Source organism: Pelodiscus sinensis, chromosome 7 (assembly GCF_052426305.1).
Source record: "Pelodiscus sinensis isolate ZL-2025 chromosome 7, ASM5242630v1, whole genome shotgun sequence".
In the NCBI taxonomy this organism is placed as follows: Eukaryota; Metazoa; Chordata; order Testudines; family Trionychidae; genus Pelodiscus; species Pelodiscus sinensis.
In genome coordinates, this window is record NC_143058.1 from 76,682,660 (window position 1) to 76,923,338 (window position 240,679).

Below are 240,679 nucleotides of genomic sequence, written 5' to 3' on the forward strand. Positions count from 1 at the left end.
CCTCCACCAGGAATTGCTGTTGGAGGGGGCTGAGCAGTGCACCTGCGGCTTCCTGGGTTGAGACACTGCCTCCCCTGCCTCCCACCCCGCCCTGAGCGCCCCTCACCTCCCACCCCCTGCCCTGAGCCCCCCTCACCCTGATTCCTGCACACCCCTGCCCTGAGCCCCCCTCACCTCCCACCCCCGCCCTGAGCGCCCCTCACCTCCCACCCCCTGCCCTGAGCCCCCCTCACCTCCCACCCCCTGACCTAATCCTCCCTCACCCTGATTCCTGCACCCCTTGCCAGCAGCCCCCTCACCTCCCACCCCCTGCCCTGAGCGCCCCTCACCTCCCACCCCTGCCCTGAGTCCCCCTCACCCCTCATTCCTGCACACCCATGCCCTGAGCGCCCCTCACCTCCCACCCCCTGCCCTGAGCCCCCCTCACCCTAATTCCTGCACACCCCTGCCATGAGCGCCCCTCACCTCCCACCCCTGCCCTGAGCCCCCCTCACCCTAATTCCTGCACACCCCTGCCATGAGCGCCTACCTCCCACCCCTGCCCTGAGCCCCCTCACCCTAATTCCTGCACACCCCTGCCATGAGCGCCCCTCACCTCCCACCCCTGCCCTGAGCCCCCCTCACCCTAATTCCTGCACACCCCTGCCATGAGCGCCCCTCACCTCCCACCCCTGCCCTGAGCCCCCCTCACCCTAATTCCTGCACACCCCTGCCATGAGCGCCCCTCACCTCCCACCCCTGCCCTGAGCCCCCCTCACCCTAATTCCTGCACACCCCTGCCCTGAGCCCCCCTCACCTCCCACCCCCTGCCCTGAGCCCCCCTCACCCTAATTCCTGCACACCCCTGCCATGAGCGCCCCTCACCTCCCACCCCCTGCCCTGAGCCCCCCTCACCCTAATTCCTGCACACCCCTGCCCTGAGCCCCCCTCACCTCCCACCCCTGCCCTGAGCCCCCCTCACCTCACACCCCTGCCCTGAGCCCTCTCCCCCACATCTTGTATTTATACACTTTCATGGAAAACGGCACCACAACAATTCAAAGACACTCAGCTGCTGTTTGCAGCAGTTTTATGAACGACGTGAGCACCACAACCAAAACCAAAGAGCGCGTCCCCTAGTTTGACTTGCAGTTTTTGCCATACGTTGTTTTTCCCAACTCGTTTAGCACCCCCAGAATTTCTATTGGTCCTGTCTGCAGGCAGCTCAACAAGCTCTTCACAAAGAGAAGGCTTCTCCATCAGTTGCTACAGAAATCCACACTGCGTAGGGGAAGTATTGCACGGTGCAGAAGTGACTCAATAATGTTTGTGTTTACCCCCATCAGAGGGAGCAGCTACGAACTGTGTGTGGCCAGGGAGAGCTAGGGGCTGTGTGTGGCCAGGGGGAGCTGGGGGCTGTGTGTGACCAAGGAGTAGCTCAGGGGGCAGGGAGGGGTGGCTAGGGGCTGTGTGTGGCCAGGGAGAGCTAGGGGCTGTGTGTGACCAAGGAGTAACTCAGGGGGCAGGGAGGGGGTGGCTAGGGGCTGTGTGTGGCCAGGTGGAGCTAGGGGCTGTGTGTGACCAGGGAGTAGCTCAGGGGGCAGGGAGGGGGTGAGAGGCTGTGTGTGGCCAGGGAGAGCTAGGGGCTGTGTGTGACCAAGGAGTAGCTCAGGGGGCAGGGAGGGGGTGGCTAGGGGCTGTGTGTGGCCAGGTGGAGCTAGGGGCTGTGTGTGACCAAGGAGTAGCTCAGGGGGCAGGGAGGGGGTGGCTAGGGGCTGTGTGTGGCCAGGGGGAGCTAGGGGCTGTGTGCGACCAAGGAGTAGCTCAGGGGGCAGGGGGTGGCTAGGGGCTGTGTGCGACCAAGGAGTAGCTCAGGGGGCAGGGAGGGGGTGGCTAGGGGCTGTGTGCGACCAAGGAGTAGCTCAGGGGGCAGGGAGGGGGTGGCTAGGGGCTGTGTGGGCCAGGGAGAGCTAGGGGCTGTGTGTGACCAGGAGTAGCTCAGGGGGCAGGGAAGGGGTGGCTAGGGGCTGTGTGTGGCCAGGGGGAGCTAGGGGCTGTGTGCGACCAAGGAGTAGCTCAGGGGGCAGGGAGGGGGTGGCTAGGGGCTGTGTGTGGCCAGGGGGAGCTGGGGGCTGTGTGCGACCAAGGAGTAGCTCAGGGGGCAGGGAGGGGGTGGCTAGGGGCTGTGTGTGGCCAGGGGGAGCTAGGGGCTGTGTGCGACCAAGGAGTAGCTCAGGGGGCAGGGAGGGGGTGGCTAGGGGCTGTGTGTGGCCAGGGGGAGCTAGGGGCTGTGTGCGACCAAGGAGTAGCTCAGGGGGCAGGGAGGGGGTGGCTAGGGGCTGTGTGCGACCAAGGAGTAGCTCAGGGGGCAGGGAGGGGGGGGCTAGGGGCTGTGTGCGACCAAGGAGTAGCTCAGGGGGCAGGGAGGGGGTGGCTAGGGGCTGTGTGCGACCAAGGGTAGCTCAGGGGGCAGGGAGGGGGTGGCTAGGGGCTGTGTGCGACCAAGGAGTAGCTCAGGGGGCAGGGAGGAGGTGGCTAGGGGCTGTGTGTGACCAAGGCGTAGCTCAGGGGGCAGGGAGGGGGTGGCTAGGGGCTGTGTGCGACCAAGGCGTAGCTCAGGGGGCAGGGAGGGGGTGGCTAGGGGCTGTGTGTGACCAGGGAGTAGCTCAGGGGGCAGGGAGGGGGTGGCTAGGGGCTGTGTGCGACCAAGGAGTAGCTCAGGGGGCAGGGAGGGGGTGGCTGAGGGGCTGTGTGCGACCAAGGAGTAGCTCAGGGGGCAGGGAGGGGGTGGCTAGGGGCTGTGTGCGACCAAGGAGTAGCTCAGGGGGCAGGGAGGAGGTGGCTAGGGGCTGTGTGTGACCAAGGCGTAGCTCAGGGGGCAGGGAGGGGGTGGCTAGGGGCTGTGTGCGACCAAGGAGTAGCTCAGGGGGCAGGGAGGGGGTGGCTAGGGGCTGTGTGCGACCAAGGAGTAGCTCAGGGGGCAGGGAGGAGGTGGCTAGGGGCTGTGTGTGACCAAGGCGTAGCTCAGGGGGCAGGGAGGGGGTGGCTAGGGGCTGTGTGTGGCCAAGGAGTAGCTCAGGGGGCAGGGAGGGGGTGGCTAGGGGCTGTGTGTGGCCAGGGGGAGCTAGGGGCTGTGTGCGACCAAGGAGTAGCTCAGGGGGCAGGGAGGGGGTGGCTAGGGGCTGTGTGCGACCAAGGAGTAGCTCAGGGGGCAGGGAGAGTGGCTGGGGCTGTGTGCGACCAAGGAGTAGCTCAGGGGGCAGGGAGGGGGTGGCTAGGGGCTGTGTGCGACCAAGGAGTAGCTCAGGGGGCAGGGAGGGGGTGGCTAGGGGCTGTGTGCGACCAAGGAGTAGCTCAGGGGGCAGGGAGGAGGTGGCTAGGGGCTGTGTGTGACCAAGGCGTAGCTCAGGGGGCAGGGAGGGGGTGGCTAGGGGCTGTGTGCGACCAAGGCGTAGCTCAGGGGGCAGGGAGGGGGTGGCTAGGGGCTGTGTGTGACCAAGGAGTAGCTCAGGGGGCAGGGAGGGGGTGGCTAGGGGCTGTGTGGGCCAAGGAGTAGCTCAGGGGGCAGGGAGGGGGTGGCTAGGGGCTGTGTGCGACCAAGGAGTAGCTCAGGGGGCAGGGAGGGGGTGGCTAGGGGCTGTGTGCGACCAAGGAGTAGCTCAGGGGGCAGGGAGGAGGTGGCTAGGGGCTGTGTGTGACCAAGGCGTAGCTCAGGGGGCAGGGAGGGGGTGGCTAGGGGCTGTGTGCGACCAAGGAGTAGCTCAGGGGGCAGGGAGGGGGTGGCTAGGGGCTGTGTGCGACCAAGGAGTAGCTCAGGGGGCAGGGAGGAGGTGGCTAGGGGCTGTGTGTGACCAAGGCGTAGCTCAGGGGGCAGGGAGGGGGTGGCTAGGGGCTGTGTGCGACCAAGGAGTAGCTCAGGGGGCAGGGAGGGGGTGGATAGGGGCTGTGTGCGACCAAGGAGTAGCTCAGGGGGCAGGGAGGGGGTGGCTAGGGGCTGTGTGCGACCAAGGAGTAGCTCAGGGGGCAGGGAGGGGGTGGCTAGGGGCTGTGTGCGACCAAGGAGTAGCTCAGGGGGCAGGGAGGGGGTGGATAGGGGCTGTGTGTGACCAAGGCGTAGCTCAGGGGGCAGGGAGGGGGTGGCTAGGGGCTGTGTGCGACCAAGGAGTAGCTCAGGGGGCAGGGAGGGGGTGGCTAGGGGCTGTGTGTGACCAAGGAGTAGCTCAGGGGGCAGGGAGGGGGTGGCTAGGGGCTGTGTGCGACCAAGGAGTAGCTCAGGGGGCAGGGAGGGGGTGGCTAGGGGCTGTGTGTGGCCAGGGGGAGCTAGGGGCTGTGTGTGACCAAGGAGTAGCTCAGGGGGCAGGGAGGGGGTGGCTAGGGGCTGTGTGCGACCAAGGAGTAGCTCAGGGGGCAGGGAGGGGGTGGATAGGGGCTGTGTGTGACCAAGGTGTAGCTCAGGGGGCAGGGAGGGGGTGGCTAGGGGCTGTGTGTGACCAAGGAGTAGCTCAGGGGAAGGGAGGGGGTGGATAGGGGCTGTGTGTGACCAAGGAGTAGCTCAGGGGGCAGGGAGGGGGTGGCTAGGGGCTGTGTGTGGCCAGGGGGAGCTAGGGGCTGTGTGCGACCAAGGAGTAGCTCAGGGGGCAGGGAGGGGGTGGCTAGGGGCTGTGTGTGGCCAGGGGGAGCTAGGGGCTGTGTGCGACCAAGGAGTAGCTCAGGGGGCAGGGAGGGGGTGGCTAGGGGCTGTGTGCGACCAAGGAGTAGCTCAGGGGGCAGGGAGGGGGTGGCTAGGGGCTGTGTGTGGCCAGGGGGAGCTAGGGGCTGTGTGCGACCAAGGCGTAGCTCAGGGGGCAGGGAGGGGGTGGCTAGGGGCTGTGTGCGACCAAGGAGTAGCTCAGGGGGCAGGGAGGGGGTGGCTAGGGGCTGTGTGCGACCAAGGAGTAGCTCAGGGGGCAGGGAGGGGGTGGCTAGGGGCTGTGTGTGGCCAGGGGGAGCTAGGGGCTGTGTGTGACCAAGGAGTAGCTCAGGGGGCAGGGAGGGGGTGGCTAGGGGCTGTGTGTGGCCAGGGGGAGCTAGGGGCTGTGTGCGACCAAGGAGTAGCTCAGGGGGCAGGGAGGGGGTGGCTAGGGGCTGTGTGCGACCAAGGAGTAGCTCAGGGGGCAGGGAGGGGGTGGCTAGGGGCTGTGTGCGACCAAGGAGTAGCTCAGGGGGCAGGGAGAGGGGTGGCTAGGGGCTGTGTGCGACCAAGGAGTAGCTCAGGGGGCAGGGAGGAGGTGGCTAGGGGCTGTGTGTGACCAAGGCGTAGCTCAGGGGGCAGGGAGGGGGTGGCTAGGGGCTGTGTGCGACCAAGGAGTAGCTCAGGGGGCAGGGAGGGGGTGGCTAGGGGCTGTGTGCGACCAAGGAGTAGCTCAGGGGGCAGGGAGGAGGTGGCTAGGGGCTGTGTGTGACCAAGGCGTAGCTCAGGGGGCAGGGAGGGGGTGGCTAGGGGCTGTGTGCGACCAAGGAGTAGCTCAGGGGGCAGGGAGGGGGTGGCTAGGGGCTGTGTGCGACCAAGGAGTAGCTCAGGGGGCAGGGAGGGGGTGGCTAGGGGCTGTGTGTGGCCAGGGGGAGCTAGGGGCTGTGTGTGACCAAGGAGTAGCTCAGGGGGCAGGGAGGGGGTGGCTAGGGGCTGTGTGTGGCCAGGGGGAGCTAGGGGCTGTGTGCGACCAAGGAGTAGCTCAGGGGGCAGGGAGGGGGTGGCTAGGGGCTGTGTGTGGCCAGGGGGAGCTAGGGGCTGTGTGTGACCAAGGAGTAGCTCAGGGGGCAGGGAGGGGGTGGCTAGGGGCTGTGTGTGGCCAGGGGGAGCTAGGGGCTGTGTGCGACCAAGGAGTAGCTCAGGGGGCAGGGAGGGGGTGGCTAGGGGCTGTGTGCGACCAAGGAGTAGCTCAGGGGGCAGGGAGGGGGTGGCTAGGGGCTGTGTGCGACCAAGGAGTAGCTCAGGGGGCAGGGAGGGGGTGGCTAGGGGCTGTGTGCGACCAAGGAGTAGCTCAGGGGGCAGGGAGGGGGTGGCTAGGGGCTGTGTGCGACCAAGGAGTAGCTCAGGGGGCAGGGAGGAGGTGGCTAGGGGCTGTGTGCGACCAAGGCGTAGCTCAGGGGGCAGGGAGGGGGTGGCTAGGGGCTGTGTGCGACCAAGGCGTAGCTCAGGGGGCAGGGAGGGGGTGGCTAGGGGCTGTGTGTGACCAAGGAGTAGCTCAGGGGGCAGGGAGGGGGTGGCTAGGGGCTGTGTGCGACCAAGGAGTAGCTCAGGGGGCAGGGAGGGGGTGGCTAGGGGCTGTGTGCGACCAAGGAGTAGCTCAGGGGGCAGGGAGGGGGTGGCTAGGGGCTGTGTGCGACCAAGGAGTAGCTCAGGGGGCAGGGAGGAGGTGGCTAGGGGCTGTGTGTGACCAAGGCGTAGCTCAGGGGGCAGGGAGGGGTGGCTAGGGGCTGTGTGCGACCAAGGAGTAGCTCAGGGGGCAGGGAGGGGGTGGCTAGGGGCTGTGTGCGACCAAGGAGTAGCTCAGGGGGCAGGGAGGAGGTGGCTAGGGGCTGTGTGTGACCAAGGCGTAGCTCAGGGGGCAGGGAGGGGGTGGCTAGGGGCTGTGTGCGACCAAGGAGTAGCTCAGGGGGCAGGGGGGGGTGGATGAGGGGCTGTGTGCGACCAAGGAGTAGCTCAGGGGGCAGGGAGGGGGTGGCTAGGGGCTGTGTGCGACCAAGGAGTAGCTCAGGGGGCAGGGAGGGGGTGGCTAGGGGCTGTGTGCGACCAAGGAGTAGCTCAGGGGGCAGGGAGGGGGTGGATAGGGGCTGTGTGTGACCAAGGCGTAGCTCAGGGGGCAGGGAGGGGGTGGCTAGGGGCTGTGTGCGACCAAGGAGTAGCTCAGGGGGCAGGGAGGGGGTGGCTAGGGGCTGTGTGTGACCAAGGAGTAGCTCAGGGGGCAGGGAGGGGGTGGCTAGGGGCTGTGTGCGACCAAGGAGTAGCTCAGGGGGCAGGGAGGGGGTGGCTAGGGGCTGTGTGTGGCCAGGGGGAGCTAGGGGCTGTGTGTGACCAAGGAGTAGCTCAGGGGGCAGGGAGGGGGTGGCTAGGGGCTGTGTGCGACCAAGGAGTAGCTCAGGGGGCAGGGAGGGGGTGGATAGGGGCTGTGTGTGACCAAGGTGTGGCTCAGGGGGCAGGGAGGGGGTGGCTAGGGGCTGTGTGTGACCAAGGAGTAGCTCAGGGGGCAGGGAGGGGGTGGATAGGGGCTGTGTGTGACCAAGGAGTAGCTCAGGGGGCAGGGAGGGGGTGGCTAGGGGCTGTGTGTGGCCAGGGGGAGCTAGGGGCTGTGTGCGACCAAGGAGTAGCTCAGGGGGCAGGGAGGGGGTGGCTAGGGGCTGTGTGTGGCCAGGGGGAGCTAGGGGCTGTGTGCGACCAAGGAGTAGCTCAGGGGGCAGGGAGGGGGTGGCTAGGGGCTGTGTGTGGCCAGGGGGAGCTAGGGGCTGTGTGCGACCAAGGAGTAGCTCAGGGGGCAGGGAGGGGGTGGCTAGGGGCTGTGTGCGACCAAGGAGTAGCTCAGGGGGCAGGGAGGGGGTGGCTAGGGGCTGTGTGTGGCCAGGGGGAGCTAGGGGCTGTGTGCGACCAAGGCGTAGCTCAGGGGGCAGGGAGGGGTGGCTAGGGGCTGTGTGCGACCAAGGAGTAGCTCAGGGGGCAGGGAGGGGGTGGCTAGGGGCTGTGTGCGACCAAGGAGTAGCTCAGGGGGCAGGGAGGGGGTGGCTAGGGGCTGTGTGTGGCCAGGGGGAGCTAGGGGCTGTGTGTGACCAAGGAGTAGCTCAGGGGGCAGGGAGGGGGTGGCTAGGGGCTGTGTGTGGCCAGGGGGAGCTAGGGGCTGTGTGCGACCAAGGAGTAGCTCAGGGGGCAGGGAGGGGGTGGCTAGGGGCTGTGTGCGACCAAGGAGTAGCTCAGGGGGCAGGGAGGGGGTGGCTAGGGGCTGTGTGCGACCAAGGAGTAGCTCAGGGGGCAGGGAGGGGGTGGCTAGGGGCTGTGTGCGACCAAGGAGTAGCTCAGGGGGCAGGGAGGAGGTGGCTAGGGGCTGTGTGTGACCAAGGCGTAGCTCAGGGGGCAGGGAGGGGGTGGCTAGGGGCTGTGTGCGACCAAGGAGTAGCTCAGGGGGCAGGGAGGGGGTGGCTAGGGGCTGTGTGCGACCAAGGAGTAGCTCAGGGGGCAGGGAGGGGGTGGCTAGGGGCTGTGTGTGGCCAGGGGGAGCTAGGGGCTGTGTGTGACCAAGGAGTAGCTCAGGGGGCAGGGAGGGGTGGCTAGGGGCTGTGTGTGGCCAGGGGGAGCTAGGGGCTGTGTGCGACCAAGGAGTAGCTCAGGGGGCAGGGAGGGGGTGGCTAGGGGCTGTGTGCGACCAAGGAGTAGCTCAGGGGGCAGGGAGGGGGTGGCTAGGGGCTGTGTGCGACCAAGGAGTAGCTCAGGAGGCAGGAGGGGGTGGCTAGGGGCTGTGTGCGACCAAGGAGTAGCTCAGGGGGCAGGGAGGAGGTGGCTAGGGGCTGTGTGTGACCAAGGCGTAGCTCAGGGGGCAGGGAGGGGGTGGCTAGGGGCTGTGTGCGACCAAGGAGTAGCTCAGGGGGCAGGGAGGGGGTGGCTAGGGGCTGTGTGTGGCCAGGGGGAGCTAGGGGCTGTGTGTGACCAAGGAGTAGCTCAGGGGGCAGGGAGGGGGTGGCTAGGGGCTGTGTGTGGCCAGGGGGTGGCTAGGGGCTGTGTGTGACCAAGGAGTAGCTCAGGGGGCAGGGAGGGGGTGGCTAGGGGCTGTGTGTGGCCGGGAGAGCTAGGGGCTGTGTGTGGCCAGGGGTGGCTAGGGGCTGTGTGTGGCCAGGGGGAGCTAGGGGCTGTGTGTGACCAAGGAGTAGCTCAGGGGGCAGGGAGGGGTGGCTAGGGGCTGTGTGTGGCCAGGGGGAGCTAGGGGCTGTGTGTGGCCAGGGGGTGGCTAGGGGCTGTGTGTGGCCAGGGGGAGCTAGGGGCTGTGTACAGACAGGAGGATACCTCAGGGTTGGTAGAAGGGGGATCTAGAGACTGAGAGCCAGAAGGGCTTTGTGGTCCCCCTGTTCCCTGAGGGCTCTGCCATCTGTGCAGCTGGGCCCCCCACCCCGCAGTTCTCACTGGCTGTGTGAGCAAAGGGGGCTGGGAGCCGAGGGGCAGCGTCAAACCCTTGAGCAGGAGAGGAGGGCCCACAACCACTGCCTGTGCCTTGGCACCCGCCACAGGCGCAGCTGCCCCACCCTGCCCGCCTCTGGCGTCCCACCTCCAAATGGTGCCCTGCGCTTCCACTGAAGTTTGGGGGCAACATCCTCAGCCCCCCCCCAGCTCTGCCCATGGGCTTGGGGGCGTCTGTTGCAGGGGGAGCACCAGGGATCCAGGCTTCAGCCCTGCTGCTAGGGGTGGGGATTGGCACTTCAGCTCCTGCTTTCAGCCCTGCAGGGGTTACCAGGGCTTGTGTTCAGCCCTTGGGAGAGGGGAGCATGAGGGATCAGGGCTTCAGCTGGTGGGGAGGGACAGGCTGAGGACTGGGGCTCAGGTGCTTCATGGGTCAGGGCTTTAGCCTGTGGGTGCGGGGAGGTCAGTGTGGGAGGTGCCATTGGGAATCAAGATTTCAAGCCCCACAGCAGTTGCTGGAGATCATGGCTTCAGGCCTGCATCCTACCGGCCACCCCATGTGGAAACCCCCTCCCTCGCCCCCACCGCTCTATGCCACACAGGCTGCCTCCCCTCCTCCTGTCCAGCTCTGAAGCAATAGCCACCTTAGCGGCACAGCCAAATAGCCACGCTCAGCTGGCCAAATAGCCACATGTGGCTAGTGGCTAGTGTGATGGACACCACGGTCCTACAGGCTGCCTGTCCTCCTGCCTCCGCGCCCCGACAATTTTCTTCCACTGTTGATCTGAGGAAGTGGGTCTGGCCCACAAAGCTCATCATCTAATAAACCATCTTGTTAGTCTTTAAAGTGCTGCGCAGTCCTGTGCTTTGTTCCTAGTATGGTGTGATTTGTCGTAGGGGAACTCAGCTGGTGGGCTCAGATCACAGCTGGAGCTGTCACCAAGGAGCTGAACAGCTGGCACTACTCACACTAATTGTCACACCAGTCGTGAAGCCAACAACTGACTCAGGATGTGAAGGGGCAGGTTTTGGCTACTCGTGTCGTTGATACAATTTGCATCAACGACACAGTTAGGCAATAAGGGGAGGCGCTCTGCAGAGCCACAGCGGGGGCTGCTCCCAGGCGCCTGTCTGCTTCTTACTACATTTAACAGGCAGAGCCACAGCAGGCCCAGACTGGCACGAGCCAGGACTGCTGGGTCCCAGCTCATGCCAGGTCCAGCAGCCCCTGCTCACGGCGGCCCAGGCTGGCCGCAGACAGAGGCTGCTCCGACAGCAAACCCAGTCCACAGCTAGCCTGGGCCCCTGCAGACGGGCTGCTTCTTCCCCCCCCTCACTCTCCTCCCCCCGCTGCTGCCTCTGTAGGGCAGCCTCCCCCCCCGCTCTCCTCCCCCCGCTGCTCCTCCCCCCGCCCCGCCCCCCGCTGCTGCCTCTGTAGGGCAGCCTCCCCCCCCCGCCTCCCCCCCCGCTCCCTCCCCTCCCCCCCCCGCTGCTGCCTCTGTAGGGCAGCCTCCCCCCCCGCTCTCCTCCCCCCGCTGCTGCCTCTGTAGGGCAGCCTCCCCCCCCCGCTCTCCTCCCCCCGCTGCTGCCTCTGTAGGGCAGCCTCCCCCCCGCTCTCCTCCCCCCGCTGCTGCCTCTGTAGGGCAGCCTCCCCCCCCCCGCTCTCCTCCCCCCGCTGCTGCCTCTGTAGGGCAGCCTCCCCCCCACTCTCCTCCCCCTGCTGCTGCCTCTGTAGGGCAGCCTCCCCCCCCGCTCTCCCCCCCCCGCTGCTGCCTCTGTAGGGCAGCCTCCCCCCCACTCTCCTCCCCCCGCTGCTGCCTCTGTAGGGCAGCCTCCCCCCCACTCTCCTCCCCCTGCTGCTGCCTCTGTAGGGCAGCCTCCCCCCCCCGCTCTCCTCCCCCCGCTGCTGCCTCTGTAGGGCAGCCTCCCCCCCCGCTCTCCTCCCCCCGCTGCTGCCTCTGTAGGGCAGCCTCCCCCCCCGCTCTCCACCCCCCGCTGCTGCCTCTGTAGGGCAGCCTCCCCCCCACTCTCCTCCCCCTGCTGCTGCCTCTGTAGGGCAGCCTCCCCCCCCGCTCTCCTCCCCCCGCTGCTGCCTCTGTAGGGCAGCCTCCCCCCCCCCCCTCCTCCTCCCCCCGCTGCTGCCTCTGTAGGGCAGCCTCCCCCCCCGCTCTCCTCCCCCCGCTGCTGCCTCTGTAGGGCAGCCTCCCCCCCCGCTCTCCACCCCCCGCTGCTGCCTCTGTAGGGCAGCCTCCCCCCCCCACCCTCCTCCCCCTGCTGCTGCCTCTGTAGGGCAGCCTCCCCCCCCGCCCTCCTCCCCCCGCTGCTGCCTCTGTAGGGCAGCCTCCCCCCCCGCTCTCCTCCCCCCGCTGCTGCCTCTGTAGGGCAGCCTCCCCCCCCGCTCTCCTCCCCCTGCTGCTGCCTCTGTAGGGCAGCCTCCCCCCCACTCTCCTCCCCCTGCTGCTGCCTCTGTAGGGCAGCCTCCCCCCCACTCTCCTCCCCCCGCTGCTGCCTCTGTAGGGCAGCCTCCCCCCCACTCTCCTCCCCCTGCTGCTGCCTCTGTAGGGCAGCCTCCCCCCCACTCTCCTCCCCCTGCTGCTGCCTCTGTAGGGCAGCCTCCCCCCCCACTCTCCTCCCCCTGCTGCTGCCTCTGTAGGGCAGCCTCCCCCCCCGCTCTCCTCCCCCCGCTGCTGCCTCTGTAGGGCAGCCTCCCCCCCACTCTCCTCCCCCCGCTGCTGCCTCTGTAGGGCAGCCTCCCCCCCCCCACTCTCCTCCCCCTGCTGCTGCCTCTGTAGGGCAGCCTCCCCCCCCGCTCTCCTCCCCCCGCTGCTGCCTCTGTAGGGCAGCCTCCCCCCCACTCTCCTCCCCCTGCTGCTGCCTCTGTAGGGCAGCCTCCCCCCCACTCTCCTCCCCCTGCTGCTGCCTCTGTAGGGCAGCCTCCCCCCCCACTCTCCTCCCCCCGCTGCTGCCTCTGTAGGGCAGCCTCCCCCCCCGCTCTCCTCCCCCCGCTGCTGCCTCTGTAGGGCAGCCTCCCCCCCCACTCTCCACCCCCCGCTGCTGCCTCTGTAGGGCAGCCTCCCCCCCACTCTCCTCCCCCTGCTGCTGCCTCTGTAGGGCAGCCTCCCCCCCCGCTCTCCTCCCCCCGCTGCTGCCTCTGTAGGGCAGCCTCCCCCCCACTCTCCACCCCCCGCTGCTGCCTCTGTAGGGCAGCCTCCCCCCGCTCTCCTCCCCCCGCTGCTGCCTCTGTAGGGCAGCCTCCCCCCCCGCTCTCCTCCCCCCGCTGCTGCCTCTGTAGGGCAGCCTCCCCCCGCTCTCCTCCCCCCGCTGCTGCCTCTGTAGGGCAGCCTCCCCCCCCGCTCTCCTCCCCCCGCTGCTGCCTCTGTAGGGCAGCCTCCCCCCCCGCTCTCCTCCCCCCGCTGCTGCCTCTGTAGGGCAGCCTCCCCCCCCGCTCTCCTCCCCCTGCTGCTGCCTCTGTAGGGCAGCCTCCCCCCCACTCTCCTCCCCCTGCTGCTGCCTCTGTAGGGCAGCCTCCCCCCCACTCTCCTCCCCCTGCTGCTGCCTCTGTAGGGCAGCCTCCCCCCCCCTCTCCTCCTCCCCCGCTGCTGCCTCTGTAGGGCAGCCTCCCCCCCACTCTCCTCCCCCCGCTGCTGCCTCTGTAGGGCAGCCTCCCCCCCCCCACTCTCCTCCCCCCGCTGCTGCCTCTGTAGGGCAGCCTCCCCCCCACTCTCCTCCCCCTGCTGCTGCCTCTGTAGGGCAGCCTCCCCCCCCGCTCTCCTCCCCCCGCTGCTGCCTCTGTAGGGCAGCCTCCCCCCCCCCCTCCCCCCGCTCCCCCCCCGCTCTGCCTCCCCTCCCCTGCTGCTGCCTCTGTAGGGCAGCCTCCCCCCCACTCTCCTCCCCCCGCTGCTGCCTCTGTAGGGCAGCCTCCCCCCCACTCTCCTCCCCCTGCTGCTGCCTCTGTAGGGCAGCCTCGCCCCCTGCCCTCCTCCCCCTGCTGCTGCCTCTGTAGGGCTGTCTCCCCTACACACACATACCCTGCTGATAGAGGCAGCAGCAGGGGGTGGGGGACAGCTGACACCATGGAGACAGTGTTGGGGGGAACCGGCTTATAAGCTGGCTCCCCCACCAGCTCCTGTTTCTCTGCCCCCTCCTGCCTCTAATACAGAGGCAGCAAGTGGGGGGAAGCGAGTCGTTGAGTACTTGACTTGACTACCCGATGCGCTTAGACGTACAGTGTAGTCAAGTACCAGACTGCTCGACTGGAGAGGAGGGTCTAGCCGCCTGGGCTCTCACGGGGCGGGGAGGACGGACGGGGCGGGGAGGACATTGCAGGACCATGTGCCATGCTGTCGCACAGACCTGCAAAGCCTGGTTTTGCTGGTGACCCTGCTGCAGCCCCAGTCCCTGCGGCAGCGTGAGCCTTGTGCTCCCCTGCAGTCACCTTTTACACAATTCCACGGGCCTGGGGGCTGTGTGACTGTTGGCCTCATTGCTAATCTTGAGGATGCAAATAAAGATCAGAATAGAAACAAGTTCACATTCTTGCCTTTTTTCCAGCTTGGTGTCCTTGCGGCAGGATATCTGACATTTCTGCTGAATTAAAAAAATGCCTCCTGGCATGCTCCCCTCCATTGTTTACAGAGAACTTTTCTCTTATCTGTGACCGGCTGAGTGTTGACACAGGCAGAGTGGAAGCCTGAGCCAGCTTCAGGACTGGCTGAGCTCTGACAGTGGAACCAGCCCAGACGTGATTAGGCCGAAACATGGTCCAGCTGGGCTCTGGGGCCAGGCTGGCCATGGGGAGCAGGGATGGGGATGAAAGTGACACTTTGCCTTTCCAGTCCCATATATGTCATGTCGTCAGCTCAGCTGGTGCCAGAACAATGCTTATGTCTTGGGCGGTGGCATGCTCAGCTCTGCGGTTACCCCCTGTGTGTTTGACATAGGTTATCCCAACCAACCTCTGCCAGGGAGGCCTCTGCTAATCACCCCCCGCTACAGAGCCCGTCTCTTGTGTTAGCCCTCCACCACCTCCCCCTGCCGCATACACTGTGGCTCCTTGGTTTGGCTAGAAGCAGGATCAAACCAAATGCTGTGACCATGGCCTACCTGCTGCCCCCCAACAGACGCTGGCTGTAGACAAACTCTGCTTACAGGCACAACAGGACCAGCGCTCTTGAAAAAGGCTAAGTTCTGCATCTTCCTCCGGGCTCACCTCTGCTCAGAGTAATTATTCCCTGAGCCCTTTCACTTGTGGTCTGGAGGGGCGCTCCTGTAAATGGCTGCACTCCAGACTGTGTGGACAGTGCCAAATTATGAAATAATTTTATTTCCGAATACACTCAGAATGCACAGCTCAAATTGCGTCGCTTATTTCAAGCTAAGAATGCAGTGTAGACACCCCCTTAGAGACTGGCCTTTGGCTTCATTTGGAGCTAGTGAGGTGATCTTATTTGTACTGGGGCAATACCTGGCTGAACTGAGATCAGCGCCTCCTTGTGCACTCCACAAACATAACGCAGCCCTTATCCTGAGGAGCACATTAATTAGACAAAGGATCAGAGAAAAGCAGCATTAGCAGCCCCATTCAACAGCTGAGGAACTGAGGCATTGTAGTTGAGTTGTCCAGGGCAGGGCAGTCCTGGTGCACAGCAAGGCAATCCCATTCGCTGCCCCTTGGTATGTCTGGGACACTGCCACCTGCCCCCCGGGAAGTGGCTCAGAACCTCTAATGCACAGACTCTGCTGTCTCTCCCAGAAAGGAGTTCTCTTGTACCTGGAAAGCACAGCTCTATTTGGTAGCCTCTGAGAGCAGCCAGGGTATGGAATAGACCGTATGCTGGTGTCAGTCTAGTTACACTGCAGATTCCAAAATATCAAATTCTCTTGTTTTTACTGACCCAAGCTGACAAGACAGCCCCCTTATACAGTGGAGCAGGCATCAGGGCTCTGTCAGATCCGCTTCCCAGCAGAGGAGAACTTAGTGACTAAATTTGCATACATTCAACGTAACTTACATGCACTCCAGTTCTGAAGCAGAGGAAGTCGCAAACACAGGCAAGGATCCCAGCCCACACACCAAAACTTGCATCCAAGAAAGCTTCTGTCTCCAAAAGTGCTGCCAAATATAGAGAAGAACAAGATTAAACTATCTGCCACAGTGTTTCTCAAGGACTACTATGCAATCCCACAACAAGACAACACTGCTTGAAAGAGGAAGAATTTGCTGGCATGCTAAGACTATAACAGCCCCATCTGGTGATGCCTGGCAGAACATCTTGAGCTACATTCTGAGCTGGCGTAAGCAGGTACCATTGTACCCACACACACGTACAACCAATCAGAGCACATGCCTAGATGGGCAAGTTTGTGCCATACTGTTTAATGTCAAATCTCCTAGTATGTTGTTACTACATTAGATTCCGCTGATGAACATTGCCTTACCAGCCATTGCTTCCCAGATAAAAGGCTCATTTGCCTTACACTGACGGTGTGACTGGCTGAGGTCACAGAAGACCCCGTAGTGCTGACAAAACCACCGACACTCACCTGCTTGCTCTCTGGGGCTTCTCACCACCCTGTCCTGCTGGGCCAGACCTCCTGGTCTCCCCCAGAGAAGGCTCCTCCCCCTCCCCGAAGAGCAATGCTGGCACTGAACTTCAGCTCTGTGGTAAAAGCAGTTTTGGGCCCAGGTTCCAGGGAACCCACTTCCCAACTGAGACAAGATCCCCAAATCATTCAGGCAAGGCCCCTTTAACAATGAAAGGAGGATGTACACACGGATTGCTCCCCCGGTAACAACTATTTACACTGGATTTGATAGTAAATAAAAGTGATTTTATTAAGTACAAACAGCAGGATTTAAGTGGTTTCAAGTGAAAACAGGCAGAGCAAAGTGAATTACCAATTTGAAATAACAGAAAATGCATCGCTAGTGCTCACACACTAAAAGCTCAGAGCAAACTTGCCCTAAAACTGTTCTTATTTCAGCTAAACCTCCAAGCCAGGGGGGCTTATTCTCTTGGGAGTGACATGCCAGCCAAAGAGGAGAATCCTGAAAAACTTTGCATTTTAAATAGCCGTCCCTTTAGGCGGGAGTTCTGTTTCACATTCCCCCTTCCATGGAAAATTACCTGGTCAGACCCTACCACTTGTGGGGTCATATGTCTTCCTAAGCCCAACCACTGCTTAGCCTTAAAGGACAAAGGAGGCTGTTTACAGGTGTTCACCCAGACATGGAGGGAAATACCCGTGATGGCTTTCATTTGCACATTTAACACCATAAACCATTTCCCATTCCCTATTTTTAACTTTACATGCAAGAATGATCCATACCCCAAAATCAGACATATAGGTGCAGCACATTGTGACATTAACATTGATGGGTTGCATGAGGGATTTTGTCCAAAGCATCTTTGAGTTATGGAGATTTGTATCCTCCAGTCAATTTCATACAGCACGCCCGGGGGAGGAGAGCATCACAGAAGGTTACTAAGGAGTCAGTCGACACTCTGCAGCTGACTAGAGCAAGCGTCATTCCTTCAAAGGGATGTCGCCCTTTCTCTGCTCCCCTAAAAATGTCCTTTGTGTGTGTCGGGCTGTTAGCTGAGCCTGGTGTCAAAGGCGAACGCCAGTGCAACTGGTTTTTGAGGGAGCATGATGATAGAGGCTCTTTGATTGGTGCCTCCCCCAGGCTACCTGGTACATGTGGCTGATTTTGCCAGTTGCCCCCGGAGTGCTCTGGTTGCAAAGCGCAGCCTGTGGGCGGCTGAACAGAAGACCAGCCTGCACCATACAACGGTCAGTCTTGGGGCTGGTGTGACAACGCTCCGCTACACTGTCAATGCCAAGGCGCTTCGTTACAGCAGGGCAAGGCGAGGGGCAATTCTGTGAACAAGGAAATTCCACTGTCTTACATGGAGTTACTCTGGATTGCCAGAAGCAGGCCTGAGTTTTTAAAAGGATCAGGCAATTCTACTAGAACTACTTACCTTACCAAGGGGCAACTGGTAGTGAGACCCGTTTACGCCCGATGCTGGACAAACAGCCCCATGCCACAGAGAGCTTCCAGTCTAAAGAGGCAGGAATGACAAGGGAACTATTCCCGTCCCACTTTAGAGTGGAAAATAAGATCCAGGCTTCCGCAGCCTCACACAGGAAGCCTGTGGCAGCTCCAAAAATTGAATCTGAAAGTGAACGTGTCACAGTCTTGGGCTTTAATCCCAGGAGGGCCCAGGTGCGAGTTGGGGCTAGTCTAGGTGGCAAGGGCATTCTGCTCTTCGCTGATGCTGAACACTGCAGCCAGGACTAGTCTAACCCGCAGTCCAGTGACATGCCTGAGCAAAGTGCCCTCGCTGGACCTGGCCCGTCCTTCAAGTCACTTTTCTTGGTCCTAAGGCTACTATAGCTCCTGAAGGGTAACGCCCCAGAGCCTTCAACTGCCCCTTCTGTGCCAAGGAAGCCTCCTGTCTAAAGCCTTAGTGGCTTCTTTTTTCTCTTCTCATTTTCCAGCACAGTGAAAAGAAAACACCGCTGCACCCAGACTGGGCTGAACGCCTGGCTCGCGCCCAGAGTGGAGTCTGTCTCCCCTCCCTTTCCAGTGGGAAGACATCCTGGCCTCTGACTACTAGCATTTTAAATCATCTTGCTGGCTCTGTTTGTTCCAAGGCGGCTGCATTTATAGCCTGTCTTCGGCATCTCACCACAGTAATGACATCACAAGTATTTCAGCTGCATCAGCCCGGGAATTACCGAGTTAGGGCAACAAAGGCAGTCATTACCGTGACAGGGAGCAGCAAGGTGAGCAGGTGAGCACCTGTATGCTTTGGGAGGGCCAGACAATTAAAGCCAATCAGGGCCTGGCCACCTCCAAAGCAAATGCAATTTTGCTGCAGTTTTGACTTGCACTATGTTCAAAGCTTAGGCCGGGGGTGCCTAACAAACGCTCTTTAAGCAAGGAAGGGCCACTGGCCGTGTAGATGAAGATGACAGTCAGAATGCAACTCTGATCGTTCTTCCTTCACCTCGGAATAAAGAACTGATGCGCTGATTGATACCTGAGGGAGAGGCTGTCATCTCACAGGACACAGAAAGGAGATAAGCAACTCCATCAGTGTCAGACCTGTCCTGCCATAACGCAGCCTGTAAATCACTGCTGTTCAAGCTTCTCCACTGCTGAAGTGGAGAGCAAAAAGCCAGTAATAGAAAAATGGGAGGAAAAGCAGCTGCATTTAAAATCTAATAGATGGGTTATAGCTCAGCTAAAGCTCCAGGGAGAGTTAAACATTCACTCCATAAAACCAAATTCCTCTTTTTCACCAGCAGATGGGCTGGGCCTGTTGTTCTTCTTACAGGCTGTTGTTTTCTTCTTTACAATGGAGGCTTAAAACCCGGTGGTACCTGTCTGCTGTGGCATTTGCACTCTGGAAAACAATGCCACTGTGCTGCTGCCTAATCCCGACTCTAGCCACAAGCGACACTATTGTGCTACAAGTGTAATCAAAGGCCTAGCAAGCTAATGAAGGAGATTTCCCCACGTTCAGACTGCAGAGAGACTGGGCTCCTGAACATGAGCACAAGCTCATTACAACCTAACGTACTTTTTTGTTTTAAAAAATGCTTTGCATTGTGTTTCAATGAGGTGATTTTAAATAAAACACGTTCTCTAAGGAATGAGGGGGACACTGAAGAGAAGAGGCTCCCTACCCCAAGTCTGAACGAATAAATGGATTAGTAATTAATTAATGACGTGCAGGAGCAGGTAATGCAGCCTGTAGCTCTTCCCTGCTTATTTACTTTCTCTCCTCTAAGATCTAGTCTGATTTTTTAATTAGTTTCTTGTCACCAGGGCACATCGTTTCTCAAATATTCAAATGAATTAAACAAATACATGCATTATGGCAATAACGACATTTATACCCACCACTAACACCAATAGGGAAGTCCCAGTCCTGACTATCAGCGGGGGTGACCCGTGAGCCTAGGCAAACTAGGCAGTTGCCTAGGACGCCGCCGGCCCAGGCGCCCGATGATGACGTCACGGCCATTGATGGCCATGAACCGCGGGGGCACCGATCGTGCCGTCTGCCTGGGGCGCCAGCTGCCGCAGCCGGCCTTGGGCCACTCCTGCCTTCAGAGCTGCAACAGGAACACCAGAGGAGATGAGGCAAAGGCTGGTGGAGTTTTCTACCCTTATATAAGGCTAAAGCTTTGTCTGCAATCAAGTCCTGTAACACAAGTTCAGCATTTGCTACTGGCCTGAGTTAGCGAAGCTGTTTGTGTGTTCTAGGCTAGACAACTCACTAGTGTTTATTCTTGGGCAAAGTCTCTCCCCCTCCCCTGCTCCAAGTAATAGCTGCTGGTTGTCTGTGCTCTAGGGTCAACCACAAACGTGACGCTTGCGTTAACGGGGGCACCATTAATTGGAGATAAACTCAAGTGTAGCGAGACTTGCAAGAAGGGCTCAGAATGTCACACAAGGCTAGAAAGATGGCTAAGGCTCTCCACGGGTTAGCGCTGGCCGACCTTTGAGAGGTGTCTTATTGCCTCCGCAAGGCCCACTTCCACTCTGCTGGCCAGGATTCCTGGCTACCCCACACGTGTGTTTGGGAAGGACCCTTACGCAGCCCACCGTGCCGGCTAATTGCCTTCACCTGGCTCTGCTGTTACAGTGCCTGTAAAACGCAGCACTGCAGTAGCTTAACGGGCTCACTGCATACTCTGTATGCATGGAGCGAGCTCATTCACCAGCTGGTTTGCACCCAGAAAGTGGGGATGGGCCCCATGGACATTCACATCCCCTGGCAAACTTTTCAAACGACAAGACACAAAGCGGAGCCCCTCAGATGGGGTCACCAGGGATGGGCGAGAACTGGCTGGTTTTAAAAAGGAGTCCCTGGAGATCAGGCTGGTGGAAGCACAGGCCATGCGGAAGCAGATCAGCACCCGCCCCCAAGGCTGGGCAGTAGGCTAGCCACAGAAACTAGTGGTTTAAACAAATCCCGCTACTTTGCCTTGTTCTTAGCATTAAGAATAAACAATACCTGTGCTCAGAAGGCTGTTTTGCGGTCTCTGAATTCATTCCTAGTGACCGCTCGCAAGGGGGAGAACTGTCGGTACAGGGTGAGGGTATACGGGGTGCATACTTGAGGTGCTGTGGCCTCGTCTAAGACTGGATGAATTCTGCCTCTCAGAGGCACAGGTTTGAGGCCTAAACCTTGGTGGGGCTGTACTCAGCCCACAGAACGGGGTCAGAGATGCAGCTAGCCCTGAACTGGGGTACCCACAGAGGTTTGACTGTTCTCCTGGGGCTGAGTCCTGCAAACTGTTGACCACTCTAGCACTGATGCTGCTAAGAGCACTTAAGTGTGGTACATGCTTCATTTTAACCATGCAAGCGGTCCCATGCCTAATAAAATGGCACCTGATCACCAAGTGAGAGCTCTAAGACATCTAGCGGCTCCCACAATAATAACTCATGTAGATGACAGTGACTCCTGTCCACACTAGTGCATCCACCATAGTTGCTCGCCTCCGTGGAAATGCAGCAATTGTAGCTACCAAAGAAGATTTACTATCCCCCCCAACACTCCCTCTCCCCCCATCCACTGTAGACCAGGCCATAGAGCATAACAAAACCCAGTGACTTGCTCTGCTATTTAACTGGAATTTCAATCATTTTTTTAAATCCCTGGGTTTACAGAAGCTTTTTCATGTCTATCCTTGGAGTTTTCTTTTACCACCTTGTTAATCACTTCCCCATGGGTCAAGGGGTGGATTGCTATTTTATGCTGCCTGATTGGGTTAAGTCGCTGATCTTGCTGATTGCTTAACAGGCTGTGTACGGAAACAAGCCTTGTACAACATCCTAGAACAAAGCAGAGTCCTTTACCCCCAGCAGCCTTTCTTCCTATCACTCCTCACTGTAATTGATATGTCCCCCTCCCCGATGTTCTGGCGGCTTTACAGGCTGCTCATGTGTGTGCAGCCATTCCTTGATCTGCCAGATTTTTTGTTTGTTTTTTCACTGATCTCTGTAATAACCATTTTAGCCCCTACATGAGTACAGCCAAACAGCAGCAGCTGCTGCAGCACAAAAGGAAGCAGCCATTCAAAGAGGAGACGATACACAGAAGATGTTTTCTTAGGCTAGATCTAAACATCACTGCAGAATGAATTTTAGCACAAAATCAGCCAGAGTTAGGCCCCCTAAATAATCTGATTGTCACAGATGCTGCAACAAATTCCTCCCATTGACTTCATTGCTGGTTCTGATCTGATTCAGCACCTTTAAAAAACAAACACGTCATTTACATAGGTGCTTAACACTTGGGCACCCACAACATTTCAGTCTTAGCGTGTGTATAGGTTCTACTATTGTCATCTGTTTTCTTTACACGCTAGTCAAATTGTTCTGACAGAGCTTGCGGCGGGTAAAAGGCACCTGGAACGTGTGAGCGCCCATCTCATTACTGACACACCATTCACATCAAGCTGTTGAAAGAGCTTGTCTATGTGAAGACCTACTGCATAGCAAGCCAGCCAGCTGTGCATTGAGTGGCCATAGGTACCCTGCTCCCATGCACGAGAGGTTCCATACTGTGCAGTGATGTCTGGCCATTTCAGACAGCAGGAGGTCAGCCACAAAAGGCTCAATTTCATCTTTAATAATAACCTAAAGATATCCAGGAACTGGACTCTAAAAATACCAAGCACCTGACCTTGCTACTGCTTTGTTGAAAACTGTGTACTATCACCTCTTCATCAACGTACCCAATTGTAGCTAGGCATCATGAGGCAGCCAATAAATCAACCAGGACAAAGTCACCACTAGCAGAAAGTGTTGGGTCTCAAGCATTTCCTCCAGAAGTGACTTGAGCCCATTAGGTAACACCACAGAGGCAGCCGTGAGGGTCAGCAGGAGAGCTGTGCTCTATCTTAAGCCCTATTCTGAGGTTTAAGTGGAACTCAAGTGGTGCGTAGGCCTAGTGTCCCTCTTCACAAGGGTAAATTTCCACAGCTGTCACTTAAGGCCACCACCCTTGGAAGACTTTGCTCATATAAAACTCTGCTGGGATACTACACCAGGAGCATGCGCTTGAGACAATGGTGATGTGGTCTGTGCAAGGCCAAAGTTATGCGTTGAAGCAGCCACTGTACAGCAGGCACACAGCAGAGTTCTCATGGGACCATTTGGACTCATGGGGGTTGGAGCAGGCATGGTAAGGGGCCTGCCAGTGCACAAACCTGTGGGTGGGAGGAAGGACGTGGTATGTTCATGGTGGCAGGGCAGGGTGTCAGCTCATGCAACTTCTCTCCTATGTGTCCGCCACACCCCGCGTTCACTGAGTGCTACTTTCCCATCCCCCAGGAGCCTGTGGGTGGGAGGGCAGAAGGGAGGGGTGCCACAGGCTGAAGCCATGCTAGCAGCAGCGGCATCAACCAATAGCTTCCCCTCCTCCTTTGTCTAGGTTGCTATGCGAGATAGCAGTCTTCTCCTTGTCACAGAGTGACAGGGGTGGAGGCTGACTTAATGTGGCCAGAAAGCTGGGCCTTGTGCTGCAATGCTTTGTGCTGCGATGATGCAGACCACTTATTGCTGGCTTGGCTTGGGAAGACGTCCTACTGTGGAGGATGGAATAAGGCAGCCTCCCAGAAACCTTGTGAAAAGGATCAAAGTGTTCCTATAGGAGAGCTTCGTATGCAGGGAGGATTCCTGTTCCAACTCCAGCCATGTTCACAAACGGCTGCAGGCCCCTCATGCTGTGTACACACCACACCCAATGCTGTAACCCTCTTGTAGTGGGGAAAAAATTGTGAACTCATGAGAACTGCCCTCCCCGGGACGAGACATCCTGGGAGTAGGGGATTGGCTCCAAGGTTGTAAAAAGTTCCCGCTGCTCAGTCTCCTCCTCCTCCTCCTCCCCCACCACACTGTCCTCCATAATGCTGCCCCGCGTGTCTTGGGCAGATGCTACAGTCTGGCTTGGGAGGCTAGTTGTCATGCAGTTGGTTAAAGAGGCAACACGTGTGTGACAATGCACCAAACCATCCTTTTGTTTTGTGCTGGGCCTGCCTTGGCTCATTTATTTTAACTCGGCACCCCAAAGTATCCTTTGTCTACCATGGACTTTGTGATTTTCACATCGATATTGGCACTTCTTTTGCTGTTTTGGAGCTCAGAGAGCATGAATTCTTCTCCCCATACCTTGATGAGGTCCAATATATCCTGCACATGCTATGCTGGCACTCTTTTGTGCCCCTGGGAACTGGAGCTCATGGGATTTGAACTCATGGCCCCATGTACGGCTCAGGTGTGCTGCTTGTTCTGAAGTGTGCTCACTACACTGGCCACATTGGAAGTCAAATTCAAGCTTTCCTGCAGCTTTTCTTGTTCACCTGAAGAGCAGTAGAGTCTCAAGTTCTGGCCAGAGTGGTCAGAGCGGGGCACTGTGGGATGCCTCCTGGAGGCCAAGCATGTCAATTTTCATAACACTGTGTCTACACTACCATAAATTCGACTAGGCAAGGTAGAAAATTGCGTTTCTTCTCATGAAAAGTAGACGTACCAAAATCGACTCCAGCGTCCCTTAAGATCAATAGAACGGGCTTGGTGGTGTGGATATAGTGTTTAGAAAATTGACCTTAAATTCAATCCAGGCCTAAGTGTGTCCAAGAGATGGAAAAAGCCCCCTGTGGCTGGCGTTACTCCTTTATCGCTAGTGGTAGCAGCCAGTGCTCACAGACCCAAGTTCAATTCCTGTTGGCAACCCATGCTGGGGCTCATTATGCTGCCTGAAGTCCCATCTCTTCCTTGTCCCCCCAGCCTCTGGCAGAACATTCAGGAGCGGTCCCACCGTTGAACAATACTGGTGAGAGGTGGCAAGCCCTTTCCCACCTTTCCAGCACAGCAATTGCCAAATGAATTTCCAAAACCATGTTTTAGGAAGCCAGCCAAAGTGCTTAATGGAGCTGGGGGAGCCCTTTGTAGCTCAGCAATAATCCAGCATTCTTGTGCGAAATCCCAAGCACAATGTTGCTTCTGTCCTTTTCAATAGGGAAGCTTTACTAATGCCTGGAGTGGCAAGTTTCTAAAGGCCAACGTCTCACTCCCTCTGAGAGAAATCAGGGTGATTTAAGTGGCATCTCTGCATATCTGAGGTGGAGAGAGCGCGTCTCCCCACTGCTACATCAGAGGAGAGAAAAAAATGTAAGCCTAAAATGCGTTTATTAAAGAAAGACGCGAGGGCTCTGCAAAGCCAACCATTTTAAGCACTCACTGCTAGTATGTTAATAAAAAACACAACAATTCCACAGCAAATCATGGCTTTGAAGAAAAAACGTCAATCCCTGTCAAGGTTTGAAGAACTGTCTGAGCCTATGGAAAACTAAATTAATCAGTAATGCTTTGCTTTTTTCCTCTGTCTTTCTCCCCCAGTCATATGTAATGAACAAATCCACAGAAAAACAATTCAAGAGAATGGCTGATCACTGTGTGTGTGTGTGTGTGTGTGTGTGTGTGTGTGTGTGTGTGTGTGTGTGTGTGTGTGTGTGTGTGTGTGTGTGTGTGTGTGTGTGTGTGAGAGGGGGGTTATTATCAAACACCTGAAAGTTCTACAGAAGGACCCCAGCTTAAAGAAAATAAAATCTATAGTCTCCCAGCCTTGAAATATTAAAGGACCTGAAGGAACAGCAATGAATCTGGTGGGGAAGATGGGGGAGGGCAAATCTGTCATCAGCCAGGGACACATGGCAGGAGTCCTTGACAATGCATATAAATCTGGCACAGAAGAAATACAGCCTAATCAGACCCAAAATAAGAAAGGGGTGATAAAAAGATTTTAAGGCATTAGGGGGGAAAAGAGTGAGGGGGAGGGGGAGAGGAAAAAAACAGCAAATGAAGAGTAGTGAAAGCCAAGAAGTGATAAAGATCAGAACAGCTGTGGAAGACATGTGGATAAAATTGTTAAGAGTGCCTAAATCCCATTAGAAATCGATCAGAATTAGGCGCCTATTGTTTAGGCTCTTTTCACAAGTTTTTCCAACATGACTTATCATGGTTTTTTTTATTACACTTGTGCCTAGAGGACCCAAATGAATTAGGTAGTGTATAGACACAGTCCCTGCCACAAAAAACAGGACTATATAGCACTTTAAAGACTAACAAGATGGTTTATTAGGTGATGAGCTTTCGTGGGCCAGACCCACTTCCTCAGATCAAATAGTGGAAGAAAATAGTCACAGCCATATATACCAAAGGATACAATTTAAAAAATGAACACATATGAAAAGGACAAATCAAATTTCAGAACAGAAGGGGGATGAGGGAGAGGGGAGGTAAATGTCTGTGAGCTAATGATATTAGAGGTGATAATTGGGGAAGCTATCTTTGTAATGGGTAAGATAATTAAAGTCTTTGTTCAAACTTAGGCGTAAAGTGTCGAATTTAAGGAAGAATGACAGTTCAGAGGAAACACTTGAAAGAGAATCCTCTGAACTGTCATTCATGCTTAAATTCGACACTTTACGCTCAAATTTGATTAAAGTCTCTAATTATCTTACCCATTACAAAGATAGCTTCCCCAATTATCACCTCTAATATCATTAGCTCACAGACATTTACCTCCCCTCTCCCTCATCCCCCTTCTGTTCTGAAATTTGATTTGTCCTTTTCATATATGTTCATTTTTTAAATTGTATCCTTTGGTATATATGGTTGTGACAATTTTCTTCCACTATTTGATCTGAGGAAGTGGGTCTGGCCCACGAAAGCTCATCACCTAATAAACCATCTTGTTAGTCTTTAAAGTGCTACACAGTCCTGTTTTTTGTTTCAGCTACCCCAGACTAACATGGCTACATTTCTATCACTAATCTCCCTGCCACAGAGAGTGTGCAATTTTAACTAGGCAAAGATAGTCAGGGAAGAACTATTAACCCCATTTTTAAGTGATTCGGGAAAAATCACAGGGAGTAACTGTGGCAGAGCTGGGAATTGAACCTCATTTTCCTGAGTAGTGCTACCTACTAGACCATCACATAGCAGGAAGAAGACAACTTGAATCGGCAATTGGGCTTGGCTACCCAGTATTCCTTGTTAACATGGAATATCATAGTGTACTGGGGTTTCCATCTTGAGAAGCAGCCTTCCAATACACAGAAATACATTGAAACATAACTCCTAAATGAGATCTCTCCGTGGACAGCACTGAGGGCTGGACTCTGACTTTGCACCCAAGTAAGAAGCAGTGAGAACTCCCAATATATCCTTCTACAGACTACTTGGCTCTGGGTCTGCACACATAGGGGTACTTGGGGCAGCCTACCCACTTCCTTCCTCCCCGAAGCCTGCTCCTTCCTTCTGCTCACTGGCCAGAGTGAACCGGAGCAAGGAAGAGCATAAGCTATTGCTGGGATGGCCAACAGTAAACACCACCTCCTGGGCACTAGGAAAAAGTAGGGGAGGGATTGTAACAAAGATGAGGATTGTCCGTGAGGCTCAGTGCCACCCAGGGCTATTCCTGGGGTAGCACTACTTACACACTAGCCCTTGCTCGGAGTTATTTGCCTAGAGAGTCAGAATCCAGCCCAAAGAGCTGCACAGAGGTGGGTAAATACTATACTCATTTGACTGATGCGAAATTGAGCTCAATCCTGCATGGGGCTGAGCTCCCTCTGCTCCCACAGAACCCAGGCAAACCCTGTGTCATGCAATCCTAGGACCTGCATGTGCAAATTGGGGCTCACAAGTGCAGTGCTTAACATGGGTACTCAGATGCTAGGGGCCTGCATTTTGCCTCATCTGTTGCATTAGGCTTTGAAAAGAAATTGGCCCTTCGCTCATTACAAGGCTTTCACAATGCCTATTCAGCTAATTGCACAGCTTATTAACTCTGCTGGATACAAAGATTTTGCAGCAGCCCAGGCTCGAGGCTCATTCCAACTCCCGCTATAATTTTATGGCTTCCTCCCCTCACTGTCAGAGTGAGAAACACAATTAATGACTTTCAGAGAAGTTTCCTCATTGGCCAACGGCCCTGAGAACAAAACTGTCAGTCAGCTCCGTCTCCCGGCCCTGGCCGGTTCCAATGGAATGGCAGATTCTGAATGAAAACGAGAGCTGGACACATGAGAGGAATTAAATGGGCCTGCTTTTGCAATGGGCTCATTTACATGAGGATGAGGAGAGATTTCAAATCAAGATGGGAACTGCAGCCAAAACTATTAGAGAGTTGGGAAACAGGGGGCAGGGCAGGCCAGATTTATGAAACATTGTCTTTTAGCCAAACCCTCCGAAACACTAAACAAAAACAACGTTCAGATACATTTCAGAGGAAAACAAGAAGCATCTGGTCCCCTTCGCTGGTGTACATAGCAAGGGAAAGAGTTGGCAGTACATCTGATTACCATAAAAGAGAGAGCTATGCAGAAAAAGCCACATTAGAGTAGCGTCGACCAAAACAGAGTCAAATGTCCAAATAGTTATGAATGCAGCTATGGTAGAAATTTGAATAACACTCAGCCCAAATTAACGAGCACAGCTAACGAATTGTCTTTAAGGAAGCTGGTTCCTTGCCATAACATTTCACCCTGTGGTTGTTGTTGGGTGATTAAATGACCTACAATGTGCAGAAATCCTTTATGGGGTTTCCCCTCAGCAATCTTAGCTGCTCCTGGAGAGGGGACTGGGAGCCGCTTGTTTGCAGATCTTCCCCTATAACCTGGGTCAGACAGGAGGTTAGAGCAGATGACCGGGATGGTCCCCTTCTGGCTGTGGAATCTCTGTCCCACTCTCCCGTTTTTCCCATTTCCAGGGCAACTGCTTCTGCCAAACTGGCCCATGGCTGATGCCTCTCGTCTGGCTGGGATTTCATTCAGCCAGGGAAGCCGCACATGTAGGCGACTAAGACAAGGAGAACGCGATTCTACCACTGACTCATTGCATGGGGGTTGAGCAAGTCCCCTGACTGCCCCGTGCCTCAATTCCATCCCCTGCTAAATGTGCCTCATGAAACTCATCCGCCCTCAGAACGGGCCGGAAGAAAAGCAGGGAGACTTTGGAGGGCTGGCATGATTCTGAAGGAGCAAGGCCCTGGAGTCGAGTCATTGCTCTTCCACTGAGCTGCAGTCTGACTTCGAGCCGGTCACTTCACCTCTGTTCCCATCCTACACCCTTTTTCTGTCTCCTCTATTGAGAACATTAGGGCAGGAACTGTCTCCTGATGCTGTACAGCACCTCGCAAAACATGGTACCCATGGGGATCCCTAGAGGTTTTTCAGTCCCAGCTTGACAAAGCCCTGGCTGGGATGATTTAGTTGGGATTGGTCCTGCTTTGGGCGGGATACGATGACTCCTGAGGTCTCTTCCAGCACCAGGATTCTATGTGCTACAATAATATGAGTAAAAATCATTATCCCAAAAATAAACCCCTGGATTTGACATCTCTTGTAAAGAAGTACAAGAAGTTTCTCAGTTTCAGACTAACACAGCCATTTTTAAGCCTCTTGTCCAAGTCACTCAATAGAGCAAATGGTTTTCCCACCTTAATTTCTGGTCCCCGAGCAGGGATTACAGTGAAAACATTCTTTTAGAAATTTAGAGAGAACCACCCTTGAGAGATGAGCCTCCTGCAAAGGAAATGCTGGCAAGTCAATCCTTGATTTTTCTGAACTTCAAATATACAAATGCCTCCTCTGTCCAAACAGCTCCTTCAAACTCTGCATAACAACACACACTAAAAAGCACAGAGTAAACAAGCCAAGAAGGAAATGATTAAAAGTCCAAAGAGAAAGGGGAAAGAGCAGGGAAGGCCTACTAGTCTAGTCACCCTTGTCAGATTGCAGTAGCGCTAGTCTGTATGTTAATGTACCTTGGGACTGTCAGAAGGGCAGGAGGAAATCAATGCACAGTGTACGTTTATATCGTTATTAGTAGGCAGTAAAGGGATCATTCTGCTACTGAAGATCTCCATCAGAAGCAGAATGTTTATCCAAAAGGAGAGAAGGTCTTGGAGACTTTTACCTCCATCAGAAGCAGAATGTTTATCCAAAAGGAGAGAAGGTCTTGGAGCTAAGACATAAAGACCCAGGAAGTCTGGCTCTGCCACAGGCCATCTCTGTGATTTGGGCAAGTCACTTATCAGTGGCAGAACCTTTATTTACAAGTGCCTAACTAGATGGGCTGTATTCAGCCACTCAGCCTGGGTCCAAGAACAGACACTGCAAACAGACAGCTTCACCGGCTGCCAAAGAGAACCAGAATGATCAAAACAGCAAGAGCAGAATGACAGGGCGACAGACTTGCCGAAGAGCTAAAAACACAATGGCCGTGTCTAGACTGGCAAGTTTTTCCGGAAAATCAGCCACTTTTCCGGAAAAACTTGCCAGCTGTCTACACTGTCCACTTGAATTTCCGGAAAAGCACTGACGATCTCATGTAAGATTGTCAGTGCTTTTCCAGAAATACTATGCTGCTCCTGTTCGGGCAAAAGTCTTTTTCTGAAAGACTTTTGCGCAAAAGGGCCAGTGTAGACAGCACAGTACTGTTTTCCGCAAAATAGCCCCGATGGCGAAAATGGCCATTGGGGCTTTTTTGCGGAAAAGCGCATCTAGATTGGCAGGACACTTTGACACAGAAGCACTTTTTGCGGAAAAGCGTCCGTGCCAATCTAGACGCGCTTTTGAGCAAAAAAGCCCCAATGGCCATTTTCGCAATCGGGGCTTTTTTGTGCAAAACAAATCTGAGCCGTCTACACTGGCCCTTTTGTGCCAAAGCTTTTGCGCAAAAGGACTTTTGCCCAAATGGGAGCAGCATAGTATTTCCGCAAGAAGCACTGATTTCTTACATGAGATCGTCACTATTCTTGCAGAAATTCAAGCAGCCAGTGTAGACAGCTGGCAAGTTTTTCTGCAAAAGCAGAAAAACTTGTCAGTCTAGACACAGCCGGGGATTTGAAATTGTGTAAGCACATAGCTAAGGAACCATGTTTAAACAGGTCCTGACACTCTGGCCCATCACTAGGAATCCAAGAGCTCCCTGTGTTATTAAATGGATTGCAGACTCCCGTGATGGGCTCACCCGCTAACACTGTTTCATAAATAATCTTTTAAAAGTTAGACCCTGTGCACTTTGAGATCTGAAACTGCACCAGCATCACTGTAGGACTGGAGCCATATTTCAGAGGAAGAGCCACACTTCTCTAACACAATTTCAAATCTTGGCTGTAGCCAAAAAGTGCTATCAGTGTTATTCCAGCAGGGGCACCAAACAGTCAATATACTCTGTACACACAACAGATTAATTAGCCTTGCTGACCGCTTTAAAAAACTCAATTCCACATCATTGATCTAATCTGCAAAGCTCATTAAAACATGCCAATGTCATAGCTAGCAACGAACAGCCTTCAAGCTTTTGGGTGCTGGGTTAAAAATATTAAAACAGTGAGACATGATCCGTGCAGTGATAGAGATGCAGCCGTGTTAGTCTGGTCTTGCTGAAACAAAAGACAGGACTAGGCAGCACTTTAAAGACTAACAAGATGGTTTATTAGGTGATGAGCTTTCGTGGGCCAGACCCACTTCCTCAGATCAATTTGTGGAAGAAAATTGGCATGACCATATACACCAAAGTGGTACAATAAAAAAAAAAGTGAACGCATATAAAACTGACGAATCAGATTTAAGAACAGAGAATGTCATTCCCTCATAGACGCTAACCCTCACCCCTCACTCCTTCTCTGTTCTTAAATATGATTTGTCAATTTTATATGTGGTCACTTTTTTTTGATTGTATCACTTTGGTATATATGGTCGTGCCAATTTTCTTCCACAAATTGATCTGAGGAAGTGGGTCTGGCGCATGAAAGCTCATCACCTAATAAACCCTCTTGTTAGTCTTTAAAGTGCTGTATAGTCCTGTCTTCTGTTTCATGATCCATGCAGGATACTGCTGTCTATATATGCCAGAGCATGATCTGTGATGGAAAGGGTCTAGCAGCCTGCAACAGAGCTGGTATAAATTGTGTTGTTTCAAGGGGCAGAGATGATAATACGGCAGAGAATTCTGGAGCTGGTTCTAGCGGAGAAAAAAGGATGTGTGGATGTGTGTGAGAGATTTGGCTGTGCAACAGTATGATAAACAGGACATTGCTCAATGAGTTAAGAAATGAACATCTCTGCCTTAGGGTATCATCTCCTGAATAATGACAACATTTTGAATGCAGCCATGTTGCCGAAATGGAAGAGATTCAGTATTCTGACTCTGGAATAAGGCCTGATCATTCCCCCAGATACGCAAGGTGAAGTCCAGATAATGCTGATAAAATGGATGGTGTGGAGAGAGCAGTGTGAAAACAGTGACTCAACTACCACTTGGCAGCGTATCTAATATTTTAACTCGCTTAAATGAGCCATCGTCCATGTTTTCCTGATGCCTGCAGGATACCCATGTGAGGGACACTCTGATCTGAACAGGAGCACGAGGAAACTGGGGCTTCCTGGTTCAAAACTTTGATAGTTTTTGCAGCTGTCAACCCTTTGTAGGGAGAGATCTGGAGCTAAGGCGCTGGACTGGAGCCCAGGAGAAGTGGGCTCAGTTCCAGCTCTGGAACTTTCTCCCTGTGAGACTTTCACCAAGTCATTTAATCTCTGTGCCTCAGTATTGCCCCATAGAAGGGACTAATCACCTGTCTCGCACCCTTCATCTGCCTTGTCTATTTAGAGGCTGTCTCTGTCCCGAAGAGCTTACCCTTATGTGTCTGTACAGCGCCTGGCACACCGAGGCCCAAGCTCTCTAGGCCTGGCTGCAAGACAAGTAATAAATTCAATTTCTAAGTCGTTCCAAAGATAGCTCACACGATTCATGCAGTAAACCAGTGTTTCTCAACCCTTTTTTTATAAAGTACCTCTTTAAAAAAAATTATAAGTACCCGCAGAGCCAGGCACCCCCAACCTCCCACTCTAACCTAATGCACTCCCCCTCCTCCAGAGTCAGGCATCCCCAACCCCCCACTCTAACCTAATGCACTCCCGCTCCCCCAGAGCCAGGCACCCCCAGCCGCCCACTCTAACCTAATGCACTCCCCCTCCCCCAGAGCCAGGCACCCCCAGCCCCCCACTCTAACCTAATGCACTCCCCCTCCCCCAGAGCCAGGCACCCCCAGCCCCCCACTCTAACCTAATGCACTCCCGCTCCCCCAGAGTCAGGCATCCCCAACCCCCCACTCTAACCTAATGCACTCCCCCTCCTCCAGAGCCAGGCACCCCCAACCCCCCACTCTAACCTAATGCACTCCCGCTCCCCCAGAGCCAGGCACCCACGGCCCCCCACTCTAACCCAATGCACTCCCCCTCCCCCAGAGTCAGGCATCCCCAACCCCCCACTCTAACCTAATGCACTCCCGCTCCCCCAGAGCCAGGCACCCACGGCCCCCCACTCTAACCCAATGCACTCCCCCTCCCCCAGAGTCAGGCATCCCCAACCCCCCACTCTAACCTAATGCACTCCCCCTCCCCCAGAGCCAGGCACCCCCAGCCCTAACCCAATGCCCCTCCCCTCCCCCAGAGCCAGGCACCGGACATATGGTAACCCTACCTGTGAAGTCCCTGCTCCCACCACCCAGCCCTGACGTGCTGGCTTGTCTGCAGGGAGCAAGTGGCCCACCAGTGCCAGACTCACCGTGTGGGACTGTGCGCTCCCACCCCAGCCCAGCACCCTCCTAGCATGGCACCCGGGGGCAATTCTCCCTCCCCCCCACTATGCCACTGACTCAGGGGGTCTCTTGGAGCAAAGCTTATTGTGCCACTTCACCACCTTTTAGCCCCTCTCTGCAGCGCCATGGGGAAGGGGCGATGGGGATGTGTTGTACTGAGCTGCTGGCGGGGGTGGGGATAGTGCGTCTCCAGGTTCAGCCGCCCTCACCCCTGGAGGCTGCCAGAGAGGAAATGAACTAGGAGAGGCGGTCATAGAAGTGATTTTTTTTCTCCCTACCCAAACCCGCCCCCCAACTTGGAACTGTCCTGGGTCTCACCGGAGCCGCTGCTGCAGCCACGTGCTTTTCCCGCCAGACGCTGGGGCGCATATGCAGAGTGGCTGTAACTGCTCCAAACGTTCAATTTGACAAGCACATGCTGCCACCCTCTCCCCAATCCCCTTTGCAGGGCAAAAATCCTGGACATTTCCTGCCAAATTTCACTCGAAATGAGGTATCCCCCAGACTTCTCTCACGTACCCCACTGGTTGAGAAACATTGCTGTAAACCACAACATTCCTGCCCTGTCAACCCAGGTCTGCACAAAACTACCTCTGGGGAGAAAGCAGCACAGCTGTGAATTAATTCTCCCTCCCTGGTCATTTCAAGTAAACACTAGCATTTCTATTTAGCCTTTGCAATTAACATTACTGAGCAAAGCAGACTAATCACTAATGCCCTGCATGGGCTGCAAGCAAATTGCTTGCATGGCCGTGGTCTCTTCCATGATGGCTGTGCTTTCTGGGAACAAGGCTTGTGAGAGCTGCAAACTGAGTTGTTTCTCAGAAATAACTGTGTTACCAGACCTCTCTAGTCTGGCACCCTTGGGACCTGACCCATACTGAACCAGAGAACTTGCCGAACCACGGGAGGTCAATATTGTCTAGCAGCATGACTGACACTTGCACTGCTTACTTGGCTCTTAGAAGACATTTAGGATATATTAGAGCTAGAGAACAGCACAGAACACTGAGAGCCGGGACTGGTGGCTGTAAACAAACATTATGGGACTGTAGGAAACTGGGCCACACCCATGCTAAGCAGACATCCAGCTAACTCAAATCACGCCAGACCAGAGAGCGCCAGACTAGAGAGGTTCAGCTTGTAGTGCAAGCCAGTCTTGAGAGCCAGATACAACCATTAACTACCAGATCCCAATTCAGATTTACCTCTCCATTCCTACTTTCCCTGCTAATAATCCAGGTTCTCAGCTGATAGAAGTCAACATAAATGACTGCAAAGGAGTGACAATGATTTATGACAACTGAGAATCCCGCCCATTATATTTAACTCTCTCCTCCCCAGTCAAATCCCAGACCTCAGATATGAAATATACTCCTTACTTCTGGAAGCAACTTGCTTTCAAATTAACTCAAAGGATTGGGTTAGATCCTCAGCGGGTGTGACTGGGAGGATGCCATTGTCAAGTGCTATCACTCCATTGACCGCCCCAGTCTCCTAAAAGCAACATTCCACCATTGCTTTAAAAACACGGGCCAACCTGATAAAGCAACATCCTGCTTCCATGGTGCACGTGTGATCTTTTAATTAATGAACATAATCACTGAGCCCGTTTTACCCCTAGTATACGGGTAGGCAATAATTTTTGACCATGGGTCACTTCAGAAATTTTTGAAGTGGATCTGGGCAACCCCAGAAGGGGTGGGGCCTCGGGCGGAAGGGGTGGGGCCAGGACACTTCTGTGCTTCCCCATCCACAGACCCTGATTGGTCCACGGGTGGAGGAGCACATGAAGTCTTTGCCCCTGCCCTCCTCCCGCCCCTCCCCAAGAGAGAACCACAACCAGTTCTGAATGGCTGGTGGTTCCCTCTAGGTGCCCGTGCCCTTGGCGGTGGAAGGAGACTTCACACATTCCCCCCCCCCCCCGCCCTCTGGCAAATCAGGGTCTGGAAGTGTGGAGGAGCATGCGGAGTCTCCTCCCGCCCAGCCCCAATCCTGCAAGGAGCGTGCAGCACTTAGAAGCGCCATGCCCCTTGGAGGGCGGAAGGAGACTTTGTGTGTTTCCCCTGCCCCCAGGCTCTGATTGGCTTGTGGGCAGGGGGAGCGTGAAGTCTCTCACTCCTTGCCCTCAGGCGTGTGGCACTTAAGGGTCAGCCTGGTTGACTCTAAGCACCGCGCACTCCCCTGTCCCTAGGCCTGGGGGTGGAGAAGCAGCAGAGCCTTTGCAGGCTTCGTGGGCCAGATCCAACCTGCGGAGGCCCTTTTGCCCACCTGCTCTAAGTCCAGGGGTAGTAATAATCCTTGGATCAAGCAACCAGAAAAAACTCACATTAGTAAGTGACCAATGGCCAAGTCAATGGAGGGGGTTTCACCCTTCTGAACTGAGAACCACTATAGCCACGCATCATGACTACTGGCCACGCTTCAAATCCAACCTTACATGAGTCAACAGGACACGCTTTCTTCTGTTCAAATGAGTCCTTATGAAAATCAGAATGACTCACACCTAAAACAGCCTGACGGTATCGCTACCCTGACCAAAAAGGAGAAAGAGCAGAGGCTCCTAAATATAAAATACCACATGGTGACTGCCACGCTTGTAAAACTTACCAGCCTGCAAACGAAAACAACATTCCAGTCCCTCAGCTCATTGCATTATTGAATGGCTCCCCTCCTCCCCGGGCCCTGACAGAATATGTTCCGACCTTTTTCAATCCACTACAGAAACAAACAAGCTTCCATGTATGTGCAATTAAGGGACTGCATAACCAAGGCTGGATCCAGCTCCACAGAGCCAGCTTTCTCCCATGCCTTACTGTGCATGTGAATGTGAAAGTTGTCCCTGGTTGGGACAAGCCCTCCAGAGCTAGACTATTTCCCAATGTGAGTTCGGCACCTGAATATCATAAAATGTGCCCCCCCCCCCCGGATCCAATATCAGATCAAATGTTGGTAACAGCAGGGAAGCCGGCATGTAAAGGGTTAATTATTTCACAAATACTTACCCAGCTTTCCTGAGTCTTAAAAGGTCTGTATTCCCTTCAAGGACAGTACAATCTAATTCATGTGAGTGGAAATTAAGGACCCCGGCCCCGATTCAGCAGAGAATCTAGGTAAGCGCTTTGCTGAATCAGTGTCACATTCACATTTTATCTTTGTTTAATTTACTTCTCCTTTGTTTTTGTCTTTGTTATTTTGTACAATAATTAGCATTCACACCCAGGAGGGCTGGTGCACTCAGTTAATCAGGAAACCGTAACAGACCTGGCCAATCACAACTCGCCACTAGCTCAAAATAAATTCAAGGTCAATCTAGAGAGTTTTTTAAAATATGCCAATTGGGTCCTTTCCAAATCAGAAACCTTGGAACCAGTTCACTGACTTCACCAGTGCAAAGTGCATGCCCCTTACGCTCATGTGCCTGACCCATGCTAAATAGGGTTTAGACTGGTGAGCTTAATCCAGTAAAGTCCTGAAGTAAACCACATGGAATAAACCCAGGTGAGCAGCTATGTCAGGGGGTTTCGCTAGTGTGACCGCACCGAGCGTAGTCCCATCAGAGTCACAACTTTGTCTAATGTGGACTGAGCCTTAATTTCCATGCAGGATGCATCTAAGGGAACAGCAATCTGGCCCTGGATATTCTGTGAGCAGGAAAAGATGCTAAATTCATTTGATAAATTATTCACTGTGAATTGTTCGCTCGGCTCTAAACATGAGCCCCGCACAAGTCTGTCTGACTGATCTGCTGGGAGAGGTGGCCTGCAACAGAGTCTGATCCTTGAAAAGATCTACAGTCTGCTCAGAAGAAAGAGACTAACGCAACATCTGTGAGAGGCAAGCTCAGTGCAAAAGGGCAGCAGGGTTTTATAGCTTCCATTTTAAGCTTCTTTAAAGAGTAGGCGAGAATAGCCCTCGGCTGTTTAGCTTGAACTCTTCAGAGCCTTTTCAACTGAATTTAGTACCAGTCAGAAGGGCTAATTTGACTGCTGTGGAATCAGAAGTTCTCTGCACATGGTAGTGATGTGCTAGCCAGCACCAAACTACACCAGCCAGGAATACAAGGAATCATCTGGACCCCTAACTGGAATAAGAACACATTGGAGCAGATCTTCAGCTGGTGTAAATTGAATGATTTCAGTGGTGCTAAGCAGCAGAGGAAGGAATAGGCCCACCATTATACTGCGCATTCACAGACAGGTTTCCGTCCAAGCAGGCAGTGGAAGCGGGTGCGGATGCACCACAAGCCGGCACTAGAGAGTGTGCAGACAGACACTCACTGCCGCACAGTGGGCAGGCTGGGTGCTGCAAGTGACCTTCTCAAGAATCCCTCCGTTTTCACGACAGCTCCACCCTCTGGTGATCGGTCCCGTGTTTGTGTCTCAGCCCTCTGACCAGGTCAGATGTTCTAGTCCACCCCTTTCAGGGTACACACACACTCATACTCACACACACAAGTCCAAGAACAGGAAAGTCTTCCACTATCTACAAGGGCTTGGGACTTGGGATCCAGATCCTAGTGAGTGTTCAGGGCCTTCCCCAGCTCGGCTCCCTGCTGCGGGAACTGGCTCCTCTCATTGTCCCTTCTTTAAGGACTGGTAGGGGGGTCCTGGGCCCACCCTCTCAACTGGGCACCAAGCTAGGGCCCACTGGTGGGCAACTAGGCCTTGTGTCTTGGGGCACTAAGCAGCTGCCCCCCCGGATCACTTCCCAGCAGCCCCCCTGCCCCCCAGAGAGCGCATTAGCTCTCAGAACATGAAAAGAAGTGTCTGTCCTGCAGAAGCTGTCACAGGCTTGCTTGAGTCAGTATTGCCAGCAACTCCGCCTCCTCCCCAAGAGCACAGGGCTGCTCTCCTCCCCTTCCCGCCTGCCTTCAGAGCTGCTACTGCTGCCCTTTGTCAGCTCCCCCTCCGGCACGGGGGGGGGGGGTCACTGATGGCCAGAGCTGCTCCTTAATCCCACCGCCTCCTGTGTGGGGTCTGTCAGCCCATCCCAGAGCCCCAAGAGGAGTTCTGCCTCAGGGAGCCCTGGGAAAGGCACAGCGTCCTAGGGATGTCAACAGTTAACTGGTGGGCCAGCTGGGATGAAGCAGTCCCACTGGGCCGTGGGTGGGGGGCTGCTCCAGCCTGGCCAGGTCCCCCACCTGTGGGATCCCAGTTAAATGGGATTTACCATCCCCACAGTGTTCACAGGAGCCCCCGGAGCGCGGTTCTGTTGGATCCCCCTTGAGGAGACTGCGCTGTGTGGGCTTCTGTGCATGGCGGGTCAGTGCGACAGGAAGAGGGGCCCTGGCCTAGAGAAACCAGTGCTGCCAGAGGTGCAGTTGTGAGCTGAGGTTATGCTCCTAGGCGAGGTGAGGCACACGCCAGAACTGGGCTGCTGGGGAGCAAGGGCATGAGGGTGAGGGCAGAGAGGTCGGCCCCATTGCTGCAAGTGGGCAGGGCAATACATCACAATCTGGTAGGGAGGGCTGTGACTCTGAAAAATGTGCATGACAGGGCAGCTGGCTTTGCAGACATGGGGTTTCCCAGCTGGGGGGAGAAGGGGGGAATAGATGATCCATATTCTGATCTTAGCACCAGTCTGCCTTGCCTGTGAGTACATCTACAGGACGGGCTACCTCTCGGTGGAACCGGCAGCACTTGGGGAGGGCACTTCACAGACATCAGTGTCTGAAAAGGCTCATGACGGATACATCTCCAGGAATACAGACCTATACAGAGAGCTGCAGGTGGGGGCTTTCTTCCCAGACTACAGGATTTCCATGGGGGGATGTGGAAAAGCCATCATGACCCTGGGAGACATAGCTTATCCCTTGCAGCCCTGGGCACAAGTAAGGAGTATGTGAGCAGGTGCCATATGCAGGTCAAATGCGCCGTTGGGAGACAGAAGGTGAGATGGAGGTGTCTCTATCACAGACCAGAGCTCACTGTCACTGTCCCATGGTTACTGCAGCATGTTGCAATTTGCATGATTTGTGTGACTGGAAGGGGAATTGTTTTCTCAGGGTGGAGCAGCGAGGCTCTAAGGGCTGCTATCAACATCAGGGAGGCCTTGATGTGTACTTTGAAAATGAGGGGCACTGACATAAACCCAAGCTACAACTCCTGCTCCAAAGCAACACATAACCAGAGTGGCCCCCAGGGGAAACCGGGAAGGGCTGGAGGCCAGCTAATTCAAATTAAGTGTCTACACAGCACTTATTTCCAATTAGTTATTTCGAATTTGGGGTTACTCCTCGTAGAATGAGGTTTACCAAATTCGAATTAAGCACTCCGCTATTTTGAATTAAATTTGAAATAGCGGTTTGCATGTATAGATGCTATTGAAGTTAATTCACAATAACGGCTGCTATTTCGAATTAACTTTGCAGTGTAGACATACCCACAAGGAGTAAGGGAAGTGGAAGGAAGAGTGTTCTTTCTTGGATTTCCTGCTGTGTAGACAGTGCCAAAATCTGAATTAAGCTCTTTCGACTTCAACTATGCAATTGATGTAACTGAAGGTGCGTATCTTAATATGACTTTTGCCCTGCAGTGTAGATGTGCCCTTAAAAAAATGTCAACACTGACTGTCTGAACAAATTTCAAAACACATTATTTCCTCCAAATGTTCAGAGATTCATCGAAACCAAGGCTGCTTTGCGAACAGTTTTGATTTCCGCAAGTTGGCATTTTTCAGCAAAACAAACAAACAGACAAACAAATTGCCTATTGCTTTCCTCAATAGAAGGATCTAGTGTCCACTGGACAGTGTGGAAGCTGAACAGAATAATGAGACTAAAAAGTTATTAAAAGTTTGTAAAAGCTAAATCTCAGTTTATGTTTTCTTACAGAAGAAAGCACACAAATAAAACAATACACGGAACTAAATATAACAATTAATGAAATTCCATAAAAGAGTGGATAGAAACTGGATGAGTCACGATGCATATGCTCTTCTGAATCATGTTGCCTTTACTATCATTGGGACTCATCTTGATGGCAGTATAATGGAGATCAAGTGATTTACTGTCCTTTGCAAAACGCTTTGAGATCTGCAGATGAAAAGCATTATATAAGAGCTAAGCATTATTCTTATTACCCCAGCAACACAGGCCAACTACCCAACAAAGTCTTGTCTGCACTGCAAATGCTTTGCTTCTATAGTGGTACTGTGGGAGCCCTCTAGTAGAGATGCAGCATGAGCTGACAGGAGGAGGAGCCCCATTGGCATAATTAAACTACCTCCTGGAATGACACTAACTAAGCTGGCAGAAGCATTTTCCTGTTGGCCCAGTTGCAGCTACATAGGGGGTGTTGCCAGCATTACTGTTAGTGAGGGGGTGTGGTTTCTTCACACTCCTAGGTGACTCTGCCAGCAGAACTTTACAGTGGAGACCGAGCTAGAGTTATGCCTAAGGAAGGGCTGTAAGGATTTGCTAGCATAATCAAGAGAAGACATTTCTGGGGACATTGACAGGAAAAGCATTCCTACAAGAAGAGTTGTGAGCCACGGAACCATGCCAAAGTCTCTCCCTTTGTACAGTATGCAAAGAAACATTTGGTGTTCTGCCAGCTGTGCTTTCTTTCTAACCGGGGAGCTTTTGCATAATTAATCATGAAAATACATTCTGTGACCTGAACAGAAAATCTGGCCTCTCCCCAGGTGCCATATGTCAAGCAGTTATGTACAGTCTGTGACACTGTACAAAATCCAGGTCTCTGCCAGCACACTGTGCAAAGCAGTCAGAGTGGGTGTGAGCCATCACGGCCACATTATGAAAAATCCAGGGCTCTGCCAGTCTGCTGCACAGACCAACTGGAATGTGTTTTAGGGAAGCCTGGAAACACACCCGCGAGTGTTTGAAAGGATTTTGGACCCTGCTGGTTGCACAGCACCAGCCAATCAGAGCACGCGTAACCAATCAGGAAAACATCCCGCATGAGCGGAGTAAACCTCTGGACCGCTTCACTGTGCTAACATGTCGACCAGTGACAAGAGTGCATGACAAATCCTGAAACACATTCAGTGACAGGGTATGAAATGCTGGACCTTGCCAGTGCCCCACGCACGCCGTGCAAAGCGAGCATGGCTAATCGTGCAGCAGATGTTCTGACATTTCTGGGCTCTGCCAGAGTCCTGTGCAAACCAACTGGGATGTGCCAGTGAATAATGCATCAAGGGGCTGCATTCGGTAAGTACCTTGCTCTCTGCCAGCGGGCTGTGCCAGTCAATCAAAGGGGCATGACAAATTGTGATGCACGGTCCATGACACGTTTTAAAAATTTCCCGGATTCATAATCCAGAATTCAGGGGATTTGCTTGTTCTTGTTCTTTTTTCCTGGTTTTTTTTTTTTAATTGCCATGGAATGTGCTTTTTTGATTTGTCATGCTCACTTTGCTATCACATCTGCTACCGAACAGAAAACCCACTCTGCTGGACGGCCATATCTTCTTGTCCCATTCTCATCAGTTACCTTTGCCAAGTAATCTCACATCATAGACTCATAGATTTTAAGGCCAGAAGGAACCATCATGATCACCTAGTCTGACCTCCTGCACATCACAGATCATAGAACCTCTCCCACCCCCGCATGTAACAGCCTCCCAGACCTCTGGGAGTGCGTCTACACTGCACCCAGAGCTTGAAATAAGCTACACAATTTTAGCTATGCTGAAAGTCCTCGTGTTATGATTTAAATACTTCAAATTACAAGGAATCCACCATTTACACTCATTTAAACCTGCAAGGGGCCCATGCTTCAGAGGAAAGTGAAAAACCCCAGGGTCTCCACCAATCTGACCTGAGGGAAAATTCTCTTTTTGATCCCAAATATGGTGATCAATTAGATCCTGGGCATATGGGGTGTCCCACCAGCCAGACGCCGGGAAAAGAATTCTTTATAATAACTCAGAGACTTCTTCATCTTGTGCCCATTGCCAGCTGTGGGAGATATTTGCTACTAGCCGTTGCAGATCAGTTACAAGCCATAGCAGGCTGTCTCATCATACCAGCCCCTCCATACACTTACCAAGCTCAGTATTAAAGCCAGTTCAGATTTTTTTTTTTGCCCCCACTGTAGCCCGGGAAGACTATTTCAAAGCTTCACATCATTCTGCGATAAGGGGCCAAATCTGGAGGGCCACTCTCCAGCTTCCTGTAATCGGTCTCTAACTAAATTTTTGAAGTCAAGGTCTTTTGGGTTTGGGCTGGTAGATTCAAAGCTGGGTGCCCAAAGCTAGGAACCTAATTTAGGCACCTAAATTAAAGAAGCCCAATTTTCAGAGGCACCAGGGGGAAGAGTTTAAGGCATGAAGCAAATTTGCAATAGAACTGAGGATCAGATTTTCAAAAGTATTTAGGTTGCTAACTCCCATTGACGTCAGAGGGAGTTAGGCACCTATATAACTTGACAAAATTGGCCCTGGGTGCCTTTAAAAAAATCATCCCAAGTTCATTTTTCTGCTGGAGATAAAGGCCCAGCCATCTTCCCTCTCTGTTTTACAGAGCCAGCCTTTATAGCACAGCTGGGGTCCTTCCTAATTCCTACCTAATGCCTGCATTAATTCCTTCCTTACTTCAGGTGCATCTCAGAATGTCACAAAAGCAATGGATGGGTGTCATTGCCTATGAGAAAAGAGAATATGTCCCTTCTGCGGTGCCCGCCTGCCTGAGGCAATGGTGAAGAGAAGTTGGGAGGATGGTCTGAGGCAGGCAGGAGACAGAGAGAGGGAGCTCATGGGTTATATAGATGGAATAGGCCATCTTGGATGAGACAGGCAGGGCCAGATTCTCTATGTGTCTAGTTAATGCTGGGCGGAGAGGGGCCCTGCCAGGCTGCAGTTACAGCTTGAACGGTGGCCTGGCCCCTGGTCCTGAGTGCCGCTTAGAGCAGCCTTGGGCGCTGCGCCAGTTGGCAGTGACTTGTAAAAGGCGAGTCACTAGCTGGAGATTGCCAGAGCACACTGCACTCCAGCCACTCGCCTGCGCTTCCCAAGCCCTGACACATGCGTGCCCTGCGCCAGGGGCTGGGAAGACAAGGCTGTGGGAATAAGCCCAGGTGCTTGGGGAATCCTCCCCAAGAGACTTGCAGACACCCCGCCCCCCACCTCCTTTTGTGCTGCCTGAGCAGTGCCGGGCAGAGAATGTGCCCTAACGGGGTTGGAAACAGTAACCCTTGACAAGCACTAAGCTACGAAGAAAAAGAAAGAGCATCCAGAGCAGCACAGGGTGGCTACAGCTGCTGACTGCTGTGAAAACGATCCCGTGATCAGCCACGTGTGCATAACAGGAAAGCAGCAGGGGCGTGCGGACACCAGCGAGGTGCGGACACCAGCAAGGTGCACTGGGATTTGCCTGCAAGGGAGCAGATTTCAATTTCATATTCTTCCCCTGCTGGCACACAGCGTATCGGCGGCTTGCCACACCCGGCAGGGCGGGAACAGGAAGCACGTGCTCCATGCAGGGCCAGAGGCAGCACACTGGGAGCCAACAGGCAGCAGGACTACTGGACTGGGAGGGCCCATGCACCACACTGTTTTACGGCAAAACCTTCCAGACCTAGCCATTCGCGAAGCAGGAGGCAAGTGCAGTCCCTCAGCCCTCGCTGAGGGAGAAGTAGCCTCCCCTGCATCTCCCTGAGAGAGACAAGTCATTCTCACTCCACCAGCATGTGCTTGTTTTGGAGGAGCCGGTGGATTTCATGCTGCTTCCTTGGAGGGTCCTTCCATGTTTGCACTGCACCCCCACACATTTGCCATTGTCCCGGCCTGTTGTTTTCCCTTTTAGCGCCAAATTGGGCCTTCCTCTCTGCTCCCATACACATGTAGAGGTGCCAGTAATTGTGGGCACAGCCTTGCACTTGCCTTACAATTAAGTACAGGCCTGTTACCATCCCTTGGACTTCTGTGGACTTGGCTGCACTTGCAAACCAAGTCTTCAGACAACTCACCGTGCCCTGTTTGCTGGCACAAATGGAGGCGGGTTTCAACACTTGGCAATTGAGCCTCTCACTCCCACGTTTGCTGATGTCAAAAGGTGGCTTTAATAGGCTAGAACCTGAGCTGGGCCAAACAGTCACTCAGTGCTGCTGAGGTGACAGAAGGGGGAAGATGACTCTACACCCCCTCGGCTCCCTAGACCCTACACAGACAGGTGACCAAAATGGCCCCAGGGAGATTTAAAGCATGTGAGGGGCTGCTTTAAACTGCACCTACTTCAGCCGTCCACGGGGAACGAGTCAGATGCCACGTGCTCTTCCCCCACCTCTCCCGTCCCTGGCATACACTTTACCCCTCAGCTGACAATCTCCGCACAGACGGGTCAGCGGTGTCAGAGCTGCGGCGTCAGAGCATTTCTGCTCCCAGAGGAACCTCTGGCTAACCTTATGGCAGCTTTATGCCAAATTCGTGGGGTCAAGGCTGAGAATGGGGCCTGTGTCCAGTTTTCATTGCTAGTTCCTGTGTCGGGCCACCTCATTCCAGATCTGACTCCTTTATCTGTGGGCAGGTGCTTGCTTTGCATGAGAATCACATTCTCCATCCTCGGATGGCACGAGGGGAGGTGGGACCTTGCCCTTATTTTGTTCTGCTTTGCCATGAAAATGACTTGAGTGCGACTGAAAAATCCCACTCACCTATTTCTTCCCCCTAGCAGCAGTGATTCAGGATAATGAACTGCCGCAACTGTCATTCAGCAAGTTCTTAATGACAGTGTTCACTGTCTGTGTGTGTGTGTGGCAACGGCTGCTCTCAAACCTCTCATTACGAGTCATTCTCAAGATGTTTTGACTTATCTGCTACAAAGAGAAACTCGCAGTTAATTGCTGATTGCCGGAGCTCGAACTGCCCGATACAGATGCTGACTAGATTATGGGAACCAAGGCCCAAGGGTAAGAAACTCACCACTAGCCCAGATGTTTAGGGTAGTGTCAGCCCATGCTCCAGCAGGGGGAGGATTCCTTGGCTCAGCCACTGCAGAGACAACCATACTGCATCTTCCACCCATCACAGGCATATGGGGCGGATTGGGGGTGGGAAGGGTGTGTCAGGGCAGGCCCATGGCACCTAGGAAGTGGAGATCGTGGGTGGTGGTGTAGTCCACAGGGTAGTGCCAGGGAGGTGGAAGTGATTAGGCTCTTGTGTCTGTGTTGTGCCTGGGGTCTTTCCAGCCTCTGACACTGTGCAGGGGTGGGAGGTTTCACATGTGACGTTCAAAGGCAGCTTGGCACCCTCTCCCCAGAGCTGCAGATCCCACGTCACAGAAGTTCTCCCTGCGTTTTCAACCCTATACACAGAGTTAGGCTCCTAGAGCCACATTTAGTCATCTCAATAGCAATGACAGTGTTTTTAGAAGTGCCGACCACAGGCAAATTCTGCTGACGCCAATGAGAACTAGAGGTGGTCAATAGCCTGGTTTTCAAAGCATCTTATTTAAACATATCATGAATAATGCATAATAATAATAATAAATAGTATTTTGTTCTTACATCCAAAGATCTCAAAGCAGTTAACAAAGAAAGGTCAGTATCCTTATCTGCCTTTTTAATAGATAGGGAAACTGAGTCAGTCAGGTGCTGTGACTTGGCTGAGGTCACATTAGGAGTCAGAATTAGAGCCAGGAGCAATGTATCTTGGTGTGGGACTTTCAAGAGGGCTCAGAAACCACCTTAATGATTATTAAGTGTTACAAATTGTTCCCTCTAAGTGTAATGATAAAAACTGCCTGGGGGAGCAGAATTAGATCATAGAGCCATAGAGCTGGCAGAGACCTCAGCAGGTCAAGTCCAGCCCCCTGCTCTAGGCAGGACCAATCCCAACTAAATCAACCCAGCCAGGGCTTTGTCAAGACGAGACTTAAACACCTCTAAGGATGGAGACTCCACTACTTCTCTAGGGAACCCATTCCAGTGCTTCACCACCCTCCTAGGGAAATAGTTTTTCCTAATATCCAACCTGGACCTCTCCCACCACAACTTGAGACCATTGCTCCTTGTTCTGCCACCTGTCACTACTGAGAACAGCCTCTCTCCATCCTCTTTGGAACCTCCCTTCAGGAAGTTGAAGGCTGCTATCAAATCCCCCCTCACTCTTCTCTTCTGCAGACTAAATAAACCCAACTCCCTCAGCCTCTCCTCATAGGTCATGTGCTCCAGCCCCCTGATCATTTTGGTCGCCCTCCACTGGACCCTCTCCAATGCATCCACATCCTTCCTGTAATTGGGAGCCCAGAACTGGACACAATACTCCAGATGTAGCCTCACCAGAGCCAAATAAAGACGAATAATCACATCTCTGGATCTGCTGGCAATGTTCCTCCTAATGCAGCCTAATATGCCATTAGCCTTCTTGGCTGCATAGGCACACTGTTGACTCATATCCAGCTTCTCATCCACTGTAAACCCCAGGTCCCCAGTTGATCCTTAGCCTGTAACTATGCTTGGAATTCTTCCATCCCAAGTGCAGGACTCTACACTTGTCTTCGTTGAACCTCATCAGATTTCTTGTGGTCCAAACCTCCAATTTGTCTAAGTCACTCTGGACCATATTCCTGCCCTCCAGCATATCTGCCTCTCTCCCTAGCTTAGCGTCATCTGCAAACTAGCTGAGGGTTTAATGGATTCCTTGAGGATCTCCTCCAAGATTTTTCCAGGGATTGAGGTAAGACTGACAGGCCTATAGTTCCCTGGATCGTCCTTCTTCCCTTTCTTAAAGCTGGGCACTCCATTTGCCTTTTTCCAATCATCCGGGATCTTTCCCAATTGCCACGACTTTTCAAAGATAATGGCCAAAGGCGTCTCAATGATATTTGCAAACTCCCTCAGTACCCTCGGGTGTATTAAATCCGGACCCATGGCTTTATGTACATTTAGCTTTTTAAAATAGTTTCTAACCTGTTCTTTCCCCACTAAGGGCTGTCCACCTTTGTCCCATCTTGCGTCACTTAGCGCATTAGTCTGGGAGCCGACCTTGTCCATGAATACAGAGGCAAAGAAAGCATTGAGTACTTCAGCTTTCCCCACATCATCTGTCACTAGGTTAACTCCCTCAACCAGTAGGGGCCCCGCACCCTCTCTGATCACCTTCTTCTTGTTAACATTCCCGTAGAAACCTTCACATCCCTTGTGAGTCGCAATTCCAATTGCACTTTCACATTCCTGATAACCCTCCCTGGTCATTTGTCCAAGTTTCCACTTTTTGTAAGCTCCCTTTTTGTGCTTAAGTTCACCAAGGATTTCCCCGGTAAGCCAATCCGATGTCCTACCATGTTTGCCTCTCTTGCTACATGTCGGGATGGTTTCTTTCTGTGCCTTCAATAAGGCTTCTTTAAAATACTGCCAGCTCTCCGGGATCCTTTCCCCTTCATGTTAGCATCCCAGTGGTTTCTGCCCATCAGGTCTCAGAGGGTCGAAGTCTGCTTTTCTGAAGTCCAAGGTGTGTATTTTACTGCTCTCTTTTCTTCCTTTGGTCAGGATCCTGAAATCTACCATCTCATGATCACTGCTTCCCAGGTTGTCACCCACCTCCACTTCCCCTATTAATTCCTCCCTGCTTGAGAGCAGCAGGTCAAGCTGCGCACGGCCCCTGGTCGGATCCTTCAGCACTTGTACCAAGAAGTTATCCCCAACATTCTCCAAGAATCCCAGCTTTGAGATATGCAACCTGCTCCACAATGTCTCACCTCATGGTAAGTGCGCCAGATAGCTGAGAGGAGCATGGCCTGCTGGATGGGAGGGAGAGAACTGGGGGGGTAAGTGACCAGGTGTGGACAGGGCAGGGTGCCTGAAATGCTATCCTTGACACAGGGGCCACAAGTGCAAATGGCAGGTGCAACCATTCCTACTGCCCCTTAGGAATGTGGCTTTAACTGAGACCCAGGAGGAGGTGCCCTTTGGCCACGAGTCCTTGTTCCTCACCACCCAAAGCTCAGTGCCCACTGCTTCCCAGTGCACGTTGGGTGCACAGAGTCCTTGCCCCAGGCCAGTTCGCCTTCACCCACTCGCCTCACCCGGGCTTTGCTTTATTGCCGAAGAAATTCTCAAGGAAGGGCTCGCCAACTGGTTTTGGGTGGGGCGGAGTGATAGCTCTGGATCCTTGCGAGGTGCGAAGCTGATCCTGAAGCTTTCTTCCTTTGTAGTATGGAAGTGTTGGTAGGAAAAAAGTTGAGACCCACTAGCTCTTCGGCTATTTGGATGGGAAATAACAAGCCATCATGCACAGCAGCCCCACTGATGGGATAGCCTTGTTTTAAAACACTTGTCCATGCCCCCAATTATATGAGCTGAGTGGAGGTTCACAGCACATCCCCGAGATAACAAATATGTACACCACATCTCCATCACTTTTGCTATGTGTGCCTGTGTCTCTTGGCCACTCTGCCCTCTCGGCTCCTAGTACCATGCTCTTAGCTGCTGAAAGTCTCACAGAGAACAAGGGTGCATTCATGATTTGCACTGGTTCTGGTCCAAATATCAGCTACAGGGTAAGTGACTCCATCTAGCCACTGTAGTTTTCTTCCCCAGCCCCTAAAGGCAGAGCCAGAAGCAAGCCACTATGTCATCCATTGATTTTGCTTAGAAGGTCACAAAGTGCGGCCTCTGACCCCAAAAGGTCCATACAGACTTGTTTGTTGTGTTTTGGCTTCTGGGGCCTGTGTCTAATGAACACTGTCAGGCATGTTAATGAGTCAGGAAGAGAGGCTGCCTAGAGGTTCGCTCATTTGGAAGTCACCGCAGATTGCTATTAAAAATTTGCAGCAGAAGCTACAAGGTATCTGACATGTTTCACCATCGATCAGGAAGCCAGAAGTTGATATATTATTTTTTCTGCTTATCTGCTAATTTTGGATTTGCATCCAAACAGCTGCTGTAACAGCCTCAGCTTACTCAGAAGAAAGCTCCCCTATGGAAGCCTGAATAACCATTCTCTAATATTTATTCCCAGCATCTTTAATGGCTGGGAGTATCAGGGGCCACATGATGGTATTTTAAACCTGTGGCTGTTGCAATCGTGGCACCACGCCACCTGTAGCAAGTGAACTTTCAATCTTCAGAGCTGTGTAATGATGCAAACACAGCAGAATTAATTAATGGGCAATTGTAGCAGCAGCAATTTTGGGGCTGTGTGCACAGACATGTTTCATATACCCACAAGACAGAAGGAGAAACAATACAGTCCCCGCACCTCCAATAGTAGCAATGACTGGAGGAGTGGTGGTTATGCCACTTCCAAGTATGGTAGGCTACCTCTAGACTACATGGCCGACGATCAGCTGATCCGGCACAGCGCAGCAGTCTAGACGTGGCACAGTCGACAAGGGAAGCCTTTGTCGACCGCTCCGTATGCTTTGTGAAATGAGGTTTACCGGAGCGGTTGACAAAGGCGTCCTTTGTCGACCGTGCCGCATCTAGACTGCCGCGCTGTGCCGGATCAGCTGATTGTCAGCATATTGCGGCAGCCATTTTTATTTTAATGAAGCGGGGATTATTTAGATCCCCACTTCTTTGACTATGCCAAATAAACTATTTTACATGGCTCCGTCAATGGAGCCATGTAGTCTAGATGTAGCCATAATGTATTAATTTCTCTCTTAGTACCAAGATGTATCTAGCCCTGGTAGCCTACCAGGCTAATATCTGTACGTTGCATTTCTTTGGTTATCATTAGAGCTATGGACACGTATTGATTTAGTCAACATTTGCAATGGAAAATGATCAAAAAGATTAGTTTAAATAAAGCTATTTCATTGCAACTATTGAAAAGTTGCCTTTTGACATTATCTTTTTTACTTATGTCACGTCATAAATGACCCTATAACTGTCTAAATATTTCAACTTGTGTCATATATTAGAATACAAAAGGAAAGTCAAAGTGATAAAACCAAAACCAAATGTCATTTTGATGTTTCTAAGAACATAAGAATGGCCGTACTGGGTCAGACCAAAGGTCCTTCTAGCCCAGTATCCTGTCTGCCGACAGTGGCCAGCACCAGGTGCCCCAGAGAGGGTGGACCGAAGACAATGATCAAGCCATTTGTCTCCTGCCATCTCTCTCCAGCCTCTGGAAACAGAGGCCAAGGACACCATTTTATCCCCTGGTCAATATCCTTTTATAGACCTAACCTCCATGAAATTATCTAGCTTCTCTTTAAACTCTATTATAGTCCTAGCCTTCACAGCCTCCTCTGGCAAGGAGTTCCACAGGTTGACTACACGCTGTGTGAAGAAGAACTTTCTTTTAGTTTTAAACCTGCTACCCATTAATTTCATTTGGTGTCCTCTAGTTCTTCTATTTAGGGAACTAATAAATAACTTTTATTTATCGCCCTCTCCACACCACTCATGATTTTATAGACCTCTATCATATCCCCCCCTCAGTCTCCTCGTTTCTAAACTGAAAAGTTCCAGTTGCTTTAACCCCTCTTCATATGGGACCCATTCCAAACCCCTAATCATTTTAGTTGCCCTTTTCTGAACCCTTTCCAAGGCTAAAATATCTTTTTTGAGGTGAGGAGACCACATCCGTACACAGTATTCAAGATGTGGGCGTACCATAGTTTTATACAGGGGCAGTAAGATATTCCGGGTCTTATTCTCTATCCCTTTCCTAATAATTCCTAGCATCCTATTTGCCTTTTTGACCACTGCTGCACACTGCGTGAAAGTTTTCAGAGAACTATCCATGATAACGCCAAGATCGCTTTCCTGATTTGTCATAGCCAAATTAGCCCCCATCATACTGTATATATAGTTAGGGTTATTTTTCCCCGCTGTGCATTACTTTACACTTATCCACATTAAATTTCATTTGCCATTTTGTTGCCCAATCACTCAGTTTGGTGAGATCTTCTTGGAGTCCCTCAGTCTGCTTCTGTCTTGACTATCCTAAACAGTTTGGTATCATCTGCAAACTTTACTACCTCACTGCTTACCCCTTTCTCCAGATCATTTATGAATAAGTTGAAAAGGATTGGTCCCAGGACTGACCCTTGGGGGACACCACTAGTTACCCCTCTCCAATCTGAAAATTTACCATTTATTCCTACCCTTTGTTTCCTGTCTTTTAACCAGTTCTCAATCCAAGAAAGGACCATCCCTCTTATCCCATGGCCATGTAATTTACACAAGAGCCTTTGGTGAGGGACCTTGTCAAAGGCTTTCTGAAAATCCAAGTATACTATATCTACTGGATCCCCCTTGTCCGCATGTTTGCTAACCCCATCAAAGAACTCTAATAGATTAGTAAGACAGAATTTCCCTTTACAGAAACCATTTTGACTTTTGTCCAACAAATTATGTTCTTCTACATGTGTCACAATTTTATTTTTTACTATTGTTTCGACTAATTTGCCCAGTACTGAAGTCAGACTTACCGGTCTGTAATTGCCAGGATCGCCTCTAGAGCCCTTTTTAAATATTGGTGTCACGTTGGCTACCTTCCAGTCATTAGGTACGGAAGCCAATTTAAAGGATAGGTTACAAACCACAGATAATAGCTCAGCCATTTCCCATTTGAGTTTTTAGAACCCTTGGGTGAATGCCATCCGGTCCCGGAGATTTGTTAACATTAAGTTTTTCTATTTGTTCCAGAACCTCCTCTAATGACACTTCAATCCAGGACAGTTCCTCAGATTCATCACCCACAAAGGACGGTGCAGATTCAGGAATCTCCCCAACGTTCTGAGCCGTGAAGACTGAAGCAAAGAAATCATTTAGTTTCTCCGCAATGGCTTGATCGTCCTTGATTGCTCCTTTTATAGCTCGATCATCTAGGGGACCCACAGGTTTTTTAGCAGGCTTCCTGCTTCTAATGTACTTAAAAAACATTTTGTTATTTCTTTGAGTTTTTGGCTAGCTGTTCCTCAAAATCTTTTTTTGCTTTTCTTATTACATTTTTACACTTGATTTGACAGTGTTTATGTTCCTTTCTATTTCTCTCACTAGGATTGGACTTCCACTTCTTAAAAGATACCTTTTTGTCCCTCACTGCTTCTTTTACATGGTGGTTAAGCCACGGTGACACTTTTTTAGGTCTCTTGCTATGTTTTTTAATTTGGGGTATACATTTAAGTTGGGCCTCTATTATGGTGTCTTTAAAAAGTTTCCATGCAGCTTTCAGGGATTTGGCTCTAGTCACTGTGCCTTTTAATTTCTGTTTAACAAACCTCCTCATTTTTGTGTAATTCCCCTTTTTGAAATTAAATGCCAGGGTCCTGGACTGCTGAGGTGTTCTTCCCACCACAGGAATGTTGAATGTTATTATATTATGGTCACTATTCCCAAGCGGTCTTGTAACGGTTATATCCTGGACCTGATCCTGTGCACAACTCCGGACTAAATCGAGAATTGCCTCTCCCCTTGTGGGTTCCTGCACCAGCTGCTCCAAGAAGTAGTCATTTAAGCCATTGAGAAATTTTATCTCCACTTCTCTACCTGAGGTGACATGTATCCAGTCAATATGGGGGTAATTAACATCTCCCATTATTATAGAGTTCTCTATTTTGGTAGCCTCTCTAATCTCCCTTAGCATTTCAATGTCAGTATTGCTGTCCTGGTCAGGTGGTCGGTAATATATCCCTACTGCTAATTTCTTATTATTGGAGCATAGAATTACTATCCATAGCTATTGAACATGTTGATTCACTTAATATTTTTATTTCGTTTGATTCTACGTTATCTTTCACATACAGTGCCACTCCGCCCGCCACCCACCCGGCCTGCTCTATCCTTTCTATATATTTTATATCCCGGTATGATTGTGTCCCACAGATTTTCCTCATTCCACCAGGTTTCAGTGATGCCTATTATGTCAATCTCCTCATTTAATACGAGGTACTCTAGTTCACCCATCTTATTAGTCAGACTCCTAGCATTTGTGTACAAGCACTTTAAAAATTTGCCACTGCTTATTTGTCTGCTCTTCCCTGATGCATTGGATTCCTTTGTATGCGGTTGTTTGTCTGCTCTGGCCCATGGTTTGTCCTCTCCCCTCCTCTCTTTCTGACTACAGCATAGAGAATCTCTATCAATGAATTCTTCTCTAAGAGAAGTCTCCCTCCGATTTACATGCATCTCCGCACCAATCGGCTTTCCCCCATCTCTTAGTTTAAAAACTGCTCTATAGTCTTTTTAATGTTTAGTGCCAGCAGTCTGGTTCCACCCTGGTTTAGGTGGAGCCCATCCTTCCTGTATAGGCTCCCCCTCTCCCAAAAGCGTCCCCAGTTCCTAATAAATCTAAACCCCTCTTCCCTACACCATCGTCCCATCCACGCATTGAGACTCTGAAGCTCCGCCTGCCTACCTGGCCCTGCGCGTGGAACTGGAAGCATTTCCGAGAATGCCACCATAGAGGTCCTGGATTTCAGTCTCTTTCCTAGCAGCCTAAATTTGGCCTCCAGGACATCTCTCCTACCCTTCCCTATGTCATTGGTACCTACATGTACCACGACCACCGGCTCCTTCCCAGCACTACACATAAGTCTATCTAGAAGCCTCGAGAGATCCGCAACCTTCGCACCAGGCAGGCAAGTGACCATACGGTTCTCCTGGTCATCACAAACCCAACTATCTACGTTTCTAACAATCGAATCACCCACTACTAACACCTGCCTCTTCCTAACTGGCATTCCCTCCCCCTCAGAGGTATCCTCAGTGCGAGAGGATACCGCAACATCCTCTGGGAGGAGGGTCCCAACTACGGGATGGTTTCCCTCTGCTCCCATTGAATGCTCTGTTCCCTTGAGACTTTCATCCTCCTTAAGAGCACTGGGGCTCTCAAACTGGAGGTGGGACAGTTCTACAGTGTCCCGGAAAGTCTCATCAACATAGCTCTCTACCTCCCTTAGCTCCTCCAGTTCAGCCACCCTGGTCTCCAAAGCCCAAACTTGGTCTCTGAGGGTCAGGAGCTCCTTGCAACAGGTGCACACATACACCACCTGCCCACAGGGCAGGTAATCATACATGTTACACTCGACGCAATGAACACGCAATAAACAGGATAGCCCCCACTCTGCTGCTGGGCTTCTGTCTCCATTTTTCTAATGAATAAGTTTAAGTATAAACTGGGATTCTTTTTAAACCTCTGGAGTACAGATTATTCTAAGAGTTTTGTTTTAAAGAAGGTCAGAAGTCACTAGTGCCCTCTAACCTCCCCCTCTAAACTCTCTCTCCAAACTCTCCTGTTAGCTGTTCCTGGTTGCTGAGTCACAGGCTTATATAGCTCTGGTAGCCCCTCCCCCTGACTGAGGCTCAGCCAATTAACAGAGGCTTCTAGATTTCAAACCTTTTAGAAGCTCCTTCAAACAAACAAACCAAACAGACAAACACAAGCTCAGCACACTGCAAGTAACTCCCCCACACACAAACACACTCCAGACAGCCACTTACCACAAGGGTCCCATTTTTACTCCTCTTTTACCTGGAGAACTCCCTCTCCAAACTCTCCTGTTAGCTGTTCCTGGTTGCTGAGTCACAGGCTTATATAGCTCTGGTAGCCCCTCCCCCTGACTGAGGCTCAGCCAATTAACAGAGGCTTCTAGATTTCAAACCTTTTAGAAGCTCCTTCAAACAAACAATCAAACCAAACAAACAAAGCAAACAGACAAACACAAGCTCAGCACACTGCAAATAACTCCCCCCCACACACAAACACACACTCCAGACAGCCACTTACCACAAGGGTCCTGTTTTTACTCCTCTTTTACCTGGAGAACTCCCTCTCCAAACTCTCCTGTTAGCTGTTCCTGGTCGCGCCAATTCTAAAACAATTGTGGAACTTTTGTTGGGCAATAAATGTTGAATTTTCATTTAGATTCAGAATGGGAAAAATTAAAATATTGGAATTTCTTATCAATCAGGAATTCTGGGCTCCAGCCAGCTCTAGCTATTATTTTACTTTACCTCTTGCTCTGTTGCTCCTTCTCAAACCCGCCCTGCAGTCCTGAAAAGACCAAACAGATGTCACCCCAGATTATTGTCTTTCTAGTTCGTATTCCCCCAGGCTATCACTTTTCTTTGTAGAGAGGACAGAACAGTGCAAGAGAACATCCATTCACGAATCCACCACAAGCCACTGAAACCTATAGCTCAGCCACAACTCCACTCAGCTTTCCAATGGACAACGCCCATCTCTTTCAGCACAGACGTGGGTTGGACATAGATTGCTTCACCTGAATGGAATGGGCCAGAGACTCCTTGGTATGGCCCAGCAGATAGAACAGTGCACTGGGACGTAGGGGACCTCTGCTCTAACGCGGTTACTGCTGTGGGCTGGATGTAGGGTAATCATCTGCCTCAATGTCCCCTTCTGTGGCATGGTGCTAGTGCTAGTGCTGTGAGACCTACTGACGAAAAGCTCAGCAGAAGATCTGGGTGTTATCATTGACGTATGCGACTGGCATACCTCTGTTGAAGCCTCAGGAGTGGCACTGATCCACACCAGTGGAGGATCTGACTTATTCCTGCCATTTCACAATCTCTATTTTTGAGTGCCACCTGCCAGTGTGCACTACCGCTGGGGTCCCTGCAGGCCTTGACCCTTTTTGTTTCCCGCCCAGGTTTCCAGCAAGAGGCCCCGTAGATTTGCTTCCAGACAGGCACAAAGTCTGTTGTCCAAATTCAAATATTCCCTACCCTCTGGTCCTAAGAAACTCTTCCTGGAAATGCCACTGCCTCTGGCACTGAAAGGGTTAATAGAGAAGCGAGAGGGGGGGAAAAAAAACAAAAGCTCCTTGTCAGCCTGTCAGAGCACTTCACAGGGATAATGTAAAGTCTGGCATTTCCTTTAGATAGCAGAGTCTAAGGTAACAATTATAGCGACAGTCTGGAGGGAAAAAATACAGCTGGTGTTATCGCCACATCGCCTACCACACAACTCGTCGCGCACCCGCCTCCGAATAGCCATGCCGGGGATTCTCAGTCACTGGCTCCCGTAGAGCACCATGGTGCAGGGCCAGGTTATGCAGGCCAGGACCCAAAGCACCCCAGCTGTGTGTCATGGCCCTGCCACTGCTGGGGAGGCAACAGGGGAGCCCCCCAAAAAAAGCACCATTTATCACCTCCCTCTTTGGGCAGGCTGGGGCCTTGACGCTCCTCTCACCCTCACTGCCCATCATCAGGGCTGTGTGGGGTGACATGCCAGCACCCCCCAGCAGGGCCAGGACTGAGAGATCTCCACACACAAAGCGTCCTCTGCTGGAGTGATGTCAACGGAGCCCTTCAGAGCAGCGGAGTACAGAGCTGGCAACTCCTGGAGATACCTGGGGCACCTCCTCCCGCCTCTGAGCTATTGGACAGTCTCTCTGCACACCCCAGCAACTACGTCACTGCAGCGGCTACTCTTGGGACACGTTTTTAAGCTTTTCCCTCTGTAATCATAAGGGCTAGAAAGATCCTTTTTTATATGAAAGCTTTTGTCCAGGGGCCAGGAACCCCCAGGCTCAGGTGCCGAGTGCCTGTGATTTAATCTAGCTCCGCTGACATGTCCAAAGCTTTTGATTTAGGGGTGGGAATAATGCAAGTGTCCAAGTTTTTGGAAGCGGATGATTCGGTTTTCCTGCTTAATTGAGGATCCTCACAAAGGCAAACAAAGGCCTTGTCTTCACTACCGGGGAAAATGGCACAAGCTGCAATAGACAGAGCACCCTCCTGTCAACTCCGGTATTCTACCTCTCCGAGAAGAGTAAGGGGAGTTGACCAGAGAGCGTCTCACATTGACACAGCACAAGGAAGTCCATGGCAAACTGACCTACGCTAGCTCGCCTCCAGCTATGTTATTCATGTAGCTAGAGTCCACGTGCCACGGCAGGGAAGACAAGACCAAAGTGACAAGCCTTTGCCCTGCTAGGCAGATTGACTTTTATTCACTCACAGGTGTGCACGGTACTTTACGGAAGAGGCACAAAGCATGGTAGGATAGATAGGGCACGGGACTGGGACATGGGCGCTATGCCTGGCTCTGCAACTGATTTTCTGAATGACCTTGGGTAAGTCACTTCAGCTTTCAATTATCTATTTCCCCTTCCCACCTGGTGCCGAGCTTTTCTCCTTAGCTTGTATGCTCTTTGGGGCATAGATTCCTTTTTGTTATGTGTCCTGCCACATTGGTCTTCAGTCCTGCATGGATTTCTAGACTCTTGTGTAATCCAGATAATAATAATGCTACTCAATTTTCACACCCTGTCCTAACCTACTTGCCACGAGAGATGATCATATGGGCAAGGGGGCCAGTTTAAATCACTTCTTGGAGATAGATCAGTTACAGGTTTAGTTGTGCTTCATGTCAGAGGCAGATTTGCAATTTATTGTCGGGCAGCAAATCTGTTTTGTGGCTTCCTTTTTAAAACACTGCTTTAAGAAAAGGAAAAGAAACATGTCTGTTTCCAACATCAATGAGGAGGAGGTTAAAACAACAGTGGTAAAGAGCACAATGCTATTTAAATACTATTAAACACACTTTGAACAGCATCTTTTGACTACCAGCCGTTTGAACACTTGTTGCTTAGCTGAACAAGACCATATCTGAGGCTGCTATTCACACAGCTCAGTAAAAACACCATGGGATCGTTTTCGGTTCATTTTGGCAACTTGCTCAATATTCATGCTGTTTTCTTCATGTTTTATAAAATACGTACAAAGGGATGTTGTTTAAATGAGAAAAATCTTCTACTTTCTCTCCTTGTTCTCCACTCCCTGGGTTCCCTTTCCAGCCAGGTGAGAAAACACTGCTATTTGAATGTGGAGGCCTCTTTGAACACCGCACAGGAGGTATAACGAACATGCCTAGCTCAGCCCTGGAACGGTTCCCATACCCAAAAACGAATGAACACCATGGTGTTGAAACAGAAATCTGGCTTTTTTCAGTCCAGGGACTTATTAGGTTTGATGCTTCCCTACGAGGCTTTGTTCTGCCTCTTTAAATCCTCCTTCTGAAGTATTATGTAGCAAATACTGAGGAGCATCGTCCTTCTGTCGCCATAGTAACCCAAGTGCACTCTACCAAGCTCCAGATGAAATGTGCAAACAACCCACAATTCCCCCCCTCCCTTTCTGGCCAATGCACAGAACCTCACCCAGAGAGTAACAGAACAGGTAATTCTATTCAGCAAGAGCTGGCAAGAGCTGAAAAGCCTGCACCCGATTTAGGAAAATACCTACATGAAGATAAACCTTATGCTCCTTCCCCTGTGTTGGATAGCCTGTTTCTCTGCACCTCACTTATCAAAGCACCCCGCCCCTCCACTACTCCAATCAGGGTCAAGTCCATTATCTTTAACTGAGGCCGCAACCCCGTGTCAGAGAACAGAGGGTTTTAGAAAACTGAATCCTGGTTAACCAGGAAACCCAAGAGTCTGGCTTGTGAGGGAAGCATTTAGTTAAATCAATCGTGCTCAAAATGCTGTGTGAAAGCCCCTCTGCTAAAGCGTTTCAGTGTTGGAGTCAACGTAAGCACTGCTGGTCGGTTTGCACATGCTCTTCTGCATCGCATTTGGCTCTTACACCACCCACTCTCTCCTCTGCTAGGTGTCTCCTGCCAGATAATCAGGCACACCTGGGTTTCCTTTCAAGGGATTTGCCCTTCACTTTGGGCCAGATCTTCAAAGGTTTTTAACCAGTCTAGGCCCACAGAAGTCAAAGGAGTTGTGGTGGTTGACACTAGCTTTGAGGGTTTGGTCCATATGCTTTAATCTTTAGGTTCCGATCGCCGCCATCAGGAAAATACTCGAGCCACTAAAAGTTACACTGAGCCTAGCTCTCCTCAAAGTTCTTGTGACTGGAGACATGAATAAGGACATAAATACTTTGTCTAAATAACTGTTTGTTTTGATTACATTAAATAACAAGAAAGCCAAGGCTCAGTGGCGTCTCCTCTCTCGCCTGCTGCCGTCACTGTGAGGACAAAATGGCTGCTGAACTCTGACCAGCAAGAAAATGTTTAGACATTTCACCACAGAGATAAATGCACACACAAAAAACCCTCTCAAGACATCATGGTTTCATAGCTACATATGTCTCTAGTATGTCCAGAGCAGGCCATAAAACAGGGATACCGAGTTCATGAACATTTCAGCAAGTTCGAGTTTACATTTTTGAAATGGACCCATTTGTCATGACATTTTTAAGACATCCTTTTTGAAATCATTATCAACATTTTTCCAAAACCACATATTCATAATATTAGGACTCCGTGGATCCAAATACCAATCTGCAGTTTCCAGAAGGCTTTTGAAGTGTTTCAGATGAAGTTTCACTATCTGGATGGGTTCTTCTGTGTCCCCCATCACCAGATAACATGATTGCTCAAAATCCTGAAGTGACTTTAACCTCCCAACACCACTGTGATTTAGGATCTCCATCAGGCCACGGGGTAGAGAAGCCCCAATTTTAAAGCCAAAATGAACCATTATGTTAATCTAACCCAAAATTGCATCCCTTGGGCCATGTAACCTGTCCCAGGTCACCCAGGATGTTTGTGGCTAGGTTAAGTATTGAACACAGGACTCATATGCCCCAAACCAACTTCCTTTCCCCCGCAAGGAGGCACAAAAGTTTCTAAAATTCTTGATACTACTTGACAGATTTTTTGTTGTTCTAAATGGTGTCAGCTCCTCCAAATACTCCACTTCTAGAAGGTGTCAATGAATGCTTGTCACAAAATAATAAGCAGACGCTGAATTCTGCTGGTGTTCACCTTGATTTATTGACTGAGGCAAACTTAATTGACCAAGGCTTCACCTCACTCAGTATGTATCTGGAGAGAGAATAAATCTTGGCTCTGACCAAAAATGAAGGTTAATATATGCGCATTGTAACATATTGCCCCTTGGCAAAAGTGATCTAGATTTCATATAGTTTCATTCTGAATTATCACATGGGCACAGCTGGCTAATGCATGTGGGCAATGTGTTTTGGGAACTTGATGGCTGGGTTTGTTCACTGTAATCCCATTGTCAGTGCTGGGCAGGAGTATTTTGAATAATGCGTTTTTTACAGACAGCCATTTATCAGGAACTGGGCTGCAGCAGGACCATTTTATCGACAATGATGTCATTCTTGCTGGGAGCATTCATTGAGTCCCTTGTGGATACCCACTGGGGATCTTTCCTGCATGAGAATCAATTACAGAAAAGACAAATGGTGCATTATAATTGTCTCTTGGCACACATTTCAGTGGGGATATATGCTGTTCTACTAAGCAGCAAGAGACATAAACCTCCAGGAGGTCACATTCCACTGGAGATTTTTTTTATTATGTGGGCAGTGACCATCTTGACAATGGTAACAACTACTTGACAGAAACATGTCAACACTTTCCCCAAAGGGGCCAGACCTACATGGATTTCTTGCTCTCAGTTTCAGACCTATAATATCTTCTTGTGTTCCCAAGAACAGTCATTATAGCCAGGTGATAAAAAGACGAGTATTTGTGAAGAATGATTGCCTTCATAAAAGCTCCCAACAGAAGTTTCATTCCGCACAGTGGATAATAGCTGTCTTGGGCTTGATTCCCAAAGCAGATACATTTTCCAAGGCTACAAAAGTGACTAATATCCCTGGCGCCACATTTTTCCAGCGTCACTTTCTGGCAATCACAAAGCTTCAGAGTGTTGAAGTTCAGACTCCTAGCTGATTGCAGGTTATGAATAGCATCAGGTTTTTCTACTTTTCACTGCCCAATTTTTCTAGACTTCCTTTACATATATATCCTTTTTCCAGTGGCAACTAAGGAGAAAGAACTTTTTAAGCCTTCTTCTCTGGGACAAAATCACCCTATCATGACTAGCTATTTGCATTAAGACTTCATGCACTATATCACCACAGCATGAGGCTACATGATGTCACAACATGAGACCATATCACAGGGCCCAACATTTTAGAGTTTATCCCAATCAACACAACAGCATTGTCAATGCTTGGACAGTTGATAGGCTGATAGCCACAACTGTGCTCCTTCCTGATCATTTCTGAGGTCAGGGATAGGTTATACAGAGATAATCTACTCTGACTTTCCTGTATTTACAGGCAGAAAATGCACTTTGAAGGGCCTGTTCCCAACCAAGGACTGATACAAGTCACACAGAAGTCAATGGGAATATTTTCATTAACTTCACTGGGCTTTGGATCAGGATCCTAAATTTATTGCAGAACACCCACTGACCTCAATAGAAGCAGGAGCCAGCCCACACTGGCAATGTGACTAATGAAAAATCTCTTCTACACCAGTCTCCTATAAATGAGACATAAGCCCAAATGTCTGGCTGTGTCACAATGTGCTGATGAGCATGTGTCGAGGTATCGCTGAATTGTGACTGTTTTCGTGTTTTAAAATGTAGTGTAAAGAGTTCTGGAACAATGAATCACATCTCTCCATCTTGAGTGTCTTCGGGCTTCAGAACACGGGGGGTCAACATTTTGGAAAAATGTCTCAGGATTGGGAGAACCATTGTACAGCGTTAGAGATGCCTAGCCCACTGCCGGACGGTCTGGCTGTTGAGTCATGTGAATCGCGTATGTAAAGAGTGATCCGGGGAGAGCTCATTGACAGAAAATGAGTCCCCTGCATTGTTTCTCTGTATTTCCCTCTCTTCTTTGTGTGCCTTAAACGAGATCCAAAGCCTACAGAAATTAATAAGAATCTGTCCCTAGACGTCAATGGGCTCTGGATCAGGCCCTAACAGCAGCATGTCAAAGGCAGAGCAGAACACTTGGAAAACTGGGATTATATTCAGTTTCGCTGACATCGCTGCTAAGCTGTAATGAAATTCTCCCTTCTGCAAGAACCTGCTCAAGAGGCCACCAATTAAATACCATATAAACCTTAAAATAGGATTTAAGTAGTGCTCTGGATGCAGAGGTGATTCTTATCCATGGAGAGAGACAGGATAGAAAAGAGGGGGTAGGAGGGAGCAGGGGGGGAAGTGTGTGAGTGTGTGTGTGTAAGAGAGAGAGAGAGAGGTGGAAACCAATGGAAGGGGAGAGACTCCAAGAGGGTGACTATCGGTTGGGAGGAGAGAGAGTAAATGTGGGAGTAAAGGAGACATAGTCAGTGCTGCTGCCTTTTGCAATTTGTGATATTTAAAGTTTTTTTCTTAAAGTGCCAGCTGGGGGACTCTCATGCTTATGTAAGAATCTCCACTTTCATATTTTTAAGGCAAGTCTCTAGCCCTCCAGGTGGTAGAGAACATTTGAAAGATGTGACCGTCTAGGGGCTTAGAAATCAAAGGACAAAGAAAAACACCTCACATTTATTATTTTAAAAAATCTAATGCTTTTTAAGCCAATTTTAGGGTGATTGGAGGACCTGACGAATGATTTTTGAACACTGATCAGCACCAATGGACAACACGTCCTTCTGTTTCCTATCCTGATTCCCCTCCCAGGACTTGCTATTGTAACCTGCTCCTGCCCAGACCTCCTGATCACTTATCCTAGATCCCCTCTCCCCAACCCATGTAGCCAGCCCAGGCCCTTTTCTTGCCTGCTGTGAACTGTCATAACCAGTTCTGGGGACAGTACCTATGCCAATAGCACCACACTCAATTCCATACACCAGTCAGAGTTGAGATTTCTGAAGTATTAGCCACTCACGACAACAACTTGTCGCACTTGTTGCTCTGCTCAGTGCGGACAGGAGCTGCTTGCATTTGTCATTAACACCCACTGCGTGTCCTGCAATTGATTTCAGGAAACACATTTGGCAATCAAACTCAGAATGATACAGTGCAGCATTGCAGGGTGCTGTAAATGTATTTTCCTACATGATGGATAAGGATCTTATGGATTTCAACTTTTTTATTATATAAAGCCCATATACAGGTGCCACTTCCACTCTGCCCTTACAGTCATCCAGTCCAAACACATTGCCAAGTTGTAAGTTTCTGCCTCTTTTTCCCTGGCACTAGGATTTTCTGAATTTAGCAGCCGCTGCTTGCTTCCCTTTTTAATCTTTTGAACTTCCTCACTGAACAAGGTTCTCTTCTCATCATCTCCTGTATATTCAGCTGTCCCAGCAGCTTTACGACGATGAAGAAGTTGGAGAGGGGCAGATTAGGGAGGTGAGCTGTTTAAAAGAGATGGGCTTGGATGCAACTGACATTTTTAAAACTTCATTGGATGTTAAATTCATCTCCATGTAAAAGTCACATTTGTAGGGATCATGCTTAACATCCTAGAAAACATGTTGCCTAGCAGTGCTGAATGCTAAGATCAGGGCTAACATTTTCAAAAGGGCCCACGGCAGATAGATGCCCACTTCCCCCTGAATTTCAATGTACTTTAAGCCTTGTTGAAAGTCCCAGGCAGGGCCAATGTCATCCCTTATTGAAGCTCATGGTGTCACATCAGTGGTGAATCTGAACCATTATCTACTGAATGAAGCCACGTCTGCCTCTACAATATCCCTGTGAGAGTCCTCGGAACAGAGCGGAGCACGTGACTGCTCCAGCCTGTCCTTCAGCAGTGGCTAGCGCATTCCACTTCAGATACAGGAAAAAATCTTTCTTTTCTTATAGCTGAATCGGTGCAACATTTCTCACCCGCTGCTTCCAGGACACTCCTGCACAGGAACTCACTTCCTGCAGGGCACAGAAATGTACACTCCCTCGCCCCATTCCCGTGCCTCTGGGTAGCGTTTTCGAAGCATCTGGAGGAATTACCATTTACTCCCTTGCTGCTAGGATTTGGGATTTCAGGACACCAAGCCCTGACGTTAAATGCCTGAGTGCATACTGCAGGAGCTTCTGGCTGCTGGTGTCAAAGGGGGTTAGATAAGCATACTAACTAGATCCAGTCTGACATATCATGTTTACAGATAGGATGTTTGCTATGTTCTTTCATGACTTCAATAACAGATTCTTTAAAAGTGAAGCCTCCACTTGGGAAATATATTTTCCAGCGGTTGTTCCAAACAGAAAAGTGCTTCATAGGCCTCTTGTCAATATGATTTTATGGTTTGTTTACAAATGGTTAAATGGCTATTGAATTTCTCTCACTGCCCTATCAAATCCTGCTTCAGCAGCCACCACTGCCACCAGCTAAAAGTAATGACAGAGCAGACGGATTTGTTTACTTATAAAGAAAAAAATTTAAAGTAAAATGTAACAGAGTCAAACCCATGCAGATAATCCCCGGGGGCTGCTTATCACGTTGCAGTCCAGCTCGAATGAGAGGCTACATGGCGCTGCCCTAAGATGCAGGACAAGGTCCAAATTGTTGCTGAGGGCATGACTACACTACCTGCCAATCTGATGAGCCGCGAGCAATCCAGCCAGAGTTGATTTATCACATCTAGTACAGACATGATGAATCAACTGCTGAGCACGCTCCTGTAGTTCTGACTTTCTATTAGCACAGAACTGAATACCCTAGCCCTGCCTCTGCCCTGAGGCCCCATCCCCCACTCACTACATTCCCCTTCCCTCAGGGTATGTCTACACTACCCCGCTAGTTCGAACTAGGAGGGTAATGTAGGCATACCGCACTTGCAAATGAAGCCTGGGATTTGAATTTCCCGGGCTTCATTTGCATAAGCGGGGCGCCGCCATTTTTAAATCCCCGCTCGTTCGAACCCTGTGCCGTGCGGCTACACGGGGCTCGAACTAGGTAGTTCGAACTAGGCTCACGAGGAGTAACGGTTGTTCGAACTAGGAAGCCTAGTTCGAACTACCTAGTTCATGCCCCGTGTAGCCGCGCAGCACGGGGTTCGAACTAGCGGGGTAGTGTAGACATACCCCCACTGTGTGAAAGGAACATGATGGCACTCCCATGCTGCTCCTTCCCTGGCTTTGGACGATGCCTGAGACACATCCATAGGGAGGGGTTCTAGTCCAGAATCAGGAAGCTGCTGGTGCTGGACTCGTCTGGCTCCTCCTCCACCACCACCTCCTGTTCCTCATCATCTCTTCCCCCCACAAGGATGATGACGGGCATCTCGAGCCTGGAGTACACAACTGTGGTGGGGGGGTGAACAGACTGTCCTGCCCCCCCCCCCCAGGATGCAGTCCAGCTCCTGAAAATAAGGACAGGTGTGTGAGTTCTGCCCTGGAGTGGGAGCTGTCCTTCCTGGGCCTGGCATATGCCTAGCAGAGCTCTTTGACTTTCATCTGCACCTGCTCTGGGTACAGATGTGCCCCTTGTTGGCCAGGCTCTCGGCCATCTGGACATCGACATCAGCATTCCTGCATCGGGTGCCGAGATCCTGGAGGTTGGTCTCATCATCCCAAACCTCAGTAAGGTCCAGGATCTCCGCACCAGACCAGGAAGGCGCATGCCTCTTTCTGCCCCTGGCAGGCTCTTGGGAGCTGTCTGACTGCTCCTGGGAGCAGTGGAGCACTGGGTGGGAGCTGCAGACAGGCTCATTTTTGGGGAAAAGCGAGGCAGGGGCTGCTGCAGGGTGGCACAGGGCTGTCAGAGCCTCTGCATTCCACAAGCCCTTCCTGCTGAGGCTGCAGCTTTAGGGCTCCAGGAGGGGGGAATAGAGTTTGGCTGAGTGTGGACAGAGCAGCCAGCAAGGGCCCCGTATGTCAAAATAACAGCTTTTGCCCTGTCTACACAGCCCCTATTCCGAAATAACTGTTTCAGAACAGGCATTATTCTTCTTAGAGTGAGGCAGGGATTTCCCTACACACACACCCCCCCCCATGGAAGTGTATACCCCCCCTGACTTGCCCCCCCCCCCCAGTATTGTGAACTATGGTGCCATACAGCCCACCTTCACCCTCATGGTCTCACCCCTCATCGGCCCTGACACTCCCCCCCTCATAAATTCAAATACCCTCCCTAATTTCAACTCCTGGGGAGGCTACTGGAATGAGGTTTACAGAAGCTGGAATAAACTGTCCGTTAATTCAAAATTAAACAAAATAACAGAGTTGCTGTGTAGACGCTCTCACAGTTATTTCGAAATAACGGCCGTTATTCCAAAAGAACTTTGCTATGTAGACGCACCCTTCCATTGCTGGCAAAGGTTACTTCCTCCTCTGCACTGAACCAGTGTGTTGGGAATGGGTGGAGGCAGTGGGAACAGAAGCCACCCTTTCTTTGTGCAAGGGCTGCAGGATGAAAGTAGGCATGCGGAGGAATAAGGGAATCCTCACTCCCGTATGAGCATGCAGGGTGCGCCCATAGCCGGCCCCCTCACCCACCTACTCTCAGCGCCTCCCAGTGTTTGTTACAGACACACACACACACACACACACATTGTCTCTGACACACACACACACACACACACACTGTCTCTGGTCTTGCAAGTTCTACAGGGCAGGGACTGTCTTTTGTGCAGCACACCACACAATGGGTCTCCAATCTCAACTAGGCCGTCTAAGCACTCCTGAAATACATACAATAAATCATGACTGCCTAGACACACACTGCACCCAGGTTGTTTTGCTGCAGAGAAAAACAACTATTGTTCAACGTCCACGTGGACACTGAATTTCCATCACCTGCAATGTCCAAGGAGTTTCACTTTGCCTTACAAGCATTTTCTCTGCACTGAATTACAGTACATAGAAACAGTGTGGAAATTCTCTCCTGCAAGGTGCTCACATACTGATTGCTTCTCTTGGTAATCCCAGCTACATTCCTACCTATTTTATGTTGTGTTAGCTATAAATCGGGTAGCTGAGTTGTTAACCAAGTTTATTAAGGCTCTGTTGAGACTTCCATTGTTTCCTCTTTTCACATGTTCGTTACTTGCTGAAAAATTGCTTCTGGCAGAAGTGTTTCCTGCTTGGCTCTCCAAGCATGGGGTTGTTTTTTAAAAATGCTTGAGCAAAATCCATTTCCGAGTTGTGGGGAAGTGAATGAAATGGACTCTTTTGGGCTGAGAAAGGGTTATGGCTTTTTGTGGTTTATGCATAATTCCAAACCAGCTGGAGTGACCCTGATGGATTCAGAGCATCTTTGTGGACTAGCCTTCAAGCCAAGCTAAGAAATCAGACTTTTCTCAATGGCTATTTTAAAGCAATTGGTGCACAAGAGCCATGAGGAAATCATAGTAACACTTTGAATGTCTATAAACATGCTGGTCTGGAGCCCAATCTGCCCCCACGGCACCTCCAGAGAAAAGCTCCTGTAAGCACTTTGGGGCAAAGACTGTCTTTTTGTTCTGTGATTGTCCAGTCCATGGCACAATGGGGTCCTGGTAGTTCCTAGATGCTGCCAGAATGCAAACAGTAAATAAATAAAAGAAGCACCATGATGCAGAAATTCAGGAGGAGTGATGCTCTCCTAAAACCAGGGTCTCTTGTGCACCAAATGAGTTCCTCAATGTCAGTTAAAGCAGTCTGAAGACCGCCCTGGATGATATTGGCTACCAAATGCCTCAAGGCACTTTCATAGCAGTCAAGAATTACTGGGGTACAGGTATCAGAGGGGTATCCATGTTAGTCTGAATCGGTGGCACCTTATAGACTAACAGATTTATTGGAGCATAAGCTTTCATAGGCAAAGACCCACTTCGTCAGATGCATGGGATACAGGAAAGACCTGGCCACCTCCCACCCCCTCCCCATGGTAGCTGCAGGGAGGCAGGATATCATAGGAGCCATATCAGCAGCTCCACACCATCAGACAGTGCCCCTTCCTTGGGATAAGTCTCCCAGGGTCAGCTACACCAGCGTTAGAGGCACTGTATCTCTGTACCCTGGTGGAAAACAGCCCTAGCCTGGGGAAGAATGTGGGCCATATTATGCATAATAATATCATCACTAATGTTAATAGTTAGAGAGTTGGTTGATTTTCTGCTTCTGTTTCATTCTCAAGTCCTTGGGTTGGCACATGTCCCAGAGCATGTGCCGTAACACAAATTGTAGCTTGGTTCTAGTGGAGGTGGGTATTTAACGTTAGAGGTCTGGGCCCTAATTCAGCAAAGCACGTAAGTGTGGTACTGGGGACTGTGCCTTCCCGACTCAGACACTGTGAAACGCTTGCTGCTCCGCACAGACAGCGAGAACCAGACACAGAATAAAGGAGGTCACTTTAAGCACTGCAGGATCACTCATCAATTCATTAAGCACCTGACTGCAATGGAATTTAAGCTGTGCCAACCTAACGCCACAAAGCATTTGGGCTTGGAAGAGAAGATGGATTATTGGTCAGGTCCACTATGGCAGTCCCTCAGGGTATGTCTACACTAGCCCCCTAGTTCGATCTATGGGGATTTTGCCTTTCACTTCAATGGGGCTAGGATTTCTCCTTGCAGGTTTGGGTGTCGGCAAGTATGGGCTCATTTACTGCTCTATTTAATTAATGCTTTGTTACATTTTCAGAGTACAAGGCATGTCATTTCTGACCTTTGCCATTTTCCCCATTTATAGATAACCATACAGGTCTACAGATCTGTTCATAAAACAGCACTGCTCAAAGCAAACAAAGCAGAAACCTGGTTTTGCTAATTTAAGTGATTTTCCTATGACTAAAGAACTAACTATGAAAAAAGTCCCTGATTTTCAAAAAAGCCTCCCTTTAAACAAGTAGATCTATTAAAGGCTCTCTCAGCAGTAATTCTTACACTTCGTTGGCAATTTAATTTAAAGGTGACTGCAATCTGAAGTTGACGTTTCACAGTTTATTTGCAGGATAATTTGCTTTTCTTTAAGAAAACACCATTCTTACAAATCACTCCTTTGTGCAAAGCATCAACTCCCCATCCAAAAACATTTGCTCATGATAGTAAATATTTTGTATCATGCTGATCTAATTTGCATGTCATGGGGAGACGCAGTCAGTGTGCGAGGAGGAGGAAATGGTCCTTAGTGTTTGGGGCCAGTGTGTTGGCTGGTGTAAAAGAGCCACTCCAGTTTACATCCGCTGAGGCTCTGGCCCTGCAAATTTAGTCTTTTCTTAGAGCCTGGCAATGGGATGGTAAAAAGATGTGATCTAAGATCTCCTGGGCAAACAGAGTAAATGGAAGACCTAGTGGCAGGGCTGACCCTAGATAGGTGCAGGGCCCTCTTCCCTGTATGCCCCACCCACATCCCCCTCTTTCCACCCCTGCCCCGCCCCTCCCCTCCTCTTCCTGTCCCTGCTCTGTCCCCTCCCGCCCCCATTGCACCCCAAAACTCCCCTCGAGCAATGCAACTTAGAGGATTACTGGGGAGCACACACAGTGGCAGGAGCCACAGGAGGTGAAACGACCCAGCGGCCTGCTCTGTTCCATCACCATCTCCCCGCCAGGTTGCTCTGCTTCACCCTGGCGCCAGGAAAAAAAGCGATCTGGCCTCTACCTGCTGCGTTCCTCTCCCCCGAGCCCTGCAGCACTCTGCTTTGTGGACAGGACAGCTCTAGTTTTACCCATTACTTGGGTCATTTGTCCTTCTTTATGTTTGTTGCAAGAGTTCTCTAAATTCCTCCTCATCCCACTTTCCCCCAGTACTACTGAGGCCCAGACAACACGGAGGCCTTCTTTATCCTAACAAAGTTCAAGTGGACAGTTCCCCTGGGAGCCCAACAATGCAGTGCTAGGCCATTTGGAAAGGTTGAGTTTCATTTGCCTGCAAGCCCAGAAAATACCTCCCCCCCCCCCACCGGCATAGAACAGAGCACTCATAAAATGAGAAGCGCTTCCCACCCACTGTGACGTTGTTCCCCCATACTTTTATGGAAACATATTTTTAATATGAATATGCCTAAGCTGAATGTGGTTTAAGCAAAATGTGGCAAGTGATCTGTCACTGGAGAGCTTGTAACCCCTGAATGTGTATATTCTCTTTGGGTATGTCTAGACTACATGCCTCTGGAGACAAAGGCATGTAGATTAGGCTACCCGGCATAGGAAAATGAAGCGGCAATTTAATTAATTGCCACTTCGTTTACATTTAAATGGCTGCCACGCTGAGCCGATCAGCTGTTTGTCGGCTCAGCGCGATAGTCTGGACGCTCCGCGGTCGACATCAAAGGCATTTGTCGACCTCCCAGGTATGCCTCCTGGGATGAGGTTTACCTGGGAGGTCGACAAATGCCTTTGATGTCGACCGTGGAGTGTCCAGACTTCCACGCTGAGCCAACAAACCGCTGATCGGCTCAGCGCGGCAGCCACTTACATTTAAATGAAGCGGCGATTATTTAAATTGCCGCTTCATTTTCCTATGCCGGGTAGTCTAATCTACATGCCTCTGTCGCCAGAGGCATGTAATCTAGACGTACCCCTAGTCTGTATTTATCATTCCTGTGTTGGACCTGTAGATTGCAGTCTGCCAGTTCCATGCTGCTAGTGTTCCTTTTCAAATCAACGGGGTTTCACCAGTGGAGAACTGGAGTAATGAACAGTAGAGAACTCACCCAGGTCTTCTGTGTGGCATTGATGAATGTTATCACTAATCCAATGACCAACCTCTTAACTTCATTTTAATGGAGTGCAAGTGTGAAATAGGCAGATTCCAGTATTTTAGCAAGGTTTGTAATCAAAAGCAAAGTAGGTAGATCTTCAAGCAAGACACAGACTTTGCCAAAAGGAAAAATTCAAAAGGGTGAGCAGATTCAAAGTCTGATTTAGAAAGAAAGCAGTCCCAAGGTAAAGACCCAAAGAATTATAGCTATATTCCATAGTCGTTGTTAGACAAATTGAGTTCTCGATCATTTAAATTCATTTGGCAGTACACTTAATAGCATGCATTTACCTTCATGGAAAGTGAATGAAACATCTTGTGTTTATTCATTAGACAGAAATAACTCTCTAAGCACAAGAGAAGATACTATGGACAAAACTCAATACGTAATGTCAGAGACAATGTGACTAAATTAAACCCCATCATAAGCAGCAAAGCAGTAATCAACCAGAGGTGTTGTTCTTTCCCTCCCAAACTACTTTATTTATAAGTGAATTCATTCACAGCTAGTTGTGCCCAGCTCCGCTGTACCATACAATAACAATACCAGTTTCTATCACCAGTTAAACAGAGGGCTCAGTCAGTACCAATGGAGCATCATCTACTCACCAATTTTGCATCCAGATCCAGGCCACCATTTGCAAAGTCAAAAAGCCGCCAAGGAAGCCTTGCTCAGCCAGAACAGTCAGGTAAGCTCTGCCTCTCACCCATCAGCTGAGGGTGCATCACAAACTCCTATGCTCAACTTTCCTTCACTGGTGATTTGGGGTTAAGAGGCTTTTTTACCGCACTGGACATTCCCACAGCCTGTCGGAGACTTCACCACACTGATTAAACTCTCTACAAGGGCTGATGAGGTGTTCAATAAAATCAGCCCCTTGAACCTCACCGATTTCAAAGGACTGCAGCACCCCTAGAAAATCTGGTTTTCTTCAATTACTGGAAATACAATACACCCTTTGTTGCTTCCCTTAAGCAAGGCTGCCACACCCTGGCAAACCCTTCAACCCAGAAACACTATAACATACTGGCCTGATAAAGACTGCATCACTCTCTTATACATTAGCCCTATTAACCACATTAACCACCAATAGTGCAGCACTCCGCACAGCCCATGCAGCAAATCGTTAGTCTGACGATTAACCAGTATAAATGACAATTTAGCAATTTCCAGCGTCAGACCATTAGTATTATTATGTTTATTACAGTCGCACAAACCAAGATCAGGCCCCATTATGCTAGGCACTGTGCAAAGACTAAAAGGTAATCCCTATCCCTGAGAGTCATAAACAAGAGAGTGATTTGCCCCAGCCCTGTAGCAAAAATGGGGCTGCACCAGCGTCCTACTGCATGCTAGTTCAGTTCACTAGCCTTGGACCATGCTGCCTCTTAAGGCAAACTGCAAATGAGGGGAGCGCTTTTGTCCATTTACTGTATCCTAATCTCTAGATGTCAAAGATATCATTTATCACATGACTAAAAAACAAACAGTCAAGCCAGCGTGCAGCCCTCCAGATTTCAACATGCTCAGAAAACTGATTGTGCCTTGTGATTTGCACAAGTTCAGTGAATTTTAGTTTTAGTGTTCTGGCCTGACACAAAAAAAATGACTGAGTGCAAATCCTTGTGTTTCTTTTCTGCCGGCATAACAACTTCCAAATGTAGAATTGCTGAGAGACTACACTCTCTGCCAGCAAGCCCCTGGAGAGATGAACTAACTGAAGAAAAGAACTTTGTATCTTTTCTTCATAAGAGAAAGTCAGCAATCCACTAACCAAGTTTTCCTAGACATAGGGGGTGCAAACCTCAGCTCGTGTACATTGATGTAACTTTACTAGAGTCAAGGGAGTTCTTTTGATTTACAGCTGAGTATCTAGTCCTTCCTCTCCTATGAGAAGCACAGAAGGTGGTGCCGGCTATGTTCTTCACCTTTGTTTTCTTTCTTTTAGTAGAAAGTTGTTACTTTTTCTACTGCAAACTGTGATGGGCACTAGTGATGGATTGATATTGCAGCCTAGGAAGCACTAATAGAAAAAGAGCGGTGTGTAAGTAAAAACACTTACCAGGACTATAGATCTACTTAACAGGTCAGCCTGCTAATGTATCAACACAGCTGGAAGATGTGTATAAAAGTTGATACGGTCGATTTAGGATAACGGTCTGGTGGCTTTTCGACTGCTCTTCTTGCTCAATAGCAGAGCACTAGTGCTAGTCATTTCAGCTCTAGCCCCATTAGTGACTGATCTGTGCTCCTGTGCCTCGCACAGCTCCTAAAGGCAGAGTTCCACTTAGAACGTGCATCGTGGCCTCTCGGGTCATTTCACTTACTTTTCGAGTCATGGATGTGGTTGCTACTTAGAATGTCATAAATCATTTGAGAATGTTTCTCATCAGAGAGAAACCCTTTGGAAATTGTCGTATATTCAATTTAGGTGGCAGGCAAAAAATCTCAGCATACTAAGAGTTAATAGTAGACAGCTATAGAATTTGGTAGAAAGCCAAGCCATTAGATAGAAAACTGATGTCACCCCTTGTAAAACAAATACTGGTGCCATCTGCAGGAATCCCCAAAATGCTGCAAAAGCTCTACGGTAAAAAGTTCATTGTAATTCACCCCAGGGCTGTGGACTGGACCTGGGTGCAAGTTTGCACTCCCTACACCCGCTGGAGACAGTGAACCCAAGCAAGGATTCTCCTGCGGGGGAGAAGGGGGAGGAGGGTAGTGGTACAGTGCTACACTCCACCAGGATGCATAACTTTAAATTGGGTTCTGTGGCTGCTGCCCTGCTAGGCAACCATGGGTAAGTCACTTCACCTCTGTTCCCCAGTGTTACTATCTATAAAACAGGGACACTCCATTGACATGCGTCCCCAAATTGCTCTTGGCCAAACAGATGCCTTTAGTGGTAGACAATGTTCATGGTTGGTGTCTGTCCAAAAGTGACTTTTGTGTATGTATGGAAGAGTTTCTGCTACTGAGGAATCTGTCCACGAGTCACTGAAAATGAGGGTTTGAATGGAAAAGACCCATATACAGCGTAACAAATGACTTGACGTACACGATAGGTTTCCAGAGATATAAAGAGTTGTGCAATGTGGGGAGAAAACAGGACCTGGGATTATGATCATTCAGAAACTGGCAGCCATGTGGAGCAGTTCTGCAGCAACAGGTCACTCCCAAAAATGAAGCGAGAATAGTTTGCACAGATTTCATGTCCAGAAGGAACTATTACAATCATCTAGTTTGACTTTCTGTGTATCAGGCCGCAGCATCTCAAGCCCAGCGCGTATCTTTCAGGAAGACATCCAATCTTGATGTCAAATCTTCAGGGAATGGAGAATCCACTATATTCTTAGACAAATTGTTCCAATATTCACTGTTAAACATTTGTTCCTTATTTCTAGTCTGAATGTGTCTAAGTTCAGCTTCCTCCCGGCTGTTGGATCTAGTTCTGTCTTTGTCTGCTAGATGAAAGAGCCCTTGGCTATCAGCAAGATCTTCCCTGGGTAGCATGGGCAGTGCATGATCCCCCCCCCCTTTCAAGGAGGCTAGCCACACAGCCCCACCCCTGGCACCCGAGGCCCCGCCCTACCCCCTGACCACTCTGAGTGCCTGCTCCCTGTACAAACCACCCTGGCCTCCCAGCCAGCACCAGTCCCTCGTGTCAAGCCTCCCGCCCCTAGCATCTGCCCCAGTGCCAAGCTCCCAATGTCAGACTGGCAGCTGGCCTCAGCACTGGGTCACCCCCGCACCAGACCACTGTCCTCCAGCCAGCAGCACAGCTGACTCCTGCTGGCATCAGTGTGGGGGAAAGAACAGAGCCAGGGCTTGACATTGAGGGCACCTTTGTCCCACCCCCATCCTGACCCTTTCCCGAATTTCCACCCCATTTACTCCAACCTCTCTCCCTCACTTTCACTGGCCTGAGGCAGGGGATTGGAGTGTGGGAGGGAGGGAGAGCTCCAGCTGGGGGCGCAGGCTCTGGGGTGGGGTCAGGGGAGAGGGCTTTGGGGTGCAGGAGGGGGCTCTGGCCTGTGGCTGAGAGGTTTGGGGTGCAAGAGGGGGTTGGGGCTGGGGACGAGGGGAATAGAGGGGTTGCGGGGTCTGGGCGGTGCTTACTTTAGGCTGATCCTTGGAAATGGCCAGCAGGTTCCTGCAGCTCTTATGGGGGAGCCAGGGAGGTTCCGCATGCAACTCCCATTGGTTGCAGTTCCCAGCCAATGGGATATGGAACTGGTGCTTGGGGCAGGGGCAGTGCATGGAACCTCCCCAGCCTCCTGCACGCCTAGGAGCCACAGGGACCTGCCAGCCACTTCCTGGGAGCCGCGTAGAGTCAGGGCAGACAGGGAGCCTGCCTTAAGCCTACTGCGCTGCCAACAGGAATTTTAATGGCCCAGTTGATGGCGCTGACCAGAGTCATTAGGTTCCCTTTTCAACTAGACATCGAAAATCAGTTGCCTGGCCACCCTAACTCAGCCTCCTTTGGCCTATTTAACCACGCACCCATGTGAGGTGGGCACTCTTAGGGTCTGGCTACAAGTAGCACAGCCTTGGTTCCTCTGACGGGCTCACAGGGGACGGGCTGCAGGGCTGTACAATGCAGTGTAGCAGCTCAGGTGCTGGCTGGAGCCCAGACATCATGAACTCATGAATAGAGAGGGCCTCAGAGCCTGGCCCTGAACATCTATACTACAATACCTAGCCCTGCAGTGCAGACTGAGTCTAGCTCTGCTGACCCTGGTCTCAGACTCCCTGCCACTGGCTTTTATTGTGGGGTAGAGGTACCTGCAGATGGTGATCAAGCAACTTTTTCAGCTTCTCTTTCTTCTGCTAAGATGAATTTTACATTTCCTCACTATAAGACAGGTCCAAGTATTCACCCAGTTCCTTTCTGAGCCCTTTCCCTTTGTCAGTGTCCTTTTCACGGTGTGACCTCTGGAACTGGACCAGCATGGCAGTAATGGTCTCACTAGTGCCATAAACTGGTAAGAATGGTACAAAAGATGCTGTGATTAAACAGGAAGTTGAGACTATAATTATCTGGTAGGCAAGTAAGGACATGTTCTTATCCTGTTCCCAAAGCTTTCCCCAAAGCTATTTACAAGAATATATTGGCTTCCAACCTGGACATACTAAACGATCCATCAGAGGGGGCAATGGAAAGGAAATGTCGTTCATTCTCTGCTTAACAAACATTGCATTTCTAACGCTGGAGGCAGCAACATAAGCAGCTGATCTTGTTCTGATTCTCTGCCTGAGCACCCTCATCGCCCTTAAGGATGCCTGGGAGCCCATTGACAGCTCAAGCAATATCGGTTAGTTAACAGTCGGGAGAGCTCACAGACTGGTTTTACCTGTGGTTCCCCAAAATTCAGAATGCTGGTTTCATTTGTTCACTGCTTCCTTGGCAACTGACCGATGGATTTCAATAAATAGCTCCTGTTGCTGACTAGATAATACTTTTGAGGCCAAACAAAGTAGCTAAGAGTCCCTTTATCCCTCCTTTGAAGAAAAGGTTGCAGCAAAAATCTTTATGCTTTTTCCTCTGCCTCCACTTATTCATGGAAGGAGCGTCTGGACATATCCAAAAATCCTCATTCACACTCTCCTCTCTGGTAACTACAAAGCATTCAGCATGAGTCAGGCAGCTGATGCAGTTTTTCATACTGACTAATACAATCTCATGGTTTCCAAGTGCTGCATCACCTGTTTCTTGCTGTTACCTGTTTCTCTAGCCTTACACTTGAATTGTAAGCTCTTCAGGGCAAGGACTGTCTCTTTTTTGTACAATGCCTAGAACAATGAGTGTTCTCTTGGCACCACTGGACTACACATACTAAATAATACTGTAAAGAGGGCAGAATAAGGAAAGCAGAAGTAGACAGAAAGTATCATTTACAATTAAGTTTCTCTCATTTAGCCAGTGGCTCCTTATAGTTGTATTACATCTCCTCCTCCTTAGAAAAATGTCTGCATGGCACTGGTTTGCACCAGATAATGCATTTTTATTGGCATTGCCATGCCCTGCTCCATAACTGCTTACACAAGCTGGTAGATATGCCCCACGGGCAAGTCAGCCTGCAGAAACTGGAGAAGGTGGAAAGGAAGATAATTTTATCCTTTAAATTCATGGCTCGTGTTGTCATAACACAAAGAACAAGTTAAAAATCACTTAGGAAAGTTAGATGTCAGCAAGTCACCAGGTCCTGATGAAATGCATCCCAGGATACTCAAGGATCTGATAGAGGAGGTATCTGAGCCTTTAGCTATGATTTTTGAAAAATCATGGAAGACAGGGGAGATTCCAGAAGACTGGAAAAGGGCAAATATTGTGCCCATCTATAAAAAGGGAAATAAGAACAACTCAGGAAACTACAGACCGGTCAGTTTAACGTCTGTCCCAGGGAAGATAATGGAGCAGGTAATTAAGGAAATCATATGCAAACACTTGGAAGGTAATAAAGTGATAGGGAATAGCCAGCATGGGTTTGTGAAGAACAAGTCATGCCAAACTAATCTGATAGCTTTCATTGACAGGATAACGAGCCTTGTGGATAAGGGAGAAGCGGTGGATGTCATATACCTAGACTTTAGTAAGGCATTTGATACGGTCTCGCATGATATTCTTATTGATAAACTAGGCAAATATAACTTAGATAGGGCCAGGATAAGGTGGGTGCATAATTGGCTGGATAACCGTAGTCAGAGAGTTGTTGTTAATGGTGCTAAATCCTGCTGGAAAGGGATAACAAGTGGAGTTCCGCAAGGGTCTGTTTTGGGACCCGTACTGTTCAATATCTTCATCAATGATGTAGATATTGGGATAGAGAGTACGCTTATTAAGTTTGCAGATGATACCAAACTGGGTGGGGTTGCAACTTCTTTGGAGGATAGGGACATAATTCAAAATGACCTTAGCAAGTTAGAGAAATGGTCAGAGGTAAACAGGATGAGGTTTAATAAAGAGAAATGCAAAGTGCTCCACTTAGGAAGGAACAATCAGTTCCATACATACAAGATGGGAAGTGACTGTCTAGGAAGGAGCATGGCGGAAAGGGATCTAGGGGTCATAGTGGACCACAAGTTGAATATGAGTCAACAGTGTGATGCTGTTGCAAAAAAAGCAAATATGATTCTAGGTTGTATCAACAGGTGTGTTGTAAGCAAAACTCGTGAAGTCATTCTGCCGCTCTACTCTGCACTAGTTAGGCCTCAGCTGGAGTACTGTGTCCAGTTCTGGGCGCCACATTTCAAGAAAGATGTGGAGAAATTGGAAAGGGTACAGAGAAGAGCGACAAGAATGATTAAAGGTCTAGAGAACATGACCTATGAAGCCAGGCTTCATGAACTGGGCTTGTTTAGTTTGGAAAAAAGACGATTAAGAGGGGACATGATAGCGGTTTTCAAATATCTAAAAGGGTGTCACAAGGAGGAAGGAGAAAATTTGTTCCTCTTGGTTTCTGAGGACAGGACAAGGAGTAATGGGCTTAAAGTGCAGCAGAGGAGGTTTAGATTGGACATTAGGAAAAAATTCCTAACTGTCAGGGTGGTCAAATATTGGAATAAATTGCCAACGGAGGTGGTGGAATCTCCCTCTCTGGAGATATTTAAGAACAGGTTAGATAGACATCTGTCAGGGATGGTATAGACGGAGCTTGGTCCTGCCTTGAGGGCGGGGGGCTGGACTCGATAACCTCTCGAGGTCCCTTCCAGTCCTATTATTCTATGATTCTATGATAACCAGGTAGATCCCAGGATATTAGAGAGCCGAGGTGGAGGAAGTAATCGTTTATATTAGACCAACTTCTGGTGGCTAACGACAAGCTCCAGAGATGTACAGAGCTCTTCTTGAGGTCTGAGAACAGAGCATCATAGGTACAGTGGCCATATTTTCCACACCAAAAATCGGGACACATGATCTCACAAAGGTGTTGGCAGGGTGGTGAGTGAGTGGGCTAGGGGTGCAGGGTGTCAGTAGGGTAGTGAGTGAGGGGGGTACGGGTGGGGGGGTGTTGGTAGGCAGTGACTGAGAGGGGTAGGGGTGATGGTGGCAGGGAGGTGAGTGCATAGACTGGCGGTAATGGGTCTCAGCGTGGTGTGGGGGGGGGCCACTTAACTTGCTTTCCCGCTGCTTTGAGGCATGGCCTCCTGCTGCTCCCATTGGCTAGATTCCGCACAAATGCTGCTTCCCAACAGCCTCGCAGGGATGCTCTTTCTGGAGGCTTTCCCCTCTGGAAAATGGGATCGAAGGGCAAAGCCTTCAGGAAGTGTGCCCCTGTGAAGCTGTTCCCCCAGCAGGGAGAAGGGGAATGTCAGTGCATGGAGCCATTTCTGGCTGTGCTTCTTCCCCACAAGTCAGATCCGGTGGGGAGCCTCGGGGCTTTCTCCCCCTCTCCTCCAAATATTGGAATTTCCAGGACATTTCATTGTTTTACGGGGACAATGGGACAGAGTATTTTAAATTGGGACTAGGTAGGACAAATTGTTTAGCATAAGTGAATAATACTTATTCTAAAGGACCATTCAAAGTGAAATTGCCCATTAACACCTCCGCAATCATGTGACAAAGGCAAAGCAGACCCATGATGATCATTTCAATGAGGCCAACCCACAACTCTTCTACACCACTGAATATAAAGAACTCAAAGGAAATCTCACACCGCTATTTACACAGGCATTCAAGGATATTGTCAAATTCTTTCCCAAACAATTCCAAGAGAAACTCTATGACCGCATCCCCCCACCTTCTACATGCTTCCCAAGTTACACAAACCCAGACCCCCAGAACCTCTTGTGACCGTCCCTTAATGTGCTGAAATATCACAGAGCCTGCAACCTGCCCTGCTGGGTGCCCCTCCACTCTGTGCTACTCTAGCACTGACAGAGGGAGGATAACACAGACACAGACACAGATCAGCTCAGCTCTGGGAAGGCTCACACAATAGCACTTGCCTCAGAACCCAAATGCACCCCATGGGCCTTGAACCCCAGATAAATACATCTTACTCTGTAGAGAGCACATGCTCACCCTCTTTCTCTGAGTCAAGAGATATATGCAGACTCCTTGTCCCCCCATGTAACAATTACCAACATTGGGTTTATTAATAAACAAAAGTGATTATACAAAAGTATAAAAGGTAGGAATTATGTATTCATAAGAGATAGAATAATGTAGGTTACTAAACAAAATAAAACAGAACACCCAAGCTACGATTAATACACTGAGAAACTAATTGCGCCCTGGGTTAGTCTGATTAACTTTTTTCATAGACTGGACAGTGTCTGAGTCTGGGCTCAATCCTGGCTTCTGATCAGCCTTAGATGTGTCCACCAGTCGTCTTGGGTGGTACGCAGGGGTGCCCAGATGACTGGCAGCCACCCCTATTGTTTGGCTTCCCACCTTTATATAGATTTTATAAAAGGCAGGAAACCTCTGTGTTCAGCTTTAACTTTTTCTCCCTTTCAGTCAAAAAGTACAACCTCCAAGATGGGTCCTGGCATCTGGTGACATGGCCACTTGTCTTGATAGGACCAACCATAGCCCTTCCTCCCAAGCCTCCAGGAAAAACAAGTCCATTCACAATTCATTGTTTTCATGCCAATGAGCCATCGAGATCTCGAAGCACCATTAAATGGCCCTCACTTGGCAGGATTACTTTAGTAACACAAGTTTATACTCCATATTTCTAACTTCAAATACAGGAATGATATATGCATACAAATGGGATAATCCTATTCAGTAGATTACATGCTTTCCAGTGATACTGTAACATGAGGCATTTCTCATTAAGCATACCCCAGTTATGTCATATTCATATTCCAAATCATATTTTCATAAAGCATATTGAATGCCCATGGTACCATGTGTCCGTAGCACTCTTACTGAAGGACTATCAGGATTTATAGAAACCATTCCCACCACTCACCACAAACTCCATCATATCAACAACCTCCCTCAGAATACCATCCCCGCCACCATGGACATCCCAACATCCCTCACAATCACAGCATAGCTGCCTGCCTCAAATATCTACAGAGACAATGAACAGTCCTCTGATATACACCACAGCATATCACCAGACTCACCCATTTCAGCCTCGCCCATAGCAATTATACATTCAACAACAAGCATTTTGTCCAAACCATGGGGATAGCCATGGGTACTAGGATGGTTCCAATATGACGATCTCTTCATGGGCCACTTTGAGGGAGAATTTCTGGACAAATGCACGACAAAATAAGTGATATTCCTGGCATACATCATTGCTAATTAGGGACATAAAATCCTGTTTAATCAGTTAACCAGTTAACTGTTACGTTTAACAAGTTAACTAATTAAGCGGGATCCTGGGTGGGGGACCACTTCAGCCCGGCTGGAGAAGCCCCCCGCCTGTGCAGCTGCTGGCTCTGCCAACCTGGTGGGGAGCCAGCAGGCCATGGGTGAGGGGCTGCACCCAGGCACTGGTGAACAGTTACCTCATAAGCATCGTCCAGTAATGGTAACCAGTGACCTGTTCACATCCCTACTGCCAAGTTCATCCTCTGGACAGACAACCTAAAGGCAATCATAGGCCCACACTTCAGATTCTCTCTAGAACATTCTCATACCAGCATCATCTTAGTGTATACCATCATCAGATTAAACAGTGCAACCTTAAAGCCCACTCCATACAAATACGCACAGATCACCACAGCTACCGTCACAAATTCTGTAACCACCCCAACCTCACCAAGGAATCTCAGATACCACAGAATATGCTCTGAGGAGAAAATCCAGGATACACACAGTAACTCTGTGTAAGCCACCTTCACCAAACAAGAACACTTCACCAGAGAAGTAGATTGCATCGTGGAACGGGCCATTCAAATATCTCAAGAGAAAAATACAGAAAAATAGCTCTCAGACCATCCACACTGTCACCTACCAGCCCACACTGGAACCCATTCCGGATATCACTAAAAAATTACAACCCAGTCTTTCTTGAACCCTTTCTTCTGGCCTTCAAACAACCCTCCAATCCCACCAAGCTCATCATCCAAAGCAAGCTCCAGCAAACCAGGACACTGGATACACCACCAGACCCTACCATAACAACAGATGCAAAGCCTATAGGCGCATCTCCACTGCTACAATAATCAATATCCCACAACACACCTTACCAGACTCATGGGTCCTATATATGCCCATCACAACATGTAACTCAGCCAATGCACTAAAATGTCCTAGTAAGAACTGTGTGGGAAGCCAGACAATTAATATGCTCTCAAATGAACTTACATAGAAAAATGATAAGAGACAAGCACCCTATAACTGGTGGGCGATATATCTGACACCTCAGTCCTCATCCCCAAACGAAAACCTTCACAACACCTTCAAAAGACAAGCCTGGGAGTTTAAATTCATAACTTCACTAGACACTGAACATCATGATCTTCATAAGGGCACTGGATGTATGGGCTTATGGGAACAAGCTGCAACCCATTAACCTGTTCCCTCTGATTGGGCCTTTCATTTCTGTCTAGAGAGGGGTAGATAAGCCAAAATGAAGTGGTGCTGCATCCATCGTTAGCCCATCTAATTGCCACTCCACCTTGAATGGCTCCTCTAGACTACATATTAACTACTACTGTTCCATTTTCTGTTCAGTTGTAATGTTCCAGGTATGGCTACCCAACAATTAAACACCCACAGCTGGCTGTGTCAGCCACCTGAGGCTCAGAAGGCCGTAAAATTGCTGTGTAGACTTACAGGCTTGGGCTGCTAGTCACAGTTTTGCTCCTGGGGCTTCTCTTCCCTGCAAGAGTTGGCTCAAATTAGCAGTGACTCTGCTAGCTAAAGCAAAAGTAATCACCCTGCAAGACAAGGCTCTGCACAGAGCGATTAGCAGCACAGTGGGGCTGGAGTCACACAGGCATGCGTTGCTGTAAACTTGAGCTGCTGCATCCCCACTCCATTGGTAGCCCATGTGCACCTGTAGTAGGCATCTAATGGTAGCTTAAAGTGCTATTTAATAGGGATGTAAGTCCCAGCTACTCCATTAACTGGTTAATCGATTAAATGGGATCCCATGCCTGGGGGCTGGCAGCAGGAGCCAGCAGGCCCCAGTGCAGAAGGACCAGCTTCTGCTCCCAGCCCCCTTCATGCTTGGGGCTGGCGTCCCCGTACTTAGGGTTGCCGGCTGCTGCCCCTCCCATGCCATGCAGGGCTGCCTGCTGCTGCTGCCAGATCCCCAATGCTTAGAGCAGCCGGCAGCAGGAGCAAGCAGCCCCAAACATAGGGCAGGGGTGTGGCCAGCATCTACTCCTGGCCCCCCACATGGGGGGGCCCAACTCCTGACCCCCACAAGGTTGGAGCAGCCCTCTGCCAGTGGCATCACCCATTAAGGTTACCCATTCACATCCCTACTATCTAAGTCAAGCTAGAGATTTGTGATGTGTGGAGGGGAGTCCGGTTAGTGGCAAAACTCCAGTGACGCACTGAGCGAACACCACAGGGGAGACAAGCCTTGTGGACTTCTGGAACGTGATCGTCTCTTGTGTACTGCCCAGCATTCCAAGTGGCTGAAGCAGGATGCAGCACCACACCAGTTTGGCTCGTCTACCCCTCGGTGGGTGGAGGCAGAAGTTAGGACAGGCCAAATTTGACAGGCATCATGACCTAACGCACACCCAACTGCCAATCAAATTGGGCCTGGTCACCCACCTGTAAAAGGAGATGGAAAGGAAAACAGGCCACAGCTGAGTGGCGCTCTTGTCCTCTGCACCATGTTGCAATGCCCCGGAGGTGCGGTTGCTGTCATATGGCAGGCCCTGGGGAATTGTACCTTTTCCTCTGGGCAGCTGTGAACATGTGAAATGTTTTGCTTCAAGTGGGCCAGGCGTCTTGGGGCTGGAAAGCAGGACAGACCTGGGACGGCTGGGAGGTCTGGCCACCGGATGAAAATTAGCTGCCCTCATCAACTGCTGGGCATTGTTCTTTGTGGGAGATCGCTGCTTCTCTGGGATGGGGAGTTAACACTGATACCTGCAAAAGAGGCAAGGTGGGAGAGGTAATAGCTTTTATTGGAGCCACTTCTGTGGGGGGGGGGGGCGGGGGAGGTAATAGCTTTTATTGGAGCCACGTGTGTGTGTGTGTGTGTGTGTGTGTGTGTGTGTGTGTGTGTGTGTGCGCGCGTGTGTGTGAGAGAGAGAGAGAGAGAGAGCAGTTTTCCAGCCACACAGAGCACTTCTCCAGGGCTGTGTCCAGACTCAGGGTTTTTTTCCGAAAAAGTAGCCTTTTTCCAAAAAAACTTCACCTGCGTCTAGACTGCAGCTGCGTTCTTTCTAAATTAAATCGAAAGAACGTGGCTTTTCTTTCGACGGTGGTAAACCTCATTTTACGAGGAAGAATGCCTTTTTTCGAAAGTGCTCTTTCGAAAAAAGGCGTTCTTGAATGCAAACAGGGCTTTTTCAAAAGAGAGCATCCAGACTGCCTTTCGAAAAAGCGGCTTGCTTTTTCGAAAGTTCCGCTTGCAGTCTAGACGCTCTTTTTTGAAAGAGGCTTTTTCAAAAGTATCTTTCGAAAAAGCCTCTTTCGAAAGAGGCTTGCAGTCTAGACATAGCCCAGGACACCAATACCTGTTGAAATGCTTCACTCTAGCTTCCACCAAAGCTCAGTCATTCCCAGCTGTCAGGACTAGCTGATAGTGACAAATAATGGTGAGCAGTTCCGCCTCACCTGGCGGGTATGAGTATGGCTGGGGGAGGAGTCAGTTGGGGGGGAGCACCACCCGCTCCCTTTGGAAGCTACTTCTCTCTTATGGCAAAGGAAACAAGAGAAGCAGCTGGCTTGTCCACCCAGCCTTCACCAGTCTGTGAACCCAGAGCACCATCTAGTGGAGTGTTTAAAGAAAACAATAATATTAATTCATTTATGATTAAGTTTTAAGCGCCAGATGTGTCTGATGCCCAGCAAAACTCTTCCTAAAATGGGCAAATGTGGAGACTTTCCCGGGGCATGGTTCCTACCCTGTCCAATGAGACTGGCATGTTTGGTAGATTGCTAGCAAGAAAACGGACATGACAAAGAATATGTTGCAGATTATCACAAATGCCAAACCCTAAACATTTCTGTTCAAAGCTAGAGATGCCATGACAAATGGCTCCTGACGTAGCATATATCGTCTGCCTGCAGAAAATACAATCAAAGCTAAAGAGGAGTTCGCTAACACAAATCCCATCTGCTCCAGACATGTGCATGAGCATCTTTTGTAGTGATGCCAGAAGGTTCTGGCAATAGAAGCAATCGGATCTGATCCAGATCTTCCTGACACAGGTGTAAATCATAGTAATGGCGTGGATTCAAGGGACTTGGAGTAATGTGAAGCCAATCAGAATGAAATCAGAATCAGGCCAAGAGTTTGCATATTCCTCTTTAAAAAAAAACACCATAAAAATAGATCTCACAGTATGGACTGGCACAAAGAGAAATGAAAAAAAGCTTGCTTGGGGAGATTCACTTCATCTGGCAATGATGGAATTTTACTACACATTAGATTTAAGAGTAAATCGCACCTGAAATGTACCCGCAATGACAACAAACAAAACAGCATCTTCCATGGCATCTTTCATCCCAAGTGTCCCAAAGAGGCCTGGCAGAACAGAACTGAAGCAAGTGCTGACATGAACATTCAGATTGCAAAAGAACATTCTGCAGGAAAGCACTCAAGCCAAGTGGTTCAGGCAATCGGAAGTATGTAAGGACTACTAGGTGAATGAGATAAGGACTTAGGGCAGAGGCAGCTACTGGGAAAGGATACGAGGGGGCAGGGATGATGAATGAATGGATTTCCCCTCTTTCCTAAACCCCAATGTGTTCAGCGCTGGAATTATACTATAACTCTCGTAAATTGCATCTTGCCTCTTTCCCTCATGCCACCTGCCTCAATGATTTCTCTTAATAAAACATGGATGGAACTATTTGGAAACTGCTTTTCGTGTGTTTGTAGGTTAGTTATGATTTGCTACAATACAATTAATAACGTCTCCTGGATGACTTTCAATTTTCTCTCTGTGTTAGGGGTATAGAAACACAGATTCCTGTTTTAGGCCCAGGGAACTTGTCAAACAGTTCTCAATCTGCAGAGTGTAGATTTACACAGACATGTCCCTTCTACCCGAATGGATAATTACATACAGAATATCCAGGACATGAGGAACAGTGTTGTGGCTTTGCCAACTGAATTGCATATTGGTATTTTTTTTTCTAGAGATAAACCCAATACAGAGGTAGGGTCTGGAGTCCAAGGTTTGCATTAAGAGCCCATGGTCCTTTTCCCTGATTTCTACAAAAAACTTGACTATGATGAGGCTATGCTGAGAGCATAGCCTGTCATGCTGATCAGTATTGTTGCATTGTTTCATTATACTTCTCCATCTGTTGTCTCTTTTCTTATATTTAGATGGGGCAGAGCCTGTCTTTTTGTTCTGTGTTTGTACAGCACCAAGCACAATGGGTCCCAGTCTATGACAAGCACTCCTACACATGGCAGTATTACAAATAATAAAATAACAACGATATCTTCCGTCCCTGCACTTGTCCAGTAAACCTGATTAAGAAAACATTAGTAAGGAACTAAACATTACTAGACTCTGAAGGGTGGGAGCATTGATTTCAAAACATTGTTTACTTGCAGTTCCCAGCAATTGCCAATGGCTGTACAGCTAACACACGACAATTAATCTAGACTGGGTTGGCTAACTCACCGCTTGCCCCTGAAACTCAAACAAAGGTAGTGGATGTTTCAACTAACTTAACTAGATGGAATTGCTATTTTGATTTCCTCACACCCGATATTCACGCACATATTTCTTGCCTACTCCCATTTGCTCCTCCTACTTGTGAAACCAGGTTAAATTGCTTCTTGCTTCTTCCGACAGATTTTATATATATATTTACCTAGCATACACAAATACGCCAGAAACAGTGCACCTATCCCAAAGGAGTATTGGTGAAATCTTTTGTGATCCTACACTCCTTCTATCCACAAATAATATTAATCAGATTTTAGTGAGTGCACTAAATTGTTTATTGCTATATATTATTTATCTTTTCACCTCTAATGCCCAGGCCGTTTGAACTTGATTTAGTCCTGTTGAAGTCAACAAGCATTTTTCCATTGGTTTTCATGTCTACTGGATCAGAAAATTAGTTACTATGGCTAGGATTTCCAAAGGGGCTAAAGGAAATCAGGTATCTAACTCCCAATGAATTTCAATGGGATTTGGATACATAACTTCTTTAACCTCCTTCAAAAATCCTAACTCCTGAGTCCAACTGGACAGGATTCCGAGGAAGCCAAATGGGTACAATGCCTATTCAAGACCTAAAAATGTCACAACTTTGAAGTCCTTTATCCAGGGCCAGATTTAGGGACAGTTGGCAGATGACCCATTTACACCTTGGTGCCAGATTCCAGATGCTGTTTTTTCTGTTAGGAACAAAAGGGAAAATAGGCTAAAGTAGCATATTTCAGGAATCACATATATGGATTCATTTTTCACTAAGCTCCTAGAATGTTCTGGACTCTTGGGGCTCATCTAGACTACGTGGAAAGAGGATAGGCAAATTCTTCAGGAATTTGACCCTCCCCACTTTGTTGAAAAGCCGCTTTTTCTCAAAAAATGAGGTTTATGTGGCTTTTTGACAAAGGAGGGGATTCGCCAAAAAGCCGCTTCTAAACTACTTTGACTTTCGAAAGCTCTGCTTTTGAAAGTGCGATCAGAAGATATGCAAATTCCCGCAGAATTTGCATATCCTTTTTCGACTGTTCTGCATAGTCTAGATGAGCCCTTGCTGAATCTAATGGAACCTTCCAGACTTTGTGAGAACTACATTTTCCTCAAAACTCTTAGAATGTCATCAGTTGGGCCCTCTTGGGACTATAAGGGGTGAGGCTTCTCAAGTCAGTGAGTTATAGATGTAAGCAGGGGCTGAACTGCTGCTTGCTGTCAGCCAGCTAAAAGGAGGGGGGGTGCCCACTACAGTTGTTAGCTCTGCAAGGTAATTAACTGTTAACTGTTGACATGTAAATACTGCTCAGGAGAGAATCCGAGGTGTGGCTATGGAAATCCCATTCAGCCAGGGCTGATGGAGGGTCAGTGTTGGAATGGAATGTGGAGAATTGTATATAATTTGGGACTGTTGTGGGGGTCACTAATCATGCTACCCCTAAATGTGAGAACTGTAAAACATGCCACCAGTGCTTGCAGGAGAGACACCACCATCATGGTAAGAGGTCTCGGAAGAACAAGCCTCCCCCCTTCCAGAGTTGAGTGAACAGAGCTGGGGGAAAGTCAGCCTGCTTCACACCTGCCAGGTGTAAGCTATGAGACTGGCCCAGCCTGCACCTTTCCCCCTGGCTGTGTCTACACTGGGCCACTTATTCTGGAAAATCAGCCACTTTTCCAGAATAAGCTGCGAGCTGTCTACACTGGCCCTTGAATTTCCGGAAAAGCAACGACGCTCTACTGTACAAAATCAGCCGCTATTCCGGAAAAGCTACGCTGCTCCCGCTCGGGCATAAGTCCTTATTCCGGAACACTGCTCCGGAAAAGGGCCAGTGTAGACAGCCCAGTAGTCTTTTCCGGAAAAAAGCCCCGATCGCGAAAATGGCGATCAGGACTCTTTTCCAGAAAAGCGTGTCTACATTGGCCACAGATGCTTTTCCGGAAAAAGGGCTTTTCCGGAGAAGCAGCCTGCCAATGTAGACGCTCTTTTTCCAGAAATACTTATAACGAAAACTATTGTTTTAAGCATTTCCGGAAATTCATGCCAGTGTAGACACAGCCCCTTTGTTTTAAGGACAGACCTCAAGCAGACTCCCTGAGGAGTCTTTTCTTTTGCTTTCAGTGAAAGCTGGATTCATTTGCCAGTCCAGCTGGTGGCTGAAGAGTTGAAATCACTGTTTGGCTGAGTGCCAGACCTGTTGCACCAGTGAAGTAGCGGTGACCAGTGGCGTGGAGCGGCAGCAGGCGAGGAGCGGTGATGGGTGGCGTGGCGTGGAGCGGCAGCAGGCAAGGAGCGGCCATCAGCGGCGTGGTGTGGAGCGGCGGCACACGAGGACCGGCGGCGTGGCATGGAGCGGCGGCAGGCGAGGAGCGGTGATGGGTGGTGTGGCGTGGAGCGACAGCAGGCAAGGAGCGGCCATCAGCGGCGTGGTGTGGAGCGGCGGCAGGTGCCCAGTGGAGCGTCCAGAGGCGTGGAACGAGACAGCTGGTGGAGCGTGGCGGAGTTTCATATAAGGTGCCCCCCATCTATCCCCCGAACCCCATTTCTACCCAGGTTAGGAGGTGAAACCCTGCGGGTGAACTTTGGGACTCTGGGTGGCACGGACCAGGGACAGAGACCTTTGGGGTGTCGGACTTTTTGGACTTTGGGTGATTCTTGGCTGGGGTGGGGGCTTGGCTCATGTTGGGGGTTATGAACTCTGTGGTGTTTTCTCCCAAGTTAATGCCGTCTGACTTCTCTTTCTGTTTCATTAAATGTTTCTTTCCTACACTCAGACTCAGTGCTTGCGAGTGGGGAAGCATTGCCTCTCAGAGGCGCCCAGGGGTGCGTGAATTTCCCAGATTACTGGGTGGCGGCTCGAGCCGGTTCTATGTGAGATGGACCCCAAGATATTGAACCCAGCCCTGGTTACTGCCAGGCCTACCCGGCAGAAGGGTTACATAAAAATGAAGAGAAATGAAAACCCAGTTGCAAAACTTGTTTTATTGTGGAATTGTGGAAGTATATTTGAGTTTTAAGTCTTTAAAAGTGTAAGTAGCAACTAATAAAGAACATATTTAATGAGACACCAGAGATACCTATCAAACCTCTACACAACAATGTAAAAGAAATACCATTACTTTTTTTGTCATGCTTAACACGTAATGTTTGATGACTTTTAAAAATATAGACTTTAGTTCTCCCTAATACTGTCTGTTTTCCCCTGTAGATAATAAAAGTTGCTCCTGAAGAAGCCTACACAAGCTTAGTATAGGAAGTGAAAAGCCCAATTGCAATCTAGTTTGCAGTAAGGAGCAAATTTGATGGGAAAATATCTGAAACAGAACAATATAGCCTGGACTTTAGGAAGTAGCATTTGTCCCAGTGCAGAAGAAATTGAGGAGCAAAGCATACATGCTGGAAGTCCTATTACTAAGGAATCAGCAGATTTACCAGAATTGCCTAGTTTTGCTGGTTGTGTAAAGCAGAGTGATGATAAAGAAGAAACAGTCTTACACGAGGATGGAAACAGCAGCGTGAAAAAATTGCACACCACAAATTGATACATCAGATCATTCATTCTAGCCAGTGAACCTATATTAGGCTGATATTGATCAGGCTGGGCAAACCTGAGGATCTGACATTTTCAGTAAATGAGCAGAAGTGACACGTCTCAAAGTCAAATGGAGGAAGAGTGCGTGAGAAGGGCTAGAAACTGAACTGGCATAGTACTAATGTAGAAACCCAGTACTGGTCTGAGAGAGCTGCTTGGGAAATATGATTATGTCATCCATGAGCATCTACTTGGACCATTACTCCAGCAAAACAATTCAAAACTAATTGACTGACCTTATGGCAAAGAGGGTGCTTCATAATATATTGACTCAGCTTGGCATATTGAAGTACTATGCAATAACAATGGATTCCACAGTAAGGTTGTCGATGAGGATGGCTATATCCAAGTAAAGAAACAATTTATCTGTTTCTGGTCTATGGATGACTCTACTGGAAAAGTCTTAACAGAACTATTCATGAACCTTTTGAATGAAAAAATAAGGTTTCAGGACTGGTGTCGCCCTGGCTATGACAACATCATGAACGTGAAGGGAAGAAACAGTGGAGTCTAGGGCAAGGATCCTTGTGCTGACTCCAAGAGCTTTTTCATGCCTTGTGGCTGCCATTCCCTCAATCTGGGTACGTAAAATGCAGCAGCATCTTTAGATTCAATCCCTCCTCGGTAGTGGAAAAGGATTTACGCGCTATTTTCAGCCTCAGCTTTCAGGTGGCAGATACTCATGGACAATGTTACAAAGTTGACCATGAAGCCACATGGAGAGCATAAGGTTAGTGAGGCGCTAAGTGAAATTAAGGTTTACGATGCCCGGATGGAAATGGTGGAGTCGAATGAAGCTAAGGCTGCACTCAGACACAAGGCACAAAGCCTGGCAAACCAGATCATTGACTTGAAATTTCTGGTCTCATTTGTGTTTTGGCATGATATCCTGTTCCAAATAAACTTTGTAAGAAAGGCATTACACGCTTGGTCAATGGACACCACAACCACTACAACTTTGAAGCTGACTTGATTTTGTTGTAGCCTACAAGAGGCAATGGATTTGAAGATGCCATCACAGCTGCCAAAGAAAGGGCAGGAAACTTAGGAGTTCAGCCAGTCTTCCGGGACAAAGACGAGGTGCTGGGAAGCTCACAAGAAGTGTACAAGGAGTGGTTTTGCTCATTCGTGGATATTGCTTGTATGTCCCTTGAAAAATGGTTTGGACAAATGAAGCTCCATGAAAAGTCGGGGATGGGGAGATTGTATGACCCTACTAAGCTACGGAAAAACAGTCTTGAACAGCTGTACTGATCTTCACTAGGCACGGACACACAGAGAATGTTCAGATGTCAATGATAATGACCTCGTTGACCTGGGCAACATCCATCACAATTTGCAACAAGGGAAGCACCCTCCACTCCGACTGCTCAAATTCATTCGTGATGCAGAGCTGAAGGACACTTTGCCTAATGTGTGCATAGGTATGAGGATTCTGCTCATGCCGCCAGTAACGCTCTTGAGTGGTAAGTGCAGCTTCTAAGCTCTGGCTGATTAAATAGTTTCAGTCAATGATGGACAAAAAAGAATGACATCGCTTGCTATTTTATTGCTTGATAAGGCCGTTGGCCAGTCTTTGGATCTCTCTGATGCTGTGCTTCAGTTCATGAAGGCATAAGCTTAGTGGAAACAGTTTTTTATTTGCTCATACATGGCATGAATAAATACAGATTTACAGTTTCTAGAATACAAATTTAGCATCTTATATGACAGGCATAAATCAGACATACAAATTGTGCAGTCACGAAATGGGCTACAAATGCAATAAAAAACAAGGCATTCACAGAGTTTACAAGCAGAGGGGGCAGTGCTAAAAATGTTTGTCGCCTGGGATGCCATTTGGTCTCGGGCTGTCCCTGCTTTTATATCAGACCTTTGAACATTAGAAGGGAGTAGTGGGTTCTGTAGGGACTCAAACTCCCCTTTCCTAGGGCATAAAACTGCCTTTTCTACCTCTGCTGGATCACAGCTTTTGAACTTTAAAGTCACGCCATTGTTATTTGAAGGGAAATATAGCACTGTCTTTGGCCTGAACTTCAGCTCTGGGTAGGTGAAATCTGGAAGGGAAAATCACTATTTGTGAGGAGGAAGCAGCAGCGGCAGAGGAAGAGTAAACATTTCTGTGGCAGGCTGATTTTTGAGACCTGGCAGCAGTTTATTACTGGTGTTGCCATACTACCTCCCCAGATGTGGTAGATTTACACTGACACACCTATGCACACTCCTAACCACATTCATGCATGGAGTAAATCCATAGGCTTTCACACCTGTGTCATAACATTTAAACATTACATATGCCCACTAGCCCACGGGTTGCTCAATTACAAGCAAGCCGTTCCCCTGAAGCCAACATGGTGCCACCATGTAATTGAGCATCTCAGCATGTGTAGGTCTTTTATTGGTGACTCGTGTCAACTTCCATGTGGTTCTTTGTGGCCCTCTGGTGGTAGGTGGGATAAAGGGTACGTCTAGTCTACCGCGTTTTGTCGACGGAAGTTTTGTCGACAGATACTGTCGACAAAACTTCCGTCGACAAAGAGCGTCCAGACACATTGAGTTCTGTCGACAAAGCAAGCTGCTTTGTCGACAGAACTCCGTAGTCTGGACGCAACGTTACAGGCAATAACACCTTCTGTCGACAGAGTTCTGTCGACAGAAGGCGTTATGCCTCGTAAAATGAGGTTTACCAGCATCGACAAAACTGCTGAGTTCTGTCGACGTTATGTCGACAGAACTCAGCGGTAGTGTAGACGCTGGTATAGTTTTGTCGACAAAAGTCCACTTTTGTTGACAAAACTAGGTAGTCTAGACACACCCAAAGAGTGTGATGAACTGGCTTCAGTACTGGCTACCAGAGCTGGGTCTTTTAGCTCAGGTAAGAGAGGCTCAGAAGACCCGTCCTGGGGCATGATGTTACATGTAGTTATTAGAAGCGATTGCTCTTTCAGATAGAACCACACACGCCATACCCTCTCTGAGCACAGCTCGTGCTGCCAACGCCATGCATGGACGGCAGGCACAGAAACTGTCACTTGTCTGAGATGCACTCTCAAGAGATTTTCTTGATTAGCCAGTTCCTGCTGTCACCACATGGAATCTTCACTTTCATTCTTTCTGCTCCATCCTTCAAAGCATCCACATGCCAAATGCTTAGGATCCAAAGGCTGAGAATCAATGTGCTTATTTGCTGGCTTGGTCACAGTGAAATCCCACTGAACTCTCCGGGGGAGGGAGCATCTTAACCACTGCTGAGTCTGAAGTGGCTCTTTCCTCTCAAATAAAAACCGTATGCAGCTAAAGCAACTAAAATGTGCCTGCGGACTATCCCCTGCCAATGCCAACAGACCCCCCCTGTTCTAGGGAGAGAGGCCGCACAATATCAAACAGTTGCTTATCTGGGGTGAGCTGATGAGCTTGGACTGGTTCCCTCATTCTCCCTCCCCCCACCAACAAAATATTCCTCCAGCAGTGAACAAATCATTCATTTCACAGACAGTCACAAAAAATCAAAAGCTTAAGCAAGTTATTAATATCCTAGAGCATCTTCCCTGGAGAAGGCTAATGGTGAGCCCTTTATCTCCTCTGCATTCCTGCTTTCCCCAAGACTCTTTGATCTTTTTCAGTTGCAGGTAATTTCACCCGGTTTGATCAGGGCTCACTCAGCCCTGATATCTAATGATTTCAAATGATCTATTTATTCAGCTAAGTAACCCGATTTCACTGCCCTTCATTGCGCCTGATCTACTAAGCACTCCCGGATGCCTGGACTAGTCTCTTGTTGGCAATTTAGCCAGAGATATTTTCTGCCACTGTGGAGAATGGGGAAAAATGAATTCAAAAGCTGGGGAAGTCAATTAATTGTGCATCCCAAGTATCATTCTGTCCTAGTATTTCTAAGAGTGTTTCCCTAACTGCTACTTTCACCAACCTGATCAGCCTTCGAAACAGTGCAGTGGGATGGATTCCTAACATGGGCTACGTCTAGCCTGCAAGCTCCTTCCCAAATAAGCTTTTCCAGAAGAGATCTTCCAGAAAAGCGTATTTCGAAATGGAGCGTCCACACAGCAAAAGCACAACAAAGAAGCGATGTGCTATTTTGAAAGATAGTGGCCAACCAGTGTGGACGCTCTCTCACAGTTAAGGCCACTAGAACCAGTTCAGGCAGAGCATTAGGTCAGCAGTTGCTTCCAGGTGCTGTTGCCTACGGCTAGCTGAGTCGCATGCTTAAAGGGATCCCCCCGGACAGCCGTTTTGCAGCTTCTGCTGCGTGCTTGCCTACCTCTCCAAGGGTCTGTCTACACTACCACCCTAGTTCAAACTAGGGTGGTTAATGTAGGCAACTGGAGTTGCAAACGAAGCCCGGGATTTAAATATCCTGGGCTTCATTTGCATCTTAGCAGGTGCCACCATTTTTAAAGCCCCGCTAGTTCGAACTCCGTGCCCGCGGCTACACGCGGCACGGAGTAGGTAGTTCGGATTAGGCTCTCTAATTTCCGAACAAAATCCCATCCAGCACCTTGCCCAGTTGATGGAATACAACTTTGCTTTTACAACCATTCATAACAAAGGGCCTGATACAGCAGGAAGCTTATTGAATGACGTCAGGCATATATTTAACTTCAGTGAGAGTTGTTGTGTTCGTATGGATCTGCAGGACCAGGTTTATGAAGTTACAATGAAGTTGGTGGGGGGAGGGGGAGCAGTCACTTTACTGGCTCTTCCACTCTCTAAATAGTACAGTAGCTAGAAATGACCAATGCTTCCATTTTTTTAAATCTATTTGTTTCAAAGATTCCTCGTACAATGTTCCTAAGGGAAGTGTTCTATACATCTCGGCTACGTCTACACTGGCATGATTTTCCGGAAATGCTTTTAACGGAAAAGTTTTCCGTTAAAAGCATTTTCAGAAAAGAGCATCTAGATTGGCACGGACGCTTTTCTGCAAAAGCATTTTTTGCGGAAAAGCTTCTGTGGCCAATCTAGACGCACTTTTGCGCAAAAAAGCCCCGATCGCCATTTTCACGATCGGGGCTTTTTTGCGCAAAACAAATCGCAGCTGTCTACACTGGCCCTTTTGCGCAAAAGGGACTTTTGCCCGAACAGGAGCAGCATAGTATTTCCGCAAGAAGCGCTGATTTCTTGCAGTAGGAAGTCAGTGCTTTTGTGGAAATTCAAGTGGCCAGTGTAGACAGCTGGCAAGTTTTTCCGGAAAAGCGGCTGATTTTCCAGAAAAACTGGCCAGTCTAGACACAGCCCTCTTGTATTTCCCAATTATGTGGGTAGCTGGGGCAGTGGCACTCTTTATTTATGAACTTCTCTGTATTTTGTCTCATGTGATTGCTTACTGGACAGGCTTAAAGGAGATTTAGCTCTCCTTACAGTTTTGCAGGATTTGACTCCCTTTAGATTCCAAACTACCTGTCTGAACTCACAAATGAACTATCTAGTTATTTAAATGTGCATAATTCACAAATACAATTAATTGTGCCCAGAATTTGGTGCCTGCGTTTAGCTGCAAGCAAAACATTTGCTGACATAAAAAAGCACCTGCAGTTCTGGAGGCTGTTTTGAGCCTCACCTAAAAAATTAAGATTGAAAAAAAATCAACTAATGAAAATATACAAAATAAGGTAACTAATGAAATATACAAAAGCTTAAGTGTCAAACACAGTGGGCTTGAGTCTGATCTCACAAATGCTTATTTAAATCAGGTTCAACTCCCCTGAAATCACAGAGTTGCCAGGGATAAAAATGATGCAAAAGGAGAATCAGACATTCTTATGCAAGAATCTTTTATGCTTAAAATCCAACCACTTTCCTCCACAAAATTCTTTTTTCCCCTCCTAAATGTAAGCCCTGGTGCTGAATACAGAATACTAGTTTCTGATGACAAAAGAAAAAAAAAATCTGAAAACAGTACACTCATCTAACAAAGCTCCCTTTTCCATCAGACTGTCATTTGAAATGCCAAAAAATGTTCAAAGCTGAAAATGAGATGAGAGGAAGCGTAGAGAGGTTCATTACATCTGAAAATGAGATCTATGATCAAAACGCAAGATAGCAAGTATCATCAACAGATATTTGGAGGACTCAACCATACAAATGGGCCTTGCCAAGTCCCCCCTGATGGGGGCCAGTATTTAATAAGGGTTTTTTTAACTTTGACACAGAACATGGAAAAACGTCTAGAGAGATGTGATGAAAGAAAAAATGAATGGGACTGAGGTTTTCTATTATTAAAGCGAGCACGGGGCTCAGTTTCATGCTGCCATTTAAAGTTGTTCAAAACTAAAAATGAGGAGAGCAGAGCTCAGAAAGGCTTATTATGCTTGAAAAATGAGATTTCTAGAATGATTAGATGATTTGAATGGCAAGACAGCCTTTTAGACCGGTGCGGCTGGGCACACATGTGCAGACGTCACCATAAGCTTCTGGGGGTGAATGGAATCTGTATCTGACGTACTTCTATCACCCATGTTGCCACAAAATCAGAGCACCTCACAATCTTCTTCACACCAATTCTGTGAGGTAGGGAAGTGCTACTGGGGAACCGAGACACAGACATTGGGTGAATTGTCCAAAAGGTGTCTGTCAGAGCTAGACCATCCTGCTTCAGAACTTAACCCTTCTAAAGACAACTCCAGAGTATCATACAAATTACAGAGGATGGGCCAATTCCTGCATGGCTGTAAATCAACACAGCATCATGGAAGTCAATATGATATGCCCCCATTTGAGGACCTGAAAATATACCCATTAGTCATACAACCCAACCCCTGCCAATGCAGGCTTGGTCCCTATTAGCAATATTTCTCAATGACTGATCCAGTCAGTGGACTGGCATCAGTCCTTGAGATCTCCTTGGCACAGTTTAGGAAGGCAGCAAGCTGGTCCTTGGTATCAGAAAGTTGGAGAAACACTGCCCTATAGTATGTCTTTCCAATTCTTTGCCCAGTCTTTTGTTTTAAACAACTCCAGTGACAGCTTCTGTAAAAGTTGCCCACAAAAATTATACTCAAAAGCAGACCTTAAGACAAAATAATCACAATGATCTTTATGAGCTTCAAAGATAATTGCAATGTTGTTCTGAGACAGGCCAGTCAAATGGAATTTTTGATCAACTCGAGTTCAGGTGTCAGACTGTGCCCCATTGATATCAAAACTCCATTGGTGGAAGTAAAAACAAAACCACAAGGCTTGGCAATGGATCAGAACGTATGGAAGATGGCTGGCAGAAATCTTGAGAAAAATATTTGCAAGGCTGCTAGAAGAAGCTTTATGCAGCGCATCTGGGGCTGTCAAAAATTTGAGTTGTCAGGATAATTGAAGAAAAGCAATTTCCTAAAGGGTAATGAGCTAAAGAGAAGGAAACACATTTCCTTAGCTCTGGAAACAGGATATATGGAATTATCACGTAGTGAAGGGGTCCTACTGAGACATTTTGACATACGTCACTCAGGCATTAAAGAATTGCATCCTCCTTAGGATATTAAGCAATGATGGTGAATAAGAATAAAGGGAAATGATGAAATGGGATGAATGAAAAGTATACAGATGTGAATGCTTAATGTTCTTTGAGACTTGCAGCCTAAAAAACATAGCAGACGACTCTGAGGAAATAGGGAAGCCTTCACTTGAACAGTACCGAGTGAACCTGAAATGCAATGTAAAAGCACAAATAAAGAAAATGAAACACAAAAGAAAATGAGAAGTGAACAAGAATCTTCCCTTTAAAAGTAATAAAGATATCCTATTTCCCTACTTCTCTTTCCTTGTCTTGTTCTGGCTGGATACCACCAGTTATGCAGGAATTATTATATGTGCATGCTGGAGCAAATATTACACAAAGTCTTTTATTTCTGAAAGGGCCAAAGGATCATGAGCACTCAATATATGGGCCAGCTCCCCTACTGGTGGAAAGAAGCATAGCTCTGCAGAAATCACCAGCTGAAGATCTTTGTACCCAGTTACTACAGGTGTAAATCAGGAGTAACTCTCCAGGAGCAGTGGAATTACACCAGGACAAAGTAAGAGGAGATTTCAGGCCCACAGGAAAGAGTATTGATGAAGCTTTATCATTGTGTGCTCTAAAACACACCTGGCAAGTCAAGGAGAAGTGTAAAATCAAAGCTAATAGAAGTACACAGCTCTGTCTAAATAACCTGCAGGTACACGTTGGTGCAGCTCCCAAAAAAGCTGCACCAGAACCTGGCCCTGTGCCCTTGGTTTTTTTCATCCAAACCTCAGCTCTTTATATAGACTAATGTCATGTTCCACACTTGACAAGGGCTTGCTGATGACTGTATTTCTGACGGTGGTTCTTTCCCATGCCCTGAACCACAGCATATGGACTTGGGAGAATTCACATGTGAGACTGAATTTCAGAGCTTGGGCTCATTTTTAGTTCAAACAAGAGGGAACAAACAAGCTTCTTACTCGTCCAGAAAGTTTCAATGGAGTCAAAAAAGTCTAATTAGGGTACATCTACACTGCAGGCTCATTTCGGAAAAAGCTATTCTAGAAGAGATCTTCCAGAGGGACTTATTTCAAAATAGAGCTTCTATGCACAAAAAGTTCAACAAAATAGTGATTTGCTATTTCACTCTGATTGGACACTATCTCACACTTAAGGCCACCCAGAACCAGCTCAGGCAGGGCATGAGGTCAACAGGGACTTCCTGGAGCTGCTGCCTGAGAGGCGTGCTTAAAGGGATCCGCCCCCCTACCAGCCATTTCTCAGGTTCTTCTGCTTGCCTACCTGTTAGGGGCTATGTCTACACTACGGGGGGTTTTCCGGGTGTACACATCTGGGTGTATACGTCCAGGGAACATGTCTGCTCTCCCCCCCCCCTTTTTTTTTTCAGAAGAGCAGACACGCTCTTTCGGAAGCCCCGTCTTCCTTCTCCCATGAGGAAAAAGGGTTCTTCCGAAAGAGGAGGCTTTTCCAAAATTTGGCCCAGTGCATACCTTTTTCTGATAGATCATTGTAGTGTAGACATAGCCTGAGGATATGCACTTGCAATTGCGCTCTTTCCGACAGCAGTAAACCTCTGTCTACGAGGAAGAAGCCTTTTTTCGAAAGAGCTCTTTCAGAAAAAGGCGTGTGGACGGGGAAGAGGGTTTTTTTTCAAAAAAAGAGGCCTCCAGGAAAAAGCACAGGTGCCCTGGTGGCCACTCCGTCCATAGTAATCACAGCTTAAATGAGAGATAGCGTCCAATCAAAAGCAGATCACTTTTTCGATGCGCTTTTGCTATGTGGATGCTCTCTTTCGGAAGAAGTTTTTCCACAAGTTCTCTACCAGAAAAGCTTCTTTCCGAAAGAAACCTGCAGTCTAGACATAGCCTGAGGGACAGCAAAGCATTTCCACTGCATGTTTTGGTTGCCCTGTGCTTGGACACCACAGCACTCCCTGGCATGGAGCCGGAGCTGCCTCTGGCCACGTGACAGTCCCTGACTGTTGTGCTGCAATTTCTGCAGCAGTTTCTGCATGCTGCTCTCCAAGCCCTGGAGGAACATGATCCCAAGCTGCTCAAGGAGAACCTCAGCATGCATGTGGGCATGCAGCTCTTGCAGCCGTACCCTGCTGTGGAGTACTGCTTCTGACGGCTGGACACCAGTTCTGACTGGAAGCGGCTCATCATGGAGGGGTGGGAAGACCAGCAGTGGCTCCAGAACTTCCACAGGAGGAAGACCTCTGTGCCTGGCTCACCCCTGCCCTCACACAACAGGACACCCAGATGTGACCCGCCAACTCCCCAGAGAAGCGGGTTGCCATCGCAATCTGGAAGTTCGCCACACCCAACAGTTCATAGGCGAGCGCATGGTCCTGGAACGCTGGGGAGACCAACAGTGGACCCAGAACTTCAGGATGAAGGAGGACACCTTCCTGGAGCTCTGCGAGTGGCTCGCCCCTGCTCTGTGGTGACAGGACACTTGCATGAGGCCCGCCATAGCCCTGTGGAAGCTCTCCACGCCGGACAGCTACCGATCCGTTGGGAACCAGTTCAACGTGGGGAAGTTCACTGTTGGAGCAGTGCTCATGCAGGTATGGCACTCACCGACCACTGGGCCGGGGGCGAAGGGGGCTGCAAGGAGGGGATGGGCCGCCCCAGGGAAAACAGGGGGAAGGAGGCGAAAGTGCCCTGCACGGGAAGGTTTGGTCTGTCCTGGCTGTACTACAAGCCGCCAGCGGTGGCCAGGATCGCACTGGGGGTCACTTCCAGGAGTGGGGTGCAGGGCAGTGCCAGGGAACGAACACTCCCAGCCACCCGGGCGCCCCAGTGAATTTGCGGTTTTGTATGTTGCTCTGCAGGTGGTCAAGGCCATCAAACAGGTGCTGCTCTGCAGGGTGGTCTGCCTCGCTGACCCGGACGCGATCATCCAGGGGTTTGGTGCCCTCGGCTTCCCCAACTGCGGGGGGGGGGGATCGATGGGACGCACATCCCCATCCGTGCCCCGGAACACGAGGCCTTCCAGTACATCAACCGCAAGGAGTGCTTCTCCGTCCTACTGCAGGCCATGTGTGACCACCGGGGCCAGTTCATGGACATTAATGTGGGCTGGTCCGGCAAGGCACACGACGCACGGGTGTTCCGGAACTCCTCCATGTGCCAGAGGCTGCAGGCCGGGACAGCTGTTAGTTCAAATTAACTTTGTAGTGTAGACATACCCTAAGATACTTATTAATAACTTGGGTACCACAGTGGCACATCCAAACAAGCCACAAACTCAGTAATGGTGCATAACACAAAATTTATTGTGCTCAAGGGAGGAAACTCTTAGAGGGGACACTTCCACCAGCCTCTCCACCCCCCGAGTTAATGTCACACACATTGGGTTAATGCAATTGCAGGATAATTGCATGGGGGGGAGAGGGGGTTTCGTGAGGGCCAAACTAATCCCTATTGGTAAGAGGATGGTGGGAAAAGGGCTTTGGGGGGGGGGAGGGTCACATAACACCTTTTATTTCTGGTCATGTGTCCATATTGCCCTGAAAGTATTACCTCCAGAGGTGTGGCTAATGGGGGTCAAAGTACATTTTAAAAAAATTCTTTGGGTGCACACGCTAATGAAATGTGCTGCGCACGCCTATGTAAGTTACTGATCCGAGCTAGGTCTGCTTCAATGCCGGCCTGGGTAGGGCCCACATGGAGGCTGAGTGTGGTTCAGATGCCTCCTGACCTACCTGGATGTGGGGGAGCAGAACATCCCCCAGGTGGTGGCCACATATTGTGTCCTCCACAACATAGTGGCGAGGAAGGAGGAGGCCTTCCTTAAAGGGGTGGGGGGGGCAGAGGCCGACTGGGAGGGAAGGGCCTTTGAGCAGCCATGCGCAGCTGCCATCTGCCAGGCCCATCAGTTGAGGGTGCGCATCTGGGAGGCCCTGAGGGAGAGTTTCTCACAAGGACCCCAGTAACTCTCCCCAGGGCTTCCCCACTAAGGGCCTGTGCCTTGCCCCTCTCTGCCTTGCCTCCAACAACCTCTCCCTTCCCCTCTCCACTCCTCTCCCCTGCAGACACAATAAAACAAACTGGTTTATAAAACCAGTGATTTATTTGGGGTAGAAGTAACTGGGGAGGGAGCTTGGTGCACCCTGGCTGAGCGCCATGGCCAGCTGGCTGGGCAGCCACTTCTCTTCCCTCCAGCCCGGCTGCCCTGCGCTCAGCCCAGGGAGGCTGCATCTAGCTCTAGCTGTGCTGGAGCAAGCTTCCCAGGCTGAGCACAGGATCACAGATGCCCATCTGATGGATTGTATACGTTTAGCAATCTCAGACTTCAAGACACTGGCAGATACTGGTCAGTCACAGGTGTCACACTGAGACTTTGTTATTGGAAGAAAAAATATATAATGATCAATACTTGATTTTAGATTTACAGAATAGCAGAGAACAAAATGTATAATTGTAAATGCTTCATTTGACATTTAAACAGCATGAATTAAAAACAGACCATTTATTTCATAACTATAAACGTGTGATTTTAAGTTTATATATTTCAGAATTTAAAAATAAACTGTTTAACAGAGAGTATAAGGGCTGGGGATAGCAAGTGATGGACAGGAGAATAGAGAGGGCAGGGCTTCAAGGAAGGGGCGGGGCGGTAGATCTTCACCTGTTCTGAGACTTAAAAAGTGATCTTGGGTGTAAAAAGGTTGGAGACCACTGTTCTAGGCTGACAGGAGAGAGCTCACACTTTGGCATAATACCTCCCTGAGTAGGGGGAGCTATGCTGGCAGGGAAAGCTCTCCCACATAGTGAGGTCTAAACAGTGGGTTATAGTAGGTAAAACTATTTTGCTCAGGAGTCCCTCAAGGGACAAAAAAACTTAAACATAACAGACTAACCCGGCTACCCCTCTCAAGTGACAAAGCTATACCAAAGTATGTGTGTAGTGTGGAACTAGCCTAGGTGGTTTTTTCACTTGTATAACTGAGAAATAAGCCCACTGAAGTAGATGGCACATTCATGTAAATACTGCTGTGAACAAGAGGAGACTTGGGCTTAATAACCCAAGAAATGTAAGAAGCAGGTAAGAAAAACTGTTTTGTCAGATCACCTCTGATGTGAAGGACAACAATGACAATAAAATAAAAATGCAACAGTTGGGGGGGGGGGTTTAAAAAAGGATATTTTAAAAAGGAGAGATGGGAGACAAAAATATTCCTTCAAGCAACTAAAGCCTGCTGTTGACCACATTTATTTATACCAGGATATAGCACAGCTGGCTTACTTACCAGATCAGTAGTCGGGGCTCATCAGTGATGACAAATAGTGACAGATGTTTGGCTGCGTGTGTGTTAGCCTTGCATGCCGTCCCAGCTCTGCCCAGGTAGCTGGCACTGAAGACCTCAAGAGAACTGCCCAATGGCCACAAGATCTATTAAGGTGCAAAGGCACTTGGTCAAGTTAATTGCCAACGGTAATAGCACATGGCAGGCTTTATGTGGATGCTAAGACATGTGTGCTTGTGAGAATGGACACAGCTCAGTCAGTGGTGGGACTTTTCCCTGCCCCCAAAACAGCCCCTCTGAGATTTTACATATCCCATTCTCAAACCAGGCCTCTGATAACCTAATGGACAGTTATCTGTAAAACAACATCCATAAAAATCCAATTAGATCGACGTCAAACCCCAATAAAGCCAAAAAGCTAACAGTTCTTGTTTCCTGCACAACAAAGCTTACTAAAGTCTAACAAGGAGCAATAAAGGAATAACACGGACAGTACTGTAACTAATTACAAATATATCTAGGACTCATTTGTTATGATGCTAACTACTCCAAATTTGTGTTTTACTTCTCATATGCCGAGAACCGTGGAACACACTGTAACACTATCCCAGTGTTTCAAAACACTCAGCCTACCACCAATAACTACACAGGGAGTAATTGCCCTAATAGGAAAGTGTTGCTATCTGCAATATCTAGGGTTGCCATGCATCCAGTTTGCAATCAAAAAGGGGCTGGCCATGCAGCAGGGGCCCAGGGCTAAGAAAGGCTCCTAACTGCCTTTCACAGATTCTAGAAGTAGCCATCAGGTCCCTGTGGCTCCTAGGTGCAGGGAGGCTCCATGTGTTGTTTCTGCTCCAAGAGCTGGCTCCACAGCTCCCATTGGCCAGGAACTGCAACCAATGTCTCCTCCCAGAAGCTCTCACTCTCCCCATCCCAACGCCTTCCCCTGTACCATTTGGTAAGAATGAAGACTGAAAATGAGGCACTGACTTACACTGCTTTTGGTCATAGAAGTTAGAACTGGAAGAAGCCTACTAGATCAGTGGCTCTCTTCCTTTTCAGACTAGTGTACTCTTTTTAGGAATGCAATTTGTCTTGCGTACCCCAGGTTCCATCTCACTTAAAATTGTTTGCTTACAAAATCAGACGAAAAATAGAAAAAAGTGTCCCAGCACACTATTACAAAAAATACAAATAATTTTTTTTTACTTGATTTCTTTTTTACCAAGTATTAACTAAATCAACTGGGGGTATTAATATTGTACTTATGTTTCAGTGTATAGCTTGCAGGCCAGTATGAACAAATCATTTTAGTTTGTACTGATTTTGCTAGTGCTTTTTATGTAGCCTGTTGTCAAGCTAGGCAAACATCTAATGAACTGATGTACCCTTGGAAGACCTCTGCATAAACCTGGTTCAGAAACTCTGTATTAGATCATTCAGCCCATCCCCCTATGTCAGCATAGAGTTTCCCGTTTTCTGGTGTTTTGTTCAGTGATTTTAGACATCCAAACAAGGGGTCTTCCCCTCACTTTCCAGACCACTCTTACCCTCAAGATGTACTTAATTTGCAGCCTGTCTTCCCTTTGTTGATTCCTCACCTTCTCACTCCTAGCCAAATCCCATTCTGAACATTTATTTAGTTTTCTTGTCTTTTATACCTGTTGCATAAAAAAAAGCCTCCACCTGAGCTTGATTTTACACGTGCATTTTCTGAAAATACACTAACTGTAAGATCTAAGCTTTTAAACTGCAACTCATTGTAACCTTTGTCAAACCTTACAACTTGCTGTAATCTTTGTAACTCTCAGAAACTTACTGTAAGATGCACTTTTGTAATCTTTGTAACTCTCATCCACCACCCTTGAACTTACTCTAAACTGCATTCTCCTCTGAGTGATGAGTGTGTATGTTTGAAGTTGCAATGCTGAGGCTGGAGCACATGGTGATGGGTCATCAGAGACTGCTGCTTTGCTAAAGGGAAGTCTGGGCATGCTGCCTGGTGATGAGGTGGATGAGTCACAGGGGCCATTCAGACACAATATAAGGAAAGGGAGCACATATGAGACTCTCTTTCTTCCCCTGCTCTTGAGAAACGCCTCTCCACAGCCAGTGTCTTTTCTAACCAGCTTTCCAGCCATGATGAGCAGACAGTCTCTCCAGAATCTACATGCCTTGGCTCCTTCTGCAACCCATATGCCTGTGTAAGTGTGTGAGTGCCTGGGGGCAGGAATGAATGGGTGTGAATGAGTGAAGGAATGGAGGCATATGTGTGTGCTTTTTGGGTTGTGATAGCTGGTTCTCTCTTTCGTTTAAACCTTTGGTTGCAGCTCTACTTTTGTAGTGCATATAGTGGAGTGCTAATTCCTCAAACAAACCCATGCTAGTGTAACCCTGGGTGGTCTCCAGTGGGAATTTTTTGGGGGTAACAATACCCTTCAAATACCGGTATTATATAGGACATAGCTAGTCCCATTTCTTTCCTCATAAATCAATCCCTGCAACCTCCCATCATTTTTGTTGCTCTTCTCTGACTGGACTCACCAGTCTCATCTTTCTAGCAGTGTGGTCACCAGAGTCACCACTCCTCAGAACTCCTTAGCGCATAGCAAAACTCCCCACTGCCCTCGTTAGATTTCGCCTCATTTACAGATGTGCAGGTTCCTTAGCATGAGCACTTCTGATTTTTTCCAGCTGTATTTAGTTTTCATGTTTTCAAGTTAAACCTCCTTTGTTTTTTACCTTAGGGCTTCATCTTTCTAGCTCCTTTTGTACCACTATCTTAACTGGTGTTCGCACATCACACTAACACGTAGTTTACACCCTCTTCCAGGAAGGCAAGATGTTAAAATATGAACCAGTATCCTCCTCAAGTGTGCAATATGACAACACAGTGCACCACAGCACTCGTCACTTATCAAGCTAGATGTTGGATTGCACTGTAATCAGACACCAAGAAAAGCAGATGTAATTATGCCTTGTAGAATGCTTCAGGCAAAGTTGTTACAAAAGAATCAAAGTATTGATATTAATCTCAATTCTTAATTACTGTTCTGATAATCAGTGCTTTATCATTATTAAGATGTATTATGGAAAATGGGAGATGAGTGTTCAGGGCATTAGTGCTTTTCACCTGCAAGTCACAAATTCAAGCATCAGTCAGCACAAACTGGTATCAGCTGGAAGAATGTGTTAAAGGGAAGACTAGGAAAAAAGACACTACAGGAATAAATATACTTATCAGATCGCAGAGAGGGACATAAGCACCTAGCAATGAAGAAGTCTCTGTATAGCTACAGCAGCTCCACTCTGCCAAATTTAAAGAATCAACCTCAGAAAGACATGCTGGAAAAAAATCTCCCACAAGGTGGCTTATTCTGCTCTAGAGAGCTCGTGGGGGCCAGGTAGTCACAAAGGAAGGTGTAGCTTCTGTGTTGCCTATTACTATATTCCACACCATTTGAGGGCTACTCAGTGACCTCTCTCTGAAACAATACCGTGTAGGCAGAGCTCTCTGCATCTAGAGTGGCAGAAAATGACAATTAGTTTATATTAATGATTCAAGTAATTATAGTACAACCCCTTTGCATGGTCTTGTCTACAGCTTATGCATAGAAATCAAAAGTAACAGAATCAAAAGAATTATCCACCTCATGAGTAACCGGGTTGTGTGGTTATGCCTCCTCTCATACAGTAAGACAGTTCTATAGCGATGTATAAAAATGGAAAGAACTCCAAATGTGAAGTCTAGTTCTATTCCATATAACCTCAGATTGTACGTCAAATTATGGCACAGCAATTAAAGGAATCTTTACAAAAATCCACTTTCTGGGATCACTGCTCAGGAGTTGGGACAATAGTAAAACTGGAATCTGGAGTATGTCCTATGATCCCAATTCTCATCTTTGAGCTAAGAGTAAGTAATTCCACTGAAGTCAACAGAATACACATCAGCATACAACTAGTGAAAGCATAACCAGATTGCTAGATCTATACAAACATAGCATACATAGAAGTACAGTCATTCATCTATAGAAAACTGATCTATAAGATCTGTTTGGCTCAGGCAGTAGTCATAAATCTTGTATTTTGCAAAATATAATAGTACTAACAGTTCCATGAATTCACCAGTAATGATTTGTGAGGGGATTTCGCTATAGTAAACAAGGCTACTTCACAGCAAGATTTATTAATACATCCAAAAGAAAGAAAGAAAATCATTTTGTCACACTATATACAGATAATACATACAGTGTTTTATACACATATTACATCAGTTTTTACACAAGAAAAATATACATAAAAATGTAAACTTTTGTATACAAAAACCCTTAAACAAATTAAACAAGGACCAGATAACAAAAGGAGACCAATCTATTATCATTTCATTGATTTTTTTTTTAAAATGGTAATACAGTACATTCATTGAGAAGAATGAGGAACATGTGAGCTAACTCTTCCTATTTAAAGGGAAAGTACAAACACCAACCTGGCCACCCACCCCTGGAATGCTTTCTTCAAGTGCTCCAGCACTTAAAAGCATCAGTGTAAGTTTCTATTGATTCTGGGGACTGTATGTGAAATGAATATTCTTCTCAATCATCCCCATCCACCACATTCTTTTAAAGCAATGCATCTGCAGAAGCAAACTGGACTGGACTTTCTGTGTGTATTAGCTAGTCTTCCAGCTAACACCACAAGGATACAGCAGTGCAAGTTTGTATGTTCCCTTTAAGCAGTTAATGAATTCATTTGTAAGGTTTTTTTCCCCAATGTATGGCATGTACAATCAGAGAGGGGTGTAGAGACTGCTAGTCCTTGCTACCATGCAGTTATTTCAAAATCAGTTATGTTTGTAAGTTGTTATTCACTGGTTTCAAAATGCACTGCCTCACCTTTGCTTTCCCACTGCAACTTGTTTACATTTTAAACTTTAGTGGCCAAACAATTGCTATGAAGCTCTTTGTCACAAGGCTGTTTCTGATATCAAGCTGCTATCAAACGACCTTTTAAAATGGCACAAACACCAACTTCTCTAGGACAGCCAGCAACATTTCATATTGTTTATTTGCCTTCTTTTCTAGTAAATCTGGATAAAGATACTCACTGCTAATTGTTCAAACAAACGATATTTTACTTGTGTCCTTCGTTTTTCATCTATTTGTACCCAGACATACTAGAGATGGGGAAAAATTACATGATGGTGAAGAAACAACAGCAGAAATTCTTTGAAAAATGTATTTTCTGCTGACGGCCTTTATAACCTAAAGGCTTGACTGCAGGTATTTTCAGAAATTCACCCCCTGCATAGAACGAAAAGGGTAACAGAATAATAATGAACTGAAAGGGTGACTGAGGCAATATCTTTTATTGGACCAACCTCTGTTGGTGAGAGGACAAGCTTTTGAGATTACATAGTGGCCTTTCTTGGGTTCTGGGAATATGAAACAGGCTGTTTAGCAGAAGTAGTTAATACGTGTTCAAAGACCTATTCAAGGGGTAACAACGCTCCATGCATGGAGAGGGAGAAAGTTGAGGGGCAGTGTTAGTTGGTTATAGATTGTTGTAAATCCATAAATCCAATCCCTCTGTTCAGTCCATGATTTTGAGAGACTCGCACAGTTATGAATTTAAACTCCCAGGCTCAACTTGCGCAAGTCTCCTTAGAGGATGACTGACAGGTCAGGTGTGGGGCAATCATTTTGCGAAAAGTATTCACACACAAGTGACACGATGTTTTTGTCTTTCTGTTGGAGTGCGTTCAGAAGCTTAGTGGTTACCCTCATGTCACCTATACAGAGGTTATTGTGACATTAGATGAAACAGGAGAACCACCAGGCTCTAGAATGAACACACCCACAAAACTGATAAAAGACAAAAGCACCCTATCACTTGTGGGTGAACACTTTTCACAAAGTGATCACTCTGTATCAGATCTCAGTCTTCAGCCTCAAATGAAACCTATACAACATCTTCAAGTGACGAGCCTGGGAGCTTAAATACATAGCTTTGCTAGACAATAAAAACCATGAACTGAATAGAGACACGAGGCTTGTGGCTTATTACAATAATAATCCACCAATCTCCTCCAACCTTTTTTAGGCCTGACCTCATCTCCTGCCTCATGCTTGAAAGGGTGTAAAAGAGCCACTTCACCTTGAATGGTCCCTTGAAATATGTAACCACTTATACTACACAGTATGTTCCACCTTTTTCAGCTGTAACGCTGAGTAAGTTTTCCAGACCCAAAGAAGAACTCTGCATAATCTCAAAAGTTCTCTCTCTCACCAACAGAAGTTGGTCCAACAAGAGATAGTGCCTCAGCCATCTTGTCTCTCTTATATCCTCGGACCAATCTGGATACAGCACTGCATATGAATTGACATTTTTCCTGGAAAGGTAGGAGAATATTAAAACCTCCTTAGTGAAATCAATATTATTGAATGTCTGAGTCAAATGATGCAAAGGTGTTTGTATAGAGAAAGTCTGGAGGAGGAACATTTGAGTTGTTAGTTTAGTTGAACAAAAAGGGGAAAAAACCCTATTACTGTATTCCTCAGCTTCAGAAAACAAAACACAACATAAAAAAACCCACACCACAGAAACTAGTGTCTTAATTTCTTTCTGATGCCTTTCTAATGAATAACAGTTTTTTAAAACAACCTCCTTCTAGTTAAAAGACCATTCAAATGGCTTTTGTATAATTAAGTCTCTTTTTTTAAATAATTTTTTATGATTATTTTCCATTCATTATGTATAAAATCAGTTTCAATGAAATTATTCCATAAGGGACAGCATTTTGCTAAATGTAAAAAATTGCCAACCAAAATTCGCACATATACATATGTATATGCAGTATATCTACATTCTATATACATGTTTAATAAACATATGCATGAGTATATAGCGGCAACCTATGAATGTGTTCTCCACATATACTTAAAACTGAAATACTGTGTGTAATATATATGTGTGTATATAAATATATACACAGACACATACTCAGCACAGACATACCCATACACATACCCCAACATATGTATTACAGAACTCTTCATGTGAAAGCACAGATGGAACATTACCATAAGGTTACATTTTCCTACAGAACTGTTTGGAAGACAAAATTCCATAGCTGATTTGTGACAAAAATATTGAAAACAGTAAGACTTGAAAACACAATTGGCAAAACTAAAATACTGGTTAGCCATGAGTTTCAACAATCCTTAAATGTGGCTGAGCAGACTTTTCTGTCACTGTCTGATAAACAGTTATTGAATGTTTAAAGAGGTGAACTAAAATACTGTTTTAAAACAAGAAATACAAAAATTGTTTGTAAAAGCCAAATCATTTAATACATGAATAGACAGAAGATATTTGGTCAGGAAAGTAAAAAGAAGGATTGATTTTTCCCTATTTTGTTTTATAATTTTGAATTTGTAACTCGACATGTTAAAATCCAGACATTTTGGGATACTGAACAGTTTTGTGTATCATTTTGAAAAAGTATTTCAGTTCTGGATTTACATGAACAGTCAGGAGAGCAGCGGCGAGCGTGCACAGGGCCTAATTCAGCGGTCACTTTAGTTAATCAGAATCTTTCTATGGGGTACAGCGAAAGCTGGATCAGGCTCTAAAGAGGACTGCTGATGGAAAGTTAGATTCTGAAAGGTTGGGGTGAGAGATTAGTTGGGATGAAGGTAATGGCACAGAACAGCATGAGAGGTGGGTATTGGAAGAGGCCTCACAAAACATTAATATAGTATAAACATAAGCAAAAATGTACCATTCCATTTAGAAGGTTCAGATAACAAGATCAATGGTTACTATACTCAAGTCATAGCAACTTATGCCATCCAAATTCCTCACTGGAACTATAACAACTCATTTGTCACAGCTGCTTAATTGTTAAACACATTTTGTGGATATTATACATATCTGTAGCTCTCTCTCACACACACTACATATTGTGTGTATGAGATATGTATGTACATTTCATGTATATATATATAGATTTAGATCTGCTGCATTCATATATATGTACTGTACATCATGTGGGCAATTCCACGTTCAGCAAAGTGCTACCCAGATCTCATATACATCTCTCTATACAGATATTCACAAGAGAGTTCTATTCTTCCCCATAAATGCATAAAACGTTTATGCTGGTAACTTCCACGATGATCAACTAATGGGAGGAAAAGGCCTCAGACAACTTCCACCTCCCTGCCCTTCGTTTGTTGGCGTATATATAAGATATATTTAAAAAATAATCAAGATATTTGAATGGCTGGGAATGCAAAATAAACCTAGTTTAACAGCGTAAAAAGGTTTGGATTTCCTATTATGTTTTTAAAGTAAAAAATTAATTAAAAACAAATGAGAAATATCTCTAACGTTGGAAGCTCTGTTCTAAAACAGATTTTTAAAGTTTCCAGAATTTTCATGGGTCAAACTAACAGCAACAGAACAGACATCATTTAAGATTTTATTCTCTCCAGCCTGGATGGTGTAATGAGGAACATCAGGATGAGAGGAGAATAAGCAGGAATGTTTTGGGTTTCCTATGTCTCTCAGGTAAGCATCCTCATACAGACAGCATTTCCCTCTCAAAGTATGAAAAAAAACACCCCTATATGTCCATAATTGTTTCGAATTCACAGCACAGATGAAGCTCTCAGATAAGAAGTACAAATTTATAGAAAACAAAATGTAAGTCCCCAGCAGCAATTTTTAGGTTGCAGTTAACATACATAGGCCCCTTTAGGAAAACACATTAGATAACTTTAAAAATGAAACCCTTTACAGTAAATGAAGACCACTTACAAAAAATAAAAATCACCCTTCTCAATATTTTTTTAACCTGAAAACACAAGAATGACTGATTGGCAACCTATTCTGGGTCAGAATATGGGAGATTCTGGTATTATCTTGAAAATGGATATTAATTCCTGTGTCTCACCACCCTAATTATAAATGTTCCCATTTAAAATTTTCTTTAAAAATACTTGTTCTCCCCCTCCCCCCCTTTTTTAAAGGCTGTCTTAGGAGCCTGAGAGTTTCATGACATTTTAACAGGGCTCAATGAAAATCAATTAAAGAATAAAATTGACATGATATCAGAGATAGCCTTAGAACAGAAGACTATGTAGCAGAGAGAGTTTAGTTACTTTTACAATAGCGAGGACATAGTAACCCCCTACTAAATAATCACATTTCTACAAATACATTCCATCACCTCTCAACTACTTTTCTCTTTACAAAAACTATGACCTACATACAGTATGCACATTCATATCACACATACAACCCCCCCAAATGCATATTTTTGTGTGCGTATATAATACATACATGCACACAAGCAGTCTAATTCTATTTATAAGTCACAGTGGGAATTCCTTTTTAAGGAAAGGAGGGGGGAAAGTTCCTGAATAAGACACTGTGGATTCTGAGATTTAATGTTTCGTCTTTTCAAATTCCAACTTGCATGACTGGAAATAAATACGTTTAAAAAACAAGTTCTTACAAACTTGGTTCACAACTTCCAGCTACAGTAGTTGAATTTTTCATTTGATCCATTTACCCTGTAACTGAACTTCAAACCATTACAGGTACAAATCACTGATAAATTATTGCAGAATGTAACCAAAAAAAAGTTATAGGAGCAGTAATATTCGGGTTAACAAGAGTTCTATGTTTTGCTGATACCATTTTATTTTTATATATCTGCAAGGTAGCAAAGAATAGCTGTACACCTTGACACGGCAAAGATCCAGTGTAAAAAGGTGCTTTACTAGTTTTTGTTTTTCAAAAAAAGCTTGTATATAATTTTATAGCCATTGAAAACACATATGCAACATAATTCATTACACTCAATACAGCTTTAGTATAAAACTTATAATTTATGAGGTGATGTTAATAGCATAAATTAATATACCTTTCTCTTAAAATCTACAATAAGTATTCTGAAAGCTCATTGGGGAAGGGTATCTTTAAATAAAAGTTTAAAGCTGAGCATGATGGAAAAAGATTCTGTATGTTGACTTTGAGATGAGAACCCCAAGAAGAGAAACTCCCTAAGCCAGACACCAAGGATTACAAAACTGAACAAGATTTCTCTTTCTTGCGCTCTCATTTAGATGAAGCTCTACCTTAAATTATTATTTACTTTTAAAACTATTTACTTTTTATGTTAACTGCCCTTATTTCCAAAAGGAATCCCTGAGACATACCCAAAACTGTACAGTGAAATCACTGTTCAGAGAAACTGGTTCAACCCCTTCTAAATAGATGTAGATACTTTGTATGAGAACCAAACTGTCCATCTCTTCAGAATGGATCTTTTTCCACTGGAATCAATTGTATTTTTAAGATGCAGGTTAAAGAGTCATTTCAGGGTAGATCAGTCTACTCCAAAGTATAAGCAAGCAATTGTGTAGCAGTCAGCTGCATTGTGTCATTTGCACCACAGTTAAAGTTTTCCAGGAGAGATTTGGGAACATTATCTATCCAAAGCTTACTGGTGGGCACCAGATCACAAAAAAAAAAAAAAAAAAAAAAATTAAAATAAAGGGCAGGAAACACACCAGTTTTACTAGACCAAGTTCAACATATGTTTCCAATTCATACACATAAAATGTGTGTGTGTTGAGGACAGGAGGGGGAAAGGAAGAATGCACTTGTCTACATTGAGTATATACTGTTTCAAAATAAAAAAGCCTAGTTTTATTCTATTAGTTTTCAAACTGAGTTCTGTGAGCTAGGGAACGGGGGGCGGGGGGAAGCGTTGACTCAACACTTCAGGCTATTTAGGAAAAAATCCAAATGCCACCTCTAAACTGCAATTCAAAGTGTGTTTTCTTCTTTCATGCTTCCACTACATATCCTTGTTTCATTATAATTGGAAAATTGCAGCATGTAAAACTGCAACACCTAGTGTGTGTGTGGGGTGGGGGAGAAGAGAAAGAACTAAATCATGATACTGCCAATAGAGTTACAGATTTTATAGACTTGCTTAGGAAAAACTTTGTTTTTTAAGTAAGGCTAATTGCATGGAAAAATGTATGGAATATTCTACTGGCAACTTCCTTTACAATAAAAGGAACTTACAGGAAAAAAAACTTCATGTGAAGTTCTTGAGCATACATAGCTCTCTGTCAGTGGTGACCACAGTTGTATTCTCAGCAGCTAGCTAAAAACTTTCTGATATCACATAGCATCGTCATGTTACTCAATAGTCTGTGAATTCTTACTCAATATTCTATTGCACTGCTGCTCTGGCTTCCTAATTTATATTATGACTCACAGGAACCTCACCTAAGCCTTTGTTTAAAACAATCATAGTGTTTGCTCATTATCAACCGCACAGGCTTTTAAATGGCAATTTTTGTGTCACGGTGATGGCAGTGGAGAGTGAAAGAAGATGGTGAAGAGAGTGGGAAAGAAGGGATGAAATTTAAGGAGACAAGAGGCGCAGCCTAGAACACCCATTCGCTCCCACCCAAGCTAAAGAGTCTTATGAGGAGCACTGCAGCTTGAATCTATTCTTGTAGTCATTTCTACCAACATGAGGCTTAGCAATCTAGGCCTACATCTGATCTGGGTTCTTTCAGTTTGCCTCAGGTCTGTGTTAAAGGCTCCTTCACTGACAAGAAGGGAACTAAGCCCTTTGATAAAAGCAACTGTTGAAGAGGAAAATTAGGCTTAAGACACACTGCACCCCTCCTGGTGTATGTCTTCACTGCAGAGTTAGCCAGTGTTCTTATTCAGGTATTGCTCCAACTCCCCTCCTGTCCACACACAAACATTCATGTGCACAGCTGGGGATGTGGGCCAGAGCCTGACAATTGCTTTCCCGCATTCCCTGCACCACACCTGCTGTGTGCCCAGGAGGACAGATGAGTTCTCCCACAATTCCCTAGGGAAGAATCAGGGCAGCTCAGCTTACTGCAGCACCATTGGCAATGCCCGCAGACATCCCAGTGACAAACACAGAGGAGCACTGCCTGGCTGCTCACACTCAGTCTACACTAACATAGGTGCCCCAACTAGGATGCCAAACACCTCGGCTAATGTTACAGTGAAGGCATACCCTCAAAGGACTAAATCTTCTTCCTCTTTTTGAGAACTTAGTTTTCTAATGGGGAATGCCAGCGGTCACAGAAAGCATTAGCAAATTAAACTCTGTTCCATGTTCTTGGTTAGATTCTCACAGCCGGAGCCTTAACTCTGGTAAATTAGCACACAGCTCCTTTGAAGCTGAGATAGCCGGGCTTATTGACACCAGTTGAGAATTTGAGCTCTCAATGTCTAATTATGAGGATCATGATCTCTAGAGAAAGCAATTCATGAAGACAGTAATATAGTTTTCAATGAAGATACTATTTTTTAAACAGTTAACTTCCCCTGCCCTCCCTTTGAAGAGCAAACACACATTCCTGAGAGCAAATATATTTCTTGCACTTGCAATCTAATTTTCATCTCCATCTCCCATGTTTGCTCACAGATTACAAGCTTCTCAGCCAAGGAGGCACCCTAGAAATGCTTGCCAAATGAGAACCTTAAATTGCTTAAGAAAACAGTCCTTTGTGTCATTAGCCTATGAAATGAACCTGGAAAGTCCTTCTATTGCATAGTCTGGGACTCAGTAGGTGAAGAGAACTGTAGTACGTTATTTTTGAACAGATATTCTTTAAGATGTGCAGCCATAAGACAATTAACAGAGGCAAGAAAACAAACATGTGTCTTGACAAAAGGGAAAAAATGAGAATTGGAGATGATATAGCTTTTCACAGGTACTTTTCATAATATAGCAATTAGTAGAGCCAATGGATCAAATCCCAACTTCAATTTCATTCCCTCTTTCCAATTAAATTGCCAATGGGAGCTGAGTTAGGCAAATTTAGCACTGGCATAAGCTAATAAACTAAATGGTAAAGGGAAATGCTGACAGAATGTAATCTTATTTTAAATGTAACTGCTTTATAAACCAAGCCAGCATCATGCTGTCCCTCACTGTTCTCCATAAACTGCCCAACCAAAGTTAATCTTTGTCAAGAGTGAAATCTCTGCCAATTTTTATGTCAGTGTGCTAAGACCACCTGACATTACATTATTACCAAAAAGGACATTATTGCTTCTAAACATCTCTGTCAAATGCCTTCTAATTCTTTAAAACATCATATTTTTATTTTAAGATTTGTCTATTTACTTCATTTATAAGTGGCAGAATAGATACTGATCACTTCAACAAATGGATTGGAATTGCTACATTGACTCTTGGTAAAAGGATTATTAGTGCTAATTGCTGAATTACAGGGGGGGAAAAACCCCTTTCAAGAGAGCATGAATGAGAACCATATCAATGGCCCTAAGAACCAAGACAAATCCCACATGGAACACCCATATTTCCTGGTAGGGGAGAACTGTCTGGCTGCATAATCACTTGTCCTTGTGTCCGCTACTCTTCCCATAACAATATGGTGCTGATCCTGCACTGAACTCTATGTAGGCAGACTCCTGGTGAAGTTAGTGGGCTTTGTATGGCTATAGGGATCCACCTGCATGGTGCTCATAGCATAATTAGGACCTACAATCAGAACTGTATACTAGAATGTAACTTCATTAAGTTGGCTATACTTCAATTAGATGTAGAGAAGCTGCAACTGGCAACAGTCTTGACCATTTCAAACCGCTGTACTGGAAAGTAGATCGGGATTCCTTTTCTAAAGCACTTCAAATGGAAAACATTTTATGGGTGTAGATTTACTGCAAACTCAATCTGCTCATGAAAAATGTTATTCAGCCAATGTCTAGGAAAAATCCCCAACAGTTCCATAAAGCGGAGATCTAAAGGCGGAGACTTCCAAAGCTGCCTTTTGGGAAGATGATTTCAAATGAGAGCTGTGTACTTACATTCCCTTGGGCATTTTGGAAAATCCCAGCCTAAAGAAATTACCAGTTAAGAGCTAGATTCTGTTCTGAGTTACACTTGGGTAAATACACAGTAACTCACCTGGCTAAAAGAAGTACTCCATGATTTACACGGATGTAACGGAGAACAGAAATTGGGCCCAAGCGTTTTCTCTACTGATAGGTAAGGAGAAGTTTTGATGAGCATGAGAAATATTTCATATTCAAAATCTTCAAACTAATCTGCAGAACATCTTGCCACATGACATTTAATACTGGCAGATTTAACAATTGATCATTTTCCCATTCGGCAAACTAGTTCACCCTTCTTTTTCAGTCACTCATCTTGATACACTAAAGAATATTAACACAAGGAAAAACAATGCAATCAAACATTTGTCTCCTCACAAGCATTGGAGAAGGGAAAGCAGAGGACAGAATAAAAAACAAAACGAAAACAAATGCCCTATCAGCTCTTCCTCATTTTACAACGTCAAGTGGGCATTCCTCAATCAGCTGGGCAGCACAATAGGGTTTCGTAAGCCTCATTTCATTTAGGACATAATTTGAAAACACATAAATAAGGACAAACACACTTAAACCACACTTAGAAATGAATGTTTCCTCATCCATCCACATATGCAATTTCATCAAAGGGCTGAAACCCACAGGGCTTATTCTGTTATACTTGAAAACAGGACAAAGCTTTTAAAATGGGAATGGCTCTACCTAGAGGGATATAAACCCGAGATGAGCTGCATCCAGGAAGTGTGGATGCAGTTCTTAATCCCTACCCCTCAGGAAGTCTGGGCGCAGAGGGTTTGACTTTCATCATTAGCATAAACAGAATACATATATCGGGGGAAGATACATTACTCTCCACATACTAAGGAATAACTGAACTCAGTTCAATAATCCCTTGCTTAAAGAAATTTGCTTTACTTTTTATCTTTTCTTCTATGCATCTTAGAAAGAAACCAAAGAGTGGAGACTTTGTTTAGCAATCAGGTAGGAATTACTTTCACATAGTGGCTAGTTAGTTCTTTACAAAAGTCACAATTTTCACAAGCACATTCTCTTTTGGGGAAGCGGGGGAGAAGAGGGAGATGATTCAAGCAAACTACTTGAACCAATTTTGTTGTTACTCTTTAAGGAAGAGTCAGATATAAGAGGAATCCACTGCCTTTATAAGGAGCTGACTTTATGATCAAGGAGACATAAAACCATTTTCAGCAAACAGGCAATAAAAGCAACAAGGTGTTGTGGACAGAAGGATTTTCTTATTTCCCTATTTTGCTTGTAAGTTTGGTTTTGGTTAGTGGTAACCACAAATTTGTACCCGCCGGTTCCCACATACATTCAACTTCACATACAGGGCACCAGTTTCACTAATGTCCTAAAACCTGTATGGTTCCTGGTACAAAATCACTGCTATTACAGAAAGAGTCTCGGCGGCAACAAAGAATGTGAGAAATTCAGCTATTTTCAGTTTACTGAAGGGGCTTGATGTAAGTTTGTTTAAATGGGTTGCATACCAATACATACAAATAGAATTCTTCCCGTTTCAGCAAAGAAACACTTGCTGTGCAAAGAGTTCTGGACAAAGCCACATTTGAAAAGGCAAACCATCAACATTACAGTGCCACTACAGTAATTCAGCTCTGATGGGAATTTCTGCATGATTCTTGACTAGACCATCATTTATTCTACTTTTCCCATTTTCTTGTATTTCCTCCCTGGGCTAACCTTTGAAACAGCAAGAACCCCCAGTGCCCTGAGCAAACAGGTAGAGCCCATTTGCCCTTGTCAGTCAATCCCCTCTCTGCTCAATGAACCTAAAATAAAGAAAATAAATCAACGTTCAATAGGAGCAGTGACCAACGTCAGGAGGAGTCACAACCACTGTTGCCTCAGTAGTAGACGACAAGGCACTGCTGCTTCCCCAAACACACACACATGCCCACAGAGAAGGTCAAAAAATAATTTTAAAGGAGTTGTCAAATGAATAATTGAACCATGGTCTTGAGTGCTTTGGTGCACCATTACAAAACTGAGTGTGGAGCCAATTCTCCATGCCCATGTGTTACCTAATTTTTTAAAATCAAGAGACTTTTCCCCCCCCCCCCCCCCCACTATAAAAACTTCCAATGTGACATGCTAATGGGATGGAAATCACTGACCTGAACCCTAAGAAACAGTAACGTGCATTGGTAATCTGAGGTATCGTCCCATTTCTAGGTCTTACTGCTAAGGGTCTATTACATCCAGTAACTGTGCTGCATCCTTAAGGAATTGATTGGGTTATGTTGAACCTGCCAGTAATAAATGAGCACCAGTGCATCAATAGCACATGTGAACACTAGAGCAAGGTTTACTGAGGGGCCACCCTGGACTGAACTGCAGCAGGAGGTTTCCTTTTAACCCCCTCTGTAAAAAAAATCCTCTTCCAAGGAAGGGGAGGACAAAATAGGGAGGAGAAGAGAGATAACACAGGGTCCCCATCTGCCTGCAAATACTCCGACAGACTAGCTCAGTTAGAGGTGGTGGTAAAGGGAGCAGATGCATTATTGGTACTGGTAGCTGTGGCACCTGTGACTGTGAAGCCTGTGGGAGGAGCTATGGAGCTGTGGCTGGGCTGCAGGTCCTTAGGAATGCCACTGTGTGAGCTCAGCTGATGGCCAAAGGCTGCGCTGAACTGAGGGAGTTGCTGTTTGGGGGAAGTGGAGGCCATTAGTTCAGCAGAGGGAGGACCCATGCCACTAAAACTGGTCTGCGGTAACCCCGGAAGCACACTGGAGCTGTTGGGGGTCACAGTGGCGAAGGCAGGCTGGGTGGTCTCTGAGTGCGAGGTGGTAGGTGGTGTGGACAGGGAGGTGGAAAGAAGGTGTCCATCAGCACCAAGAAGGTTGCTAAATGGAGAGGGGTCACCAAGATTGACAGGGATATTTCCCCAGTGAGTTCTGGGGTTCACCACCCCACTAAGTGGCACCTCCAGTTGTGATGGGAGCAAGTGCTGTGCCATAATGGGCATCTCTGCTGAGAAGGTAGCTGCCAAGTTATCACCAGAATAAGAAGTGGCATGGGGGGATGTGATATGGTCGCTGTAGGGAGACGGCACATGCTCGCTATCGTAATGGCTTCCATGGGGTGAGGAGTGCGAATGGTCACTGCTGTATTGCTGTCGTGAGGTGATTAGGTCATCTGCCTTGCTCAGCAGCTGGGCAGAGTGTGGCCTCTGGGAGGCATGGCTGCCGTCATGAAGTCCATGAAACTGTCCTGGGAAGGCTCTCTCCCCAAGTCCACTCTGGCTTATCAGAGTGGCAGAAGTAAGGCCGACGTTGGCTGGGGCAGAGAATTGCCCCTGGATCTGCCCTGCCAGGGGCGTAGGTGGGTTAGACAAGGTAGCAGAACGGAGCAAGGTTTCATCCAGCTCCAGACTGGAGAAATTATCATGTACTATGCGCCCATTCAACAGCTCCCCCAGGTCCGTGTTAACCTCTCTACTCAAGGACTGCATTCCTGGAGCTCCAGCACCTGCGGTGAACACCCCTATCCCTCTATCTGATAGCTCCTGAACCGGCACACCGTCTGTCTGTGTAAGTACTCCAATGGTACTCAGGCACTCAAGAGAAGTTACAGCCTGTAGAGCCCGTTCCAGTTCCTCTGCCTCTTCTGTAGTAGGGAGGAGGTCTCCATTTTTACCTATAGAAACAGGAACAACAGAAGTTAACTGGCTTTTCATAGATATCCCTGACACTATGGTCTTAGGAATACAACTATCCAAAAAATACAATAGGGTTTCTACCAAAAAATAATAAAATTTCCAAAATGGTTCTTGATAGGATTGAAAAAGAAAATTCACTCTTCCTCTCCTAGTTGGAAAAAAAAATTCCAACTGTCTTTTTTTCCTCCGTGTAAATGCTAAAAATAACCCTTAAACATTTGCTTGATTTACATAAGTCTATAAAACAGGGGTCGCCAAACTGCAGTTAGCGAGCTACATGCAGCTCTTTTACAATGTGGCTTGCGGAGACCCACCCCCACACCCTCCTTTTCTTCACCTTCCAGATGAGCCTGGGGAGAGCGTGGGGCTTCTGTCCTGCAGCAGAGTGATGGGGCTAGTGGCTTCTGCCCAGAGGGAAAGGAATCCAGGGGTTTCAACCCAGTGGGAGGTGCCTGCCAGTGCTCGGGGCTTCAGCAAAAGGCGGGGGGTGAAGCCCCAAGTACTGGCAGGTACCTCCCGGGGGGCTGAAGCCCTGCGTCCCACTACTCGGCCATAGGACAGAAGCACAGAGCAAGTGTGCTCTGCTCTCAAACTTCTGAAGATTATTAAATACAACATAGAGGATCAATAAGTTTGGCCACCCTTGCTATAAAAGCTTAAATATCTTTCTAAGGTGTAACACTAAGCACAGTTTAGAACGTCCATTTTGCTGATTATGTTAGCATAATAATTTAAAATTTTGGATGGTTCTGTAAAAGACAAGTTCTAGGAATTAATTCGGGGAAGTTCTATGGCCCGTGTCATACAGAAGGCCAGACGGTATAAACACAGTAGCCCCTTCTGGCCTAGGATTCCATCAATAACCTCCATTTTATTAAAAGGATTAGAATGCCAAACTCTGATATGACAGCTCAGAAAAATGACAAAAAGTGCAGCAAGAGGTTTCCAAAACTACTGGTGGTTCTATTCTGAGCCTTTTCCTACCCATAGTGGGCCCTGAAAAAACACACAGAAATTCATGTGTATTTCAGCTCATACGCAAGTTCTTCAGGTGTTTTTTTTAAATCTGCTTTCCTCTGATAAAAAAACAGACCTGGTCTACACAGGGAGTTTAGGTATTAAGTTGACTTTCTAAGCAATGAGTCCACACCACCAAACCCATGCCGTCGACTTTAAGGGCCATTAAAGTTGATTTAATTACTCCTGCTTTTCACGGGGAATAACATTAAATTTGACCTTGCATGGTCAACCTAAGATAGTGCCAATGCAGTGCTGTGAAAGTTGATATTCTTGGCCTCTGAGATGTGTCCCACAGTCTGGCCAGGACTTTCAATTCTGATGTTCTCCATGTGCACAGGAAAAGCCCCAGGAAATTCTGAATTTCATTTCCTATGTAGCCACTGTGGCGAGCAGACTTCAGTGGACAGCTCACCTCAGCAGCACACCTGACCATGAATGCCAAGGGTCACAAATGAGTACCAGCATGGAACGTGCAGGAGATTCTGGGCCTGACTGCTGTGTAGGAAGAGGATTCCGTTCTCACAGAACTACGAACCAGCAAAAGAAATGCAGATATCTAGGCCGAGATTGCAAAGGGCATGGAGAAGAAAGGATACACCAGGGATGTTCAGCAGTGCTACATGAAAATAAAGGAGCTCAAGCAGGCCTATTAGAAGAAAAAGGGGGCAGACGGATGGTCTGGATCATCACCACAAACATGCCACTTCTCTGAGCAGTGGCATGTGATTCTGGGGGGGAACTGACCAGCTTTCCAAGCCAGTCTATGGATTCTTCTCAAGACACTCCTCTGGCAGCCTAGCACAACAGCATAAAGAACAGCATGGATGAGGTAGAGACTGGTCAACAGATGAGTGGAAAACCAAATCTCACCAACAGCCAGAATCTTTTTATAACTTTAGAGCCAATCCCCTCTTCCCAGGATGTCTCGCTGTTGGTCTGATGCTGGGGAGGGGACTTTTGGGGAGTTCACATTTTTGATCATGCTTGACGTGGATTAAGGCAATTAGGTGTGATCTGTGGCAGCCAATTGTCTCCACAATGGGGGCACCATGGAATAGTTTGTTAACGAATCTGGAGACGAAACAGGAATCCTCCCCGAAGCTCTCATAGGAACTCTTTCATCCTTCTCACAAGGTTTCTGGGGAGCCTGCCTTATTCCTTCCTCCAAGGTCGGACACCTTCCCAAGACAAGCCAGCAGTAAGTGGTCTGCATCATTGCAGCACAAGGCCCAGGTTTCTAGCCACATTCAGTCAGCATCCACCCCTGTCACTCTGCAAGATTTGGAGAAGACTGAGATCTCACCTGTGACCCTGGATGAAGCAGGAGAAGCTATTAACTGATTCCTCTGCAGTAAATCCCCATTTTCTCATCCCTAATGAAGCATGGCTTGTGCTCCTGCCCTGCCACCGCACCCAGAGCCCCTCTCCTTTCTCCCACCCACATGCTCTTTTGGGAAGGGAAAGTTGCACTCTCCCGGCAAATGGGGGGGACACATACCTCATGAGTCTCTGCACTGCCCTGCCACTATGCCTGGACCCCCTTCCCCTCTGAAGGCTCAGGACCCGACCAGTCCTTTACCATGTCTGCCACCAAACCAAGTCCAGCTGCTCCCCTAAGATCTCTGTGGGGTATCTGCTGCATAGAGGGTGCTTAAAGGCACAACTGTAGCCTGGTACATAACATCTCCCTATTGTCTTTAGACAGACTTTCCATTTATGCTAAAAGATTAGGTTTTATGCTCAACAATGTATGTCCTGTAAAGCCTGCCCTTCACTTTTCTTTACAGCAGGTGCAGCAGTGAGCTTGCTGCACACGCCCTCAGCTCTGCTAGCTGTCCAGCTAACACAGATCCAAAGGCAAACATACACCAGGGACGACATGTTCACAAAGCAAATGCAATCCATCCACTTGGACAGGGAGTAATTAAGTGAGTGGACTGTAGGAGATGCAAGTGGAGCGCGAGGAGGAGTGCGAGCAGGGAACTGGAAGTGAAGAACCAAGAGAGAGTCTTGATGGTAATGGCGCATGTGATGATCCACATGATGCTGTTCTAGAACTGCCACAGGCACAGGCACTCCCTCCAGCTCTTGCAGACTCTCATTCCCTCCTCTCCCAGGGGCCCTAGAACATGGGGAGCAGGGTGGCCAAGGGCAGCCTCACACACAACCCGCAAGGATGCATTCCAGAGCAAAAGACTCTCCTCACACTTGTGATCATCCCCCACAAAATTCCCCCCCCCCCGAACTCCTTTTCTATCCCTGCTGTGTTCCCTAAAAATGCATGATTTCTGAACAATACTCTCGTGTTTTGAAAGGGGGAGGGGGATACAGAGTTTATAGGCAGGCCCACTTAATGCAAGGGCACCTCATTAAGAGCAACATGCACAACTTTCTTACCGCTGTCTGGCCATTCATAAAGCTCTTTTTCCAAAGTCTCTCTGGGTACGTCTACACTAGCTCGTTAGTTCGAGCAAGGTAGGGTAGTGAGGGCAAGCGGAGTTGCAAATGAAGCCTGGGATTTAAATATCCCGGGCTTCATTTGCATGTTCCCGGGCGCCGCCATTTTTAAATCCCCCTTAGTCCGAACTCCATGCCCGTGGCTACACACGGCACGGAGTCGATAGTTGGAATTAAAGATCCGAATTCGAACTACCGTTACTCCTCATTACTCCGTGCCGCGTGTATCCGCAGGCACGGAGTTCGGACTAAGGGGGTATTTAAAAATGGCGGCACCTGGGAACATGCAAATGAAGCCCGGGATATTTAAATCCCGGGCTTCATTTGCAACTCTGCTTGCCCTCATTATCCTACCTAGCTCGAACTAATGAGCTAGTGTAGACGTACCCTCTGATTTGCAGTGCCCCTCAACGTGCTCTGCTTTTTGCTCTGGTGCCCGGCTGCTCATAATTACTGGCTAGGTGCTGCACCTTGCTCTCCCACCCTGCCATATCTCTTTCTCCTTGCTCCAGAATATCTACAAGAGTACACAGCTGGCTGCCACAACAATGGAAATGTTGCTTTCACTGGGGTCTAACCTAGGTCAACAGAAAGTGAAATCTTCCCTTTAAATGCCCAAGAAGCATTCTACCACCATTCTGCACTTGCTCAGCCTGTAGCTGAACTGCTCCTTCCTGTGGTCCCTGCTGCCTGTGTTCAGCTTCGTGAGCCATCGAAGCTAGGGGTAGGCTGGGTCTCCAAGGATCACTATTGGCATTTCAACGCCTTCGATGATAATTTTCTGGTCTGGGAAGAAAGTTCCATCTTGCAGCTTTCTGAAGAGACCGGAGTTCCTAAAGGTGCACGTGTCGTGCACTTTTCCAACCATCCCACATTGATGGTGGTGAAACGGCCCTTGTGATCCACCGGCATCGCCAGCACCAGTGAGAAGTAACCTTTGTGGTTGAAGTACTTTTTGGCAAGGTGGTCAGGTGCCATGATAGAAATGCATGTTCCGTCTATCACCCCACCATGGTTAGGGAACTTCATCGTGGCAAAGCACTCCACTACGCCCTGCATGTTTCCCAGACTCATTAACCTTCACAGCAGAAGGGTATCGATGGTCTCGGCTATTTGGATTACAACAGCCCCCACTGCAGGTTTCCTTACTCCAAACTGATTTCCAACTAACCAGTAGGTGTCTGGCATTGCAAGCTTCCACGTGGCTATTTGCCATTCGCTTGTCAACTGACAGAGCGGGTCTCATTTTGATATTCATGCGCTTCAGGGCAGGGGGAAGCAATTCACAGAGTTCTATGAAAGTGGCCTTAGGCATAAAAATGTTCTGCAGCTGCTGCTGATCATCCCATAGCTGCATCATTAGGCAGTCTGGTGCTTGTCTGACAGCACCAGAACCAGCGTTCCACTGTGTCCAGAGGATCAAATGCTGGCGGCATTTGCCAGGCGCTCAACTCACGTGCCTCGCAGAAGAGTTATGTTCATGGCATCCCAAGATTTGTCCTCATTCGGGCAGGTCCTGGACATGCTCTGGATATACTCCAGCATAAGGCACACCATGGTTAATATGACTGATATAATACTTTGCTGCTGAATGGGTTCCATGATGGGTTCCATGCTTACCCTACTATCCGTATGCACAGATAACCAGGAAAGAAAGGGCACACAAATCCTGTTTGCTGTTTCTTTCAAGTGAGTGTGAAAGGGTGAGAGACAAGGGCATTATGGGACGCTGACAACATGTACCTAGAATCACCCTCTACACTGTTTTGGTCCCAGCCTGCACTGGAAGCATAACCCAGAATGCAAAGGGGCAGCAGGAACTGTGAGATAGCTTACCCATAGTGCAATGCTCTCAAAGTCGACAGGAGCCACACTATTGGAGACTCACTGGTGAACTACATTGAAGTCTTGTGCACAGTGGAGATATGCACCTTTGACATTACAAAATCAGGTGCTAGAAAATTAACCTTAATAAATTCAACCTTCTCTCTCAGTGTAGACAAGGCCACTGACATTGATAAAACTGGGCTGGAATCCAAGTCACAGAATGATGCCTGACTGTGAATTTGGTTGATTAAATTGCAATGGTCAGTGACATACAGAAAAGCACAAACTCATTTATTAAAATTTTAAATCACTCAGGATTTCCATAGTACCAAGTATACAAACAAGCAAATAATCACATGCATGTCCTGTAAAACATATTCTTCTTAGAGGTAAGAGGTATGAGCAGCGGGCTGAATATGTGTTCTTTCTCTAACAGTCCTCTTCCCTGCAAGAAAGCAGGTGGAACCCTCAAATGCATCTCACTTCACTATGTGTATTAAATTAAAAATTCACATAAATTAAAACAAAAATGTACCTTCAAAGAAATCAAAATCTTGTAAGTCATCAGGCAGCCGTGGTAGGACATCAGAAAAGTCCTCTTGATTCAATTCCAAGTCATGTGGAATGTCTGTGATTTCATTGGCGATGTCATCGGGCAGCTCATCTGTACTTAGGTCCGGTGTGGAGGGGCTCCTGAAGAGACAGTGTTGTCAGGTCACACTTTAAAATCCTGATTTCTCAATACTGCAGCATACTTTACAGACACACACCCAGCCCTTTTTATTTTTCAATCAGTAAATGGAAAGAATGCCATTTAAACAAGTGTCATTTAATTTGTTCTGCTAATGACAGTTTTGAGTTGTGCATCGGCAGCAAAACAACCATTTTAACTGAACTGTGTTGAGATTTGAAATTAACATTTTTCAATTCTTCCTTTCAACAATGACAGAAATAAAAGACACCTGAAGATGTTCATTCCAGTTCAAACATCTAACATATTTGGAAAGTCAAAATATTAAGTGGTGGAGAAAAGAAAAAGGAAAGGTCACAGCAGACCTAATTAAGCCAAGCTCTGTTCAGCTTTCATTTAGCCAGACTCTGTGCAGTGCGTTGTCTCTGCAATCTTTTCCTGTCTTTAACTTTTTGATTATAAAGCTAAAACAAGCCCAGTACAAGGTGCCACGGGCACTGACCGTATGTGGGAGATCTCCACTGGCAGTGAAATGCTGGTGGGCATGCTGAGGTTCCCTTGGGGCACTGCAGGAGGAATAGGTTTCTGGGGCCTCCGTGGCCCCCTCCTTCTCTTCTTTTTGTGTTTTTTGGTAAGTGCAGGTGGCTTCGTTTTTTTCCTGGGTTTCCTCTGCTGCTGGTGCTGAACTTTACGGGAGCTGTCCCCTCTCAAGAAATTATCCTTTGGGAGAAACAATGAAGAGGGGACACGTTAGGATCAAATGAAACTTTCTTTTCTTGCCATTCCCAAACACTGAGACACAAGGTGAGTGAAGAGAGGATCTTTCTAACTGCCAACCTGCAAATCCAAGCATGGGTCTGAAAGTCACGTTACCTCCTTTCCTTCTCCTGCATTATCACTGAGAAGAACAATGAGCATGTACATTACATCCTTAGTTACACTTTTGCAACCTCTTTGGAGGCAAATAGGGCTGCACAGGTTTAATCAAGGGCACAGTCTGGGACTTCTACTACTGGAAAAAAGGAGTGTGAAAGAATGAACTCAGGCTAATTCTCAGATCAGGGGTGCAGAGCTGGCAGTCAGAAAAAAAAAAATCACATTGTTGTCATCGCTGAAATACTGCAAATTCGGAAAGCCCACGCTGTCTTTTTTAATGACTGCGTCAGTAGTACCACAGTTTAATGCACATAAAGTCCAAAACAAAATATTTGGAACATCTCATATAAGCACCCAAAAAATGACTATTGGAGTGACCTGGCGGTAGGGATTTGTGCAGGTAGGTGTAAACCAGAGTTCTGGTCATGTTCCCATTGCTGTAAGGAGCCATGAGCACTGAGGAGACATAGTAAGTGCTGTAGGACTGAGAACTGGCAGGGGGCACGGTTGCAGGGCCTTGTACTCCTGAACAGCAGCCCAAAGGCTAATTACAAAATGAGTGCCATCGTATAGGCTCTGAAGCAAGTCGGATTCAGTCTTCAATTTTGATTATGAAGGTTGTGGCACAGGGTTTTGATGTGCCAAGCAAAGGAAAAAAATGGGGGACAATCTTCAGGCCTTTGATAAGGACACTGAGGATTACCTAGAGAGAGACAGAGAGAGAGAACAATACCTGGATTAAAACGGTAAGGGTCTGTGTTACACGATAAAACACAATGGGAACCTCAGAGTTAAAAGTGTCCCAAAAGCATTTTTTGGGAGAGAAAAAAAATGACAGGCGAAGAGGCACATAAATTATCCTAAAAATGTTGCTTTTGGAAGAGGTAGGTGGAGATCAGAAAATCGAGGATACTGTCTCAAGTTCCGCAAGTTACTAATCTGTTCTAATGCTCCAGAATACACCATGCTGCAGGGCCTCGCGACTGCGATATGATGGGCAACCTCAGATGATGTAGCCTGAAGCTTTGGATGATTATATGAAAAGGTCAGATCAATTTCTGGTTTTTAGCAAATCCATTTCCCCCGCAAGAAAAAAAAAATGTAAAACTACTTTATATTTGTTGGGGAGATTATATATATTTGTAAAACAGCACACAAGTTGATAAACTTAGCTAAATAGAACTCCTGATTATCCCAGTTTATGGAAATAGTTACAGCTGTGGTTTGTACTTACCATTTTTTTGGCATGTTCTTCACACAGAGGAGTCTGATGTGTAATGTCAAAAACTGGCACAGAGCATTGCTGTCCATCTGCAAACTTGGCTGTGCAACTTGAAAAGAGCTGCTGAGAACGGTTCAATAGGATATCTATATGTTTCTGTGTCAGGAACAACACACCAGACAGAGGAGACATGCCAATATGATACATATCAAAGCCTTGAATTCTACCAGTCCATCAAGATGCTATTTTTAATTAGTATCTTAACTTTGTTATTTGAAAGTAGGTAAAACTTAAACTTGAATTGCCCAGGATTTTATCGTTTGTTATGATGTTTTGATTTTTATCATTTGCCGCTGATGCAGATATTTTGCTAATGAATCCTTATCTCTTTCCTGGAGCAGGGGTCGCAAATCTATGGCTTGCAGGACCAATCTAGTTCCAATATGTCCAGTTCAGTGTGACTGAGGGTTTTTATTTTCCCTTCTCACTTGGAGGTGACTAGAGAGGGGCTGTTTTCCATCGGTGTACCTCCCCGCCCCCCAGTGACATTTCTGTCAGTGGCCCCTCCTCTGTCTGGAAACTCTTAATCAGTAGTGTCAACAGAACTATTACCTCACTATTAAAACATTAAAACCAAAATGTCTTAATTCCTTTCTTTACGTTATTTTTTTGGCATTTACCTTTCTAGCTAGAGAACACAAAAAGTTCTAAAATCCTTCTTGCTTCTCTGAAAGCTGATATGTGAATGGACTGGAAAGGTCAAATAAATTTAAATTGAAACTTGTGTTTTCAGACTTTACTGCAAGTCAAATAGACATTTCATAGTGGACTTTTCTTTCCCTCTTTCAAATAATATTAGCAGCTGACTCATACAGTTACCTACATGCATCCAGCTCCCATCCAGAACACACCACACGATCCATCGTCTATAGCCAAGCCCTTCGATACAACCGCATCTGCTCTAACCCCACTGACAGAGACCAGAAGCTTCAGGATCTCTACCAAGCATTTATAAATCTCAACTACCCACCCAGAGAAACAAAAAAGCAAATTGAAAGAGCCAGACGAATACCTAGAAACCATCTACTTCAAGACAGACCCAAGAAAACCAACAATAGAACACCACTTGTCATCACCTACAACCCCCAACTTAAACCTGTCCAACACATTATCAAGAAACTACAGCCTATATTGGAACAGGATACCATACTCAAAGAGGCTCTGGGAGACAGACCCATAGTCTCCTATAGACAACCACCTAACCTCAAGATGATTCTTACCAACCACCACAGGACATACCACACTAATACCAACCCTGGTACCTTCCCTTGCAACAAACCCCGTTGCCAGCTTTGTCCACATATTCATTCTGCTGATACCATTATTGGACCTAACCAAGTGAGTTATAAGATCAAGAACACATATTCCTGCGCATCCAGAAATATCATCTACGCTATCATGTGCCGAAAGTGTCCGTCTGCTATGTACATTGGACAAACATCTCAGACACTTCGCCAAAGGATTAATGCCCACAAAACAGATATTAGACAAGATCACAAAGAGAAAACAGTTTCTTGCCACTTTAACCAGAAAGGACACTCTCTAAATGACTTAGCCACCTGCATTCTGCTACAAAGACCTTTTACATCTGCACTTGAAAGGGAATCCTCTGAACTGTCATTCATGTTAAAATTCGACACTTACCACCAGGGACTTAACAAGTCTTTGAACTTTCTCACCCATTATCAAGACAGTTTCCCCAATTATCACCTGTAATACCATTAACTCACAAACATCCCACTCTCCCTACCTTTAATATCAGCAATTCACAGACACTTACCTTCCTTCCTCCCCCTTCCCACCCCCCCGCATCCTCCTTCTGTTCTGCAATGTGATTTGTCCTTTTCATATTTGTTCATTTTTTTAAATTGTATCCTTTGGTATATATGGTTGTGACTACTTTCTTCCACTATTTGATCTGAGGAAGTGGGTCTGGCCCACGAAAGCTATCATCTAATAAACCATCTTGTTAGTCTTTAAAGTGCTACATTGTCCTGCATTTTGCTTCAACTACCCCAGACTAACACGGCTACATTTCTATCACTATTAGCAGCTTTCCTTCTGCCCACAGTAGCTCATTGTCAAACTGATGCTAACATCACCATCACCACATGCTCAAAATTGTAGAATGCAAAGTCAACAGAATCACAGAAGCATGGGGCTGGAAGGGATCATGAGAGGCCAACAAGACAAGCTCTATGGACGAGGCAGAACCAAATAAACTCTGACCAGTTATCTCTCTCACCAGTTCTTAAAAACCTCCCGTGATGGGGATTCTACAACCTTCCTTTGAAGCCTATTCCAGAATTTAACTAACTAGCTCAAATTAAAAAAAAATTATTAACATTAATAAAGAGAAAACCTAAGGAAGGATAAGGTGGAAAACAACTATTTTCATTGAGCGGGAGGGACAGAAATGATGTGTGAAGGAAGGAGAAAAGCAAAATCAAAACATTCTCTATTCTTTGAACTGGATACATTGCAAAATATTATCTCTGTGGGAGGAGAGGGAGGAGTTGCATTTTTAATATATTTACATACACATGCATAGATCCTTTGGGTGCAGAGCTGTTTTGAAAATCTGGTCTCATGTATCTAAGCCTTGTAACTTCCCCACATTTAGAGGTTCTTGTTCACAGAGATCTGTATTTTTAAGATAGAAAATGAGAAATCATCATTGTATTTTGCAGCCATTGCAGGAACAAGCAACATGTCCTGCGGAGCTGCACTGTGTCTCTGCGGAGCCAAAATGCACCATCTACTTCCCAACCATACCTGCCTTCTTACATGAAATTTGAAAGGAGGAGTTTTGCGTGGCCTGCAGATACAGATACAGCATGAAATGTAACTTCCCGTTGTCTGCAGACAATTAGTTATAAGAGCCAAATAGCTCATCATGCACAAGTCTCAAATAACCTACTGCCACCCTCATTTGCCAGGCAGAGAAGATAAAGGCATAGAGAACCAACGTGATTTGCTCAAAGTCAAACAGAAGGCCAGTGGGATGGATTGAGTGATGGAGATCTGGAAGCTGAACCTCAATCAGCCCAATATGCCTTTCCACTGGATCTTGGCGCTCATGTTGGATAAGATTGTCAGTGGCCACTGATAATGGTTTTTGCTTTCAACTGACAATGTATCTTCAAAATGTATATTAATTAATACTGCGTACAAGTATTCTATACAAAGCAACTCCATGCATGACAAGAACAGGAGGGATGTTGGTTTTCCCTGTCAAAGGAATAGAGGGACTGGTTTTTAAAGCTTTTATATGGTTACTCCATTTCTTATATCCAACATTTTAAGATGCTTTGCTTTTGTCCCATCCGTTTAGATCTTTTCTACCCTTTGTCTTCATTCCCCATTCTCATCATTTTGCAACACTTCTTCAATTCCTAAGTAGGCTGTGAAATCACAACTATAGTTTTATGGGGAGGAAGGAAAGGAAGAAAACTGAGAAGATGCACATGGGTCTTTCCAGGTAAGAAATAGAGTACTTAAAATAATCATAAAAAATCATAATACTAATCAGCCTGTCTAGCTTCGGGTTCAGATATGGAAGGTGGTTTTGAATCCCACAAGGTTTTTTCCCCTTTTTGAGGAGAATGTTATACCTCTCCAGATCACATTTCTTTAAGGGTTTCCTGAAATCCCATGCATTCATGTAGAGTTTCTTCCTCACCCAGAGTTGTGTTTTAGGGAATTCTCTTTCTTTCCTCTGCGCCATTCTGATTAGCAATGCAGGATATTAGAACCTTCACTATTCATTCACTCTAGGCTACCACTGTACTCCACAGTATTCCTAGTTTCTTCCTACAGAACTGAATCATGCAAGAATATCCAGATATTCTATGGAAAGCTACCATCAACTGCAGGAGAACAGGAGAGGATACACCTTCCCATCAAAGAATAAGATCATCTGTAAAGTTGCTGGCAGGCACCAAGCTATGGTGAGTAGGAATGTAACAGTATGCTAGAACAGATACGGGTCACTTGACAAATGGGTCTGCTCTGTTAACTGTGAACAGTGCACATTTCCACTACCATAAATACCTATAAGGAGACAGACACACGACCAAAATGGTTTAGGAGACATTATTTGCAAATAACTATTTCTGATACAAAATGATGTATCACTCTAAGAATGAAACTTGACCAAAAATGTTTCCTTCTGCAATGAACACGCAAGGTAGTTAAGAGGATACGTTGAAAACAATGCCTGGTGAATGGAAGGGCCTTGTTAGTGCACTTTTCACCCTTCACAGATCCACTACATGTTGTTGGGTCTGCATCTCTCTGCGTGGCTTGGCTTGTGCTGAAATAAAAACACATTACAGTATGGAGTTTAAAATAAGAAATCCACCACCAGCAGATATCATGGCATAACTATAACACTAAATGTGACAAAGTGAACCACAACAGTCTGGATACACGTGTATGGTTTCCAGCTACAGGACAGATATAAATAAGGGGCTAGGGTGACACTGGCGTAAGAGCATTACAAGATGAGGCTCTTGCAAGACTTCCTCACAACTGTTATTTGTTTACAGCATCTGACTAACAGAGCCAGGACCTAATCAGAGACTCCAGGGCTGTGTCTACATTGACACCCCTTTCCGAAAAAGGGATGCTAATGTAGCACGTTGGAATAGGCAAATCCGCGGGGGATTTAAATACTTGAAAGTAGGAATAAGAAATCCTCTGGAAAAAGCTTTATTTTCCGGAGAATAACGTCAAGACTGGCGCTTTTCTCCGGCTTTTCCCCAAGCCGGAAAAAAGCGGCAGCCATGTTAATGCAAATGCTGCAGGGGATATTTAAATCCCCCGCGGATTTGCCTACTCCAACGTGCTACATTAGCATCCCTTTTCTGGAAGGGATGCCAGTGTAGACGTAGCCCAGGATTGCAATGTAAATATTATGTGCTAGAACCCAGAGTTGTACTCACACTGTAAATGAAATTCACCGGACATACAGAAGGCTGGCACAATGCCTATGCAATGCGGAAGACCTGTGTAAGCCCTCAAAACAGGACTGGCCCTTTGCATGAAGTGAATTTTACCTCCTATGCACATTATTCTCAACGCTGAAAGAAGGCTCTTTGCAGACATTCCAGCTATTACACTTAAAGCTTCATCAGCTCTTTTATGCTTGATCACAAGACAGAAACATAATTTCTAGGAAATATTATCATCCCCTAAAGCCAGCATGAAGTATCTGGAGTCATAAAATCATTGCAGTTCCTACACTTTGAGACTGAAGGAGTGACTACAGAGCTCTCTTACTTTGTCAGACGATCTTCAGTTTAATTTATCATTCACTTCTAATTGCACAAGTAATCTACGTGCTACAGGGTAGACTTTACTCAGGTTACCACATAATCTGACCACGTTGCACTAAATTAGCCTGGGAATTCTGGCATGGGCCAGAATTCACAGTTTAAGACTGAAGACATTTATTTATGGATTTACTTTTAAAAGTTCATTAGAAACCATACAGTTAAACTGCAATTCTGAGCTGTCCTTATAAGATGGGAGCCTTTTCTTCTATCCTCAATGTATCCCCCACCATAAAACAGAGCCCTTAGTCCTTCTTTACCCCCACAAAAGCAAAGACCATACCCAAACAGGGTGCCCTCTGTGAACAGGGTAAAGTCTGTTGTCAGCCTACTGCCACCGCCCCTCTCCCCATATTTCTCTTCATAGTCCTCCAGAGCCACCTCTTGGTGAGTGAGGAGAGAAGCAGCAGAGGAAAGCTGCTGGTACAGAAGACTCAACACTAGGGCTTGCACAAGTACTCTATACAAAGCAACGCCATGCATGGCAAGAACAGGAGGGATGTTGATATTTTCTAACAGGAATTCCCACAGAAGGTAGCCTTCAGAGGATATTTGTTTCACTGTTCAATATCGTTTACTGTTAGATTGAGTCAAATCTAATAAAAAGCTATAGGAGTTTCTGAAGATATGCCTGAAAGAGGTCAAGAGAACACAGACATTTTTAAAAAAATGTGACTTGCCGAGGGACTCTGCAGAACAGGCTGTATATTTCTGTAAAGCATTTAACTAAAACCATAAGACACGAGAGTGGGATATCACTGTAAAATGAAGGAACAAGTAACAACTTAGAACCTAAAATATTCTGGGTGAAATCCTCACCTCAATGAAGTCAGTTAGAATTTTGCCGTTGACTTCAGTGGGGCCATGATTTTATGCCATGTAATTCAAATCATGGGCGTGTATTGCTGAACAAATGATCCATCTTCTGCACTGCACAGCTAAAAAATGCCTAACCTTTTCAGAAATAAACCATGCTTTAATTTACTGTACTCTGTTGCTAGGCCTTTTTACGTCAGGATTCTTATGTCATCTAAGAGCAGGATCCATATGGATATTGGATTGAAAATGCAACATTTCAATTTAACCTACTGGTTTCACTGCTGATTCTCCTCCGGCCTTGCCTACTATTGCAGGCATGTTGGAGTGTTTGGGTTCTAACCTGGTCCAAGTGCATGTAGCTCTTCGGAGTTCCTGTATGAGTTGCCCCGCACATTCCGGCTCTCTGCTGGCCGCATGTAGCAAAGCTTTCCGGAGCGTATGCCGGCATTTCTTTTGACGAGATTCCGCCCGCTCCAGGCGGCAGAGGTGCTTATATTTCTGCTGAAAGTAAGTGCAAAGTTGGGTCACCCTGGAACTCCGGTTATCTGCATCATCATCTGACCTGTGAAGAAAAACACAAACCAGGTGGTCTTTTTCAAAGAGAACTAATTTATAACTCTCAAAATTATTCAACAAATATCTTTCTTCTAATTCCACATAGAGGTAAAGACTAAAAATAGCCATGGATATGTTCCCTAAAAGAAACTCAACCAATTCAAACTGCGGGAATACTTTTACATTTTAAATGTATTTAAACTTCTTGGTATGTCATTATTAGAGATTACATTAATTGATCTTTGAATCGGACATTTAAATGTCTGGAAGTTGCTGTTAAAATATTGTTAACCTTTATTCACTGTGAATGTTTGAGAAAACCCTCAGTGGAAATTGATGGAAGAAAGCTTATGTCAGAGAAGTATGGTTGAATTCGAAGACCATGGCATTAGCCAGTTGACCTTGCCTTCCTGGATAGTCTTACTGGGTGATTTTTTTTCCCATTAGCCAAAAAGCTGGCTCCAAGTTCTGCTCTTATTTTGGTTTACACCAGTGAAATTCCAGTGACATTAATGACATTACTTCAGTTTTACATTGTGGCAAATATGATTAGGATCTGGCTTTTGCTATTTACTAACCAAATAGACAAGCAATTATATTGTTTGCAGTGTTACTGTAGTTGTGTTGGTCCCAGAATTATTAGAGACTAAGGGGGTAAGATATTATTTTACTGGACCAACTTCTGTTTGTGAAAGAGACAATGCCTAGAGCTTTTGATCTTAGGTAGCTGTGAGGTGAAATCCTGGCACTTGTCACTGAGATCCTCACAGACTGCAGGGGCAAAATTCCCACTGACTTTAGTTGGGCCAGCATTTCATGCCATGTAAGGATGTTAAATTGCGGATAGCTAGCTAATCGTAGAATTGACTCAATTTGTATTGACCATATGATTAGTCAGTAGGACTGCTCTGCAGAGCCAGCTCGAGCCAGGGCTGCTCAAGTCAGGACTGCTCAGTCCAGGAGCCACCCATGCTGCGGCTCTTCACGTTCAATGTAGTAAGAGCTGCTGGGTTCTTCCTCTATTTAAAATGCAGAGGTGCAGCGTCACAGACCAGCGCAAGCCGAGATGGCTCGGTCCCAGCTGGCACGGAGTCCAACAGCCCCTTTTGCGTTCAGCAGCCCTGGCCGCCATGAACAGGGGCTGCTTAGTGGCAGCAGCCCCCGTCTATGGTGGGGAGGGGGACTGTTACCTGCTGGAATCACTGTGGACAGGGGCCGCTTCGCAGCAGCCTCCCCTAGCCACCTCCCACCCCAATGCCTCTATCAGAGGCAGCGAGGAGAGGGGGCATGTGGCACCCCAGAGTCAGTGCTGGGAGGAACCAGCTTTTAAGCCAGCTCCCCCCAGTACTGCCTCCCTGTTCCCGCACCTTGCTGCTGTGGGGGCAGGGGAAACAATGATGGGGGGAATCGACTGTTAAGCTGGGTTCCCCCCCCCCCCCCAGCACCAGATCCTGGCCCCCCCCCCCACTACCTCTCTTTGATAGATGCAAAAGGGGAGGAAGCAACTAGTCGAGTCACTACTCGACTATCCGATAAGGTTATGCTGATCAGATAGTCAACTAGTCACTTACATCCCTAGCCCCGGGTGAATGAAGATAATTCCAATCCATGTAGATGCACAAAGTGATTTTTTTCTCATTGTCTTTAGTACACTGGGCAATTTTTAAAGAAATAAAACCAAGAAGCTTATATTAAAGACCACTAATGTCTTCCCTGCTATGTGCTGTAATGATGCAATACAGTAAAAATCACACACAAAACAAGCAGTTTTGCATTTGGTATTTAGTTAAAAAGCAGAGATTATTGTAAAGTCACCAGCCTGGGTAGTGAGAGAAGGATCTGGGCAGGCTTAGTCAAGAAACTCAGCAGAAGCATGAACTGAGGTGGGAGCCCCTACTCAGTCAATCCCCATTTATTCAGGAAGATTTTTCTTCTTTTTTTTTCTTTTTCTAAATGGCAAAGCACACATACCATAAAAATCCTAAAACATGCCTGACAGAAATAATCATCATCACTGGCACTTTTTTTTAAAATATAGGGGGTCTCACAGTACCAACTAGTGAGCTTCACCCTACCAATACTAAGCAAGTGAAGGCTTTTGATCAAAGAGTACTAGAGTGAAATTTACTTCAATTAAGACAACTCCCAGTTCAGTCTTCTCTGGCAAAAATAAAATGGGGCAATTTTTGATAAAGATACCAAGCCTAAAGCAAAGAGTTAAAAATCGAAGTACAAAGTTCAGAGCGTGATCAGCAAGATCAAATACCTTGAAATCCAAATCTGTGAACATCAAAGTGTATTGCAAAACTAGTTACAAGACAGCATGGATGTTCACTATCAACTGCAATATTTATTAAATACAATAAGATAAAAAAATGTCAGAGTGGTAGGTGCCTAAGAGAAAGGAATTCACATTTCATTTATTTTATGGGAAACCCTGTAACAAACATTCTTAGGGTTTGATGTAAATGTTAATGCTCATGAGAAAAGCCCATAAATACGTTCAATGAGGAAGTTCTATCATAACACACATATAAACCCACCTATATATTTTTATGAGTAAAACCTACTCGTTATACATTTTTCTGATTAAATGCAATGCATATTATTCCCAAGAAACAGCCATTACAAGAACTAAACCAAAAATAGACACTACTAATTAATAAATGGAAAACATTATTAGTTAATATAATTTACAGTAACCCTTAAAATATTTAGCTAATGATATAACAAAAAGTGAATGGGTAAAAATGTTAATTTGAGCTATGTACAGGATTTCATGGCCTTGCAATGATTCATTTTCTATCACTCTCTATCAACAAGCATAGTGCGGACGTGGAAGGAGGGAGGAAGATAGGTGGACGTGATTACCTTCTCCTTGTATAAGGCAGTGAACACAAAAATATGTAATACACACAGATATACTTATATGTTCCTGATACTGATGTCACTTAATATATTTGCAATTGAGCATTAGCATAAGAGAAAGGAGAAAGGAAACTGTCTGCGTTAGAAAGTGGTTTTGTAAAGGTTTTGCTTTCTGATTTCAGATGGCCTTCTTACAGAGAATGTCTTTATAATTATAATAAACCTTTGATTTGTCTCCCATTGAGCTGAATGTAAAAAGATCAAAAACATGTATAACTCCTTTTGACTGATGAGTTATGAGATGATTCTGAAAATCATAAGATAAGAGGCACACAAAGGCCATGAACGCACTTCTGAAGTGGCTCTAGTATTTGATTGGAGACAACTAAGTTTTAAGTATCAGAGGAGTAGCAGTATTAGTCTGAATCTGCAAAAGCAATGAGGAGTCCTGTGGCACCTTATAGACTAAGGGTATGTCTACACTACAAAGTTAATTCGAACTAACAGACGTTAGTTCGAATTAACTTTAATAGGCGCTACACATACAAACCGCTAGTTCAAACTTAATTCGAACTAGCAGAGCGCTTAATTCGAACTAGGTAAACCTCATTCCACGAGGACTAACGCCTAGTTCGAATGAAGTAGTTCGAATTAAGGGCTGTGTAGCCACTTAATTCGAACTAGTGGGAGGCTAGCCCTCCCCAGCTTGCCCTGGTGGCCACTCTGGGCACCACCAGGGAAACCTGTCTCCCAGCCCCGAAGCCCTTAAAGGGGCACGGTCTGGCTACAGTGCCTGTGCCAGGTGCAAGCCTGCCAGCACCCAGCCAGCATACTCTGCACCTGGCATGGCACGAGCCAGCCACCCGCTGCCACCCAGCCCTCCGCCTCTTCCCGGGACCAGGCTGGCGGCTCCCAAGAGCCTGCCCGGGGCCGCAAGAGGCGGGAGCCCGCCTGGTCTAGTGCGGACATCGTGGACCTCATCCACGACCTCCGCACTAGGCACAGGAAAGTGGCTGTCTAGGGCAGGATAGCTGCCAGCCTGGCCACCCAGGAGCAGGTGTGCATGAAAATCAAGGTGGTCCAGTGAGACCCCCGACCCTGAGCCCTGAGCTTAGAACATAAAAACATAAGAACGGCCGTACTGGGTCAGACCAAAGGTCCATCTAGCCCAGTAGCCTGTCTGCCGACAGCAGCCCACACTAGGTACCCTGGAGGTGATGGACCGAAGACAATGACCAAGCCATTTGTCTCATGCCATCCATCTCCAGCCTTCCACAACAGAGGCCAGGGACACCATTTCTACCCCCTGGCTAATAGCACTCCATGGACCCAACCTCCATGACTTTATCTAACTTCTCTTTAAATTCTGTTCTAGTTCTAGCCTTCACAGCCTCCTGCAGCAAGGAGTTCCACAGGTTGACTATTTGCTTTGTGAAGAAGAATTTTCTGTTATTAGTTTGAAGCCTGCTACCCATTCATTTTATTTGGTGACCTCTAGTCCTTCTACTATGGGAACTAATGAAGACCTTTTCTTTATGCACCCTCTCCACACCACTCATGATTTTATAGACCTCTATCATATCCCGCCTCAGTCTCCTCTTTTCTAAGCAGAAAACTCCCAGTCTCTTTAGCCTCTATTCATATGGGACCTATTCCAAACCCCTGATCATTTTAGTTGCCCCTTTCTGGACCTTTTCCAAGGCCAAAACATATTTTCTGGGGTGAGGAGACCACATCTGTACACAGTACTGAAGATATGGCGTACCGTAGTTTGATACTTCCCCTCCTCCTTCTTTCCCTGGCTTCCCCCTTTCAGCTCCCTCCTCCCAGGTTTCCTCTTCCCCTCTCCCACCCTCTCTCTTCCCCTCTGCCACCTCCTTTTCCCAGTCTCCCCAGAGGTTAATCCCCTCCCCCCCAGTTTTTTTAAATAAAGAGAGTTTCTATTTTTGAACACACGTATCCTTTATTTTGTACATCAGGAAGGGGGGGCTAGGGAGGGGTAAGTGGAAGGAGGTGAGGTACGAGCCCCCGATGGGGAGGACTGGGGTGGCTCTGCGGGCTCCTCGGGGTGGAAGCTCTCCTGCAGCCCCCCGATTGACCCCTGCCCCGGATGGCAGCCTGCGGCAAGTGCAGCCGGGCTGATGGCCGAGTGCTGTGATGTGCCGAGTGTGGGCACTCAGGGCACTCCAAGCCAGGACTGCTTTGCTGTCCCTCATCGAGTTAGACAAGCGAGCGGGGAACCCTGAGAACTGTCTGTCTGGGGTGGGCGTTGGGTCCCTTTAAGCACAGCCCTCGGCTAGCCTGAGACAGCAGCTCCACGCTCTAAGTCCTCATCTGATGCCCTGCCGGCACTGCTTCAGGCCATCCTTAGCCTCGGTTCAGGGTCCACTCAATGTGGACATGCTAGTTCGAATTAGCAAAATGCTAATTCGAACTAGTTTTTAGGTCTAGATGCACTAGTTCGAATTAGCTTAGTTCGAATTAACTAATTCAAATTAAGTTAGTTCGAATTAGTGCTGTAGTGTAGACATACCCTAACAGATTTATTAGAGCATAAGCTTTTGTGGGCAAAGACCCTCTTCATCAAATGCATGTGACGAAGTGGGTCTTTGCCCACAAAAGTTTATGCTCCAATAAATCTGTTAGTCTATAAGATGCCACAGGACTCCTTGTCGCTTTTGCAACTAAGTTTTAAATACTACTCAGGACTTTCATTTTCCAAGCAAGTAAGACTAGTCAAAACATATTTATATGTCCCAAGAGACCTTGAAATAGCATATTTTCATCCACCACTTTAGGTGTTAAAATTTCAAAAACACATTTTATTTTCACCCTTTTATGCTGTGCTGTTTAACCAAATCACATTTGATTTATTCTCAGTAAGCATGTATAACAGGGGACTATGGACCAGTATTTAGAGCAGTGGTTCTCAACTCGTTTCAGTCCACGGACCACCAGGCCAATCAAAAAATTTTGGTGGACCACCTCCAGCACATGTCAGGACGAATGACATAGCAACCGCTCAGCACAACGGCAGCAGCTATATGGACGTTCAGAGCCTCAGGCGGAAGTTACTGACAACACAATGCGGTTCCGTCCTAGGCGACGCTATGGATGATGCGCTGCGTGCTTGTGAACACGGTGTAAAACAGCCTAGTGGCAGCGCCTCCTCACACCGTGTGCCTTTGGACAATGCTCCTGTGGGCCACCGAAAAAGTCACCACCAGTTGAGAACCACAGATTTAGAGTCTTGCATTTCACTTTTAAAGTATTGAAACTGCACACAAGTCTTTCTAGGAGCAATCTAACATGCCATCTGTCTTAATTAAGTGGAATTGTGACAGGATGGATTGGTCTTGGAGCCCCTCAATCCTCGCTCAGGAAAGAAGCAGCTGAGATATCTTACAAGCATACAAGAGTGGCTGCAAGGGAAACAGCCAGACAGCCAATCATGGCCCAGGAGGGCTCTGAAAAGGAGTTGTAGCATCAGAAACAGGCAGTTTCTTGCTAGAGCTAGAGGAGTGCAGGCAATGTTCCTGTCTGGCCAAAGAGAGCTGCAGCACAAAGGACTGCTCAGTGGGTATGTCTACACTACCTCGCTAGTTCGAACTACCTAGTTCGTGCCCCGTGTAGCCGCGCTGCACGGGGTTCGAACGAGCGGGGATTTAAAAATGGCGGCGCCCCGCTTATGCAAATGAAGCCCGGGAAATTCAAATCCCGGGCTTCATTTGCAAGTGCAGTATGCCTACATTACCCTCCTAGTTCGAACTAGGAGGGTAGTGTAGACATACCCAGTGCTAGTGGGGTCTGGAGGAGCAAGGAAGAGCTCCTGGCTGGCTGTTGGGCCTGAACATGAATGAGCTCCGAGCTAAGAGTAACGGGTCAGTAACGGCTGGGGTAGTGTCAAGGCGGTGTCTGGCTGCTATTCTTAGGCTCCCCGATCTGGGACTTGGAGTAGTGGCTGTGCTCAGGTCCTCCCATCATAAACTACTGGGGAAGGGCTTACAATTGGACAGCAGTAAGTCCCCAAAAGAGGATTAAATTGTCAGGAGGCCCAGCTGGAAGAGTGGGGCCAGAACAGATTAAGACAGTGAAATCATTGCATCCAGGGGTAAACTGGATACCAGGGCTGAGATTGATTTTAAGATGCACCCACACCTGACCAGAAGGGGATGCTTAAAAGGGATCTATGCCAGGACATTACAGGCTTGTTTAACGCCATATACAATTCAGCTGTGTTTAACACTGAGCGAATAAATGTTGACGGTCTAGCATGAAAAACTAAAAAGGTACTACCCTACAGAAAAGAAGAACAAACAGGTGGTGTCCACCAATCCACTACTGCTAAAGTCAACAAAAGGAGCTTGGAAGAGTCCAGAGTGGGAAAAAAAAAATCAGAGATTGCTGGAAAAGGTATCCCAACTAGTTTAGCGGGAGCTCTCTGATTTTAGGAGAGCCAATACTCAGTAATGCAAAATACAGCATATCCTTGCTTTTAAAGTGCTGTGATAAACAGCTTCTCTTCATGCTAATAGAAAGTTCCTGTCTTGAGATTAGAAGATAAATCAATGCACATACCTAGTGCAGTGGTTCTCAAACTTTCTGGCCCAGAAATCTTTCCATGGACCATCAATCAACCACCTATAATGATAAAATGAGTGTGGGAAGGGAGGGTGCCAGAGTCAGGATGGGGCTCTCAATGGTAGTGTGTGTGTGCACGCGCGCGTGCGTGATGGGGCTGTAGGGTATGGCATGAGGGGTATATGGGACGCTTACCTTGCTCCTTGCCCCCAGGTACCACCCTCTGCTGCTCTCATTGGCTTGGTTTCTGGCCAATGGGAGCAGTTGAAAAAACCTCAAGGTGAGCAGTTTCCAGCACTGCTGGTCCCCCTGCTGGAGGGAGGAGAAGCAGTATGTGGTGTTGCTTCCTGCCCCTGAAAGTCAGATCTGCCCTGCAAGGCTCAGGCACCACAGCGGGGGGCCAGTGCTGGCACTCTAGCCTTGTGAGGAGCAGGGTACAGAGCTGAAGCGCCAGTGCGGGCTCCCTACACCAGGGAAAGAGGAAAGGCTAGTCCCAAGCCTGCAGCCCACCTATAAGACGGTCACAGATCACTAGTGGTCCGAGGTTCTCTGACCTAGTGGTTCTCAACCTGTGGACCCTTTTATTGAAGGTGAGAAACAAGAAATGTGGAGATGGGTAGAGTTCTTAAGAAAGTACTGTCTTCCAGGAGGCAGCATTCAGAATAAAACGAGTTGGAAAAACGAATAATCCCAGCATTACTGCTATCAGATCGGCAGATGTTACAGGTCTGACTGCCCTCTCTCCATAGGCAGTCATGCTCTGCCAACTGAAGCTCTTTGCTGGTTACTATTGCAGCTTTCAGAAAGGGTTTTAATAAAGACTCTTATGCAGTGATGGAATTTGGCAGGGCAGACAACCGGGCATGCCAAGTAGCATGGAGAAAGAGACAGGACAAAGGTGACTCTATAGGACTGGACTGTGTAGTGAACTCTTGTGAATTATTTGCAAAGCAACCACACTACACACACTACAGTGGTAGTGAAAAGTATTTTTTTTTTTTATACATGATTTTTGAAAATTTAGGAAAATCAATCCAAAATTCACAAGATATCAAGATAACTAAGCCCTGGACTACGCTAGGGAGTTATTTTGAAATAACCTCCCCTTATTTCAAAATAATAAGCGGAATTTCCATACTACCACACCAGTTATTTTGAAATAATGGGCTGATTATTTCAAAATTTGTACTCCTGCCTTCCTCAAGGAATAAGCTTATTTCAAAATAGTTATTATGGGAGTTATTATTTCAAATTTAGTTATTTCAAAATAATTTCCTAGTGTGGACATACCTTAGCTGCTTATATATTGCTATTCAAATTGATGGCCAGCTATTAGATTAATAAGACAGAGTCACTTTAACAAACCAAACTCATCCGTGGACTAGTTTAAATTAATATACCTTGAGAAACAGAGCATATAGTGCAGAATGTCAAAGTAGAACAAGGAATAGATGCTTCTGTTAATAATCTTTACTGAAGCTTGCCAAATAGAAATATAATTTTGGAAGATTGAAATCAAGCAAATGTGTCAACGTTTATCCATAAACAAAATTAGAAAAGGTGCAGAAGAGTAGAATGAGGCAGATTAATTGAAGCATGAGAGTTGCAAGTGCTATACAAGAATTTATCAATTATGATCAATTAAGAGGGTGTTTTAACTGAAGTGCACAAAATGTTCAATGAAATAGAAAATGTCAATTAAACTTAGTACTTTCCATCAACATAGAAAAGAACAGAGAGAATGCAGCAAAAGTAAAAAAAACAACAAAAAATCCACCCTAAAATAGGCAGCTAATGCTCAAAGCTGAAAAAGAAAATGGGATTTAAGTAATGTTCCTATCAAATGTCAAGGAGGAGGAAGACTGTAGTAACAGGATGAGTTATTTGATTTGACACATGGCCTATTCTGAAAGTTATATTTGGTTTAAAAGATTAACTGGAAAACTATAGTCAGAATGGAAGTGTGTGTGTCTGCTCCCTAATGTTATGTTCCCCTAATAGCCAGGCTGTGAGGAAATCACCTGGAAAAAAAAAAGCTTAGATTTAGCTTTATTTAAAAATGTGTAACTTCTGTGAAAGCTTGCTAGTTTTCTGCCTAATGATCCCAAAAGAGCAACTGATTTTCATGTGAGCTAAAAAACTTTTTTTTAAATTTTGGAAAAAGGAACATTAAATGAATATTTTTGGTTTCCTAATTGGCACCAAAGTTTGATTTAGTGAGGGCATTCACCATATGTTTCTGGGCTCCTCTCAATTTTGATCACAGCTTTGCAGTTCACTGTGAAGATGCTTTTATAAATTGGAATGGCCTTCTGCAAGCTGGTGTCCTTGCAGTTCTGTTTTAAATATCACATTTGCAGGGGCAACTGAAGAACTATGACTGCATCCCTCCATGTCATTTGGGAAAAGGTGTAATGCTTTTAGACACAATGAAAATACCTGGCTGTGTACTGAGACTGAACCACAACATAGAGTTATTACAAAACTTGTCAAGGCTGTGATTTCATTTTGTGAAATGAACATACCTCAACCTCCTTTCTTGTAGTTTATATCAATTTAACTACAATACTCTGCATGGTACATTTTACTCTCTATATGCTAGAATAACATTAACACAGAGGCATATAATATGATCATATCCTCCTGTGAGATTGCAGAGTCATGAATTAACTATAGTTGCACAACATTTTAAGCCTTTCTGCCCCAGCAATAAAAGTGTATTGACTATTTATCCCTCATGATCAAAACTTAGAAACCTGATGTTGCTGGTTAGTCAATGGGGGCTTAGTATCACTCTCAGTTACTAATTAAAATAGCATCTTAACATTTTCAAAACAATTATACAAACTATTAATCCCATATTCCTCCCTACTATATAACAAACATAAATGTACAAATGTAGTATATTTATTAACAAAAATATTAGTAAAAGGTAGTAAAAGCAGGAAAAATAGCTCCTGATTTAGGCCCCAATACAGAAAACCATCCTTAGTGAACAAAGCATTTCAGTGTGTGCTTAAATCCCATTAAGTAGGACTTAAGCATCTGCTTTTCTGAATCTAGGCCTTTATCTCTTCCTTGCTTCAGCAGCAGACTGCAAAAATGGCACTTCTCCAGTGGCTGTGTAGGACTGGGTCAGGAATGTAGCTCTTACAAATAAATGGACTGAAGCAATCCTCACTGGGAGGGGGAAAATGTCTGCAGAATCGTAGCCCTACTTAAAATACCCTTCATTCTAGTTGTGAGCAACACCTGAAAATGACATTTCATCTTTTAGTAGGATTATAGTAAGACCAAACTCGAGACCAAAAGTGAACCCACAATGTCTCAAGAAGTAAAATAAAAATTCAGGAAAAGATTAGCTCAATTTTCAAAACACAAAAGATTTTGAAAAATACTATTCAGGGCTGCTATGATGAGTTTTAAAGTTCAGACTCCCATTTTATATACTAAGACTTATTCTACTCTTTTGGAAAAACTTAAAAAACTACAAATAGTCCGGTAGCACTTTAAAGACTAACAAAACATGTAGATGGTACCATGAGCGTCTACATGTTTTGTTAGTCTTTAAAGTGCTACCGGACTATTTGAAACCTTTGAAACTTCTACTCTTTTGGACCACTAGTTTTTTAAAGCTATTCTCCTCTTCCAAAGATGTCAATGTCCTCATGAAATGTAAAATGGGATTTAGAAGTCAACTCACAATCCATTTTCTGTGATTCCTGATCTCATTTCTGGTATCTGGGGCAGAGCTTCTGGACAGAGAGTTCAATAACTAACAACATATTGATCTGGTACTGGGTTATATTAAAAGGTCCTGATACACAAAGCACTTAAGCCCCACTAACTTTGGTTAAAGTAACGCCTATGCTTAAGTGCTTTGCCGAATTGGGACCAATACAAACAATTACAAAAAGGATAGATATTTTACTTACTCATGTCTTTCGTATCGGAGGGTTTCCCGGATAGACCATGCAACCTGGTATGGTGAAGTTTGCTCTGAATCCTCTAATTCTTCTCCACTGTCTTCAGACCAGTCCAGCCCTGAGTATGGAAGAATTGGAAACATGAAGTCTGGATGAAGGAAGACTGCAATCCTCAAATATCTGTGAATAACCTCTGGCAATAACCACCATCAATGGCCTCTGCCAATTCTATGTCATACATAGCACAGTAGGGAGGATGCATTCTATTTGATTCATCATGTAATTTCCTCAATAACCTATGGGCAGTTATGATAGCAATTCACTACAGTGTAGAAACAGCATGTAACTGCATTTTTAATGACCAGTTTGTTATCCCTTTAATATCTTTATTGGATTTTTTGATCCATAAATATATTAAATAAAAACTAAAATTACCATCAGTCTTATGTAAAGACTAATATTGGTTGTGCCAAATGTTAGATTTTTTACAAAGATAGAGAGAAAGTCTCTACCATGAAGAGCTGACAGTTCAATGATTAATAGTCCATAGTTTAAATAAGAGATATATAGTCCTGTTATTTTTATACATATCATAGACCTCCTGCTCCCCCTGCTGAAAAGTGTGGAGAATAGAAAAACTATGGGTGAATGCTACAGGGACAGAAGGGGACACACAGTTACACTTTATGTCCTCCTCTGTTCTTTTCTGAGCAAATTGCCTGCAATTTCCACCAAGTATCAGTGAGAAAGGGACTTCAGCTCCAAGGGAAAGAGAGAACCTGGGGACAGTCACTCGTAAGCAGCATATTCTCCTTCCTACACAGCTGAAGTACACATAAAAATACCAGATGAAGTGAACAATTTTTGTAACAGGATCAGTTCATTCTGTGATCACTGTGCCGCTCACTAGCAGAGTCCAGGAAAGTGTCTTACACTGCAGGACCTTGTGGAAAAGGGCGAACAGGAAGGACTGTAGAGGGTCTGGACAGGATCAAGTCAAGGTTCCGATGGATTCTCATCCTGTGCATCTTTTCATGGTCCTATCCTATCCTCACTGATTCCTCAGAGCATCATGGGGAAAAGCAGTCTACCTTCCAAAACAGCTGTTTTTTCCTCCTCTCATGTGTTTTTATATATGGCCCTAAATATACACCAGGAGTTGGGGAGAGTATGTTAAGGGACTCTTTATTTTAATTTATCTAAAAAGATTTGGGGGCAAGTTTCCAAATCAGGTAGCTATAGGTTGGTACTCTAATCAGTATTTAGGCTCCTCCGGGTTAAAGGCCTAACAACAGATTTGGGGTAAAATTTTCAAAAGATACTACATGATTTGCAACAAAGAGCTGGGAATTAGAAGCCTAAATTTTGGTTCTCATGCCGTTTACGCATTTCTGAAAAGGTTTCCTTTGGGCCTATTTTTAGACCTTCAAGTTTGGGCCAAGAATATATGCTAAGAAACTTAAAAAATAAAAGTGGACTTACACTTAAATGTATTTTACTTGAAAAACAAAGTAGCTAAACTGAAGTTCCATAAAGCAGGAGTGGACAAGATATGGCCCGCGGGCTGAATGCAGCCACCAAACCTTTTGATACAGCCCGTGGCCCACGCTGCCAGGACTCCGACGCAGGCTCTCTGCCTGCTGCAACCCGAGGCTGCTCAAAATGGCTGACGGCTCCCTCTAGGCGCCATGAGCCCCTGGAAGGGGAGAGAGGGGAGACTTTGTGCACTGGCCCTACCCTCAGCCCAATCACCCTCTCCATAGAAAATGAAGCCCTTGACCACTTTTACCACTATCTTGGAGTGCCCCCTCCCCCATCAAAAATTATTGCCCATCCCTGCCATAAAGACACATTCACAATGGATGCAGTGTGATTATTCTGGGGGCACAAATTAAAAACTAGTATCCTAAGTTGGATTGTTAAATCCTTTAACTCCTGAAGGAAGTATGGGGAAAAAAGGGAAACTAAATAAAATATTAGCATTGGACCTTTTCCCCATTTTGCTTATGCAAATAGCAGTTTGCACCTTTTTACAAAAATTAAGGGTATATTTTTAAAGATTCTGAAAGTAAGATTCATTTCTTATGCTTGTCAACTCTTACATTAGGTGTTTTCTTAAACAGAAATCCCAGAAGTCTTTCCACCAAGATAAAAATGTCTCTAAGAATAGTCTGTACTATGAGCTTGCAATTAAGTATTTATCTACTCCCACACAGCTAATGTATAATTAAGAGCATTATGTTAATTAGCAATTATAAAATGCTAAAATCTAATGTTCATTTTCACATTTATTATAGGATAACATTTCCACAATTTTGTATCTATATAGCTCATAGTTTTAGGAAAATGTACCAGGTACAACAGCAAAAGTTATTTTTATGTTACTGTAGAATGTGACACCTCAGATATAGAATGCTACCGTTATGAACACTCGTGAGGCTAGGTGACTTTCTAGCCTATTAGGGAATCTTGACACTTGGGATGTTCGCGGTGTCCTCATTCCTCAAATTAACTGCATTATCGAGAGAGCCATTGAACAGTTCTTCCACAGAGCAACATCCTTACAAGACGTGCTGTAGGATACTTATTAGCTTCCCAACAAACAGCCAAATTATCCCACAGGCACTAACAGGCAGTTCTTAACACAAAATTAAAAAAGATTAATTGAAATAACAAAAGTTACAGATGTTTGTGATGTGTACCACTAGTGTAAATAATTGCCCAGATAAGACTAGAAGGAATTTAAAAAAAATACAAATGGTTTGTCTTTTCCGTTTCTATCATAATACATGTCTAGTTCTTATTTCTTCCATTATGGCCTTGTAAAACTGAATTATAATCTAAAACTAAATTAAAAGTTAAATAAAAGCAAGGTAAGTAAGAGCAGGTTAGACAAACACCTGTCAGGGATGGCCTAGAGCTGGTGCTTGGTCCTGCCATGTGTGCAGGGGGCCTGACTTGATGTCCTCTCAAGGTTCCTTTCAGTTCTATGAGGGAACATTAGGCGTTTATGTATCTCACTCTCCATTTTGAATTAAGACAAACAACCACCTTATTTATATTTAAGTGCCTCTTAAAATTTCAAAAAGCCCTATTTCCATGAGAAGTCAGTAACAAGTTGCAATGGGGGAGGTCTAGGTTGCATGTTAGGAAAAACTATTTTCCTAGGAGAGTGGTGAAGCACTGGAATGGGTTACCTAGGGAGGTGGTGGAATCTCCATCCCTAGAGGTTTTTAAGTCCCAGCTTGACTAAGCCCTGGCTGGGATGAGTTAGTTGGGGCTGGCCCTGCTTTGAGCAGGGAACTGGACTCAGTGACTCCCTGAGGTCTCTTCCAGCCCTAAGATTCTATGATTTTAACACAATTTAAATTAAAAACAAACCTAACATATAGGCAGTCAACATAATTAATAACGTATTACTGCAGCATCTGGATAATGAACTAATGTTATACATTATATATATAAAAATGGACAACTTCTACAAAAAAAATCAGAAAAGAGCTGCACCTCCATAATCAGCTTCTGAATCCTTGTTCTCCGATGGAGTACAATGCTGATGTTTCCTTTACTGAATCAGATCTCACAGCTTAGTAGTTTGCATCCGAAATTCTCAAAGAAGTCAACTGGTGTTTTCGGTGTGCAGAGAATGTACAATCAAAGCCTCAAAGTTGTATTTGCACTTTCATTCTACAATCTCCTTTTTTCATTGGTTTAATATTTGAGTTTCACATTATAGGCTCTAGGTCTAACTTGGTCTACTCTATACACTCAGTCTAGGAACAGTCAGTTATACCTCAGTTTGAACTCTCAAATAATTAACTAGCATTTTAAAAAAAAGTTATAAAGTCTGTAAAAAGAAGATATAAAGCAGACATGACCGCCCTAGACATCTGTCGATAGATTTCCCCTTTCAGAACAGTATAAGTGCACATCCTGAAAATTTTTAAAAAGTGGCATATAGTAATCTAGTACAGTTCTTGTAAAAAGGCATAATCTCATAGCAACCTGAAAAAACAGTTCAGAGATGTATGTAATTATCTACCTACCTAAATGTGGAAACAGATCAGTCTCCAGCTGCTTTTTTCGAGTGCACAGTTTCACCAGTCTCTGTAGCCGGCTCATGCAGGATGAGTGCGGAGAGAAGGCTGTGGCTTTCATAAGGACCCGATCAGCCCTTTGCGGGTCCATGACAGGAGCCCTAGTGGGTGGCAGGAGAGGCAGGGGTCTCTTGTTAGACATCTGCCTTGCTTGTGCTATAGTGTGTGTGGTGGGCGCCACTCCCTGCATTGGTAGGCTGGTGTTCTGAGGTTGAGGTGACTTGCAGACTACGCCCTGCGGTAGCGCTGGAGGCTTTAAAGAAGTTGATAAAGGTGGCAGATGGGAGTGCTGCTGCTGCTGCAGTGGCTGCTGCTGCAAAGGTGCAGGAAGGGGGCTAAAGTGCTCTTGGTGAACTTTTAAAATCTCTGTTTCTCTCTGGCGTTGCCGATTTTGGGCCAATTTGCTCTGCAACTTTTTCCTCACTGTTGCCCCTTTCTTTAAGTCATCATCCTCCTCGTTGAAAGCAAAGGGATCGTCTAACTCTGCTTCCAGGTAGTGGAGAGGAAGCCTGGCCCCTGGTGGAGAGAGGGACATCCCATCCAGTCCATTGGACATCTTCAAAGACAGTGTGGGCACTGTCAGACTGAAGGCCATAGCATCCATCTGGTGCCTGACCTTCACTTCCTCTACTGGATCATTCTTTTTCTTCCTCTCCTTTTTAGGTATAAAGCCAAGCACCTGTAGGTGGCTGTTGCAGTACCTTCAAAAGTGAAAACAGTAAGTTCCTTTGTTTGTTCTTTTTAAACAAACACTCTTAAGAAAGCAAAAAAGATGAAACCACAGATAGGAAACCCCAACAACAACAAAAGCCATCTGACTACCACTGAAAAAATTAGATTATTAATTCATGTTTGCGTACTAATGAGATCCTACAATCATTTCCCATGATCCAGGCCCATAAAATAAAAATAAAATAACTTCCACATAAGAGAAAGTATCATTTTTGGATTTTTAAAAAAATGATGTTATTCATATAAAAGCCAAACAGCTATCCTTCCAAAAAATCTATTCCTCATATCCTTTATCGATATCAAGGGCAAGCTGAATTAGACAAATTGCTCTGTGAAGAGGGAGAAACAATAACTTGGAAATGGCAGAGGTGCTTAATGAATTCTTTGTTTTGGTTTTCACCAAGAAGTTTGATTGTGACAGGATGCCTAACATAGTGAATGCTAGTGAAAATGGGATAGGTTTAGAAGATAAAATAAAAAAAGAACTAGTTAAAAATTACTTAGACAAGTTAGATGTCTTCAAGTTACCAGGGCCTAATGAAATACCTCCTTTATCAGCTCCTTGAGTATTGTAGGATGTATCTCAACCTTTAGCTATGATCTTTGAAAAATCATGGACGTTGGGAGAGATTCCAGAAGACTGGAAAAGGACAAATATAGTGCCCATCTATAAAAAGGAAAATAAGATGCCAGGGAAGAGAATGGAGCAAGTAATTAAGGAATTCATCTGGAAAAAATTGGAAGAAAATAAGGTGATAGATAAGAACCAGCATGGATTTGTAAAGAACAAATCACGTTAAACCAATCTGATAGCCTTCTTTGATAGGATATCAAGCCTTGTGGATAAGGGAGAAGCAGTGGACGTGGTATACTTAGACTTTAGTAAGGCATTTGACACAAGTCTTGCATGACCTTCTTATCATGACCATTGGAGAAGGTCCACAGAAAAGCAACAAAAATGATTAAAGGCCTTGAAAACATGACCTATGAGGAAAAACTCAAAGAATTGGGTTTGTTTAGTTTAGAAAAGAGAAGACTGAGAGGGGACATGATAGCGGTTTTCAAGTATCTAAAAGGGTGTCACAAGGAGGAGGGAGAAAAAATTTTCTCCTTGGCCTCTGATGATAGGAAAAGAAGCAATGGGCTTAAATTGCAGCAAGGGAGGTTTAGGTTGGAGATTAGGAAAAACACTGGAATAAGTTGCCTAGGGAGGTGATGGAATCTCCATCACTGGAGATATTTAAGAGCAGGTTGGATGGACATCTAACAGGGATGATCTAGACCAGGGGTGGGCAATAATTTTTGATTGGAGGGGCACTCCAAGATTTTGGAAAGTGGTTGAAGGCTGCACTTTTCCATAACATTAATGGAGGAGATGCAGGGGATGGAGGTTTGGTGCAGCGCTTGGGGGAAGGGATTGGGGTGCAGGAGGGAGACTGGAGTCTGGGAGGGAGTTTGGGTGAAGGAGGCAGTTGTGATCTAAGACAGGGGACTGGAGTGCAGGGGTTTGGCATGTGATCTAGGGTGGAAGGGGATTGTGATCTGGGGCAGGCGATTGGGGTGACAGATCTGGGAGGGGGTATGGGTACAAGAGGGGAACAGAGGTTTTGGGTATGTTGAATGGGGGAGCAGAGCGTTTGGGCAGGGAAGGTGTGGGGTGCCAGAGGCAGGTTGCGGCCAGGAGACTTACCAGCCAGCAGCCAAACCAGGCTGCCTGCCTGCTGAGCGAAGGCTTGCAGAGCTTAAAATGTTTCTCAGCCAGCCTGCTTGCCCAGCCATATGCTTCAGTGAATAACTGAGTTGAGGAGAGGGGGTATAGTTCTCCTTGGCTGCCTATTATTCAAACAAGTAGCTCCCACTGGCTGGTTTCTGGCTTAGGGTGGCTCCTAAAGCATCTCCCCTCCAGTTCTGAAACAGAAACAGAGCCCGGCAGTTGCGTTTCTGCATGGTGCACGGGGCTGCAGAGCAAGCAGGGGAGCCTGTCTAGGGCTCCCTGCTGCCTGTGTGAGCCAGATCTGGTGGCTTGGTGAGCCAGTTCTGGCCGATGGGCTATATTTTGCCCAGGCCCGATCTAGATAGTGCTTGGTCCTGCCGTGAGGGCAGGGGACTGGACTCGATGACCTCTTGAGGTCCCTTCCAGTTCTAGTGTTCTATGATTCTATAGTTCTATCATAAGAACATAAGAATAGCCATACTGGGCCAGACCAAAGGTACATATAGCCCAGTATTCTGTCCTCTGACAGTGGTCAATGTCAGGTGCCCCAGAAGGAATGAACAGAACAGGTAATCATCAAGTAATCCATCTCTTGTCACCCATTCCCGGCTTCTGACAAACAGAAGCTAGGGAACACCGTCCCTACCCATCGTGGCTAATACCCATTTATGGCTCTATCATCCCATCCTAGATCTTTTTTGAACTCTGTTAAAGTCCTGGCCTTCACAACATCCTCTGGCAAAAAGTTCCACAGGTTGACTGTGCATTGGAAGTATTTTTTCACACTTTTGTTTGTTTTAAACCTGTTACCTATTAATTTCATTTAGTGACCCCTAGTTTGTGTGTTATGGGAAAGAGTAAATAACTTTTCTTTATTCATTTTCTCCATTCCAGTCATGATTTTACAGACCTCCATCATATCCCCCTTTAATCATCTCTTTTTCAAACAGAAAAATCACAGTGTTAAAAATATGACACATTGGAATATAAACTGAAGGGCCTTGCAATAAGAAAGTTATTAAGGGACAATCAAATGGAACCATTTTAAGGCATCCCACATTTAAAAGTTTAACAGAGACTACCTCCTATCAGGCTGTTCTTTCATTGTGAGTGAATTTGCATGGATTTTGTGCAGTATACATTACAAAGATAGAGTTAATACATGTCTGTGATTGGGAGACAAATTACAAGAGGATTTATTCAAGGAAAGTCTTGAATTGAAGATATTTTCTGAGAAGAACCACTGTCTGTGTTTTATGATTAAGCAACTAAATAAATATCTTTAAATGTATAAGTTATTTTACATGGTTAAGTATTATAAAGAGCAACTAAGTCAGATAAAAAAAACTATATTAATATAGGCAAACAGGTTCTATCCTGTCATCACTGTGAATTGCTTATATAATGCAATGAAAACATACACGTTATAACACAGATATGGATTTCAAGTGGCTATAAAATCAACTCTTTTCTAGTTTTTACTTTTAAATCACCAACAGTCTAGTCTGTCTCAGATGTATTTACACAAAGGACTAGATTAATGATGATCTACAGCAACAGATGACATACTAGATTAAGGAGCTAACAGATAAACAATTATTTCTAGGCTGTTTAGATAGTTGCTATTTTCCATTCATCAAGTCTGATTTCTCTGCACCTGTGTAGATTCTCTGATGTCAATGGTCAAATTACAGGGTTGGAGATTATAATTCTTTTATTTAGAAAGAAAGATTCAAGGAATGAAACTAAAAATTACAGGCTTGAAAGTCTAACATCTATATTAAAAGCTGGAGATATCTATTGATAGTTTATGGACATATTTGGGGAGATATTATTTAACTATGAATCAATATGCATTTTAAAATGAAATTATTTTTTGTCTACATGGAAAGGAATCAATTGATTTAATACCTGGATTTTCAAAACCTCTTAATAACATTTTAGATTTGCCTAAATGTGCTAAGAGATTACAAAAGGTAATGATTTAATAAGTGGCAAGCAGAGGGCTGATACTTAGTATGTGCAATCTTTGTGGAAAAGTGTGGAAGGAGATTTCTGTAGAAGACATACTGTGAAGTACGTTTTTAAAAACTGACTGCTGTTCTAGATAAAAGTTATTCAGGATGTAACAACAGCTTCCATTGAAGTCAATGGAAATACTCACAAGCATAATGTTAAGAAATTGAGTATTTTTAACTAATATAGGTGTCAGTTTAGCAAGAGACACTGTCATGATGATAAGAAATGGAAGTAAAAACAAGCACAATGGAAATGTCATGGGGGTTTTTTGGAGGGGGGAGAACGGGGAGTTATTTCAATGAAAATAATTGTGTTTGTCTTAAAACATTTCTCTATAGTGTTTATACCCCAATAAATGCAGCCCTGTGCTTGGAAGAGCCAGAAGGTGAAACTGACTTACCTATTTTCATTGCGCACATCAAAGAAACACAAAACAAAAGTAAGAAAGGAGGATAGGAAGTTAAACTGTAGAAATTGTCGGTTTCAGGCTACAAAAAGATTTTAATTTGCTGTTATCTCTTTAACATGACAGAGGAAAAGGTTTGGATCTTTTAAACTCTTAGCTGATAGTGCAGCAGGATTCAAGATTAATACTTTACGTATTTTACTTAATGTCAAATGTGATAATTTCCCCCTCCCAACTCCAAAAATCAGTAATAAAAACATCTGTCACTCTGGCGTATACACGGTGAATTGTGATCAACACATACTGTAAAGGAGTGCGACTGCTGCCTAATAGAGCTAGCAATCAAATATGGAGTGTACAAAGGTTGTTAAGCTCCACTGGCTTCCAGCAGAACAATCATTTCAAGGGTGAAAAGATTGGGGGAGCCATTTTTTCACCTGATGTATAACACGTTCTGCTTTCTAGTGTATGCAAGACCTTGGAGAAATCCTGAGTTCTAATTATCTTAATTAAAGAAATATCTAGTTAAGCTGAGAAGTATCATGTATGTTAAGAAAGATGATAATATGGAAAGCGGGTGTTTACAAATCAGAAGAGATTAACAAATGTGAATTTGTTTCATTTTGAAAGAAGACGAGTAAGAGGTGAAATGATGAGTGTTTAATCTATGTAAAGTGTAATGGCAAGATAATTAAAATAATAAAATTAAGCTTCATTATCTATTTGCAATACTTGGTCAAATCAGAATTAGGGGACATAAATTCGATGTTAAGAGGGAACATGTAATTTTACAGAGAGGCTTGAACAGGCAGAATAGACATCTAATTAAAGTGATGAAATCATGCACTAACAACAGATTTAATCTGAAAAAACTGAATAGTTAATAATGAATTTAATAAGTAATATTAATTATTTTTTGCTTGAGGGCTAGAAAATAGTTTTATTTACAGTCTTTTGATCAGAGCTGAGGCTTTTTGCAAGAGAATACTTTTGCCGTCCTTTGCTGTAAAGTTTTGTTATAAGCTTGCAAATCATATAGCATGGAGATGAACGTTATCGGTGTTCTAGGTCTCACTTCTGAGTCTCAAATTATGTAACAAACTGTGTAATGAAAATGCATGGTCAGATGTCAGATGAAATAAAAAGTCTTGGAACAGAAAATTAAAGTTGCAAGCAAGGATGAAGAAATGGCAAACATTTCTATATTGAACTAAGTGTGAAAAGTAAATCTCCTAAGATATAGGTATATCCATATCAGCTAAGAACTATCATTTTATGCCTGCTCTAAACTTATTATTGGAAATTCATGAAATCCTACTGCTAAACTGAAAACTCTGTTCTGAGAGGAAGTCTTTGAAAATATCCATCCCAACATCTCTCATTTGAGATTAAAGTTTTATTTCTTCTTCGCACACCTGTGATCCTCAACTTTCAAATACTTGTCATGCAGTATAATTATTCTAATAGTTCAGAAGTTATTACCAGTGAGTGTACTGTACACAGTTTGATATGTTTTATTTTACACAAAGAATAATAATATCAAATTACTTAGGGACATATGGGAATCTTCACTAAGTTTTGGAGGTTTCATAAAAAATATGAGTAGAAGGAGAACAGAGACTTTGGCCCGCTTTGCATCTGAAATGACAATATATCATTTGATTTGACAAGTCCCATGATTTTTTTGGGGGGGAAGGGGGGTTAGCTTATTTCTAGACCAGAGTGGGAAAGAGGTGGCTAACGGGCTGGATTCAACTTGCAAGCCACCGGATTCAGCCCACAGCCACCTCACTGGCACCCTTACTACCAAGCAGCTGCAACCACTTTAAACAGCAGGCTGTTAATTGCTTTGCAAGCTGGACAGGAAAGAGAAAGCTTTGTGTGCTGACCCAGACATCTAGCAAAATCACCAAGCTCCCATTGGCCAGTTTCTGGCTAATAGGAGCTGAAAAATGATGCTGAACGTACAGGCAGCCAATGGGGCAGCCAATGAAGCATCCTCACTCCCTCTCTCTCTCCTTCCCTATGCTGGAGCAGAGCCACATGGAGCTATCCACATAGCATATAGGCACAGAGCCTGCAGAGCTGCTGACTGAGAGCCCCCTAGGTAAGCACCTCCCAGCCACAGCCTGCCTCTGGCACCCCACCCGTTTACCCCCCCTCCCAAATACGTGCCCCAGGCCCACCCAAATCCTCTGTATTCCCTCTCTCCACCTCCTCCAGGTCACAACTCCCTCCCAGACAGTGCATCCTCTTCTATAGCCCTTCCCCAATCCACAGTCCCTCCTGGATCCTGCACTCCAAGCCCCTGCCCCAGATCATAACCTCCTCCTTCAGCCAAACTTCCTCTCAAACCCCACACTCCCTCCTGCACCCCAGTCCTCTATCCCAAGCTCCCTTCTACACTCCACGCACTGTCCCAGACCCCGTATCCCCTCCGCAGAAGTGTTACCCTTGACCACTTGCCAAAATCTTGGCGCGCCCCCCCCCATTAAAAATTATTGTCCACCCCTGCTCTAGTCTCTGTTTGATACGAACAGAGGAATGGACAATGATTGCCAAATTTGAAATTACTCAAATTGTGCCACCTGAGCACTTGCCTTGGTTTTTGATAAACATTCTTCTCACTTCAGTCTCCTTAACTGAAACGGCAGGTGAAGTGCAAGCTAATTTGGAGCACAATCCATCTGTTGTTTCCGAGAAGAGAGGACGCTGTGGCCCAAGAAGGAAGTTATATGTAGGGCACAGTGGGAACACTATTAGTAAGTTGAAAGGTTAGCGAATGGCTGCTGGTAACATGAAAGGTCAGTGAATAGCAGCCCATTTCTTTTTGGCAAACTTTGTTTAGTTTTTAGGGTAAAAATAATGATTTCCATGGAACAAATCCCAATCTGAGATATTTAATACACATTTTATTTCAATGATGAAATAACATCTAGTGGTGATAAGTGTGATACCGGCTCTTCTGAAATCTAACATCATGGGCACCACGAAGCCAAAATTAGAAGTCAGCCACACTTCTGACCACTACTTGGATGCTAATCAGAAGCCACATAAGGAAATTAAAAGTCAAATTCTGGCCTTACTTACACACTGTGGAACTCCAATTATGTCAATATTCAAACCAGTCTTAGGGTGTGTCTAAACTACATGGCTCCATTGATGGAGCCATGTAGATTAGGCTGATCGGCAAAGGGAAATGAAGCCGCGATTTAAATAATCGCGGCTTCATTTAAATTGAAATGGCTGCCGTGATGAGCCGACAAACAGCTGATCAGCTCTTTGTCAGCTCAGCGCGCTAGTCTGGACGCTCCTGCGCCGACCTGAAAACCCTTTATCGACCTCCCCGTTATGCCTCGTAGGATGAGGTTTACCAGGGAGGTCAATAAAGGGCTTTCATGTCGGCGTGGGAGCGTCCAGACTAGCGCGCTGAGCCGACTAACAGCTGATCAGCTGTTGGTCGGCTCAGCACGGCAGCCATTTCAATTTAAATGAAGCCGCGATTATTTAAATTGCGGCTTCATTTCCCTTTGCCGAACAAACAAATCTACATGGCTCCGTCGACGGAACCATGTAGTTTAGACGTACCCTTAAAGTCTGAGGAAGAATGGTCTTGAGGCTCAGGGACCAGACTGTGATTTGAGAAGTCTGATTCCAATTCCTGACTGTGCCACAGGCTTCCTGCGTAACCTTGGGTAGGTCATTTAATTCTGTGCCTCAATCCTCCCATTGTGAGAAGGCTAACACTTCCCTGCCACACAAAGATGCTATGAAGATATATTTATTAAAGTGTATGAGGCACTCAAATAATATAGTGATAGGGGCCATATGACTACCTAAAGTGAGGGAGCCCTGAACTTTGTCCTGAACACCCAAAACTCCAACTAGGAGCCTATGCACTCTTGAAACTCCGCAACTATACATTTTGCCAACTCCACCAACCTACATGTCCAGTAATAATTTTCCTCAAGCAATTTAATTGCTTTTTAAGAGCATCAATTCTCATATATGATCAGTAGCTCAACAAATGAAATGGAAAAGTAAGTATAACATAAGACTTTGATCAGCAGAGGTCAAAATGAAATTTGGGGAAAGGCAATAACCTCGCTTGAAAATAGACTTTGCTTTTCCTTATCCCCTCCCCAATTCCCCACAAATAACAAAAATCATATTCATTTTTTTTAAAGGGACTTACAGAAACACACTGGTACTCCATCTATCTGACCACTTTCTCCTAACTGTGATGACAGTTCTCAAGCAGTTAGACCAAATTTGTAGCTAAGCTGGCTGACGCTATTTCCAATTCACTGAGGGCCTTCAGCACTCACCTACGGTCTTCAGATTTGGGGATAGGGTTGGTGCACCGTTGGCTGTTATACTTGGCCACATATTCACATTGCTTGAAGGGGGCAGTCTTGTCCTCCAGAACGTGTCTGATACAGAAGGCGTAGCCGTTAAGTCGCCTCTGCTTGCACAGTTTGGGGCTATATGAGCACAAGGGCTTATTGTCAACCTCAGAGAAGTGTATGTGTTTGCCTTCATACATCACGTGACTCTATTCCTTGTGAACATCAGCTGAAAGAACCAAAAATATTTAGATAAATTATAATGGAGAAAGATGCAGTAAGTATTGCATTTTGTTTTTTGATTTTGGGGTTGGGTTTTTTTGTTGAGGGGAGGGGCAGGCAACAGTACCTGATTTTAAATCTTCTGTACCATATCAATGTTAGGAGAGGGCCCAAGGAAACCACTATCCTGGAATGATGATGAGTCAGATGAAGCAGATTGTCTAAGAAAAAGATCAAAAAAGTCTAAGTCAGTCAAAATTAAAGCAGACAGGACCATTCTGCATAGAAAGTAAAGTGTTGGATGTTGCTTCACAGCTCTTGGCTCAGCCAATGCCCAACAAAATGGATTCATTAGACAGTCCACACTCAATTATTAACTGGAATGTAAATATATCACTATTCCAAAGTTTTACACTAGCAGTTAGTGGAATACTTTGCTCAGGATAACCATGAGGAATCCACCTTTTGAAGACAGTAGCCCTGATATGTTAGAATGTAATGTTAGTACTCATGCAGCACAGAAAGTTTTTATTGTAGATGCCTGGCTCACAGCTGATGTACAATTTTCAGAACCGCTAGTCCCCAGAGAGTCTGCACGAATCAGCCTTTTCCAAGACCAGCAGGACTCTGCAGATTTTTCTTACTTTGTCCTACTTATTGAGTGAACTACTGAATCTATGGAAGTCCACAGCAGAACCCCCATTTGATTTCAGGAAAAACAGGATTACATCCATTAGTTATAGCAGAGAGTCACTTTTTAAATGCAGAGAAAGAAATCTGTGTTATCACATGCCACCCCTATCATTTCTGACTCCCCACCACTCTGGAGTTTTCAGCAACCACTTCTTTCTTTTCCAGAGCAGCTTTCAGGTAGGTTCAGCTCTACAAATGTGATGCAGCTGCTTTGCTGATGCCCAGTTTACGTTGTGCAAAACTGTTTATAATGATCAAGTTTAACTATTAACTAAACAAGCAATCTTGAGGAATTGAAACTGTCTTGAACTTGATGTGCTCCATTTTTCAATTATTACGTTTTTCACACCATGCACACAGAGGTGCTGTTCACGTACTAAGTTGATTTGTTACGTTTGTGTAATTTAACACATATCTAGGACAAGTTAACCTACCCTCTCCCCCACTAATCCTTCTTCCTGGGAAATATTTTAATATTGCAAACCACTATGGAGCTTCAAAGTCTGTCAAAATTTTTCCCTTTCCACCCAAAACACTGAATTCCTATCCAAAGCCACAACAGCTTTTCTATAAATGAAAATATCAGAACTTAAAAGACAATTGTCTGCTGGCCCCACACAAATAGAAAGGGAGCTTTTGTACCTTGGAAAGGGGAGCTTCCCACTATGATCGAACGATCACTTTCAGCCTGATAACTCCCTGAGAAAATTATTTTAGTGCTGTGACATTTTTAGGTACAGAAAAGCTGTTTTTAGTCATTTTTGTTAGCATTATTTAAAATGTCTCTCATGTCAAGCACTCCATAGTGGGACTCAGGGTAACAAAAGCATGTGGATTTACAAGTAGAGAGATAGAAGAAACAGTTCCAGTCAAGAAATTCTACAAAACATTCCAGACATACGCTGACAAATCACACACATGACATATGCTGCTAAATACATGAGGCAGCAATGTGCTGTAAAGTGTTTTTTGATATGTAGCTGCCCCCAAACTTCACTCGTTTATGAATAACGAGGACCATTCCAAAACGTTTATACCAAACCACTCTCCATGCACACACATGCTCAATGTTAGTACTTCATTTGCTGCAGAACAATGAAGCACAAATATGGGTCAATATATTATCAAACGACAAATTAATCCCAATAATTATTTATACTATTCAAGCCAATATCATTCACATTAATTAATTTATCTGAACGCACCAAGGGAGCTTGTTCAATAGAAATTTAAAACCAGTCACAAGAATATATCCCTTCGGAATGGATTGGAGACCTATTGTTTCCCTGTAATTCCCGGTCTGTCTGTATCCATCTGTTGTCTCTTGCCATAGTTAGATTGTTAACTTTTTGGGCAGGGACCATCTTTCCATCCTATGTTCCTACAGAGCCTAGCAAAGTGGGGGACTGGTCCATGAATAGAGAGTGCGGGCCTGGTCGGTTGGGTGGGGAGAATCCTCAAGCCCCATAGCAGAGTTGGGTAATAGGAGAACCTTATCCATAGAAGGGGGCCTGGCAGGCAATATGCAGAGCCTTGCATCTATCCAGTCAGTGTCGTGCTGGTGTGACTGTTACCAGTGTTCATTCTGCACTGCCCTGTCCGCATTCGCTGCCCCCAGTGGGAACTGTGAGGATCGCGCCCCTTCTCGCTCTGCCCCTGCCTTTCCATGTTGTGGAAAACAGCCCCATTCTCACCACTTCCTGTGTTCCCGGCACAACCAAACCCTGACCTTGCTTTAAGTTAGGGTAAGAGGTAGGGATGTTAAATTTCGATTAACTAATTGAATAGTTGATGGTATTTCCATCGACTATTCAATTAGTCAATACGAACTTCTGTGTTCTGCCTTTGAAAAGTACAAGAGCCCCAGCGGAGACACCTGTACATTTCAAAGTTGGCTGCCGCTGCGCCACTGCCCCCTCCCACGGAGCTGGGGAAACCGGCTTTTCAGGCGGCTCCCTGCACCATCCCCGCCTCCTCCCTCCCTTGCTGCCTCTTGGCTTAGTGGATAGTCGACTAGTCGCTTACATCCCTAGTAAAAGGACATTGCCTACCAAGTTTGGTGGTCCTAACTTATTTTTTAGGAAGAGTTCTTGCATGGACAGACATTTTATTTCTGATAGAGAGATAGATAGATAAAGTTTGGTAGTGCATTTGTGCAAATAATTACAGATTTAGGTACCTAAATAAGGTAGCTTGAATTTCGTAGGTATAGACCGACCACCGGTAGCAACCATAGCCATGTCTGGAAACTGGGCGAGTCATAAAGAAATTAAATTATATTTTTTATACATTTTCTGTAACAAAAACGTAGATGAAAGTATTTTTTCTTTATTTGTATTCAAGTTGTTAAACGTTTTATATGCTACCAACTTCATCCTCCTACTGCCCACCAAAAACCATTCTATTGCACATACTAAGATGCAAAGATGGCCGACACTGGGACTTATTCCCCGCTGCCTTAGATCTTGTGTAGTCATTTACCTGTGTACAATCAATGTAAATACTACAAAATTAGCAGCATTTTATGCCTTCTTTGCACTGGCATATGTGACTGGACAAGGAGCATGGCAGTGAGGAATCAGGCGCAATGTTTCAGTAAACTGATCTCACTAAAGCGGATTCATCAAGGGAAAGTTCTTTCTATAAAACACACTTAAGTAGCCTTATGAGGAAGCCCTTGCCAGCTGTCAGACATTAGCATTCCCTTTTGAAAATATGGTTTGGAAAGTTATCACAGTCAAAAATCACACTATTCGGGATCTTATAAAAGGGGTTTTATTGTAACTGTGTAGCAATTAACATTTCTAGTGATTATACAGTTATACTCTGGCTCCATGGGAGCGGGACCAGCAGCCAGTGTATTCCCAGCCAGTGTATTCTAATACAGAGGCGCCAGAAGCAACAGTATGGGGTGGCAGTAAGCTCCCCGGGAGTCAGTGCATGTTCGGAACCAGCTTTTAAACCAGCTCCACATGCATACTGGCTCCCACCTGCTGCCCCGCTGCCAGGCAGCCGGCTCCTCAGGAGTCTGATGGGAGCCGGCATGTAATAGTTTGGGTAACCAATAAGCTCATGCTTATGGGTGACTTGTTTAAACAGTTGCACTTGCATCCCTACCATTGAGTGTTTTTATATATATGTAAACTAGAAGACTTACTTGACAGTGCCTGGGTCCGGGGCACGCAGGCGGTGCTCTGGGGGTGGGGGAAGGAACAGTGAGGCTCTACCCCTCCTCCCCCGTCTGGCACTGGGGCCAAGAGCTTGGAGTAGGGGGGGCACTTACCAGGGCTGATGGCCAGCAAAATGGCAAGCCATGTCCCTAGCTGGCCACTCCCTTCCTGGTGTGACTGTCCCCAGTGCTCACCCCAGTGGTATAGCTGTTCCCCATGCTTGCTGCTCCCAGCGGTCACTGTGCTATATCGCATCCCTCTGAAAAGCCCCCTCCCTTTCAGCCCCCTCCCTTTCCATGTTCTGGAAAACAATCGAATTCCAGGCACGTTTTCCTGGCACAACCAAACCTTGACCTTGTTTTAAGTTAGGACAAGAGGAAGCAGCATACCAAATTTGGTGGTCCTAGTTGTTACCGTTTAGGAGGAGTTCTTGAACCAATGGACTCAGACAGACAGATGCACAAATCTCTAAATTATATATGTAGATATCACTGAAATGGTACCAAAATGAGAATCATTCTCTGCATCATTCAAAAACCTGTTATCCATTCTCACCATTTAATTTCAAGGAACTGATTTTTATAAAAAATGTCTTAAATCCAGAGAATGCATTCTGTCATATAAAGTATTTTATTCATTGCCAGGCTATGTTCTTCCCCCCTCTCAATGATGAGTATTTGTAGAACAAAAACAGAGATGATAAACCTGACAATTGTATTAAAAAAATAAACACATTTTAAAAGTAGTAAAGCTTTATGCAGATCTTTAGGAATAAGAGCTTCTCTGATACAGATTAGTATGTCCTGTTCATTCACCTGTTTCACCAGTTGTGTATATCAGACTTTTTTCCAAAAAGTTTATTTCTACTATTGTTACAAAGAACACCAAAAGTCACTAGAACAGAAAGCAGCTGAGAGCTGCAAGAGACTGGGGAAGAGGGTAATTGTGAAAGTCTCTCATATAGCACAATGGCAAAGTATTTTTTTAATAGGGAAATTTGACTAAAACCATAAAAATTACCATGGGACCCTCTCAACACAAATTTAGCTCATTTAACTGACAAGACAACAAGTCTATCATCTTGTTATTACAGAAACCTGGTGGGATGGGACGCATGATTGGAATGTTGGTATGGAAGGGTACGGCTTGCTCAGGAAGGACAGACAGGGAAAAAAGGGAGGAGGGGTTGCCTTGTATATTAAAAATGTACACACTTGGACTGAAGTGGAGATGAATGTAGGAGATAGCTGTGTAGAGAGTCTCTGGGTTAAGCTAAAAGGGGTAAAAAACGAGGGTGATATCATGCTAGGAGTCTACTACAGGCCACCTAGCCAGGTGGAAGAGGTGGATGAGGCCTTTTTTAAACAATTAACAAAACTATCCAAAGCCCAAGATTTGGTGGTGATGGGGGACTTCAACTATCCAGACATATGTTGGGAAACTAACACAGCGAGGCACAGGCTATCCAATAAGTTTCTGGACTGCATTGGAGACAACTTTCTGTTTCAGAAGGTTGAAAAAGCTACCAGAGGAAAAGCTGTTCTGGATTTGGTTTTAACAAATAGGGAGGAACTAGTTGAGAACTTGAAAGTGGAAGACAGTATAGGGGACAGTGATCACGAAATAATAGAGTTCATGATCTTAAGGAAAGGTAGAAGGGAGACCAGCACAATTGAGGTAATGGATTTCAGGAAGGCAGATTTTGATAAACTCAGAGAACTTGTAGGTAAGGTCCCATGGGAAGCAAGACTGAAGGGAAAAACAACTGAGGAGAGTTGGAAGTATTTCAAAGGGACGTTGTTAAGGGCCCAAAAGCAAACAATTCCGCTGTGTAGGAAAGATAGAAAATATGGCAAAAGACCAGCTTGGCTTAACAAGGAGATCTTGCATGATCTCAAAATAAAAAAGGAGTCTCATAAAAAATGGAAATTAGGACAAATAACAAAGGATGAATATAGGCAAGCAACACGGGAATGCAGGGGCAAGATTAGAAAGGCAAAGGCACAAAATGAGATCAAATTAGCTACAGGCATAAAGGGAAACAAGAAGACCTTTTATAAATACATTAAAAGCAAGAGGAAGACCAAGGACAGGGTAGGCCCACTGCTTAGTGAGGAGGGAGAAGCAGTAACAGGAAACTTGGAAATGGCGGAGATGCTCAATGACTTCTTTGTTTCGGTCTTCACCGAGAAGTCTGGAGGTGTGCCTAACATAGTGAATACAAGCAGAGAGAGGGTAAGTTTAGAAGATAGGATACACAAAGAACAAGTTAAAAATCACTTAGGAAAGTTAGATGTCAGCAAGTCACCAGGTCCTGATGAAATGCATCCCAGGATACTCAAGGAGCTGATAGAGGAGGTATCTGAGCCTTTAGCTATGATCTTTGAAAAATCGTGGCAGACAGGGGAGATTCCAGAAGACTGGAAAAGGGCAAATATTGTGCCCATCTATAAAAAGGGGAATAAGAACAACCCAGGAAACTATAGACCGGTCAGTTTAACGTCTGTCCCAGGGAAGATAATGGAGCAGGTAATTAAGGAAATCATATGCAAACACTTGGAAGGTAATAAAGTGATAGGGAATAGCCAGCATGGGTTTGTGAAGAACAAGTCATGCCAAACTAATCTGATAGCTTTCTTTGATAAGATAACGAGCCTTGTGGATAAGGGAGAAGCGGTGGATGTCATATACCTAGACTTTAGTAAGGCATTTGATACGGTCTCGCATGATATTCTTATTGATAAACTAGGCAAATATAACTTAGATAGGGCCACGATAAGGTGGGTGCATAATTGGCTGGATAACCGTAGTCAGAGAGTGGTTGTTAACGGTTCTAAATCCTGCTGGAAAGGGATAACAAGTGGAGTTCCTCAAGGGTCTGTTTTGGGACCCATACTGTTCAATATCTTCATCAATGATGTAGATATTGGGATAGAGAGTACGCTTATTAAGTTTGCAGATGATACCAAACTGGGTGGGGTTGCGACTTCTTTGGAGGATAGGGACATAATTCAGAATGACCTTAGCAAGTTAGAGAAATGGTCGGAGGTAAACAGGATGAGGTTTAATAGAGAGAAATGCAAAGTGCTCCACTTAGGAAGGAACAATCAGTTCCATACATACAAGATGGGAAGCGACTGTCTAGGAAGGAGCATGGCAGAAAGGGATCTAGGGGTCATAGTGGACCACAAGTTGAATATGAGTCAACAGTGTGATGCTGTTGCAAAAAAAGCAAATATGATTCTAGGTTGTATTAACAGGTGTGTTGTAAGCAAAACTCGTGAAGTCATTCTGCCGCTCTACTCTGCACTAGTTAGGCCTCAGCTGGAGTACTGTGTCCAGTTCTGGGCGCCACATTTCAAGAAAGATGTGGAGAAATTGGAAAGGGTACAGAGAAGAGCGACAAGAATGATTAAAGGTTTAGAGAACATGACCTATGAAGCCAGGCTTCATGAACTGGGCTTGTTTAGTTTGGAAAAAAGAAGATTAAGGGGGGACATGATAGCGGCTTTCAAATATCTAAAAGGGTGTCACAAGGAGGAAGGAGAAAATTTGTTCCTCTTGGTTTCTGAGGACAGGACAAGGAGTAATGGGCTTAAAGTGCAGCAGGGGAGGTTTAGATTGGACATTAGGAAAAAATTCCTAACTGTCAGGGTGGTCAAATATTGGAATAAATTGCCAAGGGAGGTGGTGGAATCTCCCTCTCTGGAGGTATTTAAGAACAGGTTAGATAGACATCTGTCAGGGATGGTGTAGACGGAGCTTGATCCTGCCTTGAGGGCGGGGGGCTGGACTCGATGACCTCTCGAGGTCCCTTCCAGTCCTATGATTCTATCTCCCTTTCAATGGAATTACTTCAGATTTACACAAGTGTAAGTGAGCTCAGAATAAGAATTTGTGTCTACAACAAGCCAGAAGTCTGTTTTTTAGTTATTCCCTCTATAAATGTTAGTAGAACACTGTGTTCTGCCCTCACGTATATCATGCAAAACTAATGGAGGCAATAAGGTTTCAAGTGTATAACACAGAGATTGGAATTTGGGCTGATAGGTCAACTTTGTCTTCCTTTCAGAGAGGATCATTTTTTATTTACACACACACACACACGCACAGTCATACATTTGTATATAATATATACACGTATATATGCAAAAAATTAATTGTGATAAAAATTCCAGCAAACTGGAAAAAGGCACATATAATGCCCATCTATAAAAAGGGAAATGAGGGCAATCCAGGGAATTACAGACCAGTCAGCTTAACTTCTGAATAAGGAAAGAGCAAATAATTAAGAAGTCAATTTGCAAACATTCAGACGATAATAAGGCGATAAATAACAGCCATGGATGTGTCAAGAACAAATCTTGTCAAACCAATCTGATAGCTTTTTTGACCGGGTAACAAGCCTTGTGGATGGGGGGGAGGGGAGCGGTAGATGTGGTACATCCAGACTTTAGTAAAGCTTTTGATAGAGTTTTTCATGACCTTCTTGTTAAAAAACTAGGAAAATACAACCTAGATGGAGCTACTATAGTAGGTGGGCACATAACTGCTTGGATAACCATTCCCAGAGAGTAGTTATCGATAGTTCACAGTCATGCTGAAAGGACATAATGAGTGAGGTTTTGTAGGAATCAGTTCTGAGCCTGCTTCTATTCAATATTTTTATCAATGATTCAGATAATGGCATAGAGAGTACACTTATAAAGTTTGTGGAGGATACCACTCTGGGAGGGTTGCAAGCGCTTTGGAGGATAGAATGAAAATTCAAAATGATATGGACAAACTGGAAAAATGGTCTGAGATATTTTTCCTGCAGGAAACCAATTTTCATGAGTTCAATTTTCACCAAGTGAAATCAGAAGGAGGCACAGGTTTGCCCAAGCATCAAGGTAACTTTGTGTTGCAGCTGCACTGGACTCTGCTTGTGTCTGTCTCCTGTACCTACCTCGTTCCTGATTCCTGCTCTGTTCTTGGTTCCTGCCTCACTCCTGCCTTCACTCTTTCCTACTGTGCTTGATCTTTGCCCCTCCTCCAGCTCCTGCCTTTATACTTTGCCTCCAATGGTCAATTACCAGTCCTGTTGCTATCCCCAGCCTCTGATCCTGTCTCTGGCATCTAACATCTGCTCTGACTCTCAGCTTCAATTCCTGGTTCTGATTCTGACTTGATCCCTGGCTCTGGTAAATGGCAGTTGACTCTGGTGCTGACACTTGGCTTTTCTCCCAAAACTGTAAATCTGCTTGCCCAGTAGACCTGACTCCTGCTCAGACTGCTAGGCTAGTCCACATACATCCCAGTCTATAACCAACACTGAGGCCTTGTCTATATTACAAAGTAAGATCACATTTATTAAGGACTGTTTTTTAGCATTCAGTTTTGTAAAAGTTGATGATGCTGGACCCCACCGTGTACAAAAATTCAGTGTGGTACATCCTCAGTAGGATGGCTACAGTCGACTTTACAGCGATGTACTGTGGATAGCTATCCCAGAGATCCTATTGCCTTTTGCATTCTGGGTAAGGCTCCTAGTAACCAAAGGAACCAAAACAGTGTAGTGGATGGTTCTGAATACATGTCCTTAGCATCCCATAATGTACTCATCTCCTCCATCCCCCGCTGCTTGAAAGCAATGGGAAACAACCTTTTTGTGCCTTTTCCCTGGTTATCCACGTAGACATCATTACAGGACAAGCATGGACCCTCTTCAGCAGCAAAGTGCTATGTCAACCCAGAATGTAGCCAGGAGCCACTGGAGTGAAGAAGAATGTAAGGCGACCATGAACAGACACATGCATGAAACGAGTGGAGCCATTGGTAGATGCTGGAGGCAGTTGATCCTCTTGACATAGTGCAATGACAGTTCTGGTGCTGTGAGACAAGCATAGACTGGTGGGATCACATAGTTAGGCAGCTATGGGCTGCAAAACTTTTGCGTGCATAAGACCACTTTGATGGAAGTTTGTGAATTGCTTTCGCCTGTCTGAAGAGCAGCAATAACAGAACGAGACTCACTCTGGCAGTTGAGAAGCGAGTGTCAATACCCTTGTGGGATCTTGCAACACCAGACTACTACCGGTCAGTTGGGAATCAATTAAGAGTGGGTAAATCTAAGGTGGGGGTTGCTGTGATCCAAGTAGCCAAGACGATCAATACCCCTTCTGCTATAATGACAGTGACTCTGGGAAACATGCAGGGCATAGTGGAGGGCTTAGCCACGATGGGGTTCCCTAAATATGGTGGGGCAATAGATGGAATGCACATTCCTATCTTGGCACCCAACCACCTTGTACATAACCTTCAAGGAGTATTTCTCAAGGGTGTTGCAGGTGCTGGTGGATTAAAGGGGCTGTTTCACCAATATCAATATAGGGTGGTAGGAAATATGCATGACACGCATATCTTTAGGAATTCCTGTCTCTTCAGAAAGCTGCAATCTGGAACTTGGAGACGCAGCCTACCGCTTGCTTCTATGGCTCATGAAGCCGTACACAGGCAGCAGGGACCACAGTCACGAACAATTCAACTACAGGCTGAGCAAGTGCAGAATGGTGGCAGAATGTGCTCTTGGCTGTTTAAAGAGAAGGTTTTGCAGTTTATTGAATAGGTTAGAATTCAGCAAAAGCAACATTCCCATTGTTGTCGTAGCCTGCTATGTGCTCCATAATATCGATGAAAGCAAGTGAAAGAATTTTTTGCCAGCTTGGGGGGTGGAGGCAGAGTGCCTAGCCACTAATTATGAGGAGCCAGACACCAGGAAAATACGGATAGTATATCGTGGGGCACTGCAAATTAGAGGGGCTTTGAAAAACAGCTTTGTAAATGGCCAGACAACGATATAACAGTCACATATATTGCTCTTTGTGAGGTGCCCCCTGCATTAAGTGTGCTTGCCTGGAAACCTCCTCCATCCCCGTGCAATAAAGATACTGTTGTAGAGAAATCACGCATTGTTCTTTAGGAAGCACAAGGAAGACATGACAGAAAGGGAGCTCAGGGTGAGAGGGATTGGGGGGGGGGGGTGACATATTACAACCCCCCTGTTCAGCAAACACACAGGTGAGAGAATGACAGCCTTGTCTTCTGGAAGACATCTCTGGGGCTTGAGTGTAAGGCTGCCCTTGACTTCTCCCCCTGGCATCTAGAGCATTTGGGAGAGGAAGCTATAGAATATGGTTATGAGGGAATGTGATTCAGTATGGGGGTCTCTCCCATGAGCCTACCAGGTGAGCCATCAGCTTCCCCAGGATCAAGACTTTCTCCTGTGTCTTCAGTTTGCATTCCCTGCACACTCTCCTCTTCTCATTCTCCATTCACATCTTCTCCATCACTCTTCTGAAGCATTTAATTGCTCCCTGTCCGTGTGGGCAGATTGCAATTGCTCATTGAACACGTCATCCCAGTTATGTTTTTGCCTTTGGATCTGTGCTAGCTGAACAGCTGGAGAAGCCAGCGCAGTGGGCTAGACGCTTACTGTTGCATCCACTGTAATGAAAAAAGTGAAGAGCCAACTTTACAGGAGCTGCATTGTGGAGTGAAGAACCTAATCTCTTAGCATGAAAGAACATCTGTCCAAGACAATAGGGATGTGTTCTGTACAAGGCCAAAGTTGTGCGTTTAAGGACCCACTGTGCAGCAGTTACGCCACAAAGATCTTATGGGAGCAACTGGACTAGGTTTGGTGGCAGACATGGTAAGGGACAGGTCAGGGTTTGCTCTTTTGAGTCTACTTTGAAAGCAGGTGTGACACAATGGCTGCAAATAGCAGCTCCTGCAGCTAAGCAAGCGCCTGGCAGCAATATATCCTGTGAGGAGGGGATTGGCTCCCAAGTCATAAAAAGGTCCTGGCTGTCAGTAAGATCAGATGCTCTGCTCTCCTGATGACTATTCTCTTCCTCCTCATCCACACTATCCTCTCCGCTGTTGCCTGAGGCTGCCCAAGGAGTCTTGTGGGAGGAATCCACAAACTGGGTTGACACTAGGGATGTGCACTGCTGGCTCCTACTACTGACCCACCCCACCCCACCCCGGAAGGGGGAGGGGAGAGGCCAGTAGTGACAGTCCCAGATGGAGGGCATGGGGCAGGACTGGGATCCCGCTTAAACCTAAGATTTAACTGGTTAACTGGGATTTTACCTCCCTAGTTGGGACACTGGTAGGGTCTCCACCTAGAATCCCATGCAGCTGCTCATAGAAGTGGCATGTTTGCAGCACTGACCCAGACCATCCGTTTGCCTCCTTTATCTTCCTGTATGCCTGCCTCAGCTCCTTTATTTTCACACAGCACTGCTGGGCGTCCCCAGCGTATCCATTTTCTACCATGGCCTGTGCGTTCTCGGCACAGATATCAGCATTTCTTTTGCCGTTTCAGAGTACTGCCTGAACAGATTCCTCTCCCCACACAACGATCAGGTCAAGTACCTCCTGCTCACTCCATGCTGGAACTCATTTGTGACCATGGGCGTTTATGGTTGTGCTGCTGAGGTGTGCGGCCTGCTCTGAGGTCTGCTCACCACACTGGCCAAACAGGAAATGAAATTCAAACTTTCCCAGGGCTTTTCCTGGAGAGCAGCAGAGTTGAAAATGCTGGCCAGAACAGGCACTGTGGGACACCTCCCCAAAGCCAAAAATATCGACTTTCACAGTGCTGCATCTGCACTCCCCTGAAGTTGACCATGCAAGGTCAAATTTACTGATACTCCTTGTGAAAACCAGGAGTACCAAAATTGACTTTAATAGCCCTTAAAGTCAGCCGAACATGCTTGGCATGTCAACGGAATGTGCTTGGCTCGTTGTATAGCTAATCAACCTAATGCAGCTAAGTTTGACCTAAGCTCTTAGTGTAGACCAGGTCTGAATTAGAATTACTGGATTCTGTGTGTATTCACCAAGACAAACTGATGAAAACAGTAGCTTGTGAAACATTCTGCTGACAAAAAGTGATTACTTGCATCACTGTAATGAAAGCGCAATGTATTTATTAATATCCAAAGGTAAGAAAATAAAGCTAACAAATCTACACATTCTATAAAACTGTCTATAGTCTTAATCTTGCAATTAGATCTTTAGGGGCAGACTCCTGCACCCATGCAGAACCACAATGAAGTCAGAGGAGCTGTACAAAAATCTGTCTACACAAATCTGATTGCAAGATCAGAGCCAATATAAACAAATTTCACCCTGGATCTAAAGAAGCTTTTTCTTTTTACTTCCATAGCATATACACAATTTTATATTTTTTCATTTTGACCTGAATTTGTATTTTACAGTGAGCAATATACAGCTCTTTTTTATAGACTATTTCTTGTTACCAAATAAGCATGTAGAGTAATGCTTTGCAATAAGCACAAAGAGCTTATCTGAAAAGAACAGAAACCATGTTTGATAAATAGTGGTTGGAGGAAAAAAAAATTTCCCCCCCCACAAAATTCAGCAACAGATGAAGACTGTGAAATGCAGACTCTCTCTGAAAAGCCAAGTGTTTAAGCTCCTGTATTTTGCATCAAAATATCAGTGTAAAAAAACCTTCTGAAACTTGATTTGTACTCTTTATTCCTATGTTAGAAACTGAGTCTTCAGATGACTTCAACTCACTTCCAAATTTGTGCCTGCGGTTATCCTATGTGTGCACACAAACTGCTCTTTAAAAACCAGATTTGTGTATGAAAATCAGAAGTCACCTTTTTAAAAGCATGAACTATACACTGATAGACAATTTTAAAGAAAGAGGTTTAATATTAGTCAGCGGCAACAGGGAAAAACACACAAGACCCAGAAAACAGATAAGTTTGCAGTGAAACATACGTTTGCAGTGTCACCTGAAGAAGAGCTCTGTGTTGCTCAAAAGCCTCTCATTTTCTCCAACAGAAGTTGGTCCAATAAATGGTAGTTCCTCACCCATTTTATCTCAGTAAAATACAAGAAACATTTCAAATTCAGGATCATCTTATTATCTCCACATTTTACTACTGAGAGGATGAATAAGAGAGAAAATGTCTTCCTCTAGTAAATAAGATGTGAATGTGAGCACTGACTCAGCATCATGAGGGAGTTTGTTGTGAGGCTGGTCTGAACACAAAGCAAAGCCACTCTCTGTGGCATGATACCTGAGCACATTGGCAGAGGTTTCCTCTTATAAGACCATATGCTGAATGTCAATATTAAATTCGTAGTCTCTACCATATATTTGAGAGAATTTGTCTGTTTATTCAAGAACTCCTCCTAAACGGTACGAGCTAAACCACCACATTCCGTTTTCAGCTTCTTATAACTTAAAGCAACGTAAGGGTTTGGTTGTGCCAGAAAAACGAGATGTGCCTGGAATAGGAATGCTTCTCATAAAGCCACACAAAAAAGAGAATCACTAGGCAGGTGAAAGGGGCTGGCTGAAGGTGTGCCTCCCCCCAATCCAGGACTGCTCCAGCCCTACGCCTCTACCTCTCTCCTTCCAGGCACCCTTTATGTAGAAACTTGCTATGTAATAGGTGTTCTACCTTACAATGGAAATTAGTGCGCCAATCACAGAGGGATTCTAGCACTCCAAGGATACACTAAATAATTTTGAGAAGACGCTTATACTGCAAATATTTTAATAATGTGTTAATGCACACAGATTAGTTACATTTTAAAAAGTATGCTTGGAGCTAGACATTTTTATGTGCATGAGGCACTTTTAGGGAACGGAATCCTCAAGTGCATTGTAAATTGGATTGCAATTATCTGTCTGAGGCTAAAAGATGTATAATTATGAGGACTAAGTTTAAAGATTCCCATCATAGCTTCCAAACACTTGTCGTCATTAAAGATGTGTCTTCAATTTGGATGTTTTGTATTTTTAAGTCTTTAGTGTGGATTTAGTGTTATGATATTTGTTGACACGTATGCACAGCATAATGACAGATACATGTATTTTCCACGTATGAGTTTCTAAAATGTGCCAGTTTGATGGCCAGGGAGAACAAAGTTGTTTATCTACTCACAGAACAATATAGCAAGGAAACTATTTGGGCTAGTTCCAACAGTATTCCTCACCCTGACCTGGAAAACCCATCTCTAGGTATAAGAGGTTTTCACTCATGATAATCTTTAGCTTCCCTGCTGAGACTGCCAATAAAAGCATAGCAATTTTAGTAGCTTGTGTGACATGGATTTGATCTTCTCAGAACTGGACTGAGACCATCCCAACTCATCACACAATCCAGCCATTTGAGAGCCACTATACAGGAATAATTTGCAGTTGTTACTGATAAGAGCTAGATTAGAATCAGTGATAGAGCTAAAATGTTCAATTTCATATTACCAATGTTGTATCATCTAGTCTTTCCTTTGTTTTCTGTTCTACAGAGAAAAGTCATACCACACTTCATTTTGATCTTCATCAGCATCATAAATCTACAGCCATTTATTCACATCTAATCGTTAGTTTAGTTTAATTTAACAGCTCAGGTCACTACTACACTAAGTCACAAAACCAAATCTGCTACAATTCTGGAAACAACTGAATAAAAATTAAAAGACTCCATTAGCCAGACAGAACTATCATCCATCTTCTGATAGAAGAAACTTCTAGTATGATGAAGGAAATGACAGTAAGCTACAACAGTTAGCAAAACATCGTTTGAACATCCCTGGCCTAGGGATGAGACCGACTATTCGACTCTCTGATAAGCAAATGCTTATCGGATAGCTGACACACTAGTCTATCAGAAAGAGGAAGCAAGGGGGGGAAACGGAGGGGGTGCTTCAAAGCAGCAGTGCCGCGTGGAGCCTGGGGCCAGAGCCTGGGCTCCACATGGTGCTGCCGCTTTAAAATGCCACGTGCAGCTCAGGGCCAGCTGGGAATGCAGCCCAGGGGCCAGCTGCACACAGCGTTTCAAAGCTGTAGTGCCACATGGAACCTGCGATCAGCGGGAGTCCCTGGTTGGCCCCGTACTCCCCGCAGCGCTTTCACTTTTGAAGTGTAGCTTTTGCTACACTCCAAAGGCAGAGGTGCCCTTATCGACTAATCGAATAGTCAATGCAAATTGCACCAACTATTCAATTAGCCAATTCATCTAAATTTAACATCCCTACCCCAGCCCTCATGTGTAAGACTTTTGAAGAGCCATACCAAAAGCAACAGTGCTCCATGTGAGTATCAGTGTTCACTCAAGATCCATTTGAGAGATTGAGGCTCGTTGGGATACAACAGTGACTGATCAAACATATGCACATACACAGACACGCTCTCCCTAAAAAATGTTGCCATCGTTTAAGAAAACAAAAAAAAGTAATACTTGATACTGAATGTTATTTTAGGAAACAAAATGATTCAGGTCCTATATGGCAGCTGCATAGTCATGCATAGTCAGATTTTAGAAACATTTTAATTCAATCACAGTAGCATTTCCCCCCCCCCCAATTATCTGTAATTCTATATTTGACTTTTTTCATATACAGGCAGTCCCCGGGTTACGTACAAGATAGGGACTGTAGGTTTGTTCTTAAGTTGAATCTGTATGTAAGTCGGAACTGGCGTCAGCCGCTGATCAGTTTCAACCGCAGCTGAATCTGGACGCCAGTTCTGACTTACATACAGATTCAACTTAAGAAACCCAGGTGTCCCCAAGTCAGCTGCTGCTGAAACTGATCAGCGGCTGATTCCAGGAAGCCTGGGGCAGAGCAACTCTGCCTCGGGCTTGCTGTAGTCAGCGCTGGTCAGTTTCAGCAGCGGCTGACTTGGGGACGCCTGGGGCAGAGCAGCTGGGGTGCTGCTGGGTTACTCCAGTAGCACGGCTCCTCTGCGCTACTGGAGCAACCCAGCCGCACCCCAGCTGCTCTGCCCCAGGCGTCCTGATTCAGCCGCTGCTGAAACTGACCAGCAGTGGCTGAATCAGGACGCCTGGGGCAGAGCAGCTGGGGTGCTGCCGGGTTGGTCCGGAGCGGCGCTGCAGGACCAACCCGGCAGCCCCCAGCTGCTCTACCCCAGGGGTAGGCAAGAAAAGCCTGGTCTGCTGGGGGGGGGGGGACACTAGCTGCACACCCCCCCCCAGCAGACCAGGGAGACGGGGGTGGCGGGACCGCCCAAGTCCTCCCTGCTGACCTGGGAGACGCGGAGCAAAGCCGCAGAGCACGCGGGCAGCGGGACAGTCCAGGCGCGCTGCGGCTGTCCCACTGCTGGCGTGCTCCCAGGCTTTGCTCCCCATCTCCCTGGTCTGCTGGTCGGGAGACGGGGAGCAAAGCCGCGGAGCACGCCCACAGGGGGACAGCTCAAGTGCGCCCGGGCTGTCCCGCTGTGGGCGTGTTCCAAGGCTTTGCTCCCCATCTCCCGACCAGCAGACCAGGGAGACGGGGAGCAGCTTTTCTCGCCCCAGAGGACGGGGGCGGCGGACCGCGGCGCATCTGGGCTTCCCGCCGCTCCCGTCCTCCGGGGCGAGAAAAGCCCCGTTCGTAACTGCGGATCCGACATAAGTCGGATCCGAGTAACTCGGGGACTGCCTGTATTAAAATCTACCTAGGAAGCTAGAAGTGACAACCTTGTCCTCATTTTGTCTTCTCGGAACAATTAGGGCTCAAAGCCTGGAGAAAGTGGGTGTATGGAACCAAAATATATTAAGGGGGAATGTAGTACCTTTTGGTTCAGTACTGATCAATAGAATTAAATTTTAAAATATACTAAAATGTAGTAAAATAAGAGTTACTCTGATTAATAATAGACAATGTTTGGATTACAACTGGGAACAGCAAACGGACCTATTGAGAAAATAACTTTCATCAATACAAAACTGAAGGAATGCTTCTATTTGTCTCCTTTGGAAAGTGACCAGAAGTATGGATTTTAATTCTAGCTTATCCATTTTACCAAAAAGTCAGCACATGGAATAAGAAGTACAAACACATGGCTTTTTAATGTTTGTGCAACTATTTAAGATGGGGAAGTAGGCAGTTAAACTACAAACAATAGTTACAGTAGGAGAGCTCTGTAGAGCAAGATAGCCTGATACTGCAAACCTTATTCAAAGAATCACAGAATCATAGAATAATAGGACTGGAAGGGACCTCGAGAGGTCATCGAGTCCAGCCCCCCACCCTCAAGGCAGGATCAAGCTCCGTCTACACCATCCCTGACAGATGTCTATCTAACCTGTTCTTAAATATCTCCAGAGAGGGAGATTCCACCACCTCCCTTGGCAATTTATTCCAATATTTGACCACCCTGACAGTTAGGAATTTTTTCCTAATGTCCAATCTAAACCTCCCCTGCTGCACTTTAAGCCCATTACTCCTTGTCCTGTCCTCAGAAACCAAGAGGAACAAATTTTCGCCTTCCTCCTTGTGACACCCTTTTAGATATTTGAAAACCGCTATCATGTCCCCCCTTAATCTTCTTTTTTCCAAACTAAACAAGCCCAGTTCATGAAGCCTGGCTTCATAGGTCATGTTCTCTAAACCTTTAATCATTCTTGTCGCTCTTCTCTGTACCCTTTCCAATTTCTCCACATCTTTCTTGAAATGTGGCGCCCAGAACTGGACACAGAAGTATTCCCACAGAATTATTCATGTCAGTTAAGATTGCAAGATCAGGAGCTAGGTCTTCTGAATGATCATTAACACAGATATCAGCATTTAAACATAAATGCTAAAGCCCCAATCCTACAGTCAGACCCACAAAGGCAGAGACATGTGCCCACTCAGAACCACATCAAGAACTACATGTGCTGCTCTGCTGGAGCACACTGTCTTTGCAGGGTAAAAGTCTTTGGGAAAAAGGAACAGATTGAATCTTTCCACTATTATAACATTAAAAAAACAAAGTTATTGTACTGGTACAATATAAATGTCAAAACAAACTAGAATCCAGTGAGAAAAGAGGTGAAGGACAGACAGTGAAAACCTTTGATAACTCAGAACATACGCTCCTGAAAAGGCTTCCTTTGTAACTTTAACTTGCACAATTTGAAAGTGAACAGTCTTTAGAAAAATTCTGCAATATATCTAGCAACTATTCTATACCTACATGGGGAGGACCAGGACATTATGAATTATTTATTTTAAAGAATTAAATTATGCACTTATGTGTAAGGATTAATAAAAATCAAATTAAGTACTTTTATTCAATGCTGTTAAGACTTGCACATGAGTTTTACCTTTACACACTGTGAATAGCAGCACTGATTTCAATAGGACCCACTTACAGTGTGTAAAGTAAGTCAGCAGAAGTATTCACAGAGCAGCTGATTAAAATGTCACAGCTCTACAATGGAGCTTTGGTAATTTACATCAAATAATGTGTAAAAATAGGCACATGCATAAATGCTTGCAGGATCAGAACTGACATTTTCAGCAAAATGTAAATCACACATAGCAAAAATATATATAGATATATCTACACACACACACACACACACACACACACACACACGAAATACTGGGGTGTATTCTTAATATTGTTAGTGTCTATAATTTTTCCAAAAATCAAGAATAAGTAGAAACTTTGTATAAAGTCATAGTCCCAATGGTTTCCAGGTGCCAGGGTCTCACAACAGAATAGTGCTCCAGAGGTTGGGTTATCAGACAGTGTAATACTTTGCCAGTAAAGTCTTGGCATGAACAACTGTTGATACAATGGAAGGCAATATATGGGTAAGACATATTGCTCTAAATTTACAAGACAAAACTAACAAGTGGCAAATCAAGTCCCAAGAAGTGCTCACAATGGGGAACAAAGACATTTACTGCATATTGCTACATAACAAATTGGTCATTTTGAAATCAGAAAATGGAAAATCAGGTGTCAAGCCAAGCATATTTTTGCTTGCAAAAATACTTCAAAGTTATTTGTACAAAGCAATTAATAAATATTTTAAAGTACACTGGGACAAATCATGGGCTCTATTGCTATTAAAAATCAAAGCTATTTCTCCTATGCTGTGCAAGAGGCATATGTCTCAGTGAACCCTCTTTTCAATTACAGCTACCACTCATGACTTTCCCCCGGAAATAAAAACTGTGCTTTTGTTTGCAGTTTCATATACTAGGATTTTAAACCAGGTTCCTGAGGAAGAATTATACATATTAAATTCATTACTTGCTATTATAAAAGACTGATAAATCAGGTCCTGATCCTGTAAGTAGGGGTTGAAATTAGGGATGTTAAATAATGATTAATTGAATAGCTGATTAACCTCATGAATTCTTAACCGTTACTCAACAATTCTATAGTCCTTGGGGGTGAGGCTGGCAGCCAGTGCGTTCTGGCCCCACTCCTGAGGAGCCCCCTGCCACTCCATGCTGCTGCCTCTGTATAAGCAGCAGGCCATAGATGGTCCGCGAGGGGAGCCAGTTTAAAAACCAGCTCCCCTCACGGACCACCTGCCTGTTGCACCCTGCTGCTGCCTCGAGACAGAGGCAGCAGTGCAGGGTGACAGCAGCCCCTGTCCCAAGGGGCTGTCTGAGCTCCCAGACCTGGCACGAGTCAAAACTGAGCCATGCTGCCTGCCCGCCTGGCTCCTACTACACTTTAAATGCAGAGCTGCAGGGGGGTAGGTCCCAGACCCAGTGCAAACCAGGACAGGATAGGCCTGGGCTACCTGCCTGCCTGGCTCCTAATTCACTTTAAATGCAGAGCTGCAGCTGGGATAGGTCCTGGACCCAGCGCAAGCCAGAACTGAGCGGGGCTGCTGGCCAGCCTGCTAAAAAATTTACTGGTGGAGGTCGGGGGGGGGGGGAATGTCTGTAGTCTACAGTATTAACCTGTAAGATTTTGCTTATCTGTTAATCAACTACACTATTCCATCCCTAGTTAAAATTCCATACAGACATAATGACTTGCACACAGATTGTCAGATTCAGATTATAGGATGACATTCTGAGTATAAAAACACACCCGAATGCAAAAGTTTCTCTTTTCTTAGTTATCAAAGAAAGGTCTGTAGAAACATCTTTCCCTTGACTTTTTATTCAAAACTGACCAAAGGCCACAACCTGTGAACATGTAGTACCAAGCACAGATTTTATATAAATTAAGTAAAAACTACCCAAGATAATTGTTGGCAGGATCAGGCCTCAAATGAGGAGGAGTTTACACATCCCATTCACAAATCTAGAGTCAGACCAAGAACTGGGCAAGTGTCAGTGTGCTTTTGGTCTACCATTGACAGCACCTGCTCTCAAAACACAGAAGTCAGTTGGAAAGATGGAATGACCCAACAAGACTATAGAATTTAGAGGGGGCACTAAAGAAAGATTTGTTCAGACCCAACATTGTAGACCTAGGGGAAGTCAAATGTTGCAAGGCTGCTTCCAGTGAGACCAACCCATGCCCATCTGAGAACTCTGCAGCTCCCAAAACCTCTGCCACGAACCAGGGAGGGAGCCCCCTAAAAAGTTGCGATGCTCACAAAACAACTCGCAGCACAAACTGCCATGCACATGGTGGAGGAAGTGATAATGGAGCAGGAGGGAGACGCGGGTGGGGGTGGGGAGGGTCCAGTCCTCGCTCAGGAAAGCGGACAATAGCCTCCCGGAGGTTTGGCTTGTGCACAGAAGCCGCGGATGGAAAACGGGCCGGTTCCTGGGGGGGGGGGAGGGGAACCTTAAACTTTCAAGGCCGCCGGCTGCTGTGAACGCCCCCTCCCCCACCACTCCCCGCGGGACCTGCCTCCCGCGCTGCCATGGGGGAGGGGTGTTGGTCTCCACCCCGAATGATAATTAAAATAACTTCGTTAATTGCACGAACCCCTGAAATGCCCCCTCCCCCCACGCGCCGCGCCCCCCACGTCCCCGTGCACGGAGGGGGGGGGGGGAGAATCCGGCCCCCGTCCCGGCCTCGGCGCCCCCCCAGCCCCGCGGCGCCCCGGGCAGGAGCCCTCCCGTCCTCGTGAGTGGGGGGCCGCAGCGGGGGCCCGGCGGGGGCGGGGAGCGGGTAGGCCCCGCTGGGCTGAGGCCTAACCGCCCCCTTCGCCGCCCGTAACCTTACATTCAGCCACACTGAGGCGCCGCTCCGCGTCCCCCGGGAGCCCGCGGCCGCTCCCCCCTTCCCCCTCCTGCCTCCCTGGCGCCCGAAACTCTTAAAAATCGCTCCGACACCCCTCAGCCCCACTGCGGCCTACCGCGCCCCGCCAAATCCCCGGGCTCGCGTAGTCCGCCCGGCCGCCCGCCCTGCCCCCTGCGCGCCGCCTGCCGCGCTACGCGAGCCCGAGGATGCAGGCCGGGCCTGGCTTACCTTTCCAGCTGCTTTTTTTTTCTCCTCTCTCGCCTCTCCCCCCTTTCCCTCTGCTGGGCTGACAGACCAGAGTTTCCTCCCCAGCAGAGGGACCGGGAATGGGCTCGGGCTCTGTGCTGAGCAGCTGCTGCCCCCCTGGCTCTGAGGAGATCCTGCTTTTGGGGGGAGGACGCGTTGGGGGGCTTTTTATTATTTTAAAAGTACAAAGTGCTCAGAGGGTAGGTGATTATTAAGGGGAATCCCTGAATATATTCTCCAGCAAAGAAGGCAGGGCTGCTGGGCTGCTCAAGAAGAGAGCCAGCAGCCTCCTACAGCACCACTACAGGCACTGAGAGGACATAACATCAGAGAGCAGCTCCTCTGCCCTCCAAAACAACAACTTTCCTACCATCTTGGAGGTAGTAGAGAGGGGGGGAGTAAGTACAGAAGGTTTTTATAGAAACTGTTAGTTTAAAAATCCAAAAGATTTTATCTGTGTGTGTGTGTGAGACTTGCAACCAAAAATGCATGTGGCTTAAGAGATGTTTTCCTTTATCAATGAAGATCATTTGAAAAAAAAAATTAAAAAGAAGTCTCTTATTAGTAAGTTTGTTTATTAATAATTTATTTATTTAAGAGGGCAAAGTTTTTATTATTTTATTTTGTAGTCCATAAAGTACAAAGTCGATCACTTTTTTTCTGTCTCTGGATGGGAGGTTTTTTTTTTTTTTTTTTTAAATTGAGGTGTAAAAAAACTCATTGATATGACTTGTTTTGTGATGATGATCTTTTATTTAGAATAAAAATTTAGAGTGATGTAAGAGAGTCTGACAGAACTGTATTCTCTGTCTCAGTGCAATGGCTGATTGAATATACAGGTAGGTAGATACATCTGTTTATTTTTTCAGAGTGCAAAGAGATATAAAGGGGGCTTTAATGCAAGGAAGTGGAACCTGTCACTTACCTAGAAAATGGTGTTTTCAGTTATAATTTTGGCATTGTCTGTCCATAAAAGATAGGAAGTGATAAATAAAACTCATAGCAACAAATTTTAAGACAGTAGCTATTTTTAAATCCTTTTCCAGAGATTGTTTTGATTTGGTTGTTTTGTTTCTGATATTTGTTAGTAATATTATGCTTGGGTGAATCTTGCAAAGTTCAGAGACAATATTCATTTTATTCTATAAGATCTTTATAAATATCTTTAATATTGAAAGAGTTTTTAAGGTGCTTTGATTAGCTTGAACAAAATGTATGAATTGCTGTTAAAGTAACAGTAGGTGAAAATATTCGTCACTCAGTTCAGCAGATGGATGATAATGTTGCCTACAGTGAGATTCAGAAGAGTCCTAAGGAGGCATGAAGAACTGCAAATACATTCTTCTGTTTTATCTGGAGGGAGGAAAAAGTACTTAGAAACCTGAGGGGATATACAGTAGAGAACTGTAAAAGTTATTTATATGATGTAGACTGGCTAAGCTAGTGTGAAGTAACATCAGTGCTGAGATTAAATTGGTGTGGCTCACTGTTTCTCCCTTTAATGAAATCTCGAGCTTTCTGGGCCTTTCATATTTATATTTTTCAAATTTCAGAATGTCTAAAATCCATTGCTGAATTTACAAATAAGTTACTTTTTGAAAATTTACTTGAACATGGATTTTCTGAGCTAGAATAAGCAACAAGTCTTGTTTTGTATCTATATAGAGTCTTCCATTTGGAGGCATCAATTTTTCAGAGTTAAAGAGTCACCTGGTTTTTGCATTAATAAGAATGTTTTGTTTAGACTATTGAAAAAATACTTTTAACTCATTATGGTAGACTACAATATTGTACTCTGATAGAAAGCATAGTGATCCATCAAATCCAGTGTTCTAACAGTGGAAGTTTAAAAAAACCCATAATGGACCTAATTATTTATGTAAAATTGCATATAGAGAGATGATGGGGTGAGCAAGAACTTCCTTCTGATCCTTCCAATGTGCTAATGATCATCAGAAGTATGAAATCTCATTCTTTATAGTATGTTTATTACAAACATTTTGTATATCATACCTACAAATGTACAATCATTACAAATGTGATCATTGTTATTAAGAATTATACAATTATTTTAAATAATTCAATGACAATGTTTGACTCAAAAGTGAATTCACATGTTAACTATGTTCTTTATGAACAAATATTTCCTCAAATTTTATTCTAAATTAATAAATGGGCAAATTCTTCAATAAGCCACCTACAAACATACAAATGTTTACCTTTATTAATGAGTTGGTCCTAAAAATCAATGGGACTATTCACAGGAGTAGAGTTAAACACATACATAACTGTTTGAGAGATCAGGGCCTTAACACAGTTCTTGCTCAATGTAGGCAAACTTCAAATTGTTTGCCTAAATACAGTAGTCAAGATTTTTCCATTATGTGACTTGTTATTCTAGTACTATGTTAAAGGGTAAAAACAAGGGGATGATTAGTTTTCACTGTACCTTTATGCTGTGGAATATCTCAGTCAAGACTCCTTTAACACTTCTTCTTTAGGCGAACTCTAGTTTTTGTAAAGTTCACATCTTGTTTGTTGCTATACAGGCAGTCCCCGAGTTACGCGGATCCGACTTATGTCGGATCCGCAGTTACGAACGGGGTTTGCTGCCCGTCTCCCTGGTCTGCTGGAGACCAGGGAGATGGGGAGCAAAGCCGGGGAGCACGTGGGCAGCGGACAGCCCAGACGCGCCGCGGCTGTCCCGCTGCCGGCATGCTCCGCGGCTTTGCTCCACGTCTCCCTGGTCTGCTGGTCTCCAGCAGACCAGGGAGACGCAGAGCAAAGCCGCGGAGGACCCGGGCGGCGGGACTGCGGTGTGTCTCGGTCCCCCGCCCACGTCTCCCTGGTCTGCTGGGGGGGGGGGGCGCAGCTAGTACGCCCCCCGCCCCAGCAGTCCAGGCTTTTCTCCGGACGCCTGTGGTAGAGCAGCTGGGGCGCTGCCGGTTGGTCCCGCAGCGCCGCTCTGGGCGCTACTGGACCAACCCGGCAGCACCCCTGCTGCTCTGCCCCAGGCGTCCTGATTCAGCTGCTGCTGGTCAGTTTCAGCAGCAGCTGAATCAGGACGCTGGGGCAGAGCAGCTGGGGTGCTGCTGGGTTGGTCCTGTAGCACCGCTCCTCAGCGCTACTGGAGCAACCCAGCAGCACCCCAGCTGCTCTGCACCAGGCTTCCCCAAGTCAGCCGCTGCTGAAACTGACCAGCGGCTCACTACAGGAAGCCCGAGGCAAAGTTGCTCTGCCCCGGGCTTCCTGGAATCAGCTGCTGGTCAGTTTCAGCAGCAGCTGAATCTGGACGCCAGTTCCGACTTACATACAGATTCAACTTAAGAACAAACCTACAGTCCCTATCTTGTACGTAACCTGGGGACTGCCTGTATATAACAGTGGAGTTGTCTAATAGCAGGGAAATTGTTTTAACTATTCAAGAAGATTCAGACACGTCTTTTTCAGTAATATTTTGTACAATGTATAACTACATTTCTTTTTTTGATTATTATAACTAAATTACTTTTTATCACAAGAGAATATTAAATTGCAAAAGACCAATTCTTCTTGCCTTTTGCAAAGTAAATTGGAATATTCATGGGGTTAGAGAAGCGGCTAAACGGAATTTCACTCTAAAACTGGAAGACGGAGTTATTTGGTTGATTTGATTTGAAGTGCTTTCCCTGCTGGAGAATAAGTGCCAGATTCTTGATCCTCTAAGGAACAGAAGTATACAGTAATTCCAAAGGAAAACCACGTGATGTCTTGGTTTCAGATGAAAAATGATTTAATTGTGGAGCTTGAAGTCTATGCCTACCTCATCAATAAAGATGAGTGGATCCAAATCCACACATCCATACCCCCATCCAAAGAAGACTGCTATATACTCAGACAGCTCTCTGAGATGGCAAGAGAAAATAATCTAGGTAGCAGCTATGGAAATAGTCACTGCAGACCCAGCAGGCAAAAGCAATGTAGATGATTAGAGGCTGCAGCAAGAGATGTGTACTTGACTGTGCCTCATTTGGGCTACTGTAAAGCTGGGCTTTATGCCCCAGTATGTGTGTGCACCCACCTTCTGTGTTGCCCTTGTATCTTGTCCATTTTTCTCTATAGTCATTGAAGGAGTATTTAACATGCTGCTTGAGTTGAGGAAGTGTGACATTTGGGCTCCTGGCAAATAGCTATTGTGACTTTTGTTTGCCAAAATGTGGATATCCCAACAGAGTTCCATAAAATCCTGCACACACTCACTCAATCTGAATGAACACCCTCTATTCCAGAGTCTTCAAATGTTTTTTAAAAGTGGTGAGAGCCTCTCTCTCTTAAATAATAATAAAAAAAGCCTGGTGATTATTAGGAGAAAAGTCCCCAATAGATGGTATCTCTGATTCAGAAATCATCTTGCATAAAGCCAGACTTGAAGTAAAGGTCTTGTTTTTTAAAAGATTATAACCAGTGAGGAGAGAAAAGAATGGTTTATGATGCTATAGAGAGTAACTAGGAGTAATTAAGGATGTTGAGTAACGGTTAATTTACTAGACGAGTAGTCGATGGAATTTCCATCGACTCCTCGACAGGCACTTCCGCATTCCTCCTTTGAAATATACAAGAGCCCCAAAAGGGGCTCTTGTACATTTCAAAGGAGGAATGTAGAACTCCCAAGTGCAGCCCAGGGCCAGCTGGAAGTCCTGCTGACTATGGGCTGCAGGCAGTGTGCCAACTTTGAAATGTACAATAGGCCCCGGGGGGACTAAGTTCTTTTTCAAATTTCTTCCTGTTTGCTCTCCTGGCTCCCTGCTAACACTTCCTGGATACCCACTGTTATGGGTTTAACCCTTTAGTTACTGAATGCTCAGATGTTTAGAAAACGGTAGTGCCCCTCCCATCCATCACACCAGCCTTAGAGGTTTTTAAGATGAGGGTTGATGAAGCCCCAGCTGAAATGATTCATTTGGGATTGGTCCTGCTTTGAGAAGTGGTTTGAATGAGAAGACCTCCTTGTTCCAACCCAAATCTTCTATGCTTCGATGACAATCCAAAAACTAGCTTTGACTAAAGCATATGGTTGATTATATTTAGAACCAAGCATATCCATTTTGCGATGGAAACTTGCCTGTGATCTGATTACCCAGCAGCCTCTTAGCCACACTAAACCATTTTCTTCCTTTTTTATAATTATTATTTATTTATGAAATAAAAAATACCTTCACGGCTACAGTTCATATATTGCAAAGAATAAATATTCTCTGGGATCAGGGGCATTCTCTCAGAAAATGCTAACCATTCTTTTAACTGAAATTCTTGCATTTTAGTGCACAGACTAAATAGCAAAGTATTTTTCTTTTGCTTTGTTTTAAACAAACACTGATCTCACTGGTTATGAAAATTAAGCCAAGCAGACACAAAGATGTTATAGATTTCAAAGAGATTGCTCTTTTGAGCCTTTATAGCAGATTTTTAAAAAGGTTTTGTACTGTGGGATACAGCTCTCAATGATTTAATCAGGTGAAATGTAGTTTCTATTGGAGTATGTTTAGTTATGAAATGCCATTAACTTTATAGTACCCTGTTTCTAACAAACTTGTAAAATGTGTTAGGGCTGGAAGGCACGGGCGGGGGATGAACAGCTGGTAAGCCCCCAGCCCTGCGCCTTCAGCATAAGGCTCCCTTGTTTCCATGCCAGTCAGCACCCATCCAATCCCCCTTATAACCATTGGCCCCTTTCTTGCGCCCCGTGCCCCCCTCCACCAGCACAAGCCCCCACTGGGCAGCTATACAGCTCCAGCCTTCCTGCCCAACGAGAGCACCAGTTGGCCAGATGGCCTCAGAGTGCTGGTTAACTGGGCAGCCACACCTTGGAGCACTGGTCAGGGCAGCCATGCAGCCCCAGCCTTCCCACCAGTCATCCAAGCAGCCACTTGACTCTAGAGTGCTGGCTAGCTGGGGCAGCCGTGCAGTCCAGAGACGTAGCAAGGGTGTTATGCGCCCGAGGGCAAAGGCAAAATTGGTGCCCCTCCCCCCCCACGCCAAATTGTGGGGCCCTGAACTTGGTGCACAGCTGAGCCCGACCCTGGGAGGAGTGGGGGGAGCTTGTACCGTGTCTTACCCAACCCCCTCCAGTTTGGGGCTGGGTCCCGCATGCAGAAAGCCTCTGGCAGAGGTGGAGAAGTTTAGGCTGCGGGCAGAGAGGCAGGGAAGAGGTAGCTCCAGCCGGTGGTGATGGGCAGAGGAGGAGCAGGCGAGCAAAAGGATGACAGGGGGAGTATAGAGGGACTATACTGGCACCTCACTAGTGTGGCACCCAAAGGCCACTTTCCCTCCCCCCCACCTTCTTCCCTACACCACTGTAAATAATCCACCTCTTAGCATATTTATTGTTTAATGAATTACTTATTTTACTAACGACATATACATCATAAAGTTTTGTGGTTTACATTCTGTTAAATATTTTTTCTTATCCCATTCTCATTAGGTTCATTCATATCTTTTACATAAAAATGTCAAATTCTTAAATATGTAAGTTTTATAAAACATGAGAGAAATTAATGTTCTACAACCTAAAGATGAATTTCATCACTATATTGCATTCAAGCATTTAAAACCACTTTTATAGCCAGTGAGTAACACATTGCTTTAATGAATAAAAAGTAAAAAAGATTTTGAGCACATCAAATTTATTGTAATAGAGAGGCAGCCGTGTTAGTCTGACCTTGGTAAAACAAAAAGAAAAAGTTATGTAGCACTTTAAAGACTAACAAGATACCTAATACATTTATTGTAAGCAATCTGTAATGTTTTCTAACTTCCCATTTACTTACCTGCAGGGTTTCCAAACTTTTTGACACAGGGACCAGTAAATCCATTAACGAACTTTGAGGACCGGTAACATTCATTTTAATATTTGCATATTCATTAACCAAATGATGAATATTCAAACAAGTTGTTTCTGGTCCTCCCAAAACCCCCACTGCCAGCTTTAGCAAAGCTTTTGATATGGTCACCCACAATATTCTTGCCAGCAAGTTAAGGAATATGGATTGGATAAATGGACTGTAAGACAGACAGAAAGCTGGTTAGACCAGGGTTTCCCAGACTTTTTACTTTCATTGGAACCCTTTTTTCCCCCCGTACTGTTTTTTGCAGCCCAAAAATATAAACACATAAAAAACAAACTGAGAAAATACCAGACATATAACATGTCTGGCATTTTCTCATTAGGTAAGTTGTATTATTACTAGATGTATCAGTTCGTAGTTTCGAACTGCCTGGCTGGTAAATGTGCTCAGGCTGCATGTGTGTGTCTACCAGTTCGCAACTACTCGAGGGGTGGTGATAGGGGAAGGGACAACAGAATCGCCGGGCTGGACTAACTCATGCTTTGTGGGGGGGGGGCAGCACCCCGAGATCTACATATGGCCAGGTCAGTCCCACTCCCTGCAGGCCAATTAATTCCTCTCCCCTACTCCCCTTGCTGCGCCTCTGTCCAGCCCCACTTCCCCCCAACCCCCTCCCGGGCAGCCAGTTCTCCCCCACTTCTCCTCCCAATCTCCCTTGGCCAGCCCCACTGCCCGCGTCCAGCCCTCCTTTCGGCGGCCGCTTTCTCCCCCCCCCCCCCCCCCGCCACATCTTCCCCGGCCAGCTCACTGCCCCCAACCTTGCGTGTCGTCCCCCCCCCCCGTCCCAGCAGCCCGACTTCCACCGGCCCCCCAATCTCCCCAGGCCCCCCTCAATTCCCCAGTCCAGTGCTGCTTCCGGTGGCTGCCCCTCCCCCCCCAGCTAGGACTCTGCCAGTAGCCGGAACATCCAGTTGCAGACTCTGCCCAGGCCAGCAGAGGGCTTGGAGGACCCAGCACCACACGGGCACTCGGGGAGCGCAGAACACCCCAACAACCACTCTGAGGCCTGGTAGCTTTTTCCTGTGGCCCGGTACCCAGTATAGTTTGGGAAACGCTGGCCTAGTGAGATTGTGGAATCTCCATCCCTGGAGATATTTAAGACCAGGTTAGACAGACACTTGTCAGGGATGAGCTAGGGCAGCTCAACTTTGGAAGCCCCAGGGGCCACACTGATACTTACAGAACATGCTGAGGCCCTCAGCTAAAGTGTGGTTGCATATGCAAGCAAATAAATACAAATAGCTTCTCTCACACTGACAGGCATGAATACAAAGATTAAGGCAAGACACACAACACACAGGCCCCATTTGAGTCAGTTCTGCTGATATTAATAAAATTCAATATTTACCCAATTTCTACCCATGTTACAGCACTTTTCATGAGCAATGACAGTCCAAGAATTTAACTACTAAAACGCATCTCAACAGAAGATCATTACACTGACTACTTTTTTGTTTCAGCTCCCACTCGCCAGCCACGTGTAGATCCCCACAAAAATCCAAACTGCACTGCGGGGCACAAACAATCTGGCTGTGGGCAGCATACCACATTATTAATAAATATTTTATAACCCTTTACCTTTTCTCTCTGCTGCCATGTCTCCTCTCCTTGCTCCATCATCTCCCCTGGTGCCTGCTGCCCCCCAACTCCTCACCCTCCTCTGCTGTCCTGACTCCTGCCCTTCTCACTGCCCTCAGCCCTCCTGCGACCTGCGACAGTTTTGGCTGTCAGAGGTCTGGCCAGATTTATGACTGAAGGATACCAAACATAGCATTTGAAAGGTAATTTACTCCTACAAGAATTTGAGACGGAAACAAGGAACATGGCTTACCACCAGAGTAATTTAGAGCTGTCAGCAAAGTAGTCTTCATCTAGCTTGCTAGAAATTGTGACACTGTCAAGAGAGACCTGACTCACCTGAGTTAAACCTGTTCAAAAAGTTGCAGTGTGTAAATGAACAAGTAGTTGTGTGCTACCAGATATATACAGAGCCTTAAAGTTATCAGTATTGCAAATATGTTCTTCCTTTTAATCCAGTAGAAATCTTCATGCTACGGCACTGTTCTGACTGATGACTTGAACAAGTGTTTGATGCTGATCCAAGACCCATAGAGAGATTATTTCCATTAACTTTAATGGGCTTTGTATTAGAACCTAGATGAATTGGCAAACTGATACAGAGTAAAGAAATAGTGCACTGCATCTCCATTTCTTTAAGTCTTGATTCTATTCCATTGAAATCAGTGTATGTTTCCATACTAATTTTAATGGATCAGCTCTGCCGATTTAACTGTTTAACCACTTGGGAGGAAGCCTATATTCTAATTTCCATATGATACTTGCATGAGACGATAATTAACTGAATAGTTATTAAAACATTAGAACCTCAATCTGCACTCCATTCATCAATTCATTAAAAAATTAGCAGTGTCCCCCTGAAATCTCAGTACAGATACAATCAATGTGAGTGCTACTGTGTGTTAATGTCTCCCAGACCATGGGGCAGGTGGGTTATTTGTTAGATGTAAAGGCCCAGATCCTCAACTGGGAATAAAATTAATGGAAGCTAGGAAGCTTCAATACCACTGAGGATCTGGGTCAAAGTTTTCTGTTTTTCTTAGTTGGATTTGTTTCCTGGAAGCATTTGTTTTTCTTGTATACAAGTATAGGAAAGGAGGGTGGGAAATCATATACTCTCCAGGAGGAGTCAAGTATTTATTTCCTTTGAAATTATATTTGAGCATGCTCAAAACTGGATTATAATAAAATAAATTTTGGAATCTCTCTTGATCTTGCTTCAGCAGACTCCTCTAACAAGGGTGTTTTCAAGGGATTAGAGGAGAATAGTTCTCAAGTAAAACAGTTACCTGTTCTGTAACTGGTATTTAAGATGCGCTGCTCATGTCCATTCAAATTAGGAGTGTGTGCCTGCCACGTGCACCAGTGCAGGAAGTTTTTCTCTAAGTAGTACCCATAGGGACTGGGGGCCCTGTGCAGGAGCACACGCACTATCAAGGACACTCCCTGACCCCTTCCTCCTCAGTTCCTTCTTACCAGCAGTGACAGTGCTTGGAATAGGGTGTTCCAGCCTCAGCTGTAGCAAGCATTCCTTTTGTAGTGTTAGTTCTAACTGAACTTCCTAAATACCTGCTCTGAATATACCAGGGACGGGTGAGGAAAAAAAAGCGCTTCAGACAATCTCTGCATGTAGTGAACACACTTACATGGAATGGACATGAGCAATCACTCAAAGAACCTGTTTCTTGTGCTTGATGATTTTGTAGACTTCTGTCAACTCATAACTCCATTAATAATCATCTCTTTTCTAAGAAGAAAAGCCTTCCTCTTTAAATCTCTCTTCCTATGGAAACTGTTCCATATCCCTAATAATTGTAAATACACTATCTACTGAATCAACTTTATCCACAGTTAAGCTTGGTTAACTCTTCCCCAATCTATAATTTTCATCTGATAATTCTGTTCTTTACTATAGTTTCAGCCAATTTGCCTGCTACTAAAGATGCACTTACTGGGATGTAATTGCCATGATTTGCTAGTACTGCAGGCCACTTTTGAAATACCACCTCCAAGCAATATCCCAGTTCCTCTCTTTTTCAGTATTTTATTCTGAAGCCATCAGGGACTAGACTAGTTTGAGAAGTGAACAGCATTGTCAACTTCAAGTGTTAAATCGAGAGAGTTCAAAAAATTAAATGTTTGTCTTGGTTTTGACCATTTAGGGCTCATATTTTCATGCTTTTCTCTGTCCATAACACTGGGAACTTTTCTAATGAAAGATGAGTCTGATGTAATCACATTACTTCATGAGCTGGCACTTTATAAAAAAAAAAAGCATCAACTAGTCTAAGAGTTTGCAACACTGAGTTAAATTTTTGCAGTGTTAAGGAGACTATTTTTAAATAAAAACTTTCAGTTTGTACCTTATCTTCTTTACAAACAACTGAGAAATATTTTCATTAAGTGATTGAGAATGTGCATAAAATAAGCTTGCAACCTTAACATACAGCATGGTTGTAATACAGTACTTCTCTTAGTTAAGTTTCATAATATTATGTTAATAAGAGAAACTGATTAAAGATTATTACACAATTTCCCAAACACGGTAGTACAGCCTCTTCCCGACTTACGAACTGGTTATGGACCAAGCAATTGGTCGTAACTCAGTTCGTTCATAAGTTGGACCCCATAAAGTTACACACGACCACGCTGTTCGTAAGCGTGGATCACGTTCGTAACTGAGTCCGCTATTTACTACAGTTTCGGTCGTAACTGCAAATGATCTTAAGTCAACCGTTTGCAACTTGGGGATCAGCTGTACTGCTATCCTGTATTAAAATGACTAATTCCTGAAACTATCCTCTGTGAAATGGAAAAATAAAAACAAATGGGTGAAGTTACATTGATTTGAATAATTTCTCAAATATAGGTATTAGGAAAACAAAGACACATTTTAAAAGTATTTAATGCAATCCTGTCCCTTTAATGGTAAGGGATATAAACTTGCTTAGCAACTGAAGAGCCCTAGGAACATTCATTTTATTATATTGTGGCTATATCCTTCTATGCTGTATCTTCTGATTGGTGGATTCAAACTCAAACACTAGGAATTACCAGTGTGATGTGCGTACTCTCTCTTCCCCTTACAAAAGTCACATTTCACAACTTGAGAGATTTTCTTGCTGTAGCAGTTGATGCACATTACACAGCTCAGGGGCTGCCAGCATTTGGGACAGTAGAAAAATGTAGAAATGCATAAAAAATGCTCCTCTCTCACTGAAACCCAAACCAAAAATCATTAAGAGGGGAAAAGGAGGCAAGAAAGAACAAATATAAAATTTTCTTCTCCCCTTGCTTGAATAGAGTTACTAGAGGTCTTATTGTTTCAAAGACTGAGTAGAACATGGTGCTGGTGCTGCAAGTCCAAGACTGAATTTGAAGTATGCATTAACTTGACATTTTAATGAATGAATGTTTTTAAATAGTGCAAATCCACATTTCTTTACCTGGCAAACTGGGAGCATCAGGAGATTCTGTAAGTTAAGTTGATGCAAAAAAGAGTGACTTAAAGTGTTATGAAGCTACATAAAAGATGTATTGCTACATAAGATGATTGCTTCTATCATAAAATGCAGGGATAAAAAAGATCAAATCAAAATTACTGTAATGAGCTGCTTCTCTAACCTCTGCAGCCTTCCTCCTGGTAAAATAAAAGACAGGACTAATTCAACACTTTAAAGACTAACAAGATGGTTTATTAGGTGATGAGCTTTCGTGGGCCAGACCCACTTCCTCAGATCAAATTGTGGAAGAAAATTGGCATGACTATGATGACCATCTTGTTAGTCTTTAAAGTGCTGCATTGTCCTGTCTTTTGTTTCAGCAAGACCAGACTAACACGGCTACATCTTTATTACTATTCCTCATGGTAAGTTATTTAGTTTTTAATTATGTTTTATAAATGTCCACTTAATTTTTTAATGGAGAACAATGTATCTAAGAAAGGTGTCAGACAGACTGCATGCCATAAACATTTTGTTTCTGTAAAGTGATGTATTTTCCTATCTTGATCAAATGAAAGAATATAAGCATCAGCAAATCTATTAGTTCTTAGTGTAAAGAATTGTAAATGGGTGTATTTGAATGAAGAAGAAGGAGAGTGTGTCACTGAGGGTGATTAGTTCCTCTGTTTTGCAATCTGTATACAATGTAGAATCTTTGTAATTTCAAGAGATGTTTAAAGCTATCAAATGATTGAGACTTCTACCTGCACTGGAAGTGAAAGGTTGCTTTCCAATATTTTTGGAACATTAAAAATTCATGTGTGTTCAAAACTTCCTTTTGTATGAAAGAATCACAAGTCATACAAGCCATTTACATAGGAAATAAACTTACTTTAATAGCCTATCATGTTTGTACACAATTACTATATGCAAAGGGTTTTTTTAGGTCCAATACAGAGTTGCATGTAAATTTCCAAGCCTAATTTGGGGCTACCTGAACTGTTTTCATGAAGACATGAACATAAAAGCATACCACCACCAAATAATAGTTTTTTGAAAGTTAGTCACACAACATATTACTAAAATATCTGATGGCTTTTGGTAGCTATGTGATTACATTCTTCAACAGATGGATGGCTCTTCTACTGCCTGAGCACCTTCAATGACTGCTTTCACACACTTGGCCATTGTCTGGGACGCTCTACTGATTGGATCTGCAGAGACATTTATTTTGGTGTTGGTTGTGTTCTGAAATGAACACTCAATGGACCTACTGAAAGTCATAAACCCCCATGGTTTACTACAATTCATCATCTGAGGAATAAATATTAAAAAAAAAAGCCACAAACAACCAAACATACTTAGCTGAAAATACAGGACCAAATTCTACAGACAGTACTTGTGCAAGTTTCCACTGATCTTACTGGGAATTTTGCTAAATAAGGATTACAGATCTGTAGCATTTGCCCTCTGATCTTAGAGGTCTCATTGTGAGAACAGTAGGTACAAAGTTTTTTGGATAGACACATGATACATGTTGGTGTGTTTTTAAGGGGTCTTAATTTTCCTGGAAGGACCCCAGAATAATTAATGCATCTGTGCATTACCAGATAGTGCTAATGACATAATAGCAAAGTAACAGCACTAATCAGTTAATAAAAATCTACTTTCATCAGTTAAGAGCTGTGACCACATACCTGTCATATAGAAATCTTTAATTGTGAGCTGAGGTGGAACAAGAGGGTCAGCAAGCAACTGTTGATTCACTAACTGAAATGGGGGAAAAAAAGAAGGTATGTTAGGAGACTTAGAAGTCATACGTGGGGCAAGACTTACCACAGTACTTGTCTGACCAAGCTCTCCTGCTGTACAGTACAATGTGTACTTCTAGTAGTACATACAAGCAAGCCTCTCACATATCTTGATGCTCATAGTTTAGGCATTCAATACCTTGGAAAGCTCATTTGCCTGGCTGAAGTAGTTAGCTTGTTCTACATCATCATATCGGACCAGGTTAGGAGAAACTTCTTCCAATCTGTTCCTTACTTGATCAAGGTTATCGTAAGGGAGGGTCACACCAGTTAGCTTTAAAAAACAAACAAAAAAAAGCCACAAGACTCCATCAAATGTAGCCCTGTGGCCAATGCATATTTAAACATTTAACTCAAACATCTATAATGAAGCAGGAAGAAAAGCTACACAAACTTGAGGATCAAATGAATTAAAGTGCTAGTCTTGTGCTTAATTAGCATCATATGTTGATCTCTGATGCCAGTAATTAAGGAATCTGATTATTACAAGCTAAAGTGTTTGCTATCAAAGGAAGAGAGAAAGCGCAAGGACAGACTTGTGGCTCTTCTTCTCCATGCAAGCAGTTGAGCTAGTCCAGTCTACTGAATAAGAGACTGATCAATAAACCATATCCCCTAGGACCAATTAAGATGTGTTCACTGCCCTACCAGATGTAATCAGCACACCATACTCTCGGGATCTACACCATTCCTTTTCTGGAAAGTAGGGCCCTGGTCTGTCTTCTAGGTTGCTCTAGGGCAGTAGTTTCCAACCTTTTTACACCCAGGATTGCTTTTTCAAGGGCAAGCCAGGATCTATCCCACCATACCCTAATGCCCCCTCCCCCCCCCCCCCCCCACACACACACACCCATTGCTCACTCTCCCCTACTCTCACTCACTTTCATCTGGCTGGGGCAGGGGTTTGTGGTGCAGGAGTGAGGAATGCAACCTCTGGGGAGTTAGCTCCAGCCTGGAGCTAGCTCTTATACCTCAACTCCCTCCCAGGCTTGCACCCCTCACTCCTGTATCCTACCACTCAGGGTGCAGGAGGGGGCTCTAGGCTAGGGCAGAGTGTTGGATGCTGGATAGGTGAGAGGTGTAGGCTCAGGGCTGGTATGTGGGGGGGAAGGGGAGGAGGAGTAGAGCTGCAGGCTGTGGCGGAGTGGCAATTACCACAGGCTGTCTCTGCCTGGCCCCCACACAGCTCCTGGAAATGGCACCTTCTGTGTGCACCCCTTAGGGGAGAGAAAAAAAGGGTTCTACGTGCTGCTGCACTGCTGCCCGCACCTTCAAGTGCTGATGGAAGCTGCTTGGATAGTGCTGGGGCAGAGGCAGCATGGAGCTGCCTCACTTCTCTGCCCCCACCCAGGGGCTGCAGAAATGTGCTTTCACTCAGCCAGCCAGCTGCTACCAGGAGCACCTTGGGACCAAGCAGGCAGAGACAACCTACCTGAGGATTGTGATAGACCGGCAAAGGCTTCAGGATCGACCAGATGATTGCTATTGATGGAAGAATCCTGACTTGGCTAACAGAATTTGCTGCAGTGAAGAGCCATTCACCATACATTCTCCCCGTATGTCTACCGAAGCTACGTCAAAATGTCAAAGTGGAATACACAATCCCATTTACTCCACATTATAAAGTCAGTCTTGCTTCATATTAATTCAGTCTCGCCCATACTGCTATGTTACTTTATTCTGACAATCCTGAACATAAATCTGCATTCTAAAATAATACTGTAAGCAGTTTGAGCTCCTTTTAGATTTTTATTAGAATCTTCAATTTCTAATAAAGTTACAATACCTCAGAGACAGCTCTAATAATTCTCCAGTCCTCTCTTGCCATGCCAGGAGGTGTTACTGCTACTTTTGTCTGCTGGGCCCTGCCCTCAGTATTCACATAAGTTGCAGACTTCTCTGTGTAAGCTGCTCCTGGGAGAATAATATCAGCCATGAGAGCACCCGCATCACCATGATGTCCTGAGGGACAAAAATGGGAAGAGGAAAGTCAAGTTCTGATAGGAAGCCACACAGGAACAACTGTATAGTGCATTTGTAAATATAATTTGAGAGGAATGCTGTATGAACACATTAGAGCAGGGTAGGGATGTTAGAAAGCAGTCAAGTGGAGTACTTAGGCTATTCGTTCCCCTGCCCCACTGCCTCTGTATGAGAAGCAGCAAGGGGGAAGGAAGAAAACAAAAACAGGAGTTGGTCCTGGGGTAGCCGGCTTAAAAGCCATTGCCTCCGTGGTGCCACCTGCCCCCCATGCCTGCTCTATCAGAGGAAGTGGGGGGAAGGAGAGAGATAGGGAGGCTGCTCTGGCAACAGTCCAGACAGACAGGCTCTCCCCCACAGACAGGCTGCAGCAGGAGCAGCCCCAGCCACTGCGAACAGGGGCTGCTGGACTTGGCGTGAGCTGGGACTGAGCAGTCCTGGCTTGTGCTGGTCCAGGATGCTGCACCTCTGCATTTTAAACATAGTAAGAGCCAGAGCTGCAGCACAAGTAGCTCCCAGAGCCAGTGTAAGCCAGGACTGCTCAGTCCCAGCTCCAGCCGACTCCGGGAGCGACCTCTGCTGCGGCTCTGCAGAGCAGACCCTTCGATAACTGCAATGTAACATCCTTAAAGTAGGGATGGGGAACCTACAGCCCACGGGCTAGATCCAGCCTCTGGCTTGTCCTGATCTGGCCTGCAGTGAAGCCTGGGGCTCCTCTGCTACAGAAAGGGTGAGCCAGAACTGGTGTGCCAGCCCCATGGTGAGCGTCCAAACCTCAACACCACTCCATGAGGCTGGAGCACAAGCGTGAGCTCCCCGCTGTAGAGGGAAGCAGCGGGGACCCAGCACTGAAGCCCCTGCATGGCCATCTCTGCTTGGCGAGGGCAGAAAGCAGCTCTGCTTTGTAGCCTCTACCTGCATCATTCCCATTAGTCAGGAATCATGGCTAATGGGAATGGTGGGGAGCAGTGCCTGCAAGCACAGTGGCATGCGGCCACTTATGCCCATCCCCAGCAAACAGAAGCTGTGCCAGGCACGTCCCCCAATTTCCTGCCCTTCCGCATCCAACTTTCTGCCCAGACCCTGCACCCCACCCTGCTCTTGCACCCTACTTCCCACCCAGATTCCACCTTCCCACTGCCCTGCATTGCATGCATGAGGAGGAGTTTTCCTGCTTCTGAGCTGGGGGCCACATAAGTAAAGGGTTTGGGAAGGGTTGGGTTTTTTTGCTTCTCACTTACGTGTGGTCCCTAACTGATTTTTCTGTGGGTCAGTAGCCCCCAATCCAAAAAGAAGTTCCCCTCCCCTACGTTAGAGCCACTATATTCCTCTTTAAAAGACGTTTTCTATGACAGCTTTGCCTGAGTAAGTTTAGTGTTAAGGAGAGGCTGATGTCCCTGGAGATTAAAATCCTATTTGTCCAGAACATAAATCAGCATAGTCAGATCACAACCAGTGTCAACAATCCATTTGATTCTTGGCCTTTGGTGAGACTACTGTGGATAATCGTCAATAATCTAGATACCCACGTTACTACTTTTGTGGCATGGAACAGAATGAGTGAGAATAGCCTTCCACAAGCAGAAGTTGTTAATCACTAGATCTGACACCATGACACCATTTTTTTTATACCAATAACCCTAGAAATCCAGTCTATAGGAAGGTTTGTTTTTCCTAAAATGTGAAATAGTCACTACACTCTGCAGCAGTTAAGTTCAAACCTTTTTTCCATTTCCCAACAGGTGTGAGGAGGACTATCAGTGCAGCGTGAGCACATTAAGTTTAAAAATAATTTGCACCAAAGCTGACAGTAAAAATTAAGAAATATTTACCTGGAGGGTAGAATTTGTCAAAAAGCCATGTTCATAATTATGCTCTAGTGGTTAGATTGTTCTGACAGTATTTCTTGAACTATTATTTCTAGTTACCTTGATAGATGATAATACAATCCTTTGGCAAATCTTGACGTGTTATGCAACCTGCATCTGCCCCCAAAAGATATAGTACTTTGGGAGGATTTTTCCGGATTGCATCCACTCCTGGTTTGAAACCTAGATCCAAAGCAGCTACCTGGCTTGCAACCCTGCAGACAGACAGACAGACAAACTTATTACAGATTATAAATAAAATTTCCATTCCCCCAAAATGCTAATTTCCTTGTCAACTTTTAAATATTTTCAAAGGGGCATACATCTCAATCTGACCTTTTGTTTTTTAAAAAACAGCTAACAGTAGTGATGATTTAATACCGATTAGCCAAAATACAGAAACTTTAAGTGAATTTTTGTGAAACTTTTGTTAGGAAGGTCTCATATCTAGGTTGTAACCCGAGAGTCTCACCCCAGTGGATAGCACACTTACCTGGGAGGTGGAAGGTCCAGGTTCAAGTCTCTCCTAGAACAGGCAGCACAGGAATTTGAACCTGGGTCTCCCATGTGTTCCTGGTGAACACCCTAATCACTACACTTTTGGCTATTCTAGAGTATATCTCAAAATGTTTTACAAAAAATATAGCAATAGATAGGTCATCCCAATATGGAACAAAAGTGTCAAAACTTAAAGAATTCATAACTGGATTCCTATTTTCTGGCCAAGCTAGCTACAGAGTTTTCTATAATACACCTAAAACATCACTTTATAATCGCTCTAAAAATTCTCTTCCCTTTATGAACAGCTTCCCCTCCAAACAGGGTAAACATGCTCTACACAGTTTTGTCAAATACATTTAATTGAAAAAAGGTCTACTCTTATACTTATCTTAGATGAAACAAAGACAGGACTATGCAGCACTTTAAAGACTAACAAGATGGTTTATTAGGTTATGAGCTTTCGTGGGCCAGACCCACTTCCTCAGATCAAATTGTGAAAGAAAATCTTGTTAGGACTATGCAGCACTTTTAAGACTGTCTTTTGTTTCAGCAAGACCAGATTAACACAGCTACATCTCTATTGGTAATCTTAGATGTTACTTGTAAAAGTAGGAAAATGTTTAAAAGAGAAACAATTTTAAGCTGACTATCCTTTTAATGTAGCCTTGCATTAATCTACTCACCCATGATGATTTGCTATTTGTTATTACAGGGTAATGGTAGAGAAAAGAAATCTAAGCTTGGATCTGTATTTTTTTGGATAGTTTTGGAGGCTACTCCTTTTGGGGAAACACACAGCTTGTTCTCCATATAGAATTTGAAAGTACTTTGGTTTTTAAAGAAAGGAAACTGACATTTATATCCTTGAGCCATTTCGAGAGCCCTCCCATCACATTAAAAAGAGTTACATAAACTTATCTATGTTTGTATATCTGTATGATTACAAGTTCAGCATGGATGTTTCTATAATGCATACGTGGAAACCTTAATATTAAAGAAACTACACAAAGAGACCAACTACTACACTTAAAAATGCACTACCATCATCAGTGTTTTATATTTATATTCAGAGAATTGAATTCTTCCCTTGTTATACTGGTGGAAGTCTACTGACTTCAGTGGAGTTACTGACAAACAGTTATTTCAGATCTCAGTAGTCTTAAGCAGAGAACAGATTAGAGAGAACTAGGATTCTTAGGAACAAATCATAGTTAGCATGACAGCAAAAACAGGCTCATTAGGACATCTTGATAAGTAGTTTAAGTGACTACCAAAAGCACTATTTGATATTGAAAGATCTGGAAATTATCTAGTGTTCAAAAAAAATACACATGGTTAACGGGACATTCAGTAGATCACTTGGATTAGAAAAAGGCAAATGTCATCTGGAGAGTTGTACAATGCAGGAGAAGAATTAACAGTCTTCTTAAGCACGACTGATATTTTACCTTTCCATTATGTTTAGAGTACTTGCTTATAAGTAGCACTAGTTGGCTACTGCCAAAGTATGCTAGTGCATTACTGGCATACCTAGCAGGACATATAGCCAACTTAGTGCTACATGAATCCAAATTTACCTGTGTTAACAGTCCCACTGGCTATCTGAAATGTTTGATAAGTCATGAAACAGATTATGGAAGCTTTTCTGCTGTGTTATATTGTGTCTCAGTTTTAGGTACTGCTTGATGCCAAGTATGAGTCTTGTCAGTCTTCACACCTGGCATAAAGAGAGTTTAGTATATATCACAGGGTGGTAAAAGAAATGTTGTAGAAATGCTGTAGAGCAAACCTATGAAGGATGTTCATAACTTTCCAGTCAGTACCAACTCCACTTTTGGTCCTGGCATTTTGTGCAATGGTGGAAACTGCAGCATGGATAGCTGCTCCATCACTGCGCTGAAGTGCTGCACTGCCCACCACCACCATGGGTTTTTTGGCCTGGTTAAGGACCTAAGGGGAAAAACAAAACCAAACATTTTTTAAGAATGAATTCTCATTCTGAGGCAATGAAATTGAATTTTGGTAAAGAACAAAGAATTTATGAATTGTATTTACACAGTATTATGTAGAATGAAAGAAAACAAATTCAGTGCTTTTAACCCTATCCTTTCAAGCAAGTAGAGCTGCAGCTTTGAAATGGATCAATCTATTTTACCTCTTGCAAAAAACTACAGATGGGGCTATAGCAATGATTTACGTTATCTTGACCAACCAATGTTTTTCTGGGCCTTGGTAAGTAGAAATTATTGAACTAGAAACAATAGTGGCTGGAAGGGAGAACTCAGCTCACCCAGAAGAGGGCATGTTCCAGAAACTTAGGATCACAAACATTTCAGTTTCACACACTGGAAAGAACCTTCATACCTCAATTTTATGATGAGCATGTTAACTTATAGAGAATCCCTGCTTGTGAACCATTACTACATCAGTGAATGCTATGAAACAAAAACAGCTTCTAAAGACTGCACACATGTAACAAAATTATATTCTCACATATCTGAATAGGTACATTATTAATAAGCTTGTACCCTGATGAATGAGTGTTTTTCTGAAGCGATGTCCTGGAGTATCTGTGGAGAATCTCCCAGATGATCATATGTGTAGGTCAGGTCCACTGCACTGCCTACAAGGGCCACCTGCAGATCATTGTGAAGCCAGCTAGAAATAAAACAACAAAATATAATTCTATTTATTTAAAAAAAATCCAACTCCACAGTGGTCTCTTCTGTGCAACCGTGTTAATCACTTCATTTAACCTCTTAGTGCTAATCAATTATTTTGTATTTGCATAACAGTTCCAAGCCACTACCTACAGTTACTGAGGCCTGGTCTATACTACAAGGTAGATCAGTATAACTATGTTACTCAGGAAGTGTGAAAATCCAAACCCTTGAATGACACAGTTAAACCAGTTTAACCCCCAGCATAGACAATGCTAATTGACAGAAAATTCTCCCATCAGCCTAGCTACCTATCCTCAGGGAGGTGGATTACCTATGCTGATGGGAGAACCCCTTCGTTGACAAAGGAAGTGTCTGAAGCAGTGTAGCTATCTATGCTTAAAGTGCTGCAGCAGCACAAGCCATGGGGGTCTGTATACACAATTAGCTCACAGCAACTGCACGGCAAGTCTACCCAATACTAGCCTGCCAAGAACTAACTGAACATTTGGACCCTGTTGATGTGCATCAACAAACTGTTAATGCACTTTGATCTCATCTTCTGAGAGACGGAAGCAGACTAAAGCACAAACTGTTAATGTGCATCAGTACAGTCCATAGGGATCTCTAATCTGCATTAGGCTAGTGCTGTGTAGGGTCTCATGCCATCTTGCCACTTACTAATTGCTCAGATAGACCAGATCCAAGATCTAACCCTGTTTCAGCAGAAACAGCAGAACTAGATCAGTGAAAATGCAATTCAAAAATAGCATTTCTGTTTATCTGAGTGCTCAGTTATTCAAATTTCAGATGTCCCCAGGCCAACAGCTATACTGTTAAGCTACAGGAAAGCGTGTTAGCAAAATCCAGTAAAATGATGGTTCTAATGATAAGGAATAGTGACAGAATTCTACACATAAAAATTCTTGCCTTTTTCTGCACTTGTACAATTTAGTGCAATTTTGTGATTGTAGTGTAGACAAGCTTTTCACTATAACTGTTTCACTTCTGTAAAAATACATATTCTGTGATCATTCCTATTGCCTTAGATGAAACATCTGCGTATATGGACTAGACTATTATTTTAGAGCATCTTTGGTTTACTGTAGTCTTGGAAAGCTACTAAATATATTCTTCTGCTTGACCTACAGCTCAGCTCTTAACCACACAAAGAATGATTATGGTTTGCCAGAGTGCCTGGAAAACTATGTAACCTATATACAGTAATTCCTCATTGAGCACATGCCCGCTTAACACATTTTCACAATAGCACGATTTTTTTTAGGGAACGTTTTTTGAATTACACAACCATCCCCAGAATAACACGCTTTCCCCAGCCGGCCCATTGATGGTGGCTGTGCGGGGCTTCCCCCACCTCCCTGCAAAGCAGTGGAGGGTTCACCGCTCGCCACGCTGTTTCCCGCTGATTCCCCCTCGCCAGACACCTTGCCCCCTCTCTTCCGCCCCCCGCTTGCAGGCCGGTGGCTGGGTTTCCCCAGCTGGCCCGTCGCCAGCAGCTGCTCGGCTCGCCATTCCCTGGCTTCCTCTCTCCCCCTTTGCCAGACGCAGTGCGGGTCCTGGCAGACCCGTCACAGGGGCATACTCCCAACCCAATCCCCCTCCCCTCCCCTTTCCTTCCCCAGAGCCAAACACCGCCCCTCCCTGCTGTAACCCAGTCCCTTTTCCCCTCAACCTTATGTCCCAGTTCTAACCGACACCACCGCTTGAAACGCAACCCCCACCTTTTCCATTATTTTCAATGGGAAAATTGACCCCGCATAACACATTTTCACTTAACATGATCATTTTCTGAAACATATCTATAGTGTTAAATGAGGAATTACTGTATTTCTGTCAGGTGCACTCACTCTCCCACTTTTAGGCCATTGCCCATTTCGGCAGTGGGTTGAGAGGTTTAGACTAAACAAAACAAGCCTCCAGAGATTTGTTTAGTTTTTTGCAGCCTCTCTTTACACTAAATTATAAAAAGGCATAAAAAAATTCCACCAGATGCAGCTATAGAAAACTATCAAACTTTCATAATCACCAGCTTAAAAAAAAAAAAAAAAATCAGTTAAGTGGATCAAAACAGTGAGGAGTATGTTTTGTCATTAACAGTATGCCAACCAGGAAACTCAGGCTTGCAAAAAAATTTAACTCTACATATTTCATGGATTTCCAAAAAAATGGGTATGTTTGCCTCTCTAAAGAGCTTACGGTATTGCCCTCTACATCTACTCACAGGCAACTAAATGAAGTATATTTGAATCTAACACGATTATTAGGAGAGTGGAACCTATTACTTAACATTAAAAAAAATATGAGCAAGAGCAACTGAAACTAAAGATAAGGGATGTTGCCATTTGTGACTTACTTTACCCCAACCAGCTGATGACCAACCAGTATGATGTCATCTGATTGAAATATTAGTCCTCTGATTAAAATGTAGCATATGGCTGGAAAGAGTTAACCAGCTATAGGCTGAATGACCCAGGGTCGACCTTTAAAGACTTGTTGAGAAGATGCTAGGTGACGAGTGGGGCTAGTACAGTAGGCTAAAACAATCCTCATCTGTTACTGTAGCTTTACTTCAAGATCAGAAGGGAATATTAACATTTATGATGAAACTTGACTGACGTATTACTATGTTTCTTTGAAAGTTATGGTAAGCTGTTTATGGACTGTTTAATGGATAAATTACCTTATGTTCATTGCCATGATGTTTGGCAAACAGAAGATCATGTCAAAAGTCCCTTTGGACAGGATCCTTTTTTATCTCATATCTGCTTGGATGCTCTTGTGGAAAACTGCAAGCCATAAGAAATGAGATCCCAGGATATCCTGGGGCCCTTTTAATGGACATTGACTTAGGGTCTCAGATCTGCTTGATATTTCATACAGGCGAAACTAAGCCACAGGGTCTCAGATCTGCTTGATATTTCATACAGGCGAAACTAAGCCACAAGGACTGAAGTTCTTGTCATTAGCTGGAATCACCCTGGATGTGGATTTTGGACTATAACCATGAGCTAAATTCTAAAAGAACGTTTTGCAACTACAAGATCACCATCTCTATTTTGTAACTGAACCTCAAGAATTAAAATCATGTATGTACGTATATTGATCTTTTAACTAATACTCTCTCTTCTTTCTTTAATAAATCTTAGTTTAGTTAGTAAGAAAAGCTATAAGTGTGTATTTGGGATAAGGTCTAAAATATTAATTGACTTGAAGGTAACATGTCCAATCCTTTGGACTGTCTATTTAGCTGGGCTGTCTGGGTTGTGCCCCAAAGCTGGATACTTTAAGGGAATTGTGTGGTTTTGGACTTCTGATTCACCAATAAGAAAATACAGAAGCTATTCGGTGTTGGCTTGGGGACTATAAATATTGAATAATCACAGGATTGGCGGTCGCATTTCTTGCGGTGCACCCCAAATTGAGTGACCTCAGCTGGCTCCCCGGGACACTACCTTATCACAGCCAGTTATGGAAAATTACCATGGCACATTCTTAGTAAACAACTAATAAAATATGGTATTAATGTTACGTAAATTTTTCTTGAATCCTCTTAAAATCTAGAATATAGTAAACTGGATAAACAATGGAGTTACGTTTAAAACCTAAATATATTTTTCCAAATCAAAATGGATTAAATCCTCAATTTTATTTCTAAACACAAGTTAATCACTTATTCCTATTTTCCCAAGCAATGAAGTCAACTAGATCACCACTTTTTATAAGTTATCAAATTACATTTACTACTGCAACAATAATTTTAAAATTTTACTCTGTGCAGTGAGAGTTCTAAGCAATGTCCTTTTATGACTATGCTTCAGTAATTCTCTATAAAAATTAAATCTGAGGATTTTTTGTTCATTCTTCTCTTGATGCAGGTAACTCCCATTAATATTACGAGGGCGTTAATGGCATATAATCTATGTGTGCACTAAAGGGGGGCAGAAGAAAAGCGACCATGTTGTCTGTATGTGCACATATACATCGCACACTATATCTACATCCTCCAAATGGATCTGCCTGAGTCAATGTTGCTGCACCCACATGGAACCCTACTGAAGCCCTTAATTTGTAAGTATGGGCTACCTCAGACCCATAAAGATACAAACCTCTTTCTAATTCTAGCATTAAACAAGGGTGCCTCGAAGCGTGGATTGGTGCCAACCAGAAGAAGGACATCTGCCTCCTCCACTCCAGCAATCTTGTTATTAAGCAAATAGTTAGAACGTAGATCTGTGCTATAATATAAGAAAACACAGAAATTCTTTTAGGTCAGGAAAACAGGAAGAGTGGGAACAAGAAGATGTACAGAGTCATCCTTGCTACTGATGAGAAAAGTTAACTAAGAGCCCCACATTTATTTTTTCGAACAGATAAAAAAAAAAAAAAAAAAAAAAAGAGAATTCTCAGTGTCAGTAGCACTAAATCAAATCTCAAAAAAATACAACCGTCTGAAGATGAGTAGCAGAACTACGAAAGCTATTATATTACTATGATGTAGGCATTTTTTGCTATCTTATCAATATAAGAGGCTCTCAGCCTTTGTGCCTGATAAATGCAACTTCACTGTTAGATTTAAGTAGCTACACAGAGTATGTCTGTACAGTTCTCACAATAGTACACAGGAGTAAAGCTAAAGAAATCAGTCTATACCAAGGTAATCTAATGGGACAGCAAAAGGCAATTGTATTCTACTACTGAACAATGGCTGCCCTATATTTCTCAGATTTGCACCTCTAGTATTGTAAAATAATAATAGACCTCTCCATCCACTAACATGCAAACTCAAAACAATAATATTCTAGATGTGGTCTAGTATTTTATTTTGTGTCTCTGCCCTGGCAGAGTGCAGAATTTTAACACAAAATGTTTATCATTATGCCAAGGGCTACTGGACAATTCATATGCCAGAGCACTAAGAATATACCGACGAAGTGGGTCTTTGCCCACGAAAGCTTATGCTCCAATAAATCTGTTAGTCCATAAGGTGTCACAGGACTTCACATTGTTTATCCAGATTCAGACTAACATGGCTACCCCTCTGATTCTTAAGAATATACCGATATTCTTTCATTGGAAAACATAATTAAGAAAAGTACAAGCTTTGCCTTTTATCTCACCCTGCTCCAGCACTAGGGAAGACCTCTTCAGTGCACAGAGTGTCAGAATTTACTCTATTCAGTAAGTCTTTTAGAGCTACCAGTGCTTCTGCATCCACCAGTCCTCCTGCAATCGCAGCCACATCCTTACCTTGGGCACCCTGCAGCTGTACAGAGAGGAACAAGATGTGTGACATCTATAAATAACTGGAAACAAGCGTGCCTGCTCTCATCCACGCACGCTCAAAATAAGCTATGAAGCAGAGATAGGATCTGAGAAAGTATTGATCACATTATTGGTCTTCTGTAAAAATGCTACAATGGCAAGTCAGAATGTTGACCTTTTCATTTTAAAAACAAAATAAAAACTGCAGTTCAGTAGTAAACAATTCTTCCACCCTCCTACCGTGCAAAGTACTATAAAATGAGAACAGATTAATGAATGTATAAGAGCAGATATAATCACTAAAGAGCAACGAAACATTCTTGCAATATAACACCTAAACAGCAGAATTAGTGGCATAGAAGAGTCTTTAGATCGGACCTACCCAATCCACAATGTAACTGTTTTGTGAGGTGTGTGTGGGGAGTGGGGAAAGATAGCACAGTTTAATCTAATTCCATGTAAAAGGCTTCAGAGAGAGACACTCGTAGTAATTAGATTTAAAAATAGTCACTTTCTCCTGAATTTCTACAGGAGTCCTACAATATCCTATTTAAATTAAAACTAAGTAAGTATGATTGAGACAAGAAAAATTAGCCTCATATAATCATTAAATATACGATTTAATCTAGTACTTTGCCTAAACACATAAACAATAAGATTGTACGTAATATGTAATGAGGAAATCTTTATAAAGTTATTCCAGAATGGAGGACCAAAAAATTCTCCAAAAACACACTTGAATTCAGAGTAACTTTTGTTATTCATGCATTTTGGTAAGTGGAAACAACTTGCATTCTAATCAGGTATAATTCTCCAAAATTATTCTTACACGGTAAGATGTTAACTGTGGATGGTTCTCTACAATCTTCATTATTTGCTGCACGGAAGTATTATAATATCCCTTAAACAAACAAAGAGAGAGATGCAAATAGTTCCTACCACTCCAGCAACACGAATCAGGGCATCTTCCCAGGAGCTGTAAACAAACAGTCCTTCTTCATTTTTGACCATTGGTTGAATAAGCCGCTGGCGTTTCAAACCATCATAAGCAAACCTGGATGAAGAAAGCCAAAACCATAACAGCTTTATGAAAATTGGCTTATGAATATAATTGGGGGAGGGATGAAAATTGGCTTATGAAAATCGGGGGAGGGATAGCTCAGTGGTTTGAGCATTGGCCTGCTAAACCCAGGGTTGTGAGTTCAATCCTTGCGGAGGCCACTTAGGGATTTGGGGCAAAATTTGTCAGGGATGGTACTTGGTCCTGCTGTGAAGGCAGGGGACTGGACTCAATTACCTTTCAAGGTCCCTTCCAGTTCTAGGAGATAGGCAATCTCCATTAATTAATTTATTTATTTAATATGCATAACAAAGACACTTTAGGCAAAAATTCCCTTACATGACTTTAAAGTTACAATCTGCTGGATGTGTATATTCTGTCTGTGCATATGTATCATTCTTGTATGTGAAGTTAAAAGTATGAAGTGTGAATCAGTTCATAAATGTAGATATGCTAATGAGGACCATTAGTAATATTCCAGAAACATAGTGGCTTGGTACTCAAGCCAATGACCTGTTAATAGTCTTGTTTTTCCTGTAAGCCTGGACTATGGTTGGTCCTGACAAAGTATGAGCCAGGCCACCTGATGATGGAAGCCATTCTGGATCTTGTACTTCTCCACTTAAGGTGAGAAAAGTCTGAACTGAACACAAAGAATTCCCACCTTGGGCAAAGGGAATACAAAGGTGGGAAACCCAATACTGGAGCAGTTCCCAGACTCCTCACTTACCACCCCAGATGCCTGCTGGAAACATCTAAGACTGAAGATGTGGAAGAATAAGGCCCAATATAGAAAGCTGCCTTGCTTGTGAAAAAGATGATTAGTTACTGTTAGGGTAAGAATTTGCATGTATTAGGTGTAGCTGGCATGTTTTATTTTTTGCTTAGTAACTTACTTTGATCTGTCTGTTTTCACTTACAATCACTGAAGTTCCACTTTTTATACTTAAGAAACAAGAGTGATTTTTTTTTTAAATCAAACCCAGTGTAAATAATTGATACCTGGGGAGAATCAACAGCTGTGTGCTTTTCTCTTTTATTGATAGTGGGGGAAGGGAGGAGGGCAAACATCTTTATGAGTTCTCTATGTATAACTTTTATACAGAGAAAGATGGATTTATTTGGAGGTTTGATCCTATTGGGGTTGTGCACCTGGTGCTGTGTCAAGTCCCTTTGAGCCTTCCCAGAGCAGAGTGGATCTCAGGGTCTGTGTTGCTATGCTTGGGATCTGTTACCCCAACTCTGTGCCTTTGCTGGGGAAGATCAGAGCATCTGGCCCGGCAGGACAGGGTATTGTGGAGCCCTTCCTCCAGCAGGTAGAAAGGCTCAGTAGTAAGATCAGCACACCAGGTGACAACCACAAGTGATCTCTGTAATCCTACTTGTCCCAGTAATATTAACTGTGATGCAGAGGTCTACAGAATGAGTGAAATAGGACCTAAACTAGACTTTTGTTCCGATATCACAAAACAGTTGTGTCAATGAATAATCTATCATGAAGACAGACTAATAAATTACCCAAAATTGAACCTTCTTAATGGGAATAAAATGAAAGGGGAAAGTTGAAATATTCAGCATATATAAAAACATATTTGTCAGCCAAAAAAAGTAAACATTTAAAATGCAAAATGTAGTACTCAAAGGTCAGTACTAGAGTCAGTATTTCTGGCACACTATGAAAATGCCCCTTTAAATGCATACAGAGAGCCCTGCATGCTGCAAAATCGGTATGCACACACAATCCACAAAAATGGTCCACGGATATATCTGCAGATGAAGCAGTTATCTGCAGATCTGTAGAACTGTACATATATGCGGATACCTTGTTTTGTCAGAGATCCATTCTTCATTGATGTCTTCATGCAATCTTGGTAAAATCCTCATCACTTCTCCAGTTCTCGTGCTCACCACAATGTTACTTCCAACAGCATCAAGAACATCAATGGACTCAGTCTTTCTGTGGATAGGAAAAGGCACAAAAACCTACAATTTTTTATTTCTGAACCATTACTTAATGCATTAGAAGTCTTTGGTCAAAGATTTCCAAATGCTACATGTAGGTTTTCACCATTACTAGATAGATCTAGGGACGTGAATGATTGCTTATCGGATAGCTGACGTGCTAGTTGACTAGTCACTTCCCCCGACCCTTCCTGCCTCTATCAGAAAGAGGCAGCAAGGGAAAGGGGGAAAGAGAAGGGAGTGCTTCCAAGAGGGAGTGCCGCAAGGAGTCCAGGGCCAGACCCCAGGCTCCATGAGGTGCTGCCACTTTGAAATGCTGCGTGCAGCCCAGGGCCAGCTGGGGGAGTCCCAATTGGCCCCGGGCTGCACGCAGCATTTCAAAGTGGCAGCACCTCATGGAGCCCAGAATCAGTGGGGGAGTCCTCAGCTGACGCCAGGCTCCGTGTGGTCCTGCCTCTTCAAAACACTGTGGAGAGCATGGGGCCAGCGGGGGACTACTTGAGTCCCCCGCTGGCCCCGTGCTCCCCGCAGCGCTTTCACTTTTGAAGTATAACAATCTCAGGATTGTTGCTACACTTCAAAGGAGGAAGCGCCCTTAGTGACTAATCGAATAGTCGATGCAAATTGCATTGACTCTTCAATTAGCCAATTAATACAAATTTTACATCCCTAGATATATTTAACATTAAAGATTTGTTTCATAAGACCTGGTCTACACTAGGAGTTTAGGTCATACTTAGCTGCATAAAGTCAATTTTCTAACCATCATGTGCGCACTATCAAGCCAGCTCTGTCGACTTTAAAGGCCAATGAAGTTGATTTCAGTGTTTTTACAAGGAGTAACTCAAAGTTCGACCTTGCATGGTCGAATTTATGATAGTGTAGACCCAGTGTTGAGGAAGTTGATGTTCTTGGCCTCCAGAAGGCATCCCACAGTGCCCGACTAACCGCTCTGGCCAGAACTTGTGCCTCTGCTGCTCTCCAGATGAACAGGAAAAGCCCTGGGAAAATCTGAATTTCATTTCAGGGGTGGCCAACATTGCAAGCACACCTTGGAGCAGACAGCACACCTGAGCAGCACATGTGGCTCTAAGTTCAAGTTCCATGAGTTCCATTTCCCAGGGGCACAAAAGAGCACCAGCATGGACCGTGCAGGAGATCTTGGGCCTTACTGAGGCATGGGGAGAAGAACCCATTCTGTTGGAGCACCGAAACAGCAAAGGAAATGCCAATATCTAGGCAAAAATTGTGAAATGCATGGGAGAGAAAGGGGCACCCAGCAGTACCATGTTAAAATAAAGGAGCTTAAGCAGTCCTACAAGATAAAGGAAGCAAATGGACAGACTGGCGCACCACCACCAACATGTCACTTCTATGACCAGCTGCATACAATCCTAGAGTGAGACTCTACCAGCTTCCCAAGCCAAACTGTGGAATCCTTCCAAGACTCTCTAGGCAGCAGTATAGGGGACAGTGTGGCGGTGTTGGAGGATGACTAGAAGTATGGCCAGCCAGTGAGAAGAAAGAGTGTCAAGAACATTTTCTAACCTTAGAGCCAATCCCCAACTACCAGGATTTATCACGGTCAAACACTGATCTCAGGGAAGGGCACTTCTGGTAAGGTCACTTTTTTTTTTTCCTCGCTATAAGCAGATTAAGGCAATTGGGTGTGATGCATGGTATACTCTGTGCCTGCACAGCACGGGTGGCCCCGAACAGCTTGTTAGCGTGCTGGAGATGGAGCAGGAATCCTCCCTGCATGTCTCCCCAAAGCTCTCAGATAGGAACTCTTCACTCTTCTCACAAGGTTTCTGGAGAAGGATCCAAGTCTGTCTTATTCCGTCCTCCATGATAGAACATCTCCCCACACCAAGCCAGCAGTAAGTGGTTGACATCACTGCAGCACAAAGCATTGTGACCAGGTTTCCAACCACATTCATTCAGCATCAGCTCCCTATCACTGTGTGATTCGGAGAAGACATATCTCGCATGGCAACCTGGATGAAGGAGGAGAAGCTGCTGCCTCTGCTGCTAGTTCCTGCAGGTTGGAAAAGTAGCACTCTTCCAGGAAACAGGGAGTGGCGGACAGAGGAGGGAAGCCGTGTCACCCACTGCTCTGACCCACCAGCATAACCAGACCCCGGCCCATCCCACCCGCAAGCTTCTGCAGGAAGGGAAAGTAGTACTCTCCTGGGACTCAGGGAGTGGCAGACACACAGGAGAAAAACCATGCGAGCCGCCTCTTTGCCCCGGCCATTCCCTATTGGACCTGCAGGATCATGGCCTGGCAGGAATGGTAATGGGCCTGCCTCCAAACCATGTGAGTCCAGATGTTCCCTTGAGAACTACCTCATGCTCTTCCTGGAGTGACATGCACAGGTTCTCAACATACTCCATCATTAAGTGCACCAAGACAGACACCAACATCACAATGCTTTCATGCACAACATGATTCATAAGGGAAGCCATGCTCACATAACTATGGTGTCTGCACAGGACCAAAAAGGGTGTGAAAAGACTGTTTCCTGTTGATCTCAAGCAAGGGGGTTGGGGTGGGGGAAGAGGAAGTAGACGAGCTCATTATGGGATGCAGACATGAACCGAGAATCATCCGCTGCACAGTTTTGGTCCCAGCATGTGCCAGGAGCATAACTCAGAATGCAAAGTGGCGCAGGCACGGAGAGAGAGCTACCCGCAGTACATCACTCTGAAAGTTGACAGCAGTCTCCATTCCCAGGAGGTGTGACTTCAAATTGCATTGAATTCGTGCACACAGTGGGAACATGGACCTCTGACTTTACAAAAATTGTGTGGTAAGAAATTGACCTTAACAAAGTTGACCTTATCTTGTAGTGTAGACATGGTCAAAGACAAGTATGTACATCATTTTCACCAGTCACTGTACTGTAGAATTTGATCTTTTATTCGAGGCCTGAATATTAAAATGCTGGCACACCTTAGGGAGACCTCTAAGTGTGAAACATTCTGATCCTCCTGCCACCCGAACTGCTAGAGATACAAACATACGCAATTTAGGATGACCAACATGTATAGGATGAATGTATTTAATTGGCTTGGCATCAAAGTAATTCAATTGCTTAATGATCTCAAGCTGTATCACACACACACACACACACACACACACACACACACACTTTTTTACAGCACTTCTCATGCAATAGCATCATAAAAATTTCTCATGGAATAGCATCATGAAATTTATGGTGGGTGAATATTAAAGAGCATATGAAAGATAAACAGAAATTATCTTGCATTCAATGTACCACTTATGATACATACCGTGTCTCCCAGGGACGGGCAGTAAAGGCATATGGCTTGGAGGTAAGGGCGCCTACTGGGCAGATGTCAATAACATTGCCTGATAACTCAGACATAAACATTTTTTCAACATAAGTGCCAACTTGCATCTCATTTCCTCTGCCTGTTGTTCCTAAGTCATCTACCCCTGCAATCTCACTAGCAAACCTGTTGGATGCAAATAAAGTTGAAAAATTGAAATGTGTATCATTATTAAATGGTTTTTAATTCTTATTCATTTTATCTTTCAATATCAGCCTCTGGAAGAGAAGACATGGGGGGGGGGGGGGCGCGGGAGGGATAGGCATCTAAACAGATTAGAAAATGTCCATGTATGTAGTACTATGATTCTATGGCTCTAATTGTGGGAAATAGTAAAAAGCAATTACTATATACTCTAACATAAGCCCATTCCTTTATAAGCTGTCTCCCCAAACTTGGGGGCGGGGGGGAGAGAAAGAGTAAAAAGTCACTGACCTGTTTATAAGCTGACTCCAGAGTACAGCGGTCTGGGACCTTATAAATGGGACAGTGACTTTTTACCTTTTTTCCCCCTCTACGTTTGGGGAGGTCGGGTCCTAGACCGCTGCAGCTCTGCTTTCTAAATTTAGTAAGAACCACCCCTGCTGCTGCTCTACCTTTTCAGAGCCCATTCATAAGCTGATGCCTGCTCTTCACAGCCGGATTTAAATAATAAAAAAAAGTCAGCTTATGAACAAAGTATATATGGTATACTGTATTTGTATAAACATGAAGACATATCCAGCAATAGTTCACATCTAGTAACACTAGCTTACTGAATTTCATTGGGTGAGAGGAGAAAGGGGATTCACGGAGCTGACAACGGAGTATGAAGTTTTGATTTATCCGTTTGAATACAGCTCCAGTAAGCAGTAGCCAAAAGTTCTTACACAAGATAGGCAGAGGAAATTGTGTCTTATCCATACATAAAGTTCAGGTTCAAATTGAATAATGCTGAAGTCTAAGGGTATGTTTAAACTTGCACCTTAGTTCAAACTAGGGATGCAAATGTAGGCATTCAAAATAGTCAATGAAGCAGGGATTTAAATATCCCGCGTTTCATTAGCATGATCTCGCCAGCACATTTCTCCGATCAACAGCTGTTTCGACAGTGAAAGTGCGCGCTGGGATGAGTTAGTTCGAACCAAACCCCTTAGTTCGAACTAACGTTAATGCTCAAAAAATGGAGTAACATTAGTTCGAACCAAGGGGTTTGGTTCGAACTAACGTGTCCTGGCGTTCACTTTCACTGTCGAAACAGCTGTTGATCGGAGAAATGTGCTGGCGAGATCATGCTAATGAAGTGCGGGATATATAAATCCCCGCTTTATTGACTATTTTGAATGCCTACATTTGCATCCTTAGTTCGAACTTGGGTGCAGGTGTAAACATACCCTAAAAAGCTATCCTAATGAGATTCTAGATGTCAACTGCTATCGCCTTGAGTAAAAATACTGTGACGACAGGTGTTTGAAACTACAGTTTCATATAAACCGGACTTGGAGAAAAAGTCCCTTCAAATTTTGGAATCTGTTCTGAAATCTGAACTACAGGGTTGGCTCTGAATTTGGAGCTTGATTCCATTTTATTGTTTTATTTTCCTGTTATATTTTTCACTGGAGAGAATACTAAGCAGAAAGACATTACCTGATGCACCGAGTGCATTGTATACACCGAGTCATTATTGTTTTGACTAGCGGGCCAATATTCTTGTCTTCAACTGCACGTTTTCCCTCTAAAAATCTGCTCCTATCATTGCCGAACATCATTGATTGGTCCTAGATTAGGTAACAGAAAATAACTTAACCCATGTTACTGAGAAGTGTAGTTTCATCTAAGATAAAAAAAGATAAGTGTTAGTAAATAAGAAGTGTAAAATAATTGAACTGGTTTTTATACCTGAAGGTCACATTCTCCTCCCTGATCACAGATTGGACAGTCCAATGGGTGGTTTGCCAGCAAGAACTCCATTACACCCTCTCTGTTGGTGTCAGTAGTTACAGAGTTAGTGTCACAATTACTCAGTTTTACCCTGCAGCCTAGACTATTAGTGGTAGAAAAGACCTTCAGAGCATTAAAAACAGACACTTGTGTCATTATAAACAAAACACCCCTTTGTGTTTAAAAAAACCGCAACAGATGGGGCTAACTGACTTGGGTAATAAGGGAAATGGTCCTTCACCTCCAGATTATCACTTTTGTGTTTACTATAGACTACAAAAAATGTTATAATCAAATGTTTATGTAGTAGCCTAACCATATCACTACCACCTCCTTTATTGCCATTCTCAGCCAAGAGACTTGGAAGAATTACACGGACATGGATTTATTTTAAAATTTTAACTAGAAAGTGAACTCTCTGCATACAATTTTATAGCATATTACAAATAAAGTTAAAAGCAGTACATCAAGTGTCTATTAAAAAACCTCAAAGCTGAACACACATTTGTTAAATTAGGCAATGTTTTTACAGACCACAGCCTTCTCTTCCAATAAAAAAAAAAAAGCAGTTACATGAACTCAGATGATGGATACCTTGCTTTCCTGGACTTCTCAGAATTTGTCAGTATGTTCCAACCCTTCATAACTGGCATGGCACAAGCAGCTACTGGCTGCAATCATAATAAGAAAAATACATCAAGAGATTTCCTCTTACTGCAAAGAGTAAATGATTCATACATGTACTAGTTATTAATCCAACATCCTATAGCAAATACATGATACAAATAATATTTGCCACAAAATACAGAAAATCCATCCAATGTAAAAAAAAAAAAAAAAAAAAAAAAAAAAATCAACTTTGGTTTCATGTCTTTTCTTCCATTACATTTGAGAATCTGTTACTTAAGTAGTTAACTTTTGCCATCATCATTGGGAATTTGATTTTGTATTTGTGGTTTAAATCTATCCTTTTTTTCCCCCCTTCTTAAAATGAATAAGTTACACTGTACCAAAAGGACAGAATTCAGCTCTGAAAAAGATTCTGCTGTTGACACAGGGCTCTACCGTGTACCACTGAAGTCAATGGGAGCGTTGCAACAGACTTCAACAATACATAATGCAATAACACATAAGGATAGTATGACATTCACTCTTTCCTGTATTGGGGGGGGGGGGGGGGGGGAAGAAAGAGAGAGAGTGTGTGTGTGTGTGTGTGTCACATACCTCAGTTTCCCCTCCTCCCCCCTCATGCAGAGAGTTCGGGGGGAGGGGGAACTGAGGTGCGCGCGCACACACACACACACACACACCCCCCACCCCCAATACAGCAAAAACTGAATGCAACAACACCCCCACTACATCACAGCTAGTAAATAAAATGCCATTTGAGTCAGGGACAAAGCTGAAGGCTCCCGTCCTTCAGTTAGATCCATGCAAAATCCAGGTTTTTTTGTAAAAATAAAACAAAATATAAACATGTATTTCTGAGAGGCTATAAAATTAAGTAGTGGTTCTCAATCTGCGGCCTGTAGACCTCTCAGGGTGCAGGCCATCTGCTCATGGCTATGTAACTTATGGGTATGAAAACGATACCTCCCTAAGCAATGCAAGTTACATTGGCCTAAGCAACGTCCACACTGGTGGTATATCGATGTTCTCCAATCGGCATAGTACGTCCAGATACACTACTGCAATGATGCTCCGGTACAGCTGCCGCACCAATGTAGTATGGTAGTATAGACTTGCACTATGGAAATGAAGTTTCAAATCCCAGGAAGGCATTCAGTTTCTCTGATCAGTCAAAACAATGTGAATGCCCCCACTTAGAGGTCAAAATCCAAATTTGCTGTTACTGCAGAAGCTATACAGTTTAGCACCCTTTCAAATGCAGGGGTGGTGCTGGGGAGAAAAGGAAGGAGACTTGAAAAGTTATGGCCACCCCAAAATTTGCTTCAGCCCTCCCTGTAGCAGCTGCCACTCTCAGGCCATCCAGCTCTGAAGGCAGAGTGGAGAGCAGCATCAGTTACTAGCCTGCTCAGGATGCCCAAGGGCAGACCTTGGTCCACATCCTGGGCCCCTGGGACACACCACTCAGCACAGGTGATGGGCCCAGAGATCCTCAAAATGGCCTGGACTGACCCACTCTAGCACAGGCTTCTGGGCCACCTTCCCTGCAGGCCCCAAAGCCCAGGTACCTCTTAGTGCTCTTAGTGATTGCAAGCACTGCCCAGCTCCAGCCTCCAATGGAGCCTCATGATAGGGAGGAGGGGCAGGGCCAGGGCTATATAAAGCCTACTAGTAAGCATCCAGGGAACTGAGAGAACAGAAGCAGCCAACTGGGAGTTTCGTGAGGGAGTTTAGAGGGGGAAGTGTGAATGGGGATAGATAGAGCATTATTTAAAACTTCTTTTAAATTGAATAAAATTGACTACTACCCCATGCTACTCATCCACGTGGGCACAAATGATACTGCCAGGTGTGACACTGAGCAGATCAAGTGTGACTACAGGGCTTTGGGAGTATGGGTGAAGGAGTTTGGAGCGCAGGTGGTATTCTCTTCCATCCTTCCTGCCAAAGGCAGGGGCCCGGGCAGAGAGAGGTGCATGCCTGGCTGCGACGATGGTGTCGCCAGGAGGGATTCGGCTTCCTTGATCACGGGGTGCTCTTCCAGGAAGGACTGCTTGGCGGAGATGGAGTTCACCTTTCCAGGAGCGGGAAGGCCTTGTTTGGACACAGACTGGCTAACCTTGTGAGGAGGGCTTTAAACTAGGTTTGACGGGGGCAGGTGAGCAAAGCCCACAGGTAAGTGCTGAATGTGCAGGACTGGGAGATGGGTTGGAAATGGGGGGGGACTACGGCCTATAATGGCAAGGAGAAAGGAGGGTCAGGGCACAATAGGGAGGCAAGATCAAATCAGTATCTTAGATGCCTATATACAAATGCGAGAAGTATGGGTAATAAGCAGGAAGAACTGGAATTGCTAACCAATAAATACAACTATGATATCATTGGTATTACAGAAACCTGGTGGGATGGGACGCACGATTGGAATGTTGGTATGGAAGGGTACGGCTTGCTCAGGAAGGACAGACAGGGAAAAAAGGGAGGAGGGGTTGCCTTGTATATTAAAAATGTACACACTTGGACTGAAGTGGAGATGAACGTAGGAGATAGCTGTGTAGAGAGTCTCTGGGTTAAGCTAAAAGGGGTAAAAAACGAGGGTGATATCATGCTAGGAGTCTACTACAGGCCACCTAGCCAGGTGGAAGAGGTGGATGAGGCCTTTTTTAAACAATTAACAAAACTATCCAAAGCCCAAGATTTCGTGGTGATGGGGGACTTCAACTATCCAGACATATGTTGGGAAACTAACACAGCGGGGCACAGGCTATCCAATAAGTTTCTGGACTGCATTGGAGACAACTTTCTGTTTCAGAAGGTTGAAAAAGCTACCAGAGGAGAAGCTGTTCTGGATTTGGTTTTAACAAATAGGGAGGAACTAGTTGAGAACTTGATAGTGGAAGACAGTATAGGGGACAGTGATCATGAAATAATAGAGTTCACGATCTTAAGGAAAGGTAGAAGGGAGACCAGCACAATTGAGGTAATGGATTTCAGGAAGGCAGATTTTGATAAGCTCAGAGAACTTGTAGGTAAGGTCCCATAGGAAGCAAGACTGAAGGGAAAAACAACTGAGGAGAGTTGGAAGTATTTCAAAGGGACGTTGTTAAGGGCCCAAAAGCAAACAATTCCGCTGTGTAGGAAAGATAGAAAATATGGCAAAAGACCAGCTTGGCTTAACAAGGAGATCTTGCATGATCTCAAAATAAAAAAGGAGTCATATAAAAAATGGAAACTAGGACAACTAACAAAGGATGAATATAGGCAAGCAACACGGGAATGCAGGGGCAAGATTAGAAAGGCAAAGGCACAAAATGAGATCAGACTAGCTACAGGCATAAAGGGAAACAAGAAGACCTTTTATAAATACATTAAAAGCAAGAGGAAGACCAAGGACAGGGTAGGCCCACTGTTTAGTGAGGAGGGAGAAGCAGTAACAGGAAACTTGGAAATGGCAGAGATGCTCAATGACTTTTGTCTCGGTCATCTCCGAGAAGTCTGGAGGTGAAGTCTGGAGGTCTGGATGAATACTTTGAAATAGGAATAAGAGATTCTCCGGAAAAGGGCACTTTTTCCGGAGGATCGGGGCCAGTGTAGACGCTCTTTTCCGGCTTTTCTAAAAGCCGGAAAAAAGCAGCGGACATTTTTATTTAAATGCCGCGGGGGATATTTAAATCCCCCACGGATTTCCCTATTACGACCTGTGAAATTAGCATGCCCCTTTCGGAAAAGGGGCCAGTGTAGACGTAGCCAATGTGTAGTGGAAGTCAAAAAAAGCAAATAGAATGTTAGGAATCATTTAAAAAGGGATAGAGACGAAGACAGAGAATCTCTTATTGCCTCTATATAAATCTATGGACATCCACATCTTTAATACTACATACAGATGTGGTTGCCTCATCTCAAAAAAGATATATTGGCATTGGAAAAGGTTCAGGAAAGGGCAACAAAAATGATTAGGAGTTTGGAACAGATGCCATATGAAGAGAGATTAAAAAGGGACTTTTCAGCTTAGAAAAGAGGAGGCTAAGGGGGGGGATATGACAGAAGTCTATAAATCGTGACAGATATGGAGAAAGTGAATAAGGAAAAGATATTGTTTGGGGAACAAGTAAATAAAAGAACTAGGGGGGGGGGGTCACCAAATGAAATTAATAGGTAAGTAGCAGGTTTAAAAACAAACAAAAAGGAAGTTTTTCTTTATGCAGCACGCAGTTAACCTGTGGATCTCCTTACCAGAAAATGTTGTGAAGACCAGAATTTTAACAGGATTCAAAAAAAAGAAGAGATAAATTCACAGAGGTTATTAGCCAGAATGTGTAGGAATGGTGCCCCTAGCCTCTATTTGTTAGGTGCTGGAAACAGATAACAGGAGAGGGATCACTTGATGAATACCTGTTCTGTTCACTCCCTCTGGGACATCTGGCATTGGCCACTGTTGGAAGACAGGATACTGGGCTAAATGGACCTTTGGTCTGACCCAGTCTGGCCATTCTTATGTTCCAATGTTAGGGCCTCATAGTAAGGTGGGTAGCTAAGGCCCATGTCAGTTCCCCACAGGAAAGTTGTTGGCACTGCCCCAGACAAATGCCATGTCGACTACATGCAATATTCATAGCTGAATTTTGTTCAGTCAGTGTTCATTTTAAGGCGTCTATGGTGTGTTGACCACAGGTTGAATCATTTAAAGTTTAGTGGTGCACATATGGAAAAAAAAAGGTTGAAAACCACTGCAATAAAACATCACTTTTTTACAAATGGGCATAATGTTTTGTGGGTGGAGATAAATGCAGGAAAATTATTGGTTTGTGCAAGCCATATTATGACTACAGATTACATGCAAGTTGTTTTGCAATTACTCATTCTCCAAGTCTTCAGAAGATTACTGCCAACATTTATAAATGAGTACAATTTCAGTACAAAAAAGATAGGTACCTTGGGTGCTTTCTCTATCTCCACAAGGCACATCCTACAGTTTCCAGCAACAGACAATCGATCATGGTAACAAAAGCGAGGTATCTGCATTCCAACCTTTTCACAGGCCTTGAAAAGGAAGAAACAAAAAAAAGTAAGTTAGAGAATTAGCTCTTACGATCTTGGTTCAACTAAAATGCAACTGAATTTTCAATTCTAAAATTTCACAGACAATGAAAAATTGTGTGGTTTTCATGGAGCATTGTGTGGTTTTTCCCTTAGGCTGAGGTGTCACAGGTAAGACACGGGAAGTAACTGTCCCGTCCTACTTAGCACTCTTTCTTGAAAAAAAGATGACTGAGAAAGGATAACTAATAACAGTCTTCACATGTGTTAAAGACTACCAGGATAGATATGCATATTTACTTGGCCCTGCATCAGCACCAAGAGCCAGACTATATCAGTGGTTCCCAAGTAGGAAACCAGGGCTGGTTTCAGAGAGTCCACCAAGCAGGGCCAGCATTAGACTCCCTGGGGCCCAGAGCAGAAATCAAAAGCCTGACTGCATGAGGCTGAAACATAAGGCTCTGAGCCAGCCACTCCAGGCTAAAACCTAGAAATATGGCTTTGCAAGGGGCCTGGTGTCATGGGACATGAGGCAACTGCCCTGCTTGCTACCCCCCAATGCCAGTCCTGGCTTTTATAATACAGAAAAAAAAAAAAAGTTGTTGCAACATGAATGGACTGTGGAGTTTATAGCACATTTGCGGGGAGTGGGTGGCTCAAAGAAAAGTCACCATGCCTAGAGGACTCTTGAGATGCTTTCCATTCAGACATACGTTCTACGTAGCATGCAGGAAGGTAAAAATGTGAAAACAACTAAAGCTGTTGTTTTGTCTGGTCTCTTCTATCTGACTGGAGGGTTTTCCGTTTATAATACTAAGACTGCTGCCAGATGCTGCAGAGGAATTCAAAAGGGAGGTAAATATCACAGATTTAGTGGCGAATAAAATGAATTCCTAGTTCACTGTCAACTTCTACAAAAAAGTTTCATGTGAATAGAGCACTGAGATAAGAGTTAATTAAGCAGCAATAGAGTATAAGAAAAACACCGCAATGGACTATTAGCTGGGAATTGCAAAGCCACAATAATTTTAAATGTAATGCACATCTAAGGGCACAATTCTGCCCTCTGAAATGAACCCTGGCTGCATACTTTACTTGCCCTTTCTCAACATCTGGCTCTGTCTTATTGCTTCTAAAAATTAATTTAAAAGTTTGCTTGAAAAGCTGGCCTAGTGGCCCAGTTGCAATGCTAAACATAGCCGTGAAAACTTTGGATCCCATTCTGACATTTTGCTTTGGGCCAAAAAGAGTGAAAGTGCAGCAAAGGCATGCATAGAGTTCTGAGCCATAAGACCTTCAGGCAGGAAGTGAAGCTGTATCTGGAATACTCTAAGTATAGCACATAACAGAGGGCTCTCAGAGAACCCTGTTCACTCCACTATCAAAAGAGCAGTAGCCCCATAAAGCATGGAAAGATAGAGGATGTGACCCTTACAGTTTTGGCTAGGACACAAGAGAGCCACTATAATACTATACAGGCAGTCCCCGGGTTACGTACAAGATAGGGACTTTAGGTTTGTTCTTAAGTTGAATCTGTATGTAAGTCGGAACTGGCGTCCAGATTCAGCCGCTGCTGAAACTGACCGCCAGTTCTGACTTACATACAGATTCAACTTAAGAACCCGCAAGCGTCCCCAAGTCAGCTGCTGCTGAAACTGATCAACGGCTGATTCCAGGAAGCCCGGGACATAGCAACTCTGCCTCGGGCTTCCTGTAGTCAGCGCTGGTCAGTTTCAGCAGCGGCTGACTTGGGGACGCCTGGGGCAGAGCAGCTGGGGTGCTGCTGGGTTGCTCCAGTAGCGCCGCTCCTCAGCGCTACTGGACCAACCCAGCAGCACCCCAGCTGCTCTGCCCCAGGCGTCCTGATTCAGCCGCTGCTGAAACTGACCAGCAGCGGCTGAATCAGAATGCCTGGGGCAGAGCAGCTGGGGTGCTGCCGGGTTGGTCCAGTAGTGCTCAGAGCGGCGCTGTGGGACCAACCTGCAGCGCCCCAGCTGCTCTGCCCCAGGGTCCACAACAAAAGCCTGGTCTGCTGGGGGGGGGGGGGGGGGGCGGCGTACTAGCTGCGCCCCCCCCCCCCCAGCAGACCAGGGAGACGTGGGCGGGGGAGAGCACGTGCCAGAGCAAAGCCTCAGAGGCACGAGACCCCTCCGCCTCCCCGGCTTTGCTCCAGGTGTTCCTGGTCTGCTGGAGACGGTCCCCAGCAGACCAGGGGCACCCGGAGCAGCTTTTCTCGCCCCAGAGGTCGAGGTGGTGGGACCGCTGCGCTCTGGGCAGTCCCGCTGCCTGCGAGCTCCAGGGTGAGAAAGCCCCGTTCGTAAGTGCGGATAAGTCGGATCCGCGTAACTCGGGGACTGCCTGTAATTGCTTTACTGGCACCACTTAGAATGTAGATAAAACTTTTCTGGATCTATTTATAAACCTGCAGTAATTATCAGTTTGAATTCCTCCTGTGCAATCTTCCTTTCAAGCTAGGTCAGATTTTGTTTTCTCAAATGTAAAGCCTCCCCTACAAGTAATTACCCCATATTCTCTGATGGGCAACAAGACCACCTACACAAAATGGCCATGAGACATGCAAAGTGTTCAGTTACAAGAAGTCTAACAGAATGAATAAATATGCTGTTTCAAACTGGGGGGAGGAAAGTAGAGAGAGGGGGCAAAGTAGTCAGAGGCTATTCTAGAACTTTTTCTACCTGAAGCACTGTGGTTCCTGGTTCTACCAAAATAGGCTGCCCATCAACAAACACTTCTATCAGGTTGCTGGCTGCTGCGGTGGCTGTACGCACTAAAGATACAAGGGGGAAAAAAAAGAAAATGTAAGTGACTCCTAAAAATCCCTTAACAGGATTACTGTACATACATTTCTTAGATGATGCTTAGTAATAATTCTGACACCTCCAAACTAGCTGTATCAAAATAAATAAAAAAAACCCCTAACCAGAGTTCCATTAATTTATCTAAAATTCTTATTCCTCGTATCTAATCTAGCACATTTTGCATTGCTATGTCCTCAACTATTATGAGTTAGAAAGTGACCAAAAACTTTAAAAATATTATTTCTTCAATTCATAGAATCATAGGGTTGGAAAAGACCTCAGGAGGTCATCGGGTCCAACCTCTGCCAAAAGGAGGACCTACCACAAAAAATGTTGCCTCACCTGTCTTGTTTCTAGACAAATTATGACAGATCTAGGAATTGAACTTCCTGAGTCCTGGTCCAAGATTTGATGCAGTATTTTATCTATGATCATTATGCAAAAATACATACTGCAATAATTAATCTAAGTTGACAATTTCAAAAAACCCAACAAAGACAAAGTGTACACTTCCTAGAGCTGGTATCACTTGTGAAACTCAGTTATTTTTTTTCCCCTCTCTCACGTTCAAAATTACAGAGAGTAGATAACATCCATTTTAAAAGCAAGTTAAATAATTTATTTTTCTTCTCCCCTACCATTCACATAAATTCACTGATTAAGTGCTATATTATACCTTAAATCTGCATCTCTCTCTCCCCCCAAGGCTTTCTAAATGCACGCTACATAAAATATTAGCATGCTCTCTTTTTGCTTTGATAACTGCAATTTTTTTATATGGCAAATTCTGAAGGAGAGGGGGCTAAGTCAGTGTAGCTAATGTAACACTCCTGTAAACATTCAGCCATTCAGACTGCTGAAGTGGATTAATGTTTCTACATCTCTTGCAGAAGGTCGCTCTCTAGATAACCCAGTGCATTTGAGCTGCAGAATGATAGACATTTTAAAGGACATTAGTACCAATCACAATCAAGACATTCTTCTTTCAGATGATTCAGAGTGGCATTAAATGGCAGGAAGCCACAGACAGGGCATTCTCCATAAGGCCCCTTGGTTGTGGAATTCACTTCTCTCTGGGCTCGGGTAAAGCTTGACTTTCTGTTTCCTTTCAACCATACCAATTGTTTTTCCTTCCATGCATTTGGAAATCATGCAGGTTGAGGATTTTATTGTCAAGTTAATCTTAATAATAATGGGTGCCATATTATAAGCGGTTTATTGCATGATGTTTCACAGTATTTAACACTTAATTTCAGGCTACATAAATGCTTCCATGGTCTGTGATGGTGCTTATAATTGTTTTATAAATACAGGTAACTAATAGCTAATACAATCTGAACACCACTAGCAAAAAGAGGGCTATATACAATTTCCTCTGGATTTTATAACAACCTCAATAAACATTTTTTACATGCATGGTACCACATTGTATAAGTACGGAAAGGCTTCTCATGCACTTGTGTATAAAATGCAGGCAGACTCACCACATCCTTTTGTGGACTGAGTGACACCAACTAAGGCCCTGCGGACAGCAGGTAGTCGCAGCATGGCGCTGAAAATTAATACAGGGGAAGTTAGTGCATTAAATTTGAGCAGTTACGATCTTTCCTGATATTTCTATGGGGATGGATAGATAAACATCAATAAATTTGAATATTTAAATAAAAGCATATTTTAAAAAAAATATATTTTAAAATCAAATTTGAAGTTAACATCTATATTAGTGCTTAACTGCTAAAAATCAATAAAAAATACTAATCAGTACACTTGTACTAAGTTTGAAATCAGCCAAACAACAGAACAGGAGGAAATTGCTGGCTAAGTATCAGGAACCAGAGTTTGTTGATGTGCTACCCCAGCTTTCGACTACAGTGCCGCCTTTTCAGGCAGAGAAAGAATACATGTTTTATTTCGGTTTGTTCAACTAGTTCAGTTCAATGACTAGTATACTCAAAGTTAAGAAAACAAGCTTGCCTGTTGCTTTCCTCTTCCAGTCTATGAATAAATACTAAATGAGAATGAGATCTACTAGTTCTAAATAGGAAATGGTGATCAGCAACAATCAGTTCACTTCATTAACTTTTGGCTATATCTAAACTGCAGCTCTTTTCCGGGATACCAGAGATATCCCAGAAAAGCTATGCCACATCTAAGGAATGCATCTGCTTTTTTGGAAAAGTTTCCAAAAAAGCAGACGTGTTCTTTTGCCATACCTGCAAACCTTGTTTCATGAGGAAGAAGGGATGGCTCGAAAGAGAAGGTTTTTCTGAAAATGGCATCGTGTAGACACACCAAATTTCGGAAAAGCCTCTTTCGAAAGAAAAGTGAAAAAAGATACGCAAAGTACATTTTGCAATTTGCATATCTTTTTCCGACTTTTCTTTGTAGTGTAGCCATAGCCTCAGATAACAGTTCTTTTGTTAAAAACATGGTTTTGATAAACTTTTTCTTAAACAATATTAAAAGGCGGTTTTTGTGTAGATCTTGAATTTCCATCCAAACAGAGCTTGATTCAAATAGAAGAAAGAAAGAAAAACACACACACACACACACACACACACACACACACACACACACACACACGTTAAGCCATTTAACCTCTTAAGCAAAAAATTTATAGATATAGCATATTCTGCTGGTTAACAAAAAGCAGCACCAAATTTAGTATAAAGGCTATACTGAGTTGCAAATCAGCATGTTTTAACAGTCACCAGACAGTGAGAATCAACTAAAAAATAAAATACAGAATTAGATTAAAACTGATGGATTTAAATCAAGATCTCCTGCTTGCTGATTTAAACGGATTAAAAAGAGTGTATTTAATGACTCAGTACTCAAACCAACAATCTGTGGATGGTCATGTTTGTCTCAAGACCAAACTGTGGTTGATCCTAGAAAGACATGACCATGCCAATTGGTGCTTCAATCCATTTTGAACCTTGTATTTTTTTCCATGAGGATGGAGGATGCCAAACTTCTTTCTTTGATCATTTGAGAAAAGCATCTAAACCAGTGGTTCCCAACCTTTTTTATACCATGGACTAGCAAACCCATTCACAAACTTTTGGCAGACCAGTAACATTTGATTTGCATATTCATTATTACTGGTCTGCCAAAAGCCCCGGGCATCAGAGCCACTGCAAACAGCAGGCTTCAGCTCTAGCAGTTGCCACACAGCAGGCAAATGTCACAGCTGAAGCCAGCTGTTCACAGCAACTCTGGTGGCCCGGGCTTGGTGTAGGCAGCAAGGGGGAGGGGAGGGGAGGAGACAGGGAAGTGGATGCAGGAGTGGTGTTGGGGGGAAGCCAGCTTAAAAACTGGGGACGGGGTGGGAGTGGGGGGGAGCAGGGAAATGGATAGAGTGGGGAATGCCACGAACAGGGGCTTAGCATGAGCCCAAACCGAGCAGTCCCAGCTCACGCTGGTCCAGGACACTGCACCCTCTGCATTTTAAATATAGTAAGAGCCTACATTTAAAATGCAGAGTCGCAGCACGAGTGGCTTCTAGAATCAGCATGAGCATCCAATTCTGTAATGCCCCCTCCCCCAATGCAGAAAGGATGTGGACACATTGCAGAGAGTCCAGAAGAGGACAACAAAAATGATTATGAGGAGATGCTGAAGGATCAGGGCTTATTTAGAGAAGAGTGAGGGGGAATTTGATAGCAGCTTCCAACTACCTGAAGGGGGGTGGAGGGTTCCAAAGAGGATGGAGAGAGGCTGTTCTCAGTAGTGGCAGATAGAGGAGCAATGGTCTCAAGTTACAGTGGGGGAGGTCTAGGTTGGATATTAGGAAAAACAATTTCACTAGGAGAGTGGTGAAGTACTGGAATGGGTTACCTAGGGAGGTGGCAGAATCTGCATCCTAAAGGTTTTCGAGTCCCAGCTTGACAAAGCCCTGGCTGGGATAAAAAACAGGACTGTGCTGCACTTTAAAGACTAACAAGATGGTTTAATAGGTGATGAGCTTTCGTGGGCCAGACCCACTTCCTCAGACCAGGGTCTGGCTCATCACCTATTAAACCATCTTGTTAGTCTTTAAAGTGCAGCACAGTCCTGGTTTTTGTTTCAGCTGCACCAGACTAACAGGGCTGCATCTGGACCACTGGCTGGGGTGAGTTAGCTGGGACTGGTCCTGCTTTGGGCGGGGGCTGGCCTGGACCTCCTGAGTCTCTGCCAACCAACTGGCTGCAGGAGTTACATCTTGTACACGCCCTGCCCCTGCAAGTGTCCGCCTGTGCCACCTGAAGAAGGCTGTTACCAATGGAGAGTTACGAACGGGTGCGAATGCAGGGCTGCAGGCTGCTGGGGCACTGGCGGGTTTGTACTGAATGGAGAGTTACGAACGGGTGCGAATGTAGGGCTGCAGGAGTTACATCTTGTACACGCCCTGCCCCTGCAAGTGTCCGCCTGTGCCACCTGAAGAAGGCTGTTACCAATGGAGAGTTACGAACGGGTGCGAATGCAGGGCTGCAGGCTGCTGGGGCACTGGCGGGTTTGTACTGAATGGAGAGTTACGAACGGGTGCGAATGTAGGGCTGCAGGAGTTACATCTTGTACACGCCCTGCCCCTGCAAGTGTCCGCCTGTGCCACCTGAAGAAGGCTGTTACCAATGGAGAGTTACGAACGGTGCGAACGCAGGGCTGCTGGGGCGCTGGCGGGTTTGAAGGAAGCAGGCGCACGCCGGCCTGTGCCACCGGGGCACTGCCCCAGTACGTGCCGCAGCGCGGGCCCCGGAGCCCGCAGCACCGACAGCGAGCGAGCGGCCTGGGCAGGCCTGCGAACGCCCCAGGCCCTAGGGCCGGGCCCCGCCTCAGGGCACCCGGGCTCCCCCAGCCAGGGAGACCCGGGCCGCCGCTGCCGGGCGGGGCGGGGCACAGGGGGACGCGCGCGCCCCCGCGCCGGTCAAGGGCACCCCGGGACAGGCGGAAAGCAACGAACCCGCCGCGGCAGGGAGCGGCTGACCCCGCCCAGCGCCGCAGCAAGGCCCCGGGCCCCGTTACCTCCGTGCGCTGGAGGAGCCGGCCGCCCCCGCCGCACCTATTCGGTCTTCTGAAGGCAGACGCTGCGCCTGAGCGCTCTCGCCCCGCTAATATGGCGGCCGCTTCGGCAACTTCCGTCACTCCCCGGAGATTCCATCGGCCATTTCCGTCAGTAGGGGCCTCGGCAACTTCCGTCACTCCCCGGAGATTCCATCGGCCATTTCCGTCAGTAGGGGCCTCGGCAACTTCCGTCACTCCCCGAAGGCTCCTTCGGCCATTTCCGTCAGTAGGGGCCTCGGCAACTTCCGTTACTCCCCGAAGGCTCCTTCGGCCATTTCCGTCACCAGTGCCGCTGATCGGTAACTTCCGTCAGTCCCCCGCTCAGTTCTGGTGATTTTCGAAAATCTTCGCGTTGTAGCCGAGGCGGAACCCCCCGAACATCCTCATTATTAGCCGTTCGCTATCTCCGTCCTCCGAGTGTCCCTCCCCATCCGCCCTGCTCCTGTGCTAAGTGGTGTGGCGGGGGATTATTTCCAGGTGCGTTCCCGCGGAGGGATAATGTCACGTCAGAGGCCCGTGCGGCGGAGGGATACCACGCACTCTCTATAAAACGGGAGCGGAGGGCTGCTTCTCTCTCTTTCTGCGGTGGGTGCCGGTTGGGTCTTGCGTCTGAGGGCTGTGACGACGACGGTACTCTCGCCGCCATGGGCTTCGGGGACCTCCGCTCCTCTGCCGGCCTCCGGCTCCTCAACGACTTCCTCGCTGACAAAAGCTACATCGAGGGGTGAGCGGCGCGCGGAGCCGTGAGGCGGCTGCCGCAGAACGGCCCCTCCCCCGCGAGCCCGGCCTGCTGGGGTCTGGCGCGTGGCCTGCAGGTCGGCCTCGTGCCGCGTGGCCTGCGCGCGCTCGCCCCCCCCCCCCCACCAGCGGTTGAGTCCGTTGGGCCCAGGGCGGTGACGCACGAGCCGCCTGGCGGGTTCCCTGCGCCCCGGGGCGGGCGGGAAGCCTGCGGCGTCTGTTGCGCAGCGTGTCGTGCCTGGGATCGGCGCTGACTCGTGTTTTCTGCAGGCACGTGCCCTCGCAGGCGGACGTGGCGGTTTTCGAGGCCTTGTCCGCGCCACCCCCGGCTGACCTGTTCCACGCGCTGCGCTGGTACAAGCACATCCAGTCCTATGAGCGGCAAAAGGCCAGGTACCTCCAGCGGCTCCCGCGGAGCGCTCACTGATACGTGAGGGGCTAATCGCCGAGCGTCATCGTGTCTCCATGGGCTTGTAGCCAGCAGTTCTGTAGACAGGGACTTTGAACCCACGGGCTGTTCCTGGCCCAGCACACAGCTGAGCCCACAATGGTAAATAGGTGACGCTTATACCCCGACCGGATCATGGCCCAGTACAGATTCCCCCTACAATATGTACACCAGCTTCTCACTCCCCGCCCCATGTGTCTTGAAATAGGAATTCTAGCAAACAAAATTACCCACTCTCATGTTGGGAGACCTTTCATTCACATGATCATCCTGAAATCTTAAAGTAAATTAAATAGTGACCTGCAGAAGCACCTGGAAATGTGAAAGCAAATGTATTCTTTTCTCTTTTAGTGAATTTAGTGCTCATGAAAGTTGCCGTATTGACAGCCATGGAGACTGAAGTCCTCTCTAGAAAAGGTACACCATAGGCAGCTTCAGTGTGTGCACTTTCCACACTGCCTCACCATTGTGCTTCAACCCTGTTTTGGGGGAGCCTCCTGTAGAGTTGAATTGTTCAGTCTCCTGACCTTTGGCTTTTTTGATGCTTCTGCTAACTGTATACCACTTGTGATGGTTTGTCTTGAAACTGGACAAAAGTTATAAGCTTATTTCATTAATCTCGCTACAAATTCTGACAACATCTAACTAGTACCAGTCTAGCAAAATTCAAAGTACAGGTTAATATAGAGGAACATAATCATGGAGGCTAGTGTTCTGTCACTGCAGTTTATCAGAAATAGCAATCTAATAAAATGCAAATAGACATAAAAGCTTAAGATAACATCATTTTGTCTTCGGTAGATACTTTCAGAATAATGAAGGTGCAAAGAAAGTCATAGTTAAATACACTGAGGTAGCTAAAGGAGGAGGCAGTAGAAAGGCTGAAATATATATATTTTCAAGCAATAGAGGGAGCTGTTTGCACTTCTGAAGTCCAGACTCAATTACAAACAAAAGCAAATGCCCATTTGCAGCTGTGGAAGTAAGCAAGAGGTGTGTGTGGTGTGGACATGGGACAGCACTGGAGGCACAGTAGGTGGCCATGCAATCAGTGGCTATAGAAGTGACAGTTTTCCTTTCAAGGCACCACTTCTCTCCTGTTGGCTGTGTGGCTCTCCCTGCTCCAGAGTCCTCCAGCTTTGGGTGCAACCCCTGAGGTGAGATGGGTGGAGGATGTCCAGAAGTCCCCTTCAGAATTTCCATCTTCCTCATCCTCTAATTAAATCTGCCTTTCCATAAACATCAGCATTAAGGTTAAATAAACTATTTCTTGGTCAATTCTATTATTCTGATTGTTTAATTACTAGCATTGTTTCCTGTGCGGTTGGGTGTCTGCTTAGGAGAAATTCAAATGATGCTGAGCTGATTAGCAGAGCATCTGTTTGTTGGTGTAGATTTGCACATGCCTCAGTGCACATAAAATACTACACATGGATGGAAAAAATCTGCACACAGTGCAGATATGGATTACTAGTATATTTTGTGAATATAGTATTTCAGCTATATTATGGGTTAAGTAGGTTTTTGTGGGATAGCCTGGGAACCTAAAACCATTTTATAGCTTTCTATAGGAAAATGTGTTCAGAGTTGGGGCTTCCTGTATTTAGTTCCTAACAGGTTCCATTCGTTCTAAAACAACACAAGCCAGGTTGTGTTGATGTTAGGCACTAAAAAAGCTCATTCTCAAACAACTCCATAGCTAAAACACCAAAATCAATTAATTACCTGGTTACAAAACTAGCCTTACTCATCACTGTACCTACTGAGCCACTAATTGATCCTCCACTGAAAACAAAGGTTTTCAAGAAATCATTTGGGTGGAAAGTGGAAGATTTATTTAATGATGCAATATAGTGTTAATTTTCAAGAACCACTAATCTTTCTCTGATCTATTGTCTCTTTTCTGCATGTTGTAAAAAGCAAAACTTACCAAATCACCCATGAACAAAATTCCAGACAAGTGGTTGCTGTTAGGTGCTATATTGTCGGAAATTCTGCTAGCAAGAGCAAAAGTAGTATGCCATTTAGCTGCCTATGCATGCGGGATTCACCATTATAATTGTCAATTTAATTATGTTGAGTGCACTTTTGGGACTGTTCTGGCTTCTCTCACTTTTGAAATTGTAGTATACTTGATTGCTATCACAAATAATCATTACTGGAGGTTCATTGATCTTAAATCTTTGTGTGTGAGATTAGGAGTGTAATATTTTGCCACTTGTTTTAGTTTGCCAGGAGTAAAGAAAGCTTTGGGGAAATATGGTCCTGCTGATGTTGAAGACGCTACAGCTGCAGCCACAGATAGCAAAGATGATGATGACATTGATCTCTTCGGATCAGAGGATGAGGAGGTACTGGCTAATCTTAAGCAACAAATGGTCTGGTAGCACTTTATAGACTAACAAAACATGTAGATGGTATCATGCGCTTTCGTGGCCACAGCCCACTTCTTCAGATGACTGGAATTATGAGTTTACGATGCCCAGACCTAAAATGAATGGGGGGAAGAGGGGGAGGAAGGGGCTAGGAGACACAGAGCAGAGGGTATGAAAATATCAAAGGGGGAAAAAAGTAGGCAGAACTGGTAACCTATAAGCCCAATCTTTAGGTGTAGTTAAAAGCAGCAGACAAGAATCATAGGATAGCAATTAGATAGGAAGGGTACCAACACCAGAAAATACACACAGAGCTGTTGGCACCTTCATTCATAGAGACCTCAGAAGGCCATCAAGTCCAGCCCCCCGCCCAAGGCAGGACCAATCCCAATTAAATCAACCTAGCCAGGGCTTTGTCAAGCCGAGACTTAAACACCTCTAGGGATAAAGACTCCCCCTACTTCCCTAGGTAACCCATTCCAGTGCTTCACCACCCTCCTAGTGAAATAGTTTTTCCTAATATCCAACCTGGACCTCTCCCCACCGCAACTTGAGACCATTGCTCCTTGTTCTGCCATCCATCACTACTATGAACAGCCTTTCTCCAGCCTCTTTGGAACCTCCCTTCAGGAAGTTGAAGGCTCCTATCAAATCCCCCCTCACTCTTCTCTTTTGCAGACTAAACAGACCCAACTCCCTCAGTCTTTCCTTGTAAGTCATGTGCTCCAACCCCCTAATCATTTAGTTGCCCTCCGCTGGACCCTCTCCAATGCATCCAGATCCTTTCTGTAATTAGGGGCCCAGAACTGGACACAGTATTCCAGATGTGGCCTCACCAGAGCCGAATAAAGAGGAATAATCACATCTCTGGATCTACTGGCAACGTTCCTCTTAATGCAACCTAATATGCCATTAGCCTTCTTGGCTACATGGGCACACCATTGACTTATATCCAGCTTCTCATCCACTGTAATCCCCTGGTCCTTTTTTTGCAAAACTGCTACTTAGCCAGTTGGTCCCCTCCAGCCTGTACCAATGCTTTGGATTCTTCCATCCCAAGTGCAGGACTCTACACTTGTCCTTGTTGAACCTCATCAGATTTCTTGTGGCCCAATCCTCCAATTTGTCTAAGTCATTCTGGACCCTATCTCTGCCCTCCAGCGTATCTGCCTCTCCCCCTAGAGCTTAGTGTCATCTGCAAACTTGCTGAGGGTGCAATCCATCTCTTCATCCAGGTCACTAATAAAGATGTTGAACAAAAATGGTCCCAGAACTGAACCTTGGGGCACTCCACTAGCACCATCCTGACATCAAGCCATTGATCACTACCTGCTGGGCCCAACCTTCCAGCTAGCTTTCTATCCATTGTACCATCCATTTGTCCAATCCACGTTCCCTTAACTTGCTGGCAAGAATATTGTGGGAGACCATATCAAAAGCCTTGCTAAAATCAAGGTATTAATTGATCTGGAGCATGTGCGAGGCTTCCAGGCAAGGACCGAGCGTTGGGCAGTCAGGCGAAACGCCCCGTGTATGTCAGGGTACTGACTTGGTAACCATTTATCACATCCAGTGACTTTCCCATATCTACAGAGCCAGTTACCTCATCATAGAAGCTAATCAGATTGAATGTTAGGCTGAATAATGTCCAAGCCATTGCTTATCTCGATTGAGGAGGTTATCAGTGTGAGAATTGAATTTGTGGATGTATTGTAATTCCAACGCCTCTGTGTATTTGGCTTGTAGAATTAGTTTGTGACAAGACAGCCACCTGGAGAGCTTTTAAAGAGTGTTTAGGTAGATTGAAGTGTTGTCCTACAGGTTTCTGTATTTCCTTTACATATATCTGATTTGTGTCCATTGGGGGGTGGGTGGGGGGTGGGTGTGTGTGTGTGTGTGTGTGTGTGTGTGTCCATTGATAGATATAAAAAAATATAGTGCAGTGGGGCATCGCTGGCATTTGATGGCATAGATCAAATTACTGGATGTGCAATTAAATGAGTCTTTGACTCGGTAGCTTTTGTTGTTGTCTCCAGTACTGAAGAGATTATTCTTTTAGAAATAGACTTGTGATTTTAGGTTCTCATTAGTTTTCTTCTTTTTGTATTTAAAATATCATAATTAAATTGAAATAGTACATTTCTGGTGTATATCACGGCCCTGAAATTCATTTGACTTTGAATGCTTAACAGGAAAGAACATGTGAGGAGGTAAATAGCTAATTGGGTAGAGAAGAGCAATTTATTGTAATAGGCATGAATGTGACTCCGCTGTTATGCATTACAAACTACGCTTAATCTTTGTCACAAAGGTGGTAGGAGTTTTGTAAACTTGCTAGAGCAAGTTTGTATGAAGTGTCTGTCTGACTGGTAACATGATGAATAAAACCAAATCACCATCTTTCGGCTGATCTTGTGATGATTTGTTTTTACCTGACCAAAAGCCAGTCTAATTTTATTAGTGGATAAAGTGTGTCTGTCTTTGCCTTGGTGTGAATCTGTTTTTTCTTTTTCAGGAAAGTGAAGAATCAAAGAGACTGAGAGAAGAGCGTCTTGCTCAGTATGAATCTAAGAAATCCAAAAGTATGTTTGGTAGCTTTAATAGCCTGTTTTATGCACTTGGTTTAAGTATGCATCGAAAATTGAAATAAGAATTTTCCAGATTATTAGCTGGAGTAGATGGTTTGCTTTGATCAAGTATACTTGAAAGTTTTTCACTGTTAAAGCACTTTTATTCCATGCGCACTTGAAACGATGTTTGTCAATGAGATGTGACTTTAGTTTGGGATTTGCTTGTAAAGCTAAAAATGCAAAGTTTAGTCTCATTAAAGTCTCTATCTTAATGTCTAAAGTAAGGAGAAGATTAAAAACCAGCGGATATTATTTTCAGATGGCAGCCTTGTCATTTTAAATATAGGAACCCACAGCTACTGGTCTGGAACTGTTCTGAAATGTAACAGTTGCAGTATTCCATCTGTGGGAAATAAACTGTTACTGTATCATGTCCTTTTTGGGTCAGCTGAAAAGGACTTTCTCTGTAACAGACAAGAGAACTTGGATTTGATGCAAGTTTCTAAATAAGTTTGGCTTGATAAGATGACTTTTTGGAAGTACATGTGACTTAGTATTATACTAACTGGATATATGATTGGAAGGAGTAAATCCCTCTGTGTTGACAAATACATAAAGTTTTATTCGTCTGTTTTGACTATTCTTTTCCTGCTGCATGTTTACAATAACTTTTATAAAATGCCTTAGATTGAGAAATACCTGGGATACCTTATTTATTCTTATGTCATGTTGCTTTCTCTTTTCTCCCTTAGAACCAGCTCTCATTGCCAAATCATCCATCTTACTGGATGTGAAACCCTGGGATGATGAGACAGATATGGCCAAATTGGAGGAATGTGTCCGAAGCATTCAGGCAGATGGCTTAGTCTGGGGATCTTGTAAGTAGGAGAAACTACTTGAGCAAGGGGATGGTAGTGCAATAGTTTAAAAAAAAAAGTTGCATGCAAAGATATTGTAAGCATAACTTCATGGTATGTAGAACTAGTACAGATTAACTATTGGTATATGATGAACCTATCTTTAGTTATTCCATCCCTGGACTTTTAGATATCAGAGCGCAGTTGTAGGGGTGTTAAATTTTAGTGTCAGCCAATCAAATAGTTGATGGAATTTCTATTTACTAGTCAATAACAGGAGAGAAGTGCTTGCTGTCCCTGCTGTAGCTCTGCCTTTGAAATGTAATAACAGCTGCCTGTACATTTAAGGCAGAAGTGCAGCAGTCAGGACCCAGCATGAGTGGGGACTGCTTCAGTTCCCCGCCTGTGCCTCTGCGTCCCCTTTCCTTCCCCTTGCCCTAAAGCTGTGATCACCAACCGGTCGATCGCGAGGTGTTTGGGCACCCCCACCCCTGAGAAGCCCCACCACCTACCTCTAGTGTAGTGCCGGCTTCCCGCGGGGTGGATGGAATCATAGAATAATAGGACTGAAAGGGACCTCAAGAGGTCATCGAGTCCAGCCCCCCGCCCTCAAGGCAGGACCAAGCTCCACCTACACCATCCCTGACAGATGTCTATCTAACCTGTTCTTAAATATCTCCAGAGAGGGAGATTCCACCACCTCCCTTGGCAATTTATTCCAATATTTGACCACCCTAACAGTTAGGAATTTTTTCCTAATGTCCAATCTAAACCTCCCCTGCTGCACTTTAAGCCCAATACTCCTTGTCCTGTCCTCAGAAACCAAGAGGAACAAATTTTCTCCTTCCTCCTTGTGACACCCTTTTAGATATTTGAAAACCGCTATCATGTCCCCCCTTAATCTTCTTTTTTCCAAACTAAACAAGCCCAGTTCATGAAGCCTGGCTTCATAGGTCATGTTCTCTAGACCTTTAATCATTCTTGTCGCTCTTCTCTGTACCCTTTCCAATTTCTCCACATCTTTCTTGAAATGTGGCACCCAGAACTGGACACAGTACTCCAGCTGAGGCCTAACTAGTGCAGAGTAGAGCGGCAGAATGACTTCACGAGTTCTGGGTGAAGTCCTGGGTGAAGCCTGCGTCACTTCCGGGGGCTCCGGAAGTGTGCAGGCTGCTCCCCTCCCGCAGCTGTCACTTGCTGGCGGAGGAGGCATCGGCTCCAGAAGAGGAGTCCGGTGGTTTCCCTGGGAGGGGTGAGTTGAACACAGGGATTTCCCTGTGCCGTGGAAGCCAGAGTCAGACCCGGGGTTTGGCCATGAGGCAGGAAGGGGGTTTGGCCCTGGGGCAGGCACCTGCAGGTGTTGGCTGCGCTGCGGGAGGGGAGGGGGCCAAGCCATGCTGTGGGAGGGGGGGCTTGGCCCCGGGGGCACCTGCCCCCAGGGGTTGGCCCCACTGCAGGGGGGGGGGGGGTTTGCTGGGCCTGACCTCACTGTGGGAGTGGGGTTTGGCCCTGGGGCAGGCTCCTGCGGGTGTTTGGCCCCGCTGTGGGCAGTGGGGGAGGAGGAGAGGAGTCTGGCCTGGAGGAGGCACGTGCTGGCTTCCCGTGGGGGGGGGGGGGGAATCCTGGGAGGAGGCAGATGCACTCCTTACCTTATCAATCAGGCGCTACGCGCCCAGAGGCAGGGCCACACATGCACCACACACCCATTGGCCAGGGCGCAAGTATGGCTCAGTCCGGCACTGTCCCAGCTCTTCCTTTCCTTCACACCTCTGCACCCTCTTGCCTCTAATAGAGGCAGCAGGGGTTGGAATACAAGTAGTTGACTACTTTTTTACATCTCTGCTTAGTTGTGGGGTGGAGTGACTTGGTGGAGAGGAGTGGGTGTATCTCTTGGTCAGCTTCCTAATCTTCACCCAGTATCTAGGGTCTATCAACAGCAAACACATCTTTGTAAAAGTATGATCAAGTCGTTGATTAGGTGATATGCATAGGGAGTAATGTACTGTTTTTTGCCATGTACTTTATGCAATTCAGTGTTTTGTATTGTCTAACTGGCACTTCATTATGCTTAAAGTGATGCTCTGGTGAACAGCGTATTTGGATAATTGACTCCTAATTAGCATATATTTCTTTCTTTGATAGCAAAGTTGCTTCCAGTTGGCTACGGTATTAAGAAGCTTCAAATTCAGTGTGTAGTTGAAGATGACAAAGTTGGTACAGATATGTTGGAAGAGAGAATAACAGCCTTTGAAGATTATGTACAGTCCATGGATGTAGCTGCTTTCAACAAGATCTAAACCATGCTACATCGGGAATAAAAGTACCTGAACGCCTATGGTCCCTCTGTTTGATTCCAAATAACTGAATAATCTAGCTCAATTACAGCTCAAACATTTCTTTGCCTGTGAAGTGAACTGCAGAATAAAAAATGAAAACTGAATTAAACTAAGATCTTCTGAGTAATTGACTACTCAGTTACATCCCTAATAGATCTCCCCCACTCCTCTTTGTCTCTGGTTGCAAGCAAAGAGTACTGAGGAGAGCCAGCTTGAAAGCCAGTTCTCTTCACTCCAGGGTAGGCCCTAGATCTAGCATGAGGTGGGATCTGGACTTCTAATACTCCAGTCATCTGAAGAAGTGGGTTGTACCCATGAAAGCTCATGATACCAGCTACATGTTTTATTAGTCTTTAAAGTGCTGTTGTTTTTTAAGTTTTAATCTTTGTTAAATTCCTGGGTCAGATTCTGCCCTCAACCGAGAACAGATGTGAAGTGCTAAGCTTCCCCCCCTCCCTCCATCCTCATTGTTTAATGATGGGCCAGTATATTAGAATTCCATAACAGGACACCACAGTCTGGATTTTTCCATCACTAAAATGGAAATTAACTCGTGGTTCCACAGCATATTTGCAGCATGTGTGACTACCCTTCGCTTGAGGGAAGCAGAGAGAGCAGTGCTCCAGCTGCTTTGCTGTCTCCATGCGAGAGGTGGTGCTGCTACGCCTCCCTTGTCACTATAGGTTTCTGCTCCTTTTTACCATTCCAGCACATTCAGTATTCTAATCTCCCTCAGGCTAGGCCTACACTGCAGTACTTTTCCGGAGAAACTCATGTCCACCCTACTATTGCATTCTTTCAAAGTCAAAACAACAGGGTTTTTCCAACAGCACTAAACCTTTTTCTGTGAGGAAGAAGCCTTTTTGGCCACTCCGTCCAACCTAATCACACCTCCTTAGTTCCTGTCTCCTGCTAGTCCTTAAAACTGCAGGTACCCTGGACAAGCCTTGTGGCAGGAAGCCAGCCCTGGGAGCAGCACCTGACCGCATGGCTCTTTGCCACAGGCATTGTGTCCATGGCCAAGCACAAGATCGCTGAAAACTCCCGGCCCTCACAGGGCTTCCAGGACCCTGCTGGGGTAGCAAGTGGCATATGTCCTCCTGGTTCAGAGCAGAGATCCTGTCCCTCCTTGAGCTGTGGGGGGAAGAGAAGACCCTGCAGGATCTCTACTCACGGCATCAAAATGTCTATCTATGGGCTCATGGCTGAGGGACATGCACCCTACCCCACCCCCCACCACCAGACCTGAGAACAGATCCAGAGTAAAGTTAAAGAGCTCTGCCAGGGCCAGTTAGTGCAGCTGTCACTCTGGGGCAGGACCCTGCTCCTGCCCCTATTACCAGGAGTTCCACCAGATCCTGGAGGGTAGAGAAGCCCTTTCCCCATCTGGTGGTAGACTCAGGGCTCAAAACACCTGATGTCGCCCACCTAGAGCTCGGGGAGGATGAGAGACATCAGGGGCAGGATGAGGTGGACACAGCCAGCACCATGACACTGACCCTGGAGCCAGTACCCCTGGGCCTGGATGTGTCTCAGGCATCCCCTGACAGCTGGGAGGGATCATCAGGTGAGTGCTCTCTTTTCCATACACACAGGGAGAACACACTACACGGAGAACAGTTTGAGAAACACTGGGTTAAGGTATAGATAGCTAAGCAGGACTCAAGTCTCACTATATAAGATGGGGTCCAAGAAGTAGACAAGAGAGATGGGAAAAAGCAAGAAGAGGGGAAAAAAGGGAAAGGAACACCAAGAAGGAGGGAAGACCTGGAAAAAGATATCACCTCCAAGATATAGCCTAAGACCAGAGCTGCCAGGAC

At 45.7% G+C, this 240,679-nt stretch overlaps 3 protein-coding genes, 1 long non-coding RNA gene and 2 other non-coding genes across 9 annotated transcripts; 4 read left to right on the forward strand and 2 right to left on the reverse strand.

Moving 5' to 3' along the window:
- Positions 1–101,494: 101,494 nt before the first annotated feature.
- On the reverse strand, positions 101,495–181,824 carry INO80D (INO80 complex subunit D). The gene is made up of 11 exons (XM_006129023.4): positions 181,685–181,824; positions 159,747–159,840; positions 159,380–159,626; positions 150,130–150,881; positions 146,093–146,201; positions 134,494–134,715; positions 132,204–132,313; positions 127,951–128,084; positions 126,343–126,560; positions 125,685–125,842; positions 101,495–119,823 (listed from the first exon to the last, which is right to left on the reverse strand). The coding sequence occupies exons 3-11, from the start codon at positions 159,595–159,597 to the stop codon at positions 118,652–118,654; spliced, it is 3,093 nt and encodes a 1,030-aa protein (XP_006129085.1). The 5' UTR covers positions 159,598–159,626; positions 159,747–159,840; positions 181,685–181,824; the 3' UTR covers positions 101,495–118,651.
- A 120-nt stretch (positions 181,825–181,944) lies between these two features.
- LOC102448743 (uncharacterized) lies at positions 181,945–206,848 on the forward strand. 4 transcript variants are annotated; one of them, XR_001368680.3, is made up of 3 exons: positions 181,945–182,082; positions 205,376–205,534; positions 206,324–206,848. It is a non-coding gene; the product is annotated as an uncharacterized LOC102448743 (long non-coding RNA). The 4 variants fall into 4 exon arrangements; XR_016350112.1 differs by having other exon boundaries at positions 181,961–182,100; positions 205,329–205,534; XR_001368679.3 differs by having other exon boundaries at positions 181,969–182,100.
- NDUFS1 (NADH:ubiquinone oxidoreductase core subunit S1) lies at positions 194,478–229,918 on the reverse strand. The gene is made up of 19 exons (XM_075934347.2): positions 229,497–229,918; positions 225,977–226,044; positions 224,370–224,461; positions 221,569–221,676; positions 216,607–216,683; positions 215,971–216,052; positions 215,719–215,849; positions 214,033–214,218; positions 210,593–210,727; positions 208,650–208,764; positions 207,566–207,711; positions 206,555–206,683; positions 202,296–202,425; positions 201,557–201,717; positions 199,327–199,481; positions 197,205–197,380; positions 195,558–195,692; positions 195,305–195,377; positions 194,478–194,821 (listed from the first exon to the last, which is right to left on the reverse strand). Exons 2-19 carry the CDS (start codon positions 226,038–226,040, stop codon positions 194,730–194,732), a joined length of 2,187 nt encoding a protein of 728 aa, XP_075790462.2. The 5' UTR covers positions 226,041–226,044; positions 229,497–229,918; the 3' UTR covers positions 194,478–194,729.
- A 180-nt stretch (positions 229,919–230,098) lies between these two features.
- Positions 230,099–238,968, forward strand: EEF1B2 (eukaryotic translation elongation factor 1 beta 2). Its single transcript, XM_075934353.2, has 6 exons — positions 230,099–230,259; positions 230,544–230,666; positions 232,949–233,072; positions 235,612–235,678; positions 236,419–236,544; positions 238,666–238,968. Exons 1-6 carry the CDS (start codon positions 230,180–230,182, stop codon positions 238,818–238,820), a joined length of 675 nt encoding a protein of 224 aa, XP_075790468.1. The 5' UTR covers positions 230,099–230,179; the 3' UTR covers positions 238,821–238,968.
- On the forward strand, positions 235,463–235,539 carry LOC112546803 (small nucleolar RNA SNORD51). Its single transcript, XR_003090517.1, has one exon. It is a non-coding gene; the product is annotated as a small nucleolar RNA SNORD51 (small nucleolar RNA).
- Positions 236,015–236,145, forward strand: LOC112546804 (small nucleolar RNA SNORA41). The gene has a single exon (XR_003090518.1). It is a non-coding gene; the product is annotated as a small nucleolar RNA SNORA41 (small nucleolar RNA).
- Positions 238,969–240,679: the final 1,711 nt, after the last annotated feature.

Excerpts from the sequence above, each read along its gene's own strand:
- INO80D (XM_006129023.4), bottom strand. The coding sequence starts at position 159,597 with ATGTATGAAGGCAAACACATACACTTCTCTGAGGTTGACAATAAGCCC. Across the intron at positions 146,202-150,129 it reads TGATCTGTTTCCACATTTAG|GGCTGGACTGGTCTGAAGAC; the intron begins GTAGGTAGATAA and ends TTCCATACTCAG. Across the intron at positions 119,824-125,684 it reads AGATTTTGATTTCTTTGAAG|GTAAAAATGGAGACCTCCTC; the intron begins GTACATTTTTGT and ends CTGTTTCTATAG.
- NDUFS1 (XM_075934347.2), bottom strand. The coding sequence starts at position 226,040 with ATGCTGCGACTACCTGCTGTCCGCAGGGCCTTAGTTGGTGTCACTCAG. Across the intron at positions 221,677-224,369 it reads CAGGAACCACAGTGCTTCAG|GCCTGTGAAAAGGTTGGAAT; the intron begins GTAGAAAAAGTT and ends TTCCTTTTCAAG. Across the intron at positions 199,482-201,556 it reads GTTATGAACATCCTTCATAG|GGTTGCAAGCCAGGTAGCTG; the intron begins GTTTGCTCTACA and ends GTCTGTCTGCAG.
- EEF1B2 (XM_075934353.2), top strand. The coding sequence starts at position 230,180 with ATGGGCTTCGGGGACCTCCGCTCCTCTGCCGGCCTCCGGCTCCTCAAC. Across the intron at positions 230,260-230,543 it reads GACAAAAGCTACATCGAGGG|GCACGTGCCCTCGCAGGCGG; the intron begins GTGAGCGGCGCG and ends TGTTTTCTGCAG. Across the intron at positions 235,679-236,418 it reads TGAATCTAAGAAATCCAAAA|AACCAGCTCTCATTGCCAAA; the intron begins GTATGTTTGGTA and ends TTTCTCCCTTAG.